This window comes from Siniperca chuatsi, linkage group LG19 (genome assembly GCF_020085105.1).
Source record: "Siniperca chuatsi isolate FFG_IHB_CAS linkage group LG19, ASM2008510v1, whole genome shotgun sequence".
In the NCBI taxonomy this organism is placed as follows: Eukaryota; Metazoa; Chordata; class Actinopteri; order Centrarchiformes; family Sinipercidae; genus Siniperca; species Siniperca chuatsi.
This window is the reverse complement of record NC_058060.1, coordinates 18,169,253-18,388,497: the sequence shown is the minus strand read 5'-3', so window position 1 is coordinate 18,388,497 and position 219,245 is coordinate 18,169,253. Positions and strand designations below refer to the sequence as shown.

General features: G+C 39.0%; 10 protein-coding genes across 33 annotated transcripts; 5 read left to right on the top strand and 5 right to left on the bottom strand.

The window, feature by feature from the left end:
• The first annotated feature begins 16,535 nt into the window (after nt 1–16,535).
• LOC122867012 (kappa-type opioid receptor-like) lies at nt 16,536–23,295 on the top strand. 2 transcript variants are annotated; one of them, XM_044177324.1, is made up of 3 exons: nt 16,536–17,374; nt 20,039–20,391; nt 20,754–23,295. In XM_044177324.1, the coding sequence occupies exons 1-3, from the start codon at nt 17,130–17,132 to the stop codon at nt 21,281–21,283; spliced, it is 1,128 nt and encodes a 375-aa protein (XP_044033259.1). In that variant the 5' UTR covers nt 16,536–17,129; the 3' UTR covers nt 21,284–23,295. The 2 variants fall into 2 exon arrangements, with proteins under 2 accessions (XP_044033259.1, XP_044033260.1); XM_044177325.1 differs by having other exon boundaries at nt 17,283–17,374; nt 20,010–20,391.
• A 2,175-nt stretch (nt 23,296–25,470) lies between these two features.
• Nucleotides 25,471–28,852, top strand: chmp5b (charged multivesicular body protein 5b). Its single transcript, XM_044177184.1, has 8 exons — nt 25,471–25,637; nt 26,325–26,429; nt 27,099–27,145; nt 27,285–27,378; nt 27,474–27,545; nt 27,841–27,949; nt 28,297–28,412; nt 28,506–28,852. The coding sequence occupies exons 1-8, from the start codon at nt 25,569–25,571 to the stop codon at nt 28,554–28,556; spliced, it is 663 nt and encodes a 220-aa protein (XP_044033119.1). The 5' UTR covers nt 25,471–25,568; the 3' UTR covers nt 28,557–28,852.
• Nucleotides 28,853–28,883: 31 nt separating this feature from the next.
• fastkd3 (FAST kinase domains 3) lies at nt 28,884–32,893 on the bottom strand. Its single transcript, XM_044177180.1, has 7 exons — nt 32,734–32,893; nt 30,927–32,411; nt 30,480–30,565; nt 29,760–29,934; nt 29,603–29,672; nt 29,341–29,455; nt 28,884–29,142 (listed from the first exon to the last, which is right to left on the bottom strand). The coding sequence occupies exons 2-7, from the start codon at nt 32,380–32,382 to the stop codon at nt 29,044–29,046; spliced, it is 2,001 nt and encodes a 666-aa protein (XP_044033115.1). The 5' UTR covers nt 32,383–32,411; nt 32,734–32,893; the 3' UTR covers nt 28,884–29,043.
• Nucleotides 32,894–34,612: 1,719 nt separating this feature from the next.
• Nucleotides 34,613–37,826, bottom strand: myl12.1 (myosin, light chain 12, genome duplicate 1). Its single transcript, XM_044177185.1, has 4 exons — nt 37,758–37,826; nt 35,904–36,104; nt 35,529–35,690; nt 34,613–35,171 (listed from the first exon to the last, which is right to left on the bottom strand). Exons 2-4 carry the CDS (start codon nt 36,085–36,087, stop codon nt 34,999–35,001), a joined length of 519 nt encoding a protein of 172 aa, XP_044033120.1. The 5' UTR covers nt 36,088–36,104; nt 37,758–37,826; the 3' UTR covers nt 34,613–34,998.
• Nucleotides 37,827–42,541: 4,715 nt separating this feature from the next.
• Nucleotides 42,542–71,303, top strand: myom1b (myomesin 1b). 11 transcript variants are annotated; one of them, XM_044177164.1, is made up of 42 exons: nt 42,542–42,698; nt 43,213–43,422; nt 45,536–45,670; nt 45,786–45,960; nt 47,475–47,632; nt 47,799–47,891; nt 49,187–49,275; nt 49,618–49,659; nt 50,386–50,400; nt 51,564–51,725; nt 52,020–52,181; nt 53,761–53,902; nt 54,418–54,617; nt 55,005–55,058; nt 55,147–55,271; nt 55,400–55,583; nt 55,676–55,850; nt 55,947–56,068; nt 58,219–58,236; nt 60,283–60,479; nt 60,561–60,687; nt 61,783–61,967; nt 62,065–62,179; nt 62,248–62,404; nt 62,493–62,599; nt 62,713–62,757; nt 62,867–63,003; nt 63,115–63,259; nt 64,026–64,085; nt 64,477–64,544; nt 64,635–64,748; nt 65,365–65,424; nt 65,679–65,766; nt 65,860–65,898; nt 66,015–66,120; nt 66,384–66,547; nt 66,902–66,938; nt 67,194–67,216; nt 67,696–67,751; nt 67,942–68,157; nt 70,500–70,641; nt 70,745–71,303. In XM_044177164.1, the coding sequence occupies exons 2-42, from the start codon at nt 43,271–43,273 to the stop codon at nt 71,017–71,019; spliced, it is 4,866 nt and encodes a 1,621-aa protein (XP_044033099.1). In that variant the 5' UTR covers nt 42,542–42,698; nt 43,213–43,270; the 3' UTR covers nt 71,020–71,303. The 11 variants fall into 11 exon arrangements, with proteins under 11 accessions (XP_044033099.1, XP_044033100.1, XP_044033101.1 ...); XM_044177165.1 differs by lacking the exon at nt 50,386–50,400; XM_044177166.1 differs by lacking the exon at nt 58,219–58,236.
• A 1,908-nt stretch (nt 71,304–73,211) lies between these two features.
• LOC122866917 (phosphatidate phosphatase LPIN2-like) lies at nt 73,212–89,590 on the top strand. 4 transcript variants are annotated; one of them, XM_044177177.1, is made up of 20 exons: nt 73,212–73,323; nt 79,072–79,272; nt 80,376–80,471; nt 80,999–81,291; nt 81,372–81,488; nt 81,659–81,821; nt 81,964–82,435; nt 82,922–83,021; nt 83,162–83,349; nt 83,761–83,854; nt 83,975–84,044; nt 84,145–84,228; nt 84,521–84,600; nt 85,050–85,206; nt 86,403–86,551; nt 86,798–86,884; nt 86,997–87,149; nt 87,620–87,734; nt 87,939–88,042; nt 88,141–89,590. In XM_044177177.1, exons 2-20 carry the CDS (start codon nt 79,081–79,083, stop codon nt 88,283–88,285), a joined length of 2,859 nt encoding a protein of 952 aa, XP_044033112.1. In that variant the 5' UTR covers nt 73,212–73,323; nt 79,072–79,080; the 3' UTR covers nt 88,286–89,590. The 4 variants fall into 4 exon arrangements, with proteins under 4 accessions (XP_044033112.1, XP_044033114.1, XP_044033113.1 ...); XM_044177178.1 differs by lacking the exon at nt 73,212–73,323 and adding an exon at nt 73,342–73,490 and having other exon boundaries at nt 81,659–81,785; XM_044177176.1 differs by lacking the exon at nt 73,212–73,323 and adding an exon at nt 73,342–73,490.
• A 4-nt stretch (nt 89,591–89,594) lies between these two features.
• emilin2b (elastin microfibril interfacer 2b) lies at nt 89,595–101,571 on the bottom strand. The gene is made up of 9 exons (XM_044177175.1): nt 101,115–101,571; nt 100,789–100,914; nt 99,669–99,850; nt 97,749–99,536; nt 91,975–92,178; nt 91,832–91,888; nt 91,700–91,750; nt 91,498–91,614; nt 89,595–90,579 (listed from the first exon to the last, which is right to left on the bottom strand). The coding sequence occupies exons 1-9, from the start codon at nt 101,246–101,248 to the stop codon at nt 90,245–90,247; spliced, it is 2,994 nt and encodes a 997-aa protein (XP_044033110.1). The 5' UTR covers nt 101,249–101,571; the 3' UTR covers nt 89,595–90,244.
• A 128-nt stretch (nt 101,572–101,699) lies between these two features.
• On the bottom strand, nt 101,700–125,709 carry smchd1 (structural maintenance of chromosomes flexible hinge domain containing 1). Of its 4 annotated transcripts, none has more exons than XM_044177161.1 (49): nt 125,350–125,709; nt 122,920–122,995; nt 122,506–122,664; nt 122,323–122,405; nt 122,006–122,139; nt 121,744–121,858; nt 121,208–121,327; nt 120,889–121,055; nt 120,690–120,783; nt 120,359–120,575; nt 120,138–120,264; nt 118,702–118,891; nt 118,477–118,522; nt 118,288–118,361; nt 117,443–117,640; nt 117,234–117,347; nt 115,775–115,881; nt 115,435–115,517; nt 115,174–115,287; nt 114,366–114,443; nt 114,129–114,248; nt 113,900–114,044; nt 113,514–113,616; nt 113,083–113,155; nt 112,157–112,296; nt 111,304–111,432; nt 110,977–111,195; nt 110,575–110,723; nt 110,049–110,134; nt 109,845–109,963; nt 108,532–108,693; nt 108,111–108,239; nt 107,898–107,977; nt 107,557–107,714; nt 107,323–107,438; nt 107,153–107,214; nt 106,793–106,877; nt 106,456–106,587; nt 106,167–106,322; nt 105,937–106,063; nt 105,732–105,851; nt 105,123–105,208; nt 104,896–105,018; nt 104,478–104,659; nt 103,256–103,365; nt 102,613–102,683; nt 102,361–102,529; nt 102,112–102,270; nt 101,700–102,027 (listed from the first exon to the last, which is right to left on the bottom strand). In XM_044177161.1, the coding sequence occupies exons 1-49, from the start codon at nt 125,407–125,409 to the stop codon at nt 101,942–101,944; spliced, it is 5,952 nt and encodes a 1,983-aa protein (XP_044033096.1). In that variant the 5' UTR covers nt 125,410–125,709; the 3' UTR covers nt 101,700–101,941. The 4 variants fall into 4 exon arrangements, with proteins under 4 accessions (XP_044033096.1, XP_044033094.1, XP_044033095.1 ...); XM_044177159.1 differs by having other exon boundaries at nt 125,355–125,709; XM_044177160.1 differs by having other exon boundaries at nt 118,477–118,513; nt 125,355–125,709.
• Nucleotides 125,710–125,951: 242 nt separating this feature from the next.
• On the top strand, nt 125,952–138,002 carry mettl4 (methyltransferase 4, N6-adenosine). 3 transcript variants are annotated; one of them, XM_044177181.1, is made up of 8 exons: nt 125,952–126,708; nt 127,895–127,960; nt 129,010–129,370; nt 129,728–129,797; nt 130,915–131,089; nt 131,185–131,291; nt 131,393–131,484; nt 135,673–138,002. In XM_044177181.1, the coding sequence occupies exons 1-8, from the start codon at nt 126,442–126,444 to the stop codon at nt 135,936–135,938; spliced, it is 1,404 nt and encodes a 467-aa protein (XP_044033116.1). In that variant the 5' UTR covers nt 125,952–126,441; the 3' UTR covers nt 135,939–138,002. The 3 variants fall into 3 exon arrangements, with proteins under 3 accessions (XP_044033116.1, XP_044033118.1, XP_044033117.1); XM_044177183.1 differs by having other exon boundaries at nt 131,401–131,484; nt 135,673–135,835; XM_044177182.1 differs by lacking the exon at nt 127,895–127,960.
• Nucleotides 138,003–208,238: 70,236 nt separating this feature from the next.
• On the bottom strand, nt 208,239–214,068 carry adcyap1a (adenylate cyclase activating polypeptide 1a). 5 transcript variants are annotated; one of them, XM_044177293.1, is made up of 7 exons: nt 213,669–214,065; nt 213,428–213,532; nt 212,623–212,757; nt 211,847–211,951; nt 210,885–211,019; nt 210,254–210,374; nt 208,239–208,723 (listed from the first exon to the last, which is right to left on the bottom strand). In XM_044177293.1, exons 2-7 carry the CDS (start codon nt 213,523–213,525, stop codon nt 208,715–208,717), a joined length of 603 nt encoding a protein of 200 aa, XP_044033228.1. In that variant the 5' UTR covers nt 213,526–213,532; nt 213,669–214,065; the 3' UTR covers nt 208,239–208,714. The 5 variants fall into 5 exon arrangements, with proteins under 5 accessions (XP_044033228.1, XP_044033226.1, XP_044033229.1 ...); XM_044177291.1 differs by having other exon boundaries at nt 213,761–214,064; XM_044177294.1 differs by lacking the exon at nt 211,847–211,951 and having other exon boundaries at nt 213,761–214,066.
• Nucleotides 214,069–219,245: the final 5,177 nt, after the last annotated feature.

Here is a 219,245-nt window from a genome sequence, read left to right as displayed (position 1 = left end):
CTGTGCTGGAAATTATGTGAGGTCACCAAACTCAACATACCAGTAAGAATGTCCCACCTTAAAGGTACAGTCACATTAACCATTACACTCAACAAAGTTGCCTCTCACTCATCCCTGAAAATAATAAATAAATACTGGGCACAAACTGTCAACAGTGTATGAGAGCAATGGTGTGGTTTTAAGTCTGGTAGTGTAATAATGTACAAGACAAGGTGATGGCACAATGACTGGGACCGACCTAAATCACTCCTTCATTCCCTAGTCCTTATATAATAAACACAACTGGGCAGCACATTGAGATTTTGAACACACAATCATCATCATGTCACTGACAGACATAGTGTTTCACAACTGTTATTTATTACAATTTATTATTATTTACTATTATTAAAGCATATATCCACTGCAGGCAGCTACGTATGAGAGCTATAGAGATTCATTTGATCCTCACATATGCAGAATTGTGATCAGACCAACAACATCAATTGTATTTAAATGCACAAGTTGCAATGTCCTTTATTAATTCACTGGACTCTGTATATTTGGCAAAACCTCGAAGACTGTGGAGGTTGTTCATCAGCGCAATCAAACTCCCCGGAGGTGTTCAGGCCGGTCCTTGATCATGATTTCGAATGTGGCCTTAATGAAAGGTGACCAGCAGAGGGGTTAAAAAGAGACCTTATCCTGATCTGCCTCTGTAAGTGATGAAAACGGGCCATCTGTGTAGGACAAAGACCAGCCAGATTCTTGATTATTTCAGGTTTCTCATGATCCAAAATGTCTTTGTGGAAGTCGATACTGTGACACGTTCAGTGGTTCTGAAGTGCTTTCCCCTATTCAGTGGCAGACTTTTGTATCAGCCAGAACAAGGCAGCTAATCAGTCAGGCTCTCAGTTGCTCAGCCACCCAGTTATCTAGAAGGACTCCACAAGTAGACTACTGTGTGCCTGCCAAAACCTTTATGTCGGGATAGGTTTACCTCACAACATTGTTTAAATGCTTGGTTTTACCCATGCACATAGAATATTTCTCATATATGACTGCACTTGCAGATACATGAAGTGAATAAATCTGGGTGACATAGCTAAAGCCAGGGGAAGTATAAATGTCACCTGACCAGGTTTACTCTTTAGACTTTTTATTTTTAACTATTTTCTGACATCTGGGTTGAATCTTCAAGTTTTAATGTCACCTTTTCACCAAATCTTTTAATTCTTCTCCGCTGTATTCAGATTCTCAGATGCATTCAGCCTGTGTCTTCACAGTGGCACACTATGATTATTCTCATTATTCCTCCAGAAGCACTCTCTGGTCATTTACAGCTCCCGGCACCATTGCAGATGAGAGCCAGAATTACCGGAGCCAAACTCCTCACTGCTCAGCAGCAGATGCAGCTGATGTGTCGAATCCATGTTTAGATTCAGTTGTCGGAGCAGCTGGGCTTTTGGAAAGGAACATTGTCCAAATATTCCAAACTAGATCAAAACGAACACTTCGCAGCCTCCAAAAAGCCGTTATGCCTGGAAGTTTTTTCTGTGGCACATAGAGAAATGACCATCTCCCTGTTACCTTTCAAAGTATGATTTATCACATTGTGACTGTCCATTATGACCAGATTTAAGGTTTCCTGTCAGTAGCAAAAATAACAATTTAACTTAACCTAGAGGCGACGTGAAGTTTAAAAATGAGCATAGTATCACTCTGACAAAAGGTAATATCTCACCCTCCCTGTATTCTCAGATGAATAGTGGAATAAGTTAATGTGTAGGACACTGCAGCGGGGATTCCCGGGAGGCCTCTGCTTCATCTTTTTGTTGTAACTTCAAAGAATATTTCACAGGGGGAATAGTCTTTTCTTTCTCCTCCTCCCCTCCTGAGATCAGTCACTTGTTGGGCTGCCGTGTGTTGCTTTTATGTTCTGGAGCAGTCACATTGTTCTTTCTGCTGCTGATTTCTTAATCCACCTGTTCAACTTTGTAGATAATGAGATGGTGTGATCAGTTATAGTTTTAAATGAAAAATAATGCGTATTTTACACTTTGCAGAGCCTGAGAAATCTAGTAAATTGCTCTTGACTTTGAATTAAGTGGTTGATCTGGCTCAGCTGGATGGTTAAAGCTGAGGTCATCTTGACATTGTACATCTCACAATATCGTCTCCGTAATTTGTCTCATTGTGGCTGAAGCAGTTTAGTCTGATTTATCAATGTCACATACAGAGCTCAGATAGAGGATTATGAGACTGTAGGAGGGTTACAAATTACAGAAATGGGTCTCAAATTGGGTTTTGTAGTGACATCCCTGCATGGAGAGTTTCAAAGGCAGCAGGTTGAATCTTTCACTTGTACAACCTGCTGACACTGAACGCCTGAAAACTCCATCTTATACTGAGGCTAATGAGAAGGGAATTCTCTTCAGGCTGAGGAAAAATAAAAACCTCCATGTGGAAACATTTTTAAATGTACATTACAGTGGTTGTTATAAATATTCAAAACAAGTAGAACGTAACATGTTAAAAGCATTGTGTAGTGTATTTAATGAGCCTGCCATTTGCAGAGCTTTTAGAATTAAAGCTGGTGCTGAGGCGAAAGGCTTGTTCATGGTCAAGCACCATGTGAAAACTTCACACTACACAGGCTATTTGTACTACACTAGGTACTTCATTAAGCTGTAGCTCGAGGTACATTTTAATTACTACGACTAAGGTAAGAGCTGTCTCTGACTTAGACATCTGTGTGTGCCGTTAAAATTATTCATGCGCAATGCACCATTTAAACAGAATATAGTGCACTCTCTCTTTCCATATTGCAATCGATGAACCTCTATCACTCTGCTCTGATGTTAGTGGTTGTAAAGATGAGCATGAATCTATAGCTACATATCAAACCAGCCCTCACAGTGCTCTGCTGCCCATCTTAATGTTCTGATCATTTAGGTGCTGCTGGCTGGACTTAATAGAAATGCACTTTCAGCACATTTAACAGCCCTCTCTACCTGATATATTTATTAATATTTGCCTGTCCAGTTCCCTGCAGTTTCCCGGAAGCAGCTGTCTAATGAATGAGAGGAAATGACTGAAGTCACACTTGGAAATGTCAGTTTCCAGCGATGTATGCTTCTGGATAAAAATTTGAATGATCCATATGGGGAAAAGGATCATTAACATAAGCTTGTGTCTGAAAAACGTCCTGTAGCTTTATAGTACAGCTACAGTACTTTTAGTATGTTCAAATGTAGCTGTTGGAAGCAACTGTGCGTCATTTACAAAATGACTCCCTGCTATTCCTCAAATTATTTGTTATTAACAATGTTCTGGTGTCAAAATGTCAAAAGTTATAAAAAACATTTTTTTAAATGTTTTTCTCTAAAAGGTTTATAGGGTGGCCAGAGACCCGAGGTACTAAGAGTTACATTTTTTTATTCTGGATGCAAGTCATAGAGGGTAATGTGTAGGTGTTTTTCTGTCTGGCCTCATGATGGCACTGTTGTCTCACTTTTACTGGGAATAAATACAGACACAATAATGAAAAAGTTTGCTTATATTAGCTTTCTGTCGCTGTAACACCATGGTGCAACATCTGGGTGTCAGGTGGAGTGCAGAGCAGCATTTTCTTTGATATTGGAGGGTTTTGACGACAGCAGCTCTGGACTTGAGGACACTGATGAGGAATTTGTTTTTGTGCCATTGATGAATCAGATCATTTGAAAGCAGAACTGGAGCATAAGAATGACAAAGCTTTTTCATAAATGTCAAAAATATATTTTTTGTGTTTGCTATTGTTGATTATATGTTCTGAAAGTTTACAAGCAATATGATTTTGATATATGGCTTAATCTGCGTTATATACATTCAATTCAGCATCGCTAAAGACCCGAGGTTTGTAGGAACGTTTGAAAAAACACACATGCATTTAAGGGTTAAAGGAATATGTTGTTGTTGGTGGTGGTGTCCTGGTGATGTCCTGGTGACTAGACTGGTAAAAACGACTAACACGGCTAAGAGCCTACAGCCATGCTAGCAGCTCTGTGAGGCTGTACTTAGACACAGTGGTGCTTTGAGCTAAATGCTAACATCAGCATGCTAACATGCTCACAATGACAATGTTAACTTGGTGATGTTTAGCAGGTATAATGTTTATCATGTTCACCATCTTAGTTGAGCGTGTTAGCATGCCAACATTTGCTAATTAGCACTAAACACAAAGTACAACTGAGGCTGTTGGGAATGTTATTAACTTTGTAGATATTTGATCATAAACCACAGTATAGAGTTGTGAAGTGGGAGTTGCAGCTGGTTCCGAAAGTGTTTTTCCCTATTGTTTATTCCTGTTTCAAATTTTTCTTTAAACAATATCTTAAATGTAATTTAACATAGAAACGTGGAACTCTCTTGAATAAAGTAACAATGGATGGTTTGCCTGTAGTACATGAGCCTTTGCTATGGAGAAGAAGACAGAGGTGAGAATTGGAGCGGTAACAAATTCAAAATACTTTGTTGTTGTTGTTGGGAACGAAACATGGCACCACAGTTGCTAAATTCATTTAAAACTGACCCAGTGAATTAATTTAAGCTGCAGATTGTATTGTCAGTTTTTTCAACAGTGTAATCTTTAGCTTCAACCTGCCGTTAGCGGCACACATAACTAAACTGTAGTCAGGTGTTTCTTGCTAAAATGCACCTTGGAAGTCGTAGTTAGTATGCTTTGCTTTGCCATTAGCTAAAAAAGTAGCCTATAGTAGGCCTACAGCTACAGTACTAAGCTGGAAATAATTTGCACCAGTATATAATTTACAACAAATAACTAGAGAGCATCATTAAAGGAATATCTTGTTGTTGGGGATGTTGTCCTGGTGACTAACCTGGTAAAAACACCCGAAAATATGATTACAAAGCTCTTTCCCTCAGGTTTGAGGACATTTCGTGACAAAAAAATTGCATTCATTTTCTTCCATGTAACTGATCTAATGAAATGGGGCCATTAGCATCAGCAGCAGCACAATGTCACAGACTCTTATTAGTATGTTTCAGTGTGCCTGGTAATGCCCCCAAAGCTTCAGTGGTGTTGATGAAACCATATTAATAATGTGGTAACACAAAAGCTTTTCAGGCTGATCACTTATTCTCTTGGCCTAATGCACAGCAGCATTAGCCTCAGTGCTTCTATTATAAAATGTAAAGTCAAATCTGTGCCACTCCAGACGTGTGTTATTATGTGCAGATTGGAAAAACAGCCTGCAGCCTCACAGCTCAGCATCAGGGTGATTTATCAAGTTAAGTCCTCTGACGGGGCGATTCATTTTGTGATGAACTATGAACCACTGCCAACAAACACACTTTTACTCTTAAAGCATGTGTGATAGAGCATTAATTACTAAGCAGCCACATTATAAAGTAATAATAACGGTACAACCATGATAAACTCATTTTCATATTTGAGTTTGTTGAGGCTTGTTTAGCTCAGACACACTGCAGCTAGTAGATTATTTCTTTATTTTGTTCTGTTCATTTACAGGCCTCATGCTTTCCATAAAGCTCCCCATAAAGTCTTTTTATTTAAATTAAGTAATATATAAATCATTTCTAAAGCTCACCACTCACTCCGGTGTGACTGCTGCCTATGGATGTCATGGAAGTGATTCACTATATACTCAACAGACCACATCAGTACCTCCATCTGTGCGGTGTGTCAGTGACTGTGTGCACCCATCTGTGGACGAGGGAGGGTGCTGCTCTGATCACACATGCACCCTAAAAAATATTAAAAAACAGAACACACTGAGCTGGAAGCATGGTGTTTGATCTATACATCATATGTCTCAGAACAGGCGAGCAGATCAGACTGCAAAGTTGGGCAGAAGTATTGGGGTTGAGGATTTCAAATGCTGTTCAGTATGCTGACCCCAGTAAACCTTGCACCACAGGTTTCAATGAGTGTCAGCGTGGATCTGCTGTGGCACAAAGCTCTCGTCATCTCCAGCATGAAAAAAATACTGAAGTTACAGTGCAATTTTCAAGCAGCACAAACCTGCAAAATGTCACTAAAAAAGACACAACTACAAGGTGTAGGTGCTGTGTACCAGGGTCCTTGTATGTGTAATTTATGTGTGTTTATGTGTTTGTGTGTCTCATCTTGCAAGAAATATCATCATAAAAACCCCAGAGACTTGTTCTGGTGTTCTTTTCAGACAGACATCATTATTTTAGGCAGTCATCTGGGCAGCCTTTTTATGTTTAATATAGAGAACAGTGTTGTGCAATGGAGGCATGAACTAACACATTTTATTTATTAGATGTTTAATATAAGATTGATTTTGTGAAAGATGCGATATTGCTGAAGAGAGCCATCCATTTCCCATATTAACTAGTGAATAAGAGAAGCAATTTTGTTTTATTATAATTATTTCATTTCCTCTAAGGGGTAAAACAATTGTGCAGAGCTATCTATTTGTACTAGACAGGCTTCTAAGTTATCATGTTGCTTTTGTCTCAATGTTTGTCCTTCGTATTGTCAAGTCTTATTGTGAGGGTAGGTGCTGGCAACAAAAAAACAAATCAAATAGAAATGCATACAAAAACACAATTAAATCATCAATTCAATAAAAATATGTGCCAAACAAACTTAAAAGCAAGATTAAAAGGTGAGTCTCAGCTGGGTCTTTGATTTTACATACATTGCATATTGCATATGAGCAGACTATTGCACAGGTTTAGTCCTTAAAAAAAATGGCTGCCTCTCTTTCTTTTTCTTAATTGTACATTTAAGACTTTAGACTTGATGAGCTACAAGGCAGCGGTTGGTGTATAAAAGGAGAAGCAGTCAGCTGATGGTGTTAACCATTAAGAGCTTTGTAAACCGGTGATAAAAAACAAATCTACAGGTCATAGAGTAATTAGTGCCATCCTTCTTGGAGATAATGCTTATATTAATGTCTGTGTCGGGAAATTGGTAATCATGTTTCCACTTTGTTTGTTGGAATGATTAACCAATAATTGTGATGAATGCTAAAAGGCATCCTTGATTTCAGACAGAGGTAGACAAATGCAAAGGTAACTGTCGCTGGCAGATTTTAATCAGCTAATTAAGCTAATGGAAGCTGGTTTAAAACTCTGTCGCCAGCTAACTTTTTCATGTTCCCAGCTGATCGTTTTAAAAAATCGTGTTAAAGGGGTTTTGAATGGCTACATACATGATATCATGCTAAGAACTGAGACTAAAAGTTAGCAGCAGGAAAAAGTTAGCAGCCTCACCCATCAGTCTGATGATGATTGATAAGATAAGTAGAAGATACATAAAGACATAGCATTGTTCTTGCATTGTAGTTTGGAGCTATTTATTTCTAGCATTATAGCCAAATGTCTCAAATTTAAGATCAGACCGTTATTTTATTCTAACATAACCCTGTTTGGCTGCTTAGCGTACATATTTTGTTCGTATTTTCAAACAGTCATGTTATGTTTTCAGTTTCAATGTTACAAGAGAAAAGGCTTTTATAATGAGAACTAACGATGTGTTTGGCAAACATAACTCTATCTTGGATAATGAGTTTGGGATGTAAACTTCTGCAAATACAACAGAGCAGCACAGAGTCGCTAACGTTAGCCTAAACTCTGATAGCATCCACGACACAGTTTCCACACAGTGGGGAAATACTACAGAGCGTAAACAGGGATTTTTTTTTACATAACCTGTAACCACACTAAGATTAACAACTTAGTTAATGATATGCTCCCTGGCCTTGGAAGTAACGCTCTACTAATGTCGGTAGTAAGCTAGTTAGCCAGACATGCTAACGATTGCAGTTTACTATAGAGCAGATCAACACACTCTTAAATCCATTCCTTACACACTTGTGTTTATGGTTTTGGACAGGCTTTAAAAAAGATACCATCCTTCAGATTGTTTAAATGCAGAGTATCGCTCTTACTACACCTCCATGTACATTGTTTTGGCATGTGGAGAAATCTAAAGCTTGTCAGGCCCATCATGCCCAGTTATGGTTGCTAAGCTATGATTGGACAATCACTGTCTGGGTAAAAAAAACCCTAACCCAGGAGGACATCTGCCTCAATAGACCAAATAGTGCAGTATAGCAACATGTTGTATTTTGAGTGTGACTCTCACTTTTGTGCCAAATTGGGAAGATACAGTATTGCTAACACATTGATTTCTTCACTTACATGTGCTGCCTGCTGAAAGCTCAGGATATTGAATATAAATATAGGAAATCACTAACTGAACCAAAAAAGCAGGTTGCTACAAAGTTCATTACAACAAATCCTCAGGTGTTGGCAATATTGAGTCACATACGTCCATTGATGTATTCAGTTTGCTAAGAGCTTTATATGTGTTTGAATGCATGTGTGCGTGTATTTCTGTGTGCATGGGTGGGTAGCACTGCATGGCTGGTGCATCGAAGGTGAAAATGTGTGTGTGAAGCTGCTGAGATATGCATCAACGTGCCTATTGATCCTGTCTATTGACAGCCCTCACTTCTCATTAAGTCGCAGGCATCCATCAAAAGATGACGGTTCCCCTGCTGACTGTTGGTGGAAGATCACAACAGGACGGTTCATTGTATCGTGAAGGACATGCAGAGGGGGCCAGGACACCTCGCACTGTGGGAAACAAAGTCCTGAATTATATTGAAGGGAATGCATAAAGGTTTTGTGAATGTGTGTGTTTGTCTTTATGTGTGTGTATGTAGGAAACACACAGTAAACATAGCTGTGTCTGCAGGGAGTTTCCATACTGGCAAATCATTCAGTACAGACAGCGCGTGTGATGCTGTGAGACAGGAAGATTTCTACACAGTGTGGGTGTTTTCTCTGTATAATATCATGCTCCAGTGGGTTTGTGATCGGACTCGAGTAGATTGTTAAAAAATATAGAATTGTATTATATTGACACGAGGACAGTGCTGTTCAACTCAACAAAAAGACAAAATCTGATTTTTTTCCCACAGGGAAAAAAAGCAGGACTGTAATATTTTTATGTAATAAAACAGTTTGTAACAGTTTGCCTCCTCCAAAAAGTGACAGCCCTATTTTTTGAATAACAGTTCTCCTTTAAAAAAAAAAAATAAAAGGACAGTTGCGGTTTAAAACTTTTACTACATTTCATAGTTTTGGCCATTTAGTATTAGTAATAGTTTTCTATTCGTACCCCAGTACCCCAACTTTAAGGAAATTCAATACTAAATCGCTGGAGTAACCCTTTAATAATGTTGCCACATTCCCAGATCTCAGAATTAACTTGCTAATTACAAAATTATTATTACAAATAGCAATGATAGCCAGAACTACAAAAATAAGACCCAGGTTATAAGAAACCAGAATTTTCCTTGAAGTTCAGGAAAAACAACAGTTAAGCTTAGGATCAGTTCTTGGTTATGGTTGAGTACAATGCTACAGTTTTTAAAATTGGCTAGATTCAGTCTTAACACTGAAAGAGTGAACGTGATGCTTGTCATAAAATTAAATACAAATTTCCCATGAGAACAGGCTCATTTCTGATTAACTGTCAGCAAAAGTCTCTCATCCTCACCTGTCTCATCATCTCTGGCCTCTTTCCACAGCTTCCATCACTCCTACCTCCTTCTCCAACTTTTTCACTACATCAACCCCTAAATTCTCCAACCCCCCCTCTCTTTGATGTAGAGGGCCATCTGTGTGCGGTCCAATCCCTCGGCCATTGATTGTAAATGTCCCGCTCACTCACACTGCACATTCAGCATTTTTGGATGATCTGCTGTTCCTCTGGGCCATCGATCAAAAGCGTTGTTCCCCGCTGGCTCCACACCTCAAGGTGGATCACACAAACACCCACAGTATGGATGTGCTTTAGGGGGACTTTGGTTACATTCACATATCTGTATGCATTTGATTCAATTTTAATGCTTTTTCACACCACTGATGTCTTGACAGTAAAACTCTTCCTCTGTTTTCTGTCTTAAACTAAACTTATATATCTTATTCTATGTTTATATACAACATTTTAAGCAAGTTTTCTTCTTGTGACTTTGGTTGCCGCCACATGATCACTTTTGGCTGTGATTTTTCAAAGATGAGTGTGTATGGCTTATTTATTGTACAGGGTTCAGGGCTATAGCTACCACTGAGGACACCAAGGTTTAAAATGACTGCTTTGTTAAAGTTAGGAGAACTTGGTTGTCATGGTTAAGAAATGACCACAGAAAAGTTAAAAGTTAAAAGAAACCAACGTTGACCGTCAGTAGTTAACAGGAAGCTAGGTAACAGTGATCTCCTGTGTTTGTTGACCCATCCATCCTCCCCAACCTCCTCCCTACGTGGACTTTGTCGCTCTATAATGATGTCACCTGACTTCCTGCTCTGCTTCCGTCATAATTACTATGACCGCTAGAGTGCTTTGCCACTTGAACATAAACATACAAGTATGTCCTTTTGGGACACTTGCTGAAACGACTCTTCGTTTTTCTTGGGAGGACAGTCTCACTAATGGATGTGTGGTTTTGTTATTTTTCTTTAGTGGCAAGTCAAAAGTTTCTTGTCGGCATGTTTGTGCTGTGGTAGTTAGGACCTCAGTATTTCTAAAATCCTAGCTAATCCCAACCATGACAGGACGAAAATTGATTTTTGCATCCATTTTGGTGAACAAACAATTTGGACTTGCTGAAGTGTTTGGGAAATTTTAATCAAGGAGGCATATATTCAAATTCCATATAAAAACAAGTTTGGGAGCAACACTCAACACATTTCAGTCCATTGAGTGAGTGTGGTCGCAGCCTTTGAATGAACAGCTCAGATTGAAGAACACAGATTGTAAAACAATTTATACCATCAGGTTCTCCTCTGTGAGTTTAATTTTGACTTTCAAAGGGATGGTAGCGTGTTGCCAGATTTTTTTTTCCAGTAACACAAAAATGCATTACTGCCTCCTTCATGTTGGGGGGAACTCTGTAACTCACAACAGCAAGAACAACTCAGTTTCCCAATCTACTGTATGTATCCTGCAGGGAAAACCTCCAGCCTGAAATAGCTGCTCTCTCCTCTGAACCTACACATTTTCCATCTCTGCCTCATGTTACCAAGTGAAGCACTGTAGGTAGATGCTTACTAATACACACACAAAAGAGAGAGCTGATGTGTAACCAAGCATCAAATAATGATGAAGCTCTATTACTGTTACGGGTGAGATGATTTAGAAAATGAAATCAAGAACAAAACACACACAAACGAAGACAAATGATTTGCATGCAATACATAATATCCACTTTTCTTAGTTTTTGACTTGTTCCTGTTTTTAATATTGAAGAATATGCGGATTATGTGAGAAACAAAAAGCATGATGAGGTTTTGATTAAACGAAAATGAAGAAGGTTTGTGGGCGTGAGCACACAGTAACGGCTCAAGGACATAAACAAGCAGAGCAATAAACTTCTGACAGACTTTGAGTGACTCTGACTTTTTGCAAGCAACAGTAATTGCATTTTTCTTGCATTTCTTCATTTTCAATTAGGTTGAATTTCAGTCTCTTTTGGGGAAAGGGCTTCCATACTTTAATTTGTCTGTCTCAGAAATCCTTTAAGACTGAAAAAAACTGAGTGAATATCAGGGCCGCAAAAATTTAATTTATCACTCTGCTTGCATAATTTCAAGGACTGAACATAAATTGGATCCAAGATTCCTCCTTGACCCACTCACATCTCTGCGCGGGCGAACGAAACGCAAACATGTTATGGCATCCATCTGTCCTTTCATGCCTGTGAGTTCGGACAAAGCTGTGAAAGATACTCCACCGGCCTCCCACACATCCTCACAAAAGCTGCAAATTATGAGCAAACTGTGAATGTCATCATTAGTGTTGAACATTTGTGAACAGCAAGATCAATTATCCCTCCTGTCAGAAGTGGATCAATGTATTTTCACACCACAGAGTCTTGGTAGGCAGGTTAAAAATATCAATATGGTGGAGCTGTCATGCTGAAAGTAGTTATTTGGATGGAGATGGTCGATCATAATCATTACTGCATTGTGTGTTTATTTTGAGAACATGTATGGAATGGAAATATTGTATTATGGTGGGATTTACTTTTTTGGAGCTGTTGCTGACCAAAGCATCAAAACATTTGTGCTACAAATCCCAGATTTCTGTACTCGCTCTCACAATAGCACAGAGCACATTCGCATCTGATGTGATGCTGTTTGTTGGTGAGCACAGCCACAGACTTTCAAAATAACCTTCTTCTAAATCTAATGAATCCTTCGCTGTGGATATACACTTGAAACACTGACAGAATTGCGTCTGTTCACATATATAGTATTTTACTTAAACTCAGCAGAGTATTAGTCTGTGTGAAGGAAAGGATGGGATTGATTAAGAATAATGTGTTGTTTTGATTCCTGAGGTGAAATCCTCTTGATGCTCCTGGGGTTCAGAGGGAGCCAGTTGGAGAGCCATGGTCCTGGAGATGCTACAGAGGATTTATCAGCAGGATGTTTGCCAACACACAGCTTGAACTGGATTTGTTTGGATGAATAAAGGTCTCTTTACCAACTCATCTCTGGACAGATGTGTACAGATGATTACAGCAGAGGTCAACTGTAGATTAAAGCAAGTTAAAGCTAGTTCTACAGCAACATTGTCTAAGATTTAAAAATTAAATTCCCATGTTGATCTGTTATATAATTGTCACCAATGCAAGCAAATAAGATTTTAAGGCATGCTAGTAGCATGGACAGCAATGTCTGTCATTCGGTCTGCCACTTTGGTCCAGACTGAATTATGCCAACAACAATTAAATGGGTTGCTATACGTTGTACAGACATTCATGGTTCCCACTGAAAGAGGCCTAATGGACTTTGGTGATCCCCTGACTTTTCCTGTAGCGCCGCCATGAGGTTGACATTTGTGGTTTAAACAACTACTGGATTAATTACATTTATTCATGTCCCCCTCAAGATGAATTTGAATAACAAAATAAAATTCAACTTGTCCAATACTTTTGTTTATGATCCAATACATGCCAAACTAATGACATTCCCATCACTTTCAGCTGTACTTTGTGCTTAGCGCTAATTACCAAAGGTTTGCATGCTAACACGCAAGATGGAGAACATGTTAAACATTATACCTGCAAAACATCAGCATGTTAGCATTGTCATTGTGAGCATGTTAGCATGCTGATGCTAACATTTAGCATTAAGCATTGCTGTGCCAAAGTCCTCAAGGAGCTGCTAGCATGGCTGTAGACTCGTTTGTTTTTTAGCCATTGAGGTTTCTTGTGGAACAGCTTAGTCAACGACTATGTTGTTGGATTTTTGCTGTTGCTAGTGTTTAATTTTGTAAGTATATAGTTAATAAACTGTCTGTCTCTCTCATAGATAGATAGATTTAGCTATATTACAACTTACAGTACAGCTTTATATAATCAATTTAGAAAATCAATGTATAAATCAATTAGCACATATAAGCATTCAAAACAATTGTCTAGTCACATTATATTCAATTTAAACTTTTTATTTGTAGATATTTCATTTGTGTTTTTGAAAGTTGGTATATTGATATAAATATCACAATACAAACATTCCACATGCAATACAATTGTGTCAGAACATTAATACGTATGCATGTATGCAACTTAAGTCAAACTCTGTTGTTTGTGTCTGTAGTGATTTAAGATTATTTGAGTTATGCTCAATTTTTCTATGGTACATCTTCCATTGTGAATGCCAGTGCAGCACATTGTTCAGGTGGCATAAGACTAAATCTTCTTAGTTCAATATGCAACCTGCGTGATGACAGGTGGAACCTTATAAATGTAATTCTCAAATATAGGGTCTAATGTTTGTATTAAGCAGATGGAAAATTACACAGAACAGACTAATTTACCCCCAGATTGAATGTAATGTAATGTAACAGTTTCTTCTCATTTTTTCTCTTGACAGAAGCTGTTTTCATCTGACTTCCTAGATTTCAGTTCTTTCATTCGTTACATTTTTTACACCAGCTTATTTCTATTCGGGGCTGTAGCTTATCCTAGCATGCACTGGGTGAGAAGCAGATTTCTCAGAATAATTTTCATCTCTTCAAAGGGACACTGATACTGTAACACTGTACTTTGACCAGGTGATGGGGAAGCTTTTTTCTCCTTTTTCAAGAATTCACCTTTTTCTTCTGAGCCCCAACACAGTTCAGTCAGTAAGTAAGTAAGTGAAGCTTTATTTATATAGCACTTTTTAGAACACACAGTTACAAAGTGCTTTACACACACACGAAAAATATAAATGAGTAAATAAATAAAGTGTCTGTGAACTTGCACCAGTATCGCCTATCGCTGTAATAAAGGGAAAAGTCAGTGAATTTGTGCTGTCGACTAGCAGGGATATAAAATCAGCCACTCCATGGAAGACTAATGAAGTAATCACTTTGTGGAGCCATAAGATGCAAACTTTGAGCTGTTGCACCAAAATGAAGTTGTCTAATTAACATTCAGCACATTAAAAAATCAGTTTTCCAGTTTCTAGCTTTAGAAAAACTTGCTGGATGTTTATACTGCCTCATAAGCTTAACAGTTTTGTTACAAATTATAATTTTTACTGGTTCTATACAAAAAAAGACAATTCACAAAATTAGCAACAATTAGTGTGGCTATATAAGAAAATATATATCCAGATACGTTTCCATTTCCATAATTTGAATAACTTTGGCTCAAAGTAATTGACCTGATTGCTACAAAGATACATTTCCAACTATAAAGAAATGCAAGGAAAGCAGACACCCAGAGCAGACATGAGCTCATTCATTAGTTTGAGTCACCAGCAAAACTTTTGACTTTTCCTTGTTTGTTCTCCTTACAGTCACCATAATTACTGACAGAAGCTCACAGACTCATGGCTTCCCGGGGGCCTTGAAGAAACAGCAAATGAGACCTTTTTATATATTCAGAAATAGCAGATTGGTAACTTTGCAGACCGATGACATGCTGAGGATTAGTCACATTATGATCCACTGTAAATCACTGTTGCATTGCCCTAATGCGTTGAATGTAAACATTTGAGAGTTTCTTATTTTTAGTCTAATTGTTTCATGTAACCCTGGGGTCAGTGCAGCCTTAACATTTGCTGTCTTTGATACAACTGAAGAATATGATATAATGTAGTGTAAGATGATATAGAGGCTTCTAAAGAGGAGAAGATAAAATGATGAAAAAGACATAGAAGTGATAAAAAATAGTCCTAGCTTTCAGTGAAAATCAGTTCTACAAAGACAGAAAAAATAAATAAATAAAAATAAAATTCTACAAATAAAGTAAACAACTTAACCCTTTGTTGACATTTGCCATACTTCCTCATTGTTTGGGGTCCCACATAACCACTGCTGTATGTCTACAAATAATAATAATAATTTCAAAAACTGACCTTATTAAAACCCAGTATGTGGAAATGTATTGAAGTGATACAAACTGGGCTTGCACATTTGATAAAGGTGACAAATTACGATGGTATTGCCAAATATGACAATTACATATATAAAGCCTATTAAAATCCATTATATTTAACCATGTTTTACAGCTGGAGTCTGTGAAACCTTAAGCAGAAGTATGCGTTATTTTCTGCAGTGACTTCTGAAACATGTCATCAGATAAAAATCATGTTTACAAGCAATAAAAACAGAAAATCAGGCAGATACTGTTGATGTTTTTTGAGTTGTTTTTAGAGGAACTCTAAACAACGGTAAGACTAGCTGGAGACAGACGCGCCTCACACATTTGTGCAACTCTAACATACTTCACTGGCTAACATAATGCTGTGGTGCCAGTATTGCAGGATAAAGGAGAGCTGTTTCTTGGCACCCACACTGCAGGGGAAAGAAAACTCAGCTCAATATTTCAGGCTGGGTGGCTTCAGAGTTTAAAACAACATACATAAAGATATTTGTCTGCTCTTATGAGACCAAAAATGCACCCTTGAACAAAATGTATATGTTGCTCCACAGATATTGACAGTTCAGTCAGCATTTTGAACATGAACAAGTTTGAAAAAGCTAAACAATAATACAATTAACTGAAATTTAAGGGAATTAATAGGCGATGTTAACAAAGCAGCAATATTATCAACTTTTACATTCAAAATGACTTAAAAGGTGAAATGATGGGTCATTCTGCTTGCTGGCTGGTTTGAATCCTGCCTGCACTGGACCTTGGTCATATATCATCTCCCTTTCCTGTACCTCTGGACTCCTGTCCACTGAAGCAGAAATGCAGTGAAATACACAGTGCTGTGTCCAGTGAAAAGTGGTTATGACCCCATCATCGCGCACGCACGCGCACACACACACACACACACCCAGGGCTGAATGCTACCAGATTCATCTCTCCTGCATTTCCTCCCTGCTCTGTCTCACTCTCACCTTTTCATTTTGGGTTAACAATTTTTAGGGATGTCTTGGTTAATGATGCTCAACAGTTTTTTACTCCACTGTGACATGAGATTGTAGGAAGCTGTGTGCCTGCCTGCAGGTTATTGTCATCTCATATTATGGGTGAAGGTTGGCTGTTATGTGTGTGTGTGCGTGTGTGTGTGGTGGGTCGAGCCTACAGCGCGCCACCTCTCCATCAGTGCGTGTGCACGAGTGTCCGCATAGCTGACACTCGTGCTGCTCCTCTCCAGGCGCGCAGAACCATCCACAAACTTTGAAGAGCTGTAACCTTCAACAAGGCAACAAAACGACCTGAATTATAACTTGGATAATACATTTTTTAGAATATATTTTACAGGGTGCGTCCGCTGATTCGGGCTGATCAAGTTGAGTAAACCTGCGAGCTTCAAATTGCAGTGATGTGTTTCACACACAGTGCGCGTTTTTCCTGAAAGGCTGGAGCTCCTGTGTATTAATTTCCGACTATGTTTTGCATGATCTACCAGTGGCTCCGGAAACGAAGTGAAGTTTGTAAGGCTGTCATGCTTTTACAGTAACGTGATGATGTTTTTTTTTTTTCATTTTAATCAGGATTTAAGTGGTTTTCACGTGCGTTTTTCTGGCTCGATGTCACCTTATTTGCCCACCTTAATATTATCAGCTACATCACTGAATGCCATATAAGCATTTCTTTTATTTATCCGCTTTAAAGTAACAAACAGGTGTCAAAATGGAAAGCACTCCAGTTGAAATTTTCAAAGAAGACAGTAAGTGCCTCTCCATGCTGCTGGAAGACTGTCCAGTGAATTCTTCAGCCTGGGTGTCCGGATACTCAGAGAGCCGCAACGTGACCCACGATGATAACTGGGAGCAGGAGGGCATGTCTCCCATCATCCCCATCATCACTGCAGTCTACTCCGTGGTGTTTGTGGTCGGCTTGTTGGGCAACTGCCTCGTCATGTATGTGATCATCAGGTAAGGTCATAAATACAAGAAGGGTGCACACATTGTTTCTTATATATACGATAAAAATCCATACAATAATTATACCGGGAGGTTCATTATATGCCAGAAATACACTGTAAGTTTAACAGAAATCATATAATGATTTAAAGTTGCAAAACAAGTTGCAGTTTGAACATAAAGGACATTTTCTGACTTGACTAGTTAGAGGGACCTAATCCAATTTTGGCACATGCAGGGAAGCCAAATTATGTTTTTAGAAGTACAGAAAACAACAGAGGTCCAGGCAGAGGAATGTGTTTCTCCACAGTCTTTACTGTAAATGTTATTACTTGTGGAGAAGGCACTGGCACCAACCCTTGGGCTTTCACAGTGACCTCTAGGCCATCTGGTCTATGGCATAGTTCTCCTTAATGCCTGCATTTAGTTCTTGGATGCTTCTCTTGAGACAGAAAGCAGGCATAATGATCTAAAGCCTACTTATACACCCAAAGAGTTAGCATGTAATGTGCATGTAAATGTCTGGGACAACAACTAAATATATATGGATTTTGTAGCTAGTAAGTCACAAGAGACAAAACAGGAGTTTCATTTTGACACAGAAAGGGTTAAGATTAATGCTGCCATTTCTGATTCAACGGTAAATATGTAAAGCACAGCAATGTAGAATTGATTCTGCGTTCATCAATGGTTGAGAAGTGCCCGAAACCTTCAAAGTGGCACATTTTATGAATCTAATAACTCTCAAGACCTCCAAAATATAATAACAATATTCAGTAATCTCTCCTAGTATGGTGGACATGATATTAATCATAGTTGAAACCAGTGGTGCTTTATCAAGCTGATAGCCTGCTTGCACCTCATTGGGCGTTATTTATGGTGTGCGAGAGCAACAAATCTCCTTCGATGTAAGGTGAAATGCAGCAGTGCCATCCAGAATGCTTCAGTCCATAGACAACAATTACCTCACATCAGATTGATTGCGTCGCCCGTCGGTAGAAGCCAATTTTATCACTTCAGTTCCAGAAAAGACGATACGTTTTACTGTTTAGTTGGTCTGTGGAGGATGATTCAACTTAAGGAAAAAGAGGTTTTATGTTGATTTAGTGTAAACAAATATCTGAGATTACTCTCATCCAGTAAGGTCAACATAGGCCACACATAGACGTTGAGCTATAAACCATTAGTAGAAGTACCTGACATGGCAGTGTATGTTTTATGGCTTTAAATAGGCATTGTTTGTACTGTTGAAGCCACTCTAGTCAATATTTTTATACAACAACAATAGATCAAATGACTACATATAATGTGAAAGGTGTTGCTCGCAGTGATGGACCCACAGATAATTATCACCTGACTCTGCAGATCCTGTCAGCTTTAAGGCTCATTGTTTTGGTTTATGTTTTGTTAGCAAACTAGTAAAGTTAGCGACTAGCTGGTGAACATAGTGGAGCATTTAGCAGCTAAAGAGTCAGGTATTTCCCTCAGGAGCTGGTGAGGACTAAAAACAGAGCTAAAAGAAGAGTGAAAAATTGGACATTCAGCAGGTGAACAAAAACACAACTTTAAATGAATGCTAATGTTGCTTCCTGGATAGGCAACCGCTTGCTAACATGTTTGCCAAAACAATTTTAGAAGGTCATGCTGCCCCCAAGTGGCCAAAAAATCAATTAATGCATGTTTAAAGAAATAGTTAGACATCTTGGGAAATACACTTATTTGCTTTTTTGCAGAGAGTTAGATGAGAAGATCGATACCACTCTCATATCTCTCCATTCATTATGAAGCTACAGCTAGCAGCCTGTTAGCTTTTTGTATAGATTAAAGAAACAAAATATAATATGTTAATTAGTGAACTTTAGAGGTGTTGGGAGGCAGATTTTGTTACCTTTGAATAGAGCAAGGCCAGCTGTTTCCCCCTGTTTCCAGTCTTTATGCTAAGCTAAGCTAACCTGCTGCTGGCAGTAGCTTCATATTTAACGTAGAGACATGAGAGTGGTATTGATCTTCTCATGTAACTCCTGGCAAAAAAACAAATGAGTATATTTCCCAAAATGGCAAACCATTCCAGCCCTGCAACATTATGCAGGGCTTTATCCGAGGATGAATCAATAGAAAGAAAAATAATTTAGGCTTAATTTTGAGTAATAGATGCTCTACGTGATAACTTGGTACAACAGCCGCACCCAGGACATAAAGTCGGAATCACAAATGCACTTTTAATGACAATAAACAAGCACATACTGCCTAGTCACCATGAATCAGAACAGGCTATTCTGAAGGGTCTTATTTTAATCTCAATGCTTCATTACATCCTGTAGGCGTCACCACTGGTAAAAATTAAAACTTTAAATTAAACTTTGCAAAGGTCGTCACATACTGCTTTAATGCTATCATAATTTAATGAAGTTAAAACAAGTTGACTACACATGGCCTGCAATCAGCAGCATACTATACATAACAATGAAGTGTGAGTCAGAAAAATTACATTACGAATTCAAGGAAGCAGTGTGGACTAATGGATGATGATTAATTCATAATGAGCCAAGAAGGAATGTCTTCTAAAGTGTCAGCCAGGCAATATACAGCTGCCATGGCAGTCTGGGTGGATGGTTAGCTCTGGTCACCTCTCTCCTTGCTATTACAGGACAACCTTGTGTTCTGCATGTGTAACAGGTACACAAAGATGAAGACAGCCACCAACATTTACATTTTCAACTTAGCGCTCGCTGATGCCCTCGTCACCACCACAATGCCCTTCCAGAGCACGGACTACCTGTTGAATACCTGGCCCTTTGGTGAGGTGGTTTGCAAGGTCTTCATCTCCATCGACTACTACAACATGTTCACCAGTATCTTCACTCTCACCATGATGAGTGTGGATCGCTACGTGGCAGTGTGCCACCCAGTGAAAGCCCTGGACTTCCGCACTCCGATTAAAGCCAAGATGATCAATGTGTGCATCTGGATCCTGTCCTCAGCTGCAGGGATACCTGCATTTATTCTGGGTGGCACCCAGACGAAGAGCGGTGAGGAAGTGCTTTCACCATCCCTGAATAAAATTGACAAGTTTAAATTTTTTAAGTATGGGAGACTTAAAGCATGTGCCGATAATATTTTAAGAGCAGAAATACATTCTGTCAAGTCCATCTGTCAGTGCAGAGTTTTCCATTAGCCACCCATCATGCATCATCCTTCCTGAATATATGATGTAAGAAAAAAGCAGAGTTTAGAGCAAAATATTCCCTTTTGAGTGCAGATTAGCTGTTCCATAACAGCTTGTTAAATTGATAGCAGAAAGACAGAGTGGAATTTTATTTATGATAAAGCACAAGTGCACTTCATTGCTTAATTCACATCTCTTCCCTCCCTCTCTCCTTTGTTCCTGCAGACATAACTGAGTGTGCCTTACAGTTCCCAGAGCCGTATGTGTACTGGGACACGCTGATGAAGATATGTGTGTTTGTCTTTGCCTTCGTTGTGCCTGTGCTCATCATCACCGTGTGCTACTCCCTCATGGTCCTGAGGCTGAAGAGCGTCCGAATGTTGTCCGGCTCACGGGAAAAAGACCGCAACCTGCGCCGGATCACGCGGCTGGTGGTGGTCGTGGTGGCCGTGTTTGTGGTCTGCTGGACCCCCATTCACATTTTCATCCTGGTTAAGGCGCTCGCGAGCGTGCCCGAAACCACCGCCATTATGGCCGCCTACTTCTTCTGCGTGGCTCTGGGCTACACTAACAGTAGCCTCAACCCTGTCCTCTATGCCTTTCTGGATGAGAACTTCAAACGCTGCTTCAAAGACTTCTGCCTCTCGGCCAAACTGAAGGGGGACAAGGTGTCAGGGAGCAAGAAGGCCCCCAGCACTGTGCGGGAGGCTGCTGTTCCCCTGGAGAATGCAGATGGGACTAGTAAGCCATCATGACTAGCAGTGGAACTGTCTTCAATTTCCCACATTGGAAAAGAAGACTCGCATGACCTGGGCCTAACCCATGTCACATCAGCAATGTAGACGAGTTTTGACTCTATTACAGAAGTTAATTTATTTTCATTATCACGTGGGGTTTAACCAGTGCCAACACTGATATGATTTCATTTCAGAGATCAAATGAAAGTTACACATTATAAATTGTATTCGATCTTTTCCATAAATCCACATAGAATCAAAAACACCAAGCTCCTCTGCATGACAGTCACTTCGTCCTCTTCACTTTGCTGTGACTTTTGTCACTTTGATTCATTTTTTGCCCCTCATGACAGTTGTTATAAAGATTGTGTATTTATTATTTGAACATGCTGGTGGATGTGAACTTGAAGAGAATTTGGTTTAAGCTGGAAAAAAGACCAAACGTGATTAAAGTTTGTCTTTAACTGCATCTATTATCAAACAATTCCCAGTCCTGAAAGGACTGCTCATTAATTATATAGATTACAAGTATTCCTATGAGTGGGGCGTCACCAAACCATGTGGCACGTCCCAAACAATAAAGCATAAGAGGTAATGAGAATATAATGCCAAACTTTCTCAGGACTATTTAATGAAAAACTAGAAAAATTGATGAAAAGTGTAACATTATTGGCTCCTGTCAAGTTTCATACAGTAAACTTGTTACATCAGTGTTTTTTTAGTTTTATGCTAATTTAGTTGCACTTTGTTAATGCCTTTCTCAAATTTGATTTATTCCTGTCATTTCCTCCCATAATTTTTCTATTGCCAAATGTGCCTTCAATACTTTAACAGTCCAGGATAACACATTTGTAGCAGCGGAAAATGATTTCAGTAATGACTACTGAATGGGGTCAAACAGCACTTCATGCATACAGTGTTTTAAACAGTTAACGTGTCAGTGATTAGTTGCATGAATCACTGACAGCAGATATGTGCCAAAATCCTTTTCACCTCTGTGAAGAGTATGAATTGTGCACAAACTGAGAGACGTAACTCATGTTGGACTTAAAGTAAACAGCACAACAAAAACAGCAACACTCAGTTGCATCAAAGCACATTTATCAATGAGAAAAGTTAAAGGGAAATCCTGGACTTGAATGTGCATTTAAAATTTGACAGAGGGCTCTCTATCAGCTTTGACTCTGGAGTTGTTTCCAGTTTGATAAGTTGTTCAATATTTGTTGTATAACTCAATGTTGTATAACTCACATGTGCTGTGTATGGCTTTTACCATGATACACTTCCTAATGAAATACTCATGCTATTATTGTAGAGAAATGTTATATCAGTGCAATCTGAAAACATGAATAGCTGTTTAAACAAGTTGTGCACATGCTTAAATACAGCTTATTCTGTTAGCTGTACAGTATGATAGTATGTATAGAGTATTTTGTATAGATAAAAAAAACTTTGCACAGACATCATTGAAATATACTGTATTAGTAGCATGTCAGTGATCATTGCTATGAGTTTAATGCAACATCGGCAGCCTATATGCTTAATGAACTGTGCTGTTATTTTGAATGTACTGCAAATAGACTGAATAGTATTATATAAACATATGATTACCCATAGTATAAACTCATCTATCTCATTAGAGCAGAACTTCAGCTAATATTTAAGTAATTTATTAATAAAATCCTAATCCATAAACACTCATGTCCCTAAACCAGAGCTTTGCGGGCTTGGGGAAACTTTTTTTAAATTGTTAACAAATCTCTAGCCACAACATGTATACTGGCAAAAAAAAGAAAATAGACAAAAATAGCACAGAAGTTCTGTTACTTGACAAAAAACAAGATCCATTATTTTACGAAACTACACTGTGACCAAGTCATTGTTGTTTTTTCTTTTCAATCTCTGTGCTTACTGTTTAAATCTGCTGCTGCTGTATATTGGCGTTGTCTGCTGTCAACTGAACAGGAGCTGTACTGATCAAAACATCCTGTGTGTGAAGTGCTTAATATTAATATTAAAGCAAGTTTAACAAATCCACGTTGATTCTCTTCTCTTACAGAGACGAGCTCATCTTGTTGTCAGTCTTAATTTGTAAGTAGTGTGTGATAGTGATACTCCCCTCAGATGCTGCCAGAAATGTCTCACTATCTTTGCTCCGCATCATTACTTTTGAATATCTTATTTCAAAAGAGAACATGGCCCCTCACAGTGGCTTATTTGAATCACAGTTTGATGGAAGAAGAGCAGTTTTAGTTTTTAGATAATGTTTCTGCACAGAGATGAGTTTTAGTGGGAGGTCGGGAGTCTTCTGCAGGTATAGATTGTGTGTTTTACTGTATGCCAGCAGCTCCCTCCAGAGGAAGGAAAATGCAATTACTAAAATACATGTGGTCTATAGTTATGATTGATAGAAGCATGCACATAACTTGACATAAGCAGAGGGTTCATTAAAGTCATCTAAATTAGCACTATTACATTATAAAGAGAAAACTATTCTGGTTTTTCAATAAATAAGTCATTTTAGTCTTATCAGTCTAACAGAAATGCTTGCTTTTCTCCACCTTTTATCATTACATATTAAATACTCTGAGTTTGAAGCAGGTGTGGTCAGACTGAGGAGAACATGGACGGATGAACCTGCTTGGGTGCCAAGGAGTGAAAATGAGCTTCTGGGCCTCTGTTAACAAACCATTTGTCCCCCTCTCTTTGCACTGTGTACATTATTCCTGTCTCCGGGTTTGCTGTGAGGTAATTCATCAAACAAATTCAGAAATACGCAACATTTAAGCACAACATCAGCTGAGATAATGAAGGTCTTAAATCTAGATTTTGACACAGGAGCCCTCAATAAGACAGGGCCACTAGATCAGGTAATAAAGCATCATGTCAGTCAGTCACTTTATCCTCATACTCCCAAACAGGGTACAAACCACCTGACACACTGAAGGGCTTTGGGGGCCCCTGCAGGTCTGTTGGTCTAGGGCCCCTGGGATTAACATGTGTCTTCTGTGTGTCGAATAGAGGTTCGCGGATTTGTACTGTTTTGTCAGAGTGATACCTTTTTGTGGTCATGAATGGTATAAAGGTTGGGTAACTGGTAATCTTCAGCCTTAAATGAAGATAAGAAATATTAAAACTTTGGAATCGATTGAATTCTGGTGGATGTTTATTATGATTGGTGACATTTTGAAATATAAATGATTAATCCATGAATTTAAAAAATAATCAGTACTTTAATCCATATAATGAAAAAGATACCCTAATATTATTATTAAAGCACATTTTAATCTGAGAGTTTATCCTAATTTTTTATATATTTATATATTCACTTCATTTATTTGTGTTATTTTACCTATTTCATTCTGGTGCAGTTTTCCTATGTTCCATTTTATTTTTAATATGCTGCCTTTAGTTAAGCACTTTGTAACCTGGTTTTTGAAATGTGCACTACAAATAAAGTTTACTCTTAATGTTTTATTTGAAAGTAACAGCATGCAACTTAAAGAAAATTGGAACCAAACTATATCAGAAGCATGTTGGCATGGCTGTGGTGAGGTTGGCTTGGCACTATTATGTTATGGCTTTTCCCTAAAGTGAAGAGGTTTCTGGAAGGATGTTTCTGGTTTCCTGTCATCAATGTTAAATGTGCAGATTCCCTTCTGTCCAGATATGTTTACACAGAAAACAACTTGAGCACGTTAAGCAAAGGCAAAACAGTGCCTTATTAAATCTGCATGTCTGGCAGTAAAACAAACAATCTTAATGAAGTGTTAAAAAAATCACATGTGGATAACTGGATCAAAGAATATGTGGACCTCTTAGCAAAGGAGAAAGCAGCGCTTATACCCTGCAACAAAAGAGGAAGAGCTGTGGTAATGATCATAAATAAACATTGATTTAGGAAAAATAATGTGGACATTGAAAGTCCATCCCTATTATTGTGTTATATTATTTACTATCTGTGTTGTTTTGTTGCTTACTGTTTACAAAAATCAGAAAAATATAAAAAAAAACATTTTCTTTTGACATAAGGGACAAAAATACAAGCACAACAACAGATGAAGAAAAGAAGAAGGAATTAAGATACAAACACAAACAAATAATTTCACTAAATTAAGAAAAAACAATAATAAAAATCAACAAGAGCAGTTTGGAGAGCGCGGCTGAGCCCGAGCGACTCTTGATCACGTGACTCATCTGACGTCACCTCAAAGTCTTTTCCGGGTGTTTCCCTTCAGCCGGACGGTGACAGCGAACTAGTACAGCTTTTGTTTTTGAGTGTTAAAGCCTTAATTTTGCCGAAATGAACCGTATATTTGGCAGCGGGAAGCCCAAAGCTCCACCGCCGAACCTTACAGATTGCATAGGAACCGTGAGTATAATCCTGAAACAACTTTTTGAACGCTGTCTTGAACAAAGTAAACAAAGATGGAGCCCTCCTCGGCTCGGTTAGCTAACTGATAGCTAACTGTTAGCTAACTTTTATGAGCAGAAAACAGGCCAGTGTTTGCCATATTTAACTACCATGTTGCCAAAATAAACGAGCCTAATAGTAAACAGAATATTCATTTGTGCCATTATTGATAGCAGACAGGACTATCCCATTAGGCGTTTTTACCTAACGTTAACACAATGTGTTGATAGTATCAGTCGACAAGTGAGGTATTTAAACAAAACAATCGGGTTGTCTGTTCAGATAATGAATCAGCATTAGATAATTTTGAGCAGGAATTTGAGCAGTTTAACTTACATATAACAGAAACCATGACAGTCTCTCAGTGAAATGGCTGACATCAACTAGTTATACAGGTTATTTGTCTGGGCAGGGCTATTGTTAGCTAACTGGAGTGGAGGAGGAAAAAGATGATATGACATGTTTAATTTTACTCAAGTTAGCCTCAATTAAGCTGCTGTGTATGTGTATCTAAAGGAAAAGCCACCTATGCAGTTCATCAGTTGGTTAGAATTGACTCTATTCATTATGAAAGACTATTAAGATTATCTTACTGTTATTGACCAATTGTCACACACAAGGTCCTGTTCTGTGTTTTACTTTAAGGTTGATTCTCGGACGGAGTCCGTTGACAAGAAGATCGCCAGACTAGATGCTGAACTTGTGAAATACAAGGATCAGATGAAAAAGATGAGAGATGGGCCCTCAAAGGTGAGACTTATAGTCCAGTGCTGCTGTAAAACAGGGAAGGCAATGGGCTGTTCTCTGAAAATCTTTTAGGGGGGGTACCAGCCAGGACCAAAAGTCCATTCAATTCACATATAAGTATAAAGTGAGCATTCACAACCTTTCTCCTTACATTTTTCTTTTTATTATAACACACACATGCTAAGTAAGGCAGAGCCCAAAACGTTGGTGTATGTGTACTTTTATGCTGTAAAATACAGTAGTTTTGATCACTGAAACACAGATCTTATCATTATGATAGCAATATATCCTTCTGTATCATGATACCAAAATGATACTTTTTCCAATAACATACTGCAAGAAATGTAAGCATACTTTCTACAAAACTTTTTTTATTTTAACAAAAGAAGTCAGAATTCTCAAATGTTAAATGCAGCCGCACAAGAACTTTGCCTTAACAAAATAAAGTCTAAAATTGGCGAGATTTTGATTTAAATCAGGAACTATCGGATCAAAGAATAAGTAAATAGAACTGCGAATCTGACAGTTTCTGACTCATTTCGGTCGGTACCAAAAAAGTATTGTTCAATATCCTGCCTTACTCATCACATACATGTGTCCAGTTCATGTTTCATTGATCATCAATTGGTGTCATTTGTTAATTATTCTTAATCATTTAATTTCATTTATTAGAACATGGTCAAGCAAAAGGCTATGAGAGTTCTGAAGCAGAAGAGAATGTAAGTAATTTTATTTCCCAAAGACAGTGTTTATATTATTAAACATGTCAAATTAACATTATAAGCTTCAAATGTTTTCCCTATCAACCAGTTATTCTCTACGTCAAATGCAACTTAATTTGATCATTAAATCTTCCAGGTATGAGGGCCAGAGAGATAACCTCATGCAGCAGTCGTTCAACATGGAACAAGCAAACTACACAATCCAGACCCTTAAAGACACTAAAACCACAGTAAGAGAGTAAATTATCTACCAGATGTGATTTCTTTTCCACCCAGAAAAATAATAACTGGAGAAAATGTGGCTAACGTTTGCTTTTCTTTTTAGGTTGATGCCATGAGCACCGGCCTCAAAGAAATGAAGAAAGCATACAAGAATGTGAAAATTGATAAGATTGAGGTATTTGACTACAGATTTACTTCAATAGGAGGGCCATAGTAGACATCTAATGTTGATTATTGATATCAGTTAGTTAGGCTCACCACACATTCTTCAAAGCTCACAACCAGAACATTTTATTGGCAATTAAGTCACTGTGTTAGATAAAATAATGTTTTAGTTGTGAGCTTTGGACAGTGTGTTGGACCTTCGTTAACTTTTTGTATGGGATTCAGCAACAGAAGTATTTTCGATTGTCTTACAGAGCAGAAGGATGAAATACAAACATTTTAATTTTATTTTCTTTAATATTCAGGATATTCAAGATCAGCTGGAGGACATGATGGAGGACGCCAATGAGATCCAGGAGGCGATGGGCAGAAGCTATGGCACGCCTGACATCGATGAGGACGACTTGGAAGCAGGTCAGTAAAATACTTATATGCCAGGATTTTTCATTAAAAACGTGAAGTATAATACTGAGGCCATCCACTAAAAGTAATCTTAGCCACTCTGTATGTCATAGTTTCTCCAGTGTTCTCCCTCCTCAGGTGAATTCATCAAGGCTTCTAGTGCTTATTAAAGACCCAACATATTTGTTGGGAATTTTACTTTTATGCTAGAGACCATCATTTCCCAGTAATAATTAATTGCTCATTAACCTTAAAAAAGCTCCCCAACTATGTTTTTGTCGAGACCCCAATTACACACAAGGAGAAAATGCTAATGATGGATGTATTTTACGGTTCTTTAACTGTTGGCGTGTCCACAGAGCTGGACGCTTTGGGAGACGAGCTCCTAATGGATGACGACAGCTCCTACCTGGATGAGGCATCAACAGCACCTTCCATCCCAGAGGGCCTGCCCACAGACAAGTCGACCAACAGGGTACTTCACATTTTTAGGATTTTTAAGTTTTATTAGTTTTCTCATTAGTTTAAGGAGCTTTCATTAAGCGGCATTCTTCTTTTTGTGTTTCAGGATGGTGTTCTGGTGGACGAGTTTGGCCTTCCTCAGATTCCTGCTACATAAAAGGAGCAATCAGAACACTCGCGCTAGTTTTACATGTCTCAGCCTTTTGTATTTATCCAACTGACACTCCCAGCCTTAGAGTGCAGCATTGAAAATCTAAGCATCTTCTGTCCGATGAATGATGGGAACTATCTTAAAATCAGGCATCTTTAATTAAAAGCTGATTATTATTCTGTGAGTGAGCTCATGTCATATGTATCTAAGATGATTGTTGAAAATGGGATTCTCTTAACTTTGTACAGTTTCTGCAGCGCTGAGTTGCCAAGAACAAAATAAATTATATTTTTCAAACGATACTTAACTTCGTGTGATACATTGAAGTCACCATTATGTATACAAAAGTCACTTTATTGTCAAGTTAAACAGGTGAAAGTGCATAATCAATAACTTAAACACACTCGTTGGAAAAAATAAATACTTTTTCTTGAAGTGAGAAAAGGCTCAACAAAAGTAAAGATGTCCCATCCCCAGCACACTGATTTTATCATCACCAGCTCAGCCTGTAAGTATGAGGGAAGATTTTTTGGTGCAGATACTCCACCACACTGTTGTTGTTTCGCAGTTTTTCAATTTCATAGTAAGGAATCTAGAAGAAAAAAATCCTAATTCAGTCATTTCATAAAAACAAGACTGAACAGAAATGGGTGAAACAGTCAAAAACTAATGGGATAGTTGTATTTTATGTACCATTTAGAAATACAGAATACAAAGAAAAACCTGGTAGAAAATGCCCAGCGAACACACATTGCTGAGTAAAGCACAAAAGTGAAGGCGAGGGTCTGACCTGAACAACTTCATATCCCAGAAGCCTCAGATGTCGCTGCTTGATGACCTCTTTTCCAAGTAGCTGCCTCTTGTTTGTAGTGAACCTCTTTTGTCCATCAATACAAAGAGCTATCCTGCAACACACATCAAACGACCCAATGTGTTTAAACCTGTTGTTAAACCATCTGGTTGACCATCCAGCTCTCAAAGATGAACTTTTCATTTAGTACATCACAAGTCTTAAGTGTAGAAAACCTTGTATAATACATAAAACCACTTACCTTTTGTATACATCATCAATATGACTGGCAGGCAGCACATATCCCTCTTCATCAAGTTTTATCTCCACATCTACAAGAACAAAGACAGATGTTAAGCCCTTGATAAGCTGACTATAGGAAACATTTAGGACATAACCAGCTGTTATGTGTGTGTTACCGAGTGTGTAGCAGTATGGTGTCAGAACTTTGGATCCGAAGTATGAACGAGCCCCGAGCAAATCCACCAGTCCAGTTTTCACAGAGTTGTACAGATGTGCGTCCACCGGCGTCTCCAGAGAGCGTCCGGACATGAGGAAAGACTTGACGCGGTACTTGGGAAGGAGCTTGGGACCCTGAGGAGACGACAGAAGGTGTGAAGGAACACAAATACTTTCACACTGTGCATCAAAGCATGATATGGCTGTTGTCATACATTACAATAAAATCCACCCTACAACCTGGAAGAAGAAAAGCAGACTTGTCCAATGTGTCATCGCAATTAAATAGAAAATGAGATCCATTTTGTTTTCTATTTTATAATAAACATGGATGATGCTGATGTTAAAGAGATAAAGAGTTTTCCCCTCGGGATCAATAAAGTATTTCTGATGTTAGCAAGTTACCTGAGCAGTTTCTTTTCTTCTATTTTTTTTAAATCTGCTATTCGATGCGCAATTTATTAGAAATTTTGCCACAGAACCAAACAGTTCTGCATCTGTTTTGTGTGGGTCGAAAGTTACTGTGGGAATAAAGTCACTAGGATAGCCTGTTCAGGTTTTATCACAGATAACTGGAATGCACTGAACATCAGATACTGATGACATGTTAAGTAAGAGGGCGTGTATTCAGGTTTATGACCTGGCCTCATCTTTAACATATTTAACTGATGTAGTTATACCTCATAGAAAGGACACTCCAACTTCAAAGTCATGTAGAGCTGGGTCAGCTGTGCCAGGACGATCCGGTCCATTCCTGTGCCCTGCTCTGGAACACAATTAATTTTATTTGTTGTTTTAGTCAATTTCATTTATACAGCCCAATATCACAAATTTGCATCAAGGGGCTTTACGATCTGTACGGCACACGACAGCCTTAGACCCTCGATTCGGTTAACGAAAATCTCCCCCCAAAAAACGTTTAACAGGAAAAAGAAACGGAAGCAACAGAGGAGGGATCCTACTTCCAGGACAGACAGACATGCAATAGATGTGTACCAAATAGATTGTAGAAGGATAAACACACAACACAATTTCTGCAACAATGTCAACATCAGACCATTATCTTTTTAAATCATGCGTTCATGGAAAGGTTGCACATATTGCAGGTGTCTGACAGGATGCTTCACCTTGCAGTTGCTGGAGGAAGTAGCTGCTGAAAACTTTGGAGACAAAGTTAACAGGGAACCTCTCCACCAGGGTGCAGGAGTGGAGCAGGTTGAGCAGCGTTCGAGGCTGGAAGTGTGAAAAGCGTGTGCGCAGGATTGTCTCAACTTTCCTGAATACCTCGCCAGCGTTGGGAGGAAGGTAGCCGAGCTTTCCGAGAGCCATGATCTGCCTGGCCACCTGGCTGGTGCTGTAGTCGTCTGCTCGGTACACAAAGCTCTCTGCAACAGCGTCAAACACAGTCGGGGACAGGATGTTCCTCCGGCCAAAGAACTGAATCACCTTGGTAACGGTCTCTGGGTGGGAGGTGAAGGTCATTGTGGGCACATACCTCTCCATCGCCTCCACAAAGTAATGATCGCTGTGACCAAAGTGCATTAGTGCCCCAAGCACAACGGTGAGCTCCTCATCAGTGAAGTGAGGTACATGCCTTACAGCCTGCTTACACAGATTGATCACAAGAGGCATGGCCTGCGTCTGATTCAGGGTCACGAGAGCACTGAGCAGCCCGCTGACAGCAGCAGGGTCCATGCGGGAGGTGACTGTCACAGCGTGGGTGTGCATGGCATTCAGCAGGTCCCGGTATTTTCCATCTTCACCCACGCCACCTTGAAGGAACCTATAAACAGCAATGAGATCTGCTAGGCTCCACTGGGCAGGCTTCTGCTTCTGGATTTGCTCCATCACCTGCTCCAGCATCACACAACCAGGACCCTCCATAGCCAGCATCCCCTGGCCCAGGGTACACAGCTGCCCTACACTCATCTGCTCCCTGTCTAACCTCTCCTGGCTCTCAGACACCAGCCGCACCATCAGCGTGCTCCAAGGATCCAAGAAGAGGCGTGTGCAAGCCAGGAGAGCTGATACCAGCCCAGCATCCGTCAGCCGCCTAGAGTCCTGCTCCAGCTGGAAGCACAGAGCCCTGATGGTGTCCTTCTCCAGCACTGTAGGATCCTTCAGAGAGTTACCCTCCTGCTCCAGGTCGGCCACACGGTGAAGTGCTGCTGCAGCCATGGTGTCAGACATGATCTCCACTGAGCGCAGCAGCGTGAAGACCTGCCGGGATGAGGTGCAGCTCCCTAGACGCTGCTGGAAAGCCTGCTCCTCTGCAGCTGTGGGTCGGTGCAGCTGGGTCAGACGGAACCGAGGTCCTGAATCTCGGTGGAGTCTTACAGAGCTGCTGGCGACGAAGGACGGCTCCCTGACGATGGTGGTCAGGCTCCTTATCCCGCAGTCCAGCTGGAGCTTCTTGCAGCCCTGTCTCCGGATGCAGCCGCCGGCTGAGGTACACAGGCAGGCTACACATAAGGGCTGACCTACACTGCTGATACTCAGGAGTCTGGTGGGGCAGACAGGTCCAACAGGAGGGTAACGTTGAATCCCGAACAGCGGAAATCTGTGGATCAGCTTCAGAGCCATCACCCTGGACCAGGACTCACCAGACCCAGCTGTTACAATGAATAAGCAAAACTTTAAAAAACAAGAACAAGCTTTTAAGGGTTTGCTTAAAGAGTACACACAAATTCACACCATGTAACTAAATCAGAGAACAAAACTGCTAGCAGTGAGAGCACTCAGCCCCCTCCTTCGTTAGTTAACTAACCAACCTTGAGGTTGCTGTTAGCTAACGTTAGCTACTTAGCTGCTAGCTTCATGGCTAGCATAGAAGAGTCGCACTGCTGTGCTTAGCTTGTTTAAAGGCTGACACATCGGCTCAGACTGATACATAAACGACACATGATCAGATGAAAAGCAAAGCAAAATGAATACCTGCACTTTCCGACAACGGCAACGGGTCGCAGAAGCGCTGAGAGGGAAGATGCAGGTGCTAACGTGGGTCCTTAAGGAACGTGAGGCGTTCAGGGCACCTCGTAAATCTGTTATTCGGTAACGTTAGTATCGTTTCTCGACCCAGTGATTCATGCGATTTCTGATCGGAATTAAAATTGACCATGTAAAAGAAATATTGCTGAAAAATTTAAGCAACGTAATGCTTCCTCAGGGGAAGAAGAACGCGCTATCCTGTACTACAGGGAGGTGTTGTTTGGTTCGTATTAACTTTGGCTGTAAAACACAGCCTAATCCGCTCCCATGATCTTTGCACCTCAAATTTTACATCTAGATAAATTGGGATATCACAGAAAATTTCATACAACAAACATGTCACCTTACCAAGCCATTTTAATAACCTGCTGACTTTTGAGGGACTTTCTGCGCTTCACGTGTAATTTCTGTCTTCTTAACATTGAAGGCAGCATCATGCAGTTTGAAACTTTAATTCAGACACCAGAGGGCGATATAACCCATATAATAACTGCCAAATGAATTATTCATACCAGTATACTCTAATCAACATAAACCTTTTTGCCAGTCTCCACCAAAAATCAGTAAAATATTAAAACATATCCTTAGACTGCAACATCTTCACTGGACTGCAAGTGCCTAAAAGTTAAGACTCGTCCTCCTCAACAGTGAAGTAAAAGTAACAATACAACAGTGTTAAAATACTGTTAAAGTAAAAGTCCTGCAATCGAAATTCTACCTGAATAAAAGTGCGCAAGTAAGTATCACCAGCTCACCCTGAGTCTGGTTCTGCTCCAGGTTTCTGCCAAGTGCTTTCTCATGGTGGGAATTGGGTCTCTGTAAATAAATTTTATAAAGAGTACGTCTAGATCTGCTCTATGGGAAAAGTGCAATAACTTCTGTTATGAACTGGCGCTATATAAATAAAATTCAACCAGCAAAATGTACTTAAAGTACCAAAAGTACTCACTATGTAAAATGGCCCCTTTCATAGTGTTACATTTTGGAGCCTTCAAGGTCCCAATAGATCATTTATCATCATGCACACAAAATAAAAAGATAAAGATTATTTTTTCTGGACTTCAGGGGCTCTCGTTACTTTTGTTGCGGGGCAATTTACCACTTTATTATTCTTATAAGTACTTGATGACCTCACATAACTCTCAGCATAGCTTCGCACAACTCCAACCTGAGTAGGTCTAATCAGCAACATATCTGAAAACACCTGTGAGGGAAAGAGGGGCCTTTAATGATAACAATGCATCATATTTAATAAGTTGATCATGTTTTGTATGTAAAAATAAAAGGAGCTAGTAACTATAGCAGTTAAATAAATGAAGTAAAGAGTACAATATTTCCCTCTGAAGTGCAGTGGAAGTATAAAGTAGCATATTTAAGTACAAATATCTCAAAATTGTACCCAAGTAAATGTAATATAGCATATAAACAACATTTTGACATTCAGCAGTGTAATTTGTGAGCTCATGTACTGCTGATAAATCATTTGTAACCTGACAGTCATTCATTTATCATGCTGATCTGTTAGATAAGGAGTTTTACTACATGCAGATCATTGAGCAGTTTCCACTTTCTCTTTAAGGGATTAAATTTGACAGTTTCACAATAATGCACTCTAGTTTTCGGTATAGGTTTTGATCATGTAAACTCTGTGCATTTGCCCCTTTTACAGAAAGAACTCAGCTAGTGCTAGTCAGCACACGTTGAATGAATTTGGTGAGGAGGGAGAGTAGACTTGTCAGGACTTGACAAGCACCCGAGGAGGGAAAAAATGGTGCATAAGCATTTTAGTTATGCCACAGGAAAATAAAGACAGAATAATGCAACACTTATTTCAGTTGTCATTTATGGAAGGGAAACAGTCAGCAAAATACAACTTTATAGAGGGCTTTATTTAAAAAGTTTCTATTATAAAATGTAAAAATTCAGCTAAACCCGATCACATGAATTGCAAAGACTTATCCCTTCGAGCTTCCAAGGTGCTGCCACTTCACATCTTTACATGACAAAAAAAACATTTGACAACCTATTTAGAAGTTTTTCTTCTCATTAGAGATGTGTACATTTGGCAATACTGGAAGTTCACAACAAACAAGAGTGGATAGTTATTGCTTTGGTTTGATTAAAGTGGGGTTTATACTGGAGAGTTGAGACATGCAGCGTGTTGATCTAGCTGACGGAAGATGGTGGAAAGGAATATGCTGGTATGGCTCTTTAATCGTCCTTATCCTTGGCACCGTGCTTTAGGATGCGTGTGAACTCCACGTAGTTGAAGTTGCTTTTCTTGTCAATGGGGGCCTCTCTGAAGAGCTCGTCCACCTCCTCATCTGTAAACCGGTCACCCATTGTTGTGAGCAGCTCTCTGAGGTAATCTTCCTGGATGAAACCTGAGGGAAAACAGTCCAATCAGATAAGAAGGCTCAGACAGCCTGAAACAACATCAGAAGCATCTCCGGAAGAACGTCCCCTTGCTTCGAGTGATAAAATTACCGTTTTAGGCAAGGTGATTTTATTTGTAAAAACAGAACTGCAATCGCTTAATATAAAAAAAAAGGGTGAAGAAAATAATTAGACCCCCCCCAAAAAAGAAAAATTCCCTTAAAGTCACTTTCCTCTATAAAATGGAGGTCATCTTTGTATCAGTAAAAGCTTCACAGCTGAGAAGAAAATTACCTGGCATTTTACTATGACAAACTAGGATTTTCTGTATCAAAAGCAAAGAAATTACAATTGTAAGAATTTACCTGTCCCCTCCTCATCGAAGCAAGCAAATGCGTTTCTGATCACATCCTCAGGGTCTGTGCCATTGAGCTTCTCCCCAAACATGGTGAGGAACATGGTGAAGTTAATGGGTCCAGGAGCTTCCAACATCATGGCCTCCAGGTAATCCTCAGCTGGATTTTTCCCTATATAAAAAAAGACAGGTATAGTGCACTTAAAAGTAAAGTCTGAAGGCTTTCAACTACAGAAGTGGTTTTAACTGATGAAATATTTGTTTGCTTGTAGAACTAGATTCCAAACAATTAACATTGTAGGTGCACACCCGCCTTACAGCTTCTTACTGACATGATGGTTCAGCTCATCCTGAAGTAAAAACCGTCTGAGACTCTCCTACTCACCCAGTGAGGCGAGCATGTCGTGAAGGTCCTCTTTGTCCACAAACCCATCACGGTTCTGGTCAATCATGTTGAAGGCCTCCTTGAACTCCTGAATCTGAGACTGGTCGAACATGGCGAAGACATTGGAGGTGGCGCGCTGAGGGCGCTTCTTTGTGGTCTTTCCCTTAGCCCTTTTGCTTGACATTTTGACTGTTTTTATACCTGTGGAAATAAATCAATTCATACACTTTGTTAGATCATACATCTGCAGCCAGGCATAATGACAGTGAGGAACTTACTCCTTGAAGAAGATAAACATTATGAAACATCAATGTAAATAACATTTCCATGCTCAGTGGGAGTGGGTAACTGAAAATTGACATCCTTCCTATTGTTAGAAATATGAGCACTGTTTTTATTGTTAACATTAACACCTTCCTTTGCCTCAGTGACAGAAAAACAGTGGGGACAGTGCAAAAGACAAAATATAGGCTTGGCCTGATAAGACAGACTCATGAGAGACAGAGACAATCTGATCAAAAGGTGAGTGGATCATGCCGATACTCAAAATAAGATTTCATCATTTGTGCCAACAACTTAGTGGCAGGGTATTTTAATTCTCTGGCAGTGATTCCCCAGTGTGGTGTCCCTCTCACCTAGCTATAAATGGAAATGTTCCTCTTTCTAGGTTGATCAGCTCACTGCCTTCACAGAGGGCAAGAAACTTACTGATGTGAGGACAGATGCCCTTATCAGGCAATGTCTTGAATGCAGACTAACTGTCCTACATTCACATCTTTATGTTGCCAGATACTTATGTTTTTGCCATTGGGTGTTTGATGGAAAATGGACTCAACTAGCTTGGGCACAAGTACTGTCGAGATCTTGGGCTTGTATTGAGACAGTCAATATGGTGACATGGCTAGATATGATCTAGGACACTGGGAATTATAAAGGCTCCATGGATGTTCAGTGATACTACTGTTAATGTTAACGGGCTGAGTTAGGGCTGCAACTAACTACTGTTTTAATTATCAACTGAACTGTCAATTATTTTAATATTTAAACATTTAGTGTATAAACTGCTTCAAATTGCTTATTTATTTAACCTAGCGCAAAACCCAAAAATATGCAATTTACAACGAAAATAAAAGCAGGAAATTCTCACATCTGAGACGCTGACAACAGCAAATCATTGTCATTTTGCCTGAAAAACGACTTTAATAATTAACTGATTATCACGATTGTTGGTTTTTATTGTTTGAAAGCACAAATTGTCAGATTTAAAAATATTGATCAAAGTGTTCCCAATTTAAAAAAAAAAAAAAAATAGCTAACGTTATCGTGACATTTGCATGTGTTGCGCATTTTGCAAACCGTACAAACTAACTTAACAAAACCAGTTTCTCCTCATGTTAATTTGTTTTAGGACCTGATCTTATCACAACTCCTGGTGCATTATTAAGGACGTAAGTTACAGTTTTAATGGTTTGCGGCCTAGCTTGAGCCACATTCAATAATTTATGTTTACAGCTGTGAACGTTAGCCCACTACAAACACCGTGCATCGGCTTAAATTACACACAGGTAGGTTTTCAATTTATAATTCCAACAGTTAACTTTACAAGTCTAAAATACTTTGTTTATTAGCAACCGATTTGGTATCACTGCGTTAGCTATCGCGTCATTAGCCGCGCAGCTAACAGTTAGCCGTGTTTTCAAAGCAGTCAACGGAACACTCAAAATGGCACTATTACGTGTTATTCAGATATACGCCTGTAAAATTGCCAACAGGCGTCTGGTGTCGTGATAGCAAAGCATTTATAATGTAGCTAACATAGTAGACAGAAAAGTAAGAGTTAAAACACAGTCTTACCTGACAACAACCCGATACTTGTCAGCTAGCCCGATGCTGCTCTTTTTGTCAACCACCGCCCTTCACTTCCTGATAACGATATTAGGTTCCGCACAGAACATTTAGAACAAACCAAGCGAGGAAAATAGGGGGGTCATCAAGTATGAAACCATTATTACACGCTTGAAAAAACAGTTCATTCGTTGTTTCCATCTGAATACTATAGTTAGTTATATTTTACTAAACTATATTCGAAAACAGATCTAACTTTTCCTTATTAGTGGTAATAAAATACATAATGTACCTTCACACCCCCGGTGGAGTAAATGTAACTTCCACAAACACTCCCTTGTCTGCGTTGACGTTCCTGCAAATGCCCTTTTAAGGGAAGAAATAATACAACGTCCTTTGCATTGTGCAATTAAGGCATAGTAAAAAATTATCCCAGTGGGAAAAATGAGCGTTACCACCAATAAAGCAAATAAAGTCGATTGATATTTAGTGTAATATTAAATGTTTTTGTTATTTGATAAACGATGCCAATCAGATGCAAATAATAGCAAATTCTGTTGATACTGTTTGTCAGGGAAAATAGTTTATTGCTTTTACTTTATTGGGGTCATTTTGATGACCACCATCATATGCATCTCAAGTGGATGCTATTTATGCTCTTTTGTGGCCTGTTTATGTTGTTTGGATTGTATTTATTGCTGTAAAAATGTGTTTATGCCACCTTCTTGACCAGGTTTCTTTTGTCAAAAGACATTTTAACATCACTGGAACTTTGACCTGGTTAAATAAAGTGAAAGAAAATAAAAATAAAAGGATGTTAATCTACAAAAACCAAAACAATATAAGGAAAAATGTTGATAGGATGGATAATTATAGATACTGACTGCCCAGCCTGGGTCAGACAACAGTTGTTACCTCAGTCATTGCTGCAAAGGGAGGCTTAGATGTGGAACTGTTGACTCACAGGTTAAAACAAGCCACATCTGTCTTTTTTGTTCAGTTGTCATATCCCTTTCAGAGTTGATAAGAAAATGGTTGAACATGTGCCATGAGTCACTTATAGTAATGCTATATGTTGTAACCAAACAAGCCACCAGTCTAGCTGTATATTCCTAAAACATCATAACTAGTGCTAATGATGGTTACAATGGGAACTGAATCATTGAAAAAATAACTGCGGGGGGATGTTGTTACGCCACCTTGTGTTGTGATTTAACTTTAATGTCAAGCAAAAACCACTAGAGTGTGCTAGCTTAATAGAAAACCGTCATTTTGCTCAGTGATATTTAGACTGTCATTAATAGTTTGTCTCAGCATGTTATCTAATCGTGTGTGAGCTTATTTAATTTGTTCATGTCTGGAACTGTTATCTTCATTCAAATAGCTTCAATATGTGGAAGCAATACAAGGCAGAACATAAAAATAGTCCTAATAGATCTCAGGAGACGCCCATACAGTTGGAATTTCCTGGACAGCTAAACCCAGTGGCATGCTACTAACAACCGTATTCACTTGGACAATCAAACCACTCATGTATGTAAGTAGGGAATGGACAAAATATTAGCAATGCCTTTCAATATAATATAGTACAATACAACTCCACCACAATCTATGGCCTCCAAATTATCATAGACTTTCTGACAGTGTCAACAAAACTGAACATCACAGACTTCACAGTTGCAGGGTGATTGTATTGGATTGCATTAAATCATATAGATGTACTCACAGTGATAAACCAATAACTGAGTTTCACTATTCCAGTTATAAGGTGATAAAATTCACTGCTGACAATGGTCAAGCGCTATTGCTAAAACAGATTTATATGACATATGATACTCTTTAAATACCATAGGGTACAATGGCATGAAGTCATTAGGCGACTGTGTTATCACATTCCTGGGAAGATATGCACTTGAGTTTTTTTATGGAACTGGAGAGTTTCAAGGAAAAGACTTTTCTAAACCAGCTGTGAGCAGCAGCTGTTTGCTAATTTGGGTTTATAGTCAAATTAGAGTGAAGCCCATGGTGTATGTGATAAAAGCTACAGAGACGCTATTCTTTGAAGTTCAGTCATATTCATTAATCCTGGAGGTTACTGTACCTTTAGGTGCCTGACAGGGTACTAATACACAGAATTTATGCTATAAATATATATAATTTACTGTCATGTTATTGTTACACAGTATAACATCTTCACTTGCTTTGGAAGGGTATATTTACACAGGCTAACATCTTAGGAAGATAAAACTAATAGATTTAGAAACCATTCATTTACAGTGTATGTGTAGAGTGTGTTTTAAAGCCCAATTATGCAAAAATGAAAGGAGGAAAACAACTATCATGTACTGTATAACAACAGAAGATATTTTCCCTGCCAGCCAGTCACCGAAACACGTCCATTTCACAAAGAGTTAGATGAGAAAATTGATACCACTCTCACGTCTGTACACCAAATATGAAGCCACAGCCAGCAGCGGGTTAGCTTAGCTTAGCATAAAGAATGGAAACAAGGGGAAACAGCTAGCCTGAATCTGTTCAAAGGTAAAACAAAATAATAATAATAATCTAGTAAAAGTGACACGTTGTGGTTTTATGGGGGATTATGTGCAGAGACTCTAGGGAGTCACGGCGCCCCGCTGAGAAATATAACCCGGTTTTTGTTCAGATCAAACAAACAAGATATAATGTGTTAATTAGTGAACTTTATGTAAAAACCTCCCATTATTCCAGTTTGGGAGTGTTTACGCATGGTTACCCCCACCACTAGCCTTGTAGTCACATCATTTGAATAGCAGTGGTGTAGAGTTGGAGCGGTTTGTTCACAAGTGAAGCCAGATGCAAACAATTGTATTAGTGTTGACATTTTATTTAATTTAGATGTAATGGCAAGCTGTTTGTTGAAACTTCTCTAGTTCTTTTCACCAAGTGAGTGATATTGTGCTGTTAGAAATTCAGGACATCTCTGACTCTGAATTACAGCTAGCAGGCTGACATCAGAATCAGAATCAGAAATACTTTATTAAGGAAACTCAATAAACTGGGGAAACTCTTTTGTTACAGCAGCTCGCCTTTACATCAGTGCACACAGGAATGTTTTTTCTGACTTGTTTGCTCGTAATTACGGTCTAAACGATATGATGTGAACTTAGTGTTAGTGGTGTTGGTAGGCGGATTTTGTTACAGAGACAGGCTAGCTGTTTCCCCCTGTTTCCATTCTTTATGCTAAGCTATGCTAACCAGCTGCTAACTGTAGATTCATATTTACCGTACAAACGTGAGAGTGGTATCAATCTTCTCATTGAACTCTAAGCAAGAAAGCGAATAAGTGTCTTTCCCAAAATGTCGAACTATTCCTTTAAGTAAAAATATAGTTAAAGCACTAAATGCTTCAGAGTCAACTGGACACTCCAGCAACTGATTGTAACAAGCTGTGCATATCACTGCTGCTTTTCTGATGATTGGTTAGCTGTTAGCCTCTAATCGTAGCGGTTCAAAGCAGTCATGTTTGCAAATTATTTAGTGGCTTGTGACATATTATATTACACTTGTAAAATCTATCCCATACTCATTAGACACCATGTAGTGTTGCAACCCTGCTTAATGTATTGTTTTGTTCTCCTCAGTGTTGATCTCTTTTAATGGGTTTACACGTCAGACTGCTGCCATAACATTTGAGGTATGTTGCCATGCTGACCGTTGTTTCACGTCGGACATGTGGGTGAGGGCCAAAAAAGATGAATGTTCAACACAAATGCCTCATTGGCATGCTATTTTTGCCATGGAAATTTGCCAGGTATTTGTGTTGCAGTCAATTTCCAGAACAATGTCCAAATATCTGTGGCAGCTAAATTTAATCTGCCTGCCAAATGGCCTCTAACTAATTTTATTTTAACAGGAAAGCCCTTTCTTTTCAGGATAACTTTTGTGAATTCATGTTTATGAGTCATACTGTCATCAGGAGTGTGTTTTTATCAACAGTGTGTCAGAGATGGTCTAAAGTGGGAATTAAAATCTGCCTGAGAGAGTCTTTATTTAACCTTTTCTTTTAGTAGCTGTTTATGACCAGAGGGGACAAGAGGGGACATCTGTGTACTTCCACAAATGAGAGTGAGACAGAAAGAGAGAGTAACAAAGAGATAGTAACTGGCATTTGTTGTATGTGAAGCAAGTAACAATAGCATAGCTAAAGTTAGCAACAGTCACAGCTGAGACTGCTGCGGTAAAAAGTCAAGACAAAAGCTGCTGGAGTTTAACCAGCAGTGGCATACTGTAGGCTAGGTAGCAAGATCTTCATGTTTGTGTAATGGACTTTTAAAAAAACAAAAAAACAAACAAACAGATATTGTAAAATTAAAACGGCAACTTGAGAAACCAGGGAAAGGTTGAGGTGCTTTTGGTGCATGTGATGTAGGCTTTGTCATATTAATAATTCTTTCCTTACTTCTGTAGAGTACAAAAAAAAAAAAAACAAACAAACAAGAAAAAGTATATACTGAAAAACATACTTGAAAAATATGTACATTCACTCAGTACATACCATACGTACAGGGGCTTACATTTTATACATGTATACGCTGGATAAAGGAGGCAAACATTTATATTAAAAGATTAAAGAACATGGATAAAACTTGGACAAAAACAAAAGTGAGCCTGTGTTTACCTGCACATCAGGCAGTAATGCTCATCAGCGGAGACCTGCACCCATAAATGTGTTGCACTCCTGGAGTTGACTGGCCCCCCACACTATGCTCTCAGCTATATTTATCGCCACCCTCACCATAAAAGGCTGTGACTGCTGCTTGGACACTCCGGCAAGGGCCAGTATTATTTTTGTTGTGTAGACCGCAGCCCTGTATGCACCTACCTGTGGGTTTGCTGGGATATCAAGCTTTAAGTGTGGAGTTTGAATCTTTTCCTTTAAAGATTGGAATTTGAGGCTTTTTGTCCAGGGTAAGTGGCAACTGTTGTGCCGGGATGAGATGTGATAAACCAGGTTGTGGCTGTTGCATATGTCTGTCTAAGCATGCTGAGAAAGTGCCTGATTGACTGAATCTTATATCATGTCTTGCTAGCTGATGTTGCAGGTTTGAATTTGCAGGTTTCATGATGGTTAAAAGACTTTCCCGAGTTGTTTTCTTTTTTTAAATATTGTGCAGCTTTTGGCTAGAATATTTTTAAATATACTTATATTGACATTGTGGGTATTACATAGTTTCCCCATAATATTATTTTTTTTAGTACGGTTGATTGGTTTTTTCCATCTTGAGAGCTAGATTAACTATCCATGTTCAACTATAAAGAACATGTTGAGGTAAATGAAAAAGCATGGCCAGCTTGTTAATGCAGCCAATTACTGATTTCCACAAAAGTCTGTAATGTCTAAAATTCAGTGAAAGTCATGATGAACCTACAGTATATCATATCAGTTAATCCACCTGCTCTTCAATACTAACTAACCACACAGACAAACAGATAGCAAGAAACTCGGAAACTCAGGGCTCGTACCAGGAGGGGCCTGCAGCATGTCTGGATCTATACCGTTCTACCAGAAGCACCATCGCCACTATGACCGTGGCTACCGTAGAAGGGAGACAGAGTCTAAAGTGAGCCAGTACCAGGCCAGCAGCAGATATACTGCTGGCAGCAGCACGTCCGCCACCAGCAGGAACACGGGGTAAGGAGGAGGAAGAGGATCATACCTTCAACAATCCACTTCTTTGTCACAGGAAAGCCCTACTGCTCCCCTTAACACCATCACCCAACCCAACTGATCAAGTTCACCTCCTTCACCCTTGTTGGATCACTTCCCCGTCACAGCTTTGGGATAATTTTTTCTGCTTTTCTGCCATATTGAAACCAAAGTAACCATCCTTCCCTCCACTGAGTTCTCTTTCACTTTAATCAACCCTCACACACACACCTGAGGATCATTGCTCTTTATACTGGTTGAAAACAGCTTTGAATCCTGCATGAAGCTCTTTGCATGTAGGCTGCGATATGCCCTGTTTGCTTTTATGCATGCTGACAAACTCTTACCTTTACCACACCTATTCCCAAACAACTCCAATGATTATGGGAAATAACTTTTTCAGTTTTTGTCTAGTTTTTGCTCCATTCAGATCAAAACACCCTTGTTGGATAAGCTGTAATGAAATGCACTGTTATGTAATGGCAGAGTTATGGTATATGGCATAGAGTGAAATAGAATCTTGACTTGTGCATACCATGTTGGAGGGAAAGTAAGAAGTGACAGTTTTCAGTCTTGTCCACTTCAAATCTGAACCCCTGTGATGTGGATTTAATATCTTTAAAACCTGATAGTATTTACACGTATTATTATGTCTTTGAAACTTCCCTTTATTTCCAATAGACACAAGTAGAGTTGTTGTTCATTAGTGGTTGTTTCTGCTTCCCAGATTTATGTGGTCCCTGTTGAATGCATTGGTCAGCTGTCTAGTGTTTTTAATAGACGATATACATGGATCAAATTAGTTTTCGTCAGTGTATGTGTCTGTTGTTAAATGTTTTAGTCATATATTAATGGAAAAAAGCACTAATTTAGCAAGGAATGAAAAAAACACCAAATATTGCAACAAGATGATGCAACACATGATGGTAGTGTCAAGTAGTTTAGTTTTATAACTGATTCCCCAAACTCTGTGATGATGTGGATTCTCTGTCACTATAAAGGTTTGTCAGGATGGAATATATTGAACTTTCTTATTTTAGGAATAACAAAACACCCAGTTTATGGCGACCCTATCTTTTTCAGTGCCTGGCAGATCTTTAAATACACTGGCCTGGAGAGTGTGAACAGGTCAGAGGGCTTAGGTTTTACTAACACCATCTGATCTTTGCCTTTACACTCACTGCTGGGCAGATCCACCAGCCACCGAATCTGTTAGGAGGATTATGATGTGATGATGAACAGTCAGGGTGGTTACGATAATGTTGTTATTGCAAAGATACAACTGCATTTATGTAGACATGAATTATTGCATTTGTTATATGGGATAACCTTTCCTGGATTTCAGTAATGAAACTGAAGCTCCCCATGTTATAATCCAGTTTATTTTATTGTAGTTGTTGATCCTGGAAAGTCAAGAGAATGTATATGGTCAGAGCTAAAGGGTCAGTGACCCAGATAGATACAGGAAAAATGAGGGCAGTTGCCCTGTCACACTTTTTGCCCTGCCTACTTATCAGGTTCTTCTTATCTCATACCCTGAGCTCCCACCCCCAACTCTCAGTTGGGGGTGGGTGCTGCAGATAGTGTTTCCACAGACAAACTGTGTGGCATCTGAACTAAAATCATTTTTCTAAACCCTTCTATTTCTCTACTTGTTATCCTTTTCCTAAATGTATCTTAAGAGAGCACATAGAGGGAGATAACTGTAGTGTGACAGTGGATTGTTGTACATTTTGCTAGGTTTTGCTATGTGAGTTGTTTGGGCTATAATATTGGGAGTAATCTCAGATTTGTGGCTCTGTGTTACCATCATATTAGATTGCAGCAAAAGTGTTGTTTGGATCTGTTAATGATTGAACAATTACTGTTTTCAGTGGACCTCAGTGGTGCTCATATTGTCTTTCGTATCAGATGGCCTTATTGTGGAGGTGTAAAAATGCTAAATATTCAAAACTAAACCATCTACACTACTTTCCCACTGAACCTTAATCTACAACTCATCTACCCTGATCTTGGCTTTATCCCCACATGTTGATGTTATGTTATTAGTTGCAATGTCTGGCTGGGCGCCAGGCTGATGGTATTCTATATGTCCCAGACTTAAAGTGTCTTCACATTCTGGGCTGGAGGCGAGCAGACTGAGCCCTGTACCCAAGAGAGCCAAGCCAACTTACTTGGCTGTGGATAGAGAGAACCAAATCATCGGCTATGTAGTGCCTATCTTCAGGGGCAGGTAATAAACTCTTCACCGTATAAAACGGAAACTCCAAGAATGTTTTTCAATTTCAATTTTAATGATGTGCCTTACTCCCCACATCCATCCCTGGCTCTGCTCTACAAACTCCTAGTCAAGAGTTTGCTACAGGATTTTCGAATACAGAAGAAGCAAGGGTGAGGGACACTGCTGCATACATGGCTCGCAGGGATTTGTTCACCAGTGGCCTGGAGATGGAGAGGTCAGAGCAGATCTCCAGGAAGGAGGCCATGCGCGAGTCAGCTGAACGCATCTCTCTGAACAAAAGGGTTAGTGGGGGAATTCTATGTGTGGCTGTTTCGAGGTCATACAGGAAGCCATTGACTTTAACAACAACATGGATAGCTGTTTGTTATTTTTACATCACAGAACATCAGTGATACGATTGTGACATTGTCATATCTGTGTCCACTTTAGACCTTAGTGGTTGTTGTGATGTGTATTTGCAAACCATTCTCTTTCATGGCATCACTGATTGGCTTTTCATACACATGACATCACCATAGACAATTTTCCATCATGACATCACAGAGTGGCTTTTGGTACTTGTGACATCACAGTAGACCATTCTGTTTCATGACATCACAAGTTGTCTTTTTGCACTTGTGACATCACAGCAGACGATCTCAGTCATGACATCACAGATTGGCTTATTCTACTTGTGACATCACAGTAGACCACTCTACTTCATGACATCACAGAGTGGCTTTTGTCACTTGTGACATCACAGTAGGCCATTCTGTTTCATGACATCACAGAGTGGCTTTTGTCACTTGTGACATCACAGTAGACCATTCTGTTTCATGACATCACAAGTTGTCTTTTTGCACTTGTGACATCACAGCAGACAATCTCAGTCATGACATCACAGATTGGCTTATTCTACTTGTGACATCACAGTAGACCACTCTGCTTCATGACATCACAGAGTGGCTTTTGTCACTTGTGACATCACAGTAGACCACTCTGCTTCATGACATCACAGAGTGGCTTTTGTCACTCGTGACATCACAGTAGACCATTCTGTTTCATGACATCACAAGTTGTCTTTTTGCACTTGTGACATCACAGCAGACGATCTCAGCCATGACATCACAGATTGGCTTGTCCTACTCGAGACATCACAGTAGACCACTCTACTTCATGACATCACAGAGTGGCTTTTGTTACTTGTGACATCACAGTGAAAAAAATCCATCATTTAGACTTAATATTAGGCTACATAACAGAATTATGTTATCCGCATGTTCGCATAACTGAGCATAATTAATTGCAGTACTGCTAGGAACACCAAGTGTCTGTGGCTAAGTGGTTACTACTACTCCTTACACAAGGGAGTTATTTATGTCCCTGGGTGATTATGTGAAGTAGTACCCGACCATTCATTGAGCATCATAAAAGCCACAGTGACTCTCTCACTGCATTTATCTTGTCTCCACTCTGCCAGATAGCCTGGTGACAAATTCCTCAGGAGATCATGTTTCTTGAGACACAGGGAAGCAGTGTCCCAATGGTGTTGTCATATTATGTGTTGAGTTACTGGATGCACAACTAGACGGGGCCTCAACACCCCTATTAGCTATACAACACACACATGTTATGCATACATCTTGCATACATCTTGCATGTATAAAAGCTTTGTTTTTGCTTCAACCATGCATTGTGAATTCCTGGTGAAATTATGGGGATTTTTATTGTTTGTTTGTTTGGTTTCACAGTTTATGGTTGGCAAAGGTGCAGTTATCCTGAGTGATTTAATGCTTAACTACTGTTCCGTTTGTAGATCCATGAACACGAGGAACACTTTAAGCGCATGAACGAAGACAGCCTGATGCACCCCCCAGAGTTTGTGATTAAACCACGCTCCCACACTGTGTGGGAGAAACAGTGTGTGCGGCTGCATTGCACTGTCAGTGGTTGGCCTGACCCACGGGTCGTCTGGTAGGTCACAGACATACATCACTCATAACCTTAAATCTTGCTTCTTTCCTCTCAACATCCTGCTCGTTCCTTTGAGCTCCAGCTGGTTGATTCTTTTTCATCCTTTTCTATTCTTTCTGTTTCCTCTGATCTGTCTTTTTCCATCTTTTCTGCCTCCCACTTCAAGGTACAAAAACAATGTGGCAATTGACCCTCTTTCCAATGCTGGCAAGTATAAACTTGAGAGCAGATACAACGTGCACTCACTGGAGATTAACAGGTAGGTGTTAAAAAGCCACTGAAACATCTTGTGCCATAGTTTAATAACCATAACATGTCACCACCATAATGGGTTTTGTAGATCCAGAGGAAACATTGCGGAAAGTACTGGAATTTGCATACAGCTTGTGTAGAGTTCTTTTTCTTACGTTAGCTTGGCTCGTTAATAGTTTCTTCTTTTAGTCTTTTTGTCACAGGCTTTAAGAAAGAATGCAGTTCTCAGGCCCTTTCACTTGAGTTTAACACAGCCACTAAGATTATTTATCTTGATAACAGACCAATGGAAGTAGTGTCAATGATGCCTCTAATTATGTTTCTGGAGGGAAAATTTGAAGTTTAGATTTGGGTTTACTGCTAATCTGCCATCTTTAGCACTTACAACTTAGGCATGATGAATTCACATGATCAAATCACATTTGATTGGATACATTTATGCAGCTGCCCCTGAGTTCAAGTGCAGTGATCAAAAATATGTTTTATGTTTTAAAGTAACAGGAAAGAAAAGAAAGAGAGTTTGCTATAAAAATACTCCAAATATATATTTTTTTACACATACTTAGCATATAACAAGTAATAAATTAATTTTCTTTAAATGAACAATTCTTCAAATTACCTACACACATAGTGAATTAAGTAATTCATTTGGATTGTTTGAATGTAACCCTCTTCAGTCAAAGACTTTTTTGTAGCCAGCACCTACTCGTACGAGTAGTAGGTGGGTACAATCTTTCAATCATGATTGTACCCAGTGGGAAGAACCAGAGCTTCAGTCTTTATGTGAGGTATAGTAGTGTTGATATCTGCCTTTGTCCCTGCCTAACTTGCAAAAACAGCCAGACACTGTGGGAATGTGAGCCAGAAAAGAGCCACACTATTTCTGAGGTTGCCACAGATAACAAAGAGCATGTCTAAAGATAGCTAACACCATTTCAACAAGCAGCTAAAACTCACAAAGAGGAACGATATGAGATTGTCTTTATCACATTTTAGTAGAACATGTATATGTATGTGTGCTGCAGTCTGACTGTTGGTTTCAATTATGTACAGCACACAGATACTTTCATGTACCCACACCAGCTGGTGCAGATGACATCACCCGTGGTGTCTATTTATTGCCAGAGTATTCCTGGCCAGCAGTTATGGGACGCTTTACAGTCGGGGCTCACATAGTTGGTATTATTTACATGGTTGAGAGGGCTGAGGTTGAGGTGGGGGAAGGGCACTGTACACGTGAATCCGTAAGAGACAGAATGTGCGTATCATGGACATTGATCACCTGATGCTCTCCTCTTTCAGATGTGATTTTGACGACACAGCGCAGTATCGTGTCTCTGCCATGAACTCCAAGGGAGAGCTGTCTGCATTTGCCTCCGTCGTTGTTAAGAGTAGGTTTCATCAAGTCTCAAAACCATCACACCCCAATGCTCTCGACACAAACAAGCTCTCAAAACTGTTTTCTCATGATCACAAAATTATTTCAAATCACAACAAAAAAGCAGTAACTGTAGCTCACCATAAGTCAGCACCATCAGTGTGTAAAGTTTTTTGGTTATTCCTTCTCATTATTGTAATAAGTGTAATTTAAGTGCTATAATAATTAGAAGCCCACTGTCTTATGTATTTATGAAACGTGGCATCTGTAAAGTTGTATGTGATTTCTCAAATGATATTGATATCTTGTCAGTATACTTGTATGTATTAATAGCAACTGCTGCTATTGTCTATAGGGTTCAAAGGTGAATTTGATGAGTACCTGCCAGCACCCAGACGTAAGTGTGAATTTACTGTGTATTTGTTTTTAATTTAGTGGAATTAAAGCTGCATTCATTGATTTATAGCCACTAGGGGGCAGAAGAACAAGCTGAAAGACACCGCCTTGACATATTTTTGTCTTACTAAGTTGTTACAGCTAATGTGTTAGCAAACAGTTGCTTATTTATACTTACAGCAGATGCTGAGCAACATTAGCATTCAAAATATCTGTGTCTTTAGCTGCAAGATGTTTTCTTCACCAGCTAGTTGCTAACTTTTTCTGTTTGCTGTCTGGCGCTGTGCATGTACCGTACAGCTGCTTTATCAGAGCCTATTTGGTGAAAACATCTGCCCTATGCTGCTGAAAACAAGGTTAAAGAGATGAGACTGAACAGCTGGCTGTAAAACCAAAACAATGAGCCTAAAGAGGATAAAAAGCTCCACAAAGCTAAACAATTGTGTAATAATGCTCTGTGGGTTTGTCATTACAAGTGACTGATTTCACATTGCATGCAGTCATTTGATTCAATGTTAAAATAATGCAGCTTTAATGTTATCATTATGCATTTATTTGTCATTCTAAAAAAATAATTTGATATTATTAACAATACTCATGCTGGGTTATGGATAACTGCTCATACATGACTGACCTGCAGTGATGGGTGGGTTTGGGGCTGTGAAGACAGTGGGTGCTACTGCAATAACAACGTTTTTGTTTCCTTGATGCTGCCGTGACAATGCAGGGGCCAGTACTGAAGGTAACAGGGTCGCAGGAATCTGGTTTGAATGCTTTGGTGAACTTGATGTTTCCACTGACCACGTTGACTGCGTCCATGCATGGCCTCTCTTGTCTGTATAGAATTTTAGAGTTCACAGTATTCTCCTTAAGTAGTTAACCTGGAAAAATCGACAGATTTTTCAGCATTTCTGGTTGAAAACCAACAATGTTGCTATTATGCAACCTTGTGAGCTTATGTTTTCATTCTGTAAAAGGACAGTGCTCTGAAGCATTTTTGCAATTCTTGGCTAATTTGTTTTACACAGCTGTGCTGCTGTGAGAATTTTCTTCAGATGCATCTGCATTAAATGACATTTTGTTGCCATTTGATAGTATCTACCTTAATAAATAGAGCCTTGGAGGTAGAATGTATTGGTAAAAGTAGCAAACAGTTACAAAGTTGATTTTTTATTTTATTTAGATTCAAGATTTAGATTCAACTTTATTGTCATTACACATGTACAAGTACAAGGCAAAGAAATGCAGTTTAGGTCTAACCAGAAGTGCAATAAGCAAGTGCAGGATATAAAATATGTGCATAAAGGCAGGAAAGAGCAGTATTATGAAAATATTTTACAAGTGGCACTATGGACATTATATATAGATGGTGCAATGAATATTAAGTAGAAAACAAATTATAGATAATTATTTTATCCTACATATATTGTAAATGTGTAAATAAAGGTCCTAATTGTATTTTTTTTAACTACAACAACTGAAATCACTGAATATTTTGTTTTTCAATTTCAACTCAGATTCTCACATCTGTTGTGCTTCACTGTTTAATGCATGACAACAAGTTGTATATTTCCCCACTTCTTTTTGTGAGCACTGTACTGTAGATTCAGAGTCACTCTTTTGGTCTGTATTTGTTTGTTGCCCTTTATTCTCACACATGTGATACATGTACTCTTTTCCACCTTCTTCTGTCTGGCTGTAAAGTTCTAATCTAGCGTATTGTTCATGTTTTGGGGTTTTTTTTCTGTGGATGTGATTATTGATGTGATAGTGTTCTGTCTCTTTCACAGTGCTATGTTTTGTTCTTTCACTTGATTTGAATTCATCAGTCTTTCCACCTGTCTGTTATGAGTATGCATGTTTAATACCAAGCTCTGACTCTGCTGTCTCTTGCTTTGTCTGTAGATGGCCCAGTGTCTGAGTATGGCATCACCTTCCAGACTCACATTGTTGATAAGTTTGGTGTGTCGTTTGGAAGAGAGGGTGAGACCATGAGTCTGGGATGTACGGTCATCATTTACCCTAACCTGCACCGCTACCAGCCAGAGATCGAGTGGTACAGAGACAGTAAGCAGATGACTCCAAACTTTTCAAAGCCATTCCAGATCTGATGCCTGTATGAATATCACTGTGATGGTGGAGATTTCAAATTATTATTATAATTTGTCTCATCTGACAGAAACACATTACATACATTACTTTGGTTGGAATAACTGCATATATAAAAAGTATGAAATGAGTATAGTTCTTTTCTATAAATTAGGATTTTGCGTTTGCATGTCTCTGCTTGGTATATTGTTTTGTAAAGAAGGATTATATTAGTAGTGCATGTTACTGAGACACCCTCCGTCTTTTATCCAGATGTTCTGCTGTCTCCTTCTAAATGGAACCACATCCACTGGAGTGGAGATCGAGCCACACTGACGCTCACACACCTCAACAAAGAGGACGAGGGGCTGTACACCCTGCGTGTCACCACCAAGTCCGGATATGAAACATACTCAGCCTATATCTTTGTCAGAGGTAGGTACACCTTCCCTAACTTGTCATTAAAAAGTTAGATGACTCTCTAACGTGTAAAGATGGCTGCTACTGTATGTAAAATATCTCATTAGGTACAGTTTCGACCCCTCTAAACTTATACATGTACACATACACTCATTCAGAAACATCCTACCACACATTTTTGATTTAATTTCTTTTTTTTAACTGAGTGCATTTTTGTGCTTTAGGTATTTAGGAACAGCTCACTATGCACATGCCCCAAAACAAAATAACTATCCAGATCTTGCTCCAATGTTGCCTCCAAGCCAGAGACTCCTTCAGAGGACTGTAAGCTATGACTCTGGCTCATTCGTGGTCATGCTGACCGTTGTTCAAATATCAACACATCAGTAAAGCCTGTTCTAAAACCTCACTTCATGCACATTTAGAAAAGGTCCTCAAGCCTTTAATTCTATAAAATGTTACATAGCTAAGATATTTTCACTGCAATCCTAGTCAACACAAGCTTCATGCAGCCTGATGCCCCCACCTTTGTTTTTGTCAAGTATGTCATTAGATCAAGGTCAAATCCACAACAGCACGTCCTCTGGCACCTGATGACAGCTCCACATTTAATAGTCAAAGTGTTTGAATGTGAGTGAGTGGTTTTAAATAGGATACCTCTAATAAAGACCCCACAGAGTGGCAACTCCCTGGCATCTGTTTGAATACCGTGGAAAAAGTAGTCAGTGAAGCTTATCTTTGCTGCCTTCAGAGACAATTTGACCTTTAAAGCTTCAGCTTCTACACAGGAGCCACACTGAGTATGAACATGCCGGAAAATAGGCCGCATTGCTCCTCTGTTGCAGCTCAGGGTCGCCCAGTAAAGAAGAGGCCAGGTACAAAATGCTCTACAGCTCAGCTATGGAATAAGTCTGGCTGTGAGTGCAGATAAATACTGTAAATATCTGCTTCAAGGAGAAACAATAGGCTGCCCAGTTTCCTCACTGCTCTTTGTGAGTAAACACACTCATTATAATTATCTCCTCTTGTTTTATCTCCTCTTTCCGTATCTCTCAGTATGCTGTTATAATAGGCCTCATCATGATAAATCTCAAATGTAAAGTGATCCTTCAATGAAGTTGCTGTTTTAAGAAAAAAATTTTCCTCTTTAATTTTTAGAAAGTATCATTTTGTAGATAATTTGAGACACTGCCTTTATAGGTGGTAAAATACAGGCAACATACAGTATGTACCCAGTTAATACATGCTCTTACTTTATGATGCAACTCTTGTCTGTAGTGTAGACATTACTACTGTAGGTGTCCTGGCTTTACCCTACTGTTTCCCTTAAGAGTCACCTCTCTTATCCCCTTTCACTCTGGGGCGGGCTACTGCTAATTCTGTCCTCCTGGAGCTGATTGCTCTTGGCTTGTGTTTGACTCGAGGACCAGAAATGTTCCTGGCATTAAGCCCTGCAGCTACACAGTTCAGCACAGGGCACTTTAAAACAGCCAGCTATAGTAGAATCATTACATTATCGACAAATCTTTGGCTCAAAGGTAAATAAATGTGAAAAAATGCAGACTGACAATCCTTACGGTGTTGTTACTGTTAGATGCTGATGCTGAGGTTGAGGGAGCTCCCGGTGCCCCTCTGGATGTGCGCTGTCTGGATGCCAATAAAGATTACATTATTGTCACCTGGAAGCAGCCAGCTATTGATGGTGGCAACTCCATCTTGGGCTACTTTGTGGACAGGTGAGTCAATATGTTGCTGCCTGTTATAACTCTTACTTCTAACAATGCTAAAAATGTCCGTCAATCGTCTCACAGCAGTGGTCATCTGGATAAAACCCTTAAAGAGTTAAAGGAATGGGAGAATCACAGCTTTAAAGTAATAATCTGTGACATTGTTGGTGATTTAACTCCTCCTTGATTTTTTTGCACACTCCGTAGTAGGCACTTCTTTCCATGGAAAAATCCCCCAACAGAGCTAAAATGGTTTGCTTTGAAAACTACAAAACAAACTGGATAGATACCACAGAAAAGAGTTCCAACTACAGAACTTCTTATCAATAAAAAATCTGAGGAAAAATAAGACAATACAACCTTGGTGACTCCTTGATTGACAATAAAACAAAAGCAAGAATGTCACTGACGAATATTTTAAAATCAAACAGCTGTACTAAATCCCCCACAATGGTAATTACTTGGAAACATTTGAATAAAAACTTCAGTATGTCAGTAAGACTTAAATTGTAATATGTGCACAGATGTGAGGTTGGAACCACCCACTGGATCCAGTGCAATGACACTCCGGTTAAGTTTGCCCGTTTCCCCGTCACTGGCCTGGTGGAGGGCCGCTCCTATACTTTCCGTGTGCGTGCCGTCAACAAGAGTGGCATGAGCCGCCCGTCCCGAGTCTCTGAGCCGGTGGCTGCCATGGACCCGGCTGACCGCGCCCGCATGAGAGGTACAGCAGCCTTTACTGTATGTCAACATACAACATGGTCAAACATAACATCAGTCTCTTGTCAATATTTAAAGAGCTTTATTAACTCAAAAAGCAAAATAGTAGAATAAGGGTTCAGGAATGTTGTTTAAATTAATTGCTTTCATTGTTTTCCATTTTTGATGTGTGTTCGATCACTTTTTAATGTCTTAAAGGCTTTTCAACTATCACTATCTAAGATACAATTCTGGTCAGAAACACAGTTTTTGATTTGAAAATGGACCAAGTAAAAACATGTGAATATTAAATATATATATAAAATATAGAAATGTTTAAACCTGAAAAAAAAAAATCATAATTCACATCCGATTCATAGCTTTTACATGATGATCATCTACTTGCTGTCAGGTACCTCTGCTCCCTGGACCGGCCAAATCATTGTCACAGAGGAGGAGCCTGCAGGTAGGAAATCAAATTTTTAATACCATGATTTGTACCAGTCATACCCACGACACCCAGTGACATGAATTCTTTATGTTTTGACCATCAGAGGGCATTGTTCCTGGCAGACCTCTTGACCTGCAGGTGACAGAGGCAACCAAGAACTATGTGGTGCTAAGCTGGAAGCCACCTGGAGAGAAAGGCCTTGAGGGTGTCATGTACTACGTGGAAAAGGTAAATTATACCTATTTTACAACATATTCTTACATACCTGTTAAAGGAAAACCCCACAACCTGTTAACTAAAACTGTTACATGCCAGTGTTTCTGCACCAGATGACAGTTTGTATCCTTGTTTGTCAGTGTGTCTCAGGCACAGACAGCTGGCAGAGGGTGAACACAGAGATCCCAGTCAAGTCTCCTCGCTTTGCGCTGTTTGATCTCGCCGAGGGGAAATCCTACAGCTTCCGCGTCCGCTGCTGCAACGCCGCTGGTGTCGGCGAGCCATCTGACCCAACTGAGGCCACCACTGTTGGCGACAAGCTTGGTCTGAAAACACACACAAACATCTATCATAACAGCATCAATGTTACATTCTCAGTTAATGACCCAAAAAATGTGAAATGTTCTGGTCCACAGATATCCCATCTGCCCCAGGCAAAGTTGTCCCTACCAGAAACACAGACACATCAGTCGTTGTGTCTTGGGAAGCGTCCCGTGAGGCCAAAGAGTTGGTGGGTTACTACATTGAGGGGAGTGTGGTAGGCAGTAACGTGTGGGAGCCATGCAACAACAAGCCTGTAAATGCTACCAGGTAAAATTACTCTGCTTTCTTTTTAAGGTTTATATAGGCCAGTTGTTTTTATAGAAATGTATTGCCTCTGTCATATTTGATCAAACATACTTGCAGGTTCATCTGCCATGGTCTGATGACAGGAGAGAAATACGTGTTCAAGGTGAGGGCAGTGAACGCAGCAGGGCTCAGCCAGTTCTCCCAGGAGTCTGAGCCTGTGGAGGTGAAGGCGGCTATTGGTGAGTAAAACTGAGGGTTCATACCTCAGTACAAGAAGCTAATGCAGGAGTAAGAGGATACTAAGAATGACACTTTATCCTGTTGTTTGTATATGTAAAAAAAAAAAACTTTTTTAATAATGTTTAAAAATCAGCTGTTGGTATTGTAGCTTGCATTTCTGAATTCATTTTCCTGTTAGTGCATATTTTGTAACTTCCATGGATTAACACAGACAATTATATTAGGATATATTATGTTAGGATATTTCTATGATTTTTAATTTCACAAGAAATATTTAAGCTATCTATGGTTCTAACAGAAAAGGTATTTTTTTGTAATATCCCTCAGACTGAAAAAAACAAAGGGCTTCATTCTAGACTATTTTACAGTAACTTTTAACAATTATAGAGAAGGAAATCATCATTGCAGATGCAACAGATATTACTCATTATAGCATTTTCACTAGATTGTACAGAATACAATGCAGCCATGTGTTTTTCTAATAATTTAGCTTTAGAAAAAGCTAGCTCAAAAGCTAAAAAGAGGACATTTCACCACAAAATGACTCCTGAAATGCACTGAACACCACAGACTGTTGAGTAGTTTAAATATTATCCCTAAGGGTGGAATATATGGCAAATATTTAGGAAAAACACACAAGAATCGTCATTTTTCTGATATTACCACTGCTCTTTTGAGATATGTCTTCACTTCTTTATATCATCAGCATCTATACTCCCACACTTTCTCCACCATGGTTCCACTCTGTCACTCTGTCACCTTGTCACGTTATTCTGCACTGTTATGTGCCCCACCTACCCACCACCCTGTACAGCCACATCTATCCCCCTCCCTCCTCCTCCTCCCTGCACAGCCTGAGGCAGGGTCAGGGTCAGGGCTTGTAGACTTCCTCTAATTTGGGTCAGTGCGATCCAATTCAGCGGTCGTTACAAACCAGCCCAATGTCACACACCACCACCTCCACCCCCCATTTCCCTCACCTATCCTGGGCACAAGACGTGTCGGCAACCCCACATGGTGCTAAAGGTACCAACACACACACCTCTCCCTCCCCACCGGTACCCTTAAACTGAATTGCTTAACCTCTCTCTTAGCAGCTAACCTGGCAGTGGTATTGTTCTGTTCGATAGTCAACTGAATTTTAATGACAAGACTATAAATGAGATCTGAGTTATGTTGTTAACACACACATAGTCCCATGACACTTAGTGCTGCTAGATTGTTCTACTTTTTATGTGTATAATAATAATAATTATAATATTGGAGCCCAGCTCTATCACATACTGTGCAAAACAGACCAATCCTGCTGCTGTGATAATTGTCAGAGACACTCTTTCTGATCTCCTGCATGTTTTCCCTAAAGTCCCTCTGCATTATAATGAACATAACGTTCAGCCTTTGGATGTCACTCATTCACTGGCCAGCTTTGTGCTGAGCAGCATGCTCTGTTTCCCCCTTATGAAACACAGTAAAAATGCCAATGTCAATGTCTCTGCACAGTCATGCAGAAAAGACGTATTGGTAATGTTGTCAGGAAACACAATCATTTCTACTATGTTAAATTACAAAGAATGGAATGCGCTGTTTTACTACTACTTCCACTACTACTAATAAACTTAATTTACTTAATTTACATTTCATACAAGAAAAGTTACAGCTCAGAGTTCTTAATATTGAGGAAAAACAGTAAAAGCTAAAAACATTTACACTACTTCATGTGAATTAGATCTTGGTGTGCTGTAGCTTTCAGTCTCAACGCAACAATTATTTCATCTTTTGAGTGGAAATCTAGGAGGTGATGAAATCCATTGGCATTGTTACTAAAGTACAGTGTAATTCTCATAAAGGGTTGGTGCAAAGCCTGCACATCCACACTCATTGGCTGTTCTACTTCACTCGCCTGCATGCTCACAAATGAAGCCTACTCACCTCCTCACACGGATGTCACTTGTTGATCATCTTGTCTTCATTTTTCACTCCCAGACAGATGAAGACATTTTTCTGTATTTGATAGGCTGATGTACTGAATACTGCTTTCTGTCTTTTGCTCTCTGAATGTTGTGTGACTGAGAAGAGCTGTAAACTTGTGAACAAATCTTTTGCCTGTTCTTAAAAAGCCTCTTTTGCTTTTCTCTGCTAACTCTTGTAGGGGGCGGCATCCCTCATGGTGTGTTACCGGAGATGGGGCCGGGGGGTAACGTGGGCCAACTAACTGAGCACAGGCCACGCTGGACGGGCACGCATGAAACTGTCCAGTCCCCCCCTGACACAATGCAAAAGCTCAATAAAGCTCAGGCTAACACTGAAGCCAGGGAGGGGGCCAGGGCTGCTAGCTCAGGCCTCGCAGAGCCCGACGCAGTGGAGAGTAAAAGCAAGGGGGGCAAGAGAGGCAGCGTGTCCTGGGCCCCTGACCTAGCAAAAGACCTGGTCTCAGAGTCTGTGTCAGACTCAGTTTCTGACTCACTTACTGATATAGCCACAGCTGTACACTTAGATCCAATCACTGCTGAGGTTCAGGATCAGGCTGTAGAGACAGTCAATGAGCCTGAGGCCCAACAGGCACGTAAGTTCTCTGTAGGTGCTTCTGCTAATCGGGAGACAGCAAGGCCCAGGAGAGAGTCGGCAGGTGAGCACCAGTCAGAGATGGAAATCTTTTCGTCAACTCCAAAACAAAACCACTAAAAACGTCCCCCCACTTATACTCTACCCTGACTTCAGCGTGTAATAAGAGAAGGATTTCCCTTGTTTCATCAGTTCTGCAGGTTCTACTTTTACATTTACAGGCTTTTGGCATATAATAATCAATAAAAAGTTGTTGAAGTGATCTACTGGTAGTCTCCTCTTTAAGGTAAGTCACTGTAAAACACCACCAGACTTTTAACTCAACACAGTCACGCTTGTCAATAGTTTTGCTGGCCATCACTTTCCCAAAACCTCCTCACTTGGTGGCTCAGCCTCAGTCACCTGGCACCTCAGGACCTGCCATCACATTGAGTACTCAGAGCACTTTAACACACAAACACACATGTAAGTAAATCATGGCAGGAGCCAGCTAATCACACCCTGTACTTGAAAAGTGGGTCATCCAACCAACACAAGAGCAGGACACTTGTGACCTGAGACCTTTTTAGTAGTGCACAGTGTACTTCTTCAGATGTCCACCTCTCAGACACTTTGACCAACTTCTCACCCCTAAAAAGGGGAGGGTATCAAGTTCACGTGACTATTTGTGTACGACAGGCCAATTTATTATCATCATGTTACACGATCCTGCTTTTGGAGAGACCTTTTGCTCACAGTCACTTCTTTGTCCAAGTCACAGAAATCAGTGTCCTTTGTTAGTATTTTCTTACCACAAATTGTATGTAAAATCTAATTATTTTACCCATTCTAATTAATAGTATAAAGGAAAAGTTTGACATTTTGGTAAATATGCTTATCTGCTTTCTTGCCGAGAAATAATTAAGAAGATTGATACCACTCTCATGTCTGTCTATTAAATATGAAGATACAGCCAGCAGCCAGTTAGCTTAGCTTAACATAAAGACTGGAAACTGGGGGAAACAGCTAACTTGGCTCTGTCCAAAAGTAAAAAATGAAAATCACCTACCAACACCATTGAATCTCACTAATTACATTTACAGTCTACATACTAAGGTAAGCTAACCATCGCCTCACTGTAGCTTCATATTTAGCATGCAGACATGAGTGCGGTATCAATCTTTCCATTTAACTCTCAGCAAGAAAGCGAATAAGCATATTTCCCCAAATCTCAAACTGTTCCTTTAAGCAAATCATAATACAAAAGCCTGATATAAAAGGTTAAAGGTGCAATTGTGTTGTGGGTTTGACAATATTTTGTTACAGCAGGTATTCACCTACTATTGCCTTTAAATTGAACACAATCCAGTGGTGACTTCAGTCACTTTTTGGCCATGTAAGAAAGTGAGTTGTAATACAGCCAGCCAATACCTGCTGTACATGGAAAGGTTTTCTGTGATGAGATGCTGAAGCTCAACAGGATCTACAAAGCTACAATAAACTCATGAAATGCATTTTTATAAGTATTAAATTAAAGCAGCTGTCTGGAGGTGTAAAAATATGTTTGGGAATTAAAAGTATCACCTCATTGTAATGCTTCAGTTTCCCATTACTTCACCCTATTCCCCTACTGAGGCGTTATGGTGTTAATTTCAGTTTTCTGTCATCTCAGCCTCCCCTACTCCACCCTATGGCATCACTGTCCTGGAGTGTGTGCGCGACTCCATGGTGCTGGCCTGGAAACAGCCAACCTTCATCGGGGGTGCTGACATCACCGGCTACTTTGTGGATTACCGTGAGGTCATCGATGGCGTGCCGGGGAAGTGGCACGAGGCCAACATCAAGGCTGTCAGCGAGAGGGCCTACAGGGTGAGTTGATGTTAAATTCCTCAACCCAAATACACGGTTCAGTTGATATAGCTTTTAGAGATCATGTCCCTTTGTCTCCAGGTGTCTGACCTGAAGGAGAACAGGAAGTACCAGTTCCAGGTGCGGGCAGCCAACATGGCAGGTGTCGGCATCCCGTCACTGCCCAGTGACACTTTCCTGTGCGAGGAGTGGACCATCGCTGTGCCAGGTTGGCTAGACCACCTATAAACCTACTGAGAGAAAACTGAACAAAAAAGGAAAAATGACCACACACACTGATTTTGAGATATGTTCATATCCTCACCTCCTAAAAATGTATCACACAATCCACATGTAACTATTTTATAAATATATTTGTGTACTAAAAAAAAATACAAAAGTACTTTAATTGATGGTTACAATCAAGGTGGGACAAAGTCATTGTTTTCCAAAGTTGTCAGACAGATAAGATAAGATATACTTTATTTGTCCCCATGGAGAAATTGAAAAATGAAAAAACACCAATTATAAAAAACATAAAAGTCCCAAGTCAAAATCAACAAGTCCCAAGTCAAACTCTAAAGTCTTAAAGTTTGTGTTTAATGTCCTGAACAGAACTTTTCCTCCTGCTCACGCTGTGATTGGCTGCTGTTGGATTGATTGAAAGGACATAAATTATCAGTAAAATGAAAAGTTGATTTGTGGCACACTTTTATACAACCTAATTTCTAATCTTTGTGCCATATCAAATCATTAATTTGATATAATTTATTTATTTCTAAGGACAACACACATTAATCAACATTTCTGTAAATGTGCCAGCCAGCTGCAGTACTTTGGTGAGATGTTTTGAAAAAGTCAAAAGGCTAAAGTTCAAGTAAAGTCACGAGTCATTGGTGTTGTCAAAGTCCAGTTGCAAGTCTGATTTTTTTTTTACTTTGTCTAGTTTAAAGTAATCAGATTCTGGTCTGAAGTCTTATTTGTGTCCACACCCCTGGTTTCAATTACATAGGGACTGTGAAATCATCCTTAAGAGATGGAGACTTGTGGCATTATCCTGGTTTATAAAAAATGATCTAATTTGCCAATTGTCTATATATACATGCATGTTCACATCCTCACCTTTACCTGAGGAAGACAGTCTGCTGTTAAAATGTCACATGCAATCAAGGAAGGGAACAGGGAACAAGAATGCAGTGTGCAGTCATTTTTCCTTCTTCTGTGTACATCATTACAAACACTTGTGAGGTATTTATGGACCCCTTGAATGTCAGTTTTTTAGCCTACCTGTGTATTTCAATTGTGTTTCTGTTTTGGACCACAGGACCTCCTCATGACCTGCAGATAAGAGAGGTGCGAAGCGATTCTCTGGTGTTGCTGTGGAAACCACCTGTGTACCAGGGCCGTGATCCAGTCAACGGGTTCTACATCGACATCAAGGAAGCGGACGCACCAGAGGAGGCGTGGAGAGGAGTCAACAATAAGGCTACGGAGAAGACTTACATCAAGGTCACCATCATCCGGCTGAGTACTTTTCTCTGAGAGATTCATTTACACGTGCGGCAGCAGGTGGTGTGTAATTCGGTTATTTTCTTTCATTTCGCAGATTAAGAATCTGAAGGAAGGAGAGACGTTTGTGTTCCGTGTGCGCGCTCAGAATAAAGCCGGCGTTGGAAAAACCTCAGACGTGACAGAGCCGGTCCCAGCTCTGACCAAACCAGGTAGGAGAAAAGGTTAATGAACTGAGCTAATTATTTCAAGCTGTAAAACTACCTTCTCTGGGTTTCAGGCACCAAGGAGATAGTTGTGGACGTTGATGATAACGGTATCATCTCCCTGAACTTTGAATGCTGTGACATGACCCCCGACTCCAAATTTGTGTGGTCCAAGAATTACGAGGAAATGACAGACTCATCCCGCCTGACCATGGAGACCAAGGGAAACAAGTGAGATGAGAGTATTTTTGAAGTTGAGACTCTTTGATGATCACTCAGTATTCTTATTTATTACTCCTACACTGTGTTTTTCCTGCAGGTCCAAAGCTGTTTTCAACACTCCTGGGGAGGAGGACATTGGCGTTTACTCCTGTCTTGTTACCCACACTGATGGTGCTTCATCCAGCTACACTCTCTCTGAGGAAGGTAGGTTACAAAATACAAAGAAAACCACACGTTTCAAGTAAATGCAAATAAATGACTTCAGTTTCTTGCTTTTTGACCTCTATTTATGAAACTCTTTCTCATATCTTTGTCAGAGTTGAAGAGGCTGCTGGAGATCAGTCATGACCACAAATTCCCCAGTGAGTGTATCAGCATCGCATGTCATCACTGCTGTTTTTAAGTTTGTCATGGACTGGACTGTTTCTTTGAGCTGGCTCTCACTCTTTCTTCAACCCCTCTTCAAACTAGTTATTCCCCTGAAGTCAGAGTTGGCTGTAGAGCTGCTGGAGAAGGGCAAAGTTCGCTTTTGGCTGCAGACGGCGCAGATGTCAGCTAACGGCAAAGTAGATTACGTCTTCAATGATAACGTTCTCTCTCAGGGGGAGGTCAGTAAACAAAAAAGGAAATTAACCCTCAGTAATCTGCATTCATAAGATATCTAGGAATTATTTACTCTTATTTATTATTAGTTAAAAGGTGCTGTCTTTGTTTTGCAGAAATACAAGATGAACTTCGACAAGAACACAGGTGTGATTGAGATGGTCATGGAGTCTCTGACCCCGGCAGATGAGGGCACCTTCACCTTCCAGTTGCAGGATGGGAAAGCTACCAACCAGTCCAGCTTGGTACTGATAGGAGACGGTATGTTCAGTCAAATAAAAAAATCTGAAGATGTTCCTAATCAAAAATTCTAGTGAGCTGTACTTCAGTGAGAGTTTTGTTCAGTTTAAATACTGTTTTAGAGTCTAAACCCTATGGAGAATCAGCAGATGCTTACTTTTTGGCATAGAAATACAAATTATTTAAAGTGCTGCAATAAATCAGTTGTTGGCAGCTTCAGTACAAACATATTGGTTTTCTATCAGCCTTCCAAAACCTGTTAAATTTAGTATGTACAGACGTAATGCAGAGCTCAGCAACTTTAAGTTATGGACACTGGAGGGCAGTAAAAACATTTAAGAAAGCACATAGTGGAAGAGCATCTCAAACAGTTGTTGAGACTCGCCAATCTGACACCAAATCCACGCACAGTAATAATACAATTATAATATGCTAATGTAATTGTACATGTACACCTATGCTTAATAGGCGTACATGTACAAAACAATGGTGTATGAAAGCAGCCCATGAGCTGTGATACATAAAAGCACCCTGCACATGACCAGATGATTCCTCATTGCAGCATTAGGGGGAGCTAAGCCCCCCTGGCTCCCTCGTAGTTCAAACACTGCTATATTCCAATAAATCGACTCGAATTGGGCAGGTTCTAGGCTCTGATTGGGTTACTATTTGTCAGTCCAATCTGGCAATACTGATCCCAAACTACATTCATGTTATCACATAATTTAATAGCAACCAAACAAGTGTCACGTGGTTGTTTGATGTTGCAAACTCTTTATATTTGCAGTGTTCAAGGAGCTGCAGAAGGAATCAGAGTTCCAGAGGAAAGAATGGATCAGAAAGCAAGGTATGACACACTCACTATTATGAGTATCGCAGTCCTAAATACTCACGTATTACTCATGCATTATCGATTAATCTGCTGATTACTGTCTTCATTAAACAATTAGTTGTATTGTCTAGAAAAGAACAAAAAATGCCCATCACAGTATCACAGAGCCCAAGGAGACGTCTTCAAATGTCTTGTTTTGTCTGACCAACAGTCCAAAACCATAAAATATTCAATTTACAAAGATATAAAGAGAAAAGCAGAAACTCAGTCACACTGGAGAAGTTGGCCTTTCGATTTTCTGATCGATTAATCGACTAAACGTTGCAGCTCTACTGGAATTACTTTTGATCTACGTTTGCATTACATGGTACGATTTCCATTTTTATAACTGCCACCTTTGTTCCAGGTCCTCACTTTATCGAGTATTTGGGTTATGAGGTGACAGCAGAGTGCTGCGTTATACTGAAATGCAAGGTGAGACAGATTTTTTTCATGCTGCACTCTTTAAAAGAGAAACTGGGAGTGTCTTCATTTTTCACACCCTTCTGTTGTGTTGCATTTTAGGTTGGCAACATAAAGAAGGAGACCTCAGCGTTGTGGTACAAAGACGGACGCGAGATCAAAGCAGACGAGCATCTGGGCTTCACCGAGGGAGTGCTGAAACTAGAAATTGCTCAGGTAAGAATATGACAAAAGAAACCTGCGGGAAGTGTGGATCTATGTATATCTATGTATGTTTCTGTACTGTATAATTGTCTCGGAATTCATTTGCATATATGAATGTAAACGGTGGAATCCTTGCACAAAGATAAATGGATCCTTCACATTTTATGGGCGTCTTTCACCTCAATGTTGGTCCACAAGAGCTGAGTAAGTTGGAGTAAAACAGAAATGATCAAAAGGGAGTTGTTAAAACATTTATTTTTGACTAATTACACTAGGAAACGCCTAAAAGGTGTTGTTATAAATAACCAGCATTACCTTTCTTTAAAACAAAGGTAACATCATATTTTAAGACATAACGGTGCCATTAAATTCATTCACACTAAATTTCTGGACGCCGTTATCACTTTCTTTCTCTAACTGTTCTGTCTTCTTCTTCTTCTTCTCTGTTTTAATTTCTGCTTTTCGCTCAAATTTCATCTAACCCTCTTTTCCATTCTGCATCTCATAACTCATTATCATCCCACTGTGTCGTCTCTAAACGTCTGTCCGAGTGGCATTCAGTGACATGACATCCTTCCAGGTAGTCTATAACATATATAAACATGATGTCACATGTGTCCCGTTTCAGCGCGACTCCCCTGCAGACACAGCAGACTATGCCGACAGCCTAATCTGGAGAAGACTAAAAGTTGGGATCAGTTATCTGTTGTCAACATGGGCCAACGGCCACTTCTGGTTTTGCCGTTCTGCCTGAGAATGCTTTTTTAAAATTAGTGTTTGGTCGTTTGTCTGCCGGCTTTTTTGCTTTTGCGTCATATATGTGTTTTCTGCAGCACCCATAGCAGAAGAGAAAAGCTTGCCTTTTCAGATGAATACAAATCATATTCCTTGTTCGTTTGTTGTTTCACGACTGAACCTGACGTTCCTGCTCTCTCTCGTCAGATCTCCAAGAAGGATTCTGGTGTGTACGAGGTTGTTCTGAAGGATGACAGAGGAAAGGACACTTCCAAATTGAATTTGACAGATCAAGGTAACGTTGCAGTGTCACACCCTAAGATAACCAGTTACCTCATGTCTGCAGCAAATATATCACTGAGGATGATCAAATCTTGTTCTCTTCAAGGTTTCAAAGACTTGATGAATGAAGTTTTCAGTTTCATCGGTAAGAAGATAAACATTTTGTCCCCAAATAACTTGGTACCTGATTCATTTTAAATTTGCATTTTACCCAAAATAAATATTTGAATCACCTCTTTGTGGTTTTTATTTTAATTGCAGCCAATTCCTCCACTCCGCTGAAGATCACAAGCACAGATGACGGCATCCGACTCTACACCTTCGTCAGCTACTATAACGATTTACTCCAAGTGACATGGCACTACAAGTGCGTTCAGTGTCTACATTGCTACACGCGTAGATTGCTACCCAACCATGTGTACATTTGTTATTAAAATGAATTAGTTAAAGTCACTCTAACAACTGCAATTAAGCCGATTTCTTTAACAATCTGCATTTTTAATTACACCTATTACTTGACTACATTTTATTACACCAATGTGAGAGTTAATTGGTTAGTTCTGGTATTATTATCACCTGTAGTCTTCCTCATGTTTCTGTGTTTCCATGTCTGTATTGTCTCTCTGACAGGGATTCAGCCATCGCCTTCTCTGACCGTATAAAGAGTGGTGTGGTGGGAGAGCAGCTGTGGCTGCAGATCACAGAGCCCACAGAGAAAGACATGGGCAAATATGCCATTGAGTTCAACGATGGAAAAGGTGGCCTGAGGAGGACTGTTGAGCTGTCTGGTCAAGGTGAGACCATCAGCATATTTGAAACTTCTCTCTTAGCTTCAACGATGGTATACTTGTACTATAGTTTAATGCTGCTTCTTTTACTGTTTCATCTTTATTTCTTATCAACCAGTGAGTTTTCGTAGCTTCAGTGAAATCCAAGGTCCAGGTTCCAACATGCATATTAGAGACCAGAGACCAATGTTTTAAATGTGGTTTTTAAATGTGTTTTTTAGATATTTGATGACCACTTTTACTTTTTTATAATTCAGATTTCAGATGCATTTATTGTATCCTACACAAGCCAAATTTCTTGTATAATTCACTTGGGCAATAAACCAGACGCCCAAATCCTTTTTTTGTTTTGTTTTGCAGCATTTGATGATGCTTTTGCAGAATTCAAGAGACTCAAGTAAGTTACTAACTACTTGATAACTATCATATAATTAGGTTTTTGTAGCCATGATCACAGCATGCATTGGCGTCAGCTTTGTATTAATGCTCCGAGTAGACAAGCTGTTTGTAAATTTAAACCTACAGTTTTTCTGATTTGAGGAAATACACAAAGAAGTACGAGTAGCAGTAGTGGAAGCTTTTACTTTCACTTCTGATTCCCAGCACCTTTGACCTAATTTGTCGTTCCCTCTTTCTTTTTTTACCTCCTCAGAGCTGCTGCTATTGCAGAGAGAAGTAAGTGATATTGTTTAAAGTGGCTTGGTGTTTGGCAGTTTTGCCTGTATGAGGCAGCTGTTGAATCATCAAGAAGACGTGTTATACATACATATTTGTTTAGAATACTTTATAATGGAGTTTTAAATGCTGCAACTAGGATGTTAACCAAAACAAATACAGGTCATATAACCCGTATTATTAACCCTTATATTTAATGGCCTTATGTATAGAAGTGTCATCTTCAATTTAAAGACTCTTGACTTTCTCATCTCAGGTCTGGACTAAAAGACCTTTATCCATTTGCATGTGCTAAAATCATAATAGCAATTTTGATGACTTGCTTTTAGTCCAACGTGGTCATTTTTACTTTGTGTTGTTACTTTTTTCCTTTCTAACGTGTTTACATTTGCTCAATTAATGTTTTTATACAGGATTTTTATTTTATGGAAAACCTTTATTTACTGTGAATATTAACAAGTTAATACTGTTTCTTTCAGATCGTGCTCGAGTAGCAGGAGGCCTGCCTGATGTGGTCACTATACAGGAGGGCAAGGTAAACTGTTTCAGCTGATTCTGATTATATGTGGCCTATTGTGTGGGAAACAGAATGCCATGTGTCTTGTTATACTGTCCTCAAGAAAGACACTCTGCTCTCTCATGGTGGCAGTGACTAAGTGCTTAAATGTAATTGTTATTATTGTATAATATTATGGGTGTGTTTTGCATGTTTGTCCTCTTACCAGGCCCTCAATCTCACCTGCAACATTTCGGGCGACCCCATGCCAGAGGTCACCTGGCTGAAAAACGACAGGGAGCTCACGTCCGACGACCACTGCATCCTGAAGTTTGAGTCAGGCAAGTTTGCAAGCTTCACCATCACCGCTGTGAACACGTCGGACTCTGGCAAGTACAGCATCCTGGTGAAGAACAAGTACGGCACAGAGAGCGGGGACTTCACCGTAAGTGTCTTCATCCCTGAAGAGGCGGGCGGCAAGAAAAAATAAAAGTGGTCCAAATCTTAAATATGTATAAATGAAAAACACTGCAAACAGTTAAAGGAAAAAAGGCTTGAGGGTCTGTTAGATGTTTTGTGTAGAATATAAAATTAACTCTAGACGTGCTGAATCTGAAATGAAATGTCCCAACAGTTCAGAGAGAAATCCAGAGTGTGGTGAAGTAGCTTAAAATGATAAGAAATATGTACTTATCTGGTCCAATAATTACAAATCTAACTAGGTAAAAAGCTATTTGTGATATCATGTCCACTCAAAAATGTTGCAAAACTGGTTCAATTTTAGTTTTTGTTTGTGTAAAGTTGTGGCATGCAGAGAGGCAAATGTTGACATTAATTTTACTTTGTTTGCTTTGGAAGAAAAAACTAAACTTGACAAAAGAAAGCCAAAGATATAATAGTTAAAGACATGTTGTGTTGATAGGATACAACACTAAGTCAGTAAGAAATCATGAAGTTAGTTTGGAGACAAATGAATGTGTTTACATGTTTTATCCCATTTGCTAAAATCTGCAATTCCTCTGAGTAATTTTTGAAACAGTGGGTCCTATATTTCAGACAGAGGTACACAAAAGCAGGCTTATCAATTCTAGATTTTAGCAGCTGTGGCTAGTTAGTTGATTAATCTAACGTTAGCGCCATGAGTTGGTTGAAAATGCTGTCTCCGATGGACTTTTTATTTTTCAAAATTTTTTGCAAATGGGCTAAAACATTGTAATGTGCCATTTCATCAGATTTTACATTTAGTCTTGTTTTATTATTATTCACAGTCATTTGAATGTTGAGATCATGACATCACTGCATTGTCTCCCTGTCTGTAGTGAATACTGTATGATTGCCCACTGTCACTATTGTTATTCATTTTATTCACCATTGTTATGACATCCCCTTCACAGTACATCATTAATGATTATGATGCCTCCTTTCTTCGTGATTATGATGATAACGATGCCACTGTAATGAAGACTGTTCATTAATAGTGATTATTGCATCACTTCCTATTCCCCTGTTTTTTGATGACTAATAAAAACGAGCATGTACTTCCCCACTTCCTCCTCCTCCTCTTCCTCTTTGAGTTGTCTCACTTTTGGTTTGAACCTTCCACCCTTCACTATTCACTCTCTCATTTCAGTTGACTCTTCCCTTTTTTCACTGCCAGTCACAATTTCTGTAGACTCGGACTGCCCGAAGATCAACCACCAGCATGGAGACAACCCCCTCTCTCTACTGTAACCGCGGTGTGCTTGATTGATGATGCTCTGGAAAAAATACACTAAACAACTCACCTTTAGATGAGCACAAACAGAGCAAACAAAATCAAGCTCACCTGAATGTAATTGAGAGGAAACTAATGCTTTTCCCCCTATTGCCTGGTCACCAGCATCCAACGGTACTATCATACAGTAGAAATATATAAGGTTTTTCTGTAAGATAAAGGTTATAAATGGTCATTTTCATCATCCATTTTATCACATATATTACTACTACTACTGCTTTAGTGGATTGGAAGTCATTGCGCACGGCGAAGAGATAGTCTGGAAATGCTGGTTAGTAGATTTCTTTATCTTTTGACAGCGCTAGGCTAGCTGTTTCCAGTCGTTATGCTAAGCTAAGCTTCTCCTGCCGTCTACTGGCTGTAGATTTATAGTGAACAGGCGTCAGAGTGGTGTCGATCTTCTCATCTAATTCACAGCGAGTTGAAACTGAAAAAGTTTATATCTGAAAATGTCAAACTATTCCTTGAACAGACCAGGACTACTGTACGTCTGACAAGTCTTAAGGGTTGTCTCTATGGCTTACTTAGATATCATTTTAAACTGAATAGATTGACAAAGGTCCTTATTACAAAGTGGGCTAAAATTACCCACTCAATTACATATATCTAAACAGCATGCATTACATAGGGTGTTCTTACTTTTCTAATTTGGGAATCACTGGTTTAAAAGTGGTTGAAGAATCTGATTGTAATAAGACAATAATTCTTAATATGAAGCAATATCCTTCCTTGTGTTTCAGATATATGATATGATGCAATGGAGGCACCCCTTTTGAAATTAAATGGGTTATAAAATGTAAAATATCAGGTGAAAACAGATTTGGATAGATTGATTATATTATGAAAGTTTTCATTGTTTGTAGTCAAGTGTATCTGGATTACTCTGACCTCAGTGACCTTCCTGGGTGAGTAGTGGACATCATTCTTTGGATGGTGTGATTGTTAATTCTGATTAGAGCAGGGCTTTTTTTTTTTTACATGGTGACGTCTAACTCCAGTTTTTCTCCTCTCAGCTGGAGATCACAGAGGGAACGCCTGACTTGGGGGTAACCTCATACTGGACTGATGCAGAGGGAAATGTGGTGTTTGGCCCAAATACCCCAAAGGAAAAGATGAAAACCACAGTAACTGGAACGAAAATGCAGAAGCGAAATGGTGCGAGGGCTGAAATGACATACGTGTGTGTGATATCTGAAACATTATAGTATGCCGTAATTTTGTCATGATGAAATGATTACTAATGACTGTTCTCTTGCAGAATCTGTAACTAAGACTCTTCCCATGGAAAAGGTCAAAGACAACGAGGAGAGCAAAAGCAAGGAGTCTGAAGCGCAGAAAGACGAGGAGAAGGCTGCAGTCGATGCTGCAGCAGAACCCAAAGCTTCAGATTCAGAACAAACAGGAAATGCAAAAGAAGAGGTTGCTGACCAATCAGAAGCCCCTGAGCAGCCTGCATACACAGTGGAGGAGCCTGAACCACCAGCTGAAACACAGCCAGAGACAATGAGTGAATCTAGTGAAGAAAAGTATTGAGTTTACTCACATATATACGTACATATGCTACAAGTTTGATGTGCCTAATAAGATTGATGTGTTTCCAGTTATCGCATTTGCTTTTGTCAGATATTAATGATAACAATATTCCACATTTGTGTAAGAGAATCTTATGGAACATATATTTATATGTTTATATCACATACTCATAATAACACTTTACAGACCACTGTTTTTGGTTTGCCTGCATTTGATTTGGATATTTTGTCTATAGTGTTTATCTTCTTCATCATATTTGCTTGAATAAAGTATCTGTTGACATATTTATTGGTTTAAATGGTCAGACTTGTTAGTATATAGTGGCAGAAGATTTAAGGATACACAGAGTAACACAGACATAGAGGATTACAGAGGTGAGGCACCCATTAGTTGGAGTGAAGAACAAAGCAAACATGGGAAATTCTTGGGGTGAAACAGGGCAGAATTAATTCAAATCCAAAAGTTACAGAGGTCCAATGAAGACAATAGAACCGGCCACAACTCCTTACTTACAAAATTTAGATGTTTATTCAAAATTTGGGGTATTTTTCAAATGTATCTAAATACTTTGTTACTGACTTTTAGTTATTATTGAGCTTATAAAAAAGTAGTAAATAACAGAAATACTTGTAACATACCGCTGACATTTTAGGGACAAAGCAAGCAAAAGCATATATAAAATCATATAAATATAGATAGATATAGAGAAACACCTAACTTTACAGATGTTTCAGCTAAATGCAAAACACGTTTTTTATGCCACATACTTAAATATTAAAATTCAGGCACCAAACATTTATGTGACAAGGTCCTCAATCTAGGAAATTCTGATGTAAAACTGCCAGTCACAGTCTGACTCAGCAGGTGTTTAATGGGGAACTGAAACTTTCTACTTCCCCTCCAGAACTGATGGATGTTACACTTTATTTGTTCCTCCTTACTTTCATTTATAAGACAGCTGGGTGGCACAGTGGCCTGTCTTCGGCTGAGGATTCAGGTTCAGCCCAGCCTGTGTTGCCAAATATCTGCCCTGCTGAACTGTCCTGGAGCAAATCCCTGAAAATCCCACAGCACCTCACCAGCAGCTGCTCTGCTGACTGTGACCTCTGACCTCCAAACAGAGAGTGTGGAAAACACGTTTCCTCACTGCGATCAATCTAATTAATTTGCTGCACTTTTCACATTTCAGTGTAGAAGCAATGGGTGAATCTTATCTTATCAGTTAAAACAGGTTCAATACATGTTAAATGATGGTACAATGATATGAAACATTTTAAATTGAAGATTCTACTTTATCTGCACCAATCAGGCTTTATGTTTTTGTTATGGTGAACGAAGTCATTTCATTGACTCATCATTTGAATGCTGTTCCTGAAGGGAATTGACTGTATATATGATAGAAACAACATGCACCACAGGATCACCCAGTAGACTAGAAGATGATCTGATCTTGAAACATAAACTTACTTCTTGATAAGACTTTTTTTCCTTTCTCTTATGATATGGAGATCTTATTATTACCTCCCGGATGCTTTTTGAAGTATGCCAACAAAGAAACATTTCCTAATTACAATTCCTTATACTCATAAGCAGATTAATGGTGGTACATATGTCAGTCTTAGATTCTGGAGAGTGGATCAAACTCACTGCACAGCTACAGTACATCTATGCAGCGAGTTTAACACACTTCCAAAAAAGGTTGAAGACAGCAGTTAATGCATCAATAATTATATTTGAATTATATAATGTACATGATTCTGAAATGGGCCATTCAGCTTAATGAGTACTTTTACTTTTGGTACTTTAAGTATATTTTAATGCTAAAACGTTTGTACTTTTAAGTAAATAAATAAAGTTTTGAATGCAAGACTTGTGGTATTTTACTTAAGTAAAAGATCTGAGTACATCTTCCACCACTGCTGAATTTGTAAAGTAACTAGTGAGTAAATGTATTTAGATACTTTCCACCACTACAATCTGTGATACTGGGTTCAGAATCATGAGATAAAGCCTATCACATAATTTAGAAATAAAGTTTTAGCGTGTTTTTCTGGGACTTCCACATTTAAGAGGTTGATAATGCAGGAAAATGACGACATTCCTTATAAACCTCTAATAATGTACCTTAATAATTTGCCTAATCATACGTCCCTTTTGCGTTGTAATCACGTGCAGCCTCGGCGCTGCAGGGTCACGTGGTGTGGTCGGCTTCAACACCGCAGCAGCAGCAGAGACTCGACAGACTGCCGGTGGAGGAAGTGATGGGAGGTGCGCCTGCCTGCGGGTGAGCCTCTACACCAGCAGGTAGGATGATTTAATCAGCTGCTCTCCTCAGTATCCTCATTGGACAGTTATAGAAAAATAAAACCAGACAGGATGTGTATTAATGCTGGTCAATATCGCTCCTCTGTGCTGTAAAAACACCGGCAGCGGAGTCCTCGAAACCTTCCTGAGGAGTCATTTAGCGGCTCGTGAGTCCTGTTTGATACTTAATACAATTCTAGTCTTTTCTCGTAAATGTCTGTTTAGTCAAATGAAACCCTCCAGCTGTGTCCCTAAGTTTTATGGCGAAAATACTTTGCCATACCTGAAGACCTCATGTCATCTACAGGTGCATATGTACAGATTGGACTACTTTTTTGGCAATATCATGAACATTATGCGGTAGATTGACATGTTTTTCTTCTGATCTTATAGTTTTCACACTCACCGGATGATAGTATGCGGGTTTTATCATCTGATTGTGTTAAACTCTCAAATAGAGATGAGGATCCTGATTTGTGCGATATAACAGTGTACTGTACTGTATCTCAACTGTGATATGAGAGTCAATATTTACTGAGGTATAGGCTATTGTAACACTGTATTGCTTGCTGTCTTTTAGTTCTTAAAGTGTGCAATGTAGCTGAATGGCCAGTGGCCAGTATATTAATATTTATAATATATTTTTTTCCCAGAGACCATCACCCACTTATACTAGATGTTTGGAAATATCAAAATATTGTTGTATTTAGTGCTGAAATGATAAGTTGATGAATCAACTAGTCATTTTTCAAGCTAAAATGCCAAACATACTCTGGTTCCAGCTCTTCAAATGTGAGGATTTGCTGCTTTTCTCTGTTTTTATATAACTGTATATTAAAAAATGCTGGGATTTGGACTGATTAATTGATTAATATATAAATAAATGAATAATAGACAGATTAATCAAATGAAAGTAATTGTAAAATGCAGCCCTAGTTGCATTATCAGCATACAGTTAGCTGAGGTTTTGGTTTGTCAGGAATTGGTGGTTGAAATAAAAACCTGCAGACTCTGTGACACAACGCTGGTCAAAACAACACTGGCTGACGCAGAATCACGCTGGATGTAGTGAGCAGGACAAACGTGCCAAGGCAGGGAAAGCTAGATTTGTCTTAACAGGATTAACACCTCTTAAGGTCCCCTCAGAGAGCCATGGATGTGACCTGGTTGTGCTGGATTTGTGTCCTCAAGTACTGGGCATTTTCTAGTGTAGCACATAAAGGACCTTAAAAAACAAAACGAAGCTTTAGGAGTTTGGTCAGCCTTATTCTAACTGCATTGTATCCATGGAGATGGCTAGATTATTGTCTTAATATGAAGCTAATTTATTAAGTAATTACAATTTGATTCCTCAGTCCACAATCTCAACTCAAGATCCACTTCCTCACTTTTTCTGGAGCTTTCGACCAGTCTTCATCAGCTGGACTTTGCTTAGTTGTCTTGGAACTAGAGCTGAAACAATTAGGTGATTCATTTATTAGTCAGTTGACTAATAAATGATTAATTTATTATGAAAATTGTTGCTGATGATTTTTACTGGTTCCAGCATCGATTATCTTCTGTGATAGTGAACTGAATAGCTTTGGGTTTTGGGCTCTTTGTTGGACAAACAAGCACTTTGTCACTATGTCAGAAGGGCTATAGAAAAGTGTTTTTTCACTCACTTTTTGTTAGTTGCAGCCTGACTGGAAACTGTAGATGTTCAAACATTGCATTAGTCTCTGCATTTTTAGGACCTCTCATCCATGCTGGCTTAAAAGTTGAACTTGACAGTTCATCTGATGATGAAGAGCACGCAATATGGTCAAATGCTCCAGAACAATAAGTGGACTTTCAGTTGAGATTAGTTTGTATTGGTCCACATTGTACACACTATTATTGATCAGGGAACAAACTCTAATTTAATTTAACTCTAATTTCAGCACATTTCAAGCCCACACACAAAGGCAAACTATGCAGAACATCTTTATTCCGGCTTGAAGTGCTGTAGCAGAGGGGATCTATATGAAGTGCTGCGGGAGTTGAGCCTCTTACTAAATTTGGTGTGGTGTGTAGATCATGCAGAGTGTGTGTAGTCAGCTCACTAGAGGGATCTGGTTGTGCAACGTTGTTATCATGGCTGATGACTCTCATCTAGACACTTCTGCTTTGTCCATTAAAGCATTGAGCACTTTCTCTCTACAGTGTGCTGTGGTTTGCTGGGGGGGGGGGGCATTGCAGGAACACAGTGTGCCACTACTATCAACTGGTGAACTGGTGATATAATACACTGTATGCCTGTATGGTGGTCCGCTGACTTTTCAAGTAGCTCTACCAACTGCTCAAATAAAATGTAGTTCATGACCTCTAAAACAACTGACTGAATTCCTGTCAGCTTCAGCTGAGATTAATGCTAACATACTATTGCATGCTTAAACCTGTTATCATGCCAGTATGGTCGGTCGTACACTTATGCTAAATGCAGCTTTTGATGGGCCTTTATCATTGTTTTTCTCATTATAGAGTAAATTATTCATCTATTGTTCCAACAAATAATTGATTACAATGTTCCTTCAAGCTGTTTTCTCTGTAATGACTTTTCGAGTACAGGTTGGCGGTTACGGGGGCCGGTGTTGAGAGAGGTTATGTAAGCGTTTTAGGGCTCAGGCTGGGGGTAATTTTCCTTCAGAGAGTTTGTGCTCAGTCAGAGGGGTTAAACAGGTTACAGGAGCTGTGGTGCATGGCACAGACCAGGAGCAGGTTGGCTGAGGAGGACAGGGGAGGAGAGAAGGCCTTAGCTCAGCTCAGTCCTGTCGGGGTGACATGGAGCTCTCAGGGAGGTTAATTGTAGAGCAGCAGGACCGGCAGCTGCACCTGATGTGCCCTTGGACTCTGATGAGTTGGGGATAAATCACAGTATATATTATTTAATTTTGTGACATTACCTGATGCTATAAATCATGATTAAATGACCAGATGGGAATTCTGTTTTTTTTTTTTTTTGGCTAATCCAGTGTATTAAATACCTTACAAATCAAGACACGTTATCAAACTGATGCAAAAATCCTGTAAATCAAATATTACCATAAAGCAGTCCAGTGGCCCACCATTGCACCAACCAGACCTACTGAAGAAAAACGAAAATGAAAAAATCTCTATCGTCTCCTGGTGGTTATCGCCATATTACGCAACCCCACGTTTTATTGTAATATTGTTATCACCTGAAAGTCAATAGAGGTTTAGTGTCACCTCATAGTGAGTTGATTATCATCAGATACGATAGACCACTTACTGTAGTTTGTACACTTGTACACTGTAATGTCTATGTTTTAGTTTTTGGAATATAAGACAGAATAGTTTTCTTTGTTTAGAGGAAGCTTTGCTGTAAAGAGTCCTAGTACATTTTTGATGGATGTAGTACTTCAGAAATATGGTGTACAATACTCTGAGCTTTAAACTTTGAGCCCTGTTTGGGCTTTGTATAATTTTAGATATTTATGTGCTCTTAACTTTAGATCTGCCTTGTTTCTGCAGTTATTGTTGAGACCAGTCTTTTCACAGCAGTCCAGTGGCCCACCATTGCACCAACCAGACATACTGAAGAAAAACGAAAATGAAACCTTTATCTGTAGACGAATCTCTATCATCTCCTGGTGTCGCCATATTACGCAACCCCACATTTTATTGTAATATTGTTATCACCTGAAAGTCAATAGAGGTTTAATGTCTCCTCATAGTGAGTTGATTATCATCACTAGACTGCAGAGATACAGTAAGTCCAGAATGTGAGGCGTGTCATGATGTGTTATGTTTTTGGTATGTTTTCGTGTATTCATCGTAGCTATTTTATTTCAGTTATTCTCAGCAGATGGTTATTTGCAGAGCATATTTCCCTTTACAGTCCGTCAAGTGCATTAGAGTTTAGTTGGAGCAGTGGCTGCCAGTCTTGGAGAGTGAATGGTTTCAAAGTCTATCCAGCTGGTATGCAGCTCTGATTTAGTCAGTGTAAACCATTGTCCCAAATACTGACACACACTGCTGCAGTCTCATTGTTCAGGACACACTCCCACTCACACTCACACTCGCACACGGCAAGTCCTTGTCCAAAGGCCAGATATGCTCCAAGTTGCAAACATGTACCTGAAAAAAAATGTAAGCTCACGCTGAAAATGGTGCCATATGACTAGCATTGTCCTACAGGGATGATCAAGAAAAACCAGGTGCATTAAAAACATGGGGAACACTGAGCAGTAAAGTGGCCTGTTGTTTCAATAGATGGACTAGTAAAAACACAGGTTTGATCTCACAAAATGTGGTCATCACCCTCTGTGGATCCTGTGTCCTTGTGTTGAAAACGTGTGCCTTCTGATCATGAGCTGCTTTGGATTAAATCATCAGGTAAATAAGGAAATAATGTAACATGGAAGTGTAATGTGATATGATGTGCACCACAGAGAAAACAATTCTTAAAAACCTGACAAGGATCAGGTTAAGCCAGATTTGTCTGAACATACAGTCACTGTGATTTGTTAACTCTGATCTACAGTGGTGTGCAAAAGTGTTTGCCCCTTCCTGATTTCTTAATTTTTTGCATGTTTGTCACACTTAAATGTTTCAGATCATCAAACAAATTTAAATATTAGTCAAAGATAACACAAGTAAACACAAAATGCAGTTTTTAAATGAAGGTTGTTATTATTAAGGGAAAACAAAATCCAAACCCACATGGCCCTGTGTGAAAAAGTGATTGCCCCCTAAACCTAATAACTGGTTGGGCCACCCTTAGCAGCAACAACTGCAATCAAGCGTTTGCGAAAACTTGCTCTTTTACAGCGCTGTGGAGGAATTTTGGCCCACTCATCTTTGCAGAATTGTTGTAATTCAGCCACATTGGAGGGTTTTCGAGCATGAACTGCCTTTTTAAGGTCATGCCACAGCGTCTCAATAGGATTCAGGTCAGGACTTTGACTAGGCCACTTCATTTTGTTCACATATTTTCACAGCATGTAATTATATCATCAGATGATCTGATGTCCAGAGGGGAGGTCAGCACCATGTGCACAAACAGAGGCCTTGTAGAAAACTGAACTTGCCAAACTAAAAGTCACTTGGTCAGTTTGGGTCAATATAGCACCGACGCAACATTGGGTTAACTTTACCCAGTGGATAGAAAACCACTGGGTCACCAATTTTTAACCAGTGTTATGTTATTTTTTATATTACTGTTGGGTTATTTTGAGCCATGGTTAGACAGATGGTTTTTACCTTAAAACTGTCACAAATTTATTGTTAGTTGTACAAAACAACGTGCATATGACATGTATACACATATGACTAACAATCGGTAACAAAATAGTGACATGTAAGTTTAAAAAGAGGTAGAGTAGCTGGCTGTATTGACCAAAGATGGGTCCATTTTGACCCAGGGATTTTTAGAGTGTGTTCCTTGTGGAGACCGAGACAAACCCTGTCTGCTCTGCAGCAGCCTTGTTGCCTGGTTAAGTCTTGATCAGCTCCTCAGGACTCTTTTTATGAAAATGGGACAGAGCCACTGTGTTTAGGGACCAGCTTGCATTTCCTTTGTAGATTATTCTATACAACAGGAGCCTTACTACCAGGACACTGGCCTAGTAAGACGCAAAAAGAAAGTAGTGTGTGGTTTCATTCTGCTAGTAATTCAGGTGTGTTAAGCTTGTTTTTAGCAGGTAATAAATGCAGAATACTGTTGTTGCATATATGCTAGTTAATGAAGGGTTTTTCTGCTGACAGGTGGACACCATGAACTACGTGGGGCAGCTGGCGGGCCAGGTGCTGGTGACAGTAAAGGAGCTGTATAAGGGGATCAATCAGGCCACTCTATCAGGCTGCATCGACGTGATCGTGATCCGACAGCCTGATGGGACGTTCCAGTGCTCCCCTTTCCATGTGCGCTTTGGAAAACTGGGGGTGCTGCGCTCCAGGGAGAAAGTAGTGAGTGCTCATATTTCCCTAAGATTAGGAAAGATTAACTGGTGATGAAAAATAATGCCTAATTCATTGTGCAACTAAAATGATTTTCCATCTCAAAATCTAAAAAAAAAAACTCCCTCACTTTATTGTAGTGGCAGCATATTGTTATATTTCACTCTTCTTGCAATCAAAACTCTGGTCTTACTCGTGATGCTTAAAAACATGCAGTAAAATGTTTGATAACTAAGTGTACAGATTGAAACAGCCATTTCAGTGTGCTGTGATGGAGCTGCACAATACATAATACTACCCTCTGCTCCTCTCCTTCCCTCTGAAGCTTTCTGAACATTACCATCCAATCCACTCTCTGCTGCTCACAAGAGCATATTGCCCTTCCTCTCTATTTATAGACACTGTGTAGTTGTCAGATGATGACTAAGGTGGGATGCACAGACTAAAGCTTAATTTAGCCTCTTATTCCCATTTGTAAAGATTCATCCCATTCAAAAAAAAACAGTCTTACAGAAGAGCCTTATCTTTCTTAAGCTTACAGAAGAGTCAGACTGTGCAGGAAGTAGTCTGCTTTTGACAGAAGACAGTTTCAGTGATTCTGTAAATCATGTGGGTTCAAAGTATCTTTGTCACGGTTGACAAACCAAGCAGGAAAAAACAGAATAAAACCTGATTTTGGTTAATTTAACTTAACCTTTCTGATAATTTAAAGATGGAAGAAAGCATCACTGTGCACACAACGTATATACAGTATGTTTACTTATGTTGTTGACCTTTTAACAACCTAATTCCACCCAGGCAGCCCAGTTCTGTGTAAAACCCTGCCTGTTTAATACATGCATAGAAACTAGTGGCATATGCTGAAAACAGCAAGCATTCGTACAAGCTGTTCTGTTTTCCTCTGGCTTAACTCTAATACTTCGGGGAAATCTGTGACACATTTTTTTTTCTTTCCCGTGAGCTGTGTTGTAGACATGCATATGTTTTGTGGTGTAAACAGACCTCATTAATGTCTGTGAAAACCTGAGGCCACCTGAAGAGAACGTGGTGACCTACACAGTAAAACATTGTATGCAGTATTTCTTACAGAATGTGTTTGTTTGACTCTGCAGATTGATATAGAAATCAATGGGGAACCTGTAGAGCTACACATGAAGCTTGGAGACAATGGAGAGGCTTTTTTTGTCCAGGAGACAGAGCAGCACAATGTGAGTTTTGAACAGTTTATGATGAAGATTGTTATATTGAATTTCAGATAAACTGTTCTTGTTTATTAGTAGAAATCAATTACTGTGTTAACAACATACAACACCTGTCCTCCTTAGCTTTTTTTTGTTTTGTTATAGCCATGCTTGATGTTTGTGGTTTTTGAGTGAAATGTCCCAGCAGCTATTGGATAGATTGCCATTTGATGGATTGCCAAGATGGCACTTTTCATTTGCCATGTTGCTAATCATCAGGTCAATTTTTAAATTTGTCCAATCCTTTAGTTGATGACCAAATACCTGCAAAACTAATTAAATTCCCATCGCCTCAGCTGTACTTTGTGTTTAGTGCTAATTAACAAATAAGATCGCGAACATGGTAAACATCATACCTGCATAACATCAGCATGTTCGCATTGTCATTGTGAGCATGTTAGCATGCTGATGTTCGCATTTAGCTCAAAGCACCACTGTGGCTAAGAACAGCATCACATGCGTCTTTATTTTTATTATTTTTTACCTCAACACAGGAGATTGTCCCAGCCCACCTGATGACCTCGCCCATCCCCACCGAAGAGGCTCTGGTTAGGAGCAGAGAGACCAGATGTGGGGGATCAGCAGAGAACAGTCAGCCTCTGAGTCCAGAAGACCCGGCCTCTGGAAACCTCCAACCCTGCTCCAACACTGCCGGCAAGAAGAGGAAGAGACGCAGGAGGAAGCACAAGGCCGAGCCACGCAAGGAGGAGCAAGCCACGCCTGCAGGCGGGGAGCAGGAACTGTGTGAGCTCAGTTCAGATGAGGAGCACAACGCGCACAATGGACGGTAAGTAGACTTGCTCAGTTTAAAAGCTGGATTGTGTTTTGTTGTAAATCTCTTGTTAATTTTATTGTTTCCTTCTTCAGGGCATCTTCACTCTCCACGATGAAGGACAATATGGACCACAGGCAACATTCCCCCCTTACCGCCCTTGAATGGGACAGCTACCCTTTCTCTGATGGAGACTGGTCCCCTTGCACTACGTACGCACCCCCCCTCCCCATCAAATATTTACAATGTTCATACAAATACAAAGAAACAATGAGACATAATTTCCAATCGACTTTATTAAAACAAAGAGGGCTGAGTAAAACAAATCACTCCCACAAGGTCATTACAGCTGACTCAGTGGAAATGTGGTGTTTGTTTACAGCAGGGAGACGTCAGAGCCCATGTCACCCAAGAGTGACTCTGAGCTGATGGTGAAGCCGGCAGAGAGCATGCTCAGGGCCGAGTCCCACATGCAGTGGACCTGGGGAGAGTTTCCAGAATCCACCAGGGTGAGGTTTAGGTTTAAACTTTGGTCTTACAGACAAGTAAGACAAGGGATATTTGTGGGGTTGACTTGCAAGTCTAGTTCATATCCTCATTCATACATATTTAGAAACTTGGTGAGAAGTTTTAGAAATGCATGGATGTATATTTAAGCTTTCTTGTGCTGTTCTTTCTTGCATCCAGGTCAACAAAAAGGACAAATCAGAGCCAAAGACGTTGACCATCACTCCCTCTGAGAACACACATTTCAGGGTTATCTTGAGCACAGAAGCCATGGAGGAAGAGTCAAGAGATGGACAGAGAACCACAGATCCCATTTGCAGTATTGTAAAGCCAGAGCCTCGGACCATCAACATTGATCAGTGCAGCTGCAAACCACTGCCCCCTGAAGCTTCGTCACACGATACAAACATTACCAAGCACAGACCAGACCTTTCAAATTTGTTGTCCAGCTGTTTTACCTCTGAGTCATGTACCACTAACTCTGACCTCAGCCCAAAAACCATGCACAAAACCAGGTGGAAGTCTTCGCCACCAAGCCGCAGGGACAGCGGCTCTGCTGCCAGTGGAGGCAGTAACATGGCTGGAGATTCAGCAGCAGTTTGGCATGATACAAGAGCCTCTAAACCCACTGATTCCCCCGTCAACAGGAGAAGTAACACAACTTCCTTTTTAACTCGTTCTGAAAATGTGTTTTTTATAGTTTCTGTCCATTGTGTTTATACAGAATTACAGTATTTTTCATTCTGTTGTATGGATATAAACATGAATAACAGGAGGCAAGATTCCCAGCAATTTCTGATGTAGATTCAAAATAGAATTTAAAAATGTATTTTGCCTATCTGCTTATTTGTTATGAAAATGTTAAAAGTTAGAAGCATATATTTTTTTTATTTTAATAGTTCAATTATTCTTATTTATTGTCTTAAATGATGTGGGAAAGTCTTGAGTAAAACTCCAGATTGTGTGATGGTAATCTACAATCAGTTTAAATGTAAGTGGATGTTAACAGGAAGGATGTGGTTTCTTCATGGGCCTGAGTTCATATTCTCTGTCTGGGGCTGCTCTGCTTTCACATGCACAAGTTAAAAGAAAAGAAAGTAATTTCTGAGTAGATGTCTCTTGTCTTGCTTTCATAAAGGTGTGAGGAAGAGGAGCCAACATCAGGGACCTGAAGACATTTACCTGGATGACCTGAATGCACTTGAACCTGATGTTGTTGCTCGGTACTTCCCAAAAAGGTACAAACCTGGGAGTACAACTTTTGGTACTTGACAGTTTTCAGTACTTGTACACTTCTGGAACAAATAAAAATGGCTGCAGCTCAGTGATTCTTGCTGTATGAAATTGGACTGATTGTTTTTTTTTTTTTTTTTTTAAGTGAGTCTGAGCAGGTTCCTAAAGACTGGGTCGAGACGGGGAGGCGCTCTGGATCCCAGTCGCCCCAGTCTGTAGGCAGCACAGCAGCAGACAGCGGCACAGAGTGTCTGTCTGACTCTGCTGGTGACCTCCCTGACGTCACCCTGTCCCTGTGTGGAGGTGTTGGTGAGAACTCAGAGATCTCTAAAGGTACCCAGTAGTCTCTATTAGCAGCAGTTATTAACTGCAGCAACACTGATAAAACGTGTTTCCTCTTACATCTGCCTTAAATGTCCAGTGGGCACAGTTTTCTTCTTAAAAGCAGAATACAGGATGAAAGTAGATTTTGAAAGCAGCAGCTGATTTGACTCGTGACATATGTACATTAGACTTTTTTACCTGTATTTGTGAATTTTGATCATTTATTTCTTTTTTCTAATCCTTATTTTTCACATTAGTCTTTTAGCATATTAGGAACGTACCACATTGCATTTAACTAATCATATTACTCGTGCATGTGACAAATAAACCTTTGAGCTCCTGCGTACTGATGTTATGAATATAGAGATATGGGCAATCACCATCGTTTATAATCAGGATTTTATGCTCCATTTATTCCAGATAAATTCATGGAGCACATAATCACCTACAATGAATTTGCAGAGAATCCAGCAATAATCGACAATCCCAATTTGGTGGTTAGAATTGCAAACAGGTGAGTCTTCCTTCTCCCTAATTCACAGTCAGTGGACTCTCATCAGAGCTTAACAGATGATTCATTAATATGTAATTGCATGATGTGCACATTACAGCTAAAAAATCCCCCCCCCCTCAGGTATTACAACTGGACACTGGCAGCACCATTGATACTTAGTATGCAGGCTTTTCAGAAGAACTTGCCAAAGGTATCCTCTTGATCTAATGTGTTTATAGTTTACTCTTTGATCTTATATTGCATCTGTACACTATATCTATTAACACATGAATCATTTATTTGAATGGCAGGCTACAGAGGAGGCCTGGGTGAAGGAGAAAATGCCCAAAAAGTCTGGACGCTGGTGGTTTTGGAGAAAGAGCAGCGTAAAGCAGGTATTGAATGTGTGACTCAGCCAAAAGGCTTTAGGTCACCGTATGAGTCACACTTCCATCTGTGTGTTTACAGTATAGTGGCGGTCAGTGGGTGTCCCATACTGTTTGAGTAAATTTGCATTGTAAATGACTCTAGACAAATGAGTAACCAGGTGCCCAAATGCATCAGTAAGCGTTACATCCCTGTTTTGCATTATTATGAAAGAACCTTTATATCATATCTTTTATTGTTCATTGGTTTAACTCTAGATGTTTATCTCATAGAAGGCTAATGATGCCTCTTCCTCTTCAGTTATCATCAGAGACCAAGTTAGAGAGACAGGAGTCTCTGAGCAGAGAGAGCCCTGCCCTTCACCAGGCCCCAGAAACACAGTGAGTCAGCAACAAAGCTCTGGCTTTCTCACAACACTACAGTCATGCACCAACACAGGCAGTGTTGGGTAAACATGTCCCACAGAAGCTGGATTAGCTCGTTAGTCACAGCAGTGCTGTCATTTTATGACACATAAACTCATCTTTAAGAATTCAGGAGAAAGACTTTAAATATTGTTTGAACCAGGCTGTGTTTGTGTTGGAGATCGTTAAGGATGCATCCTGTTTGTGTAAAATAAGAAGTCAAAAACAAACATTCTGCATATTTGCTACTAAAGCAGTTACAGACAGATGAGGAGGTCTACTGCCCTCTGGTGACTCTAAATGATTCTGAAGGTTTTTCTTTATTGACCCTGAATCACATTATCAAATATGGCACATTATCAGATATGGCTTTATGTCTTGTTATTGTTTGCTGGTGTCCCTTCAGACTATATTCTCTCCTACAGGCAGAAAGCAGCAGAGTGGTCCAGCGACGATGAAACTAAAGAGCTGAACACTGTGGCATCTGCTCTGACACCTACTGAGCATGTGCAGACAGAAGGCCCAGCCCCGGCGCCTTGTCACTCTTACAAGAAGTCCCTCCGCCTGTCGTCTGACCATATAGTAAGACAAGTGATCACTGATACTGGTAGTATATTAGGCAAAGACAGAAACTGTCTCATCAGTCTGCTGTTTTTTTTGTTGTTGTTGTTAGGCCGACCTTTTTCACTGGGCTTCTAAGAGGCGAGGACAGCTTTTATATATTTTGTTTGTGTACAAAACAGTAGTAAGATCCCATCATTGACTCCCTGCCTACCTAAAAAAGTAAAAAAAAAGTAAGTCTTTTCCACTATCCCAATAGTAGTGAAATCTTTACTAGATGAATTACATGAAGACTTTCATGTAATTTCAGTGGAGACTTTCCACACAACAAAAGACATAAATACTACACAGAGGACGAACCCTTTCCATTTTGGACGATCTAATAAGCTTTCTTTTTATGCCACCCCTCGGTCAAATTTTCTAATTTGTCCCCAAGATACTTGCTGAAGTAATTTGCTGAACTTTATTTATGCTCAAAATAAAATAAACCTAAGAATGAGTAAAGAGAGAGTCATTGAGAAGTGTAATAAATATTTCAGCCTCCAACTGATGCAAGCAGGCTCCTAGCCTAGTCTGTTTTTTTTTTTAGTTGTATCATTATTTAAGTTCCTTTTCTATTCAAATTTGCTTGTTTGGCAACTTACTTTCTGACTATTGATGGTTAATCAATAAAACTCTTTCTGTTGAACTCAACCAGTGAGGGTATGTTTCTCCAGGAAATGAGTGTATTAATTAAAACTTTAAATGGTTTTACATATCAAAGTCTGTTTACAGGTATTGGAGAACTACTGCAGAGAACTACTGTGAAAAGTTGTATAAAGCCTTTTGTGGCTCCAGAGGGAGCTGCACAAAATCTGATAAATTGCTTCAAGTGATGTCACTTGAGTCAGCATCGGTTGGGCTTGAAGACTACAAGTTTGAAAATGAAAAAAATCTGGAGGTGAGGTTAAATGATCTCTGCTTGAGGCTACATTATTAGCCAATAGTAGCATAACACACCTGAATCTCCAACCGGTGTCGGCAGTCGAGTTGCATTCTTGATCAGGTTTTGGCAAAGAAGACGAATGTGTGGAATAAAGAAGACTATCTCTGATTCTGCTGCATCCATTTTGATTTTATTTTTTTACTGTCCATCGTGAGTCAGAGAATGTTATAGGAGTGCGATGCTAAATCTGTGGCTATTCTTTTAAGATGCACTCATTTTCTGTGTCTTACAGGCCAGCCTGAAGCTAAGAGAGGGGCCTAATGATGTCACCTTCAGCATAACCACTCAGTACCAGGGGACATGTCGCTGCGAGGGCACCATCTACCTGTGGAACTGGGACGACAAGGTCATAATCTCCGACATCGATGGCACCATCACCAAGTACGAGAGAGTCTAAAGATCCACCTCTTCATTATACTGTTTATTATCACGCAGCAATAACACTGTCCTGTCCTTGTCAGCTGCTCGCAGAGACTTAAACTCGTCCAATCCCATTCACAATATATGAGAAGTCTGATAGTTGCTTAGATTCAGCTTTAGCAACAGTGTGAACAGAAAGTTCTCATATGAAATCATGTTGACCATGGCTCTTTAACAGTTACTACGCTGACAATTTTCTTCCCACAGATCAGATGTGTTTGGTCAGATTCTACCTCAGCTCGGGAAAGACTGGACTCATCAAGGAATCGCTAAGCTTTACCACTCAGTGCACGAGTAAGACACAGATCACCGTTTGACACCTTTTATGCTAACAGAATAGTAATCAAGGAAAACAGTCAAGTTAAGTAAAATATTTAATCCATTAATAAATATGTGACTGCTACAGGAATGGTTACAAGTTCCTGTACTGCTCGGCCCGAGCAATCGGCATGGCAGACATGACCCGAGGATATCTGCACTGGGTGAACGACAGAGGGACTCTCCTGCCTCAAGGACCCCTCATGCTCTCCCCCAGCAGCCTCTTCTCTGCCTTCCACAGGTAAAAAATCCTTCCCCTAAGCATTTATTCTACGTCTTTTTCCAGTCAACAGCATAATTTGGATAAGACACGGTACTGCTGAAATTCATTACATGATGTAAGTTATAGATGTTTGACCTCCAGGGAAGCAGCATTGACAGACATTAACGGCAGTGCTTTTAGTCAGCAAATTACAGTGGAGATCAAGCAGAAATGTCTTTTTCAGAGGTAATTTATCCCAATACAGATTACAGTAATTCTGCTTTGTCTTTGTCTTCTTTGCTGGAATTTAAATGTGTTTCAACACTGGTCACACTGCTTGTCACATCATCCTGCACTGTTGAGCAGCTTAAGATTTTGAACAGAATTTGAAGCAGGGTTTGGGTTTTGTGGTAACCTACCCAACCTGTTTTATGGTCATTTTGGATACCCATTGACTCTCTTAGAGTCTCTTTTAGTCGGTAATGCTTTCTTTGTAATTCTCTTGTTAGAGAGATCATAGAAAAAAAGCCTGAGAAGTTCAAGATCGAATGCCTCACAGACATCAGGAACCTGTTTTTCCCAAACACACATCCCTTCTATGCAGCCTTCGGAAACAGACCAAGTGTAAGTGTAGATCATTTCCACAACATAACATTTTTGTAGCTGTATTGTCTAAAGTTTTGGGGGTTTTCCTTACTATCACATGCTTTTCTTCACTTCATCATCACAACAAATTATATATTTATGAAAAATCACAAACCGGTTGTGTTCAGTTAGATGCCATTACTCTGAAAATGATCTTTATTGTCTTTTTATTCTGTGTTTAAGGACGTGTTTGCCTACAAGCAAGTGGGTGTGCCTGTGTGCCGGATATTCACAGTGAATCCCAAAGGGGAGTTAATCCTTGAGCAAGCCAAAGGCAATAAAACATCGTAAGTATTGAACCATCACTGGAGTCATTGTTTTTGTCTTTCAGCTGTGTCTCTCAGACAAATGTTTATTGTTCCCATTGCTGGTTTTTATTTTCTAGATACAGCCGGCTGAGTGAGCTAGTGGAGCATGTCTTTCCTTTACGAAGTTCACAACACAACGCCACCTTCAGCTGCCCAGAGTTCAGCTCCTTCTGTTACTGGCGACAGCCAATCGCTGAGGTGTGTTTTGAGGAGCTGCTTTAACTTAAACTGATATTAATGTTTTCTATTTGACTCTTTGACTGTATGCACTGGCTTAATACTGTTGATAAGTCCTTGTAATTGGCAATTTTGTAGGCCACTGGAATAGTTTGATATTGTCTTAGACATTCCACTTTAGTGAAAAAGCTTGGGATATTAATGTATTCCATATCCTCTCATTTAGCGCTTATTCCCTTCATGCACTTGCAGAGTATTCTTTGTGCTTGAGCTACACATTTAAGAAGTGTATTTGAAGGCTCTGTCAGTTTTTGGTATGTACGAAAACCAAAAGTGTGACATCAGTTCTTGTTCTTACCATTTGCACAGTTTCTTTGTTGTTTTTTTGTGACAATGCTTATGCCTGAGCACTTATTTAGGCAGTGGAGGTACAGTAACTGTAGCGCTTTCTCTCCCTGACTTGAGAGCTATCATCATAAAAAATACAAGGTAATATTTATAGCAGCTATATTTTAATCCCTTTTAAGGCCTTATTCACTGTACAGCTGTCTTATTTATTGTGTAGAAATCTCACATCTTTACTCCAACGCTTTTGCAATAGATTTTGCACTATTATGCTAGGAAGAAAAAAATGTGAAATGATCTGGCTCATAGTTAATTGCTTCACTGCAATTTCTGAACTGTCAATACTGCTGCTATTTGGCATTAAGTATTTTTCCAAAATCAAGATTTAGTTAGTTAAAACTATTTTTGATGAATTTTGAAACAAATCTTTGCTGATGTTTTAGCCAGACTTGTTTGATTTTGCCATTGTGAAAACTACGTATGGGATAATGTACAGCGAGCTGGTCATTATTGCGAAAGCCTCGCTGTACATTATCCCACTAATTACACGGATACTTACTAAAGAAATCAATAATTTGACACCAATGATTTTGATTTTGATTTTGAAGTTTTTTTGCCACAGGACTTCTTTCTGCGGATTGATATGATTGAGAGTCTATGATCAGAGCTGCGTCCATAGCAACGCTCTGTTATTCAGAAATAACAGACTGTAGAATGCCGTAGTTGACCAATCAGAATCGAGTATTAAACAAAGCCGTGTAATAAAGTATATTAATGTTATGCCTCTTGTTTTTATTCTTTTCACACTCAGTAACAGCTGTCATTAAAATTGAATGCATTCTTTCTATGAAAGTGATAAACTTTGTGTGAAGAGAACACAGTATTAAGCTCTGAAAACATGAATTATTTAAAGTCGTTTTTATAGTGTGTCAGAACTGTAGATCTACTGTACATAAACTCTGTATACACAGTATACTACATGTATTAATAAAGTGTGAAATCAAATGTCTTATGTTGGATGATGCTTTAATTAAAAAAAAACTATTTGAAAGAACAATCAAAGCTTATGTTGCACATTATTGACAATTTTAGCACAACAAGAAGGGGTGTGTGTGTGTGTGTGTGTGTGTGAGAGAGTGAGAGTGTGTGAGAGATACAGAAGTCACAGTTAGGACCAATAACACTAATGTCAAAGAATATCTGCAATAATGAAAACTAGCATGAACTGTAGGAAGTTCTTTCTGAGAACACTGTTACTGATTTCTGCCCAGTAAATAACAAATTGGATCAACTGGACTTAAACTTTTAGCACCAACAGTTCATTAACATCAGCAATGGCACTATGTGTTTTTAAATATTAAGGAAGAAACTCAGATTACAATTAAATGTTCAAGCAAAATATGTATTTGTAAGATCTAGGTCATAAACAGGACTCACACTCAACACACACTATATATTACTACTCATGATAGAAATAATCTTGTTTATTTAGAGACTAAAATTTTCCACTTTTTGTTGCTTGCCTTTTTTTCCTTCTGGTAAACAGATGTCTTTCCCTCCTCTGATAATACAATATCACTATTAGCTTTAGTGTTAATGCACACCATACTCCACTTATGGCTTATATAAAGGTGTCAGTTGTCTTTAAAAAGGGCAGGGCTACCGTTTTGATGGGCTGGGGTAAAGAAGCACAGCGCTGAAAGATGACAGGATCTCAGAGGAGGCTGAGATGGCGAGCTTTCCAGCAGTCACAACCAGTCCTGCTCGATCTCCTCTCCTCAGTGACAGAACCAGACTCAGTGAGGTTGAGCTGCTGCAGTTACACTGATCACGTGACAGCGGTGATGCTGCCGCTCCTGACAAGAAGCCTGTCGAGTCCAACCTCTGGATGCTGCGATTGGACACGGATAGGACAGCCTCAACCCTCTCACCGCGCTGGGCTGTGAGCACAGCAGTCACCAGGTAGCGGCCGTTTGTGGGAGCTGTGAAGATACCTGAGAACACAGGGAGATACACAGATTCTTACTAAAGGCAATAATTTGACATAAAATGATTCTTATGTCTGCCACTTTGGTCCAGACTAAAATATCTTAACAACTATTTGATGGATTCTTATGAAATTTTGTACCAACATTCATGGTCTCCAGAGGATTAATCCTACTGATTTTAGTGATCCCCTGATTCCTAGTGATTCCTCTAGTGCCACCATGAGGTTAACATTTTTGGTTTATAGTAAAATGTCTATTCAATGGATTGCCATGATATTTGGTACAAACCTTTATGTCCTCAAAATGAATCACTTTGATGATCTCTTTTCTTACTCATCAATTTGCTACATAATCAGGTCACAATTTTAGTTTGTCCAATACTTTGACTTAATATGCTAAACTCAAATTCCCATCAGCCTCAGCTGTACTTCGAGTTAAGTGCTAATCAGCAAAATTAGTATGCTAACACACTAAACTAACATGGTGACAATGGTAAACATCTGCTAAACATCTGCATGTTAGCATGATTATGTTAGCTTTTAACTCAAATTGACAATTTTGATAATCTATTAATTGTTTAAGCAGTTTGTGAAGCAAATATGACAAACATTGCTGGTTTCAGCATCTTAGATGTGAATATTTGCTGCTTTTCTCTCTTTCATGCCATATCACTCTAGCAGCTTGTCGGTTGAACAAAAGAAGCATGTCACTTTGGGTTTCTGGTTAATTGTGATGGGCATTATTCACATTATTTCATACATTTTATTGACTAAACAATTAATCAGTTGATTGACAAAATAATCATCAGATCAATTGATCAAATTGAATTCACAAACTGCAAACTGAAATTTACAGTTACAAACTGGAGTAAAATGTAGGTTTATGCTTCATTGTTTGGGCCAGTGAGACTGTGGTTACAGTTACCTGTATGAGCGTCATAGTGTCCTCCATCGTTGACCAGAACCTTATCAAATCGAATAATTCCGATCTCTCCCTGGATTGGCGGAAGAGTCAGACCAGCTGAGAACGACACTGTCTCACCTGAACACAGGAAAGGAAACATCACACACACTAACAAACATTATATTAAGAGAGTCAGGAACCTGTATAAAGAATACATTCTGACCTGAAGCCATGGCAGGTTCATGTGGTGATGGTCTGTGGGGCATGTTCACATCTGTTGATCAAAAGAAAAGTTTCATCTGCTCTTTGAAGGCTCAGTTGTGATGCAGCACAGAAAAGTTAAGAGAGTATTTACCTGAGATGAGTGGCGTGCTGGGCTTTAGTGAGTCAGTGGATCTGACGTGGGGGGACGCTTGGAAATAAAACAAAGATGAGACACATGAAACAGTGCTGGGAAACATGGAGGGCAGAGTAAATGTACACGTATGTGTGTCTCACCTGGAGCTCCAGCAAAACCCTGAACGGGCATCATGCTGCCATCGGTCCCCTTGGACAACTTGGACGAGCTCATCTTGCCGGGGGGTCCCACCTCTCCAGTCTCCATCACAGGTGGCTGTGGGAGGGAGGCGTCCAGGGGACCAACCGGCACTGTGAGCCTCGTAATTGAACCCTGTCCTGCGTCCTCCACAGCAACATGAACACCTGAAAAAGACATGGAGTGAGAAATGGGTCAGAGGCTGCAAGTCAGACAGACACAGATGCAGGGTCAGATGGTTGGAGGTCAGATGTGTTAACAAACCAGCTGGTTACGACTCACTCCTATAACTCTGTAAAACATAAACCCAGTCAAAAACATTTCAAGTATGAGCACAAGATAAGAGTTTTCTTTTTGTAAGCCTGGAGTCTTACTACTGGGACATAAAGGTATGAACTGACCTTTGGGTCAAACTGCAGTTATCTTCACCTTATCTTCACTTATATATTTTTCAGTTATCTTTCTCAGAGACATTTCGACATGTTAAACAGCTGTAACTTATATCATTCACAATAGCTGCCAGTGTCCTAGCATTGTCCATGCTGACTCACTGGAATGACAGAATCTGCTGTGAAAAAAGTCTTTTGAAGATAATAGAAATAATAATTTTCACTCTTGTGTACATAATATGTACACCTTATAATATGAAGAGATAAGTGTAACCCTACACTCAACTCTCCAAATAGTGGTGGGTGGCATGGAGAAAATATTCTGTCATGGTGTATAGAAATTATAGGAATATATGATTGATGCAAAATGCTGGAAATCTGATATTGCTATAAAGCAGTCCTGCACACTGATTTGCAACAAAGCGCCAAAAAAATAAATTTGAAAAACTCAACAGCAATGTCTCTTTCTAGAAATCATGATGCGGTTACTCAAGATAATCCACAGATTTGTTGTGAGCAGTTTCATGTAGGAACTATTTTCTTTCTGCCGATAGTTCCTACATGAAGCTGCTCACAACAAGGTCAAGTTGAGTTTTTCAAATGTATTTTTTTGGCACTTTGAGCGCCACCAGCCGAGGGCCATATAGTCCCATTATATAAAAAAAGTCAGACATCTCTATGGCTGATATCTCCAAAACTTGGCAACTCACACCAAAAAAATCTAGATCTAGATAAATAGCACTACAGATAAGAGGAAAAATATGTATTTTTGATTTTGGAGTGAACTGTCCCTTTAACAGTCATACCACCCCACCATACCTCCAATACAACTCTACTGCAAACTGTGGTCTAAAATGTATAATACATTTTAAATTAAATGCATACCTCTCTGACACAGTCTCAACAGAAACAAAAAAATGATAGGTTTCACAACAGTTGTATTTACTGGACGGCTTTTCTTTTTTAATTTGAATGACACTGTCAGCTACTCCTTTTTCCTGCCTCAGTTTCACATGAAGCAGTTCCACAATGTTATTTGAAAACATCCCAAATTAGAATCTTAACTCAACATGTTTCAAACTTTTGAAATGACTTGTTTGCACTAACAAATATTGACAAACCTCACAGGAATAACATGTAATCATATTTTATGTTGTATTTCCACCTTTTCACTTTTCCAGAAACATGCAATTGTTCTTATGTTTATGGTAGGACAAAGACTGAGTGATTATCCCATCATATGGTGATCAGCTCTGAACTACAACTACCGCTGCATTCCTGAGAACCACCGCTGAGACGAACGCTGGAGTTTATCAACAAATCAACCCTCCTGGCTGGGGGCACAGACTCACTTTTACCCTCTGGTCTACAGGCCAAAAGGAAAACCAGCACATAAAAGGCATACCAGCAGCATACCAAGGCATGGCCACATGTTCAATCACCAGACAGCTTGTCCCCTCACCCCGGGGAAAAGGGCAATTTAGTATAGACGCCAGAGAAGTCTGCCTGTTAAACACAACATGTGAAGAGGAACTGAAACTAAAACAGCACAGGGGGTAAAGTCTGCGTATACACACATGTGCGTGTGTTTCACTGGTCTGTGTTTGTTAGTCTTGTCGCTCCTCATATAAAGCGAGGTATGTGCTCCAGTGAGTAGTCTTGGATGGGAGGGATTCAAAACTGATTTCAGACCCAGTGCCACAAGGATAAAAGAGGCAAACATGGGATGGATGTATGTATGCGAGTTTTTGTCATAATGTAAGAGGTGAGCTGTAAACAAATGCAGCTGGATCTGCTGTCGACCACAATTTAGTATCCTTCCACCAAAGCAGCATGGGAAACCCTACCTTTGTTGTTAGTCAGTTCCAGATTACAACAACCCCTTGTATCACAAGAATGGCCACTTTCCGCATTACACACCACATAATAATGACTGCACAGCAATTTTGTGCGTGTCACTGTTTGCCAAAACAAACAGGGCTCTTAAGACTTTGATTTAGAAATACATAAATCCAACCTCAGAGCAGAACTCAGAAGATAAAAAATGAGATACTACATTTTTTACGTCAGATAATGTAACACCTACTCTGTCAGGATAACGGGCTATAAAATGAGCAGCCACCAAATGACGCAGGCTTTATTGTTCTTGAGGGCTTTCTGTCAGGTCCTGTCTTGTTTTTGGTTCATGGGGTTATCATGTTTGACCACTGAACAGAGTGTGTCACACTGTTGGGAAGTCACTTTATCTCTCATAGGTCATTGACCTACCATCTTAACCTTCTTGTCAGAAGCAGGAAAGCATGCTTACTTATCTGAGAACGTCCCCATAATAGAGCTCTACGATGCTGTTTTAAGTGAGTTGAGGCCACCTTGTCAAACACAATGAGAAGGGTGTGCTTTAATGGAAGTAAAGGGATTAGGAAACATACATTTTACATATGTGCACTAAAAAACTGAGGAAGTGGCGCTATGTAGTGTATGGCTCCACATATGTAAATACTGGCAATACAGTTTTGTTTTTGGGATTAATTATTTATTGAGTTTTTCAAACAGCCAAGGTCTTCATCAGCAGATGGAGTTTGCTCAGTTGACATAGATGAAAACTGTCAGATGTGGTGGAAAGCTCCCAATAAAGCTTGTGCTGATGAAGAACATGAGATGTGATCCAAGGCTCAGAAAAAAAGCTATTAAGTGGACCTTGTATTGAGATTTTTTGGTACAACTTTCTAATAACTTTATAGAGGGTTTATATGTTGTAACTAATGGCTTTATTCATAGTTAATAAATAATTTACTAATGCTTAATACATCAGTTATAAGCCATTAATAACAAGAATTTGGGGTTGCCAAGTCGTGAAAAATCCCTGTTTTATCCTCCACATTTGATTTATCTTTTCAGATAGCTATTTAGTTAATCAGGTAGACACATTAATGGACCACTTATCTTTTGGAAAAAACATGCAGAGTTTCTGGACCAAAATCTATTTATTAACAACTTTATTAACAATATTTATAACTCTAGACTTGATGGCTTATAAGAAAGTATTTCTTAAAAGATTACTGACATTTATAACTGCCTTCTTACCAAACAAAAAGACACCAAACACTAGCCAGAAAGATTTTTCATAACCTGGCAACACAAACGTTGCTCTTAATGGATTATAACTGATCTATAAGGCATTATTAAATGATTGATTAACCATTAGTAAAGCCATTAGCAACAACTTTTATAGATGGTGCCTTGTTAGAAAGTGGTGCCGATAAACTACTTTTTCCAAGGTCAAGAATTGACTTTCATGCTCAGTTTTTTTCTCAACTTTGAGCAGCTCTAGCTGTAACTCACATTCACTGGAAATATGTGGCCTACTGCTGAATGAAGAAATCGGTTTTTAAACAAAACCCCAGTGGCTTATGTATTTCTTTCATGATATGTCAACAAGCTATAATAAATTAAAACGAGAATGATGATTAGTATGCACTGAAAGAAACACAATAATTTCAAGAGTGACATATTGCATCTCTCTTCATCCCTTTCCTGACCCTCTCATTTAAGGTTAACAACCGGTATGACATCATGGTAAACACACTGACAAATGGCCCTTGGGACCTCTGGTGCAGCTTTGAGCGTTCACACTGTTTATTTGAGCAGAAAAGGATCTCAGCCATGGAAGTTAAAAAAATTTGAGAAAACTGCAGATGGAACTGAAGACACAAGAGTAAAATAAAGCACTGAAGAGGGTGTGAGGAAAAAGGAGATCCAGTAGCACCTAATCTAAACACACTGAAGCTCTTGGCTCTGAAATAAAGACGCCCATGAGTGTCCCCTATGAGTGGATCATTGATAAGCTGTGGGTCTCTCTGTAATGGGCTCCTCCGAGCAGCATTTTCCAGTCTCTTCAGATAAGTAGGGGGAGAGACAGTGGGATAAGGCAGCTGGCAGGGCAAAGACAAACAGGGAGCCAAAGTTTTTACAGAGCCAGTGGTCAGAATGGCCCCTGTAACATCGCTGAGCATGAGTGGAAATCATGAATAATTGTGCTCCCACTTGCAAAACTTCCCAATGACATAATGATGAATTAAATGCCATATTATGACAAAAACCATGGGGTGGAGTGGCAACATGTCCCAGTCGTCACAGATTGGCAAAAATGACAAAACCGGCATCTCAGAGCTAGAGAGATGAATCAGAAGCAAAACTGAAAATATATCTTGATGCAAAGCCTTTTGTCTGACTTGGACCGGAACCAGAACAAGAACCAGGAATATTTTATTTCAGCTCACCTCCCATGAGATTCTGGACTGGATCATATGCTACATCACCTTCCCCATAAACCAGTGACTGCAAACTAGCCAGTCCCAGAGGAAGAGACTCTGCTCGTAAACATTATGGCCGTGCTTCTAGTTCACATTTACAACTGTGAAAGTCAGAGAAGTCCAGCTCGGTCTCACAGGCAACATTAATGAACAGACTCATACAAGAAGTATGCCACATATGCACTGATATGAAAATCTATTCTCTCAAATATGCTTACAGCAACAAAGCTAAGTCTTACAATAACATCCAGCATTAATGATAAACAAATAGCTAACGATCCACATGATATTAAACTAGGTGATCACCCTGATGTTATAACATTTTAAACCCAGAAAAACTATACATACACATGTAGAGTTTATGGACAAACACACACATAAATGCAAACTTGGAAGCACAAAAAAGCCAAGTGAGCAAAGTCTTTATGCCAAGGCATTGCTCAACACAAGTGGGGTCTATTAAATCAAGCATGTGTCTTCAATAAACCCTGCCTCCTTTAACTGAGAACATGGTTAAATGAAAATCCAACTCTCACTCAAACACCGAAACACACCCCAATATTGCAGCCTGTCTAATAATACAGCCAGCCTGTGATATACAAATGGACTCCAGTCCAAGAAATGATCCAAAAGATTGGGAAATATTACAGCTATTTGATTGATCTCAAGCTTCTAATATTGAAACTTTTGTGGATAATAAATCAGACTTGCCTGATATAAACCTGGAAAACATTGGTTTAAAGCGAGACTATGTAACTTTTGCTGAATAGAGGACACTGTGGCCACAAGTGACATTAATGTTCGTTATATAGTAGTAACATTAGCCATGATAAGCTAGTGGTCATACCAGACCAAGTAAGGCTGTAGCAACAAAACCCTTGAGTGTATTGACTTGAGCAAAGGTGTGTTTTATTGCTGAGGGATTCAACTTTTCATTTGTAAGAAGGAGAATGTCTTATTTATTTTTTCAAAAGTTACATAATGTCGCTTTAAATCATGGGGTAAGGGGTTTGCCTTACAGTACCTACAGCTTACCTGTCTTCCCAGGATTGCTGTTCGATAGCACCTGGAGGTCTCTGGCTACATTAGAGATGTGGTTCTGGAGGTTCTGACAAGTTCCCCTCAGTCCTCCAATATCTCGGGCATGAGCTCTAACTGTACCATTTAGCTGGTTGACACAAGTCCACAACCCAGTGACGTGTTTATTCAGACCCTCTTTGATCCTCTGGAGGCTACTGGAGATAGGGTCCAGCTTGCCGCATAAACTTTCCACACTAACAATGCGGCTGTCCATGTGGGCAATCTCCTTCCCGACATCTTCTGTTTGTTCCCTGCAGTGGTCGGCCTCGGCTTTCACCTCCCTGCCCAGTTCGGCCAATCGGTTTCTCAGCTCATGATGCTGAGTCCTGTGGAGCTCCATAAGGTCCGTGGCCTCGTGGTCAGCCTCTGTTTTAACTTGACCCCATGTGGAGTTGAGACTCTGCAAAGTCTGAGACTGATGGTGGACTACATCTGATAGTGAGTCCTCCAACCTGCCCACATGCCCTCTCAGAGAGCTCAACTCACCATGTACGTTCTCGATGCTAGTGCTGTAGTCGATGAGTTGCCCCTCCATGGCTCTAAGGCCATTTATCTGGACTTTTAGACTAGTCTCCATAGCATCTACAGCAGTTCTGCAGCTGTGGAAGTCTTGTTGAATGTTCTCTACAACAGTCAAATTAGCCTTGCACTCCTTTGAGCACAGCTGGTCCAAGACATTGAATCGATGCTCCAGAGTTTGAACAGAGCCCTTTAAAGATTTAATGTCCGTCTGCAGAGCATCCTGACTCTCTGGCTGACCAGATGGGAAATTGGTGCTTGTATCTACCAACAGGGTGGTGAGTCTGTCTTCCATGGAGGCCAGCTTGTCCTCCAGAGTCTCCCTCAGGTTTTTGATGGCCTCTGCCCCTTCTTTTTTCAGCTTCTCCTCCACAGTGAGGCACTGGGCTGCTACAGTCTTCTCAGATGAGTTCAGACGGATCTCAAGGTTCTCCACATGAGCCAAAACATAGTCAGATAGCCGGGTGTCTTCTTTTTCTGGATCAACCAGCCTGGTCTTAAGGTCCTGGATCTCACTGCGGAGGTCACTTTCCTTTGAGTCCATGAGCTCAGCCAAGCTGAGGTAGTTGGCTTCCTGTCCCTCACACTCCTCCTGAACTGACAGGATTTTATAATCGCACGAGTTCTTCAAGTCTGCCAGTTTGATTTCCATGCCCTCCAGTAACTCCTCTCTCAGAGCACGGATCTTCTCGTCCAGGTAGCCACGCAGGTCTGCGTTACTGGTTGGGGCTGCAGGAGGGGGGGTGGACAGCTGGTTCTGGGCAGCCTCCATTAACAGATGAATTTGCCTGTCATGACGGTTGACACGGCCCAGCAGGTCATCCAGGGTATTGCTCTTGGACTCCAGATCGTCTGTGACCTGGCTGATCTTGTTCATGACCTCGTCCATCTGCGTTGTCTCGCGCACAAAAGAGAAGTCCTGCACTTGAATGGTTTGGGTCTCTGCTCCCCTCGCACTGGCAGGCTGTCTGAAGTCATTGAGGAGCGTAACTAGCATTTTACTGGCGTCCTCTTGGAAATCCAGTCTCAGATTGGAGGACATGTCTGTCATTCTTGCCTGCATGTCCAGGACCATCTGGGACAGTCGCTGGACCTCCTCCTCCAGGTGTTGTGCACTTTGAGATCCTCCATGACCCCCCAGTGGCCTGTGACCTGTCTGACCTCCAAACTGCCCCTCCCCTCCCACTGGATGGTTCCTCTGGCCCTCTGTTCGCTGTTCTGGAGCTATAGTGACAAATAACAGAGGGTTGGGAAACAGGAATATGAACGCTTTTATTCTGACATTTTGCCAGCAGTTACGTACTTGTTTAACATATTTTCATGCAAGATTTCCTTAGTTATAATCATGTCTTTCACCTTGTTGGACTGGAATATGTCCAGAGGAAGAAGGAGCGTGAGGGACACGCTCCACTTGGAGTAGCTTTATGTCTTTCACCTCCCTGCAGTCGTGGCCCTGGTACCCCGGGCAGCACCTCCACTCCAGCTCTGTTACAGTCTTGTATGCAATCTTATACATGGGCCTAAAGTGTGTCCGATATCTAGAAGCATTTAACAAATGAAGGCATGAATACATTCTCTTTTTCAAAAATTCAACGATGCTGTATAATGATTTGGTTTATAGTGTGACAAAATAATTCTGCCCATTAAATGCTCAATATGAGACTGCGCAACTCCACATACAATACAATATAAACTTGGAATCACAGTGCAATAAAATTTGTTTGTTGACAACTAAGACTAGATGATCACCAGTCGCATTTGCAATTAATTAATCAAGCAGTTGGCAGGAAGCAGCTAAAGACTTTCCACCACTTCCACTCATGAGGACATTGTTGGCCCACATGGCCCTGCAACTCGATGATTAACTGCATCTCTCGTGTTTGTTTCTCAGTGAACGTTGAAGCAAAACAAAAGGCAAAGTCAGAGTAATGTGGTTCCATGTTTGCCATTCATGAAGATTCAACACAGATGCCTGAACAATCAGGCCTTTTGCTTTATAAATCATGTTTTTATTAAGATTCTCCTAAGAGTAAATTTCATTTATATTAGTCCCTATTAAGAGCCATTCATTTCAAGAAAAGTAACACCAAACTTAAGGCAAACAAGTGCATTGTAATTATGAAATAATGCAGATTCACTAACATACTAACATAAGAAAATAAAATCTATACTACAATACACATTAGAAGTATAGTACAACAACACAACTGTAAAGCACATTTACTAGAACACATGGGGAATGTTTAGGAACTTTATACCCAACAAGACTATAAAAATATAAAATAGACAGCTCAGCCCTAACCTCACTACCTCAGATTTACAACTGACCAAGCCCAAAATGCTTATTAATATCACAGTAATTTTTGTCAGTGCATCAATACATACTGTATCATAATAGCAACAGTATTGCCTCACGTTGTTAAAAATACAAACAGCAAAGAAAATCCGCTCTCCACTCAGTTTCCTGGGAACTTACATCACTTGTTGCGCACAGTTTGGCAGCTCCAGTGGACACGGTAGAACCTCTGGCTGCACGAAACTCTCCGTGCCTCCCACGACGGCACAGCTCACGTTCTTGTGCACAACATAGGCGCACCAGTTTCTGCAGAAAACCACCGGTTAATCACTCCTGATGTATAAAGCTGCGGTGCGTGTTCACTGCATGGATTACTTTTCCACGAGTGAGTGAATGCTTAAATTTACGCACAGAAGAGGATAAATGCGACGCTTAAATCAGTCATTAAAATAAACGAGTTTTTCAACATGTAAACATGATAAACTACAGAAATCCAGATCACTCACTTATTTCTCTGACGTGTTTCGGTGCCAGAATACGCGTTGCCCTGGAACATGCTATGTTGGAAAGGTGATCCACTAATGAGAGGAACAGTTATTAAAACGTGAATAAGTGGCAGTCCACAGAGTCCGCGCTTCATGGTTAAAATAATTTTTAAAAACCCTCCAGTATCTTTTCAAATTGTACTCAGTAGTGAAGGTCCGTGGTCCAGTGATCAATGAAGTCACCGCGGGTTGTTCCCTCTGTAGTGCGCAGACCTCCTTCCAGATGGAAGATTGGATGTGACGTTTCGGGACACCCTCCAATACTGACAGATGCCTTTTTCCTTTTTCTCAGAACACACACACCAAAGCCAACATCCAACTCTCTTTCGGCATCTAAAAACACAATGTCATAGGCCTACATAATTTCCGGAGGCCTACATTGGATAATGATTGTCTTTGTTTCGAAAAGGCACCATAATTATCCCGTGCGTAAAATGTACGCGCCTGACAGTGTCTGTACGCCCACATCCATCAAACTAAGATTTTTTAAATTTTATATCACTTAAGTTAGTATTGAGCAGAAATAAGGACACAGACAAAGACAGATCTTAGTAAATATGTATTTTCTTATTGTATCGAAAGAATCCAGACATTCTTTCAGATATGCCATGCACATAACTTTGTCATAAGCGGTTTTGATTATTACAAAAGTGTTAAAACATAAGAAAACAAAACTCTAGTACAAATAAAAATGAATTACAACAACTTAGTAAACTCAATAATAAAAGAAAATTGCCAAAGAGGCTTGTGTTCAAACAAGCCTGGACTTCTTCCACCTCATATGAGGATCACTGCTTTGCTCTCTTTGGAATGAAGCCAGATGGCTCACCAGCATCTCCAGGACCCCGTTTCACTGGCCTTACTGGGGTTGACACTAGAAGTAAAACACAGACCAATTACAAAAAGCAAAAAGCTTGAAATGTATTCCCTGCTCTTACTCCCAGGTCATCAAACATACCAAGTTGTCTCTCAATCTCCTCCAGCTGTTTCATTTTCTCCTCCATTTCTTGTTGCTTTTTCAACATGTCAGGAGACTTCATGTTTTTTAAGTGATCTTCACGGTTCTTTGCTGCCTTGTCCCTCTTCTCCAGAACTGACCGGTACTGATTTAGCAGGTCTGTTGAACAAAATAAGAGAAATTAAATCACAATCTGACTGAACAGTACCACAAAAATTAACTTTAAAATATAACTATGAGAGATGTCACCTATTTGGTCCTTGAGAGTGTAGTAAGGCTGTGGGAGGGGGGCTCCAAACACTTGTAATGTGTTCATCGGTGGGGCTTTGTTCTGTGCGCCTCCGAACTTCCCCTTGGCACTGATCCTGTCACCCTGCCTGGTCAGGATGGTGGGACACTGTGACTTATTCTGCACCACCTGTAAGCAACAGCACATTTAGAGGAAAAAGAACCACTGGCCTGTTCATTTATGGTACGGCTCCAGCAGCAAGAATCACTCACCGCCCTTCTGTAGTTGTTTGCAGAGTCCAGGTCATCAATCAGAATAGTATCTCCGAGGATGTTTTTAAATGCTGCAAAGGAAGCACAAGCAGGAAACGTTCATTCATAACTTCAACTTTTTTACTGGTTATACTACTGAAAAACTTCCACAATCAAAGAGAAGAGATTAAAGGAGAATCAAGAGTTTATTTGAGATGGTTATTGAAATATTTATGTCTCAATGTATACAAGCTTGACAAAGGCAAAAAATTACAATATGTTAGATTAAACCATAAATACCCTATATCTGAATAAAAGAAGGAACCAACTTTTACCCATAAAAGGTTAAAACTCCACAAAACCACAGAAAATCCCTAAATTAAAAGTCATTTTAATGTGGTGAAAGAGGCCCAATTTCTGCTCCAGTGACGGGGCCCCTGGAAAGGACCTCTGTGAGGTTGGATCCCAGGTGGAACCATTTACCCAAGACCCAACAGGAGTAGCGGGGGCATTAAGGAAATACCTCAATAGCAAACACCAAGAGACCTGGGACGCCTCTAGAAAAAACACTGAAACCCTGGATTCGTACTATAAATCTACAATGAAGAAACAACAACTAGGCAATGTTATACTGAACAGGGGAAATCCATTCAAGGCAGCTCACCAATGTCACAGCTCTCCTGGTCTTGGGGGTAAATCAGGAGCTCTCTGGCGTAGACTGGGTTCCCAGGGGGGTCAAAGAGCATGAGGCCATTTCTTATGTGTGGCAGCGGTCTGTAAGCAATTAAAATCTTAGAGAAACTTCAGAGATGATCTGAAACTTTGCTCCAAAAGTAGCAAAATTGTTTTAGAGGACCATACTAGCGTTATTGGAAAGATTTAGCTCCTGAGAAAAAAAATCATTTACAGTATACATTTTTGCTGAACGATTTCAAATTCATGCCATAAAGCTGTTTGTGTTTTTCCTACCATTCCAGGCAATCACTGACAACCATTCATTTATGCGTGTTTTGAAAATGAATCGATTAATTGACAAAATGTCAGAAAATGACAAAAAAACCAAAACATTTTCAGTTTATTATAATATAAAACAGAGAAAACCAGAAAATAATCACACTGGAGGAGCGGGAACAAGCACATTTTTGGAATTTTGCTGTAAAAATTACTCGATTAATCCATAATTAGAATAGTTGCAGATAAATCTTCTATTAATCAAGTAATCAGGCAACTGATTAATCATTTGAGCTCCAAGTTACATTATTGTAGCATGGGTTAATTAGAGCTGAAACGATTAGTCGAGCAACTGAAATAATTTGCAACTATTTTGATAATCGATTGTTTAAATCATTTTTCAAGAACAAATGCCAAAACATTATCTAGTTCCAGCTTCTCATTTGTACAGCATGGATTGCAAAATAGTTAGCTGTTATATAAAACATAATAATTCTAGTCTTACATCTTAAAATCAGAACTTGCATTTACATTTAATGAGTTGTGGCCCTCATGGAGGAAGATGTACTTTCAGATTTTTCCACTTTTTATTGCCCAAGTTTCAAAGCATAGATTAATTTGCATGATGAATTCCTCTGAACTGAAATGTGTCTAGTTTGATGAATGAAAGCAGGACTTGCTTAGTTCCTTCCTTGTTGCTTAGTTTTGTAACCGCCTGTGCAAGGAGTTGCCACAAGATCTTTAAATTATTGTTGTTGGAAGGCTTGGGGTAGGAAAAGGCTTAAAAATTAAAGACTATAATCAAGAACACATAGGAATCTCAGCAGGAAAGCTACTCTGACGCCAACAGTAAAACTGTCAAACTGAACTTTTTAGTGTCACAAAAGACCTTGAACTTTATTTAAAAAAAGTCATCATTGACACAGAAGGTTTACCTGTTGCCTAGTGGCACATACACACTGTCAAGGGCCATGACCTGCTGCCTGCCTTGGGTGTCGTCATAGATCCTCCGTGCTGCTGCTGTCGTTTTAGTGATGACACAATCCATGTCACCCCTGATATGCCAGGAGATAACCCTCGCAGCAGCATCATCCTGCACAAAGGCCAGGTGGCCAACCTGCATTCAGAAGGTAAAGGGTAAAACACAGCTCTGGAAAGTAAACAGTGTGACAAGTGCAACCTGTGAGAATACTTTCTTCACTCTGGTAAAGCTACTCTCAAACCCCTTGTTTTTCCCCACTCAACTCAAACTCACACATTAGACCAAACATTGATTGGAGTGTTTACTGAAATTTTCACTGGGTTTTTCAGGCGCTAAGCCAACAGAAAAAACCTTCTTTCCTATGACATTACCATTCCCAAAACATCCTGCTGCCCACTAAAGTGATCACGGATGGAGCAGACTCTTCTGGGCATGGTCCGGAACGTGTCGGCTTCAGCAGTCTTCTCTGTTAAAAGTCTGTCAATATCTGGGATCTACAAGGAACACAAAATATGCAAATGTCATCTACTGATAAATATATATAGATGAGATCATAATTTCTACATATACAGAAGTGTAGATAGAATTAACATCTTACAGATGCAGTTGGTGCTATTTTCACGTTCCTCTTGTTCAGCTCATTTCTATGGATAACCTCTTTTCTACTTGCATCCATGTGTTGAGCTAATATGGAAGAAATATTTGCAATTAGAGAGCATTTCAAACGCATATAGGCAGACACAAAAATAAAGCACAGACATGAGTAGGGCTGAGTTTTGTACCAAATGAAATTCATCTGTAATACCAAGCATCGAGAGCTGGTTACAAATGTCTGGTCTGATTCATAGTCTTGTTTACTCATCCTTCGATCAGATAGTTCCTCATTTAAATCAAACATCAATTTTAGTTACACAAACATATTGTATGGTTGCTTGTGTTTAAACATACATTTAAAAATTCAAAAACTCTGGCTTCTTTGTAACGAGAAAAAAGTTGATTATATTCTTCAATGTAAAATATATTGTTTTGATATCTGTATTGAAACTCACTAACTAACTGATTGGCACGAATATGAAAAAAATTCAATCAATACCCTGCTCTACACACATTTGTCTGGTAGCGCACTGCACAGTCAAATGACATGCATAAACGCAATATTAGCTTATTTGAAAAGAAAATAAATAAAAATGGGAGAAAAAAATCTTACAGGTCATCAACTGAAGGAGAGTGCCATATGTAGTAAAGATTTCTTTATATGCAGCAACAGCAGCAGTCAGCTCATCTTTCTTCTTGGACCGCTCAAACATTGTCCGTTGGTTTTCCGCATCTAAAACGCAAAAAGATACAATAGACAAACTTTAAAAGGTCAGTTCAAGCAAATGAGTTCAAGCGAATAGTTTTTTATATCATACCATTGTAAAAATGGAAGGGGAGCTCAAAAGGAGCAAGGGGCGTGGCAACCATCGACACTTCAGGTTTGAAGAGGAGGATGTATGAACTGCCATTCTCACCAGGGCTGTTCTCCATGATCGCCAGCCTCTGTGCAGAATAAATATATACAATTATCATATGTGTAATGTGCATCACAGCGCCCTTGCATGCCAAAATATAAAAATTTGTCTTATGACAATTGGTCACTCACAGTGATGTGGGCCTTTCCTTCTACCAAACTAAACTGAAAGCCTTTGACTTTGCCTTCAAACAGAGGGAGGTTTTTGTTGCTGTTTCCACTAGAGTTCATTATAGAAACGACCAACTTCCCATCCAGGTCCTGCCCCGCTGGGTTTCCATATGAATCCTGGAATCAGTTAAAGCAACTCAGTCAGATAAACACCTAAACTACACCTTTAAAATCCGAACTGGAAAGCATAGCCTGTTTCTGCTCTTTTACAATAAGTAAATATCAATGCCTTCTAAGGATATAAGCTCACCATTATCCTCAGAGTCATATTCTCCACCAAGGTTCGGTTGGCAATGGCCTTACTGTAGGAAACAACTGGGGTTGGTGGCTGAGAGTCGGGTCCCAGTTTGACAGGTTGATTGGCCACCACATTTACAGTAATCTAGGAGACAGGAAACAGTGCTGAGGTTAGTCATTTCTCTCAGTGAGTCAGGATTATGACCCTTGCAACAACTCAAAGAACAACCACTTTCCTTTTAAACAGATATGAAAGACAACAATATGGAGACCATCTCCATATGCTTTGCATTTTTTTAAGCCAACTCATTAAGACACTGTGATGTTTCCAGATTTTAGGTTCAACCAACCTGATTACTGAATAGGAATTTTTTGGCTGTACATAGAGAAAACTGGATGGTGTGCTTTCCAACATGTTCTGGGATCTCTTTATCTCTGCAGTGAAAGAAAACAAAAACAATATTTATATTTCTTGAAGGAAGGACATTTTGTCAATTACACTAATTTGTTTTTTTTTTTAGAACAGAGGATTAATAGCTAACCGGCTGCTTGCAGGAACTTCATAATTACCATACATGCAAGAGAGTGGTATCAATCTTCTCATCTCTCAGTAAGAAAGCGAATAAGCATATTTTCCAAAATGTCAACCTATTCCTTTAAACATCCTACAACAACTCAGACAGAACAGAAACAGACAGGATATATTTTACCTGAAGTGAAAACAGTGTTTCTTTTCATTCTCCATGGGTTTACTACACTTCAGCTCAATGGCCTAGACAAGAAAAGTAGAAGAATATAACTTAACAAATAAAATATTAGTTTAAAAGAAAAGCAAATAAAAATCACTGACAGTCCCTCGGTCTGATAGTCAGTCACTCACCGTTTGTGGAGGCGTTTTTCCTGATGGCACTCCTTTCCACAGCAACATGGACACAGCAGCGGGGTTAAAATTTTTTATCGGGCTTCCTACATCAGACACCACGGTCACCGAGAACACTGAACAAACACACACAGCTGACCTTAGTTTGCTGAAACAGACACTAAACTGGTTGCATACAGTGAAACAAGAGCTCTACAAACAGAGAGAAAATAGAAATACAATATAAATGCAAACCTGGGAATTTGCCTCCGGCAGGAAACTTGGCATTGGTGTCATATTCCACTGACAGGCTGACAGGTTTGTTGGGATCAGGGATGACGGTGAGATTCACTGATGGACCAGGGATGGGTTTCTTGTTGAAGGAACCTTTAAACTCCAGCTGATAGTACCCCCTAGTGGAACAATAGTGCAACAACACTCCCACTGGTGACTGAAGGGACATACGCTGTGTGCTAATTCAGGATATTGGAAATGTGGACGTCTGATGATACACTCCCCGATTTGTGACTATTATTGCATTGTGGTGATTAAAAAAAAGCTCCCTTTTTTATACTGTATTATAAAGTGACACTCACTTTGGTCCGCTTACACTATTAACAGTGAAAGAGGCTTTCCCTTCTGCGTTCACAGGTTGTGAAATAACAGCTGTAGTCACCTAAAACAACATAAAGATTTCATTACATTTGTCCAGTTAGATTATTCTGTACATCTCATAAGTTACTGACTTTTTGAAAAGTATAAATGGAACTGGGTAAACGGTACATGTTTGTATTCCTTGTCAAGCTAACCTTCAGTGTTGGGGGTGAAGACGTCAATTCTACCACAACCCTCTGATCTGGAGACGGGTTTCCCCACTTGTCACACAGTTGGATGATGAACGGTGTGGTGATGCCGCGGTCATTCAACACCTGCAAAGGCTTATACATAAAAAAAAAATTAAAAAAACACATGCTTTCATTGTTAGTTTGGCCTGCTGAATACTAAAAATATAACACAACTGTGAACTAAGAGCATCAAAAGCCTTTATTTTTTTAAGTATTACTTAGGGCACTTGTGCATTTATTTTGACAATGTATAGTAGAGAGAAGACAGGAAATGAGGGGACAACAAAGGTCCCCAGCCGGACTCAAACCAGGGAGGTTTTGATTACATGGTCAGCATCTTAACTCCCTAGGCTTCCAGGACGCCACATTAAAAATCCTTTCTTACCTTCTCTGGCTCACTGACTAGTTTAAGCTGTGCAGGGACTCCAGCAGTCACTTTAATGATGACGCGCTCCACATAGCTCGTGTAGGTGAAGCACATCTCTCTGGAGCCAGGAGTCCCAGACTGGAACCGAATCCCCGTTACCAGAACAGAACTGCTGCTCTCCTAATGTCAACACACATTCACATGTCAACACACATGAATGTAATTCATGTCATCAGTAATTATCAGTAAATCTACACAGTTATGGGAGACATATGCAGATCGTTTACTTAAGTATTGGAAACACAATACTTTGTTACAAGTAAAAGTCTTGCATTCAAAATGTCACTTAAGTCAAAGTACAGAAGTATGAGCAGCAAGATGTACTTAAAGCATCAAAAGTAAAAGTACTCATTATGCAGAATGGCCCTTGTCACTATTATATTATTATACAGTATTTATTTATTGAATCCTTTATTTAAATGGTAGGCTCATTTAGGTCAAAGTTTATTTTTCAAGAAAGACCTGTGCACAAGAATAAACATATACAGTACAAGCATGACAAACAGTTTACTTTCACAATATACATTGCCTCCACATTAAAGAAAAGAATTACAAGTGGTATTCAAAAGGCTTGAATATAATGTTTTAAAGATTTATAAGGAATTTATTTTTTTGAATTATTATTACTGATACATTAACAAGTAAGTAGCATTTTAATGTTGTAACTGGTTGTGGTGGAGCTAATTTTATCTTTTGGGAATGCCGTTGGGTAGTTTCATTACTGTATAACAATAGATTTTATTTTATTGAGCTGCAACGACTAGCCGATTAAGTCATTATAAAAATGTAATGTTTTCATGTTTTCAAATGTGAGAATTTTCTGCTTTTATTGGTCTTACATTATAGTAAATTGAATATTTTGGGGTTTTGGACTGTTGGTCAGACAAAACAAGACATTTACTGATGTCACTCTGTTCTCTAGAAAACTGTAAAAAGTAACTAGTAACTAACTATAGATGTAAAATAAATGTAGTGGAGTTAAACAAAAAAACATTACTCTTCTACTCATTCCCATTTTAGTGAAAAATCTATTTAAGTTCACCACAAAACAAAACATTTGGAATACTCTTCATGAGCCATTTAGTAGACATTTGGACATAGTATTTTCTTAAAACTATATAAAGACAATCTCATAAAGTTTGGAGAAAGCTGAGATAGGATGAAGATAGCACAAGTGAACGGCTACATTTTAATTCTGGGTTGAACAATTCCTTTAATTTCTGAATTTTTAAGTAACATTTTTATTTAAGTTTGTGTGTCTCTTTTCCCACCTGCCACAAAAAGGCGATGGTCGATTTGTCCAGACCTTCGGCTTCCACAGTCATGTGGTTCACACAGGCAGAGGTAAGTGTCTTGGTTACATTGTCATACTGGTCCACAAGCTCCAAGTCTGTATAAGGAAAAAGAGGTGTGTCATCTAGTGTGTAACCATATCCTCAAAAATAAGTTTTTTGGGTGATAAGGGTCATACTCACTGATGTTTCCAGGTAGGGTTTCACCCAGCTTCACTGTGTTTTGGGGCAGAGTTGCTTTCAGACGTGTTGGTTCATCCGGACGAGGCCTACAAACAAAACAAGCAAGGATGCAGACTTCGAAAGATACGAATCTGGATATACACTTATTCACTTTCAGAGAGTTAGATGAGAAAATCAATACCACTCTCATATCTGTCTGTTAAATATAAAGCTAAAGCCAGGAGACAGTTAGCTTATCTTAGCATAAAGACTGGAAACAGGGAAACTGCTAGTCTGGCTCTGTCTGAACCTCAACGTGTAATTTTTATACTTCACCTCTTGAACATATTAAACAAAGGCAACGTGTTAATTAGTGAGCTTTAGAGATGCCAGGCTAGCTGTTTCCCTCCCCTTTATGCAAAGCTAAGCTAGCAGGCTGCTTGCTGTATCTTCACTTCTAACTCTTGGTAGTATATTTCCCAAAATGAACTATTTCTTTAAGCTTGCAAACACTGAATCACAGCTTTGGGTCGGGTATGTAGCTTACACTATGTTAAAGGAGACAGACACACTCTGGTCTTGGTAGGAAACCTGGTAGAAGCGCTCTTCATGCACCTGCGTGGGCACCTGTACATCAGGCAGCTTCCCCTGGACCAAATCTTCCAGATTTACATCTTCTGTTGTCCTCCAGTTAACCTTAAACACAGTCAGAGTAAACAAAGAAAAGTCAGCAATAAGCTGGAAAGAGATCAAATACAATGACTCCTAAATATCTGATTAATTGCAGCAAAGTGGTTTGTTTTATTTATCAGCACACACCCAAACCACTGGAATCTCTACAGATGAAAAAAAATTATTTTTAAATTATTTATAAAACCAACATCTGCATAACAGGATAGGATACAGTAAACACAACAGCAAGACAATGCATTACATATGCCAGACACACCTTGATACTGGAGGCTATTTCAGCAGTGAGAGGTACCGCTCTATCGGCCTCATCATACAGCTTATAGAACAAGTTCTCCAGCAAGCCTCCAGCCAGCCATTCTATCTTTTCATTGTTTCTCAGCACCAGCTTCCCGTCACTGCAGAGCTGCATCCAGGAGACCCTTCTGCTTGGCAACACCTTCAGCTCCCTCGTGACCAATGCAATGTTCTTCTGACTCTTGTGGGAAAATAAAGAAGGGATGGAGACATCATGATCTAAGTTTTAATCAGAGAATGTTCTACTAAGCAGAAAGCTTTGTTTTTGTTGTTTTTTTCCCCCACTTACAGGCATCTCAAATTGAACATTGAGCATTTGTGGCTCTCCCTTGATTATTTTCAGGTTTATAGGCTTTGTCACAAGCTGTACAGCTCCTGTGCTGCTGCAGTCAGTTGACACCGGTGCAAGCCCCTGAACCTGAAATTCACAAATAAATAGACATTTATTCATGATCATTCAGATTATATTATTAAATTAAAATAAAAAGGGAGAGTTACAAGAGTAGGCCCAGAAAGATGACTATTACCTTAAAACATATTTTATTACATAAATTGCGACTTATCAATCAAAAGCAGTCTTGAGGCGTCTTCAAAAAACAAAACAAAAAAACAATTAAACCTAAATGTATGTTACAAAAACAAGACAGAACAAAGTGTCTTCAATTATGGATTATTTCTTTTAAATTGTGAGATTTAAACCCCAATAACAATTCTGACCACATGTGTGTTTTGTCTTTGTGAGTGAAAGGCCCTCGTGTTTTCCCTTTCTTCTAATAAGATGACTAAGAATAAGATGCCTTACATTGTGAATTTTAATGGTTCCTGGGGGGGGGGTAAACAGGATGAACTGTTACACAAGAGCACTAAAATTCTCATGAGACAGACATCCCCTTGCTGAACTAGATGAATTGAAAAACTACTGTCAGACACCACATTTTCAGCATGTCTGCTCAGTCAGAAGTCAGTTTTCTCATGAGGTATGTCTGAGAAGTGGACAGATGCCACAGATATCCCTGCGCTAGTAAGTCCAACATAAGTAGTGGGGTGCTAAATGATGATCTGATTAATCAAAATGCTCCTTTTATAGTTAGAAGGTCTTCACACAGACACCTGATGATTTCCCAGCAACTGCACACACATACCTGGCAGCGAATGGTCTGTTTGGGGTGAGCGGTGATGTTTCCAGCCTCATCGTGAATTTCGACATTAAACTTGGCAGGGTTTCCATTCACTAATGTGAGTGGGTTGTCTTCTGGAGTCACATGGATGGAATGTGGATGACCTGAAAAACATTATCATGCAGCTGAGAAACTATTGAGCTTTTTTAGGATGATTATTTACACATAGAAAGAGAAGATGCTAAATAAGCCCTGCTGACAAGATGGTGGTATGACCCTTATCTTACTTAATGTTAGTAGCCAAGAGAACACGCCAACCACAGCTGGTCTGCCATCTGCTACCTTCACGCTATGGCTGAAATGTCTCTTGAGGTATATCCTCACAAAAGGCTGTTTGTTTTCATTACCAACCCCCCACGTCAGTGGGGAATAAGCTGTGTTTGTTTTAACTCAAATGGCACCAACAAAATTCAATGACCTGTGTGCTGTAAAACAATTATAACTGTTGCCTTTTCTTTTTTATTAATTGATTAATCTTTTCTACTAAAAGATGGTGGAAAAAAGAGAAAAATGTCCATCACAATTTTCCAGAGCCAAAAGTGGCAATTCAAATTGCTGGTTTTGTCCAACTTTCAGTCCAAAACTCATAGATATATTTAATTTTCAATGATATAAAACAGGGAAAGACAGTAAATTTTTACATTTGAGAAGCTGAACTGAACTGTCAAACATCTGGCATTTAGCTTAAAAAGTTACTTTAAGCATTGGTCGACTGATTTTCTGTTGATACATTTGAGTAAAGGTTTCAGCACTAAAAAAACACCCTGCTTGTTGTCTATGAATTATCATTATTTAAAGCATTTAACCAATCAAGGTTACTGAAAGGACATTATATACTTCTGATACAAGCTCGCTAATTGTTCTAAATGAATAAATAAGTGCAGTCTTACCAGGAAGAAGACTGATCTTGAGAGTCTGTGTGTCTGTTTTCAGGCCAGGTAGGGTCACTTTCAGGTCATATGTCTGCAAAATAAAATATAGGATGGATATAAATAACACAGGATAACCAATTGTTGTTCTTTGTGTCAAATACTGTACTCTTTTACTCTACTGGTCTAGAAGCAGAAAATGGGCCATGACATATTATATCAGGGCTGATAAGTGATATTTCTTTTTTGCAAATTTGTATCTAACTAACCTATACTGTGCTGTGATTTTACTGCATTAGTGAAATGTAGGTCCTTGTGCAAAACCGGCTAAGAAATCCTTCTTGTATACACTCTATAATCACTATTATTACATAATTATACGTTTTCCATCAACCTTTCAAGTAAATAGGCAAACTAATGTCTTCTAAGAGGAGAGCATATTTTTTTCTAACCTTAGATTGTTGGTAATTCAGGACTTTCCCTCTTGCTTTGACACTTCTGATGGTGAACATGGTCCCACTGATTTCCACTTTCTCGTAACTCAGATCCAGGCCACTAAATAATAATAATGATAATGTTAATGGGGCCAGAGTTAACCCCCAAATCTGGCAAATTAAAGACATGATGAGATTATGGTAGCTTGCCAAAATATATATGCACACTTAAGCTTACAAATCAGTTACATAAACTTGTTATAAAAAACACTTGTCAAAATAGCATTTCAAGCCATAAGAAAAGAAGGGTCATCTTCCTAATAAGCTGTCCACTGCAAACAAAGGAAACACAATAAAATTGGGGTAAACAGTAGATAATTTACAAATAAAGTGGAGTGACCCACCTGCATTTGAGTACAGGTGTGAGATTGGGAGGAGGCATCGCTGAGTGGTCATAACCATCTTTTATCAGCAGAGGAATGTCAAATGGCACTCCTACACGAAGAGTGGAGCTCACTGCACTGATAACGAAACTCTCAGCACTACCCTCTGAGAAGGATAAAAACAAGTATGTGATTAAGGCATTCAGAAAGGATAATAAATATGACTTTAAATAAATATGATTTTCTTTACCTTTGATGGTGAACTTGAGTTCGTAGCTTGGAAGCTTTCTGCCTCCAAAGACGGTGGCATTGCTTTCATTTATCACAGTGTTCAGAGACAGTGTATACTTCCCCAGGTTGGTCAGAGTCTCTGCAAAGATGAGTGAGATGTTTGCAAAACTGATACATAATCTTTCAGCAGACAAAAATCAGGACACCAAAAAAGTAACCAATAATGAGAAAGTTGACAAATAAGAAAGAAACCTACCAATTTTTTTGAACCAGAAACCCCACTTTGCAGAATGTTGGGCAACGCAAGTGATAAGCTGTTGATCTTCTTTAGGACCTACGTATGAAAGGCAAATAGAGTTTACTACAACATTCAGAGTGGCAACAACTTTTTTGTGGGCCACCTGCTGTCCCCGTGTTCCTGCTCGACAACTGCTACAGTTGTTGTTATTGGCTCTGTTACTAATACTGACATTATTTTTCCTATAGCTGTCGTACCTATTATTATTAATTTATTAACATTAACACTACAATTACATTTCTACTATTTAAAAAAAATTCTAGGTGGTATTTGCATTGAGAATATAAATCGACAGATTAATCAATAAGCATTATTAATATATTGATATACTTTCGTTGCAGCTCTGGAACAAAGCAAGTCTGTAAAAGCAACATGTAAGAGAACAGGAAAATATGTTACAAATTTAATATAAAAACTCCTAAAGCTAAAGGGTGATCCTATATCATGGATTTTCATGCACCATTTTCATGATAATGTTCTCTAAAATTAATGTTTTTAACATTGAATTTGGAATTACATAATAATTTGAGCAGTTTTTGTATCTTTTCTGCTTCACCATTCTTATAGCCCCTTTGATAGTACTGCCAGAAAGAAATACTTTTTGAATTTTCCTGTTGGTAAAGGTCAATCTTTTTCTCTGCTAATTAGTTTGCTTATTACTGCTTGTAACTTTTATCTTAAAAATAACACAGTGTTGCACTTTTACAAATCAAACCATCTGATTTAACTTTTCAGAGGTTTAGAGGAGTGTGTTTTTTTTTCTTACCGTGCTGGACAACTGTGAGCTCTATATTCAGTTTTATCACTGTTCCCTTTTCCCCTGCTGGCATCCTGGATAACGACTCTCCTTTCTTGTTTACAATTTCAATTTTGAGTGACCCTGAAATGATGTGAAAGTGAAAAAACAAAACATACAGTGTGACATTTGGGCTCCATGAAAAAGGACATTTTTAACATTATCATGTTTGATGCACACTGATGACTGGTATGTGAACCGGTGTGGTGTGCAAACGATGCAACTTTTTACCTAACGGAGTCCCAGCTGGACGAACAGCATTCTGTGGCCAGGGGTTACCATCTGGCCAGTCCACTTTCAGTTTCTCTGGAAGCCTGGAACAACCAAATACAATTTACTTGAGCTGATAGTCATCATCAATCAGGCTTAAACTACAACCTCTAGTCAAGACAAGGAGATAAGGTGGAGGGAAATAAAACTTCCAATTGATAACACATTCATTACCACTGAATCACATCTAACAATCTGGAATATTGGGAGATGATTGTGAAAGGTCTTGCTTTGTGTTATAAATGCAAGTCCAGATTAGATGCTAACAGCGTTATAGCATTTCCCCTAACTGCTTACTCACTTCTCTGAGTCATTGTCGATGTTTTTCTTGATGGCTTCATCAGTGGCGGTCTTGTCAATCTTGGAAATGGCTATGGTCTTGGTCTTATTGTAAAGTGCTTTTGGTTCCTAGGAAACAGATTTGTTTATCAATTCATGCTAAATACAAGTAAACTAAAAAAAAACAAAGTTCATATATAAATATAAAAACACAGATAAAGCTGCAACAGACAAGGTTTGTATTCAAATATGTGAATGTGTCATTTTTATCAAAAGACCCATTAACTCTTCCATATTTTGTTGTATTAGACTTCATTTTAAAAAACTTAACAGTCAAGTTTGTGAATGTGTTAATAAAATCTGTAAAATCTCATTTACAGAGTACTTACAGTATATACATAGTACATATACCAGTAATATGGAGACACATTATTTGAAGTGACTACATCTTCCAGTCTTCATGAATATGCCTCTACCAGCTTTGTACATCTAGACCTGAGCCTTTTCTTCTTCCAGTTCTTCCCTACAGATGTCTCACAAGTCTAGACTTTGGCTTGGCCACCTAAAGACAGACTTGTTGTCCCAAAGTCACTCCAGTGTTGTCTTGGTTAGGTTATTCTCATGCTAAAGGAGGAAGTTCCCCACACCCAAGCATTACCAAAATAGGACACTGCCACCACCATGCTTTATAGATAATTAGTAGACAGTGCAAGACTATTACAGGTGAAACATGTATATCTGGAGGAGTATTCACCATAACACTTATTTACTAATGGCAAAAAAATCAAAATCATATCTGTGTGGAGTGCGGATTTCAAGCAGTACTGGATACCGAACAAAGTGAGCTGTCAATTGTTTAGTTCAGGAGGCGGTAACATGGCTCTTGGAGTTTTGTAGAGCTCATCAATGGGTGAGGGTTGTTTTTGTAATTAATGGTGAAATGGCAGCGATACATATTTTACATACACATTTTACTTTTACAGTATACGTCACATTTAACAGTTTGTTGCATCAGTAACTCATCCCTCTTTGTCTATCTGATGCAATGTGGTGCTTGTTTCGTCATTTTGAGGGTTGTTGAGTGGATCTGTGTATTGATATCCAGGTTACTGATACTCCGTCAGTGTTCAGCACAAACAAACTTTTCCCTTTTCAGGTTGAACTTGTATTCATGTATCACATGTATCCCTACCTTATTTCGGTCTGCAGAGTGAGCAATTTTCTGATGCCATGCTTAATTACAAGATTTCTGGGTAATAAGCCCTTTAAACTTTCAAAAACTCAAACATTTACTTTCAGTTTTAATTTTTCCCCCCGCCAAAGATGATTATTTGGCAGTTTTGTCTTTATTGAACAAAAAAATAGCTTTAAACTACAAAGACAGCAAGATAAAGAGACAGAAAGGATTGACAAGAAAAACTCCGAAGTCCGAAATATTTTTATCACTTTTTCAAATACAAACTTCATAATTTCTTCCTTACCAGAGCCACTTCAACCTGTCCTCCTGAGGCAAAGACATCTCCTTTATAGTCCCCATACAGCAAAAACCGAACCACGGTACCATACAGAATGGGCACCGTTTTCTGAGACTTCACCTGTATGAAGAAGCGTGTAGGCATCAATATAGAATACAGAATAAAAATAATAACTCTTATGCACTCAGAAAATAACAAAACAAACAGATGCTCACAAGTTGGCCTTTTCTGTATATTTTCCCATCCCATTCAATAGAGGAGAACGTCGCCCAGGGTTGCTGCATTTTCTTAGTAGGCACATCTGTTCGTGTTATGGTCTCCTTGTAGCCCAGGAACTTTACTTTCTTGTCCCACTTCTCGTGACAGTTTTTTAGCCACTGCGTAAATTCCTTCTGAATGTTACTTCTTTGTTTCTGTAGACATGGAAATAAAAAAGTTCAGCAACACTTAGTGGTTCCTCTACTTCTTAAATTAAAACAAATGGACTAAAGCTGCATTAAGATTGAGATTACTGACCACTACGAAACCAAAAGACTTCAAAACCAGGTGTTTTTGCAGGCGTATCAAATTTCAATGGGTAACTTGTCAGTAAATGATTGCCTACATACATACTGTATGTATCAGACAGGAAAACATGAGCACGTACTGAGTCCTGTTCAAAGCCTCAGGGCCTGAGTAAGTCCAATATTCACTGGTGTTTTACCTCTGTTTTGGCCTTAATCAGCTTGCTAGGTGCAGGACTTGCTTCAACATTAAGTGGTTTACTTCAACTCATTGTTTATTTGTGCTGGGCAGGTAGGGTAGCCTCGGCCGTCAGCAGCTGTGTATGGGGAGGCTGCTGAGAGCTGTGAGACTCAACCATGAGGACTGAAGAACCAAAATAAAGAGCTAAAAGCTGTATGTAGCTGCGGAGGTGTGTGTTAATTTTCTCTCTGCACTACAAGTGACCCCTTTTCCCATTATGCCGAGTATTTTGATTCAATATTAATACGTAAACTATTGCTTAATGCAGCTTTAATTAATCCATAGCTGAACTTTTTCTCTCAACCTGTTTAAGCACCTTGATTGGGGAAGGATGTAGCTGCAGACCTGTTGTCTTTGACTGATCTTTTCTCCCTGTTACACTCTTGCTTACTAGGGAAATTCGACATACAAAGAGCATCACTGATAGGCTTACTTATGGACTCTTTGTGTACCACAAACAGTTATGAACATTTCCTCTCTTCTGGTTTTTGCTATAGGTAGGCACCTTGATCAGGGAGGGAGGTAACTTCAGAACTCTTTTCCTGTGGACACTTCCAAAAATAAATATCAACAACATCAACAGCAATAAAAGAATCAGCATGTAACTTTTAATGTACTATCCATCTTAAAAATATATATCCACATCTAACATGGGTGCTACAAAGGAAAACTCTTGAATGTGGGGCAATTTGTTCTAATCATCAAAAAAAGTGCATTTGTATATGACCACCTGTCCATTAACAACGCATGTGAAGATGGTGTTCTTGTTCTTCAGTTTCAGCTCCAGGTCCATGAAGGTGAGCTTGTTCGTGCTGACCTGAAATCTGTCGTCAGTGAAAAGCACCCCTGAAAACCGACTGTAACACTCTTCGGGCACCTCTGCTACTTTAATCCTGGTCTTCCAGCTACACCACTCAAACCTGTAACAAATGGACAGCAAAAATGTAAGAAGACTAAAAAACTGTGCTAATTCTTTAATAAATTAAGTTAAAGGAATTGTTCAACATTCTGAGAAATACATTTATTTGCTATCTTGCCGAGAGTTAGATGGGAAGATTGGTGCTACTAGCCTATATGTATGCTAAATATGGAGCTGGAGCCAGAAGGTGATTAGCCTATCTTAGCATAAAGACTGAAAGCAGGGAGAAACTTTTACCAGGCTCTGTCCAAAGTTTTAACAAAACTAGAGCGAGACTAGAGACTACAGCCATGCTAACAGCTCTGTGAGGCTGTACTTCGACACACAAGGGCTTTGTGAACATGTCAAAGGTAACATGCTGATGTTTAGCAGCTGTAGTTTAGCGGGTCGGCATGTTAGCTAGTTTTCTAATTAGCATTAAACACAAAGTACAGCTTATGGGATGATAGGAATGTCAAGAGTTAAGTAATGGAAAAATTAAGTTTGGTCTTGATGATGGCCTTAGATGAAAAGTTAAGAGATTACCAAAGTTATTACAATTCATCCTCTGGGAAACATGGCTGTCTGTACTAAATGTTATAGTAAACCATCCAAGATTTGTCAGGATCACTCAAATACACAAATGTCAACCTCATGGTCATGCTAAAGTTAGCTAAAAGCTAAAAGTTGGGGATCACCAAAGTCGTTAGGATAAATTGTCTGGGAGCTATGAAAATCTGTGCAAAATTTCCCAGAAATCTATCTAAAGGTTGTTGAGATATTTCAGTCTTGACCAAAGTGGTGGACCAACCGATTGCTATCCGTAGAGCCATGCCGCTAGCATGCCTAAAAATCTGTCTACCAGCAACTCACTAATTAACCCATTATATCTTGTTTGTTTAATTTGTACAAAAACGTAAATGTAAAAACAACAATTTGCTGTACCTATACCTTGGCCCAGCCAGTGACTTCCCGGAGTCTCCCCTGCTTGTCCAATGTGACGATTAGTCTTTGTGCTAAGCTAACCGCGTTCTGGCTCTAGCGTCATATTTAGCGCACAGACATGAGTGGTATCAGTTTTCTCATCTAACTCTCTGCAAACAGCAAATAAGTGTATTTCCTAAAATGTCAAGCTGTTCCTTTAAATCTTCTAACTCTTACATAAAGAGTGGCTAAAACATATTAAACTTTTACAAACAAGGAATGCCTCCTATTCTTTTAAAGTTAAAGTGTAAAAAATTATGTAGCAAAATAGTTAAAGTACTTACTCAGACACTGTGGTGTAAGGTATGAGCCGTCCATTCCAGAAACAGTCAAATATCGACCTTTTCCCTCTTGCCTCATGCAGGACTCCAGGCTCATTATCGTTATCATCATCACCATTATCAGAAGAAGCTGGTAAACAGAGGACCAAAATAAAATCCACAATTTTAATCCAAAGCTGTCATGTCATAAAGTATATTCAGAGTATAATTAAGAGTTTGAATACCTTGCACAGCATAGGGGTCTTTAGGGTAAGTCTCCTTGTCATAGAGGAAGGGATGATACCGAATGACTCCCTCCACTGTGCCACCGTCTTGTTCAATGGAGGCGTTAAACTCAAACGTCTCTGCAGCATTACTTATGTACAGAGTCTGCATGTCGTCGTCAACTTCCTTAAGATTCATCGCACGTGGACATCTGGGAGGCTTCTCCCGCAACGTGATCTGATTAAAAAAGGCATATTGGCTGAGATAGAATCCATTAAACCATAAGCAGGACATGGAGAAGTAGATGTCCCTTTCATCAACAATTAAACCTTTTAAGACCAGCAGGCTCACCTGAATGTCAATTTTAGGGAGATAATCCGATTTCATAGAGCTGCTTCTCAAATCATTTCCACTGACTCCATGAATGTAATAGTGATATATGTGACTGAAATATGGACAAAACAAATCTTTTTTACATGAAAATCAATCAAAGCAGACAACTTAGGAGCTGACTGAGTACATATCGGATGGTGTGAGTGAATTAACTCACGCTAGCTGTCTGGTCCACACTTCGAAATCCTGTTTCAGAAAGGTGATATGTTCAGGCAGGACTCCCGTGATGACCACGGCTGTGAAGCTTTCCTTCCCAAATTCCTCAGCAATGAGGGCATGGAGGAAGTGCTCATCATCTTTATTCACATGTGAAGAGTCACCGGGCTGCAGGAGGAGGATAAAACATCACACAGAGGATAAACAGCATAGATGTTGACACGGAGAGCTCCAAATTGCCCGTTACAAATCATGATCAACTTGTTTTTATGTTACAAGTGTGCATTTACTTACAGAGGCTTTTAAAACAGAGCACTTACCTTCCTGTTTGTGATGATCTCGCTGTAAACATCCTCTTGGTTCCTCTCTCTTCGCTCAAAGCCCTCTTGTGACAGAACCAGCTCATGAACATCTGGGGATCCAACTGATTTACTGATCATCTAAAAAACAAAGGAAATCAATCTACGGTTATTTTGTGCTTATTCATTTTAATGAGGCCAGTCAGGGAACGCAGCAGAGCTGCCAACGCAAAAGGTGCAAAGGGCTCCGGCAAAAAACTTGAACGCAATATGACATCAACCGGAAAGGTGTCACATTGGCCTATCAAATACATGCCTGCAGACATTCCTGGTAGATTACTTTGTAACCTGAACGCTGTATTTCTACTGTTTACCCCGCGATTGTCACAACTACAGATAAAAATGAATCTCACTGTAATAACTTTCCAGAGTTGTAAAGTCTCATACTTTCATAAACCAAGATTTCATGGGCTACATTACTATTCCTATTTACGGTAGTTACTTTTTCTGGCAATGCAGCAATACTGCATTCTTAACTTTTTTCAATGAAGACTTACCCTGGTTGAGTCTCCGATGTAGAAAACAGCCTGTTTTCCACCAACTCCAAAGTAGGATATATCACTGTTGAGACTTCGACGGACAGGTTTAGGCCGAACATATCCGTCTTGCTTACTGCAGTGAAGAAAACCCAAACAAACAAAACAGACATATAATCAAATTTTGAGCATTTCTAAAACATACAATATTGGAAGCATACCTTGGACAATCGTGGTTAATCTGAAGCTAGAAAGTAAAGAAAGTAGGCTAAAGCACACCAACCTTGCAAATGTGCTGTCTTCCCTGTTAAATTTAGAGAGCCTGTACACTGCCCAGTTCTTGAGCTGCTTAGAGGTCATCCCACACCCGTTATCTAAAACAATCACTGCAGGTTTTCCAAGAGTTTCATCAAACAGCTGGAAAACAGAGAGAGAAGGTAAGTCACAATTACAGATTTAGACAAACAAAGAGCGTTTGAATTCTCACTGTGGACATAACATTCATGTTAAACGTATAATGCAAGTGGTAAAAGGTGAAAAAATGGGTTATTTATAACCAAACATATTTAGTTATAAACAATATGCAACTGCAGAACCAACCATCCGAATCTCTATTGTCCTCATTCCTGTGTTTTTAGCTGTGGCCGAAAGAGCGTTGTCAATCAGCTCAGCAAGTGCGTATGCTGGAAAAAAATAAAACGAAGCAAGTTATGAGTGATGATATGCAGCTTAATGCAGCTCTGTCTATTTCAAGTATACTACTTTGATCATGTAAGCACTCACGCAATGGATTCTGGCCCTCACTAGCGTAGTACTCATAAATACCACTCTGGATCAACGTATCGTAATGAGGCGTAAACTTGATGTGCTCCTGTGTTGACACTGACAGGGCTTGGTTCTCGTGTTGCAACAGGTAGATGGTGCTGCTATTCGGAAGCTCCTCTACAATGAAAAAAAACAGAACAACCATTTGAGCTATCTGTCTTGTACACTGATGTAAATACCAATTTATAGGAGTTTTAAACAACATTTAAAACAGACATAATCACAGCAAATTCAGAACAAAGTCAGCAAAACGTGAGTTACAGATGATGACATTTACAAATCAACCAGTTTAAAAATGTATTTGTTTAATTTTTTCATCTTTTCTGGCAGCATATTGTTTCCTATTGCACCAACAAGGACATATTTACTCACCAAATCTGTCAAAATCAAGGACTGTTCTGTCCGTCGTGGCCAACACATATGTTTCATGTGGATGTATTTTAAATTCCTGTAAAAAAAAAAAAAAAAAAGAAAAGTCTAAAGTAAGTGTCAATTGTTACTTTTTGTGTCAGTTCTTTATTCGAGATTAAACAATCAGTCAATTAATTGATTAGTCGATCAACAGAAAAGTAATTGTCAATTATTTTGATTATCGATTCATTGTTTCATTTTCATTCATTTGTCAAGAAAAAAAGCCAACCATTCTCAGCTTCTCCAAAGTGGGGGTTTGCTGTTTTATATCATTGTAAATTGAATTTCTTTGTGCCTTGATATGTGCGGTCTGCTATCACCCTCACCTTTATCATGAAAAGGTGTCATGAAAGGCCACATATCACCATACAATCTCTATACAACAAGACAGAAAATCAAATTGCCTCTCAACAACAAGAGTTTCCTGTTACTAAAATGGTTGTCATGATGTTGTATTTAGACATGCCATCTCTGCAGAGTAGGGAGTGGCATGCAAATGTACTCTCTGAATAATTACAGACTTACTCAAGGGACGATCGCACCAGTGTATCAGGCACAGGATGAGTACTGCCGGAAATCAGCCTTTAAAAATCTGTATTAGTATTGCTCTGACTGTAACAAAATAATTTATGTGATCTGTTGTTCTATGGAAATGTCAAATTAGCATCAGAATGACGCATAATAAGGTTTTTACTAATCACTTAATCACCTCCACATAAGTGTATCTAAAACAATTTTCACAGTTGCTTTTGTGCTAATGTTCTGAGAAACTGCATATCAGTATCAGCTTATATGGCTAGAGGAATACAGGGAGCAGTATATTCATGACGTTCACAATAATTGAATGCACATCGGCACAACCAGAACTGCTCCCTTCATCTTTCCAGTTTTGTTTCCGTGAGGCAAATAAAAGAAGAAAAAACATACTGTATATACACTCAGTAGCCAGTTTATTAGGTACACCTAGATGAAACTAATGCAGTTGAATAGAACAGTCCTGCAATAAATCCTCTCTTCATGAAGGTTGTAATGTTTATGTTATCAATGTTTCAGTTCATTCTGGTTAGTTTTATTTAGTATATCAATAGACATATCAGGATAAACAAAATATTACAAACACACCAGTTTCAATAAAAACTGAACATTATAACTTTTGTCAGAGAAAAAATGACTGCATTAGATTGCATTAGTTTTAGTTAGGTGTACCTAATAAACTGGCACCTGAGTTTATGTCTTAATGTAGCTACGGTATAAGTTGCTGGGAGTACGAGAACAAATATGTATGGGTAGAATATGTCAGACCATAGGTTGGTACCTCTCAACAAATAAAGCCTCTGTGGCCACCAAATAAAAATCTCACCCCTGTATTAATAATTACACCTGTCAGCAAAACATTTGCATTATTTCTACAAAAATCTGTCTTTAATTTCTTTATATTTGATTTTAAAAGTTTACAGTCTAAGTGTGGATTTCTGAAGACACTTTGTACATTTGGATGACAAGTTATGATGCAACAGGTCAGAAATAAATTTTTAACTATAAGTGAGGGGTGTTTCTAATATTTTGTCCACCCCATTTATATGAATTCAATATTTACTCCACAAAGTTGAATCAACACCTTTCTACAACTGATCAAACAAAAATATAATTATAACGGTCATGGAGACAGGATTTATTGCAGGACTGCTGTATTAGACTTCTGTAAGACGGTGTAGTCCCTCATTCGTCCAGGAGTGTTCTGTCGTAGAAAAGGTTTCAGTCGTAGTCATCTGGACACTGTTTTCAGAATCAAGACGTTTCGGCTCCCATCCGGAAGTCATTCTCAATTGTGAAAATGGTTTGAGAACTCAGAAATTTAAGCTACTCTGTGTTACAATAAGCCCTGCCCTCAGGGAGGAGTCTTCCTGAGTATCTGTTGATTACTCTGCCTAGTTTCACCTGAAACTGATCTAATTGTTTCCATGATGGCCCAGTAATCAGTAATAAGGCCTATAAGTTTAACACAATGTATTAGCACCATGGTCATGCCAATCATATGCTAATCAGGTACTTAACAGTGATGAGGGAGGTGCAGCCAAAAAACAGTAGGCCTGATTACTGAGAGCAGAAACGTCTTGATTCTGAAAACAGTGTCCAGATGACTACGATTGAAACCTTTTCTACGATAGACTGCTGTAGTTTTAGTTTTAGTTAGTCTTCAGAGAGCACAAAGGGCTAGCTATATTAATTTCTTGTGCCTTAAGAAGTGTCCTTTTGTTTGTCTCCTCTGGCGTGGTAGCCAGTGCTAGACTTTTGCACTGAGGAAAGTCCTACTGATAAAGATATGCTGAAACTTTTTTTACCACCCTCGTAGACGACCTGCCAACTCAAACCGAAGTAAATTAAGCTAACATTGCCTGTTGCAGAATATGAAGAAAGCCGTTGAAGTCCAAACGACTTGTTTCCAGCCATTTCCCCGTAATCTCCTTATTTGCGAAGCGGCAGTCGTAAACACAGATCCTTTTGCAGACTCTTCGCTCCTGCAGGGAGGACGCGGAGGGACGCTGAACGCCCGAATTAAACATCTTCTCAACTTCCAAAGTACAACTTAGCTAGCTAGCTAAGCTACATGAAGGCTACATTAAAGTTGCCAGTCGCCTTCGTCCGTGTGTAACGTTAACACGACTGTATTGCATGTATAGTCTCCGTCGCAGCCTGTAAATTTAAAACACAGTCCTCGTCGGGTCTGGTTGTTTTCTGCAGTTTCACAGCCCTCTTCCTACTCCTATTTAGTCAACGCGGTTTCGTTTCTACGGAAGTTCGTTGTAGTGATGTTTCGGTCGCGAACGAATCGCCTCTTTGAACCGGTTCCTTTAAGTGAACGATGGGAGCCGGCTCCCGTCTGATTTCGATTCGAAAACAAACGCATGATAACGAACAAAACAGACTTTTGAACAAACCAGAAATATATTTTTTTCATATTATATCATACAAATTTAAATTGAATAATGAGTTGTGTAATTATTTATTAACCAGACTATTGCATTGGTAGTGTTATTTTTGTTATAAAACTAGGATAGTTATTCTTGACATATCCAACTTTTTAACCATCAATATGACAGAATATGCAATTGTACTGCAGATGAACAATCTTACATATCTTGCAACAAATAAGAAAATAACTTAGGCAGTGACCAGCAGAAGTGGTGCTAAATGAAGAGCCGTTTCGGAGCCGAAAGAGTCGGCTCTCGGAAAGGAACGGAGCCATAACATCCGGCTCCCTTCAAAGAGCCGTAATACGCATTACTAGTTCGTTGTGGACGTCATACGTCATCTACGTCTGCGAAATGATAATGGAAGCACGCCGCTGAGTTTTAAACGCTTTTAAATGTACTGTATTTTCGGTATCGCTTTCAATGAAATCCAGTTGTTTGGACTTATTGTTGCTGCTGGACGGGACATGGCTGCAACACCGTAACTATACCCAGCGAGTTTAAACATGTGATGGCTTTAATTACAGCTAAATCAACCAGTTTCACAATGTCCGTGGTGGTTCAGAACACCCAGGGCTGGGTTTTGGATGCCGGCTCTCTCATTGATCAGGGGTATTCGCGCTGCATCCGATTTAAGGATAATCAAAAGTCACATGTCAGGTGTCGTTTCAAAGGGCAGTGTTTTCAGATTTTAAAAAGTCATTATAGTGCGAGGACCAGTGCTGCTGTGGATCGAGGAAACACGGATATGTTGCAGAAAACAGACAAACCAACAAAGGTAAATCCTGCTCCAAAGGCTGCTTCCAGGGGCTAACAAAAGTTTACAGCGACAACTGCTGGTCTTTGGGCTGAATTCAAACACCCAGAATTACTGCTGACATACGGAAAATACCTATTTAATGCAACATGAATGATCTTTTAAGCAAAAACTTCCATCCATCTGTGAAACAAAACTGTATAAATATAAATTATAATAGTAGGTGGTAGATTATGAAGAAACATGATTTGATGAAATATTAGTGTTAGTGTTACATGTACTGATGTTATATTATTTTAAATATGAATGCACTATGAAAGTTCTTCCTTGCGTTAGTAAGAAATTGTAAGTGTAACCTTGTGGTGGAAGGCATGAAATGTAATAAAATAGTAATAATAGGTTTTTCACAGCAGACATTTTGACTTAGTCAAATAGGAAAATCTCAGGTGTTAGTAATAACATTAACGATGGCTCTGTACTATTTAAATGTCCCAGTAAGTCATGACAGTGAGCCAGCATGCACAACACCAGGACTCTGAAACTGAAACAGCTAAATGGAATTCAGCCATCACTAATGTTATTATCTCTACCTGTGCTTTTCCTACTGTGACATGTCAAAATGTCTTCAGTGAAAAGGGCCTATTGTACAAATAAATCTCACATCAATAATCCAGATTGATTGGATATATTTAATTTCTTTCAAGATATAACAGATCTACAAATGCATATTGCAAAAAATTACTACTAATTCAAACAACAATAACACACACGTTGAGATTTAACCAAGTCATACTTTAAAATGATTTATTTAGGACGCAAAACTTTAGCCTCAAACAGCTCAGCTTAATGCCATATAAATACATTGTAATTAGTCAGTGCAACTGGCTCACCAACCCCAAATCAATGCAGCATAAAGCAGAGATGTTTTTCCTGCCTTAATACATACCTAACATTACAAAATGTTTCTTTTCTGATTGTCAGTGAAAACATCTTGTAGGTCAGTTTTTCCTGTTAAAATAGTGCTGTAGCATTCAGCTGATATTGCAGTATTGTTTTTCCATTATTTTTATTTTCAAGTAAATTCAGGCATACATGACTCATATGCAATTATTATATATAATTATTATTTTAGTTATGTTTGGCACCTGGATTTATTGCTCTTCTCTTGTGCTTACTATTCATCATTCAATATCAATTTGACTTTCAGAAAAGGAAACGGAAACATAGTGAACTCAACCAGGGAGAAGTTGATTCACAAGCCTTCCATGAGAAGGTAGGTTGAATCCCATTCTCAAGTCTTAGCTGCATTCAGTTTTATTTAAAGGGGAACACCACCGATTTTACAGTCTGTTTACAGGTCCTGGGGCGTACTACTGCATATGTGAAAAAAGTTGTATAAAGCCTTTTGTGGCTCCAGAGGGAGCTGTGTGAAGTCTGATAGATTACCTCAAGTGATGTCACTTGAGTCAGCGTCGGTTGGGTCTGAAGACTACAAGTTTTAAAATGTAAAACATCTGGGGGTGTGGAGTTAGAAGGAAGTGAGCTTACCAGACCTCTGCCGCCCGATCCTCTTCTCTGTTTGAGGCCGGCAACTCGAGCCTACTTTAGCCAATGCACACCTAAATCTTAGACCGAACTGTCAGCGGTTGAGTTGCATTAGTTGCATTATGGGTAATGTAGGCACCAGGCTTTGACAAGAAAGAAGAATGTGTGGGGGGAAAAAAGATGATATCTCTGGTTCTGCTGCATCGATTTTTATACTTTTTTCTCAACTGTCCATGGTGAGTCTGACAATATTATAGGAATGCAATGCCAAAACATACTAAAAGTACCAAAGGTAAAAGTATTCATTATGTAGATTGACCCATTTCAGAATAATGTATTATTTTATTATAATTATTAATGCATCATTGTGTTAATGTTGCAGCTGGCAAAGGTGGGGTTAATTTGAACTACTGTATATACTGCTGGGTAGCTTTATCTATAATAATACATCATCATTTATTTGTTGGTTATATTTTGTTTTATTTTCTGAATCTGCAAATGCGTAACTAAAATTGTCAAATAAATGCTGTGGAGTACAAAGTACAATATTTGCCTCTGAAATATAGTGGAGTAGAAGTATAAAATAGCATAAAACTCAAGTAAAGTACTTAAGTATACTTGAGTAAATGTACTTAGTTACTTTCCACCACTGATGAGCACCAGTTTTATTTCATGCATTTCAAATACATTCACTGCCAGCACAAAGCTCAGATCCTCATATTTTCAGTTTGGCACACCACCCAGACTAAATAATCCCTGTAATGTGCACTGATGCAGATCAGGTGTGTGATCCTGGAGGGAACCAAGTCCTTGGTGGATTCTGCCCGATCCTTCGGATATCTAAACGGAGTGACAGACACAGCGAAGGAGCCTCTTCCCTCTCAGGAGTGTAGCCTTGCTGCTCTTTGTGAAATGGCTAAAGAGCTTCCTCTAGTGGACGATGAGGAGCAGGACGAGTGTGTTCAGTTACTTGTTGCTGAAGATGGCTGCACATCACATGTCGACTTGTTCTCTCGGGTAACAGAGAGCAGGGCGGAGCAGGCTACAGTGGTTACACTGATGGGAGAGGAATATGTAATACCACCACACACAGCCTTCCTGCTTTCTGATTTCACAAGAATACAACCCCTAGTCCACTGTGAGTACAATGTTGGGCAAAATACATCTGAAACCGAAAGTAATATGAACTGCAGCTAACTGTGTAAGCTGTGTGGGTCAAAATGTGTAAATATTTTTTTCAGGCCATCTGGAACAGATTTGACAGAATGCCTTACAATTGTATCCACTGCATGATTGTGGTAACTTCTTTTGCATGAAGATAAAAGCTGTAAAATCAGTGGAATAAAATGGTCATTGTGGCATAAATATGACCGCCCCTCCCGGAATTTATCACTGTAAATAATTCTAGTATGACTCAGTGTGTTTCTCAAGTGGGAGCATAGTAGTTGTTTCCCAGCCTGACATTGTTTGCTAAAGCTGCTTGTGTCTCACACAGATGGAAGGAGGTTTGACTTAATAGTTATGGATCCACCGTGGGAGAACAAGTCTGTGAAAAGGAGTCGCAGGTAATTTAACATTGAAGCATTTTAGAAGGTGTAAAGCAGAAAGGAAGATAAGACTTTATTCATCTCCAGGGATGAAATTGACATGTTACAACAGCACAAGAAATGAGCTAAAAAGGTTGGAGGAGAAAACAGATAAAGGAACTATTTAAAATAAGATAAGAAATTCAATTCAAAAGCTACATACATTATATACATTATAATACCTTACACCAGTGGCTCCCAACTTTTTTGGCCCTTTTTGACCCCTTAAAATGAAGCAATGTCTACTTGCAACAACTTTTTTATAGATTATGGCCCTCACATGAACCAAAGAGTGATTTTTCTATCTGAATTTGTCTTATTTGAAGGATTTTGAGGCCTGAAGAGGTCAAAGTATCCAGTGTTGTACAAGCGAAAAAAAACAAGAGTCTACGGCTACGTTAGCAGCTCCGCAGGGCCGTCATTCGGCACAGTTGTGCAGTGAGCTAAATGCGTCTGCATGCTCAGATGTTGATGTTAAGCAGGTGTAATGTTGGCCATATTCACCATCTTAGTTTAGCATGCTAACATTTGCTAATTAGCACTAAACACGAAATACAGCTGAGGCTGATGGGAATGTCATTAGTTTTGTAAGTATTTGGTCATAAACCAAAGTATTAAATTCAGATTTTGACCTGATAATGGTGCTACATGAAAAGTTAAGGGATCACCAAAGTTATTAGAATTCATCCTGAGGGGGGCATAAATGTCTCAACCAAAATTCATTGCGCTTGAGAAAAAGTAGTTAAAGTTAAAAAAAAAAAAAGTAAGTATCATAACTAAAAAAAACAAAAAAAAAAAAAAATAAATAAATGAATTTTTTTCTTAGCTCTTTAATCATCTGGTGATCCCTCAGATTTATCTTGGGAAGCATTGGGGGGTCCCGACCCCCAGATTGGGAACCACTGCCTTAGACAATATACGTAAATGTGTACAAATATATATGTGCAAAAATAATTAGTCTAGTAGTTCAATAATACATTTATTAGTATTTATATAAGGCAGTATAGTGACCTATTAAGAATCATACTGAAGTAGAGAAGGGTATTGTGGTTGCATTTACACATCATAACTTTTTCAATCTATTTTCTCAATGAAGATACAGTTCTTTGCCTTCAACCCAGCTGAAATGGCTCCCTATACCCCTACTGGCGTCTCTGAACTGTTTAGTGGTCACCTGGGTCACAAACCGTCCCAGCCACCTGCGTTTCGTCCGTGATGAGCTGTATCCACACTGGGGAGTAGAAGTTGTGGCAGAGTGGTTCTGGGTCAAGGTACAGAAAGTTTGAATAGATTCTGCTCTGAATCATGGAACTCTGACCCATTGGTGTGATTCCAGATGTTTTAAGGGCTTTCTCTCTTCCCTCAGGTCACTACATCTGGAGAGTTTGTGTTTCCACTGGATTCAAATCATAAGAAGCCATATGAAGTGCTGGTGCTGGGCCGATATCGTTCCTCTGCAAATAACTTCATAAGGTGTAAAATGTTTCTGTGTGTCAGTTTTTATACTCTTTATGCTATAACACTTAAATGGAATCAAATCATATTTATTCTCAGACTTGTTTAACCACTTTCAGCTCTTTAGAGACGTCAGAGGTTCCTGTGGAGGATCAGCGTTTGATTGTCAGCGTCCCATCAGCTCTCCACTCCCAGAAGCCTTCACTCTCAGGTAAATATTTTCAGCATTTTTCTGAATGCCAAACTACTTGGTATATCTAAGTACAGTACTATTATGTGTTTTACTATGCCACCAGAGGGCAATGCTGCCATGTCAGTGATTGTTAACTTGCTATACAGCTTCAATGATAAGCTCTAAATCCTACAACTGCCTGCTATAATATGCGCAAAAGCAAAGTTACTAAGTCTGAGTCAGTTATTTAGGTTTGCATGGCTGAAATTTAAAATGTACCATTTTGATTTCATTCCATGTTACATGCAAAATTATGACTACAATGTGTTATTGTATGAGAAATGAACTAAAGTAAAGTAGATTTTTTTTACATTACATAAGTAGAAATATCTTAAATATTTTCTTTTGAGAATGCTACCACTGGTTGCAGATGCTCAAACACAACATGAAGGGTATTTATAATAACTGGAGGACTTGAATCCTCGACCCATGACAGGTTTGATTTGTCAGAGTGGGAACTTCTGCTGCTGAGATCTGATCAAATTTGTCCTATCTTTGCCTGTGATGTGGCAAGACTTGACTCCAACATGGACTCCGCTACTTAGAATCAATGTAAAACCTTGACAATGAATATGCAGGGACTATGAATAAGAGAGGCTTGACGTCATTTCCCTCCCTCTCAGGGGAACGCGATTTATTGTGCAGTTTGGAGAGCAAAACACGGCCAGTGTTTGCCGTTGCCCTTTCAGATGCACAGAAAATCCTCCACCTCATGGAAGTTGCTGGATATTGTTAAATTACATTTATTTAAATCATAATGATGCCATTGTGGAGCTGTGAAACCATAGAGATTAAGTAGATTAGGACACAGATTGTGTTCAGTCTCCTTGTGTGATTCAAAGCCCCTCAGCAGGTTTAATCAGAACTGGTTTGTTTATATATTTATACTTTATTTTAAGGGTTTTTTATAGCTTGTAATGCAGACATCTTTATTTAGATGTATACAGCTGCACAAGACATAGAGACTAAATTGCACTAATTAAAGACTAAATTATAGAAAAATGGCTTTGTGGTTCATTTTCTTTGCATTTTATATATATGTGTTCTACAAAATGGCTAGAATGAGTAACATCTCTAACTGTGGTGTACCTCCGTTGCATCTGTTTCAGCTCCAATTACTTTGCCCCTTTTTGTTTTTCTGCAAGAGGTGAGAAAGCTCTGTTGGCAGTGGGTGTGGCTCAAATCTGTGAGTGTTATAATTGTAAATTGCAGTGTATCATGAAATATTAGAAGGGCTTGACCCAACTCTTGCAGAGCTGCAAATAAAAGCATAACAGTTTATTTATTTAACTATTTGAGATGATAATTTAACACCTCTGGGCTTGAAGGATAAATTTCTTTTTCTTTTGTTCACTCCTGCAATAGATTATGCAACTGCTAGAAATTTCAAATATGTCCCAAGACATTTGGCATTAAGCAACCTGAGCTTTCTTACTCTCATCCCAAGCTATCATCCCTGTAGTTCTGCTGCACTTTGTGTTCATGTCGAGCATGTCATGTCAGTCTGCTAGAGCCAGTGGGCAGCCTCAGTGGTGTGAAGTCACAACCCCTCGAACCTGCAGCGCTGAGAAACCCTGACCCACTTCTGTTCCCCTCTCAGATGGGGCTCCTATCACTGACATTCTTGGTTGCTATGGAGAGATAAGGGACACCAGTACTCCATTACAGATACAACACATCCTTGCCAGATGGTCAAGCTGCAGAAAAAAAAGTGTTTGCGCTTCTCTGAATGACAAGACGTGTGGTTTTTATTAATTAGGGCCCCCTACAACTTTAGAAATTGTGAAAAATGAAGTCGCTTCCCAACTTGGTATTATAATTAGTGGTTAAATGTCTGCTCCTAATAATTATCTCAGAAAGAGGCACACTGCCAGTTGTGTGGGTTGCATTACTGTTGATTGGGGAATGGATCTGTCACAGTGATCGGTGCACCTGTATCTTTCACTGGCAGCTACAATATTTAGCAACTATTACATTTTTACTTGATCATTTTTATTTAAAAATAATAAAATCAAACATTATTCAGATTAGGTCATTTTGAAATGTGAAATCTTTAAAAAGTTCTTTAAAATTCTTAAAAGCTAAGCAGAGTAAGGATGCTAATATTAGGATAGTGTGCTTCTATCTTTTTTTCCAGAAATAAGCTGAGCTCCTGTGTTTTTTTTTTTTTAAACCATCAACCAGCACAACAAGCTGTAAACAGAACGTTGACACATTATCACATTATAAAGTTGGTACAGCGAACATGTTTTGTCTATTTAAAGATCTAGCAGATACAGAGCAACATTAGCTTTCATTTGGAGACTTGTTTCAGTACAGTATTCACTCTTGATTGACTCTTGACATTGATCTTATTTAATTGGCAATTAGTATAATGGAGTTTGGTATGCTAAAAAATATAAATATAAAAATATCTGTTAAGCAGCTTTTTACAAGGAACAAGAAAGCCGTAGAAAGGTTCTTAATGTTATTGGGTGTTATAGGTATATACAAGTGTGTGGCTTCAGCGCAATAATGGAAATTTCTGTTACTTTGGGTGATAATATGTCATTAAGAAGTATGTAAATTAAGATTAAGATGGAGCCAAAAACGAGACCCTGTGGGACTCCACGTGTACTGAAAGTCAATGGTTATATTGATTTTAAACATTGTATTGGAAGGATAGGACTGAAATTAGTTGCTGTACTGTAATTTAACTAATGGAGCAGTCCTGTACAACATAATTTGTTTGCTCTTACTTGGTTAATCCTGGATCAACTGTAGAGAGAATATGAGGAGCCTGCAAGGCAGCATATCTAAGACTGAATATCTTACTTGTCTAGAGAGTAGTTAAGTAACACCTTCCTTTGCCTCAGGCCTCTTTCAGCAGAAGTTTCATACATTGTCCCATTTCAGAGTTAAGAGGATAATTAGACCTTTTATTCTCTGTTCAACTTTGAGAGCTGAGTCACCGGTTGGGGTTGAATTAGTCGGAGAGATGCATGTTTGGCCTTTCCACTCTGTGACTCTGTGACTGTGACGTGCAAAGAAAGAGAAAACGGGAGGCAGGACACCGCATTGTGCAGGTTGGATCGGTTTGGGGATCAGGCTTTTGAGCTCATTAACTCCCTGAGTGTTGGCTGAGGCGAGTGTCGGTGGTTTGAGCATGCACAAGAGCAGACAGAGTAGCACCGGGGCAGAGGAAGTGAAACGTATCTGTCAGGTGTGCCGCTCCTGGAATATCATCACTTATAGACTCAAGGTCACTGCCAGTCTCCACATAGAAAAATCTGTGGTGTGGTGTGAAGGAGCTAGGCAGTTGCCAGTTCTGTCCTCTGCCTATTACAGAGTAACAAGCAAAGTGTCCCATCTTACAACCTGACAGAATGGCACAAACATATATTATTGCTATTGACTGACATATAGTATAAATGCAGATAAGAAGAAAATATAATAAAGTTAGAAGAAAGAAAGTTGAGAAAGAGTGTCTAAACATGTGTTTAAACGTCCAAATGAATTTGTCATCTCAGGGCCCCAGACCCCCCAGGGGCCTTGGAAAGCCGCAGTGTTCACTCCTTGTTGATTCATTGATAGTAAATAAATTCATTGCTAATGTGTTTTCCAAATTTTGGAATATGTACCACTAAAGGATGATATCAGCCCTTATCCTCCACCTTCAATCCTTCAAGTACACGTAAATTACATAGGCAAGTTTGTGAAAAACAGCACTCATATTGCAGCCACTTTTCTGTGCATATACTGATACCCTTTCTTGTATGGGGGCCCTGAGTCTAAATGTAGTGGAAATAGCATGTTGTCACCACTAGTTGGCAGGGCAAGCTAGATTTTTGATTACACTGGGTGCTCTTGAAAGAGCAACTTTAATCCTTGTTTTGGCTGATGCCCAGTGGTTTACATTGTTACCATGCTACTGTGATGTAGAAGTGTACTCCAGGCTGTGTGAGTGCATGATGACATCCCTGTTACAGGTACAACATAATGAAGCCTTTAACCACAGATATATAATGTTGCCATGTGTAGTCTGCAGTTTGCACTTAATTGAAATTTTAAGGTGACAGGGCATATACACAATCCACAGAGAACAAGAGGAACAGGGGGTCAGTAAGGGCAATAAGTGGATTAAACCAGCCATGATCATTCCTCTTCCTCATTTCTTTCTTTCTATAGAGGTGTTGAAGCCCTATGTCGGAGATGAAGCCAAGTGTTTGGAGCTGTTTGCCCGAAGTCTTCAACCTGGATGGACCAGCTGGGGCAATGAAGTGCTCAAATTTCAGCACACAAGCTATTTCACTTTGACGCCAACGGATGATCGAGCAGACGTTCCCAAAGAGGAGGCCACAGACGATTGCACAGATAAAGCCACAGTTACACCAGTGTTAAGTTTACCTGGAGAAACGTCTGCTCCGCATCACTGTCCTACCAATGCGGACTAAAGAAAGACTGACCTTCAACACTTGTCACATCAGTATTTTAGTGTTTTTAATAAAGATTCAACACCAAAATAAATCGCTACTTCCCTTTGATCTGTACTTCTCATGCATGTGGGAACTTTGATTTCTTTTTTTGGGGTCTGGGTACATTTTTAAGGTAGCGAATCACAGGGCTGATGATGCATTTGAAGAGATGAAAGTGCATTTCTGTGCAGCTGTGTTTTTAACTTCCCACATTGCAATCAGATAAACAACATTCAAGGTTTTATTTTTTAATCTTTGGCACACTATGTGTCTTAAGGATGATCAAAGTATTTCTATTTTTTAGTAATTTTATGCTGTTTTGAGCTGAATTTCACAATGTTATCCAATCCTAATGAAAGAAACAGTGTCGTATTGAATGCATTTGGTTTGCTTGTAACTGTCCTTTAACAGAACTTTTGTTTAAAGGTTTTTCACAACAACACACTGCTGTATCCTCCACTCTGCCTTTGTACTGCCAAGGACACCCAGTTCTACCCTTACATAAGCTGTCCGTGAATTTTCCTTCTTTCCACTGAAAGATGTACCCTTGCACCCTTCCCTGTGTCACACTTCTAACCGTCAGCATAGCCATTAACCTAGCTTTTCCTGCGGGGGGGGGGCTCTCTAATGAGTCTGTGGTCTCCAGAGAGAGGAGAGGTGGTGTTGTGGGGATGAGCAGGGCTGTCTTTAAGGCAGATGAGAATGAGTTACGGCCTCTGCAGCGCAGTACACATCACAGCTAATGAAGCTAGGGTGTGACTCCAGCAGGATCATTTACACATTACCTTGTCATGCTCTCTATCTCTCTCTAACACACACACAACACCAGTCAACACATCTATTTCTCCTTATCTGCCCTGACTAAAGTCAGGAAGAGAAGCAGATAAATACTTTGTTGAGGAATTGTTCAGCACAATAATCAAAGAGAAATCAAAGTTCTTCACAGATTTCCTGCAATTAAACTAAAAAGAGCAGTGACTTTGGGGTTCCCATAATGTTGAGGGTTGTGCGTATTCTGTAATCCAGAGGTTTTAAGACTGAAATTATTTTTAAATACAGCAACATGGGACATTTTATGATGCTCTTTTATATGCTCTATGATACTCTTTAGTGTGTCATACTATATTAAAAGGTTCACTGTTAAGTTTCCATTGTAAGTAAATGTGATTCTGTTTAGTTTGACAAAAAAACTCATTTCACAAGGTCCACTTGTTTTCCATAGCTTTCAGCCATTGGCCTTCAGCAGATGGAGTTCATTCAGTTGTCATGGAGAAGGTATAGATGTTACCACATGATCAAAGTATGAAATTTCTGCCACTTGTTAACAAGTGGAGGAAGTTTTTTAGTGTCTACATTTCACCCTGAAACCCATGTTGTGTGTCTTCAAGGCCTTACAAACAAGGGGAATGCATTTCTGACTTTATAAAACATTGGCAATCCAAATTTTTTATGTTTTAGAAACCTGCAGTGTTTACATCACCTTGTGGTCTTCTCTTGTCTTGGCTACGTGCCACCTGTTACAATGATTTAAGGCACACCAACTGTTGATATGCAGTACTTCGCTCTGTAAGCAGCAGAAAAGTTTAAATACATGAAATACAACAAATGCAGTGACCTGCTCATCAAGTCATTCCTCTACAACAGGGGTTTTCAAGTCAACTATCACTGGATTAATGTCATTTGTTCAAATTTGACTAAGTTATGACTCCGAGAAGGAGCACGCATTTTGACGCAAATCGGGATGGCAAGTAGGCGTTAAGGGTTTTAAAGTAGCTATCCTAACTTGCCTTTCACCTCGTGCAGTATCTTTGCCTCATGTCTCTCCCTCCGCGCCCTTAAACTTTCCCTCCCAATTTGAAAACCTCTGCTCTACAACACCACTAGCAGTCAAAATCTCCACCAAGTAACTTCAATGATAACATGTTGATAGGGCTAATAATTTAGCTAAAATTATAGCACAAAAGTGCTATGATGAGGTCATTGTCATGGTGATACAGTGAAAATCGATGAAAATGTCAATTAAAAATGTGTTTGATACTTTTACTGATGTGAGTTTGTATTGCTCTACACACTGTAGCTTATTATGTGAGTAATTAATCACTCCATACAGTTGCTGTGCTTCCATTTAATTTCATTCAATGCAATGAAGGACATATCCCTGTTTCAGCCTTTCAAAGTTTCAGCACAAGGAGGTGCTTCATATACTTAGGATTAAAGGTTACTAACAACTTAGAAACAACTTAATAATAAGAGTCAAACGTCATGATGAAATGTCTTTTGTGAGGTGGAGAGGTGCTCAACAGTGCCAATCACATCACCAAGGATTTCTCGTTATTGTCTGCGTTTCCACGGAAACAAAAAGCAAATCAAAGAAACGCTCGCCACTCATCCTTGTCCTATTATGAAACACACCATAAGTGAATTAATTCTGGTATATGGCACATACAAAGTTGGTGTACATGACGCATTTTGTTTCAATTGGCTCTTTCAAACCTTTTTCATCATCCATCAAGCTCACTGGCCTAGAATCACAAACTTCTCCAACACTTCATCTGCTGAGCTTAGAGACTTTAGTGTTTTTTTGTAATCTGATTTTCAACTCTCCAACTTACATCCTGACCATACGTTTGTGAAGAAGTCTGTATGGCTGCCTACCTGAACTCTACCTTATCACACCATCACTGTCCCAAATAGCTGTCGTTTTCCTCTCCCTTTGTTCTCCTTTCTCATCACTGGCTTTGTTTTCCTCAATAGTCATGATCTCGGACTACACAATCACTCCCTAAAAGCCTACAACGCACTGCAGAGTGATGTCACCACGGTCATCATCTCTCTTCCAGGCGCCAGTGGATGGAGAGTGTCCTGTCAAACTCAAGATGAAGCACCACAGTGAGGACCTAGTCATCTCTTCTTTCTTCGGCTCCTCCTCCGACTCTACTAAAGTGAGGTTGCATGAGTTGTCTTTTTGTTTGAAATCAAAGATGTCCTATTTGACTTCATTGTCAATTTTGCAGTTCACACCAGGAGCAGGACCTTCATCTCAGATTGTCAATCAGCTGAGCACTGATCGCTTTTGGCTTTGTGGGTAGCATTTGGAGGAAATGGAGGACTAAGAGCATTCATACATCAGATACTAGTTTTAGAGGTCACAATGCAAAAAAAGTGAAATAATAATGCTGCTTTATAGAAAGCTGAAGTGAATTTCTTACTTCTATTCCAGAAGTAAGAAATTCTAAATAATTCAAAATCCCACTGACATTTGTAACAATGCAATAGCCTGACTCAACAATATGTCGTGTGGTTCACTCCAGTTAATGTCCAGATAAGGACAGTAATCTTTTGAAAAACAAATATTGTTGTTTATTCAATATTTCTGTCTTGGCCTTTAATGAACACCATTTCCCATAAGCCCTAGGCCATTGTGGTTTAACACCAAGACTGGATGCTGATTTGTCTTAGAATATAAAGTAAAGTAAAGAAAGTAAACTCGAGGGACATGCTTAATTTTTTCACAAAACCGATGAAAGAAATGCTTAATGAGAGATTGCATGGACTCTATTACTTGATTTTTTGTTCAACAATGAGCTCTAACAAAATCAAGGAGTGTCCCATCAAAGTTGACATGGACCTATTATCCTCTTGCAATTCTAGGTTAGCTATTTTGTTTTTCACTCCAGTTTCCGTTCAACTTGGGATGAAAACCATTTATTTAATGAATATGTAAAACAAATTGGAAATCCAACCGTGTTATATTACTGTAAAGTGACTTAGTTATTAGTTATTAGTGAAATTTCTTGATATACTCTGACCTTTGTAGAGAATTGATCAAATTTACTGACTTCTTCTATGTAGAGTATGCCTCTCAAATTTTCAAACAATTCCTTTAAAGAATATACTCTAGCAGTTATAGTAAAGTGCAATAGCAAGTATTGCACTTTCATAAAGTTGGAGGACTTGTGAGAGACTGATTTGAACAGAATACTTACTTAATCCTCTTCGTCCCTGATGGGACATAAGGCTTCAACTATCTGCCTCAATCGAGACCTATCTTGTGCTGTATGCTGTGCCTCGTGTCCATGTTAGGTTCATCTCCTTTAACTCAGCTGTCACAGTTCACCGCCAATTGGTTTTGGGCCGACCATGCTTCTTTTTCCCTGATGAAGTCCATCCTAGCGCAACCTTTGGGATTCGGTAGCCATCAAATTTGTTCCAACAGCACCATGCTGTTGCACTTGATCATCTTGTATAGCTGTTCATTTGAGATCTTCTCAGGCCAGAAGATGCGGCAGATTTTCCTGAGGCATCCATTGTGGAAGAATCTTTTGTTGTCACTCTCCAGCATTCTGAGCAATACAACAGCACTGGTTTTACATTGTTTTACATTTTAACAGAATGGTCAAACTCAAAACAGTTTAGAACGAGATATCAAGCCCAAGTCAAGATGCCTGGGTGAAATCACACACAGTAATTTTGGCAGTCTTGACAAAGCACCTCTAGAGCCACAGAAAACGTCACACAACCAGTACTGAAAGAAGTACTCAGATCCTTTACAAACATCGGAAAAGTACGATTACAGCAATGTATAAGGACTCCATACTACAATATACTCCAAGTCCTGCATTCAAAATCCAAAAGTACGGAAGTATTATCAACAAAATGTATTTAAGTGTCAAAAGTAAAAGTACTCGTTCTGTCCCTGTGACTGATATATTATTATATATTACATTATAAAATGTTTAATACTAATGCATCAATGTGTTAATTGCATTTGTTCTTGTAGATGGTCGAGGTGGAGCTAGTTCATCTACTTTATATACAGTTTAGTCCAGTGGTTCCCAACCTAGGGGTTGGCCCCCTCCAAAGGGTCACAAGATAAATCTGAGGCGTCATGCGATGGTTAATGACAAGCGGAAAGCAGAAAGGAAAAATTCTGCTAAACAAATTTGTATTCAGTTTTTGGACTTTTATTGGATAATTTTATCTCTCTTTGACCTCAAACAGTTATTTAAATAAAGCCATCTGAGAAATTTAGAGGGGAAATGTCTCTTTGTTGGAACTGCTAACAACTCATAGACATCTGAAACACAACAAGGAGCCCCAGCCAGCCAGTTTTTTGTAAGAGGTCACAAGCCAAAAAGTTGGAAACCACTGGTTTAATCACAATGGTTTAATCACAATGGTTCAATCAATGCATTTTTTTATTATTATTTTTTTTTATAAATGTATCATGATTTTTATATAAAATCTTAATCTGAAAAGCAATTAGTAATTATATCTGTCAAATAAGTCTAGTGCAAATTGCAATATTTACCTCAGAAATGTAATGGAGTAGAAATATAAAGTAACAAAGTAAAGTACAAGTACATCAACATTTTACTTAAGTATAAATAGTTACTTTCCACCATCAATTGTTTTGATGGTGGAGCGTCCCTTCAGATTCCATGACTGGTTCTCATTTTATGGAAGGGTAGTACGTAATAAATATAAAGCAATGTTTCAAGATGACTGAGAAAAAGAACGTGTCATATCTTTGATCAGATCAGACACTTTTCTTGTTGTACTTAAGTGTGGTAATGAATAATTTTGTGCAATCCCTCCAGTGTGTAAGCTATCACAAGAGACTATCCCATATTGCCAATGGTAAACTGCCAGATATATTTCCTATGTAATTCTGGGTATGAGAGAGTTGGAGAAAATATTGCTGTAAATAGTCAGAAGCTTTGTCAACAACTCCGCTCACAGAGGGAAAAACAAAGCCTTTGGTTTAGAGACAGCCGTGCAGCAAACTGGCAGCCATCACGGCTAGATCTCCCACAGGAGGCTGCGGGGGGATGAGAGAGATAATTATTTCCTAAGAGGTGCTGCTTCTCCTCGTCTGTCTCAATCCCTCGGCCCTCGGCGGTCTTTACTAGACACACACGCAACTCTGAAAGAACTACAATGAACGAGCAGCAACACTTAGTAGCTTCGTCAGTCAGCATCATCAGAGAGAATATGAAATCTGAAGTTCAGTGTGCAGACGTAGAAACGATTCCCAAGGTATACATGTATTACCACCAACTCGACAATGTTTATGGCAGCAGCTGTAGTATGTTCTTGCATTTCTAACGAATAGTTTTGTGGTAAAAAGAAACACCACTAGTGGATATTTTTTAACTTAGTGGCCTCTTATCTTTTCTCTTCTACTAGGAAGATAATACAACAAAATAAGCAGCAATTTAAAAAAAACCCTAGAAATTCTGATTTTACGCTTCACACTTTCTGATAGTTATTTAGTTTATTACAGACACATACTTCTTTCTCTCTGGCTCTGACTTCAGTATTCATCTACAGAAATCCTAATATTATTTAATGTTAGTGATTTTTTTATACACAGTTCCTTAAATAGGCAGTGGGGTGAGCTTTGATTTCCTTTTTGATACACATTGAAATGATAATTTCATCTCCTCAAAGGATTCATTTACCTCTAAATGTGAGATGAAATGTGTTTATGAGGGTGTAGACTCTGGTAATATAATAATAATAACTGATTTAATGTAGTGCCATGTACTTCATGAAATGTTTCAAAGTCACCCAAGGGACATGATATATCTGGCTGTCATTAAATATACATATGAAGAGAGGAAAAAGAGCGAGGAGCATGTTTCAGAGCTAAATAGAGACATGCTGTAGAGCTCATAATTTTGCAAGAACACACTGTAGCTCACAGATCTCACACTTTTTTTCCTGAACAGGAATCGTGGCTCCTTTTGATGATTGGCTACTGGCTAACATTTCAGCTGGCGGTCACACAGAATATTAGTATATGTCCAGGGAACACAACCTTGATATTGCCTTATCTGCCTCTCAATGGGTGACAATTTGCCAGCATTGGCACTGTACAAAGGAATCTGCTGATTTGCCGGGTATTACATTGACCTTCCAGGTGGCTTCTATCAGGACAACAGCACAGTAGTATGTACATATCAGTTTGTTGACAGTGCGCATGACTCCAAAAAAAGATGCATGGAGAGGCGCAGTTAGCTCGTTAGATCCTTAAAGTTGCAGTAATCAATATTCTTATATTAACAATGGATCAAATGACTACATGTAAAGTGAAAGTAGTTGCTTGTAGTGATGAACCCACAGAGAATTATCATCTGTCTCTCTAGTTCCCCTTAGCTACGGAGCGTTTTAGCCTCTTTCGGCTCATTGTTTTAGTTTTACAACCCGTTTTGGTTCAATCTCACCGCTCTCATCTTTGTCATTTCCAATTGCAGCAGGCAGCTGTTTTCACTGACAAAGCTCAGATAAACCCACTATATGCTCCCTGTCCAGCACCAAACAGCAGACAGACACAGTTAGCGACTAGCTGGTGAACATGTTTGAGCATTGAGCTGCTAAAGAGCCAAATATTTTTCTCAGGAGTTGGTGGAGACCAAGTCAGAGCTAAAAAGAGAGTGAACTTGAACCCAAGTCACATGTCTAAATAATGTTATACTGTTATTAACTGACCAAAGGCAACCACAGAGGACAGCCAGAGCAACAGAGCCACTGACAAATAGGAGGTCCTGCTGTAAGCCACTGACAGCCAGAAGCTAACAAGCTAACAAATCAACAAGCTGAGAAACAGTGAAACACACTAACACTGTGTCAGAGCGGCAAAGACACTTTAGTTTGATTTTCTGTCATTTAATTCCACTGAATAAGGGATGCTGTATTGTAATTTTTTATTTACATCTTGTGTTTTCAGTTTTAATTTGATTTACGTTAATTAGTCCTCCCTGTCACTGTGTGGGTTTTGCTTCATGCTGCTCCCCTCCCGACACACATCAAAATACATGCACGTCAGTTGGAATGGAGACTCCTAATTGCCAACTGGTCTGAATGTGAGCGTTAGTACATTTTGTCTTCTAACTGTAGACCTGCTGTCCAGGGTATTTTCCTGCCCTCTGCTCAGTGCATGCTGGGATAGGCTCCAGCTCAAAGGAAATATATGAATATGCTTATTTCTGTATCTCTGCGTTGAACCTGTCTTGCTTCTCATCTCACCCAAACCTCTTTCTCTTCATCTGTTCATTTTGACATTCACTTTCCTTATATAGACAGAGATCTCCAAGCTAATATTTTAAATGTTTCACCTCCCCGCTCTGCTTTACGCGGAGTATAAATGCGACCGAAATTATTCCTTGAGTCTGACTGCTTTTCCCATGGGCTTCTTTGGAAATATTAGAGCCTCATTCACATCAAGCTCATTTTCAGATTCTTTTCAGCCTCTCGCTGAGTCCTGTCAGCATTCAGCGTCAGCAAGACCTAATGGCAGATGGACAGATGGACGGCTCCATCCATATTCATTCACAGGATACCTCATGTCTCTCATGTAAAGATCTGTCTGTCAGCAAGCAGCATGTGTCAGTGAGTCAATGAAAAGGTGTCAGAGAGAGAAAAAAGGACTGTTTGAACATCCAAACATGAGCAGCCAGTCCAAAATAGTCACTGAAGGAGATAAATTGAGGGATATTAGCAGCTTAGGTGTCAAAATGGCTGACAGGTGGATGGCAGCAGGCAGGAAATCACTTTGTGCCAGATTTACAAATCTTTTGGCTTTGTTAAACAGAAAGATTCATGACAGCTCTCTTTCCCTGTCTGTCCTAACTCTGCTTGCTGTTTTTGTCTTTTGTATGCATTTATAAACGTGCATCACAGTAGTAGATTAGCAGCAGCAAGTAGTAGTAGCAGAAAGGTAAATTTGTGAATGGCAACTTTTAGAAGGAAAAACCCTGCTCTAAAGTGTATGAGGGACAAAAAAGTCGAGAGGAAAAGGTATTCGCATATCAAGAAGAAAATAAATCCCTACAACATATTTCAATTTTCTCCTCTTGTTCAATTCTGTTGTTTTCATCATTTGGTTATTTTGAGTGATATCTTATTTAGGTAATATTTTTATCATTTAACCATTACATTTTATTTGAGCCCATATTTTTTTCTTGGTTTCTCTTTCTTAGTTTTTTCTTCTTTGGTTTAATTTCCTCCATTGATATTAATCTACTTTGATATTTTTCTAAAATTGCCACTGCATCCAACACCTTTGTGATGAACTGGAACACTGAGTGTAAGATATCAGCGCCCGACCTCACTGATGCTCTTGTGGCTGAATGGGAGTAAATCTCTGTAGCCAGGTCCCAAAATCTTGAGGAAAGTCTTCCCAGAGGACTGGAGGCTGTTATGGCAGGATATTCATGCCCATGGTTTGGAATGAGATCTTCAACTATTTATTTGGGTGTAATATTCAGCTGTTCACATTCTTTGTTCCACACATTTTTGGCCATGTGGTAAAGAAACAAATTCTCATACTGATTTAATGATGCTATAGGAAAAACAAATGTTGTCATTCCTACCTTAACTATGTTTTAAAGAGAGATTAACTCAGGGACTATGTGTACACAGAGGTACTTCTTAACAGGCATTACAGCAGGGCCCTGGTCAAGCAAGCATGTGCTGTTATACTTCAGGATGTAAGATTTGTCCTTGTGTAAAATAAAAGGTTATTGCAAAACTATTGCTTGTTATTCCCTGACAGTACGTGTTTTTTTAAATGTGTCCGTTTCCCATAGAGACACTGAACTCCCTTCATTCATCTCATGCTTTTCCTCACCTCATTAGGTTTATTGTATTTACCAGACTTCAGCTGTGCCATTACACAGGAAATATAGTCACACTGAATCGTCCTCCCTTTCCTTAGTACAATCTATTTTGCTAAATTGGCTACAATAAAATGTGGCAGCCGCAGTGGTCTTATACTCAGTAACAGGCCAGAATTTGTGCATCCAGAGCTCCATGCTTGCTTGGCTTGTAAATCATCACTGGTTTCTGGAACAAGAAAAGCATGTTGCCAGGTTCAGCTGGAGAATACCAATCCCTTTATCCCTACTGAGCAAAGGTCAGTGGTGTTCCAAACAAAGCTCAGTATGACACTGGTAATAATATGACAGCGGGTCTTCTCAGACTGACACTTGTAAGGGCTTTGTACCTTTGTTGGTGTTTGTAGGATTTTTTTTTAAATAAGCGGGCCAATTGATTATCCAGAACAATTCAGAGAGGGGCACAGAAAATCAACAGTTAATGCACAATTTCAGCTGATAATTTGGCTGAACTGAATTTGTAACGACTGTACAAACTCATGCTGTGCAGCTAAACAGAACGTTACTTTAAATTCTGGTAAAGAGCCCAAAGTTTTCTAAAAATACTAAACATGTCAGGCTGAATTTTGGGTAAGTGTGCTTAACATGATGCAGATGACATCTAGAATATTTCCATTTTATGCTGTTGTGCAGCCATAAAAACATGTAGTCTTGGGTTTGAATATTTCAAGGAAATTTGTATAGCATTTTTTTTATACACAGTGGCATTTCTGTTTGCTTTACATAAGGCATTTTATAAAATTGGTATATTGAAATGTGTTTCTAATAGTATTCCCCCTTCATGTTTGTAAATGGGGTGGGCAAAACATCTCTCAATATAATGCAGTCCAGTTCAACACCAATGCAACTACAACTACAATAATAAACATATAGTTAAATCAATACCTCTCTGACAGTGTCAATCAAAATGGAACACAACTTTAATCCAACTGTCCAATACCATCTGTTTGGCTGGCACCATGGGGTAGGTGTGAATTGATTTGTCTTTCGGCCACAGCAGGACAAAATAAAATGCAGTGGGTAAGTTGTGGAAAATATGACACAAATTTTGTACCACACAGACGAATGCAACGAGTTTTTCTTCCAGAAGTAGTTCTCTGTTGTTTCAGCAACGAACGATATCTCAGATGTCTGTTATGATTTCCATCCTCATGTAAGAGGATGGCAGAACAACTGCTATCAACTGTAGTGGATGGAAACACACATTAATTAGCATTTTCTTTTGCAGATTTTCTGGAAATTCTGTTAAGATTTGGATGGAAACCTGACTAGTGAATCATGCAGAGAGCTCTGACCACATGAGGATGGGTACTATCTGTTGGCCCTGCTTATGTCTTGACTCTCAACAAGCAGCTGCCCATGCATGGAGCTGAGGAAAGGGCAGATGAAGCCATACCTGGATTCTTTCTTGAGGGTTAAAAGTAGAGCGGATGTAATACAATTTGTTTCAGCTGTTAGTGCCATGAAGTATTAACAGAATATTAGAGCAACAGCTGTGGCTGTCACTGTGGCACTGAGAGTATGTGAAAGAGAGTAAATCCATGAGTTTAGGATGTGGGGTTGTGTTGAGGCTGCAGTGTTGGCAGATTGCTGCCGGTAAGAGCCAGCTACACAGTTATTTAGAGGGGTTTCCATCAATCACAGTCCCAATGGTGTGTCTACTCCCACCTCTGCAGTACAGCAACAACAACCTCTATTTTTTTCTTACCTTGACCTTCAAAGAGTATGTGGACACAGGGAAGTAGAGGCGAGATAAATATAGGCTAGTATAAGCTTTATTAGAGTGGTGTGTAATTTGTACTCGAAATATAAAGTAATTTTTACAAATACAACAAATATAAAAAATTACAAATGTGTATCTTTTATAATCTCCAAACACATGGGGAGCTATCACTGTCAGCCTTTATATCAAAAGCTGAGGGAATACATTTTAGAGTAATAAAAATAGCTTAAATTCAATAAATCCCTGTGTAAACAAAGCCAGCAGTAGGGCGACTGTTTAAACAGGCTGCTCATACAGCAGTATGGATCGGAGCTTTATGGAAAGAATCCGATGGATAACCTTTGTTAGGTATTGACTCAGACTCTCTGGGTTAGTATTCTGATATTGAGCTGACTGCAGGAGAAGTTATGAAGTGGCAGTAATGTAGAGCTCTGTGAATTTTATTTGTTCAAAGTGGGTTTTAAAGCAAATTGTACAAAAATCTATTGTATTAACAATAAACAAACCATTGAGGGCTTTTCAGGATGTCCTTTTCAAGAAGTCCATTTGCTGCAAAGATCACTTGAACAACATATTGCACCTGTGTCTTTGTGCATTTTTTAACTTTAAATTATGTTACAGTAGGTTTATGTTTTAGCACACTTTTGCAATTATTATGTACTAGTTATGTATTTATGGCAACAAACAGAGGGAGAAGAGCCTTTTTGAGGACTCAATAACAAGAACCCTTAATAAAAACCTTGCAATGTGTCATCATTATTAAGAGTCATGTTGAGAGGTTCATGTTATTCTGTCAAACCATTGAAGAAACTGAACACTTTCTGACATTATGAAATCCAGTACAACATTAAAACCCACAGCACCAAAAATCAGCTTATAGTTGAATCATCAAATGCTGCAGGGCTTTATTTGATTGCGTTAACAGGCGTTCCTGTCATTGCATCAATGCCCTGCAACTTATTATGACAGAGGACACTGGTGCATGAACTAATTTTAAAGTTACATTATCCAAAATTACAATGTTCCTGACTTTCGAAATATCGCTTTAAGCTGTGTTAAATTTATCACCAATAAAAATGTCTCCACCCAGGACAATAGTCTGAGGACACACTGCCCACATCTTCAAAAAGACATGAGGAAAAAACTGTAACTATTGTCATTTATAATGCCCAGGGATGAATCATCCACACATAATTTAGTGAGATCTACTGTAATCTGTAAATTGAATAGCAATGAATAACTATAATTCACCACACTGTCAAGATGCTCTTTTATGCATAGGCTATTGTGTCAGTTTCAGGACTGAAAAGTTATAAACAAGCTGAGTTTTGATAATATAACCATTCATCAAGATTCTTCAGGCCTTTCGAAAGCCTTCAAAAAAATAAACCCTAGAGAAAAAGTGTGAAGGACTGAATTAAACAGTGTTTATCTGAAAATTGTTAGCATGTCTGGCTAACTAGCTTACTACAGTAGTATTACTTCCAAGGCCAAGAGTTAGCATATCAATAATTAGCTACATTAGGTTGTGCGGTGACAAGTTACATAAAAGAAAAGCCCCGTTCATGATACCACATCCACTGTGTAGTATTCCCCCATTGTGTGGAAGCCAGTCTGGATGTTACGGTAACGTTCTCAGTCTCTCCTGATCTTAGCCTGATCTACATCTTAGCAACTCTAGCTAATCTTACCCAAGATAGCTTTACTAGAAATTATGAGCCTACTTTTGTCTACCTCTCTCTCTCCCTCTAGGCTCTGATAGGTAAGCATCTGCTCTTATATTAACCACAGTCCTTTCAACATTCAGCATTCCTGGAAAGTTTTTCTGTTTCTTTTCTTAACAGATCCAGGTCTATCAGTCCTGTCCAAGATGCTTCTCCAACAACTACACTGTCTTGTTCTCCAACAAGGTGGGAAGGTTCTCACTAAAGATGAATAAGTTTCACCTTTAATGCTGAGTGGTTGTGATGGAAACTGACCCATCCATAATGAATTTCGGGTCAAACGAGGGATTCACACATGCGTCTTTTCTAAATGTGAATTCGTAACAGGGGTTTAATTGATCCCGACAAGTTAAACTCTCACTGATCTGTGTCTGCTGTTATATGTTGTTGTTATTTGAGCCCCTCATGACTTTATGTTTTAGCTTTGATAGTTACTGAAAAGCCTCTCATACACAGCAAACTTATGAGTAACTCCACTGACTTTACAGGTAAGAAACCCTGGCCTCTACCTAAAAAACTAAATAAAAATATTATTTCATAGTTTAAATGGCATACACAAGCAGATAAAGCTCTTAAAGTTTATCTATACTGGCGACTAATCATACAAAGGACTTAAATTCTGCTTCTTATTTTTTCAAACAAGCCCTGAGACAGGCTCTATAAAATATGATCCCTCTGTGTATTGAAAATTTCTATCATCATAGATCAGCAACAAAGAAATACAGTCATCCACACCCACACTTGTGGCTTTTATTAACCCACAAATTACAATTTCAAATATTTTGCTCAGTATTGGGGACCGGATGCCCCGCAGCACCTGTCATGCCTCATAAAGCTTTTCCCGGTTCGGTGTAAGTTACATTTCCAAGTCCACACTATATCACTTCCCTCCTTATTCCCCTTGTTCCTGACAGCTCGCAAATCTGGCACTAAGTACATCTCCTCTAATGACATAACATAGTGTTTCTGGCAGTTTAGGGAAATCTATTTCTCGGACATTTGTAATTACTCTACCCCCTGGCACGGGGAAGACTGTGGCTGTAAACCAAATTAACCAGCAGTCGAAATGACCAGGCCTGCCAGTGAGACTAGCATGAACACACTTATGCTTTTACAGTGTATTTGGTCTTTTTGTTTTTAGTGACATGAGGAGAGAGACAGGTATTTTAGAGGTGCTTCCTCTTGTGAAACTTTTCATCTGAGCTGGTGTTAACAACGCTGAGATGGTGAGGCATCGTGCTGCCAACTGGCCCAGCAAGAGAGAGCGACAGGCCGGTGACAGGCCGGGGCACACAGGCCTCAGTGAGTCACTGATATGGGACAGCGATGACATGCCGTCACTTCAGCATCCGCTCTCCAGGGCTCTGGTGCTCTATTTTAGAGAGGAGGGACTTACGTGGAAAATGACTGCAATAGCAAGGCCAAGTGTGAGAGAGACAAGGGAGGGCAAAAGGATAGAAAATATCAGCCCCTTTTTTTAATCTTCAAAACAACGAGCTTCAGAAATAAAGATGATGTAAAGTGAAATTGATGCAGCTGAAATTGCGTCATCATGGCCAAAGAGTGGCACCAAAGAAGACTGTCCCCCCAAGAAAAATGACTCCATCAGTTGTTTCAGCAAGTGCCCAAAAACATCATATGTTTCTGATGAAGTGACAAAGCCCTCTGGCGGCTGTAGTGTGACGTTGTTATGGAGCCACAGAGGGAGGAGGTCAGGGTGGATGGATGGGTCAACAAAATATCTGACTTTAACATGGGAGACCACAATGCTGGTTTCTTTTAACCGAGACAACAATCTTTCCCTGACCTTAATCATGTGGTTATCATAGTAAACATGATGATGCAGGTGCCCTAACAAAGCGAAGAAGGAACTTTAAATGCTTATATATGTTGTTCTGGAGGGCAATTACAACTACTTTAATTTGGGGGGCTTGTTGCACCAAAGCAAGTCAAGTGAAATGAAATTAACAATATGCGGCAAAGAAAATATAAACCCTGTGGATTTAGTAATAGAGAATTAGAAAATGATAATGATAATATATATAATGATAAAAAAAAGTTACATTACATATGTGATGGTACTGTAGTAGTCACGTGGATTGCCATTTTTTGTTTTTTTGGCTTCTTCACTTCTCTACAACAGAGCAACACATCGGTTTATAAATGGCCAGAAGCAATTAATACTGGAAAGGTAATGACATTAAACCAGATGGTTACAGACTACTTGAATAACCCAAGAACTTATTTACATAAAACAAATCTATCATCAGGAGTTGTGAAAGCGGCGATCACCTTAATGAATGACTTGGTTTGTGCTAAATAGTTTACAGAAATAATTAGAGTCAGATGCGGGTTTGGCTCGGAGCCAGGCTTTCGTGAATAAACAGGAACTGAATTTGCTCAGTGGCAGAACTCCTCATTACACCAGATGTTTAATATCACCTAATCGAGTTCATTTTCATTTTTATGAAGCTTACAAATGCTGTCTGTGTAAAGAGCATGGTGATACGTAACTCCTGGCAAAATATCAAGCAGATAATGGACAGTTTAATTCACTGTAAAAGCACGTAGAAAAAATAGACATACTGCTCTTTCATACACTGTGATAATTATTAAGAGCAGTATACATTTTCCAAGCAATTCTGTGTGTCCAGTGTACCTGCAAAGTGCTTGTTGCATGCACACACACAACACACTCCAACCCACTATGGCGAGCTTAACCTTAGTTATTGCCTCCTCACTGTGGGTCCTTGTCTGATTTTGAAAACAGGTAACAGGTTCAGTCTCTTGGTTTTTGAGCTGTTTTCATTTAGTATTCAGCTCCTATTTTCTGATCTGACGTTCCACTGAGGATTAATTGCTTGCCATCAGTTTTTGGAGAGCTTATTATATTTTCTTTGATGTGGTGATTCACATTGCCAGGAGTAACTCTGAAGGTGCGAGTGAAGGTTGGGAAAAATATGATGATTTAATCAGTTAGTGTCTAAATGAAGTGCTAAAAACTTAAAATCTGTCACCCTGGAAGCACATTAACTAGAGAAAATATTAACTGTAATGTTAGAAACACCCTCATGTATAACATTTATATCAGAAAATATTGCCAAGATCATTGCAAATTTTTAGGAGGTAAAAATGCAGGCAGGTGCCATTTTCTTGTCTTCAAAAATCTATTGAGTGTGAAATGTAATTAAAATTTGATTTGTCCACTAAAGGAGGAATAACTGAGAAATAAATGAGTGACTGAACCTACGCACATGCTAATTAGCTGCACATCCAAATGCCTTAAAGCTAGAGGGAGACAGACAAGCAGGAGATATTTTAGACAACTCTCATTCAGCTAAGTAAAAAATTAGCTTCAGGTGGAGATGTTGTACTGAAGGTACGTCTGCTGTAACAAATATTGTCAGTTCCTACTCCAGGGTGTGAGCCTTTTTCAGTGTCATTGATTCAGTTTGATACGGAGAAGAAAGTGACAGGTACAGCCTCAAACAAAAAGCCTTTAATAGCACAGACACTTCGGACAGCTTGTTATAAAGTTAGGTGAGAGGAAGCCAGTTTGGCCCAAAACCTCTGATATTCCGCTCACATGCTGGAACCTCCCTTCTTTGGACAAACTCAGTCAATACATGATTGATGCTCATATGAACACAGCGGAGGATTTCCTCAAGGACTCATTCATAACATTTCGTTAATGATTACAGGCCTGCTCCCTCGCCAAGGGAGTGAAAGGAGAAGATATAATGGTCCGACCACTAAGCTCTCTTCACAGTCAGCGAACGGCTTAATTAGGCACCTTTTGGGCCACTTTGACATTTACTCCCGCCTTAAATAAAGTCTTGTCCAGCAGGAACAACTGCCCCTAAAACCCTACACACACTCACACACACACACATACACACACATACAGACACACATTTCCAACACCTGTCTATTTTCAAATCCAAACTCACTTGAGATTATGCAAGCTGATGGGATGGAGCTCTTATTCTCCCCTCAGATCAGTCAGGGATCTGGGTGTAGTGTCCCCACATTAATGCTTAACTAATTCCTCCATCAGTCAGTGACTTTGTGCTTGTTGCCTGTGACCCTGAGCCAGTTATTATCACCACCATGGCTATGTGGAGTTCACTAATGACCATTAGACTGGTTTGGGATCAATCATGGGAAATATATTTTTTGTATTTTTGTCTGTTTGGCAGGGGTGGAAGTTAAGTACATTTATGTGGGAGGTCCAGGGCTAACTTCATCCCTCTACTTCACTATATTTCAGAGGGAAATATTGTAACATTTGTTTACAGCTAGCGTATAGTTACAGTACTTATTACTTGTAAATTAAGATTTTACAAACAAACAGTGATGGGCAAGTTAAACTGTAAACAAATACTTCATAAAAAAAGTATGTAGATTACTTTAACAGCAAAAGTAACTGGTTTCATGTTGCATTACTTTCATTAGTTCAGCCCAGCTCAATCAAAGATCCCCTAAGCCTCCACACCTACAAGTCATATCTGAAGTATTTAACTGGTGTAGAAATAGAAAACAAGACATATGGTTTAAGAAGCCACCAGCCTTCGGTTTGGAGGGATTTAACTGTCCGTCAACAGCTAGCTTGACAGCTAGTCTTGTCCTGACAGAAAAGCTGTTAACACCCTCCCACTCTGAACAAAACCCAGCTAATTCCTGAATGTAGGCTTACCTGTGGCTGACAACTTTTGAGTCAATGTTTCTTCTCTTTTGCTAAGCTAACACATTCCATTTTGCTCTCCGCACAAAGACAAAACTGATGTCCACCTCCCGTCAAACTCCCAGTAAGACAGCGAACAAGCTGACCCCCAAATCGTTGAATAAGTGGCTGTAATGTAATTACTGGAATTCAAATTGTAATCCCTTATACTAGTTGTCACTGAAAAAATGTATCACATTGCTATAGCATGTTACTAAATAATGTGTTACTACCATACCTGCTAACATGTAGGTTTCAAAATATGGGAGTTTTTGGCAGCGGCGGAGGAACATTTGACAATAGCTAACGTTAACTTAGCAGGCCGGTCTGCCTGCGCAGAGAGCAGCTGCGCACACGCCTTTTGGATCGGGGTGTGGGTTGCCAGGTTGCGGTGCGGACAAATGGGTTGAAATTCTATGTAGTGTATAGATTGTCTTTCATAGACGATCTGTCAACTTGGGTGACTTCAGACAAACATCCAAAACTTGGATCCGTGTATTCATAATAAGGTTTGAGGGCCATGCAAATTACGGGAGTTTCCTGGGAGAAACAATAAAACGGGAGAGTGCCGTGAGATAGTATTGAAATACGGGAGAAACACGGGAAAAACGGAAGTGTTGACAAGTATGGTTACTACCCAGCACTGCATACAAAACATATTCTTATAAATTATGATACATTGTTAAAGATTAAACTACCCAACAGTACATAGTAGGTAAATTTTGCTCCACCTACACACACTGCAACATTTAAATGCTGCTAACACAGTAAGGCATCAGTAATAATAAAACAATAATATATACATTAACACAACACTCTGAAAGGGTCTGTTCTGCATGTTGAGTACATTTACTTTAAGTACATTTAGCTAATAAAACTTGTAAAACTGTACTTTCACTTAAGGGGATTTTTGAATGTAAGACTTTACTTAAGGCTCTGAGTACTTCTTCCACCACTGGTAGCAGGATCAAAGTGTAGTGAGATCTGGGGATTAAATGCATTAACTGTGTACTACAGTAGATATTCTCATATTATGGAAAATAATACAATTGCTTCTCTGTCTCCTGGTTAGCTCACTTTAATCAACTAAAATGCCAGTGGAGATTTGAACAGTCACTCGTTATCTTGACTGAAACCAGTTGCTGAAAAGCTTTGAATAATGCCTCTATATTATACAAAATGAATGGTGCTAATAAAAGTGTTTGCTTCTAGTCATAGAAAGTCTAAAAAATATCAAACTCTAAATTGCATAAACAGGCATTATACAGCAGTTTATGCAGCATTACTGTATATCCCTTAGTGCTTTCAAAATACAGCACATTACAGTTTTTTATTCAATAGATGTCTAAACAAGACAAGAGCCTCCTACGTCAAATGATTAGATGATTAGCCCAAAGGAAACAGCACAGCTCTGCGTGGGATTTCATAATATGTTAAATTATCATGAATCTAAAAATGTGGCAGTCAATAAGCAAACATGCCAGAGTCGATTTTGACAAGGAAGAACACCCAGTTTTGCTGAAAACCCATTTGCAGACGCCGCAGCCAAACCCAAAGTCCTCCTTGATCTTCCGTGTACAAAATGAGACTCCACCCGGGGAAAAGTGCCAGTGACAACTTGACTTATCGGCCTTTAAAGAAAAGTCTTCAAACAGATGTATCCGGTAATGTGAGCAAGCAGCGGGCCGGGACCTGCAAAGAGCAGCGTCTCGTGCCCTACTTAACCTGTCAAGGCCAGTCTGAGAACTACTCAATCAAGTCTCAATGGCTGAAAAAAAAAAAGAGAGTGCAGAGGTGAATGAAACATTGAGGGGACCAAGGGGCTTGTGTGTATTTTTACACACACCTGAGCCATTCACCAGTCTTGCTTGAGAACACGTAACTCTCCATCCATCTGGGCGTAGAAGCTCTTCATGCTGACCATTTCTTCAGAGCTTCAGAAATATGAGCTACCAGGACAGCAGCAGTAATGACGGTTGTGGCTGATGAGAAGACAGAAAGGAAGAAAGGCTTCTCAGAATAGCTGCACCCCTGGGAAACTGTGTGGGTGATGTTTGTGCCTGGCTGCTAAGTGGTTATTTATGGAAAGCTTTTCGTAATGTTTCGAGGGTATCCCTTTGATAACAAGCATCCCTGTAAAACAGTAACACCGACCTGCAACTCTAATAACCCAGTGACATTTTACGGAGTTGAATACAGCTAATTTCTTCCTCTTTCTTCTAACATCAAGTTAGAAAAGTATGAGGTAGAGAATTAACACCAGAAAACAGAAACAAAACAATCCAAATATACACGCAATATGGTAGGCTACTGTGAGGAATCACTTAATTTTTTTTTGTATGATCTTAAAGGGTCGCAAGTCAGAAAGGCAGGCAAACGACAGTATACAATGGTTCAAAGTGAATGGATTTGAAACCATTTTAGAGAATTTTGACTTTTTTGATAGGAGTTCTGTGAAATAAGTTGTCTTCTGTCAGTCTCACTCAAAAGTCAAAGGAGTACTCCAGCGATTTAGTGATGCAATCCATAAAGTTGCAGGTATCACTTTTTTTTTTCTTTTTTAAAAAAGGTCAAACTCAAAGCTATCCTGAGCTGTAGTCTCTAGTCAACTGAACTTCATGTGTCAAATCGTATAATATGTCCATAGGCAAAAACAGACATGGACATTGGACCCGCACCCTGTTCTATTTGTACTACCTTGGGAGTCTGATTAAGCGGACCTGTTAACGTGTTTTTCAGTGCTTGGTCATATGTCTTGTGGGCTGGTCCTATAAATTGAGTTGTGTCTCACCAAATATTGTATACTGTGCATGCACTTGTGTGTTATGGGGGTGGGGATAGGTTTAGTATTATGTAACATCCACCTGAAAGCCAATTAAATCATGAGACACATGTGTTGCATTCTAATTAGCTATCAGAATGATGATTTCAGTAGTAGTATGTGTGTACATCATGCTCACTGCACATCATGAACACACAATCTTACATGTGTAAGCTGAATCTTTTGTTCCACTGCTGATAATATTATATCTCAAAACTGATGCTTATTCACGAAATAAAAGATAGTCACTACAGGAAAACCTGTTTGAATCATGATAACCCGTTTAACCGTTATATAACACTTCTGAAAGGGGACAACGAGAGAGTAACCCATGGGCATCACAGTGGGCAGCGACACAAGAATGACACTCAAATGCTTCAAGATCTGGTGGTGTAACCCGACACAGGGCTGGCATCACTCTGTGGGGGGGTCTAGGTGACATTTGAGTACAGCTCCAGGAGGGCCAGATGTGCCGCTTTGATGGAAAAGAGACGTGTCAGCTCAGAATACCAGCGTGACAGAGACGGCACATACGAGGGAAGACCAGTCCCAGCGTTGGGATGCCACTGTCCTTTTCCAAAAGTTCAAATGAGAGCATATGCTAAAAACTCTCGATACAATTTCAGGAGGGCTTGAAGGCCACATCCTTAATTCACTGATCAATCTGCACTGGAGAATCCGCGACTGTAAGAGACTAAATAAAAGGAGGAAATAAATAAAGCCAGCTTTATCACTTGCTTGCTGTCAATTAAAGCGAGGTCTTATCAAAACCCTCCAGCTTTATTAAAATGCAATGCACTGACAGGCGAATAACCTCTGACAAATTAATTGAATTTTGACTGACGGCGCATAGCACGAAGAGAGCAGTGGAGATCATTAAACAGACCTCAGTGGAGATCATCAAACAGACATCGATAAGCTTGGTTGTTTGATGGCAATAAAAGACATTATATAACTTTATTGTACATCAAATATGTTTGCTCACATGTTGTGTTCATTATAAATTCATCCAACAACAGACTTTTATGACTTAAACATGGTTTTGAGCCATATTTCATGATTTTTCTTAAAGCTTATCACATGACGTGTTCAGTTAATTTTAGGTGAGCTAAAGGTGTACTCAGCAACCTCAATAAAATGAGGGTTTGAGAGGGCAAACTGACACAAATTAGCAACTGGATCTGCTCACTGACAGACAACAAGCTCAAACACAAACAGGCTCCTAAACAGTGGACTTTTTCCTTTCTTTCTTCTTTAATCAGAAAAACAAGTTGTGATAGTTGTTCTCTTCACACGTACAAACCAGGATCAATATAAATGACGTTGTCGGTATGTAACAGCATAGCACCATATCTCCATGCAAAATTGATTATATGAGCACAGGCGAATTTTATTTTTTATTCAAGGTGTCTCGTTTTCTCTGGCTCTTAAAGCTCCGTTCCCCCTCTCTATCATGAGAAGGCTCCGTGAAGTAAACCTCTCATACTATTTCCTTGGGGAGAGCCACGGTATCAATAGCCTCGACCACACTGGAATCTCGTCTGCGCTGTCACCCAGCTGCCCCCTCTGTCTAGAAAACATTTTACCGTCTCAGTCTACACGCCTTCACACTCTCATCTCAGAGAGCGCATGGATTTATCCATGATTGTTCTTTCATCATTAAAAACACCTTCTCCCCGTTTTAATATCTACAGCCCACAAAATGTTGCATATTTACTGTTTCATACTGTTTCGTATTATATTGTTTTCCTGTAATTTTTTTTCCATTTGCGAACCTCTCTCCTTGTAGAAGAAGAAGTGTTTGAGAAATATTACCTTTCATATTATTATATATAGTTTGTAACTTTTTGTCCAAAGATTAAGCAACCTTAGGTTTTATATTAAATCCTCATTATATGGCCTTTGTTTGAGATATTCTTGTCATATTTAGGGCCGGTGTAGTATTAGACCTGTTTTATTGCACACTTTATGTTTTAGATTGTCTTTGTTGGTTTATTCTTGACCGTGGCTACTTTTTTTCTGTGAAGCACTTTATAACTGTGTTTTGAAAAGTGCTATACAAATAAAATTTATTATTATTAGTGCTTTGTCATTAAACTGTAGCCTACTAAGATTTGCAGGCATTTTAATCTCTGAGGTAACATTTAGAAGACATGGCCTTAAATGAACACTAGCCAAACGTCTCTGGAAATGGATCTTTCACAATTATTAGCCATGTTAAAAATTCCTTTGTATTTATTGCTAATTAGCAAATGTTAGCATGCTAATATGCTAAACTATTATAGTGAACATACCTGCTAGCATTACCATGTTATTGTTGTCATTGTGAGCATATCAGCATACTGACGTTAGCATTCATGTCGGCAGTCAAGCCATGTTGTATTGCTAAACATTTCTTCTATTTTAAACTATAACCCGCTCTATTTAGCTGCATGATGAGATTACAGTAGGTGGATAGCACCAGCCTGTGGTGTACAGGCTGATCGGAGGTAGCCGGCGGTGGCGTTGCGCCTTTAGTCTTAAGGCCCTTTCAGACACTACACGATTTGCGCTGCACTCGCCGCTGGGTTCAGTGCACTCAAGTGGCGTCAAGTGCTTTGCTCCACGCAATGAAAAACCGCATGGCGCAGCGCAAGCCATTGGAAATAATGGGTTAATGGGCAGTGGTGCCGTTGTCGCGTTGTGTCTGAAAGTGCCTTTAGTTGTCCCTGAAACTATTTTACTGGCTTGTCTACTGACCACATACTGACCAGATGACCTCTAACCAGTGGTATTGCTAAATGTCGCTGTATTACCATACTCATGAATGTCCTTCACCATAAAACATTGTGTAACCTCTTTAAAGAGATTTCTCTTTTTGCAATTTGGTTGAATAAAAACTCGAATTACTTGAGCTGTAATTTAAAACTCTTTTCACTCAAGCAAATATAAAGGAAGAGATGCTATTGGAGCAACCAAACATTTTCTTATTGTTCTCTGGAGCATTATAGTTTGGTGTCAGAAGGCTTAGATTTCTTTTGTCATAAAAGAGGGTAAAAGGAAGAAAAAGGCACTTTATTTAATTTATTTAACAATAGGACCCACATTAAAAAGTGAATTAAAACATGAGCACCTCCTTGATCAGTACAACAATTGTGCTATTAACTCTGATTATGAGAACATTTAGGATGACACCAAAGGACAATGGAGTAGAATAGCAAATGATTATAGTGTATCAGAGACTAACGAGACAAAAGCTTTGTGAGTTGATTTTTAGCTCAGGAAAAGTGGAGACTATCTCATTTCTGGGTATGAATAAAGTACTTCATGTGGTCGTATTAATGTTGAGAAGCACCAGATTGGTCAACCTTGTAAACAAGTGTCTGGTTTAAAGATGCCTTTGGGGGGCACTCCGGTACCTCACCTTGTAGAGTGTGCGCCCCATATACAAGGCTGAGTCCTAACGCAGAGGCTTGGATCAAATCCAACCCGTGGCCCATTGCTGCCTGTCATTCCCTCTCTCTCTCCTGCATTTCCTGTTTCTCTTCCTATCAAATGAAGGCAAAAGATCTGCATGATAAGGGAGTTCAGCAGTTTGAAAGGACCTCAATGCCTTTGGATGACAAACAGTGACAGGACTTACCACATCTCCCAGCTGGCCTGGAAGCACCCAGATATCCCCAACAAGTGCTAAAGGGAGTTGCAGAGTAAAAGGACATAAAGCTCCAGGGTCTGTTCATGTTTTCACTGCAACTCTGACCTGGATAATTTGCTAAATGGTGGTTGGATAGTTGGATGAAATTCATATGTAACTATTCAGCAATAGTGATTTATTCTCAATGCATATGTTTAGTGCAAAAAAGGAGGAATATTGAGGTCAAGGTGGCCATTGGCACAAATGTAAATTAGCAAAAAAATGATGGAAGTGAACATTTTACAGACAAAATTTTAAATATGATGTTTCTGCAAAGATACATTAAAGAAAAACATAATCGTAAGTGAACTTTGCCCCAAAATACATTTTCCTTGTACAAAATAGTATCGTATGAATGTAATTAATTGGGAATAAGGTAGCATGGATGGATGGATAGATGGAGTATGAATGTATTGTTTAATGACACCATTATTGCATCCTTCCAGGTGGAAATTAATTACACTTCACTTTAGCTATACTAAAGTACACATACTATACTTTGCATCTGCTGTTGTATTTCTGCTGTGATGAGAAGTTTATTTCTTTTTTATGTCATATTATTTATTTTGGAGAATTTGCAATTTGTAACAGTTCAGTATTTTATACTGAGCAGTTTCTCTTTTTATATGTAATGCTCTGCTTTCAAAACAGTCCGTCCTTGCATTAGCTCCCTCCCTAACACCCTTTCCTAACCGGAAATGTGCCGAGTTACAGATGAGCTTCTCAATGCCATTAGAGGAACTGTATCCAAAGGCACTCCAGCACCAGCTTCAACACTCAACTGTTGTGGCTGCGTCTTGGCTTCAAGCCTACAGCGTCCAGCTCCATGTGAAGGCGTGGATTTGAAACCTGCACTGAGAGGGAAGTGGGCGGAGTGTCGCTGCAGCCATGTTTGTTTGGGACAGTACAAATAATCGTGAGTTACCTGCCTTGCGAGCCGTGATGTTACCTGGATTGACCTTTTCCCCTGCAGGTGTCAGGATGCAGATCAGCGGGAGAGCGCGGCGGTGGGTGCATGATTAGACCAGATCAGAACCGCAGGGTGTGGTGTTCTCTGTACCGCTGTCACACACATCAAACAGTCAGGTGTCCCCATCAGGTACGAAGGAGCAGCAGGACGCAGAGAGACTGGAGGTGGAGAGTGACTCAAAGCTTCACTCCTACATTTCTCCTGTGTCTCCACTGCCCCTCTGACCTCTGGGCTTGTTTACATCCTATACTGTGTCTGTGTGTGTGTGTGTGTGTGTGTAGGCGTGTAGGTAGATGCAGGTGTGTGTGACAACCAGGGGGAGGTGGTGGTGAAAAATGAATGAGTGTAAATGAATTAACCCTGAGTCGCTCTCACACTAGCAGAAAAAACAAATTTACACCTCTTTCACACTGACCCGTCTGGCATAATACATGAACTTCTCACATAAAAGCAAAATATAGGGATAGTGAACATGGAGAATTTTCAACAGCACTTTTAGTGCTGCAATTTACATAATTCGAGACAATTTCTACAGAATGTACTATTAATATTACAGGCGAGATTCATGAAGCATAATAAAAATCTGAACAGGAGGCTTACGTGTCTTATTAAATATGGTAAAGGACAGACTTTACTGTTACACAATGAAATCCAATTTAAAAACGGCAACACTTAATACTGAGCTGCTTTCAGCCAATACAAAGTCATTAAATCAAATGTAGTAGACATTTACAATTTATGGACTGTGGAAATAGAATAGTATACAATATGCTAAAAGGCTATTCCAGTGAATGTACTGAACTTTTTCTTTTTATTCTGGAAAAAAGACTTTTCTTTTCATGCAAGTCATATCATATTCCCTTTTTTTTTACAGTGGTGTCTATACTAATATTATTGCATCTGTGTCTGAATACATAGGCACACCTAAAACAGACTAGTTCATATGAAGTGTTGTTCTTCCAAGTGGCCACACTCTGACGTGAGGCAAAGAGCCTGCCATCAGAGAGAGAGAGGTGGGACCCAATGAATTGTACAAATGAGGATGAAGGGGACAGTGTCACCAGATTTATTCTTGGTTGCTGCATACTTTGCCCACTTTGTTTTTTCAACAGTTGAAACCTTCATGTAAACTAAAACTTCCATGAGAGAAAATGTGTCAGTTCTGGTTTAAGCTGTAGCATGAACCCAAATACAGGACGCAGAATAGAAAAGGTAAAAACACAGTATTTGGTCTTCACAGTAACTGTTGCAGGCAACAACAGTAAACAAATCCAAAAAACAGAGCAGGTAGCCACAACATCTGGTTATAAGGCACATAAGACTATCTGGCAAAGAGAGTGAGCTGGTGGACCGGTATATATACTCAGTGATTAATTAGGGATAATGAGGGGTAGGTGTGCAGGCAGGTGATGGTCAGGTGACTGGGGAACATGAGAAGAGCTGAGGACTACTGCTGGTCTGGGAGGGAATGAGGAATGAGAGGAGATGTTAGTGCTGGCAGGCATGAATAATGTCCAGAAAATGTAAAAATGAAGAGGAAGCTGAACCCATGACAGAATATCCACCTTTCTCCTGAGAGTTTATTTCTGAACAAAAAGTAGATAGAACAGTAGAATAATAAAACTAAAATGTTCCATAAAACTTTCACATACTGGGGTTTTTTGTGTGAAATAATATCCTGCAAAGAATCTCAGTGCCAGCCTGACCTGAGTCCATTTTCTGTCTGAATCAATATTCTAATGATAGTCTGACCCGGGTCCCAAAAGGACCCTCTACACAGTCTCATTTCAGTCTGCCCACAAGGAACAAGCCAGGCTGTTTTCTGGCTATATTACCTTTTGTTTAATGTGATTATGGGAGGACAAGCAATCAACCAAACACTGCAAACATGAATGTGGAGCAGAACAGGATGAGTTATTGAAAAATTAGTCAAATATATGTACGGGGACTCGTGGCTTTTTAGTGTAACACAAATCTTGCAGAGGTTGAAAGGAATGAGAATACAATATTATTGAGTATTCAGACGGCATATGAGGGGAACACACTTTCATTCACACATGCAAATCTTAGCACATTGTGTTCTGCAGGCGGAGTGATGGGAATTTTATTTCCAGGCAGTGAGAGCCCATCAGGAATTTTCCTCTGCTTGTGTGCATGTGTGGGTGTGTCCCAGAGTGTGTCTCAGCATCTTCTAACCAGCAGAGAGTGTGATGCCAGATCTCATCTGTTACACTGCAAACGTGAGACGGTCACTGGAACATCTGGTCACACTGTTAAATCGTGAAATTTTAAGCCTCCGGTCTCTGGCTGCATCACTGCAGGCTGCAGCCGCACCAGACAATGAGAGCGTGTTGGTTTCAACAAGCTGAAATAAATGACTTAATGCTCCGTCTAACTCTGAATAAAGAATTAACATTTGTCAGAGCTCCACAGGGCCGAGAGGTGCAGGGAGGTAATGAAAGACGTCATCTGGGAGGGGCAAAACACAAATCGTGGTGGCCACTTAGTCACAACTCAGACAGTGTTTACAGAAAGGCTTGTCCAAGCTGCTGTCAGGGGAGAAACAATTGATTGATTCTCTATTATAGAGAAATATGATAACACTTACAGAGAAGTGAGTTTGACACCTTACTCTGATTCAATGGATCTGAAGAAGTGGATAAAAATAATGAAATAAAACTAAATCCAAGGGCTGCATCCTTTGCCAGATTCCCCTTTTAATTATTTCAATTAAATATTTCAAGCTGTGTTTTGGCCTGCCTGCATTTGTGCCACTGAATGTTTAACAGTGACAGGAGGAAGCGATCCAAAAGACATACAGTACTGCAAGTACTGCAGTGAGCTGCAAGATATGTAAGTACAAAACTCACTTTTTGTAAACTGTTTACTCTTAAACTAAAATTAGCTTTGTGACCGCCTTACCTTATAATGGCTAACGGTTGCAGCACAAGATTTGACTTGACAAGATGCGACTTGAAAAACAGATTTGCAGCAGAATGGATTATACCATTTATTTCTTGACAGTGTAGGTTCACCCAAATTCTTAAAAGGCATATTTTCTCACCAACCTCTACACTGTATGTAACTATGCAGGTAGTTTTGGTTTAATTTGCCCAGGTTTAGAGATTTAATTTGTGGTGCACACAACATTGAAAAATGCAACAAGTCTTCTGATTCTTCTTCTGATTTGTCAGTGCCTTTCAAGCCATTACAAATGATAGTTACAAAAATGAATCATATAAGCTTTTTGTGATCTGCCACTTCTATGATTAAAGGGATAGTCAAGCAATTTAGTGTTGCTCTGTCATATATTTGGGGGACTTGTAAGAGACAGATTAAAGAAAGAATGGTCAAAATTGGTGCAGCAGAAGCTGAGATATCTTCACTTTTAGTCCCTAGTCTGTGTCAAGCTTCACTTCCCATCACTTCCCAGACTTTTTCTGCCCTCATCTTTCAAACTTCATGGCCCCAGTTTTCTGTCAAATATTTGAAGTGTCAGGCCTGACTCAAGATAAATTTCCTAGATTTAAAAAGCCTCCAGATCCACAGAAGACATACAACTGCTTTCACAGCCTGAGTAGCAATCCCAATGACAAGTAAACAAACCTTTATGTGTAAAATCGGTGGAGTGCCATTTTATGGTTTGGTTAAGTTAAAGCTACAGTGTGTAGGATTTGGTGACATCTAGCGTTAAAATTTCAGTTTGAAACCTTTTGAATACCGCTCGCATCACCCTTCCCCTTCCAAGCGTGTAGGAGAAACTACTGTGGCTGCAAAACTCGCGAAAAACGCAAATGGCCCTATCTAGAGCCAGTGTTTGGTTTGTCCTTTCTGGGCTACTGTAGAAACATGGTGGTGCAACATGGCAACATCCATTAGAAATCTCAGAATATCTCAAAACCTAAATCAAATCTGTCTACATGGGTAGATTCCACTAAAGGTATGTGAGAAATTACAGTATTTTTTTTGTAATTTGGGTGGATTGACCCTTTAAGTGCTACAGTATGTGACTGAAGAGCAAGAATTACCAGCCACCACCATCATCAACAGTCAGTGGGACATGTCAAACAGCTCATCTGCATTTGAAGAATACCTCTTGGTAGCTCTGCTCACATACGACCAGCTGAGGCCCTGAGTCTATATGACAGGGGTGAAGGGACGAGATGTGACGAGGCGGGAGCTCAGACACGCATGCTGCCCGGTGATGTGCGGTGCACCTTCTCCCTGTTCTCATTATCCTCTCTCTGGGTGTTAAGGAGGAGTGGAGACGGGAGGGGGGAGGGTGGTAGTGGGGGAGACTGGCTGGCTAACCCAACATCCCCCGTGGACAGGGAACAGATGGGACCCGACTCCCTCCACACAAATCACTGCCAAAGAAGCTTCGGCCTGCTCCAGTGACCGTTTCGAAATGACAACTACTGTTTACTCAAACAAGAGGAGAGTCCAGGGATGAGAGAGTGACGGGAACATTGAGAGATCGCAATCCAGTAGTGAAGAAATACACTCAAAGTTAACATTAGCCAAGGAATATTAACTTAAGGCGTTTAAAGTCGAACTGAAACTTTAATTCTACGCACTTTTTGTGAAAGGAAATATAAACTACAATGATTTCATTTTTGAAAAGAGGACAAAACCTGGCACATTTGTGGAAAGAGAGTGTAAGCGTCTGTGTGGGCGTTTTCCCATGGCAACGGTTCACTGACATTTGAGAGCCGACATTGCTTGCAGATGTGCGTGGTGCAGTCAACTGTTGCACGTCACAGCCCTGAATAGCACACTAATGTTGATACAAGATGTTTTCCCCCCTTTTTCACAAAGCCTGCATAGTGATGTTTATGTAGTGTTAGCAATTTAAATGCATTTAGTAGGACATATCTTGCTGTTAAGTTTGTATTTCACTTAGAAAGTGGAAGCTAGGCTAACTAGCTTGCTAATGTTGGCACCGATTCTCACTAGACATTACTCTGTGGTGTGCCAACGACTGCTGCATGTCATTGCCTGTAAAGCTTATGAACTTTGTTACAAGATGTTTTTTCCCCTTTTTCAACAAGCCCACATAGCATTAGCTATCAACCATAATTGAAACCGTCTAGTCCCTTAACAACATTAAGTCTTTGGGAGGACACATCGTGCTGTTAAGTTTGTATGCCAGTCAGAAGGTGGAAGGTAGCGGAGCTAGACTAACTAGCTTGAAATCCGAAAGGGAAAGCTAGTTAGCCTAGCTTGCTGACGACAGCAATAACAATTCTCAGGAGACATTACTTTTGGTTTTGGTTTTTTCAACACCTGTCATTGGCAGTTAATTTACACAATGCTATGTTATCATACAAAGGAGGAGGGTCTACCTAGAATTAGCTGTCATGTGTCCAGTTGCGGTGACGGCAAATGACCAATTAAACTCAACAACTGGTAGTCCTGTAACCCCCAGCATTCAGTACATTACTCTTCACAAAGTAACACAGGGAGTGCTCACAGTTGGGACTAAGCTAGCACCTAATAATGTCGGTCCCCAGCTGCCTGTTGGAACTGAAGTGATATTAGAACCATTTTTAGTGCTCGCCCATGCAGATATTGGACCAATCAATACCAGTACCAACAGTGTCAGTCGGAACTAAAAATTAACAACTAGTGTAAGGGGCGCTATCATGGCAGACAAAAAAAAAAATTTTGCCTTTTGGTAAAAATCTTGACAGCACAGGTAATACAGAAAAAAGGAAATGTTTTAAATTCTACTGTGCTGAGATGACAAAAGTGCATCATTCTGATGTAAGTTCTACTGTAATTAACAATGGAAAACACTGGCTAATGCCGATCCCTAATGGAATAACTGAGGAAATGATTCATTAAGATTGTCATACATCTCAGTGATGGTCCATCTCTAATCCACCCACCCACCTGTCAGAGGCCTGGGGTACCTGGGTAATGTAGTCATCCACTGGGGACATAATTAGAGAGCTGCCACCTGTACTTCTTCTCCTCTCTCCTCCTCCAGACCTAGACAGGCCTCATTAGAGAGACCTGTCTGTGTGTGGGGAAAAAAAGAGTAAATTAATCTACAGTGGAAATCTGACACTAATTAGTATTTTTGGCCAAAACGCTTTAAAGGTCCACAGAGACAATAGCATTGAATCACTGAATACATTTTAATTGTGCTCATTAGATGCACAAAACAAAAACACATCAAAACATAGCAATTGGATTTTAATGAACATCTACTAACAGGACAAAACTGCCAGAACAGTGAAACGCCCCCAGTCTCTTGAGGATTCACTGGAAGACGAAGAGGTGAGTGAAAGTATATCTGCTTAGTCCATAAATAAAACCTCACCGATACATGTGTGTTTTTCTGTGTGTGTGTGTGTGTGTGTGTGTGTGTGTGTGTAGAGGCTGGAGGGGGACGGATGTTTACTTGTTTACTGGCTGACAGTAAAACTGTGATTTGAGACCTTTGTTTTAAAACATCTCAAATTGACACCTACTATACACTATACCTGTACAAAATAGTTGATGTAATGACCCTGAGCCATAGCATCAAATGAGGCAGATATTTTAATACTTTTTGTAATACTTTTCTAATCATTGTTTGGAATTGAAAATTGGAATTTTTAAAAATATTTTTGCATCAGATGTAAGTGATTGTGTTCATCCATACTGTTCTCACCTGTCTCCTGTTGATGCTTGAATTAGGTCCCTGACTGAAAGCTTGGCTCAATAAATGAAGATCGCAGTGTGCAGATGCTTTTCCTGTCAAGATATGGCACATGAATTTGAAATATTTTCTTCTGTTTCTGTAGTTTCACCTTAATTTTCACAAAACCTCCAGATTTTCTTAATAGCTTAAGGTGACAGAACTGGATGAATTACAGAAAGTTAGAAACAAATATAAAACAAGGTTGTATATATTTTTTTTTTTTACAAATAAATGTGTATTTCAATCTGAAGTTGATAAAGCATTTTCATGCCACAAGTAAAGAAATGTAAATGTAAATTGTTCCACAATTCATTAACAATTGCAAACAGTAGCATAATGCAGTATCAACTTGTTTTTTTTACTACAATAAAAGCTAAAAATAAAATAATAAAAATAAACCTGTAAGAACTCAGTCTCAATTTCTTTTCAGTTGAGTGAAAAGTTGCGATGTGTATGTGACTCATTCAAAGAAGAGAAATAAGTCAAACATCATCTAATCTCAATTAGTAGTCTGAGTAAGGCACATTTTGATCCACTAGTTGTCAGGTTTTTCACAGCTAAAACGGCTTCATCAGCTGTTGCACAAACTTAAAATAAGTTTCTGTCACAGGAACTAATCTGCTGCCACGTTAACTTTGTAAAATATTAAATGTTGCAAATTCACTTCTTTTTTTACAGCAGTTGTAAAACCCAACAGGCCACATGCGTTGAGGTGAAGAGTCATGAGTGAAATGCAGTAACAATAAACCAAATGGTAGCATAATGTTCACTTCAATAATGATCAAGCATGCTTTCCGTTGCTCTAAATGTAGCTCCACTGAACTTCTTTCAAGCCACGTGTCACTTTCTACACTGTCAAACCATCTTATGAGTGCAAAAACATTCTCCTTTCATTAACGCTCTGGTTAAGTTACAGTAAAGTAGATGCACAGAGGTATAAGGATAGGGGGTTGGATGAATGGTCCCCATAACAATTCACTGTTGACAGATGATAACAAGCGTCTCGGGGGTTGCCAGATTTGTCAACGATATAACACAGCCAAGACAAATCTGGTGACTGTTTGTTTATTCATCAACCAATAAACCAGCAGAGATGGAACAGATGCTCCTAACATGCACGCAGAGATGGAGACAGACATTGCTCTATCTGCTCATTGTCTCTTGGGAGGGGAAAGAGATCAAGTAGTGATGCACATCTTGCAACAAGCAGAGAAGAAAGAGAAGAAATAGAGAAAGAGCGAGACCCACTGTGAGAGGGTTTTACTGAAAAATAATTAAAGAGCACAAGAAAAGGGTGTGAGGGCATTCATTTAATAGCCAGAGTAGATGCCCCGCCCATCGTAGAGTGCATCCTAACTGCATCTGTCCAGTGTTAGAACTACAGCAGCATAAATCTCCGCTTCCTTCCTGGTGTGAATTAGATGTACAGTATCACAGTGCTGTGGCATAAAAAGCAAGCAAAGACACAAAACTTCTTCTCCGGCTTTACAAAATACACTTATTGGAAACAAATTCTAAATAGTAGAAATTCATTAAGTGACTGTTGAGTGCTATTGCAGATCCAATATTATCTATTGTACACAACCATCAAAGGTGAAATAACACAATTTTCCGTAGCACCAAGTATAAAAAAATATCCAATTTGAACTTTCAATAACTTGAGGACAATGGATCATGCTGTAAATACACCATTGACATATTATCACCTTATAAAGTTGATATGGCTAATGTGTTAGTAAACAGTTACCTGTTTACACATCTACAGACCCTGTGCAACATTATCATTAATTTGGAGTCGTGTTTCTGGCCACCTGATGAATGCAATATTCACGCTCTTTTTAGCTCTGTTTTTGGTCTCCACCAACTCCTGAGTGAAATATCTGACTCTTTAGCTACTAAATGCTTAACTGTGTTCACCAGCTAGTTGCTAACTTTGTCTATCTGCTGTTTGATGCTGAGCAGGTGGTGTGCAGTGGGGTTTTAGAGTTTTTTTACTGAAAACAGTTGTCTTCTGCGTCTGAAAACAAAGCTGATGAGAGAGGTAAGAGTGAACCGAAACATTAAAGTTGCAGGCTGTAAAACCAAAACAATGAGCTGATAGATGCTGAAAGAGTCTGCAGAGCTGAGGGGAACGGCAGAGTTGGATGATGATTCTCTGTGGGTTAGTTACTACAAGCAACACCTTTCACATTACACATACACATTTCATTCACTGTTAATATAAAAACAGTGATGACAGCAGCTTTAAATATAAATATATTTAATATATACATTACCGGTATTATACTGCATAGTACACTATTGAATGTAAACTGTTCCACTGGAACACATTACTGTAGAAGATGTTATGGTACCACGTTTCATGTTCGTATCGCAGTACACTTTTTATACTTATAAATACAGTAAGAATAAATTGTTATTTGAACCTGAATGTAAAAACCAAGCATATCTCTCCAGAGACCATCTTTAAAGACAAGGGTTATGCTCTTCCCCCCATATATGTCCACCTGTTGTCACATGACACATGACATGGAGTCCAGTACCTATGTCACTTGAGCAAGTTCCACCTGCTGAAGAAGGCTTTGGAATATGGCCGAAAGCTTTGGGAATACCTAATTAAGTGAACCTTAAAGGGACAGTTCACCCCAAAATCAGGAATACATATTTTTCCTTTCCAGAAATCATGACTCAAGATAATCCACAGATTTGTTGTGAGCAATTTCATGTAGGAACTATTGGTAGGAAGAAAATAGTTCCTATATGAAACTGCTCACAACAAATCTGTAGGTTATCTTGAGTAACTGGGATTTTGGCCATATCGCCTACCCTTATGTCAAAGTCATCATTAATCAAACAAATGTCATTGTTCCAACTGTAGCTAATAAATTAATGTCACCTGCTGGACTCAAATGTTTACCAATGAAGTATTTAAACAAGTGCAATGTCAGACAATGATATTTTAGCCGAATATATGGTCTTTAAGTTAATTTACTTAGTGTAGGTTTTGTAGTAAAAAGTTTTAGAGTAAAAAGTAAGACATTGTGCAGGAGTCTTATCAGTAGTATGTTTCTTTTGTTATGCACCACATAATAAAAACAAATAGGATTTCCACTTTATGATAGATTTATTTTGAACTTGAAATCTGGATTTCACAGACTGTCTTCACTAGAAAAACATCTATATAGGTTGTTTGTGCAAGCAGCTTATTTCGAACCATGTTTACGTTTATTGTAGGAAGCAACCTCTAGTGGTTGTGGTAATTATGACAGGAGCAAACCAGGAAGTCAGGTGACGTAGTATAAAGAGCTAAAAAGTCCACTCATGGAGGTGGTGGGGTGGGTGATGGCACAAACAAATAAAGGACCTTCACAGAGGAACCAGGAACCAAAAGTCCTGCAAAAGTTGCATAACGTAACGTACTTATGTTAACCCAAACCATGATCGTTTCCTAAGCCTAACCAAGTAGTTTTTTTGCCTAAACCTAACCAAACTGCGACGTGACTTATGTCACCTATGTCACATGATTTACATAATGTATTCTTGCAGCCTGTCCTCACCTGCCACCGGGAGGGGCGCTAATTTAGGAAACGCTCTATTGGGTCGTATTAGAGGGTAGGAACAAACAACCTATGTGGTTGTATGGGTTGGAGGACTTTTTGATATTACATTACAGACATTCAGATATTTGAATGCACAAGATTGCTGGCATAGCACGAGGGAGGCGTGTACGCTGGGTGACACAAACAAATCAAACTGCAAGAACATCCATAGCAGGAGTGAGAGCTTGGTTAATTAACACTCTAAATTTAGCGTCAGCTCAGACAATGAGGTTGTCAGCAACATTATGAATGCTCAAATGATGTGAATGAACCATAAATTCAATGAAGATGTGAACAAAAAGAAAGTGTGCATCAAAAACAATGTCACCAAAACAGCACTACTTCGACAAAATGGCCACAAGTGTTGAGGTAAGGCACATTCAGCCTTTTTTTTTTTTCATCATTTGAAACTTGAACAAGAACAGCTGTCTCTTGTCTCTTGTTTTGGCATCTGGAGGTTTTAGGAGGAGACATAGAGAAAGCACTCATCCTGCCAAAGAGAGAAGAGAGACGCGGCAGGGTGACTGAACCACGACAAAGAGAGCTAAAGGCGTGGGAGGAGAGCAGGAGGTTTGACAAGTGGTGGCATACATGTGAGAAGATGAGTTACTTCAAGATGTCCACGTTTGCCCTGACAGCATGTTCAAATAGAGGATCATGGTCAGTCTGCCAAGAGAAAGTGACAGTGTGTGCACACTAAGGTAGTGTGTCCACCAAAGTGTTTTATCCTGAGGCCAGCGTATTTTTTTAATTGTTTGTTTGGGAGCGCTGCGTATTTTCAGTCTTACACTTATTCTGCACTGAGTTCTGCATGTTTGGTGGTTTTTTCTGGTCGCCCAGAGTTGATTTTTTTTTTTACTTTGGATAAAACGCTGCACTCGTCGCTGCCACTTTTTACCCAGCTGTCCCTGGGCTACCACAAAATCTCATGAACCCACATAGACCGGCGGTCCGTCCTCTCTCCTTACGTGCTTCAGCCTTTCCTTCATCCAGAGCAAGTACTCTAACTTGTAGTGACATTTTTACATTCAGTATTTGTTGATAACACAAACTATCTGCGAAATTAGGTACTTGCAACACATAAATTAACCTTACTTCCACAGATATTCTGTAAAATAACATCCATTGAGTGGACACACTGCCTAAGAAAGCTACATTTGAAAACACTGTTTACATTTGAAAATGACATCCATCTACACTGTTTCAGGTCATTTTCATAAAGATTTCTGTCCACACTGAAATGCCAACATATTTCAGTTTGCACAATTTTGCTGTTTTCTTTTATGTACAAACTAGTTAGTTTCAAGCATACTGACACCTTTAGTATAGACAGAAGACCAAAACTGAGAGAAGATGCATTTTGAGATTTTGCCGGTTTAGTGTCGTCTAAGGTGAATGCAGAGTATGAGTCTAAAAAAGTAGAGGAAATGAAGAATTAATAATACAAACTTCAATTGCTTTTGACAAAGTCTGAGTAATGTTTTCTTGTTTTCTGCTCTTACAGCCCTGCTTTCACCCACGAGTGGGGGGGCCTCCTTTCTCATTTCACATGTTCTGAATCTCCAGCTTGAGGTCAACACCGGGCTCAAAGACTTGTTAATCCCATCTCCTCTCTGCTCCCCCAGGTGCATCCCTTCCCCTGTGTGTGTTAACAGCCCAAGACCAGAAAAGCAGAAGAGAAATTGGCAGGTGAAAGGTGCTTTAAAGGTGTGTGGAGCAGCACAAAAATACGTCATTCTGTTTTTTTTCAGTCACAGTCAGAAAGAGCACCATGTCAAGAATGAACGATCAAAGTTTGGCTGAATGGTGAGTATTTTTCATCCAAATCATTGGAAAAAATAAATATGTCTTTTCTTGCCACACTTTAGATATTTACCATTCAGTGGGTGTTATATAACAGCATATGTATAAGCCTCTGTGTGTGTGTAGTGCTATCTGAGCTACACCATATCGTTGGTGACATTTGCGTTTTCCACCTACTCAACACCACATGGAGAGAAAGCAAACAAATGCATGGAGGACTGTGAATGTGATATCAGTGAATAAACACGTTAAGCTAACAAGGCAGAGAAACAAAGCGTTGAGCAGCTTCTCGACATCAAACAGGATGAGTGGGAAACAAAGTGTAAAAGTGTACATGGGTTCTCTTTCTGGGGGACTGTAAAGTTAAAGAGCAGTAGTTTGAACATGATTAGGAGAGTATCTGAGGAAGTGACGACTGTAATTACACCTTTACGGGTGGAAATATATAGTAGTTTCTTGAAATCAAAAAGATATAAAAATCTTTCCAAGCGTGATTCACACCCAAAGGATTTTATTTTAAATTCTAGTTAACGTCCTGAGGTTTTCAAAGATATCAATCATATCACCTACATTTCATTAAAATGTGTATAAAATGATTCTACACATTTTCATTTGATGCTTCAAACATAAAAATGGCATCTTTGGGTTTCATTATGAGTGTGATATAACTTCATTGAAGCATCAGAACAAGCAGATAACCCCTGTCATTAAGCTCCTTTCTAAGAAGAAGAAGAAGAAAAAAATCACCTCTCCCCACAAAAGACGTTTTTGTAAAAGTAGTAATAGACCCACGCAGCCCAGACTAATTTAGGTTTTTCAGTCTCGCTTGACACAATCAACACTTGCTCAGGTCACTTTGCATGAACTCTTCTCCTTTTTCACGGCAGACAGGAACACAACAAACAAGCCGTTATCTGCCTCTAATTTTGCAAGGTAGAATCTGAGTCTCTGTATCTATAAAGCGCTGATTGTAAAGTGGTGCATAATGACATTAACAGGTTCATTTTGCAACATGTAGCTGCAAACATTAAAAAAGCAAAAATATCACAGTTTCTTTTAGTTATAGCAAATTTGTTGATCTTTTTTTAGATGTTTAGCTGCTGTTAAGCTGCTCTTTAAAACTAATTCTAATTCTACATCTATATTTTAAATGTTGGGGTTGAAAAACTAAATATTAATCAATTTTAATTTAATATTTAAATTAAAATTGATGGTCGATGGAAGTAACAAATCTCTGGTTCATCGGACTGTTGAGTTAATGGTCCATGTTGTGTTAACTCTATATGGCTGTGATTGTCTCTTCTCTATTCTTTCCTCATAAAAAGCCAAATTTAGGTGTCGTCAAAACTATTGCAAGGACTGTCTAAGCTGTTCATAGTTTCAGCAGCGACAAACTCCACCCTTGCACCATCATCTAGATCAATACGTTACTACTTATTGGGATCGTTGAAGGCTTTCTAGATGGTGATATTATTGTAAATGAGTCAGTTTTATATTGTCAATGGCCTTTTTTGCTCAGTCACACAAAGTTTGCTTTTCCTCTCCTCAAAGGAACTGATGCTGTCTGAAGCAAAGGTCTGTTTCACTGTTCTCAAAGTTTGGCGGACATCGATTTCTCTTAGTTTTATGTATCTTTGAATCTTATTAGTGAAGCCCTCAGCGTCTTTGGGGCAACAGCCTGCAGCAAGTTATGGATTTCAGCTGTATTAAATCTTGCTCTATAAATCCACCAGGCTATCAAAATAAATGTGTGCAAACTCTGGTTTAGCATGAAACCGTGTTACTTGTCGAGATGAATAGCTTTCTGGAAAATGAAGTCACCACAGCGAACAAAATACAGAAACTGCAGCCCACTGTATTTCAACAGGATGCAATGAAAATCTCACGGAAAAAGATGATCTGCAATTTTTTCATGAATCATAATTCCATCTCTTTTAATCAAAACTTCATGTTTCTTATTTTTCAACTCACTTCATTCATCACGTTCCCGAGTATCAAAAAACGAAATTGCTTTTTCTTTGAGAGACTCGTGTGGACAATCAACAAGATCCGGCGAGCGCTGGCTCTCTCATATTTGACCAGGGGCATGCTCATACATGCAAACAGTGGGATTATGAAATTTGAGATGGTCTGTCTTTGGAGAGCACAGTTGCTAAGAGGGATACACATTCACAGGCTGCCACATATGTTACTGTGTGTGAACGCATATGAGTCAGAGTCGTGAGCACTTTTAAGACAAGAAAATAGTGAAGCTGTAACTTGTTACCCATGGCTACAGTGCCTTAAAATGTATCACTATTGTTTGAGGAATAACTAGGCTATTTAGCACGTGTTTTTATTCATGAGGCTGAGAAGAGTACCCCGGGTTTTATTTTAAACCGAGCAAAAGCATTAGCATATCTTTGAATCCAACTACTTGCTAAAAGGTGAAGCAACAAACCAGCACAATGAGCCTCACAGTAAAGCAATTAAAGCTTAACCAAGGTGGTGAGTACAATTAAAAACAACCAGGCTTGGTCGCATCCCTGGGTGGTTCCTGACATGAAAAACAAAGATAAATTCCCCCCAGCCTCCCAGCTACTATCAAGTTCTTGAAAAAAGCGCTGCAGAGGTTGCTTCACTTTCTCTGCAGGTTTCCCCGCTATAAGGTCAGCTGTGTTCACTGACTGCCTGCTCAGACTATAGTTTAGCTTCTTATCCTTTGGCCTGACTCTGTCCTCTGCTTCCACAACGTGTCAGCAATCAATGACAGGTCTGATACTCTACACGCACACACACACTCATTATGGCTGCAGCATGCCATGAGAATGCAAATTTTTCTTCAATGTTAAACTAAGTGTTTGGGCAAATCCCCACATCCCTTATGTTGTCACTCTCCTGCTGAGGCCTCAACATTAGCTAGCGGTTCAAACATGTACGGCTCTGGACCATAAAAGATGGAGGCAAGAAGTAATTCGCTTCAAATTCAAATTTCGGGTAACATGGTTGATTAATGTTGCACTAATCCACCATTTTCTGTTTTTCTCCAGGTATTATATAGAATTTACGTATCAAGTTAAAGTTTAGCACCATTATAGCACCATTTCATGCAAATGTAGTTCAAGTGCTTTGGAGCGTACTAAAACATGAAGCCAAAAAAAAGGAACAGAAAAGACAAAAGGAGAGAAGAGCACAAGCACTAAAAGTAGCAGAGAGGCAAAGAAAATATACAGCAATGACTAAGACACAAATATATGATTTCATTAAACCAAATAAAACTGTTTGGTTTCAATCAATAAAGTGTATTTGATGTTTAAGCTATTCCAAATAAATCTCAATTTAGGAAATCCAATTAAATCTTTGCAGACAGAATTGCTTCATTTCAGTCAGATAAACCCAAAACTGTGCTTTTAAGTACCGACACTGTATAAGTTAGTATCCACTCTCAATGACACATTTGGAACTTATTATACACTTTAATATGTAATCAATACTAATTCCCAGTTACTTTTAGCGAGAGGTGTTGGATAAAACAATTACTGTTTTGACAGCGTCTGAACATCCCTCAGCCAACGAGACCATTAGAAATCAATACTGTGAAGCTAATGTTTCATGACCCATGGTAAATAAGTCACTCACCCCACTTATTAAGCATTTATAAAGCTTTCACTAAGTGACCACACGCCATTATATTGAGCTGAGCTCAGTTGATAACCATTTCCAGTGACAGATTTTAAATTCAGTATTGAATGGCCATCTAAAGCATTTTTTCATGTTGTAGTGAGGCAACAATTCTGTCAATCTGTCATGATCGGCTCATGGCAGAGGCAATGTGATGTTGGACAAGTTCATAAAGATCATTGTCAACAGGGATTAAACTAAGAGGCACTCAATGTTAAATTATGCTAAACATGGATTAAGTCACAAGCAGCTGCTTTGTCCTAATTCACAGACAGCATGACTGAAAAAACAGTAAGACATATAAAAAAGAAATTTATTTACCACCAAATTGTATCAAAAACACATATTTAAAGAAGGAAAACTGCTTCACACATCCGAATAAATGAGGAAATAGATTTGTGTCAATGCAGAGCAAGAGACAGGTGTGATCCCTAATGCATTAAGTTATTTAATATAAAACCTGTTTCATTGCCCCAAAAAGCACAGTTTTACAGGATGTCACATGTTGGAGGTGAAGTGACAACCAGGCTTTCAATTCATGTTATCGCAGCATAATCACACTGCATATCAATCGCACAGAAACAACACAAAGACTTGCCTTTCCCCCGTCTCCCTGTACTGTTTCCTATAGTTTTCAACACCACCCAAGTCCTGAGCAGTGAAACTACGATGGCTTTTGATATGGAAATCGAACTGCTAATTTGGTCGTGCATTTTACTCCTGAGAGATTAAACCCGCTACATGACTATTCAGTGGTCACGTCAAATAGATGAAATATTTAGTAAACATTGACATTTGTGTCATGAAACTCTTTCATCTCCTTTGAAATGCCAGCGGCAACACTGACAGGATACTCTTTTTTATTACTGAGTATTTGTGTCAACTATATTTGGATGTGAATGACGCATGAAGACTTTGGACTTGTCTTGCACTCGCGGATCAGAGAAAGTGTCTGAATCCAGAAAGAAGAGACGTGTAGATGAGTGTGTTGTCCAATCAGAAATGTCAGACAAAACCATACAATAAAGACAAATAAGTCACCTCTGACTTTGTGGCCACAATGACTAATGCAATTTTACACCATTTTAGTGGAAACCCTCAACATGCTCTGTATTTATATTTCATTGTGACACTAATAGCAGCAATTACATTTATATTACAGCTATTAGCCACACAGTGTTTGCTTAATTTAGGTCAACAGATATATTAAGCGAACATGAGAACACTTTCAAATTTCCTGTTTGTAATAAAAGAACAATATGCAACATGTGTGGCTTGTTTGATAGTCATTGAAAACACAATAAACTTGGAGGATATGTTTGCTTATTTGATCACCTGGATGAGCATACAACTTTATCATGGTGGAAAGCAAGTACATTTACTCAAGTGCTGTTCTTGAAGCTGCTCCGATCAATATTTTCATATTAACAATGGATGAAATGACTATGTGTAATGAGAAAACGTTCACTAGTGGTTACTCTCTAGTTCCCCTCAGCTTGTTTTGGTTTAAAAGGGATTCACTTTTACAGTTGTGGTTCAGTCTCATCAACCTCAGCAAAAAAACTCATGTTCACTGTACACTACCCGCCCCGCACCAAAACACAGACAGACAAAGTTAGCGACTAGCTTTTGAACATAGTGGAGCATTTAGCAACTTAAGAGCCAGATATTTACCTCAGGAGCTTGTCAGAGACCAAAACAGAGTTAAGAGAGAGTGAAAGTTGGACACAAATTTGTTTGGTCACCTGAAACTACTGTCACTGACAACTTGGCATCTACTATAGCTTTTGATATTAAAAAGTGAAACCTGTTTTGTAGATCCAAACAACACATTGTTGAGAAACATTACGTTACAAGCCTGGATTTTTTTTGTTATTTGCGTTATTACAAATGTAAATGTCATGTTGATAGCTTGTTGGGCTGCCCCCAAGTAGCAAAAAATAAATAAAATCCAGTAGTGTAGGTTAAACCTCTACTGCATTACGTTTAATATTGTTTTTAGTCCAAAACATTTTGCAGCTAGTTTGCAGATTAAGAAAAAATTTACAAGTTTATGAGATATGATCAATTTTTATAGTTTGAACTACTCAGCAGTATATAAGTATTAAAATTTCATCAGTGTGAACTAGCTACAAAGCAAATGCTCCTTACACTGTAATCTGGGGGGCTGCCTCAGGGTGCCACCCAGAGGGGGGTGCCAAAATTGCACCCAGAAAAAAATGGATTTAAAAAAAAAAATTAACATAAAATAACATGCTAGTTCTGATATTTGTGTTGATTTCTTATTAGCTCTTATTCTTGTTTGTAATAAATAAACGTGCAGTACTTTTACTGTAGAACTGTTAAGTTTTGATTGTAATGTGAAAGTATAAAATAAATTAATTAATTTGATTACCCAAAAAAATGTTATTAAAATTTTAAGAACCATTCTGTTTAATAAATATTTTATTAAATTATTTTATGCATAAATAATGTGGCCCAGTGTATAACATTTAGCAGGAGCTATTGTCAGAAATGGAACATAATATTTATAAGTATGTTTTCATTAGTGTATAATCACCTAACAATAAAAATAGGCATGTTTTCATCATCGCCATGTTGCACCGCCATGTTTCTACAGTAACCCAGAACGGACAAACCAATCACTGGCTCTAGACAGGGCTGTTCACGTTTTTCACAAGTTTTGCAGCCACCATAGTTTCTCCTACACGCTTGGAAGGGGAGGGCGATGTAAGTTGTATTCAAATGGTTGCAAACTGCAACTTCACTGCTAGATGCCACTAAATCCTACACACTGGACCTTTAAATATGAGAAATTACGGTAAACATGTTTCACTCACTGAGCTAATTTAGTCTGAAAAGAATCGATAAGATTTTCCTCTGTAGTTTCCTCTTCTAACCGCTGTGGTCTGGCAGTGACCACTGCACCAAGCTGCTGATGGACTTGTGAATATCATTAGCTGTGTGAGTGCTCCTTCACTGCACAGAGAGTGCCTCAGTAGTGAGCCAATCCTTAACCGTATGGGGGTCATCATTGGCAAAGAAAGACTCATTTTGAGCTTATAACTAATGTCTGATATTAAATATTCAATGACCCGAGCCTTTGCCAATTAGCCAAGCTGTAGGCGGTCGATGATGCTGTTATGACTGCGTTCACTGTGACTGGATATGTGACCACCATACTGTCATGGCCAAGGCTGTTGTCAGTGTCCCTGTCAGGGTGGGAAGGAGCAGAGCAAAAAGTACATTTCTCAAAGGTGCTGTGATTCACCTCACTTCATTCAACAACACAATGGTGCCATTTTGTTCTCTGATTCTACAGGGTTTTACAAGGTTTTAGGGTCATAAATGAACAGCTTTATTTTTCTTCTAGAAGAATGTTACAGTCCAGTTTGACATGTTGCTAAAAAGGAGATTTTAGCAATTGAGAAAACTATCTCATAAATTGACCCAACAGTCAAGTTAGGTCGAGTCACTTTTATTTATAAAGCCCAATATCACAATTTGCGTCAAGTGGTTTTATAATTTTTTGGTAAAAGAAATTTTGAGTGAAAGTACAAAAAATTGTGAGTGTGAATTACTTTTAGAGCCCCAGAATCCACCAAGTATTCCTAAACTGGAGTACTATACTGCCCCCAGCTTTAAGTCAGATATTGTGTGAAAATTTGACTAAACACAAATTTGTTTAAGGTTATGCACCATGTAAGCATAATATCAACTAAGATATTAAAGAGATTAACATAAGATTTTGACACGGAGCCTGTCTAAAAAATAGAGCTTCAAGATTAGCTAAAAATGGTGTAAGACCACTTACTATTTCAGTTTTTATTGTGTTTTAGTGGTGTATATTACCAAACAAATGTGTAATTAATCAAATTCCTGTATCACACAGACAACCTTTAGCCTTCAGGGCCCCTAACTGTCTTAGGCCCTGGGGCAGTAGCCTGTTTTGTCCTGTTGGTAATCTAGCCTTGGGTCCACAAATATAAAATCATGCAAATAACAGAAAAGCAATTGTTTTCAATAAAACCAAACAGAAAATGATACAATATATTAAAAAAAAATTTCCCAAACAGAAAAGATGTATGAAGCCACCAGTTTTTATGCCTACCCATGCCCTTAGAATAAAGACTCTTAGACATCAGAAGTCACAGTAAGAAGAAGTAACAATGTCCTTCTCAAACTAATTCCATAATACTATTTGCTGAAGTTGCTCCTGGCCCTGAAAGTCTCACTTGTCGTTGCTTAAGAAAAGTGTCTAATGTTCCCACTGTACCCCTGAACTCACCTCAGCTGGCAGAGGGTGGAGCAGGTAATTGTGTGTGACAGCTGATGCTGAGGGAGTAGTGACAGTGACTTTGACGTGGAAAAATATCGTGCCACCGCTGAGATTAAACAGCAGTTGAATCAATGGGGAGCTCGGCTCATGAATAATGTACGAGGGGCGTTCTCCCAACAACTACCTTCAAAGCCCTCAAAGAGGAAGCACAAACAAGTATAAAATATGCAGGTTGAGGTCAGATTATTAGCCTTTGATCACGAGTATGAACAGGGAATCAGAGAAGTGATCGGTACAAGGACATCAAGATTTACATGCTGTAGCTGAACGTGACGTGGGCACTCATCACTACAAGACAGGAGAAAAAAATTATTTTAGATGGAAAAGATTGACTTCTTTCCTTTCAATTCAAGGCAAAGTTATGAAGTATTCTTTCCATTTTATCAAGATTTTTAGAGAGTTTTTCTTTTTCGATATTGTGACCAACTTGCAAAATCTAAATTTAATCAGCATAGCCATTTCAGGATGATAGGTGGGAAATAAACAGGAACACAGAGAACACCAAACAGTGTACAATAAGCACCTCAGAAATTACAGCGTATTTAGAGACATCACATTTTTCCAGCAATTAAGCTGCTGCGTAAAAGGTGAGGAGAGAAGCCAACATGGTTCATGGCAGCGTTGAGGCACTTTGAGTATTTCCACAACTGCAATAGTTCACGTCATCTATAGTTTGATCTCACTACAATCAGCAGGTCTGAATCTCCTGCTTTATGACTGAATGTAGACATTACTGGCTCCATTTACAGAGGCTGGAGGTGTGCAGTGTGAGGATACATGCATTAAAGATCTTTAAAGATAATGAGACCTAATATGTATTTGATCCCCATTAAGAGTACTGCTTGAGCTGTTAAATCTTTCAATAAGAACTTACACCCTTGTATGTCCCAAATGAGACAACATTATGTATAAAAATGTTGCGGGACATTATCCCCATCCCCTTTATTTAAATCAACCTGAGCAAAACCTCTGTTTTCAAGGACCCTTGCCAACACCTAATTCAGAATTCAAAATTTCTGACTTTGGTGCCCCCAGTGGTAATATCACAAACTGTGGCAGATGAACAGATCCAAGCCTGGGACACTGAGATGAATGGAGTGAAACATCCCTGTCTCTAAGAAATTACATTTACATACAACTAATTTGCACTAGCCAGGTTTTTTTATTAACATGATAAGGAAATGTTTTTACTTAACGTATCTGGCAAGTGTCAAAAATGTTGATACTAAATGCATCAGTAAAATGTTCACTGACAACATATTTCATTTGTTTTAATTTTGCAATACAATATTAGCTTGTAACAACTACAGTATTATTAAACGTTTTTATGGTTATGTCTAGGTATAAGCAGCACTTGGTTAAGATTAGGAAAAGTTAGTTGTGGTCTTGGTTTAATACAGAAAAGTTTGCAGTGGCTTGAGACTCAATGTGTATATTAACATCTAACAGAAACCACAATCTTTCCCAAACCTTAACCAAAGTGCTTTTGTTGCCTAAATTTAACCACAGACAGGAGTCTGGATGTGAAGAGCACAATGCAAATTCCACCTAGAATTTTAAAATAATAATAATGTAGTGTTAGTATTATTAAAATAATTATAATAATAGGAATGATAGTGATAAGATTAATAATGATATTAATAGTAAGACTAATAATAACCGTTGTAGTAGCAGTTGTTGAGCAGGAACACATTGGCAGCAGGTGGCCCACAATCACAGATCCAGTCTCTGCAGCTCCGGAGACAGAAATACCTGCTGAAAGTGACAGAAGAAGAGAGGAGAGAGACGAGAAAGCGCAAAACTAGGGGAGAGAGAAGGTGTTGAGTTAGTAACATGCAGTAATGGGATAAATATGCATATAGAGGGAGAGGAAGAGAGAGGAGCTAAGTGCATCATGGGAAGTCTCCTGGCAGTCTAGGCCTATAGCAGCATAACTAAGGGATGGTTCAGGACTCACCCAAGCCAGCCCTAACTATAAGCTTTATCAAAGAGGAAAGTATTAAGCCTACTCTTGTGGAGATGGTGTCTGCCTCCCGAAACCAAAGTGGGACCTGATTCCACAGGAGAGGAGCTTGATAGCTGAAGGCTCTGGCTCCTGTTCTACTTTTGGAGACTAAAAACCACAAGTATCCCTGCTTTCTGGGAGTGCAGTGTTCTAGTGGGGTAATTAGGTATTATGAGCTCTTTAAGATACGAAGGTGCCTGACCATTAAGAGCTTTGTAGGTGAGGAGAAGGATTTTAAATTATATTCTGGATTTTACAGGGAGCCAGTGCAGAGAAGCTAATATTGGAGAAATATGATCTCTTTTCCTAGTTCTTGTCAGTACACGTGCCGCAGCATTCTGGATCAACTGGAGAGACTTAAGGGACTTATTCGGGCAGCTTGATAATAAGGAATTGCAATAGTCCAACCTAGAAGTAAAAAATGCATGGACAAGTTTTTCTGCATCATTTTGTGACAGGATGCCTGATTTTTGCAATGTTACATAAGTGAAAAAAGGCAGTCCTTGAAGTTTGTTTCATGTGGGAGTTAAATCTGGAGGCCAGGGCAATGCCATCTACAGCAACTACATCTTTAGATAATGTGTCTCGTAGGTGTTTGGCGCCAAATACAATAACTTCAGAAAATTGCAATTTTCCCTGGTATTGTTAAATGTCTTTAAAAACACAAACTTATGGCATCAGAATGATAAAAGTTAGGTTGCTATTATCACATAAATATCTACACATAGGGCTTTAAACTATATTTGTAAAGAGTAAATTAACACCAGACTGAAAAGCAGTTTTTAGTGCCGTCTTTGGTTGAAAGTTTCAGGTGTGTTTTAACTCCGAACACACCCAGTGTCACTGACTTGGGTGTGGTCAGAATTTGGGGTTAATTGAAAATAAATAGCAAAATACTAGATCTCACATGAAACACCCAAAGAATACAGCATTGCATGGTAGAGGGGTAACTGCTGCAGATATTCTCACCTTAACCTTGACCCAATGAGTAACTGTGTCTGAAGGTGTGGTGAAGGATATGTGTTCAGAGTGAGCTGCAGAGTCTTGCAAGGGCAGATTTTCACCTTTATCCTCTCCACTGTGCTTGATTTCAGCGCTAGCATTTCAATTGGCTGCACTGGCTGTCATTTATGGTGTCAGTCATGGTGAAAGCTCTTTAATATACTGTGTATGTAGATTATATCACGATCCACAACAGATGTTTTGAATAGTCTCATGAGGTCAGACTTAAACCCTGAAATGGTTTCCCAAATCATGCCTAATGCTGGATTTTGATTTCCCAGCCTGTCGTGTTTTGTCTTGAAATCTCAAACAAAAAGTGAAACTTTCTATGGAGCCCCAAAGTGTTCAATATTAATTAATAAATAATAGAAAATGTATAGTCATATGAATAAGCTTTGTGAAAATATAAAAATGAAACAATAGTTTGTGAAAAAACAAATTATTATAAAGTGTTATTTTATCATTCCTATTTTCATAACAACAGAGTTTTATGGTTTGTTTTTTAATTTCATATTAGAAGTCTGCTTTTATTTCATAACGTCCATGTTCATGACAGTGGTGTAGTCTCCGCCCTATCACCTTTCAGCCAGTCACAGGTCACCTGCCTCTTCAGCAAGCAAGCACAACAACTGATACCAGATTATCAGCTCCTGTTAGCTAGTCAACAACAATGTCAACGTAAAGTTATTATGATAATAAATAATACTTTAAAATACTTTATTCAATTATTTCACAAAATATTGGTATATTTTACACAATTTATTCACAGTATTATTTTTTTTAATAATGTCTTTTTTATTCCATAAATGCCAAGTTCAACAGCATCTTTCTGCAATTAATAGGAACCTCTTCTGTCTTTTGAGGCAAGATGAAAATGGAGATCCAATTGAGGTTAATTTTTAACAGCATGTGATAAAGTGTTAAGTTTGACAGACAATTTAAACACACAAAAGTATGTAGGAGAAATTCAGATGATAATGTTTGTCTTGTTGATGATGGTGGTGATGCCACAGGGATGATGTTGACCAAAGTGTTTAAATTTCGGTGTTATCTCCGCATTCAAGTACAAGAGGAAGAGTCCTTGAACCTTTGTGTGTTGTATGTTGCGTGGTGTCTATAAGGATTTGTTATTGTTGTGTGTCTGTTCTCAGAAATGTTTTCATTTCAGTGAAAAGTAGCTCAGAGTTTCTATGGAAACACGTCAGTAGTTCCAGATGATGCTGAGGGAGGTTGTGTGTTTCTTGGAGACATTCCTCTCAGTACACAACAGGTTCATTGTAACAAGCACTAACAAGCAGCCTGTTCATTAACACCTAATTCCAATTAAAGAGCTCTGATATGAAATGAGAAATCCTCTTTTTAAAAAAAACACAATTATTTTTGAGGGAAGAATTATCAATCATTTTAGGAATGGAGGGAAAAATGTCACAATTTCTTCTCCTGAACACAGGAAACATAGATTTTTTTTAAAGTGAACCCACCATTAATTTCCTTGCTTTCCTGGAACTAAGTGTTTTTAATGATGCCACATGTGTGTTTGTTGGATTAACTGGCATGTTGTTTAACATAAAGACACATTTTTGCATGCTCCAAGCACCAGAAACAAAATTATTTTTACCTTCATTGTATTTGGGTTGACAGCAGAAGTCTCAGAAGAAGGAAAACCTCAAAAAAGGTCACACAAACAATTTTGTAATTTGGATGAACCGACCCTTTAATTGCCTTGACGTTATCTCAGGATCTGCTCCATTCTCACCTGAAAAAATCAGCCTCACTTTAAGACATTGCCAACAATATGGAGACTCCTGAAAAGCATCTTAGTCTGACCCTAATTGCAGACTGTAATGCTTTTCATCTAATGCCCAATCCCACAGGTTTACGCTTGAAAACATACAACAACTAAGAAAGTTTCACACCAAAGATACAACACAGCTCTGGAGTAGTATGGTCCATATTCCTCCAGGATGTGGTTTATCCAGAAGTAGTTAATGGAGTATGAATGCTCATTTGCAGGAACGCCCTTCCATATATTCACACCTGGAAGCTACCACATACAACCACAGTCTTATCACAAACAGCATAAAAACATTAAGGGCTTCACACATACATCCAGTTGACAAAACAATCTCACCTCAAGGTCCATTAAGTAGCCTTCATGGAGCTTTCTATCACACATTCTTCCGCAGCAGATGAAGTTTGTCCAGTTAGATGTTTAAATAAAAACAGTTTTGACCGCTTTAAGGACTTTGTGTCATGTTGACTCAAAAGTAGAGATTGAAAGTTCATTATTTGCCTTGGAAACAGTAGTTGACAAAACAACTTTACCCCAAGGTATATTTAGTAGCTGTTCTAGAGCTTTCGCTTAGGATTGTAGGATTGGTGATACGATCCAGAACCGTCGCTATCGGACCATTTTTCAAAGGTGCACTTTTTCTATGGCTGATAACATCTTCATGGATTTAGCATCTTTTGAAGGTTAGTCTTCTTCATTTACATCATAGATTTTCTTTAGATTAAAATAAAGAAATAATATATTATCTTCAGTAAATCGTCTCCCAACTCCCCTTGAATTCTTCTATTTCTATGTCTCAGAATATGCTAATGACTCCCAAAATTCATCTGTAGACTTTTCTTTAGGTTTAGATTTACGTTGCGATTCCCTGGGAGGACATACCACTCACAAACTGCATCCTGTTCATGCTGTGTTACATCTCAGCCATTGATCTCATGCTTACTAAAATTCAGTGATGTCGGCTGTGGCGCAGGAAGCATCAAAGGCCCCTCAGTGAAACAGTACTTTAGAGAACAGACAGTCACCTGTCTATGTCTGAGGTCCTGTCCACCTTACTGCAGTAACACCTGGAGCGCCATCCTGCTCAGTTAGACCTGGAGGTCTGTCACTGTGTACTTCAATGATCCATTCAAATCTGTTGGGAGCCTTGTTTCTGAATACCACAGTATATGCACATTGACTTTTTTCATTCACAACAATGCCCAATAAAAGGCTGACCTTGAGCTTCTATTGATTTGTGCTGAATCATGTTTAGCCAGCTTTATATGATTCCCATTCAGTTCTGCTTGGTTCATTCTTTTGTTGCCAACTGTTGGTATTCATACCCATCGTTTTACAATCAATGCTTTATTATCAGGAGGATCAATAGTAGTAGCCATAGAAACCAGAAGTTCAGACGTTTCCAAATAAGTCTGGGGTGTGACATTGACAGTCAAGCTTGTATTTTTCCCTTATAATTAAATTAAGAATACTCCCTTCAGGTGTTATTAACCTGGCAGGTAGATGCACTCTATGTTGTTGAATGTGGGGATTCACCACAGCTCTGCCCTTGATCAGAGAGCTCAGCTGTTGTTTTTTAATCATCAGTAAAAAAAACCTGAGCTCCATCTCTGTGATCACCCAACTAAATTTAAAGGCTCCAGATGCCACCAGTTTGTTTACAATCAGTCCCTCTTGCTCACATTAATTACTTCTACTCCAAAGTCTCTTCACATTGTTTTCCACCACCTAATTTTCTCCTGCATGGTTTGGCAAGTGAATAGTGCATTAAATACTTTTTTCCCACTTTCACATTTTATTCAGTCTGTCCATATTTGTTCTGTTAAAGGTGGGGTATGCGCTTTTAATCCAATACATGTATTTTTGTCAAATTCAGCGAAAATCTTCTCACGGTCCGCTAGCTGTCCCTTCTGTGTGTGTGCTGTGTTTGTACACAGCCCTGGCTCTGTAAATGGAAAATAAACAAAGTTACAACACTATTCCAGCCATGATTTGTGTGTCAGGTAACGTTAAATGACTTGCCCACAGACATTCAGCTTGCTTTCTAGTTTGCCAAGATGTGCTGTTGTTGTGATGTTTGCTATGGTAGCAGGAGAGTTGTGTGTATCGCTGTCTGGAGCTGCTGTGCTGGCTCTGTGAAACGTCTCGTCCTCTCTGGCTGTTAGCTTCGCAGCAGCAACTGTAGGGGCAGTTTGCTAACCCACAACCTAGCTAACATTAATTACATTACTTGCTGTGTTGTTGTTCGCTCTATATCATGGTATTTGTCACGGTATTGGATTTCTCCAGAATCGCATACCCCACCTTTAATTCATGAAGCAATGTCTCTATTAAGCAGTACTGACTCCTCATGGAAAACATTTCTGACAGAAGAAAAGAAGATACATATCCAGCCCAAGTTGGTACTAGTTAAGATATACAGGAAGTGAATAGAGAGAATAGAGTAAAAAGATATCACTGTGAACAGGCTCCTCGATAATACATATTTACAAAATATTCTAGTCACAAACACAATGTTTCGTCAAATACATACTAAGTGGCTTATTGCTGTATATTGGAACTTGTTGCAAATATATTCTTTTCTCTGAATCAATATCAATCAGATGTCCTTGGTGGCGCTGAAACATATATCAGTACTGAAATTGAATCTGCTGTATTGATTATTTAATCTATTTATTTAATCAAATCAGAGTGGTCAAATATACTTACCACCGGTAACAGTATTTCAAGTATAAACAGTAGCAGTAACTTGAAGTGAAGTAGAGAAAAATGGTTTAAAGTTTTCAGACTGGCCAGCAAACTGCACAACAAATTGTAATGCCTTCATTGTTTGTCTTATTGGACTGATTATTACCAAAATCATCATCATCATCATACTGTAGATAATACCTGAAAAAAGGTAGATGTGGCACTCTGCCTTTGGATAATGCAAGGGGAAAATATCTACCTATACAAAAGTTTTCTTTCAGCTCAGCTTTCTTGGTCATTTTAACTAGTTTAAACTTTAGCCTTGTAGTGCAGGTTTAAAGATAAAGTTTCTTTATACAATTTAAAGCAATTCTCGTATGGACTTCAAGCCATAGACCTCAGTATCACATCCTACACACACCTTTTCACTTTTTTTCCCCACATTGTTTTTCACTTTGTTTGTTGCTGCAATATATCCATTCAGCTGAGATGAATAATGTGAAAGCGCTCTCCTATGATGCACAACATCAGATCGATAGAGAATGTCCAGCCTTTACTGAATGGATGAGCGTGTGTGGATTAGTGGAATGATGCTGTCATTACATCAGTAAATGTATGTTAATTGACTGTGTGTGGGGTGTCTTCTTTTCTTTTAAAGCCCAGTCTTGATGGAAATTATTACAAACTACTTCTTTACTAATTGGTTGCTTCTAATGTCTTCTTAGACGTGTTGAATCTCATGGCCGTTCCTGACACTGAGGAAGAGGTTAGCCAGCTTGGAAGGAGGCAGGAATAGTAATGATGAATATTAAAAATGTATGCAGGTAGGTTTACTTCTAGAGAGTTGTTCTTTAACACAAATATTAATATGCATCTCTTACTCAAGTTATTTAACGGCATGCTGTCTTATGGTTTGTTTTGTGGTTTAATACCATGTTTCCTCACATTTCAGGTTTAAAATGGAAACAATGTACCTATATGCCAATTGGTATTCAGCCTTAAGCAACAATACCTCCTTTGCCGAGCCACACCGGTCACCTATTCTCCCATGAGACCATTGTGCTACGCTTACTGCAAGCTTAAGTAGCAGGCTGAAGTAGCAAGCTGCTAATGAGCTGGAAAATGTGGCAGGTGGACATGGCTTAATGAAACAAAATACTTGACCAAGGAAAGCATTAATGGTCACATTTTAATGTGATGATTACAAAAGAGATGTGTTTTCAGTTCATATTGAAAATATTCCAATTAAGTGTAAGGTTTTGTATGACCTCTATGTTTGTCTTTATTGAACAAGTCAAATTGAGATATATACTGTAATTTAGTGAAATATGATGTATTTGGAAGAGGCTAGTTCTAATTACTTAAAAAAGCAAAGCTCAACTCATTTTAATGTGGAAAACTGATCCATTGGTCAAGCTTTTCTGAGAACTGAACTTGAGAATATCACATCCATCGTTGTGTGTCTACAGTGTGACAAGAGTAACACGTGTGTAGAAGGCATAATATTCTGATACCAATTTTCAAGCAGGTTTTGTTTAGGATATCATGTATTTATTATATCCTGAGTGTATAGCTGCACAGCAGTCACTAGAGGTTCAAGGAGAGGCTTTGCATTGTTGAACGGTGGGGAAGATATAAAATCCCCCTTTATGATTTAACATGTACAATAGTATCATTACAGACAGTTTGCTCACACATAATTTGAAATTGGCTACCTGATCTTTGGCTCTGTAGGTCTGTTGCAGTTACCAAGCATTTAATGATCTCAGTCACAGTGAGCTGATTGAGGATGACAGGCTCTGTGGAAACTGGTGACAATGAGGGAAACTGCAGTCCACACACACACACACACACACATGACTCAGTGAGATCCTTGTTGCCCAGCAGGAACGCTGTAGGGAAAGTTGATCTGTTCTACTCTGCCTCCAGAAATGCCATCAGGTCAAAGCCGAACAGCTCTGAAATCCCATGTGTGGTTATGTGCATTGTGAAAGAAATGTATAGCACATACAGGCTGTTTGCTGGTTTCACTTGTGAAGACAAACTACAGTAGTGCACAGTGGACACTGGTTGTTTGGTGACTGTAGCTTTGGACAATACTCATTTGATGTGGCTAACTCCAACTGCTGAAGCTTTATATGTGTTAGCTTTGGTTTAATATTAGAGTGCATTTTTGCATTGCACTTTCTTTTTGGGGAGCGCTCAGGGAAAGGATCACTTCATGGTCAGGCAGAATTATTACAGCAACCAATAACACTTTCATTGCGCATACATGTATGGGGATGTCAGTGTTGTATTTCGATGGGCTTCTGAAAATCTGAACCTATCGTTTAACATAAAGATGTAAAAATCAACAAACACATGACTAACATCCTTGCTAGGGATTCCTTATGTGAGATACTTTATCTTGTGATAAGAGACCAGACCTGCATATGCTGAAAAGAGTTTGGAAACATCAACCAACACTGAACAATTTCCACCTTTTCAACATAATCTCTTAATAATAAATATGTCCAAAATCTCAGATTTAAAGACCCTGAAAACCTCAGTGTTCTCAATCATGGTCGTACCATAAATAATGTGGTCTGGCAGTACATGGACACTATTTGTTTTTGCCAAAGTTAGAAGTTTTGGTCATTTCATGTCTGTATTTCTGTTTTTGTCCTTGTTTTTTAAACAAAAGGCTCAGTTGGAAAGTGATGTCACATATTTTTGTGCACCAATCAGGATTTAGCAACATTTGAATAAAAATGTGATGACAGTTAGTTGTGGGGTTGTTTGCTTATGTTCCTGGACACTCACACAGTCCTGATTAAGCAGATTAGCTGAGCTTTTGAGTGTTAAACTCTTAATTCATAATTACTCAGGATGTTTTTTTCAGAACTTTAACTTTTAAGATTGTTGCTTATGTTAGCCATAATATTTTATGTTATAGAGAATTACTTACTTAAACAAACCAACCAATTGTTTGAGTATTTCTCTGGCAATGGCAGATAACAAAGGCTGTTTAATAAGGTCAAGTGTACATGTTCATCTAATTGAACTGATTTGCATGTATGGAAATATTGCCTCCTCTCACGCTGTTTTCTGCTCTTTCATGCAAACTAGGAAGTCAAAGCACATGTCGACCGACAATGTGCTAAATGACAAAGACCTGTTGGCCTCATGTGGCCGTCACTGCGGGGGCTTCCACCAACAGAGCCTTAATTCCAATCAAGCTCTCCCCTCCTCAGCCTGACATCCAGCTCAGCCTCAAGGCCCCCAGACATCAGTAGTACTCTTGTATATTGTGTGAAAAATGTTGGGAAATATAAAATTAATAAAATATTGTTCCTAGTATTGTGTTGCTGTATATTCTTGTGTCCAAGACTCCCTGACATTTGGTGGAAGCAATATTAGCCAATTAGGCACACAACCCTCCATTAACTCACCAAAAAGTGATCCCTGATACCTCCCTGTTTTTGGACTGATCACAATTGAGATTGCACCATGACTTCTAATTAGCTGGTTCCCGTTTGACACTGAGCAAAACTGAGAAGTCTTTCATCGTCTATAAATATCCATCAAACAGGAGGAGGACAAAAAGAACAGACTCAGAGGTGTTGATTCGCTGTGGTGCTAATTTTGGAACTGGTAGTTTGTGTCGTCTAGCGTCATTTTGCAACCACTATAACTTTTTTACAGCCTTACAATATTTTCTTTATTGGTCTTGAAATGGTATTTTGAGAGCATCATCATACCTAAAACAGTAGAATGGGGCAGGATAGTTAGGCAGGACGTCTGATGTTTTATGTTGGGGTGGAATTAATTATCACAGGTTTAACTGGTTTAAAGTGGAACAATCTAACCAATTAAACCACAATGTTCCTCAGGCACTGTTAACATGGTTTCTTTATTTGATGTGTCCATTATTTGGTCATGCTAATGTTCTCTATTAGCTATTTACTGTCAATGTTCTCTGTGGATGGAAATGTCTGTCGGTCGGCCACTTTGGTCCAGACTGAAATATTTAAACAACTGTTGGATGGATTCCCATACAATTTTGTACAGACACTCATGTTCCCCTCAGGATGAATTGTAACAACTTAGGTGATCCCCTAACTTTTCCTCTAGCACCAGCATCAGGTTAAAATGTTAATTTGTACAATACTTTGTTTTATGACCAAATACCCGCAAAACTAATGACATTCCCATTAGCCTGAGCTGCACTTTGTGTTTAGTGCTGAGTAGCAAATGTTATCATGCTAATATGCTGTGTTAGCATGCTAATACACTAAATTGAGATGGTGAACATTGTAAACATTATACCTGTTAAAAACCAGCATGTTAGCATTGTCATTGTGAGCATGTTAGCATGCTGGAATAGCATTTAGCTCAGTCATCCCTGTGCCTAAGTACAGTGTTATAGAGACGCTAGCATGGCTGTAGACTCTGTTTTGTTTCTATCCTGCAGACTGTTTTCTCTTCAACAACCCAAAAATCTTTGATTTTTAAGTGATTTCACAAATGGGAGACAATATGTGCTCTTTCATTTTGATTTCATTTTTGTTTGTGAATACTTCAGTAGCTCTGAGTTGTCTAGTCAAATACTTAACCTGTTTATGTCATTGACAAGGTCAGACATACTCAATAACATTTACTGAACAAAGTCATGAAAGATAACTTCTAAAGCACACATGCAAGAAGTCAGAAATGTAGAAGTACAGATTCTGATCATTTTCATTCAACAAGTTAAAGATGTTATGAAGGTTAGAGATTCAACAGAGTCCGGTGTCCGTCACCTACAGTGCGGCATGCCATTCACACTGCATCTCCTCTGCATATTTTGATGTTCACACACACACAGTGAAACCGTGAACTAGAATCTGATTGGAGGAGGGAGTGTAATTGACTGTCCTATCATTGCTGTGACTGATGGAATAAATCAGACAGTGAGCATGTGTCTGCCCCTCAAACTTTAATGAAGGTAATGAATGAACACGAACAAATTACCCTGCCCCACTCACTGTCATGGCCCTCCTCACACACTCACCAGCCTCACTCCCTCCTTCATCTCCATCAGGGAAATTTACCGAAGCTCATTCGACTCCACAAGCACCTGATCCATACAGTAAGTGATATCAAGGCATCGCCCAGGGGGCCGCCTTGAACACATCGAGCGTGTGAACAGATATGTTGCTCATAAAAGTGTCAAGGTGTCAGAGATTAACAGACGTGGGGAGATGTACAGCTCTGCCTCTCTGGATTTACACTTTCAACATGCAATACACATGATTCTTGCATTGCTGCATGATTCTTGCATATTTGATCATGTTACTTTTGTTTTTGCTACAAATAGCTCACAATCTCAAAAGGCTACTCATTTAAGCATCTTAAATGTATGTTTTAGTTTCAAATCATGAGTAGAAGGAGAAGAAAATGTTTAACCTGTTACTTTTTCCAGGGTTACAGGAGTTGTTCAACATTAATAAGGCTAGATCTTTGCCCAATTAGCTGTATCTGTAATTAAATCTCTTGAAAATGAGAGGAAGACTTCTACTAGCATAATTTCAGCTAATTACCCCCGAGAACAACACTGCAGCATAATTTGATCTCACATTTAGACAATTAGCAAATCTGTTATTTGCAAATTCTTTGACCTCCTCAGATTCAAAGATTATAGTGTGTTTTTGAACATTTAACAATGAGGCACAAACTAATGAGTGTAGGTACAGAATCAGTGTTTTGACTCGACACTTTGCAAAAATAACTTTTTCACCACTAAGGAGCTGGCCAAAACTGTCAAATACAGCTGTCAAACAAAGAAATGAGCTCTCGCCATGCAAACAGTTTGTGGTTTTCACATTTAACCTTCTCATTTGACAAAGTTCGTCTGGAACTGATTGGGAGCCTATAAAATGACACAGATGCAAGTGGAATTAAGGCGAACTCCTTCAAATTTGCAGGACAGGAAAAAAAGAATATTCAGCAGGTGGTACAAAGTCTGTAGTTCCCTTGTTGTTTTTGAAATCTAAATAATAATAAGTCATTTCCAAATATCATATCTCCAAGCCCCGGTCCCAAATTACGCTATACTGTACAGTTTCTGAGCTGCAGCAAGGTCAACCTCATTGTGAAAAGCCTGCCAAATAGTTTCACACAGAGAAGGACGTCATAAAGACAGGAACATTTTTATCACTAAATCATTTATGACATTTTTATTCAAATCCTACCCCTAAGCTAAAAATTTGTGAGGCATGTATAACCAGGACACCGCTAGCAGACAGTGAAGGACTCCGATCTGAGCCAAGGCCATCAATATGCCATGAGGGCCTGTTTCCTCTGTGGCCCGAAGCCAGGTGAGGTATGGATTCCTGTCCTGCTCTATAGAAACTTATAATACATACAGAATGGAAAAGTCAGCGATATAAGGCTATATTTTTATCACTTTTACTGTTAATATTACCCTAAAACGTAGGTTCTCTGTCAAGCAATCTGCGATGTAGTTTATTTAAGTGAGAGGATGACCACGCTGGAAATGATTGAGACTGTCCTCTCAAGAAAAACGACAGCAGCAGTCGTTGTGCAAATCCCCAAAAATGACATACGTTTACGTTCAAATGACAAATCCCTGCAGCGGCTGTGACTGTTGTCCATCAGGAGCAAAGAAGGAAGTAGTATGATGTCATTATAGTGACAAGAAGTCCACAGAGAGAGGAAGTCGTGGTGGATGGATGGATGGATGGATGGATGGATGGATGGATGGGACAACAAAATGTCAGACTTTGAATTGGGAGTTTGAATGTTTGCTTCCTGTTTCCCACCGACAGTTAACTTAGGTTTCTTTTAACCATGACCATGTTCATGATGAAGGCCCCCTAACCTTAAGGAAGTAGTCATTTTAACCCAAACCATGATCTTTCCCTAAACCTATCCAAGTCGTTTTTGTAACTAAGCATAAGCGAACCTTAACCATAGCGTTGTCAAATTGTGTTGTTGACCTACCATCAGATCAGAAAATGCTTAAATGTGTCGTTCTAGAGGACATGGACAAACAACATATTTTGTTAATTTGGGGGAATTTTGTTGGAATAATCACAAGAATTGTAAGTATAAGGAGAGGAACGATGTGTAAAAATCCTTGGAAAGGCTATCTATCTTACATAACTGTCCAAAAAACAACTAACTATGGTTTTAAGAAAAGAAAACAGTGTAATGTTAACCATTCCCTCACTTTTTATCAGTGAAATCACCGTCTGGACAAGACTGACGTTTTTAAGAAACTTTGTCAGAAATTCTGCTCCTCTACTGTAAACATCAGGAGCATCAAAATCACAAGAAAAGATTTTACAGCATAGTCGACTATATTGCATGTCATGACTCTCTATTTATGCTTAACTATAAGTCCAATAAAGCCTAACAACAGTCTCTTAAATAAAACTACCCCTGAGGAAACATCAGCAACTCTTATTACAAATTAATTTGTAGCATGTAATATTAACTGGTGATGTTTGGTGTTGTGTGGTAATGATTCCTCCAATTTCTCTTTGTAAGTGTACAGCAATTACAACTACTACTGATCTGTTTTTATACTAAACTTATGTAGCATGCTTGTGCACAAATTACAAATTATTCTCTCTGCCTTTTTTAATGTATTGGATGTATTTTATTAATTGGGATTTGTCTGCATTCATATATAATTACGGAAACAGAATGTAGGTCCCAAAATAGCCAAAATTGTTGAACATTGTTGCATTTTTTTTCACCAGAGCATTAAGATTTTAAAAAGGAGGAAATTATTGAGTTACAGGTATTATATCACTTTACACAATATCTTTTCCTTTCTTTATTACATAACAATTAAACACACAGACACATTAAGAAACTTTGTAGACATTAGGAGGAAAAATGGCTTTTTATTTTTGGGTTCAGATATGACTTCATGATTTACAAACCCAAATGGTGATTAATGATGAGCTACCAGACAAAGAGAAACTCCATAAAGCACTCAGGATTTCAGCCTTTAATATTTTCCCACTTTCATGTGAATGGCAAGACTCACATCAGCTCATCAGTATACAGTGAGGTGATTCAAGTCGGCTCTGTGGGGGGAAAAAAATACCACAGTACTGGATTATTAAAATGTCTGTGCGCCTGCATTATCCATAGAGCTGTGAGGTTGTCTTATGAACACATTATGGCCATTAAATGAGATTGTGGAGTCATTCGCCTTCATTGTTTATCACCAAGAGGCTGGGATGTGGTTTAAGGAGTTTCATAAATGCAAACTAGCCAGGAGTGAACTTTTAAATTCAAGTTTCATAGGGAGATAATATCCTGGCAGAAGGCATTAGAAAGAAGCATAAATCCTTTCGTAACTTCATCAAATATTTACTCTCATATATCTGCAAGCAGTCTTGTCAACAAAATTACTGAAGTTCTGTAATTTCCCCAAAAAAGATATTTAGCTCCAAACAAGACATCAGCGCAGATTAGAACAGATGAGAGTGGGAGCCCTGTGGATTGTGGATCATTGTCCCCCCAGCTGCAGGGGCTCCACACTCATGTTGTCCATAACAGTAGTGAGCCAGACAGGAGCAATTATTCACCATAAAGCAACGTAGCGCTGGCTGAGAGTAAATTACAGAGAGAGCCTCGACCAATTACTTCTTATAATGGTGAGACAAATCTCATTTGACACTATAACACCCTTGCATTGAATGGACCAATAATGAGCAAGTCCTCGTTCCTACAAAACAGAGAGAAGAGAACAGAGGAAAACACTCATCCTGGTGATGCATCGTCTCAATTAACATGCAGGTTTTTTACATAATATCACCAAGCTCACTGAGACTTTTATTACAGCCTTTTAATGGTATTTTTCCATTATTCTTTTTTTTGAACCATTATAATGCAGTGTAATATACATCTCAGGTCAAAATGACAGCTGGTGGTAAAACGCTGGCTGGGGGGGATCTTTTCTCCTCCAGGTAGATTTTTGTTTGACCGGATACCCTTGGGGTGTATGAGCTGTTGAAATTCGGGATGAGGTGAGGGTGCTGTGCCCTCACTGTCATTAGAGCGACATCACTGTGCACAAATGAAAATGTCTCCCCAAGAACACACAGGCCATAAGGAGAACTATTAATAACACATCCACCTCTCGGATCATGGAAAATCACCTTAGGGTCACATTCTGGTATGAACTTTAACTTTATGTGATAATTATTTGTTGAAGCTTGAAAGTTACAGCACAGCTTCAGTTAAAAGGAGACAATTTCTATTTGTAAATGCTGTCAGTTAACATTGTCTCATATTCCTCTTATTAATAAGGCAGAATACATTTTTCATGGTATTCCAGCTGCCTGAGGAAAAGATTTAGCTTGAAATGTATCACCTGTGACTGCATTTTTAACTGTCATCATATTATATTTAAGTGCATCTTATTTGAGAGCTATATACAGTGGTGTGAAAAAGTGTTTGCCCCCTTCCTGATTTCTTATTTTTTTTGCATGTTTGTCACACTTAAATGTTTCAGATCATCAAACTAATTTAAATATTAGTCAAAGTCAACACAAGTAAACACAAAATGCAGTTTTTAAATGAAGGTTGTTATTATTAACGGAAAACATGGTCTCGAGACCATGAATGTCTGTACAAAGTTTCATGTAAATCCATCCAATAATTATTGAGATATTTCCAAAGTGGTGGACCGACCAACAGACTAATGTTGCGCTTCAATAGAGCCACCTTGGCAAAAAAATGGTTTATAATCTGTAAGGGTAGAAGGGAGCTAACGAACGTCCTCCATATGATGACAAACAAACATGCAGCGTAAGTAGAAGATGATTGTATGAGGGGCCGTTGGGACATTATTCAGAATTACCATACATATACATGTACTTCTTCTCTAACAGACACATATGAAACCAAACATACTATACTGAAAACCACACACACATAAAAGTGAAATGCTTTTACATACGCAACTGAAACACTCTCACTCAAACAACTGAATAATTATACACTCACATACACAACTGAAAAGCTTTTAAAAGATAGTTTGATATACTAAAACACATACAATGTGTGTTACTCAGTGGTTTATACATGTCTCAAACTGGACATTCCCAGAATAAAACAACCAAAGGATCCCTGAAGAGGAGAAAGACGGGGTTTGTTTGTTAACGGAGGTAAATCTGATGCACAAATTAGATTTAATGGTCAGGTATTTTAGAGGAGCAATTGTGATTCGCCACAGTGTGTCCCAGCAGATGTTACCAGTGTCGTCATTCACACTGGACTGGATACGTTTCTAAAACAGACATGCTGAACTGGTAAAGCTTTGTAGGACTTGTTTTTTGGGTAATTTTTGTCATTTTGCAATTCAGCCAAAGTTTAATTTTAATAATTTTCAATTTAATGAATGTCAGAACAGTGTAAGCTCAAACGCCAACAACTCCTCCAGAGACAAATCAGTGTGTTTTATAATGGAACCATTAGCAATTGTTGTTCAGTCCATCCTATATCTGGACTTTAGAAAGGCCTCATAAGTAAAGACACTCTGTTGTATCCTTAGTAACAACCTTTGGAATATAAGCTTGAACAAGTGAGAGATTTGTAGAAACAAACGCTAAATTATTACACTGTTTTATAATTTCTTTTTAATCTTTAGAAGACGGACTCTTCGAGCAGTATGAGACAAAAGCCAGTTTTAGCGCAGATACCACTTTTTCTTCACAACATATGTTATTTCACGTCTTTCACAATGTGGTCATCGATCTAAAAAAAAAAGCTCTTTTGTGAGTTTCTCTAAGTCAACGTGACACTTGACGATGTCGTCGAACAAATATATGACATAATTAGATAGATTCAAATGGAACGCCAGGACATAAGGAAGAACAGAAAGTACATAGGATGACACCCAAGAGTGTTGCACCACATGTTCCCAGACACTAAGAAAAGGGCTTTACTGAATGATTCAGGGCTGTCAGCAGACATGGCTGTGCTCAGTCTTTTTTAATAAGCTCAGAGCTTAACAGTGCAGCTCACTGTCAGACAGTAATGGTGCTGATTCTGACATAAAGGGTTGTTTGTTGCTCAGCTGTGATTTTTCAGTGCATGCAAGGGGACAAATAAACGAGCATCATGCATTTTTCAAGACTTTAGGCTTCCAGGAAACCATAGATTTTATGAAAGGAATACAACTTTTTCCATCCTTACATCTTTAAATTCTGTAGCTGCTGGGTTGCTGAGTTGTCTGTGTTTCTATCAGATCTGTGATGTGTTATTTTGGCATTATTTATCAGCTACAAAATGATGATGTCAATACTTTTCAGTTGCTGAAAGTGTTCTGGTTTTTCAGTCATTCGCTCCCCACTGCTTCATCAACACTTCCGCCCGGCAGCATTACCTCAGGAGGAATCTGAGAAGACAAGAGACTTTATTTCAGGAGCAGTCACTGTCTGGCAAAGATGAACTGTGAACAGCTAAAGATAGAGGCTCTATTTTAGTAACTGAAGATATTAAAGATACATATGAAACAGGCAGAGAGGAGATGAATGATAGCACACTCATTCAGGTCGTGGCTAATGACAAAGCTGCTTTTGTTAAACATCCAAAGGTCATCTTCAGTCAGCGACCACCAGTGTAATTATGGATATTTAATTGTCACAGGTTAGTTAGTGGCTGATTAGCAGTCAAGCTGCAAATTAGCCCAACATCTAAGAAACAAACCCACTGCTATATTTGATCATTAACCCACTGACTCATTACATAAGTCCATTAAAAATAGTGCATGTTGGTATTTCAGGGGCACGCACCAACATAAAAACAAGATAATTTGCATACTATATTCAGCACTATAATGGAAATCTACACCAAAGACTGCACTATTTAATGTTCATTCACATTGCAAAGGGATGTTAACAACATGTAAAATGATGAATGAATGACTCATTTGTTTAACCATGAACAGGATAATATTCAGAACAAGCTGTCTAATCATGTATGACAGGAAATTAATTCCTTCCTCAAAGCAGATTGTAATGGTCATGCAGCTATTGCTCAGCTAATTTAGAAATATGTTTCAGCTTGAGTCATATTTAATTACCTTTCTTATTCGTCACCTGTTTGTTTGTGTCATTACAACGATGGCCGCTTAAAAGGATTAAAAGAATTCCATTAAATCTTATTAGAATGCCGCTCACTTTGGCAACTGGGAAGACTGATGGAGGAAATCTCCGATGAAGATGAATCACAGGAACCTTTCTTGAAATGCCAGCCCAAAGCAACTGCTGCACTGCTGTGGAGCAAGAGGAATGAATGGACTCTTTGTAGAATCAGTGTAGCTTTTGCACACAGTTTTAATTTAACAGATTTCATTTTTAGATTTACAGTAAGCAACTTTTCGTTTTGAGAAGCGATATTGTGTTAGCCTAACCTTAAAGCTGTTTTAATCAATAGTTTAAAATTAACAATAGATTAAATGATTATGTATAATTTAAAAGGGGCTGCTTGTAGTGGCAAACCCACAGATAATCATCTCCCGACTGCAGTTCCCCTCTGCTCAACCAAGCGTTTTAGCGTCTTTCAGCTCATTGTTTTAGTTTTGCACTTTACTGTTTTTTCTGTTTTCGAAGGGTGACTTACTGTAACTTTTGTATGACATAATTTAAAAAATGTCCTTTTCATTTATCATTGTCATATTGCCACTTCAGTTTCCCAGCAGGTATCACTCTCAAGTTGTCATATACCTTATATGTCATTTGGCCTGGGTTAAAGAGGTTAAAGCATCTAAAAAGCATCTAAACAGTAAAAAATCTGAAATCTAACAAAGTCTCACTGTCCACCTACCAGCTTTTTCCTATAACTTCAGTTGCTCAGTTGTCATGGAGATAGCTCAGTTGCTTCTCGTTCTTGTTGGCTTAAAGGTTGAGTGTGAAAGTTTGCTGCTGAAGACAATGAGATCTCATTGAAAGTTCCTGAAAAAGCTAATAAGTCAAGATTTTTTTGTCAAAAAAAGTTACAGTTATGTACAGTTATTAATGATATGTATTAATAATGAAATTAACTAAAATGTATTTAATCTATTTAATTTTGGTCCTATCTGCCAACACACTTAGCTTTGTTAGCATTGTTTCTTAGCTTTACACACCACTGTACTGTACACTGAAATGCCAGTTTTAGGCAAACAAGTAAAGTAAGACACGTATAAAGTGTGTAATTTATCTTATCTTTTGCTATTTAAAGTTGACATTAAAGTTGTGTAAATTTACATAATACACATTACTTTTTTGTCTCATGTCCTTTTCTTATTAAATACTGGCTGAAATAAAGAATTATTTGTTGTTCAGGTAAAAGTATGTTTTCAATATGCTGTAAAGGGAACAAAAGAAAAAGGCTTAAAATGTGTGTGTGCATGTATTTGATGGTCCTCTTTGATGACTGAATGTGCTATTCTGGTAGTATATGATTTATCTCTGCTTGCGGTGTACCTCCTGCAACAACAGAAGACCGGTATATCCACGTCAGCACAAGTGAGATAAATTAACTCTACCTCTATCTTTAGCAGGATTTAGAGCAAGCAGCTGAACTGATTTATCACCACCACCTTATTGGTGTCAGATGAATGATGAATGTCTAGATATGAAAACTACCACAACAAGACACTTTCTAGCCTTGTTTTTCTTTTTTTCTATGACCTCCCAACACAGTGGGCAAGAGCACATTAAAATGTGCAGAGAGGTGTGTGATTTAATTGTGTACATATTGACCAGATCTCCCAAAGTGTGTGCGACCTTCTTCATCCTGTATGCTTGCAAAATTACAGCCTCTGTCCTTTCTCAGTGATGATTTCATGAGGTAACATGTTGTGCTAATGGATAGATCGATAGTATGACGTCAGTTGGTGCATATTAATGGGGCTGTGGCCCGTGTGTGTGTGTGCTCAGTTTAGCCTGGAGACCTACAGTATCTCTACTAATGTGAGGAAAAATGACATCAGGGGTCAGCTGACAGCCCAATAATGAGTACAGCGTTCAGTCTAAATCCAGGTACATGCTCCCCTACCTCTGGCCTCTGAACCCAGACTGCCATGACGTCTGAGCCAGGAGAATGCTAATTGGGCTCTGAACTCAACTGTACGGTGTCCACAGAGTGAGAGAGAGGGCGGTGGAGGAGCAACATGAGAAAAGGGATGGGTGTGTGCCGCGGATGTACAGGTTTAAAAACAATATGGAAATAAAATATTGTAAATTCATGATTTAGATATGGGTCTTTGTTCAAACGACTTCACAGGCTTCCAAGAATTTGTATGTAATTGTTCACTGATGTTTCTGTAAATGAAGGACAATTTAATAGGTGGTATGGGTCATTATGCCTAAACGCGAGCCAATGTATTGTGGCCACACATGACACTTACAGGAAAATGGTGAATTCATAATTGAAACATGCTGCTTGCATATGACATGGATCAAAACACCCACATCTATAAGTTTCTGTGAGACATGCCACTGCAAACCCAGCCATGTGCTGACTTCTGCTTTTGTCTGAAGGTTACGTCTTTTGCTACGGGCATCGATTGACATTAATAATGTAATGTAAGTCTGTTGCATTTCATAGTAACTCAAGTAAAGAAAAGTTAGCAAACTGGCTTAGTGATGTCCGTTACACAGCAAAATCTACCTTATGTTTGCTACTGAGTCTGTGGCTGCAAAACCCCTGAATGAATTGAATTGATGAAGGTTGCATTTTGTTTCTGTGAATTTAACTTTTTGAGAGGAAGAATGTGTAATTTTGTAATTCAAAAGTTACAGCCTCACTTTAAAGAGTTGCTAAAGGAATCAATCTCTCCACATGGTTGAGAATCGTCTAAAAGCTCAGGTTTTTTTCACCTTGACATGAATCAGATTCTTCATTTTCTGGCATAGATGTGGTGTGTGATACAAAAATATTAGCACCATAATGTGGACACACATGATATTTCCCTTTGTTGTTTGTTCTTTCTCTTAATCATAGTTTATTTGTCATAACCACAATCTTTCCCTAGACTGGGAAGATATTTAAGAAAGAAAAAAAACAAAATAAAACGCTATTATTGAACATCATCACCCTGTTCACACTCATGAAAAAATAATCTCCTATCTAAGGTAGAAGATGGCAGACCCAAAGTCAGATTCTGTCGACTCACATAACAAATTTCTCTTTTGCTAGAGGTCTGGCATTAAAGAAATGACACGTTTCACCAGTGTAAATGCAGCAATAGCTTTCCATAATGGCTGAACTTTTACACTGTGCTGCAGTCAGTCAAGCAGGGCCCAGGGGGCGGCACTGATGAAAGGGCTTCATGTGGATTCCCCTCCAGAAAGCTGTCACTCACACGGCCCCCAGAGGAGCAGGGGGGATCCTGGGTTGAAACTCGGAGTTTGGGTTATGGAGTAGGAGTTGAACGTGTAACAGAGACAGTCTGAGTGAGTATTTTAGGCAGCAGTTTGCCAACAGCAAAGTTGGATTTGACTGAAATAGAAACGATGTCAAACATATGGCACCACATATATTTGAATATATTTCCTGTTTGATCATATTGCATGTGAATTCAGGGTACAACCTGTAAAGGCACTGAACTTCTGTTCTGTTGGCTTCAACCAAAACATTTTTAGTATCAGCATTGCACAAACCTTTATCTGTCGAACATTATTATAGTATGCACTATTAAGGGTTGAGCTTTATGTCACTCTTACATCTCTTTACAGCCATGGTAGCAGCATGGCTGGGTGACAATGTCAGTCTATCAGTCCACCAACAGACTGAAAAATCCCAACAATTATTAGATGCTATGAATTGTTGTACACACATTCCTGGTCCCCATAGGATGAGTCCTGCTGACTTTGGTGATCCCCTGACTTTTCATCAAGCGCCACCAGAAGGTCAAAGTTTTCACTTATCCAGGGAAATATCTCAAACTCCACCAGAAGGATTGGCAAAAAAATATATGATACAGCCATTCATGTTTCCCAGATCATGACTTCTAATGACTTGGGTAATCTCTTATCATTTCATCAGGTCGAAATTTCACTTTGACTAATAATTTGGTTTCTGTCCAAATAGCTGCAAAACTAATGACATTACCATCAGCTTCAGCTGTACTTTGTGTTTAGTGCTAATTAGCAAATGTTAGCATGCTAACAAGCTAAACTAAGATGGTGAACACGCTCCCTGCAACTTGCCATTGCAACCAGTAAAAGACAACATAGCTGAGACTGAAGCCATTTGAGTGAAATATATCCAGCGTGATCTTTGGGTGCCCAGGAAGGCCACCGGCGCCCCGCCCACTCCCAACACATCCCCCTGGGACTGGTTGCCTGGCAACACTGGCTGATTGAGTTAGCAGGGTTAAGAAAGGGTCTGGCACGGGCCGGAGGAATCAGATCACTCCTATTGATCATCTTTTCTCTGCACTCCTCTGAGAGCTGAGGGCACGACCACAAAATCAAAGCCCTGCCATCATGTCTGAGAGGGGGTTATTACGCACACAGGGGAGCAGAGAGAGACACGGCAGGCTTTGTGTGGTTGCTCGGTCTGACATCCCGCACATCATGGTCCAATGCTGCGACTACTCACAGTTGCAAGTGATGGGATTGTGATTGAAGACCTGCCCTAGAGAAGGTGTACAGACAAGCCTTCGCTGTCTAGAAAAGGTCCTGCTCTGTGGTGACCTATTATCAGATATTATGAGATATGGGGGGGATCTATTTAATCTCATTAGCTGTAATTTGGATTGACACACAAGTATAAAAAGGTGTCACGTGTGGAGAAAAGGAACAGGGTGGAGGGCTATAGGGTGGGTGGTGGTTCCAAATGCCACCTGCTGCACCCGCAGTGTGGGAGTCCCCTGGGGTCTCAACAGGAGGGAGACACACTGGACTGATGGGTCATATCACAAGAAAGATGGTGTGTTTACAACCCTTTTTAACATTATATTATAGTAATTATGGCATCATTCCACATTTAATAATGTAACATGTAATTTGTAATTCAACATCCTGCTCCTGCTTATGGATGAAAATCAATATGAGCTTTAATGTGAGTTCTGAAGCTAGTGCTTTCTAGCCTAATAATGTGACTTCACTGCTGTTTTGTTACCACTACATTATATGGTCTGACATTGCTGCAGGGTCATTCAACAGTGAGGCAGTGTTACAGTTAGCAAGTTTAGGGAGAAAAACAATGTTGTTTCTACAAAGACATTAGATCTCTTTTCACAGCAGACATCTTGACTTGTCATAACAGGAAAGTAACAGGTGTTACAAACGACATTAATGATGCTGAGGGGAAGTTTTCCACACTGCAAACTAAGAGTTCTTTATCCTATACGAGAGCTAGCAGCTAAAGCTGTCCTGAATGGGTCTATTAAGGGATGTTATGGACCCCAACGAGACAAAGAAGAAGCTGTGTTTAAAAAACGTTTCAGCATTTAGAGCAAAACCGTTTGCTAGCTACCTGGCTAAGTTAGCTAACTTAGCATTGTAGTTTCTGTTAGTCCTTCTCCAACTCTAAGGTGGCTATCATATTTGCTAGTGTTTTCTTACAGGGAATAGGCATGTTATGATTTGTTGTGATAATGCAGTGAAAAATAGATAAGGACAGAGGCAATATTTAAACGGTACCTAAAATGTTAGCTAGTATCCGGGCCATCTTCTAAAACCTGTAGCTTCATATTTTGTATAATTTCTTCACTGTTAAAGCATTAATGCGTGTTTGATTTTAGCATAATTTGCATCTCATCAGGTGTACTCCTGTACCACAGGGATTGCAAAGCAAAACGCTTTCAAGGCTAAAGCCACACTCTGCAAGAAGTCTCTATCTGCTTGCTACAAACAAACCTAGACCTGGTAAAGACTTGTGCACTGGTATACTGATAAGGTGCAAAATACAAGACAACCCCTGGATCTGCAGTCTTTGGAACAGAAACTTTAGCTTAAGGAGGCATTTCTTATGTCGTTTTGTCTTCTACTGTTGCAGTATGTTTTGTATGCAAATAATGTTGACTAGAGCTAACCATTATGTTTATCATCAATTCATTCATTCATATTCGTTGAATATTTTTTCGATTAACCAATTAATTGTTTGGTCATGGTAAGTTAAATATCACAACACAACACAACACAACATAGACTAGCAAATATTAATTTAAGAAGCTGGAGCTAGTGAATTTTTGGCATTTCTGTTTTAAAAAGTTACGCTAATTATCTGTCAGTCAAGTATTCGATTGATTGACTAATTGTTCTCTAAAACAAATGCATACATGCCATTTCCACTGGCACATATCTGAAGAGTTCTGCTGCAACTATTAAGACCTTATCTTGGACCCTCTATATGAAGACATATCCATATAACTTTAAACTTTATATAACCAAGAAAGAAATTAAACATTAAAAAGTGCTCTGCCACATAATTGCAAACCATGCATTCATTTCTATTTTGTGATGTGGGTTGTGCTATGGAGGCATGCTGGGGAAAGATGGCTTCTCTAACAGATTTTTTTACGTAAGACTGGACATAAAAAGGTAGATTTCTATCATAATACATGTGGGTACATTCCCTCATTTATGTGCATGTTAAGTTGAAACCAGTCCGCACCGGGTCTGTTGCTTCACGCATCGACATTGTTGTTTTTGGCACAAAGTGAATGTGCCAGTGTTGAGACCGGCCAACTGTTCCACCAGTACTGCAGGCCTTTGGTGGCTACTGCTGAAGTCCTGGAGAGGTGTAAAGTGCAGCGAGGCAGTGTGTGGTGCGGGCTGGGTGATCCCTCCCACGTCTCTTTACTCATGCTGTCCCGAGGGGAGGCAGACACCCAGCCAACTGGTGTCACTGTTCCTCCGCCAAAGCCACTGAGTCACCGTGAAAATGGGGCAGAGACTTGGATCTTTTGGCCTCCTTTTCACCAGATTACCCTTTGTTTCTGTGGTTTGCTGATTTATTTTGCAACATCTTGTAGTTATTGACCATCCAACACCCACACTGATGGAGAGGAAACTGATGGACACTTCTATTTTTGTTATTTCAACGTGAATTTAATATTTTTCCCCAGCAAGCAGGTGTGTGTGTTTTGAAACTAATTTGCAGTATGTTCCTTTGTCTTATCTGATTGTGTGTGATCTTTCTGATGTTTCATACTGCTGATGTTTCTCCAGTGCTTCCCTCTGTGATGTCCACAAGGTGATTTTTCTCTTAATTTCTTTCATCTCTCCTTTCTTATGTAACATCCTGTTAAAACTGTCGAGGGAGGGTCTATCTCCATTGTAATAATATAATGAGTTTGGTCTTCATTACTCTTTTTCATCTTCTTAAATGTGTCTTAACTTAAAGACTCATGGTGATATTGGCTTCAAAGATTAGACGAAATTTTTGTTGTTTACAAAAATTTATTCATACAAATCTTACAACACTTTTTTTTAAACATTTATTGACTTGACCCTTGCAGATCGCCATTTGAAGTAGTAATCTAATATTCATTTTCTACACAGTAAATATATATATCTTTGAAGATTATTTCATTTTTGTAAGGCTATTGGCGCTTTCATTATCATACATATAATGTTTCATGGAGAACGGGAAACTGATCCTTCCCTCTATTTTCACAAAAATCTATGTCTAGTGTTCTAAAAACAAAGTGCAACAGAAAGCAGTGCAAGCGACAACGCTTGACGTCTAAGCTGGATGCTACTAAAGATCCTATCAAACGTCTGTGCAACACAAAAACAACAACAAAAGGGTGAAATGTAAGCTGATGATGTGCAGCATTGTAGGGCCACTAAATAGCCATCTGTGATTCATGGCGATTTTAAAGTCGATGCAAGGCACCACAGCTGCTTCCTGCGTCACAAAGCCTAGAGAAGAATGCAAAATTAAAGAAAGATTGATACAGTAAACACAGATCGAATAACTTTACCCTGCTGTTTGAAAACTAACTTGCTTTTGTGCAAAAATATGTATTCCTTCCTCACAAATTTGGTAAGAAGCGTGCAGACAGGGGGAACCAGTCAGACTACCACTAATGTAACTTTTGTAATGTGATTTGTTTACCATGTAGATTTTTTACAAACTGCCTGATCAAAATCAGCATGTTCTTGATCATTGAGCCCACCCTTGCTTCCTTTATTTGCTTTCTCTTGATGTCTCTCTAACCGTGTTTTCCTCTTGTGTAATTGCATCTCATCCTTCTTCTTCTTTAAATGTAATTATGTCAATTAGTCAATTATGGCAGCCTTTGTGCCATGCTACAGATGGATAATAGAAAGAGATCACTTTAAAAGTCCAATCACAGCTGTTTCTTCATATACAAATTAAAAATTGGTTACAAAATGGTTTAGTAACAGAGCCTAAATGATAAAGCATGACATTAGACTGAGAGATTCTTGCCAGCAGTAAAGTACATTCAGATAATTCTTTAAAGTAGGACAAAGTTCAACATACAGCTTGTGTAGAAACAGAACACAAAACAACATCCAGAAATGACAGGTATGTATGTTTTTGCAGTAGTCAGAAAGCAAGCAAAACCATCTAGTTGGAGTCGTCTGCACAGATGCAGTGGCTAGTGCAATTACTTTAATCATGCAATCTACTGTAGTTTTTACATTGGTTCACATGACAGAAAAGGGAAGCACAACAGACCCAGAAGGTTCAAACACAAAAGTTCAAACTGCCTCGTATGTCTCTCACAAAGAACAAATCGATGGATAAGTTACCATGTAACAAGTATCATTTCTTGTTTTTTTATGCTTTTTTTTTCATTTGCTTAATGGTGCTTTAGATGTTAGTGATACTTATTATATGGGCAGAGAGACATGAGAAAACCTTCAGCAGAATAAGAGGTTTCCAAAGATACAGAAACCAGTTGATAGAAACACAAGAATTGGCACTTTACATGAGTCAAAGGTGTAAGATCACTCTGTAAACACTGCGGAAGAAAAGGACAAGAAAAACCTCAAAAGTACTCTGGTCCTCATCTCAGATTTGGGATTTTTGACTTAAAAAATTGATGACTGGCAATTTGAAAGTTTCTAAAGCCAACAGGGCTGTCATCTGGTCTAACTCAGATCTACTAAAATATTTTTTTCATCATAATATCATCCTAGCATCCATAAACAGGATGCTGATGAATCTGTTCCTTTCGGATCAATCACGAATGATATGTATAACATATCGGTCTAAGCAAAGTCTCTCCACATTGTGGGATTAGACGGGATAAAGGGTAAAAATCTGTGAGACTCTAGAGAGACAGGAGCACAAATGAGGTGGAAGAAGAGTTGGGTTTGAGTGTTTGGAGCAAGATCACAAGAGTTGAAGGTGAGAAGAAAAGGGAAGGACATGAGATGCCCCCGCGAGGACACAGCCTCAGGAAAGAGCCTGAAACTCACCGGAAATTCGGGGGAGAACTGTTTCAGCCAGTCTCCCATAAAAGCCTCAAACTCATCCCCGTCCGGGAGGGCATCAAAGTCTATGTCTTGTAGGATATGGTGAAAACCTATGTCTTCAAGGCTGTTGTGAATAAAGACAACTAAACTCTTAATGTCACTTTACAAAAAGCAGCATTCAATACATTGATTGTCTTTTAAACCATTTATTTTCCTCACAATCATATCTCTTCACTGAATGTTTAAAAGACAGGGCTGTTGGAGCATACCGTCATGTGAACAATTGTCTCCCCTCAATAAATAGGTCTAAAAAAATAATCAATGAATACATAAATAGAGGCTATTTTTTTTTAGAATGAACAAAAATTGGTCCACAAAGTAGATATGTGTGTCCTCAAGTGCTTTAAGTAGAAAATAAAAAACAATATTATTATCAAAATATTCATTTTAATGGCTTAATTCATACGTAAATACATGTTCAAGAACACAAAAGTAATCCACTGATTGTTCAGATCTCAAAATGACTTCATCTGGGGCTGCACACACTTAGGTTTTTTGTTTTGTTAAGGAGGGGAGGGGAGGATGCTACAAATATGCCAGCCGGCGTCCTTTGTTTCTAATTCTCTGTCTATACCTTTTCCCAAGGACTGCTGCCAGGTATTTCTTGACTGCCATTTGCTTTCGGTAGCGGCTGTAGCTGTCTGTGAAGATCCCGTCTGAGTGCCGCTTGGACAGAGGCTCTGAGCTGTCATCCAGTGTTTTCCCCCCACTGTGAGAGAGAGAGAGAGAGACAAGAAGCAGGTTTCACTACCATCACACTGATGCATTTATATTCACATGACCCCCACCCACCCCCACCCCCTCCCCTACAGCATGTACAGCCTGTGGTGCTGAGGTAAAGAGCCTGGACACTTAAATTAGGGCTTTGTGTTACCATCTTAGAGGGGAAATAATTAGATAATCAGATTCCCCATTTGCAGACTGTAGAGCTGTGCAGAGACCCAATCTTTATTTTGGAGCATTGTAGGGAAAATAATCAGATTTCACCATTTAGTTGATTCCAGGATAAAGCAGGCAGCCTGTAAGTGCATTGTCATTTAGCAGAAAGACAAAATCTTTGCATAATCACCTTAATTTTGGAGACATATTCTCTCTTTGTTTAACTTTTAGCCCATCCCAGGACGATTTGGAATATATTTTCGACCTGCAATAAGATGTGGTCCCCCCCCCAATCGGGAACCACTGGGACTCCATCCTATACATTATTCATATGGAAATAAATTTAAGCCTGTGCGGGTTCATTCTTCCCTCTGCGCCTTAACGACACAGCAGCGGGCTCAGAAAATGACACTTCCCAAATCAATCAAGGTCCCGTTTGTGCTCTCCATGACGATTTTATGGCATTAATAAAGGCTGATTCAGAGGGCGCCAGATTTAGCTGCACGCTGGGAGATAATGGGACCACAGACATATACAGTACATATAACAGCGTGAATTATGAGCATTTAAAGGATCAGTCAAAAGAAACAAAAACGCACATAGGACAGAAAACCTTAAGTATAAAAGAAGAGGTGACAACCAAGAAGATGTTCTTACCCTACACGTTTTGCCATCAGAGAATGCAGATATTTCCTTGCTGATAACTGACCCAGCGCTTTCCTGTAGGCTTTATTAAACATGCCGTCTGCATGCCTTTCCGTTCTGGGATGATAGATAGCCACACAGTAAAATCACTACACACCCAGCGCAAGAGGCAACAATTTCAAGGAGCTGCACTGCAAAAAAATCCATCTTAACAAGTCAATTATAGGTGTAATACTGGGCCTCAAAGTGAGAAATACAAGTCGTTTTTAGATTATTTCACTCGTGTCTTTGTTTGAGGTGTTTTCTTAAATCCATTTGCGCAGAATATTTTGCCTTGTTTCAACCTTTCTCTTGAAATCGGCCATTTTGGCAAAGTATTTCACTTATTTGAAGAAAAACTGGATTTTAAAACTGCGATAAAGAAGTTTGGCAGCTGGATTTTGAGCGCTTCCTTATGCAGCCAGATTTCATTGAATTTCTTCACTCTTTTCTTGCAATTTGAAGATGTTTATTCAAGAAAGCACGTTTTGAATCGACTAAGTTCCCCTGGGAATTCAGCTAAAACAGAGACTAATTTGGTGAAGGCATGTCTTGAAATAATAAAAAAATAAAAACCCTTTTCATTGTGTTGAAAGTTACTGACAACATTTCGACAATACGTTACACTGATTTACACAAAACGTACAACATACGCGGACATAAATAGGACTACAGTGATGAGATGTTCAAAATGAATGTCTCCAACGTTGAGAGAAAAAAAGTTTGGGTAAAATGTTGATGATAGTCACCTTTTCTCTGGTGGGTAATACAAAGAGTAGACGTCGTCAGCCACAGACGGAGGGCTTCTCACATCCATTTGGTCTCTGTCATAATCCAGGGAAGGTAAGGAATTCCCATCCTCATCATAAACCTCACTGTCGAGTCTGAAACAATTAGACACGTTTTCACAATCTGTTTTCCAATCTGCAGCTCTGTGACTGAGGAGTGACATTAAGGTGGCACATTCAAATATTATTTGCATGTTCAGGATGAAACTAACGACTGAAAGAAATGACCACACAGAGCGTTTTAACATCATGTTTTATGAACTCGTTTAGCGACTTTTTATGTTTTAAATTAAAAAAAGAAGCATTCTTTTATATAATCAGCCACCAGAAATGTTACTTGTTGCCACAGTTTAAATTTACCTAACATTTATTTAATTGTTGTTGTACAAAAATGCAGTTTTCTCAAAAATCAGAGCCTTATTTTTTTATCAAAACGTTTTCTGTTAATTATCTAATCACATAAATTGGTGGATTAATGGCCGCACTGAGACACTGTACCTCACTGCCTCAGTACCCTCAATTACATTACCGCCGCTCCCTGGTGAATGTTTCTCCGCAATTATTTCTGTGTGAGCAGCCCTATGGATTGGCTGTCAGATGATGTTATCCAGTAATCCAATAGGCCATTATAGCCACAGACATAACTAACTGTGAAGCAGATGTGGTCTTTTGCCTGCACCCTGCTGCTGAGTGCAAAAGTTCTCCTTTCAAAGAGAAATCAACACCAGAAAAGTGACACTTGAACGATAAGTAAGAGTGTACGTACCTAACACTGGGAAAGCTTAGCCCCACAGGTGAGCAGTTGACGCTGTAATGCATTATGATTCCATAGATGAGTAAGGCTAAAGTCGCTTTACTAGACATTGTCCTGCTGCAAAAGAAAAAAAACGACATTAAGTGAGTGCACAGGTGTGTAATCAAACTTATCTACTCATAAGAACAGTTATTTGATGCATTCAGGTGTATTCTATTGTTTCCTGCAATATGTAGTGACTTTCACACCATACCTGTGAGTTTCTAAAAAGAAAAAACCTGACTTTCCTCCAAAACGCTCCGACTTTAACGCTGCGTAAAACCCCTGAAAAGTGTCTCCTCTTACCAGATGCGAGACGCTAGGACGCGATCCGCTGAAGACCTCAACTGGGAGAGTGAGATAGGATCTCTATCTCAGTCTCTCTCTCTCTCCCTTTCTCTCCTCTTCCTCTATTCCCTCAGTGAAGCGCCTCTTCAGTCTCCTTGTGCTTGTTCAGAGTGTGCAGCCCTCCGTGCGCCCGCAGCTCAGTTCTCGGGGATTTCTACGAGCACTCGGTCATGGGCGGAATGAAGAGCGCCAAAAATTTGTCTGCGGAGAACTTTCCTGCGTCCCATGAACTTAACTCCCCTTGGTTTTTTATTCATGAATCCGAAAGGCATGCCTTTTTCACTTGTCACGTAGGTGGGGGTGGAGGGTGGGGGGGTTGCTGCGTCATCGCCTCCCCGTCCCATTGGAGTTCATCCTTCTTCCGCGTCAATGAAAGACCCCGAGCCAAGTCATATAAAAAGGAATGAATCTTGAATTCAAACATGATTATTAATTACAGTGTGAATTAATGTCAACATTTGACGTCACGCCATTAATAGGATCACATGGCCTCTGAAGCCTGGTGGGAGGGAGGGAGCTGTCCAGTGCTGAAATGTGCAGTGGAGCTGTCCAGTGCTGAAATATGACTGACAGCCTCCCCTCTACAAAAAGTTTCTCTAACTAAGGCATCAAAGAGACGTCTCTGAGGCAGCTCACTTCATTTACTAGTTATTTTTCCCATGTTGCACCTCTCTATCTCTGTCAAGGTCAGAGGTCAGGCGTGGTTACACAACCAGATACTTTATTGTTCAGAGGTTGTCAGTAAAGGAACTTTAAATCGGGTTTATCTAAAACATTCAAAATCACCAAATTTGGGAATGCATGATTTTCATTGGAGGTGACGAAGAGCTGACATGTTAGCCTATTTATATATTTAACATTAGCTATTGTCTTGTGGAGCTGACTGTTGCTGAAATATGACTGGCAGCTTCTCTTCTAGAAGAAGTTGCTCAAACTAAGGCATCAAAGAGACATCTCTGAGGCAGCTGACTTCATTTATCAGTATATTTATAATTTTTTCCCATGTTTCACCTCTCCACCTCTGTTAAGGTCAGAGGTCAGGCTCATTTACAGAATCAGATACTTATATATCATGTACAGAGTTTGAAACTGAGTCATCTGGTTGCCCCCTGGCTTTCCTTTCAGAAATGTATGTGATGCATAACACATACAATTCAAATAATCAATGAATAACCTGAATCCAGTGGTGAATCCTGAATCCTCTGAAATGTAATGGAATTGAAGTATAAAGTAGCATCAAATGGAAAAACACATACCTCAAAACTGTACTTAAGTACAGTGCTTGGTTACTTTACTTGAAATATCATTAACTTTCCTATTCTAGTTTTTCTCATTTGCAGGCTCTCATGCCTGTCTTTATGTCCTGGACACTATTCATTAGCAGTCAGCTGTGTTCTCTTCCCACACAGGTATCAGGACCATGTGTTGAATCTTTAGTGGGTGATTCAGACCGGTCGATCCTCTTCTGGCTCTGACGTCATGTGATGGTTTGCTTAGCGCAAAGAAAGTCTTTACTTTGAATTCTTAAGATGCAGAGGGAAAAATGCCAACTGAAGAGGAGCACTTCCTTTACTCTGAGAGAGCAGTGCACCCAAGTGGTTATGAGAAGAAAGTGCAATGTAATGTTTCAATAATTTAATGTCGCAGACTTCCAGGTAGAAGGATGAAATCTTATACAGGATGCTGGATCTATCTAACTAGGCTGTGTGGTTAGACACCACCTTATACAGACTTATCTAACTGTATCGATTCAAAATGGAAATGTAAAGAGAGCGAAATTATCATATCACATCCTTCAATTGTATTAGAAAAGTGAAATTAAAGCACTTCATTTCGTTTCTGGGAACTAGAGGATTAGGCAATAGGACCATAATGATTTTCAAATGTGTCAATAAACTCTAAATAACATTTTCATTATAATGGCAAATGCTGTGGACTGCCAAAAAAATGTTTTTTCCCTTTTTGCAACAAAGACCTGTGTGTGTACTGAGTTAAAATAATATAAATATTTTAACATAATATAAATAAAATCAAATAAATATGATGAACACTACACAATCATAATCATTATGTTGAATGAATCAGTAATCACTGCAAAATGCTGATTACTCAGCCAGCTTTCAGCATGTCTTAATCATGTTAAAAATTATTTGATCTAATGTTACCAGGATATCACTTTTTCATCATCTAATTACACGTTCAGAGCTGAGAACATAAAGTGGATTAGAAGGGTTATCCAGTAATCACCTGATGCTTGACTCACCACACCATATAAGTGCCTTCCTGTAATAATCACAGTGGAATAACAATAAATTTGCTGCCCTGAGCAACCATTTATAGAAGCATTTTAATCTCCTGTTGACAGTTGGTTGAAATGTTTGTGGCTTTACTTACCACACTCTTATTGTAATGAATGCCTGTGTTGATATAACATCTGGATTTTTAAAAAAATGAAACTGATAAACAATCTGATAAATGCAACATAAAATCCATACACGGTAAGTTTTAAAAATGGCTCCTTACAGTAACTCATCAATAATATTGGCACTGTATGTATTGTAAAGGAAAATGTGCTTCTGTTTGTTCAGATGGGTCTGCAAACAGCCGCTGCCTTAAATTCACACAGTTTAATATCTTTTACTTGGAACTAGAGCTGTGAGTAATCATACCAGACAATACAGTGTGTAACTGCACTTTATCACACCAAACAAGACAGGCAAAGAACATATGACTCCTTCTAATTTTAGCACTGTTAGCTTTTTATAGCCTTCTGGTGTTGACATGTCATGTTTAAAGAGCTTTATTGAAGTTAAAGTCTCATGACTCAAGTATTTTAATACTCAGCTTTTACAACGGTGAGTGTTGACAGAAAGTGGCTTTTTAAATCTAATTTGTAAGGTGTGTACGTGTGTGTGTGTGTGTGTGTGTGTGTGTGTGTGTGTGTGTGTGTGTCTGGAAAAAAAGAGATGCACAAAGATGTTATTATCTATTTCATTTTGCCAGAGCTTTACACTACATTGTTTTTTCTGTTCCATATTTGCAGTTTATTGCTGTAAAGAAGCAATAAAACATTGTGGTCCTGTAAAAACCATGTATCTCCAAAACATTATCTTTTCATGAGTTAATAAAACACATTTGCTTTGTGATAATACATTTTTCAAACAATTCAGTGGATTTTTAAATGGTTTATTTAGCTTAAGAATTTTCTTAACCCATAAAGGAACTATTAATCCGGTAACAAAAATTATCTGAAATATTCCAAATCACTAAACTTGGAGATACATGAGGAGGACAGCAATGAAAAGCTGCCATATCAGCATATTATATATTTTAAATTAGATATTGTCTTTTCATACTCTTAGTTGCCAGTTTATTAAGTACACCTAGCTAAAACTAATGCAGTCTAATACAACAGTCCTGCAATAAATCCTACCTTCATACCTTAAGTTTTGCAGCACAAAAATGTTTATTTAAATACTAAATTCATTGTCATTAGTTAGGCTGCTGTATCTATGAACGACTTTTCATAGATACAGCAGAATGACTTTTATAAACTTCAGCTTATGTTATTTTTATTCATGTGGAAATTAATTCATGTTCATTTGCTTTACATCAGAAAATAAAGGGGTTAGTTTAACTTTTTATAGGTTAGTCTTTAGCATGCGATGTCCAACACAAATGCTTTTGTGTTGGGGAAACCTTGTGTATAATATTTCAGATAATTTGGAGAAACCTTCAGTACCAACATTAGGAAAAGTTTTTAAAATATACAACAGCCTCTGTCAGAAAGTGGGGCTGCAACAGAGAAAAGCACATCCTGTTTTCCAAAACTCAAATCTGTTGTTTCATATGGGAAAAAAAGTGAATTCATCAACATTACTTCGCTTCTCTCTTTGAGTATAAAGGGTCGCTTACAGGCAAAAACTTTACATTTCTAATTATCATCCATTTTGTAATGTTTGAAGTAGTTGGTGGTATTTTCACTGCCACACTTCTGGTCTTCCATCCCTGATGTTGTTTTAAGAAGATTTTCCTCTCCTCCATCATAGTAGCACAAGCTGACACAGATGGACTAAAATCTGATTAACACTAAAGGCACTGTCAATATTGTACATACAATACATTGTTTTTTATATTTAATATTATACTATATATATATATATACTATATTATTACATTTCACCTTATATTATATTTTCTATCCCATTCTATATTATACTATATTGTGTTTGAATGTTATACTGTTTTATTACATTATATTTCTATATTAATACAGACAAACACTAAGTATCATTACTTAATCATATTAAATGTTATTCTGTTATAGTAGATGGTATCATATTACTCCTACATGTACAGAACTATGCATTTTTGACCACACCACTAGGTCACTTCACTTGAGACAGTACTGCACTGTTAGTTTAAGTACAACACTGGTCGTGGTACTATATGTTTACTGCTTGTAATATAATTTGAGTGTAATTGCTCTCCTATAGTTTCTATTTTTATTTTATATACTTATAATTCTTTATATTGTACTTTTCTCCATTTACCTGTACTTATTTATGTCCTTGTGCTGCTGCAACACCTGAATTTCCCCTCTGGGGATCAATAAAGGCTTATTATCGTATTGACAGGCTGTCTATTGATCTAACATCCATCTATCACTAGTTCACATAAAATAATTGTAATCTGAGAAAGTGCAGGTTATAAAACTTGAGGATGTCTTTACTGAAGCTAAAAACAAACATCTTTGCCTCGTCCATAAAATTATTACAACATAATAAAGCTATTTTTGTTGTGCTGTACTGATGCCCAACAGTCAACTGCCTTGCTCAAGGACACTTGAGGACAAACTTAAACCCATGTCCTGCACTATTTCAAAAAAGTGCGTGTGAGTTACAAACTTATGTTGTGTTGTGTGCATTGTTCAAACTCACAGAACTTTATTTTAAAGGATCACCCTGTTAATCACAAAGCTAAAACAAGCAAATGCTACAAGCTTAAAAACAATATGCGGAATTGGTGGTAGATACATTAATACATATAAATATTCAAAAATACCTAAAAGAACATAAAGTAATGATGCTGGACAAAGTATAAATAATATAAGTGTAGAATTGAGGAGACAACTTCAATACTTTTATAAATAAATTATATTATTATCATAAATTATATAAAGATCTCACTGATTGACCAACCAATCAAATAAATAAACAAATAAATAAAATCACTATAATACCACACACTAGTGATCTTGCAATATACAGTTCAATTAAATTCAATTGGGCTTTATTGGCAAAGGAAACAGATGTTAACATTGCCAAAGCACATGTAAAATAAAAACATACATAAACAGAAGAATATTATACTTTTTACTCCACAGCATTTGTTTAAGATTCAGATCATTAATACAAAATATAACCAATAAATTAATCATGGT

Bases quoted from the DNA above. Each gene is read 5' to 3' on its own strand.
- LOC122867012 (XM_044177324.1), top strand. From the start codon at position 17,130: ATGGAAAGCACTCCAGTTGAAATTTTCAAAGAAGACAGTAAGTGCCTC. The intron at 17,375-20,038 runs GTAAGGTCATAA...CATGTGTAACAG, and splicing joins GTCATGTATGTGATCATCAG to GTACACAAAGATGAAGACAG. The intron at 20,392-20,753 runs GTGAGGAAGTGC...TTGTTCCTGCAG, and splicing joins TGGCACCCAGACGAAGAGCG to ACATAACTGAGTGTGCCTTA.
- chmp5b (XM_044177184.1), top strand. From the start codon at position 25,569: ATGAACCGTATATTTGGCAGCGGGAAGCCCAAAGCTCCACCGCCGAAC. The intron at 27,146-27,284 runs GTAAGTAATTTT...TAAATCTTCCAG, and splicing joins GTTCTGAAGCAGAAGAGAAT to GTATGAGGGCCAGAGAGATA. The intron at 28,413-28,505 runs GTACTTCACATT...TTTGTGTTTCAG, and splicing joins CAGACAAGTCGACCAACAGG to GATGGTGTTCTGGTGGACGA.
- fastkd3 (XM_044177180.1), bottom strand. From the start codon at position 32,382: ATGGCTCTGAAGCTGATCCACAGATTTCCGCTGTTCGGGATTCAACGT. The intron at 29,935-30,479 runs GTATAACTACAT...TCGTCTCCTCAG, and splicing joins TGGAGTGTCCTTTCTATGAG to GGTCCCAAGCTCCTTCCCAA. The intron at 29,456-29,602 runs GTAAGTGGTTTT...TGTGTGTTGCAG, and splicing joins ATTGATGATGTATACAAAAG to GATAGCTCTTTGTATTGATG.
- myl12.1 (XM_044177185.1), bottom strand. From the start codon at position 36,087: ATGTCAAGCAAAAGGGCTAAGGGAAAGACCACAAAGAAGCGCCCTCAG. The intron at 35,691-35,903 runs GTGAGTAGGAGA...TTTTTTATATAG, and splicing joins CGACATGCTCGCCTCACTGG to GGAAAAATCCAGCTGAGGAT. The intron at 35,172-35,528 runs GTAAATTCTTAC...GTTTTCCCTCAG, and splicing joins CTTCGATGAGGAGGGGACAG to GTTTCATCCAGGAAGATTAC.
- myom1b (XM_044177164.1), top strand. From the start codon at position 43,271: ATGTCTGGATCTATACCGTTCTACCAGAAGCACCATCGCCACTATGAC. The intron at 55,584-55,675 runs GTCTGAAAACAC...TCTGGTCCACAG, and splicing joins CACTGTTGGCGACAAGCTTG to ATATCCCATCTGCCCCAGGC. The intron at 61,968-62,064 runs GTCACCATCATC...TTCATTTCGCAG, and splicing joins CGGAGAAGACTTACATCAAG to ATTAAGAATCTGAAGGAAGG.
- LOC122866917 (XM_044177177.1), top strand. From the start codon at position 79,081: ATGAACTACGTGGGGCAGCTGGCGGGCCAGGTGCTGGTGACAGTAAAG. The intron at 84,045-84,144 runs GTATCCTCTTGA...TTTGAATGGCAG, and splicing joins TTCAGAAGAACTTGCCAAAG to GCTACAGAGGAGGCCTGGGT. The intron at 84,601-85,049 runs GTGAGTCAGCAA...TCTCTCCTACAG, and splicing joins CACCAGGCCCCAGAAACACA to GCAGAAAGCAGCAGAGTGGT.
- emilin2b (XM_044177175.1), bottom strand. From the start codon at position 101,248: ATGAAGCGCGGACTCTGTGGACTGCCACTTATTCACGTTTTAATAACT. The intron at 99,851-100,788 runs GTAAGTTCCCAG...AAATGCTTCTAG, and splicing joins AACTGTGCGCAACAAGTGAT to ATATCGGACACACTTTAGGC. The intron at 91,889-91,974 runs GTGAGACACACA...TTTATTTCCAAG, and splicing joins GGGTTTTGCTGGAGCTCCAG to CGTCCCCCCACGTCAGATCC.
- smchd1 (XM_044177159.1), bottom strand. From the start codon at position 125,522: ATGTTTAATTCGGGCGTTCAGCGTCCCTCCGCGTCCTCCCTGCAGGAG. The intron at 115,518-115,774 runs GTGAGTAAGCAG...TGGTTGTTCCAG, and splicing joins ATCGACAATGACTCAGAGAA to GCTTCCAGAGAAACTGAAAG. The intron at 106,588-106,792 runs GTTGGTTGAACC...CCTGTCTCCTAG, and splicing joins AATTCCTATTCAGTAATCAG to ATTACTGTAAATGTGGTGGC.
- mettl4 (XM_044177181.1), top strand. From the start codon at position 126,442: ATGGCTTTAATTACAGCTAAATCAACCAGTTTCACAATGTCCGTGGTG. The intron at 129,798-130,914 runs GTAATTTAACAT...TTCTCAATGAAG, and splicing joins TCTGTGAAAAGGAGTCGCAG to ATACAGTTCTTTGCCTTCAA. The intron at 131,485-135,672 runs GTAAATATTTTC...TTCTTTCTATAG, and splicing joins CCAGAAGCCTTCACTCTCAG to AGGTGTTGAAGCCCTATGTC.
- adcyap1a (XM_044177293.1), bottom strand. From the start codon at position 213,525: ATGTCTAGTAAAGCGACTTTAGCCTTACTCATCTATGGAATCATAATG. The intron at 212,758-213,427 runs GTACGTACACTC...TAATTGTTTCAG, and splicing joins CTAAGCTTTCCCAGTGTTAG to ACTCGACAGTGAGGTTTATG. The intron at 211,020-211,846 runs GTAAGAACATCT...TCTCTCTCACAG, and splicing joins CTGATGGCAAAACGTGTAGG to TGGGGGGAAAACACTGGATG.